A 288,358-nucleotide genomic window follows, 5' to 3' on the forward strand; every position below is an offset into this window, starting at 1 on the left:
TACATTTACTGTGAAGCCATGTGAGCAACAGCCATTATGCTTTAATCTGCAGAATGGTAGGAAACTAAAATCTGACATAAAAACAGGAAATTATTCCATTCATCAAGGCCATTTGTTTAGCTAATAGCCAAACTATCCCAATATCTCATCCAAATTCTTCTTAAAGGTTTGCGAAGGTTTCGTCTTCAACTCCATATCTCGGTAGTTTGTACCATATTCCTACAACTCTCTGAAGAAGAGCTTCCTGGCTTCAGACTTTATCAATGCCTTTTGAGCATTTTGAAGACTTGGATTAGGTCCTCACGCAGCCACCTCTGCTAAATGCTGAACAGGTTTAATTAATAATAATAATAATTCATTACATTTATATAGCGCTTTTCTCAGTTCTCTGAGTCTGACACAGTAGGACTGAAGTCCTAAGAAAGCTGATTGCTTTCATCTGCAAGGCTTCAAGTGCTGAAATGTCTTTCTTGTAGCGTGGTGAGCAGGGGCCTCATGTATCCCGTTTCCACACTCAAATCGCAATGTATAAAACCTAAACTTGGCGTAAAGCCACAAACATTTTCACGCTAGCTCAATCCTTGGCATACGCAAGTTCTCCGCTGGGTTTTGCAAACTGGTGGCACCCAGCGTCAAAGCAGTGCTTTTTTCCAGTGTGGTTTCCCTTTCTTTTTTAGATCCACTTTATCAAATACACTGAAATTAACCACATATTGTTTATTAGCTTAAGGCATCTGATTGTAATTAACCTGTAAAAATTTAATGGTCAAAGGAATGGCCGAACTATTCCAAATGCCATAGTTGCTTTAGCGTTGTTACTCTCACTGCACCTTCTTCTTCTTCTTCTTTCTGCTGCTCCTGTTAGGGGTTGCCACAGCAGATCATCTTTTTCCATATTACTCTCACTGCACCACTCGGAGTATTTATATCACTGTATCTGAGTGTGGAATCACAGCTCTACACCAGCTGATTGGAAAGAGAATCATCGGTATACAGCATCAAGCACACGCTGCCTCAGCCATGCTGTCTATTTGAACTGCTCCCATATGGCAAACGCTTCAGAGCCTTTCCTGTACGGACCTCCCGGTTTAGAAACAGTGTCATCCCAAGAACTATAAACGCAATCAATCAGTCCATCAAGTGCTCCTTGTAGAACTGTTTGTATTTATAAATACAATCACCTCACTGTAAACTTGTGATACAATTATAATATTGCACAACCTGCGCCACATTATAAAACGCGTATTTACATATGATGATGATATCATTTTTAAGATGAAATGCAGTAAAATATGTTTATTACATTATACAGATAAAATGTTAACATAATTTAAATAATCTATATTTTTAATAATTAAACATGTGAGGACACAGTGTCCCAGCACTAGCAAGGAGCTGGCGTCTCGTTGTTCCTGCCTCGCGCTGTATTCTTGTTGGGGCTGGCATGACACTGGAAGGATAGATGGATAGAATAATTAAACATGTACTATGAAGATATTTCAGTTTTCCTTAAATGTTTTGAAGAATCGGCATTCTAAGCTTACATATGGCTTAATGTCTATTACAGAGCTGATTGTGGGGCGACTGGGTACTTGGAGAAAGAAAAGGAAGGACGGGAATTGAAGGTTAGTACATTTGAAAGAGACAGTACTGCTGCAATAAATTATTCAATCAAAGGTTGTGCACAGCGCAGCAAGCATTTTGCGTGAAGCATGAACAATCTGTGGACGGGGTGCTAGCTCGTCACTATCACTACGCCACCATGTTCCCATGTTTAATACCTGCTTTAATTCCTATCATCATGAAAATTATATCAAGTATACATCTTAAGTATTTAAATTATTCAGAGAGCTGTAATATCATGAATGTAATGGATTCTGTGTCCAGTCGGAGGAAGAGAAAGCCCGTTTAAGAAGCATGTAGTGATTCACACACATAGAGCACATAGAAGAACACATACAAAACATAGCATTTAACGTGCTGCTTTAGTTACGATTGGATTTGATAAACTTGTAAATTAAATGATGTTATGATTAAGTTTATGATGTTCTACTTTAATGACAAAATAAACTACGTGATTAAAGTGGAAATTTTGAGATTAAAGTTGACATTTCGAGCTTTTTTCCCACTGAGTGCCTATTTTTTTTTCTTTTCTCTGTACCCTAATAAGCTTCCATATGACACTCAGACAGTGGGCTACGACTCGCCTTTTCATGGCGACTTTGATATCTGACCGCTCCTTTTTTGTTTAGGGCACTGTGCGACATTGTGACCTTGAGCTTTCAAGTTTCTCCGACACTCTATGTCACTCCATCAACTTCCTTTTATTGTTTATACCACTGTTTAGACCAACAAATAGTAAGTTTTGCCTTGCCTCCACTTGGTATTCACTGAAATTCTTTTATTTTCCCCCGTGCTTATGCCATTGTCTTTTCACAGAACGCTGAGCTTAAGGGCTATTTATATTGATTTGCATATTCAAAGAGGTGTAATTCTGGGAGAAGTTAGGGAGTGGCAGCAGGTGCATTCATGTGCGTTACTTTTCATGCTGACCGGGATTTATGTAGCGGAAGAACGTGGAAGTTGGCGTTCGCTCAGATTTATGCATCTGGATTTTTTTGTGCGTACAAATATTTCTGCTTTTGTCCGTACGCCATGTTTTAGTGTGAATTCTATGCATGGCGTTATGCATGAGGCCCCAGATCTGTACACAATACTTCAGATGTGGTCTGACCTGTACATTAAATAGTCTGAGAATAATGTCCCTTGATATATATTAAATTGTTTTCACAATACAATTTAACATTTTAATTGCCATTTTAATTGCTTCTGCAAATTACTTAGACGATATAAGTATTGTGTTAACATAAACTCCAAAATCCTTTTCAGAGATTTCTTCCAATAGGACTGATTTTCCCATCTTGCATTCATATTTTCTCCACATGTGGTACTTTGCACTTTTTTACATTAAACTGCATTTTCCAAGTGTCCATCCAGTTCTGAAGTTTGTCTGAGTCTTTTTGAATTATTTTTGCTGCCTCCTCAATGTGTGCCATTCCTCCAATTTTAAGATCATTTGCAAGTTTTACAATCTTACTAAGTATACTGAAATCAGTGTCTTTAATATAAATTTTAAAAATAACAGTCTAAGAACAGACTCCTGAGGAGCTCCACTGATGACCTCGCTCCATGTGAAGTATTCTCCTCTTATCTGTACTATTTGTCCCCTGCTGGCTAACCAACTTGAGATTGAGTTTTGCAGATTACCTCTGATACCTACAGCTTCTAGTTTCACAATTAATCTTCAGTTTTTGAAGGTCTAACTAAATTATGTTGTATGTTTTATGTTTGTCAACTGTTGCAGTTGCTTTTAAAAAAAATCTAAAAGATTGGTTTAGCAAGATCTTCCTCTCATAAACTCATGCTGGCTGTTATTTAGTATATTATTTTCATATAGGTAATTTTCTGATTTATTCCTTATTACAATTTCCATGATTCTGAAGTGATGAACAGTGTACCCAAGGGACAGAAAGTGGTGATTGGAGAGGATTTCAGTGGACATGTTGGTGAAAGGAACAGAGGAGACGAGGAGGTGATGAGTAGATATGGTGTCAAGGAGAGGAATGAAGAAGGTCAGAGGATAGTGGATTTTGTCAAAAGGATAAACATGGCTGTGGTAAATACGTATTTTAAGAAGAGGGAGGAACATAGGGTTACATTCAAGAGTGGAGGAAGATGCACACAGGTAGATTACATCCTATGCAGAATAGTCAATCTGAAGGAGATTGAAGACTGCATAGTGGTGGCAGGGGAAAGTGTAGTGAAGCAGCATAGGATGGTGGTCTGTAGGATGACGTTGGAAATCAAGAAGAGGAAGAGAGTGAGGGCAGAGCCAAGGATCAAATGGTGGAATCTGAAAAAGGAAGACTGCAAGGTTGAGTTTAGGGAGGAGGTGAGACAGGCACTGGGTGGTAGTGAAGAGTTACCAGACAGCTGGGAAACTACAGCAGATGTAGTAAGGGTGCTTGGGGTGACATCTGGACAGACGAAAGAGGAAAAGGAAACTTGGTGGTGGAATGGGGAAGTACAGGAGAGTATACAGAGGAAGAGGATGGCAAAGAAGAAGTGGGATAGTCAGAGAGATGCAGAAAGTAGACAAGAATACAAGGAGATAAGGTGCAAGGTGAAGAGAGAGGTGGCGAAGGCTAAAGAAAAGGCATATGATGAGTTGTATGAGGGGTTGGACACTAAGGAGGGAGAAAAGGTCCAGTGGGCTAGAGAGAGGGACCGAGCTGGAAAGATGTGCAGCAGGTTAGGGTGATAAAGGATAAAGATGGAAACAAACTCACAAGCGAGGAGAGTGTATTGAGCAGATGGGAAAAGTACTTTGAGAGGCTGATGAATGAAAAGAATGAGAGAGATTATAGGTTGGATGATATGGAGAGAGTGAATCAGGAAGTGCAACGGATTAGCAAGGAGGAAGTAAGGACAGCTATGAAAAGGATGAAGAATGTAATGGCTGTTAGTCCAGATGACATACCTGTGGAAGCATGGAGGTGTTTAGAAGAGATGGCAGTGGAGTTTTTAACCAGATTGTTAAATGGAATCTTGGAAAGTGAGAGGATGCCTGAGGAGTGGAGAAGAAGTGTACTGGTGCCGATATTTAAGAATAAGGGGAATGTGCAGGACTGCAATAAGTACAGGGGGATAAAATTGATGAGCCACAGCATGAAGTTATGGGAAAGAGTAGTGGAAGCTAGGTTAAGAAGGGAGGTGATGATTAGTGAGCAGCAGTATGGTTTCATGCCAAGAAAGAGCACCACAGATGCAATGTTTGCTCTGAGGGTGTTGATGGAGAAGTTTAGAGAAGGCCAGAAGGAGTTGCATTGCGTCTTTGTGGACCTGGAAAAAGCATATGACAGGGTGCCTTGAGAGGAGCTGTGGTATTGTATGAGGAAGTCAGGAGTGGCAGAGAAGTACGTAAGAGTTGTACAAGATATGTATGAGGGATGTGTGACAGTGGTGAGGTCTGTGGTAGGAGTGGCGGATGCATTCAAGGTGGAGGTGGGATTACATCAGGGATCGGCTTTGAGCTCTTTTTTATTTGCAATGGTGATGGACAGGTTGACAGACGAGATTAGACAGGAGTCCCCGTGGACTATGATGTGTGCTGATGACATTGTGATGTGTAGCGATAGTAGGGAGCAGGTTGAGGAGACCCTGGAGAGGTGGAAATATGCTCTAGAGAGGAGAGGAATGAAGGTCAGTAGGAACAAGACAGAATACATGTGTGTAAATGAGAGGGAGGTCAGTGGAATGGTGAGGATGCAAGGAGTAGAGTTGGCGAAGGTGAATGAGTTTAAATACTTGGGATCAACAGTACAGAGTAATGGGGATTGTGGAAGAGAGGTGAAAAAGAGAGTGCAGGCAGGGTGGAATGGATGGAGAAGAGTGACAGGAGTAATTTGTGACAGACGGATATCAGCAAGAGTGAAAGGGAAGGTCTACAGGACGGTAGTGAGACCAGCTATGTTGTATGGGTTGCAGATGGTGGCACTGACCAGAAAGCAGGAGACAGAGCTGAAGGTGGCAGAGTTAAAGATGCGAAGATTTGCATTGGGTGTGACGAGGATGGACAGGATTAGAAATGAGGACATTAGAGGGTCAGCTCAAGTTGGACGGTTGGGAGACAAAGTCAGAGAGGCGAGATTGCATTGGTTTGGACATGTGCAGAAGAGAGATGATGGGTATATTGGAAGAAGGATGCTAAGGTTAGAGCTGCCAGGGAAGAGGAAAGAGGAAAGTCTAAGAGAAGGTTTATGGATGTGGTGAGAGAGGACATGCAGGTGATGGGTGTAACAGAATAAGATGCAGAGGACAGAAAGATATGGAAGAAGATGATCTGCTGTGGTGACCCCTAACGGGAGCAGCTGAAAGAAGAAGAAGAAGACAGTTTCCATGATTCTGCATGGCACAGAAGTGAGACTTAATTCATCTGTAATCTCCAGGATCCACTTTGTCTCTCTTCTTAAAGGCTAGAGTCACATTTGCAATTTTCCAGTCCTCAGGTACTTCTCCTTTCTGAAGTGACTGTTGAAATATGCCTAATAAAAGTTTATAGGTGATGTCTTTCATTTCTTTCAGTACAATTGGTAAAGTCCCACCTGGCCAAAGGGTTTTATTAGTCTTTAGTGTATTGAAGGCTTGAAGCATACCTGACTCTTCTATTTTAAAATCTATAAAACTTGCTTTTTACTTCTGCATTTTGCACCTTTTTTGTTTCTTTCTTTACAAACACTTGGGTAAAATATTTGTTCAGTTCATTTGCTGTTTCCTTCTCATTTGAAATGATTTCTCCTATTGTTTCTCTGAGGGTTCTTTTATCGTCTTTTACTAAAGTTGTACTCAAAATATTGATTGATGTTTGTTTTGGCTCCAGTAGAAATTTTTTTTAGTTTCTCCCTTGACCATTTAAATGCCTCTTTGATCTCTGGCTGTAGTGTCCGGTATTCCTTTCAGTCAGAATTATTTGGGTGTTGTTTAATTTTCGTGTACACTGATCTTTTCAGTTTTACTTTTTTCATGATGCTCATGTTTATCCATTTTGGATGAATTTTGTAGGTGTTTTCTTTCTTTGGTTTTAAGAATAAACTTTTTGAGCCTGGATCGGAACATCTCTGAAGTGACACCAACTGTCATTTATAGTTACTGAGTCTTTGATTTCCCTATGAAGTCTGCTTTCTTCAACTTATATGTCTTCATTTTGGTGTACATTTGTGTGTTTTCAAAGATTATCTCACTTTTGACCATGTTATGATCACTGTTACTTAAAATATGAATACTTTCTGTTTTTATTACTCTGTCTTTGTCTTTAAAAGTTGAGATCTCGATGGGTGTTACCCCATGTTCGGCTTGAAATGAACTTGGTTAGAAAACAGTCATTTGCCATCTGCACAGTTTCAGTTTCTTCTTTTGTATTTCCAATAAGGGCTAGATAAAATCGCCCATGAAAGTCCATTCTCTTCAATGCACACGTGTCTTATTTGATTAAATAAAATGCTAGTACCCAAAATATCAGAATCTTTCAGCCTATAGCAAACTCCAATAACCAAATCTCTGGCTTTCCTCCTTAATAGCTTTGTCCGGATTGATTCTCATGTGTTCCCTTCTTCCATCTTGAATTTATGGGCCTGAATATTATTTTTCACATATAGCGCCACTCCTCCTCTTTTCCTTCCTAATCTATTTTTTCTGAAGCACGTATAGCCACTAATATTGTATTCCTCTCCATCACTCTCACTTGGCCATGACTCTGTAATTCCTACAACATCATAGATAGATAGATAGATAGATAGATAGATAGACAGATAGATAGATAGATAGATAGATAGATAGATAGATAGATAGATAGATAGATAGATAGATAGATAGATAGATAGATAGATAGATAGATAGATAGATAGATAGATAGATAGATAGATAGATAGATAGATAGATAGATAGATAGATACTTTATTAATCCCAGGGGGAAATTCACATATTCCAGCAGCAAAAATATTAAATTAAAGAGTAATAAAAAATGCAGATAAAAAAACAGACAATAACTTGAATAATGTTCAACGTTTACCCCCTCTGGTGGAATTGAAGAGTCGCATAGTTTGGGGGAGGAATGATCTTCTCAGTCTGTCAGTGGAGCAGGACAGTGACAGCAGTCTGTCACTGAAACTGCTCCTCTGTCTGGAGATGACACTGTTTAATGGATGTAGTGGATTCTCCATAATTGATAGGAGCCTGCTGAGTGCCCGTTGCTCTGCTACGGATGTCAGACCGTCCAGCTCTATGCCAACAATAGAGCCTGCCTTCCTCACCAGTTTGTCCAGGCGTGAGGCATCCTTCTTCTTAATGCTGCCTCCCCAGCACACCACTGCGTAGAAGAGGGCACTCGCCACAACCATCTGATAGAACATCTGCAGCATCTTACTGCAGATGTTGAAGGATGCCAGTCTTCTAAGGAAGTACAGGCGGCTCTGTCCTTTCTTGCACAGAGAATCAGTATTGGCAGTCCAGTCTAATTTATCGTCCAGCTGCACTCCTAGGTATTTATAGGTCTGCACCCTCTGCACACAGTCACCTCTGATGATCACGGGGTCCATGAGGGGCCTGGGTCTCCTAAAATCCACCACCAGTTCCTTGGTTTTGCTGGTGTTCAGGTGTAGGTGGTTTAAGTCGCACCATTTAACAAAGTCCTTGATGAGGTTTCTATACTCCTCCTCCTGCCCACTCCTGATGCAGCCCACGATAGCAGTGTCGTCAGCAAACTTTTGCACGTGGCAGGACTCTTGAGTTATATTGGAAGTCCGATGTATATAGGCTGAATAGGACCGGAGAAAGTACAGTCCCCTGCGGCGCTCCTGTGTTGCTGACCACAATGTCAGATCTGCAATTCCCGAGACGCACATACTGAGGTCTGTTTGTAAGATAGTCCACGATCCATGCCACCAGGTATGACTCTACTCCCATCTCTGTCAGCTTGTCCCTAAGGAGCAGAGGTTGGATGGTGTTGAAGGCGCTAGAGAAGTCTAGAAACATAATTCTTACAGCACCACTGCCTCTGTCCAAGTGGGAGAGGGATCGATGTAGCATATAGATGATGGCATCTTCCGCTCCCACCTTCTCCTGGTATGCGAACTGCAGAGGGTCGAGGGCGTGTTGGACCTGTGGCCTCAGGTGGTGAAGCAGCAGCCGCTCCATGGTCTTCATCACATGTGATGTTAGAGCGACAGGCCGGAAGTCATTCAGCTCACCAGGATGTGATACCTTTGGGACTGGGGTGATGCAAGATGTTTTTCAAAGCCTCGGGACTTTCCCCTGTTCCAGGCTCAGGTTGAAGATGCGCTGTAGAGGACCCCCCAGCTCTGATGCACAGACCTTCAGCAGTCGTGGCGATACTCCATCTGGACCTGCTGCTTTGCTGGCACGAAGTTTCCTCAGCTCTCTGCTCACTTGCGCTGCTGTAATTGTGGGTGGGGATGTCTCTCCTATGTTGGTATCAGCAGAAGGATGTGTAGAGAGTGCAGTAATCCGAGGTGAGAGTGGGTTAGGGTGGTCAAACCTGTTAAAGAAGATGTTCATTTCGTTTGCTCTCTTCACGTCTCTCTCGATGGTGGCACCCTGCTTCGAGCTGCAGCCAGTGATGATCTTCATCCCATCCCACACTTCCTTCATGCTGTTGTTCTGCAACTTCTGCTCCAGCTTTCTCCTGTACTGCTCCTTCGCCGCCCTGAGCTGGACTCGGAGTTCCTTCTGCACGCGCTTGAGCTCATGCTGATCACCGTCTTTAAAGTCACAAATCAGTACTGTTGCCTCTAGTTCATACATTTTTTGTCTAGTGCTTCTCACATTAAGGAGTGGACATTTTAAAGGAGTAAAGCTGCTTGTTGTGTTTTTGGCAGAGTCTTTTTTTAGGTCTGGTTGGTTGTTTTTTGTGTCTTTCTCAGTTTTCCCCTGCATTAGTGTTAGATTTACATTTATAAATAACTGTAAAAAGCCTGGGCTCCTAGAAACTATTGAAATCATCAGAAAAAAAATTGAAATGCAGAGTCGGCGGTTTCGTGTTGTGAACGTGCAAGTTTCTCTCTTGTCTGAGGTTTTGTTTTGCTGATGAGCTGTCTTCGCTTGTGTAGTAGCAGCTAAGTGAGTTTGTCTTTCGTTGGCTGTTTCACTTTGGTGACAGAGTCGCTTTCTTTTAGCTTCATGCTGTAGCCTCACTCTTCTTTCTTCTTTCGACTTGTTAACTTGGAGCCGTCTTGCCGGCTCTTTGAGCTTCATGCTCTAGCTTTGCACTTTCGGGCCGGACAGACAGACACATACACTTCCACGTGTAGACATTTATATATAAGTGTGGGGTGGCCAAACACAGGTTCAAGTAAAGTTGGAACAAATCTAAAAGGTTTGGGACACACCCGGGTGGTCCTTTTTAATTCTTTCAAATTTCTCGAACTTAAACAGGTGCTGTCGTGTAATACTCAACATAAGGCAAGTGAGAACAAAACAAAAACTGCTACAGTGCTTGGTAACAGCAAACAAAACTAACAAAAAGTTTTCCCAGAACTTTCACTCTCCAAAACTGGTCTCATCAAGATAAGACGACTTAGTGGAGGCACCCGGTCTTTTATAATGGGAGGACTGGAAGGGGCAGAGTTAATTCCCTTCACTGGGAGGTTTCTGGGAGCTGTAGGGAAAAGGGAACAAGTTTAGCAACAGCACCCCCTCTCGCCCTGGTGGGTTACCATTTACCTCGAATGAGCCTTCAAGGAGATCCTCAGACGCACATGCATGACAATAAGATTAAGAAATATGTGTACTTTTATCTTTATCTTTTAGATGCTTATGTTTAGGTGCCTGTCATTTTTTAATTCACATTTACTGTGCAGTTTGCTGTTTTAATTGTATTCTAATACTGTCAATTAATGACAAGTGTAGCAGACACGGAGTAAGTGACACTGAGAGCGTTTACATGCATTTTAATAACTCAGTTATTCTAGGAAACCCTGTTTCAAAAATGCCATATTTTTAGGAAGAAACCATATGAATGGAGCCTTTTCTGCAGTGAATGTTGCCACTGTTCACTACAGACTTTGTATCAAGTTGTCCACAGACATGCATTCCATTTTTTGGCCTTTGCGACTGCTATATGAATAAAGTTTGTTCTCTTCTTCTTCTTCTTCTTTTGGCTGCTCCCATTAGGGGTTGCCACAGTGGATCATCTTGTTCCATATCTTTCTGTCCTCTGTATCTTGTTCTGTTCTCTTAGACCTTCCTCTTTTCCTCTTCCCTGGCAGCTCAATCCTTAGCATCCTTCTCCCAATATACCCAGTATCTCTCCTCTGCACATGTCCAAACCAATGCAATATCGCCTCTCTGACTTTGTCTTCCAACTGTCCAACTTGAGCCGATGCTCTAATGTCCTCATTTCTAATCCTATCCATCCTTGTCACATCCAGTGCAAATCTTAGCATCTTTAACTCTGCTTCCTCCAGCTCTGTCTCCTGCTTTCTGGTCAGTGCCACCGTCTCCAACCCATATAACATAGCTGGTCTCACTACCGTCCTGTAGACCTTCCCTTTCACTCTTGCTGATACCCGTCTATCACAAATCACTCCTGACATTCTTCTCCATCCATTCCACCCTGTCTGCACTCTCTTTTTCACCTCTCTTCCACAATCCCCATTACTCTGTACTGTTGATCTCTACCCCTTGCATCCTCACCATTCCACTGACCTCCCTCCCTGGGCCTATTTAGAGTAATGTTGGTTTGCATTCCACATCTCAAAGAAACATGTTTGGATGAAATTAAATTGTCCCTCTGTGCGAATTGACATTTGAATATCTGTGGCCTCGTGTCTGATGCCACCCAGATGGACTCCGACCCACTAAGGTCCTACACAGGGTGAAGTAGATTTGAGTGTTTCATTTTGGATTGTTTTAAAGCCACTGGCTCACTAATGAACACTGAAGCTGTGCCACAAAAAATGTTTAGTATAAGATATACGAAAAGTCAATTTCCCCACGGGGATTAAGTAAGACAGTGTAACAAATGCCAAAACATAACAAAAGAGAAAAATATCTGTAAATAATTTGTTACAATATGTCACAAACTTTTGTGCATTTCTGACTAAAGAAACAGAACTTCCAGGAGTCACCGGAACAGAATGTGGCCATTGTTGATGAGCAGGCTTAACTGAACAGCTTCTGTTCTATGTAATTTTATCTCTTATTAGCAGGATGTTTATGCAATGTAAGCATCACTTCCTCTCGAATGAGAAGTGTACAGGTATGCTCACAAAATTCTGTTCAAAGCAGGCAATAATGAACCAAGAACATAAGTGTATGTTTATGAAATAAAAATAATAAACAGCTTCCCCTGCCAAGGACCCAGCTTTCATTCCCAGCCTAATTACTACCTGTATTGAGGATGTAACAAAATCGACTCCAGACAGTTACAAAGGTTTGGGGGAGCCACCTGTATAATATGTTCCTGGCTGCAAAAAGGTTTGAAAAAGGTTTGCAATATTTACAAAACAGAGTCCAAAACAGAACTGATCAAGTGGAGGTAAGATGGCGGTTTTAAAGGTTGGGAGGGGAAATGAGGTCATCCAGGCCAGAACCGGAGGTGACGCCTTCGAGACCGGAAGTGACGTCATCAGTGGCGCCGGAAGTGGCGTCATCCATGGTGCCAGAACCCAATGGGATTTCCCGAGAATGGTCTGCAAGAGACTGAGAGAGACAGTCAGCACACTCTGCCACCCCCTGGTCTGGCATAGTATTACCGTTACTTAAGCCCTTAAGCTGCCTCTTAATCGCACGTGTTTTGACAAGGAACATCTTCTGTAGTCACTCCAGTTTGCTCTCATATGTCAAAGACATGCATGTTAGGTTGACAGGCATCTGAAAGATGGCTCAGTTTAAGGGTCAGTGCATCTGTTGGTGCCTCTAGTCATAGTTCCAGTTTTATTTCCAGTCCTAAAAAGGTCGGTTTCAGCTCCCTGCAATGACATAATGAAATAAAAGGATTAGGGAAATGAATGAATAAGATACAGCCCTTTACTCAAAGCAGTATTTCATCACCTGGAAAGTGTGCTCACTTTTGGGGCATTTAAGTATGTACATGTTATAATAAAGGCGCTATATAGCGCCCGACCCAGCACAGACTTACGCAGAGGCACGTGTAAAATAAACAGTTTCTTTATTTTTCTTCAACTGGAGGGCACGTCTTCCCCGTAATCCCTCCAGCCACAACACAGTCCCACAAGCACTTAATATATCATAAACAACACTTCTCTCCACCTTGGCACCACCACTCCTCCCAGGAAACCTCATCCTCTTCCTCCCGATTCTGGCTCCTGTGTGGTGGATCCTGGCCCTTTTTATAGCCCACCCGGAAGTGCTCCAGGTGCTTGATCACCTGCGGCTAATTGCACTTTCGGGTGAGGCTGCAGAGATGTCCAGGTGGGTTCCTGGCTCCATGCAGCACCCCCTGGCGGCCACCCCAGCTCCCCACGGGGTTGTGGAGAACTCCATCTCCCAGAAAACCCTGCGGGAAACTGAGGCACCATCGTCAGCCAGGGAGGCTGCCACCAAGCGTCCCAGGGGAGGTAGTGAGATGAACATAGCTGCTCCCCCGGAACATATACAGAAGGGGCGTCCCGGCCGGGTCCCTGTCACAATGTGAATTGACTCATTAGCCTCTGCCTCTGAGTTCCACATTTAGGATCCAAACCCTTTTTCATATTTTGTTGTCTCAAATCTTGAATCAGAAATTGAGTCATTTTAGAATCCTCCTTGGTGGTTTACAAAGCCCTGCACATCTTTTCATACCATGTCAACATTTTTAAAAAGTATCCATCCTTTGGTTTATGAACTTGATAATCCCAACAGTTTCTGAGTGCAAGACAGGAGACTACCATGAACTGGAATTAAAAAAAAATGTAGGCTTTTTACAATGGATTCAGAAGGTATTCAGACCTGTTAATTGAATGTGTTGTAGACTTAAATGGATACATTTGCCCATCAGTCTACACTTTATAGCCCAGAATCACAAAATGAAAACATATTTTCAGAAAAGCTTTATTAGTTTATTAAAAATCAAAAAAAGAAATCTCTCATTCATGTAAGTATTCAGACCCTTAATTCAGTATTTTGTAGAAGCCTCTTTGGCAGCAATTCCAGCTTTGACTGCTTTTGGGCAGTTTATCCCATTCTTCCTGGAAGATCTTCTCAAGCTCTATTGATTGGATGGGAAGAGTCTGTAAACTGCCATCTTCAGAGGTCTCTCCAGAGATGTTTCTATGGGGTTTAAGTCTGGGCTTTGGCTGGCCACTCCAGTGTTGTCTTGGATGTATGCTTTGGGTCATTGTTGTGCTGAAAGCTGAACTGTCATCCCAGTAAGAGGTCATGTGCACTCTGGAGCAGGTTTTACTCAAAGACCTTTTTGTGTTTGGCTGCATTCGTCCATCCCACAATTCTGCCCAGTCTCCCTGACCCTACCACTGAGAAGCACCCCCATAGCATGAGGCTACCACCATCATGCTTAACTGTGGAGATGTTATTAGGCAGGTGATGAGCAGTGCCTGGTCTTCACCAAACGTAATGCTTGGAGTTCTGCCCAAAGAGTTCAATTTTTGACTCATCAGACCAGAGAATCATTTTCATCATGGTCTTAGAGTCCTTTACATACCGCTTGGCAAAATGTAAACAGGAGTTGGCCACTCTACCATAAACACCTGATTGATGGAGTGCTGCTGAGATGGCCGTCCTTCTTACAGGTTGTTCTGTCTCAGCAGAGGACTTATTAGAGATAGAGTAACCATTGTGTTCTTGGTCTCCTCCCTGGCCAAGGCCATTTCTTGCCTGGTTAGTCAGTTTGGCTATATGCCATACTCCACAAAGTGTCCCGCAGGTTCCAAACATCTTTGATTTCACAATTATTGAGGCCACTGTGCTCCTGGGTATATTCAAAGGGTTAGAGCGTTAGTTTTATTCCTTTGCCCTGATCTCCTGATCTATGCCTCATAACAATCTGATTTCAGAGGTCTACAGAGAGTTCTGCTGACTTCATAGTTTGCTTTACGTCCTGACATTCAGTGTGAATTGTGGAACATTAGATACACATGGGTGTGCCTTTCTAAATAATGGCCAATCAATTCAGCTTGCCACGGCAGACACCATTCAAGTTGTAGACATTTCTCAAGAAGAATTAAAGCAAACAGGAAAGCACCTGACCACAATGTGGAGTGTCACAACAAAGAGTTTGATTTTTAATAAATTTGCAAACTGTTCTTGAAACATTAGAACATTAGAGCAACAGCAGGCCATTCAGCCCAATAAAGCCCCATAAAGCTTGCCTGTCCTATCCACTTAAACAAGTGTTAACTTTTTCATTATAGATTCCTGAGTGTAGATTGATGGGTAAAAACGGCTAATTTAGCCCTTTAAAATTAAATCTGCAACACAATAACGTGTGCAGCAAGGGAAGGGGTCTGAGTACTTTCTGAATCCACAGTTTAGCAATTCTGATTTTGCTAATGTACAGCTAATTACCATAAAAACTTCTTATGATTCTGGGGTTTTAATATGTGCTAACTCTTGTTTTACACATCTTTCATGTTTATTTTAATTTTGAGGCTATGATCATTTTTTATCATGGTATTTTTAACATTTCCGCAACACCAGTTTGGCTTTTTTATTTTATGCACTGGCACCACCATCTTATGCTTTTTCTTGTTAGTGATGGTTAACACGTGGTAACTGGAAGTTGCAGTATTTGACGTAATCTATGTGTCAATGCAGTTCCTAGCAAAAGTCTTCACCCCCTTTACATGTTTTCACATTTTTTGTTATGCAGTCCCAGTGTGGATTTAATTTACCTTTTTTGATGCTGATCAACAGAAAAAGTCAAAATGGAAACAGATCTCTGTAGAGTGCTCTAAATTAATTACAAATACAAAACACAAAATAATTGACCACATAAGTATTCACACCCTTTAATCTGGCACCCCTAAACTATCACTGGTGTAGCAATTGAATTTGGAAGTCACAAAATTTGTCCAATGGAGTTAACCTGTCTGGGCTTTCATTTCCAATGTGGAAGGTGTAACTTGTGGTGAGTCAGCATGTAAAATGAAGACAAATGAACATTCTGAGCAACTTCATGAAAAGAAGATTGAAAACCACAAGTCAGGGGATGAAGGCTAAAAAAAATATTCAAGTCATTGAATAGCCATTTGAATGCAGTGAAATTAATCATTAAGAAATGGAAAGAGTATGGTACCGCTGTAAATTCTGCTAGAGCAGGCCATCCACAAAAACAGAGAGAGATCTGTGAGAACTCTGAAGGAGTTACAAGCTACAGAGGGCCAGATTGGAGAGACTGCGCAGACTACAACTGTGTCCAGGTCAGTCACAACTTTATGGGAGTGTGGCAAAGAGAAACCACTGTTAAAAAAATGCATGTGATATGTCAGCAGAAGACCCTGAATTCACCTGGAAGGGGGTTCTGTGTGATCTGATGAGGCCAAAATTGTGCTCTTTGGCCATTAGACTAAACGCTGTGTTTGACGTCAGCCAAACACTGCATATTATCAAAAACACAGTATCCACACCATAAAGTGTGGTAGTGGCAGCCTCATGCTGTGGGAATGTTTCTCGGCAGGATGTCCTGGAAGGCTTGTAAGAGTAAAATGTATGCAGCAAAATATGGGGAAAATCTGGACTGAGCATTTAGTGTTGCTGGTCCACAACTCTGGAATGCTTTGCCTATTAGCTTATTGTCATATTTTTTTGTTTTGATGCATTTTTATGAAGGTTTCTTTTGGAAATTAAAGATATATACAAATATACCAGTAGTGGCACACTTCACGATAACATGCAGCGAATCCACTTGACTTGAGCATTCCTAGTTTTCATCCTCTTTCTCTGTACATTTAGCATTTGTTTGCTCAGAGGTTGATGCGCTTGCTGCTTCCTGAGCAGCTCTTCTTTTCTCCACTCTAATGGCCCGCTTCTTCTCTTCTTCGTCGGCATCTTTTCACATCTGATTAAGTTAGTTTTTGTGTCACAATTACTTAATACTTGAATCAATAGTTCAAACGGTTTGAGAGCTACAGGTGATTTAAAATCCTGGGCAGACAAATGAACAGCCATGGTAGTGTAATATAAAAGAAGATATATATATGTTGCATAGCTCATTTGGGCTCATCAGGCGTACACACTCCACTGCTCCCCTCTCAGGGAATCAAACCTCAGACATCAGCATCAGAGGCGAAGTCCCTTTACACTGCGCCACAGCATTCATTTATTTGACAGCCTGTAGGTCCAGAGTAATTACATTCATTGCATTCAAAGTCTGAGTCTCGACGACCTGAATTGTGTAACCACCCTTGAAAAAACAACGCTAGAACCAAGAAAAAGGTTTGGGGACCGTCCCCGTATATTGCCCTAAGACAATATATGAAAAAAAGAGATCAAAGTATTTTAAATTACAAGAACATTTGACAGTCTGTACTTTGTGAAAATGATGGATTTATACAAAAGGATTATGGGAACAGGAAATGGTTGGCATTAGGAACAGGAACCGGAAGTAACATCATTGAGGTGAGCTGGAAGTGATGTGATCTGGATGAGCTGGAAGTGATGTCATTGAAAATGGCCGGAAGTGACGTTGTTGCTGCCATTTTTATACCCAGAAGTGGAGGCAATTATTCTTCTTCTGGCTATCTGTGGAAAGAAGAGATCCAAGCAAGTACCACGTGACCAACTCATATCTTGTGATAGTTTACTCACCTTTAGGTTCTTTGACTGCCTCCTAATCGCACGTGTGTGACATGAACCCCCCCTCAGCCCAGACCCGTCGGGTCGGGCGACCTGCACCGAGAGGTCGTGGACACGGGAGAGAGCATCTGCATTGGCCTGCAAGGAACCTCTACGATAAATGACACTAAAACGATAAGGTTGTAGATCGAAAAACCATCTAGTGACGCGAGGATTCGACTCTCGATGAAGGGCCATCCACTGTAAGCGGCATGATCCGTCACCAGAGTAAATTCACGCCCCAAGAGATAGTACCTTAAGGATGTTATAGCCCACTTAATCGCCAAGGCTTCCCTCTCCACCGCGGCATACTTGGTCTCCCAATCCAGCAGTTTCCGGCTGAGGTACATAACGGGGTGTTCAGCACCGTTGACGCATTGGCTCAACACAGCACCCAATCCTGTGGCTGATGCGTCGGTCTGGAGGATGAAAGGGAGAGAAAAATTAGGAGATCGTAAAATAGGTGCCGAAGTAAGGGCCAACTTTAAGTCACCGAATGCTTTATCAGCCGAATCATCCCATACCACTTTTGAAGATGCTTGTTTCCTTGTGAGATTAGATAAGGGCGCAACAATTTCAGAGAAATGAGGTACAAAACGACGATAGTAACCTGCCAATCCCAAAAAAGCCTGTACTTGCCTCTTATTTATCGGATGGGGCCAATTAATGATGGCATCTACTTTGCTACATTGTGGTTTAACAATGCCTCCACCCACTAGGTAGCCTAAATATTTGGCTTCACGTAACCCAAAAAAATATTTCTTAGGATTAATACGAAGCCCTGCTGACGCTAGTGTGGAGAGAACTGTTGTAACCTGCGCTACATGGTCCTTCCATGTGCCGGAATAAATGACCTCGTCATCCAGGTAGGCGGCACTAAATGAATTGTGGGGCCGTAGCAGTGTATCTACCAGACATTGGAAGGTAAGTGGTGCCCCAGGCAAACCAAAAGGAAAGACCCTGTATTGCCCACTTGGAGTACTAAATGTGTTTTTTTCTTTAGTGGAGGCCGTTAAGGGAATTTGCCAATACCCTTTCATCATGTCAAGAGTAGTCAGGAATTGTGCGTTCCCCAGTCGATCGAGTAAGTCATCCACTCGCGGCATGGGATACGCGTCAAATTTAGAGACCTAATTAAGATGATGGAAGTCGTTGCAAAACCTCCATGACCCATCAGGCTTAGGAACTAGGACAATTGGATTAGACCAAGGGCTATAGCTCTCTTCAATAACCCCTAATTCCAGCATTCACCTAATTTCCAACTCTACTTCCGCTTTCTTTGCCTCCGGGAGCCTATAGGGCTTCTCCCTGACAATCACACCAGGGTCAGTAATGATGTCATGAACAATCAGCGCAGTACGTCCAGGAATCTCATCCACAACTTTGGGGACAGACAAGATAGCTTGTTTGAGATCTTGTCTTTGTTCAGACGTCAAGTCGGGACTGAAATTAAGGTTGGGTTGAGACATAAACAATGAACAAGGCTGGCCAGAGGAGGGATCAAGTTCCCTATCCTTCCACTGTTTCAGCAAATTAATATGATATACTCGCTCAGTCAGTCGATGATTGGGTTGTTTAACCAAATAATCGACGAGACCTTTTCTTTCCTTAATTTCATAGGGACCCTGCCAATGGGCTAACAATTTGGAATGTGAAGTTGGGACAAGTACCATTACACGATCACCTGGGACAAATTCCCGGATGGTGGTGTTACAGTTATAATAACGCGACTGCGCTGCTTGTGCCTTTTCCAAATTCTCTTTTAGAATGGGCCTAATTTTCTCCAATCTATCGCGTAATTGCACGATATATTCAAGAATATTTGAAGTAGGAAGGACCTTCTCTTCCCAACCTTCTTTTAACATATCCAATTAACCTCTGGGTTGTCTTCCATATAATAATTCAAAAGGGGAGAAACCTGTAGAGGCCTGTGGGACTTCCCGGTATGCAAACAAAACAAGAGGAAGTAACTGATCCCAGTTTCTTCCATCCTCGTTAACTACTTTGCGTAACATCTGCTTTAATGTTTGATTAAAACGCTCTACCAATTAGTCAGTTTGCGGATGGTAGACTTGACGTTTTCAGATGTTTTATACGGAGTAATTTAGCCACCTCCCTGAACGTCTCCGAAGTGAAGGGAGTCCCTTGATCTGTTAGAACTTCTTTGGGGATCCCCACAAGAGCGAATATCTCTACAAGTTCCCGTGCGATATTCTTTGTATTAGCTGAGCGCAATGGAACAGCTTCGGGGAATCGAGTGGCATAATCCACTAGGACTAAAATATATTTAAAGCCCTTTACTGAGGTTTCTAAAGGTCCTACGAGATCAACTCCGACTTGTTCAAGCGGGATATCAATAAGGGGAAGGGGAACTAGAGGAGCTTGAGTCCGCCTTGGAATCTGGCGAAGTTGACACTCCGGACATGACACGCAAAATCGTCTGACCTCCTCATTAATTCCCGGCCAATAAAATCGGAGCTTTATTCTCTCCAAAGTTTTGTCAAAGCCTAAATGGGCCCCCAGAAGGTGAGCATGCGCTAACTCACACACTTGTTGCGGAAAAGTGTGTAGGATTAGCAGCAATGCTCTCACTTCACCCCCGTGTTCTGCCACTCTATATAACAACTCATCTTTAATTACAAAGAACGGCATTGATGGCATGGGATATAGGGTTGTATAACCCTCGGCAGATACTATAGCATTCCTTGCAAACTTTAAAGAATCATCATTCCACTGTTCTCGTTTAAACGAGGAAGGTGTTAACAAAATCTGAGACGATAAATCTTGTATCGGGTCTTTATCGACCTCAATGGGTTGGAGTTACTGCCTCTACATCCTCTCCGTTAGCTGTACTAGTTCCCGCAGAGGACGCTGGGACATCAAATTCTTCACACTGGGTACCCGTATGGGTCCGTGCTACTGAGAGACACGGCGTGGGGGCAGTCGGAGCGTCATTCTCCATGACTAAGCCTAAATTCCTTTTTGGTACAGTTACATTATTACCGCTATTGATTTTATTCCAATCTCTACCCAATATGACTGAAAAAGGGGGATCCGGTAATACAGCCATGGCCATTCCAATTACGTTGTGATTTACTGTAACCACACATCGGGCTGTTTTGCAATACCAGATGTCCCCATGAATACATTTTAGACTAGTTTTTAGTTTAGTACATTGTTGCGGTAAAACGAAATGGGCAGCAACAATAGAAATGTTACTCCTGAAATCAAACATCGCCCTTACTTTACTACCATTTATAATAACTGCACCTGTATATGGGAGAGATAACGGGTTAGTCACCATGGCACAATACCTGTCCCCCTTCACCAATGAACAATCCATGGGCTCCGAAGTACAGTTTGGGGACAGGTGACCAAGCCCCCCACACTTGAAACAGCGAGGGGGGTTGATCGGTCTGTCTCGTTTTCGAACGGTAGGCACGGGAGTTTGTCGGGTGGGCTCAGGGACTGCTCCCCGTGCCTGTTGGGTGCGACAAAAAAACCGTTCTGATCGCCCCGATTTACAAGCCGCCCAGTGACGCGCCGCAATCTTGATCAGTGTGTCCATGTCCTCGTAGTTATGTTTTCGGACCTGCTGGGCGATCTGGTCAGGGAGAGCATGCACGAAGGTTTCACAGGCCAGTAGTTCAGCCATTTTGTGAGAACTATTTATATCTGGCCTTAACCAGCGACACACTTTGCCCCAAGCTTCGAAAGCCTGGGTTCTCAATGGCCTCTCAGGTTCAAATTGCCACTCCTTCCATTCATTCGCCTGCTGTTCCGCTGATATGCCGTAGCACTTGAACACTTCAAGTTTTAGAGCGTCATAATCAGCAGCCTGCTCCTCAGTTAAATCATAGTAGGCTCTCTGTGCCGCCCCCTTCAGGTAGGGAGCCAGTAGGTATGCCCTTTCTGACCTCGGCCATGTGTTCCGCTTAGCGGTACGCTCAAAAACCAAAAAATACGTCTCAATGTCGTCATCTTCTGTTAAATTTGTTAATTGTGTAGTAAGTGAACGAGCGGCGTCCGTTCGTACTGATACGGCTACACGGGCTTCAGCTTCAGCTAGCTGTGTCCTGGTCTCGCCCATCTGTACTTGTAGTGTGCGGAGTTCGCCCATAATGGTAGACAGCACAGTGTTCAGATCCTGTTCTTCTGTCATTTTTAAAGAAAAAGAACAATCCTTGTTGACTACGCCAATTGTGGGCTTTTAACCCTTGAAAAAACAACACTAGAACCAAGAAAAAGGTTTGGGGACCGTCCCGTATATTGCCCTAAGACAATATATAAAAAAAAGAGATCAAAGTCTTTTAAATTACAAGAACATTTGACAGTCTTACTTTGTGAAAATGGTGGATTTATACAAAAAGGATTATGGGAACAGGAAATGGTTGGTGTTAGGAACAGGAACCGGAAGTAACGTCATCGAGGTGAGCCAGAAGTGATGTGATCTGGATGAGCTGGAAGTGATGTCATTGAAAATGGCTGAAAGTGACGTTGTTGCGCCCATTTTTATACCCGGAAGTGGAGGCAATTATTTTTCTTCTGGCTATCTGTGGAAAGAAGAGAAGAGATCCAGGTAAGTACCACGTGACCAACTCATATCTCGCGATAGTTTACTCACCTTTAGGCTCTTTGACTGCCTCCTAATCGCACATGTGTGACAATATATATATATATATATATATATATATATATATATATATATATATATATATATATATATATATATATATATCATGTCGCAGGTGGCTGGGTGCGGCCCGCAATCAGCCGCCTACTTAAGGAGCCGCCGCCCTCCAATCAAGGCTGGAGTCGGGTAGGAGGTGGACAAGGCCAGTGCAGAGGGGGCGAGGAGAGGCCCTGTGTGGAAAAGAAGAGAAGGCTGAAGGAGCCAGGGATTGTGAGAGACTGGGGGGTTTGGTGTGGTGCACGTAAGGACTTTGTAAATAATAGATTGGTGTAAATAAATGTGTGGTGATGGAGGAAAATGTGTCTGCCTGTCTGTGTCCGGGATGCACCCTTTCACAATATATATATATATATATATATATATATATATATATATATATATAGATAGATAGATAGATAGATAGATAGATAGATAGATAGATAGATAGATAGATAGATAGATAGATCTTTAAATTGTGATAAATGCATAATTAAATAAAAGTCATTTAGTTATTATAAAATATAATTTCATTTGATTTTGAGATTCCATTCAGTAAAGTAATTACTAATGTCACTAATTACTAATATCACTAATGTAATTACATTCAACTATTGCAGGTCTCATTTCAAAATGGCCTTGTTTTTATTGAACAAGGAGACTTTTCCAAACAGCTGTTTTAATTGCAGTGCTGTTTTTTCAGAATGCATCATTTCATGATTTGGCACAAATGGCATTTTAGAGAAAGAAAACACAAGTAGATTTTATATAATAATATGTAAAATACAAAAAAAAAAAATATTGAGCCGGGGATGAAACCCTGACTATTATATTAAACACGTGACCGGCAACAGGCATCCATTCTTAAAATTGGAATCAACCATTAATTTTAAAAGAACGTAAATTCCAGCTCTTCTATGATATACAGTAAATTTCCTTTTTACTGTGAAGTATGGTACTTCCAAGCAAAATCATGAAGCCTTCAACTATAAAGACATTTAAAAAGCAAGCATGCTACTTGCAGAAGTGAATTTTTCAACTTTTTTAAATGGAAAAAGTGAAAATCTTGAGGGTTCAAAAAAATCATTCCAAAGTGTTTCTACAACAATCCAGCAGTCACTTGGGGCATCATCTCATTGCACATCGAACTGCCAAATATAAGAAAGCATGCACAGTTGCAGAGCAGATCTTCTTGCCTTGTGCAATAGACGTGTGCACCAAAATTCTAGACAGCCGCCTGAAAGCTTGGACATATTCCCCTCTGCACTCTCTTATTTCCCCTGATTTCGACAAAATAAACCTTTTCATCATGAACAAGTTGCTTGACCTGCCTGTGATCCAATAGGAAATCCAAAAGACCAATTGTATCATAAATGTTGTAAGTCACGTTGGATAAAGCCAAATACTGTAAGTAAATGTACATTTTTTAAAGAATTCTCTTGACCCTTTGGGTTTCTAGTCTGTGTTTTTTTGACGGTGTTTCCCCCATCTAGTGGGCAACTTTGTAAAGTATTTTGTACCTGTGCTTTCGGGACTCCTGCAAATCACAATACCAACAAAAACAATATTCCCAGAAAACATTCAACTGCTGGATCCTGCTACTGGCTGGGTACATAAAGCCAGAAGGAGGACCCAGCATCAGTGATGTCAGGGAAGCCCCACCTCCTGGGGCTCCAGCCACAAAACATATGGAATGGAGGCATATATAAAAGGATGCTACACAACAGAAAATGCATAAAAATATCTTTAAATTCAGACCATTATGGAACAGTTTGATCTTTTAGCTTCTGTTCAGGGATTGCTGCTGCCTTATGCCCTTAGCTTTCTGGGATAGGCTCCAGCTTTCCCAGGATTCCTACTCAGGTTAAATCGGGTTTTGAACACAAATGAATGGATGGCTTCTGACTTACGCATGATGTTAGAGTTAGTTGATTGTTCTTCTCCACCTTTCAGTAACCTTCTCACCTAAATTGTACTGTAGCTATTCCTGTATGCATTGTACTAATAAGATGTTTAAAGTTTATAAGGCACTCAGGAGGTTTATTAGGGGGCTGCATTCACCCTTGGACTTCATGTATTTTGCCCATTGATTACCAACCCTGCCACACTGGAATAAAAATTCTTCTGTGAAGTGTCTCCAGATGTTTTGATGGCCCTTATTTTAGAGCCTCTAATATAAGGCAGACCGTTTTGTTTGGCTAGGAGGTGTTATCATTCATCTTTCCAAATCCAGTCAGTACCTCAATTTTCACAAGTTAGTTATTTTTATTTTTCACTTTTCAAGGTTTTTACACTCCTAAGCTATTTTAAACAATCCATACACACAGTCCCTCTGAGGCGTAGGCTTTTATTCTTGCCCCTTTCAAAGGTTATCTGCCTTCTGATGTGTTCTTGTCATATCTCTAACCCATCTGGCTTGCCACAAACACGTTATCATCTCAGCTGTACTTTCCACTTCACTTACTGTCATGTCATTTCAGACTAGACAGCACCTGGTGGTAACAGCTGAGTCACGGTACTAAAGCTATACCCGGATACATAGAATCAATTTTCAACACTGGTGTCTTTGCATTTGTGGGAAGGAAGTGTCTTGTGAAAAGGCAGTGGTGACGGTGACGATATGGCAAGGCACACAAGGGGTCTGTGAAGCCTCACCCGGCTCTGCCTACATGGAGAGGACCACATCCGGTTTAGCGCTTCTGGTACTCTATTGCGTGTGAAACGTGTCTTACAGTATGAGCATTTTTCTAAAATGCTGATGCGGCCAGCAAAGCTGCAAGCTCACATAACCTGATGTCCACTTATCTTTCACTGCATTCACTTTCTGACCTACTCATTCCAATGTTAGTGGTGCAGTGGGGCTTCAGGCTATCTGAGCAACCCAGGAAGGACCCAGTCTATCACAGAGCACAACTCAAATGTAGCCGTCCTGCATGAAGACATCTACAGCTTTAGCTACAGCTAATTGTACTGCTTTTGCTACATGTTGGCTGCCCTGTTGTGAATTTGTAATTTTACTGTACATATACAGTCATATGAAAAAGTTTGGAAACCCCTATCAGCCTGCATAATATTTCATTCTACTTTCAAAAAAAAAGATAACAGTGGTATGTCTTTCAATTCCTAGGAACATCTTGAGTATTGGGGTGTTTTCCGAACAAAGATTTTTAGTGAAGCAGTATTTAGTTGTATGAAATTAAATCAAATGTGAACAACTGGCTGTTTTGGCATCCGGCTGGGGTTGTCGCCCGGCCGGGATGCCCAGGAGGCCCGGAGGAGGGCTCATGCCTCCTCCAGAACACGAGGGGGCGTTCGCCCTGGTTGCTTGGGGGCCATGGGTACAGAGCTTTGAAGTTCTACCCTGTAGAGGCCCGTGGTCACCGCCAGGGGGCACCCCGATGCCTTGGGAGCCCTGGACCTCAGCACTTCCACCACACCCAGAAATGCTGGGGGGAAGAGGCTTGTGGACACCCGGAGGACTTCCGGATGTACCGTCAGAGCTTATGCCACAGAGCGTTGTGGCTACGGAGCCCCTCAGGATGCACCTGGAGTCCTTCCGGGGTGAATAAAAGGGGCCGCCTCCCTCCAGTCGGGGGCAACAGTCGGGTGGAAGAGGACAAAGCTTGGTGGAGAGGAGTGGAGGCGGACCAGAGACTAATAAGGCATTGTGTTGTGGCCAGGACTTAAAGGGGTGATTGGTGCTTCGGCACTGGGTATGTGCACTTCAACTGTAAATATGAGGATTAATAAATGTGTGTGTGGTGAAAACATCATGTCTACCCGTCTGTGTCCTGTACTGTGTAAAAATGTGGGTCCCCTTGTAATTGTGCTGATTTGAATGCATGTCACTGCTCAGTACTGATTACTAGCAACACCAAATTGGTTGGATTAGCTCGTTAAGCCTTGAACTTCATAGACAGGTGTGTCCAATCATGAGAAAAGGTATTTAAGGTGGTCAATTGCAAGTTGTGCTTCCCTTTGACTCTCCTCTGAAGAGTGACGGCATGGGATCCTCAAAGCAACTCTCAAAAGATCTGAAAACAAAGATTGTTCAGTATCATGGTTTAGGAGAAGGCTACAAAAAGCCATCTCAGAGGTTTAAACTGTCAGTTTCAACTGTAAGGAATGGAATCAGGAAATGGAAGGCCACGGGCACAGTTACTGTTAAACCCAGCAGGTCTGGCAGGCCAAGAAAAATACAGGAGCGGCATTTGCACAGGATTGAGAAAATGGTTACAGACAACCCACAGATCACCTCCAAAGACCTGCAAGAACATTTTCCTGCAGATGGTGTATCTGTACATCGTTCTACAATTCAGCGCAATTTGCACAAAGAACATCTGTATGGCAGGGTGATGAGAAAGAAGCCCTTTCTGTACTCACGCCACAACCTGAGTCACTTGTTGTATGCAAATGCTCATTTAGACAAGCCAGATTCATTTTGGAACAAAGTGCTTTGGACTAATGAGACAAAAATTGAGTTATTTGGTCATAAAAAAAAAGCACTTTGCATGGCGCAAGAAGAACACCGCATTCCAAGAAAAACACCTGCTACCTACTGTCAAATTTGGTGGAGGATCCATCATGCTGTGGGGCTGTGTGGCTAGTTCAGGGACTGGGGCCCTTGTTAAAGTCGAGGGTCGGATGAATTCAACCCAATATCAACAAATTCTTCAGGATAATGTTCAAGCATCAGTCACAAAGTTGAAGTTATGCAGGGGTTGGATTTTCCAACAAGACAATGACCAAAAACACAAAGGCATTCATGCAGAGGGAGAAGTACAGTGTTCTGGAATGGCCGTCACAGTCCCCTGACTTGAATATCATTGAAAATCTATGGGATGATTTGAAGCAGGCTGTCCATGCTCGGCAGCCATCAAATTTAACTGAACTGGAGAGATTTTGTATGGAAGAATGGTCAAAAATACCTCCATCCAGAATCCAGACACTCATCAAAGGCTATAGGAGGCGTCTAGAGGCTGTTATATTTGCAAAAGGAGGTTCAACTATAAATATTGATGTAATATCTTTGTTGGGGTGCCCAAATTTATGCACCTGTCTAATTTTGTTATGATGCATATTGCATATTTTCTGTTAATCCAATAAACTTAATGTCACTACTGAAATACTACTGTTTCTTTAAGGCATGTCATATATTAAAAGGAAGTTGCTATTTTGAAAGCTGAGCTATAATGATAAACAAAAATCCAACAAATTAAGAGGAGTTCCCAAACTTTTTCATATGACTGTAAATGTCTAACCTGCCATCAGTACGAAAAGAGTAACGCCAGCTATGTGATTCTTTAGGTACTTAAACATTTCTGCATGCTTTGGGAAGGGGAGTTCATTTAGCACCTCTTCTTCTCCCAACTAATCAAAAATATCCTGGTCATTTGTCAAGATTCTAGATACAGGCCATCCACCGGTTAAGATCCAGGCATTGAAGGCATCTGCTGAACAGACCCCACCAAGAAGGTGGCCTGACTATATGAATAAGTAAGTGCACATTTTCATTTTTAAACCTCTGTTTTAGCTTAACTAATGTTGTACAGAACTGGAGATAATCTCTTCAGAAATTAACTCACGGGACTTAATGTAGCACCTTTCTAAACTGGACACTACACCATCCTGTGGCTTTTAACAGATTTCCTTGTTTTGTTGTAGTAGGGTCCTGGGGTGTCCCTGTTCTCCCCTTTATACTCATAATTATACAGACCTTAACAGAATGCCTCAAATGCCTTACTCTAGCCACACTGTCAGGAACTGTAGGCCCGCACTTGTCCATTCCTTTGACATCTGTAACCCCAGGAAATTACACAGAGGTGCAGAACAGGCAGGAGACAAAACGTTACACATGTATTTATGTATTAGAGATAATCTAACAAATTTTAAGCAGAGTTCAAATGGGAGTTGACAGAATATTAATGATATGACCTTGAGTAATAATCAGTCCATCTTGATTAGACTACTTGATGGCTCTGGTCCAGGCCGGTCCTTGATCCAGCATGCATTCTGCACAAGGCCAGACAGCATGACCTGTCTAAATATGGCTACTGAGAGAGAGATGATCTTCTCCATCTCTATGGATGGAAAAATGGCAGGGAGCACATCCCTCTCCATGGAAGAAACAGAGAGAATGAGCTTCTTTCTTACCTCAGTCTTCATTTTAGTTTAGCTTCCTTGATGTACCTCCTGGACCAGTTAGATATTACAATATAAGATGACTCCCTACTTCATTCCAATGTTTCAGCACAACTTATCCCCAATCCATTCTGTTTCATCTCAGCCCACCTGTATTCCCCCAGGCTAGTTGATCAGTCAGTTCCTGAAATTTTCTTATTTCTAGTTTTAACCAGTAGTAATTTCTAAAGTGTTATTTTTTTCTAAGTACTTATTTTTATCATAATATATGGACTGTTCTCATGACAATACTGTACTCGCTTTGCTTCAATGGAGCACTAATAGGTTAAATGACTTGCACACGGTGACATAATGAGTCAGTGGTGGTGAGTGAAATGACAGGATTGTGGTCGCCATTTTAAAGACTTCGCCACTATGGGTTGAAATGTTCATAACATAACATGGAACATGGCAGGAAATAACCCTGGACATGGTGTCTGTCTCCTGCAGGGCCCCCTCACTCACCTGAGGGGCAGTTTCAACTTTTCAGTTTGCCAAACATACACACCTTTGGATTTGAGAAGAAAGCCTGAATCATCTGAAGTAGACCCAGACAGACACAGGGAGAACATTCAAACTCCACACAGACAATAGCCAAGCATGTCATCCCATGACAGTGGACCCCTAAGCCAGCATTGAGTCTGTCAAAAATGAAGGATTTTGAATGTGCAGAATTCATGTCTGCACTGTTTTGCATGTTTATATTCCTTTAAATGATGGTATTTGTTTTTACAGTTAATTTTAAAACAGAGAACCACAGACTCAAGGAACAAATTACCAAGTAGTGAGGCAGATAGTGTAATGCTTGGTTTGAAAAAAGCAGAATAGAAAAATGTGAAAGGGAGAAGGAAGTGAACTGACCTAAAACAGTTTGTGTAAGAACATGCCAAGGTCAGAACTGAAAAACACGGTCAAATGGAAGGCCAAAAGACATGAAGATACTGTACTACTAAACACCTCAAAAACTATCCAGAAATTGGACATTGGGACATGTGTTTGCTGGCATCCTCTACAGGGACTGTTCCTGCCTTGCCCCTTATAGCTTACTGGGATAAGCTCCAGGCCCCCCGGACCATGTTCAGAATAAAGCAGGTTTGGAAAATAATTTGTTATACTATGATCTTTTGGCATTCATGTGCAATAGCTACATTTGGAATTATAATCACATTTTAAGGGATGCGGCGTTGTTTCAGTTACTAATGTTCTAATGTTCAGTGTTGTTATTCATGTTTAACAATCACTCAATAGGACATACATACACAAAAATAAAAACCTCAGTGTGAGCCCGCTACAAACAGAAAATAAATTCTGGGGTGCCAACTCAGGTGTTCTCTTTTACTTAAAGGTTCAAACAAAAATCAAAGCTTATCTTTAGTTGATCGTGGAGCTCCTTTGCTCTGGTCACTTGAGTAAGAAGTGACACCTCCTTCTGAACGGTTGTGCTCTTTTATGGCCCAGGAACCAGAAGGGACAGAGTTAATTGCCCTTAATGGGCGTTGACTCTGAATTGTGGAGCAGAAAGAAGACAGGATGATTAACAGCAGTGCCCCCTCTCAGTTCAGAGTGGAACTGCATAACTGGGAGGAACTGGAGTGGGGGGTGGGGGTGTCCCTGTGACGTGCATGCATGACACCATTTAGCAGGAAAACCTTTGGAACCAGAAACCTCTTTATAGAAAAGTAACAAGTCCACCTGTTGCGAACATTTGAAAACTTCTTAAGGGAGTTCAGTTCACATTTATTTTTGTTGCAACCATGAAAAAGACAGGTTGCTAAATTTTAAATAGGGGAACAAATCTGTAATATATTTCAAAATTCCCTCCGTGCGCTCAGGCTGAAACGATAGTGCATTCATTTTCTCATTTAGAGTTGGGCTGTCAAAGAACTTAAAGAAAGGTAGTGGTGACATGGGAGAGGCCTTGGATCAGTAGTTCCCAGCCATGGGGCTGACACTGGTGGGTTGCAAGTTTTTACTGTTTATAAATGTAGAAGGCCACGGTGGGTTGCTGCTCTGACGATCACATGTCAGAGCCTCCACTTTGGTGGGTCCCAAAGACATTTATATAGGAAAAAGTGGGTCACGGCACCAGAAAGGTTTAAAAACACTGTCTTAGAGCAGTGGTCTTCAAATTCAGTCCTGTGGGCTGTAGATTTTTGTTCAAACCAATTCTTTTAGTGGAACTCCTGCCATAATTAATCAATCTGTTATTTCCCAGTTACTATGTTTGAGTGTCAATCCAAAAATTACAAATGGACTTTGCTAAATTTGAGTTGCTGTTTGGGAAGCTTTATATTCATACCATTGGTGTAACTTAGTGTTTTTATCTTGGACTAAAAGGATTTTCATCATCATCATCATCATCATCACTTCAATTCCCCTTTTCCACGTGTTGTAGTTATTTCACCCGTCATTCCCTCATGACCCTGCTAGTGGGTCTGACACTGAAATACCTAAAGTCTTTCAGCTTTCAGTGATGTTTGCCCACTCCTCTCCTGGCTAAGTGCCATTATATTTGGTACAAGGAAATTGACAGTAAATTTCATTTTGCGTATGATTTTGCAACTGTGAAACGCACTAAAAAGGCTGCTTTGAAGTTTTTCTGGGGCTTGAAAGTAAGGACTGCTCTTTAATAAACTGGCAACACTGTACGCGTGTATTTCTCAGAGAAGGGTCTAGATCAGTGTATCTTAAATGTTTTGTTCTTGTGACCCAATCTTGCCCTTCTTAGTGTCTTTGAGATCCAGTCCAAGACAACCATCAGATACATATCAGGATCCCCATTAGAGAATTGCTTACAGTCATGGCAAGGAGGCTTTAAGCACAATGTCGATTGCTTACACTGCCCATGGCAAACCATCGCGAGATACTTCGCAAGCTGTATGTGACCCTTTCCCATTTAAAACAACAGTGAGTCATGACCCTGCACGACCTAAAATGGTGGCAGCCCACAAACCTGTATGACCCCAAACAAACTATGGCCTAGATAAACGCAAACGGGAAAGAACAGACTTTTGGAAATTCAACATGGCTAAATGCAACCCATGATGGGACAAAATGAAGTACATTTAGTCAAAAGCTGTTATCCAAATGATTTCAAAAGAAAACGCTGTACCCGTGGTCTTAAATGAGATCCCACTTGCACCAGCTGAAAACGGTGTCCTCACATCAGACCCAGCGCACTCCTACTGCCTGATGGGAATTGTAGTCCCTACATTGGTGCTGTTTTTTGGGTTGCCAATCCCCCATTACACCCCCTCTCCTCAATACATCACTTGGCCCATATTTTAAGTGGGACCAAAAATTTCATGATGATCAGTTCAGCCGTTTTTATGTGACTGGTGAACAAACAAACAGATTCCCGTTGAGCTTCTATGGATTGTTTGTATCATTACTATGCTAATGTGTTTGCTTGCCTTTGTTGTTGTTCTTGCGTGGTATGCAAAAGCAATTTTTGGTCTTTGCTGGGGGAACGCCTGTAATAAGTACATAAGTTTAATATGTCATTGTGCTCTGTACAAAAAATATTTTATAAATCCACTCACATGTACAGCTAACACAAGGCCAGATTTATCCCACAGGGGCTCATCATTTAAAACTGCTAGGCAAGCATTAGAAGACAAAGGGACAACTGCAAAATGGGCATTGTACTATTTCTGTGTGTCAGAGTCAGCATGACATTGGATCTTCTTTTCCTTGTTTGGAATGGCATGATTTACCTAAGAGGGGGGCCTGCACATGGAGAAAGAGTATAAAGCCTTGGAACATTGCCCGGCACACCTTTGAAGCCGACGGATGGATGGGAGATAACGTCATCCGATCCGGAAAATCCTTCCAGTGCAGCGACAAAAATGGCAGACTGTATACATCGAACTACCACTTCGGTAATGGTCTTGACATGACTTCTTCATCTGTTATGTCACATAAACTGTCAGTTATTTCTCTTATGTGATTTCTTACCACTGTATCACTAAGGGAGGGGTATCGCCTTTTAATATCATATCTATATAGTTTAGGGTTATGTAACATGCCGCAATTACAAAAGAACTTATTCCAACCAGGGAGCTACCGCCCCCTGCTGCCTTCAACAGCCAGAAAGTTTGTTGTTTCAAAACAATATTATCCTAATGTAACAAACACACTGGCATGTTTTTGAGGATGCGCTGATTAAAGCCAGTAGTCAAAGTGATGGCTTGAGGCTAGTGATCTGTGCTGGCAATTGGAAAAGCCAGAAGAGACTCTACTAAGTTGGGTCCCTGATCAAGGCCCTTAACCTGCAATTGCTTCATTCTGCCTATGACATTAATCTGCATCCAGCCCTTCAAGCAGGTCCTCCAATTTGCAGGTAAAACTCAAGGGTTGCTGGTAGGATTAGCACTCCAGCCACCATAAAAAAAACTCATACTGTTCAGTAGGGTGCTGAGGTGTCACCCATTGCATGGCTGCACTTGGATCTGAATCCGGGTGGTTTGCCATGTGGTGGGTGTGGCAACACGTTGTGAGAGACCGCAAATGTCAGACTCCGGACATGCAGCTGATCTGCTCAACCCTGGGACTTTGGAATTTCTGCTCTCCATTACCTTCCACACTCCAAACAACTGCAGATTCCCACAGCATCTGGAGAAGACAACAGCCAGAGCAAGGAGAGCACCTCAGCTGTCTTCTGCATTCGCCTCTGTTGACTTTTACTGGAGGTCTCCTAACAGAGCCTGATGGTGCATTCATATGCTGAAAGATTATTTTAAACAAAGTAAGTATAAACATTTTATTTTTGTCATGATTGATTTGTGTTCATGTTGTGGTTAATTTGTCGCTGTTGTGGCATTGAGGTGGCACTGTAAGTAGAACACCCTGTCCGCAGTGCAGTTCCCAGTGTTTGAACTTGGCCCACCTAAGGAGCTAGTCCTCCCTGCTGCACGGAGCCACATATAGCAGCTTTCCAAACTGAGCAGCAGCATATGTTGCCTTACAGATGCCATACAATTATTTGACTATTCCTACAATTAAAAAACAAGCAGCCAAGGTGATACAGTGCTACACAGCATGGAGGGAAATGGGGATTGAACAGGCCACCTAGCAGTCTGAAGCCCAAGGGCAGACTCTTCATAGTGCCTATCTGTAGGGAGCACTACTCCTTTCTTTCTACTCACAGAGATTGTCCTTAATAAAATCAAGTCGAGATTTGAAAGTCCATAAAATCCAACTGTCCATCACAGTACTTGTGTCCATGGTTGACACTTTAGCATTTGTGCGACATCTGCCCTTAAGTTTCCAACTGTGTCCCTGGCTTCTTGTTGCAGAATTTATTTCAAAGTAACAGCATGGATCCACTGTGCTAATTCCTTTCATAATATTAAACACTTCAGTAATGTCCATTCATAATCTCCATTTGCTTTAACTGAAAATGTTCCACTCCTCATAGCTCAGACCTCTTAGTCCTGAAATCAGCCTAGTCGCTCATCTCTGGACTTTCTCTAGCACTGCCATGTCTTTTTTTTTGGAGTATGGAGACCAAAACTGCACGCAGTACTCCAGACAAAGCCTCACTAGTGCGTTATTAAGCCTAAACTCCCTTGATCTGTACTCCACACATCATGATAGACAACCTAACATCCTATTAGCCTTTTTGGACTGGATGTAGATAGTGATGAGCCCACAACTCCTAAATCTTTCTCATAAGGGGCACTTTCAAGTTTCACACTTCCTGCTGAGTTTTCAAAACTAACATTTCTACTTCCTACATGTAACGCTTTACATTTACTTACATTAAATTTCATCTGACACAAATCTGCCCAAGCCTGCATGCTGTCTAAGTCTCTCTATAGCACTTTAGATGATTCTGCATTATCTAAAATACGCAATATGAACCATCTATCTATCTTATTGATTATATTCTTGTGCAGATCATGTATGTTTAATAAAAAGAGCAGTGGTCACCAGAACCGATCTCTGAGGGACATCACCTAATTCTGAAAAAGTTTCCCTCACCCCAACCCTTGGCATCTTATGTCTGAGCCCATTTTGTACCCACCCACAGACAGTGCCCTGAACTCCCACTTAGCCTGTGATGCACGTTAAGATTTTGGGCCTACCTACTATCATAAGTATCACAACACTTTCCACTCAGCTTTGACAATCTGAGCTCAGAGGGGTTTCATGTCTGCTCAGGGCAGCGTGTAGGACTGCACGGGCGGCTTTGTGTGGGTTACAGCTATTTGCATATTTTCACAACTGAGCGGCGGACTTTTAAGTGGCATGCCGAGGGTGACATATTGAGTCAATCGGCTTCATTTCAAATTTCAAGAATTTTATGTTCAGTGGATTCAGAAAGTGTCCAGACCCCTTCACTTTCTGTACGCTTTTATGGTATTGTAGATTTCATTTTCAGTTAATACATTTGCCACTTTTGCCTATCAATCTACTGTAGTCTCAGTAAACCCATAATGACAAAATGAAAACCTGTTTTCAGAAGGATTTACAAATTTATTAAAAACTGAAATCTCTCATTCATATAAGTATTCAGACTATTTGCTTTGGCACTCCAGATTATGGTCCAGTGCATACTGTTTGCTTTAAGTCTCCTTGGGTTGTGTCCAGAACTTGATTGGAGACCACCTGTGGCAAACTGAACTGATTGGACGTCATTTAGAAAGTCACACATCTGTGTATAGAAGGTCCACAATTCACACTGAGTGTCAGAACAGACACCAAGCCATGAAGTCCAGACTGCGGTGAAGCATAAATAAGCACAGGGATATAAAGCCACATGTAAAGCTTTCAGTGTTTTCAGGGGGCATAGTGGCATTGGAAATTGTGAAAGGGAAGAAGTTTGGAACCATCACAACTCTTGCTAGAGCTGACCGTTCAGCCAAACTGAGAAACACAGCAAGGATGGCCTCAGTCAGGAAGAACACAACCGTCACTCTAATAGAGCTTCAGGTCCTCTGCTGAGATGAGAAAACCTGTTGGAAGGACAAGTCTGATCAGCAGTCCTTAAATCAGAGTTTATAATGGAGTGGCTAGATTTACAGGACTCTGATGGCATGAGAAAAAACATGCTTTGGTATGATAAGGTTAAGACTGAACTCTTTAGACAGAACTCCAAGCACTATATCTGGTGAAGAACAAGCATTGCTCATCCCCTCCTGAATACCATCTCTATGGTGAAGCATGGTGGTTGCAACATCTTGTTATGGGGGTTCTTCTCAGCAGCAGGGTCAGAGGGACTGGGCAGAATTGAGAGAAGGATGAAGGCACCCAAGTACAGAGAAATCCTTTAAAAAAATCTGATTTAGTGTGCACATGACCTCAGACTGAGGTGGTGGTTCACCTTTCAGCATGACAATGACCCAAAGCATACAGCCGGCTCAACATTGGAGTGGCTTTGGGACAAGTCTGATTGTTCTTGAGTGGCCCAGCCAAAGCCCAGACTTAAACCCCATAGAACATCACGGAGAGACCTGAAGATGGCAGTTTAGACAGATACTATAGATAGACAGACAAGTAGAACAACCTTCCCCAGGGTTATTTTTTATTTTTACCAAAGCTCATTAATTAGATAGATAGATAGATCCTCCATAACCAAAAGATAAGTGTCTGTGTTTCTGTCTGGGTGTCCATTGTCTCAATAGATGGTGGATCACAAACATTAGCACTGCTTTTAAGAATTGTATGCCAAATGAAATATAACAAACAAATACACATTGCATGTTGCACTGCAAATGTTAAAACCGGGAAACTGTGTTGATTATTTAGATTTCAACCTGTCTTAGATGGGTAACTGGTAAGCTGGTAGATAAATAAATAAATATATCAATATACAGTACATGCACACTATAGTATGAGCACACACCACTATAACTAGAAAGCAAGAAAATTCAAATGAAAGGAAACTTCTCATTTGGCATTATCAGTGTTTCATTGTGCAGGTGTATTACAGTCGCATTTCTTGACACACTTCAGCTGAATAAATCTTTCGCTGAAAGTCCTCAGTGTTGTTGTGTCAGAGAAAGGATGTGAAGGATTGTTCGTAATGGCACTCAGTTTTGTTTTTACTTCTCTCCTTCACTACGTCCAGGGGGTTCAGAGTGTGTTTCGTAACAGTTCCTTCCCCTTTCAATTACCTTGTTGATTCAGTAGGTCTCTCTTGAAGTGATGTCATCAGCCCAACACACCACAGTGTAGAAAGTCACACCGGTCATCACAGAGTTATAGAAGATGTGAAGGATGTCACTTCCCACATTAAAAGAATACAGTCTCCTAAGGTTAAAGAGCCTGTTCTGAGACCAGTCCAACCTGTCATTAAGGTGGACCCCATTATAGGAAACGACCTCCTCTACATACTCTGCTTGAATAGTGACAACACATAGAGGCTATTTGGTGCAGTGAAAGTCAATAACCATTTCCTTGGTTTTATTGGTGAATCATTGCAGACAGTTCTTTATCCACCAGATTATAAAGTTCTCCACCTGACTATTCTCTGTCTCATTCCCTTTAGCGTTACACCACATAAGTTGCAGAATCATCTGAGAACTTCTGCACATGGCATGACCTGGTGTTATATTCAAAGTGTGTTGTGTACAGAGTGACCTTGTGGTGCTCAAGTGTTCCTCACAGCCGTATCAAAAACACAGTCCTCAAGTCTCACAAACTGCAATTTGCCATAGAGACAGTCCGATATCATGCATCTTCCAGCATATTTCTGATTTTACTCCTTAACAGGGATGGCTGGTTGGTACTGAAGGCCTTTGAGAAGTGAAAGCACATAATCCTCATAGTGCTGCCAGCTTTATCCAGGTGAGATAAGCCTTGTGTTTACAGACACTTCTCATCTGGTCTAATGGAGCCTGAGAAGATCTGTCAGGAAGAATGGGATAAACTGGCCAAATCCAGTTGTGCAAAGCTTGTAGAGACTTAACCCCAAGTAGACTCAAAGCTGTAACTGCTTTCAAATGGGCTTCTACAAAATACCGAATTAAGGTTCTGAATACTTCTATGAATGAGAGATTTCAGTTTTTGATTTTTACTGAGTTTGCACACCTTTCTGAACCTGTTTTCACGTTGTCATTATGCCTTATTCGGTGTACAAGATGGGCAAAAAATGTCAAATGTATGCATTTAAAATTAAACATGCTGAATACTGAATACTTTATGAATCCACAGTGTAGTGCGATTCTCCAGTGCATACTCCCCCCATGACATTTTACAAGTACCCTACAGTGGACTTACCTGTTACAGTGCCTTCCTCAGGGTCCTACAAGAAGTCTGATGGGAATTGAACTGGCAGCCTTGTGGTCAATAGGCCACATTTCCTCTCAGGTCTACCACATGGAAATGTGCCTGAATGCATCCTGACAGAGCCAGCAGGCTACAACTGCTGAGAGGTGGTCCAAAAATAAACCCAAGAAGGGGAAGGCACAGCCTGTGCAAGCCTGTCATGGAGGACGGCATTTTAGTTTCATTTTGCACTAGGAGGAAATGAGGTTGCAATGACTGGAAGGTTAAAAAAAGATTATATGAAAGAACAAAACTAAAAAAAACAAACAAACAGAGATCAAGTCTTCAAGTTGAGTGTATTAAACTGTACAGCACATGAAAAATATAAATTCAGATCTTACAAAAATACATTCAGTCCATTTTGAATATATTAGATCTTTACAATAAAACAAAGCTTCTTCAGTTTGTTCCCCATTCTTGTACAAGTAAAATAAATACAAAATACATTTATAAGGCATTCATGTGAGATTCATTTTCCCTGAGATTAAACTAATGTAAGGTATCTTGGGGTGGCCCATTCCCCCTTTAGTGAATGCTGGATTAGTTAATTGAAAATGGAAATGATTCATTAATACTAATCAATCAGTGAGCGCAATTGGTTAATTAATGAACTACTCAGTCAATTAGTGAACTGATTTCTTGGGGTTGATTTATCACTAACCTCAGTGGACTCATTTGACTATTTATTCATTTTTTATTTCTCTCTGCCTTGACTGCATTCATGTTGATGGGGGCTTGAAAAGGGGATACTACCCAAAACTGAGGCACCCCTAATGGCCCCGTCACATTCCATGACTTCCCCGATTTTTAGTGACAAATTTCATTGACATAATCTTAGCAAGCCAGTGTGACTGGCTGTTGTGTAGTCGGACATACTCAATCAGTGTGTGACTCTCCCTGACATTTTGTCTTTACTCATTGGGAGAGGCTCTGTGTGCATCAAAGCTGACAACCAATGAGCACTCGACCACAAGTACAATGCATAAAACGAGCAGGAGGAAGACACACAAGTGATTTGGTCCTTGCAAATAGAAGAGCGGCTCTTCTGTCTGATGTTGCACATTATGGAGGAAAGAAAATGAAAGGACTGAGATTGCAACTGAACTCGCCATACCTGTAAAGTTTTTGTGTGGTCACCTGCTCTATCAGGCAGCACAAGAGCGGCGTTTGGGGGTGACAAGTGGGGTGACCGCCCCAGGCCCTGCGCCTAAGAGGGCCCCGCTTTTGAGGTCTGCATGTCCCGTTCGAGCAGATTTGTCAAGTTATATTCTCCAGTATAAGGGCGACACGGTGGCGCAGTGGGTAGCGCTGCTGCCTCGCAGTTAGGAGACCCGGGTTCGCTTCCCGGGTCCTCCCTACATGAAGTTTGCATGTTCTCCCTGTGTCTGCGTGAGTTTCGTCCGGGTATTCTGGTTTCCTCCCACAGTCCAAAGACATGCAGCTTAGGTGGATTGGCGATCCTAAATTGTGTGTGTGTGTGTGTGCGCCCTGTGGTGGGCTGGCACCCTACCCGGGGTTTGTTTCCTGCCTTGCGCCCTGTGTTGGCTGGGATTGGCTCCAGCAGACCCCCGTGACCCTGTAGTTAGGATATAGTGGGTTGGATAATGGATGGATGGATGGATTCTCCAGTATAGATCATCCATGTCTCAAGACATGTTTTGTGGTCTGGCGATCCTATCTATAGAAAAAGACATTGCATCCAGATTAGACTACAAAGATGTCATCAACGAAGGCAAGAAAAGTGGATTTTCGTCTCTGAACCTGGAAACCGGTAAGAGATCTCATGATGATACCTCTATGTTAATTTAACACTTCCCATCGAAACACTGAAACTCACATTTTATTTGTAGGCCATAGACATGTCCAAATATTAATGCATGAAAACATGTAATGATAACTGGCTGACATGACATCAATGTCAGTTATGACTATGACATCCAGCATATCGAGACTGAGAGTATACTTGCAATTTGGGTGATATTCTAGAAGAGGCCCTGCTAATTTCCGCATGACACCGCATCACATTTTGCACTGTTGTGGTATTGTCATGAATTATGAATTGCACTTTTTTAATACATTATATTGTTATATTTTGATAAAGTCTTAGTTTTATCTTGCAAAAATTAACTGAATACTTTAATCAGAAAATCCGGTGTATGTTAACAGTATTTTTATTAAATTTGTGCACAAGTTTATACAGTCCACACATACCGGTAACAGCATTTGACGTAACCGGCCCCACGTGGGATCGTGGGATTGGTCAGCCCGAGGCCCCGCACACCCCCAAGGCCACCTCTGAGGCAGCACATTATTGGTTGTCACTAAAAGGGATTAGTTGGCGCTACTTTGGAAATATGCTGGAAAGTCATCATGGAGCCCTCAAATTGGACAGCCCCTATGATTAGTTAGGTGTGGAGGCGTCAAGTTTGGCATCCTAACCGACTGGAAGTTACGTAATGTGATGCCACCTTAGTCCTCAGAGTATCCCATAAATCACCAGCGCCACTATTCATAGTTTTATATCTCCTCTAAGGAGGTAAAACAATTAGTCAATAAAAATGCTCATTAACTTCAGGAATTAATCACTCAATGAAACTTGCTAATCCTAATTAATTAATCAATCTATTTAGTTATTGGGTGAGCTTACTAATTACCTCATATATTCATTTTTGACTCCAATAGTTCCAGATGCCAACTCAACCAGTAAGTGATAATGTGGATGGAGGCCTTTTAAATGTTGTGGGTCATCACTAACGATTCGCCAGGTATCCCATAAGTCAGGGGTGTCCAGCTCCAATCCTGGAGTATCTCCGTGACTGCAGATCTCTATTTTAAACCAGGGGTCCTCAATCACAGTCCTGGAGGGCCGCAATGGGTGCAGGTTTTTGTTCTAATCTGGTTGTTTAATTAGAAAGCATTTCTTGCCAATAATTTAATTTCATGGATTGTTAGTGCTTTAACTCTGCTGTATCAGGTAATTCTCATATCCGAGATTTTCTTCCCATTTCTGAGGATATCATCCAAATGATTTGAAGGCTAAAATGGATGAGTACTTCTCAGTCCTTCACTTTTTTCTCTTCACTTTCCTTCCAAGTATTTAATTAAACCCAATTGTGCATGATAAATACGCACAAGTGTAAATGGAAACAAGGTAAATGGAGAACTGCTGGTCTCTTCTGTCATTTGCCTGTTATTACTAATTAGGAACAATTAAAAAACAAGAATACAGCAATAAAGGTTCAATATCTTAACGAAAGAGACAACTAAAATGAAGCAGAAGTGTTACTTGAGCAATAAGTGCTTTTTATTAAGCAATTGGGTTGGAGCAAAAACCTGCAGTCACTGCGGCCCTCTAGAACCATGATTGAGGACCCCTGTTTTAAACCTTTACTTAATTACTGCCCACTTTTGCTAATTAACTTTGCGTTTTCATTTTAAATGACTTGCCATTTAAGACTCCAGACTCCTTGTTTCTTTTTTACTTAATTAGCAACCAAACAATAATGAGATGCAAAAGCGACCAGTGCATGACCAGCTAACCAGTGTTCATTATACAATATCTCAAAATAAAAGGTGAAGGTGTCATGCTGAATGCTGATCTGCTCGGGTCCACAAAACATTTAGAAAAAAGAAAATCAATAGTTTTGAACGTGTCTGCTGTGGAAGAATGACAGCACCAACAAGCCATTGAATTAAATAATTAAATAGTAATAACAATCAGCATTGGAGTTTGAGACCCCAAATTAGCATGTCATCTGTTGGATCACATCCCATTTGATTTGGCTGCCATTTAAGGAAAAAATTCAGAGGAGTGAGTCTTTAAAAAAGAAGGCTATTTAAATGAAGAGAAAAAAGTCAACTGACAGCAGAAATTGGTCACAGATAAAGAAAACAAAATGTGGCAGAAAGGAAAACCTGCAGCCGCCACAGCCTTCCAGGATCAGAGTTGGACACTCCAGGGATAAGTGATTAGCAACAGTTCAATTATTTATTTTCATCCTCTGTAAGAGGCATACTTGATGGATTAACAATCAAATCAAACAAGAATTGAAATAATGAATTAACCTCAATTAATAAACTGATTATCCTGAAAGATTGAGTGCATAATTGGGGTTAATTGATTAACTTTTAACTTCAAAGGAATGTATTCAAGACACATTTGACTACAGTTGACTAATCTGATGTCCCCTATGATAGCCAGTCGTGTAATCTGACGTGCTCCGGGAATCAGTAAATTTCCCCGCGTCTGGACACCACATGGTGACAGAGCACGCAGCAGTAGTCAAAGATGAGCAGCGTACACTGAAATTCTTACTTGTGTGGTGTTTTGTGAAAGGCACCTGAGCCAGAATTGAGATCACCAACAATCACCTGGGCGTCCAATAAGGCCGTAGTCATTCGATTCATTCTTGGGCTTAATTGACTGAGTAATTAATTAGCCTGTTTGCTAGATTGATTGATTTATTGCTAGTTGCATAAATGTTGAGGAATTCTGTTCTTTCTGTTTTGATTCCGATACTTCCACAGCCATCAGAACCAGTAAGTGACGTGCATGAGCCAGAACTTTACAGGTCACAAATGATCTTCTGGGTATCCCAAAAGTCACCGATACCAATTTAAATTGTAGTTCTTTATCAAAACCTCAAAGCCAGAAGGCACTAGCCATCTCTAAATATACATTCATTGCACTCATATATGTTCAAATGTACAGTATATATGTTTAGCCATGACCTAAATTGCACTGCAATAGCTCCAATCTAAATAAAGTGCTTTTTCTCCAAAGTCATAAACTCCCTCCATACTTAAGTGGTTTCTGTGCCCTGTAGTTTCACGCCACAGCAGAATAAACAACAGAGTGAACAGCATGCATAGAAAAGAACTCCTGCATTCCCAATGCATTGTATAGTGCCTTTCATACTGCTGCATCATGTCAGAAATAAAGCGGTAGCAAACTTTGGATTATAAAGTTTCCTAGGCCGTGAATTTATTGTGATGAGGCAGTATGTTGGAAAGGGCAGGGTCTAAAGTCACAAGTGCTGGTGATCACCTTCCAGAGTGTTCTACCAGAGCTGAGTATTCTCAACAACTTACCGCACTCTCCCAGTTAAGAGTGTGGACATTTACTGGTGACACAAGCTATTGGTCATTCTTTCCAACCTCACATAGTCTTGTTCTTCTGCTCCCTATTTATGTTTTTTGGCAGAAAGTGACCAGCTGCCTGGTCTTCTTCCACTATAGCAAGTCCTTTGCCTTTGGTTTCTTCTTTGACAAAAAAGAATTTACAAGGTTTTCCCAAAAGCCAAGTGCATTTGGTTTAGTAAATGCAAAGATGTTCCAATCTGTCTGCTAGAGCCCATGTCTCAGTAACTCATTTCAGATTCCTGCTTCCTTAATGTGAAGAAGTTCTCGTTGGTTTCCATCCCAAATGCACACCTTCTTAACATCTGCTAGGAGTCCATGGGTTAGTTGACTCATTCTCTTGCTGAATCAGAATTTTCAGACCTCAATGACCTGGATTGTCTTTTAAAAACTAGACGCGTTCAGATCCCTTATTTACTCCTTATTGTTTTACTTTGGTTTCGTTAGTTTTCCTCCACTCCAATAGCCAGATAACAAGCAAATCCAGAACTTTTCCAGATCCCTTCCTGACACTAAAAATGTGATCTTTACAGTCCCAACTTAACGTCAGAGATCACAGTGTTTAAACTCCATGCAATTCTTTCCAAAAGCAAATTTCATAAAGATGGTGGTGTTCCAAAGTCAAGAAGCAGGCAGGTGTCTCAGTCCTGCAGCCTTTTAGGTGTCCTTCTCATTGGCAGCAGAAATTGGGATGCTGCTGCCTTGCTCGTGGATGGGGTGTGACGCGATGGCTTCATAAGGAGGAGGAGGAGGCACATCCAGGCTCTGATTGGATGGTGGGCCCAATGCAGTCGATTCCAGAAGATTTCTCTGTAGGTGGTGGGTGGGGTTTGAGCAGGCTGAACCCGCCCCCTCTCCAAATACGGCAACCTCATAGCTGGGCAGCAAGACTGGAGAGCCATTAAACATGAGGCTCTGCTGGTCTGAAAATCTCCTGTACAGGGAGAAAGTGAAGAAGAAGAAGATGAGTGAGCAGAGATGTGCAAAACATGGCCATCAGGTATTAAAGAAAATCAAAATGTTTTGAGCCTAAGCCTGGAAGACATATTCTAGGGTGGTGATTATGTCAATAGCTATTAGTAATTAACTAAATGAAACATGTTTAGGGAGTAGTGTTGCTTTTTCTGGTATTAGTGTTCTGTATTAGTGGTTTAAGGATTTGATCATGGATTAAACGAGGATTAGTTTTAGATTCCATTTTTTGCAGTGTTGGAGTTGTGTGCTGAATTGGAGCCTCCATTACAGAGACCATCAGACAGAAATTACACAATCCCTGCTCTGTTACAAGTTTAGAACAATTGGGTTTAGAAGATGGAGGGACGGATGGATATCAGAATGTGACTGACGCACCATTGAAATACACAACGAAATTAGATTGTCCTGTCACCTAAATCACTAAAATTCCAAAACCGGAAAAGCCTGCAAAGGACTTATGGATGGTCAATACTCGCCGTAACTTTAAGTCAATTTCCACAGTAAGTTGTGTTTTAAATGTCCCAACTTTTGCGTAAGAAATCACTTATGCACGTTTCCAAGCGTAAGCAAATTTTATGCAGGAGGCCTTATAGAGGTTCACAGTTATTCTCTCCTTTTAAATGAAATTTCTAATATACAATAAATCCTTACTATACATGGATTCCATTCTCCCAGATTTAATGATCTGCTGCAATAAAAGTGTAACCCATTTTGTGATATCTGCAGTCTACTCTGGGCTATTTGTGCTTGTGCTCAGGTTTGTGATGTCATGTGCATCAAGCTGAAAGGATTAACGTATATCTAAACAGTGCAGAGAGGTGTGGGTAAGCCGCTGAACCTCATTTGTGATTTTTTTTATTTGATTTGATATATTTTGTTAATCCCTGAAGGGGAAATTGTCGTTTTGCATGACCTTTGGGGTCAGAGCGCAGGATCAGCCATTGTACAGTGCCCCTGGACAAAAGTTGTGCTCAAGGGCACAACGGAGTAGGATCCCTTCTGGATTTGAACCACAGATCCTTAGCCTCAGAACCACCACTCCATGCATGCATGTAATTGTTCCCCACAAACAAGTAAGTGCAGGAGATAAACTCACACTGATCTAGTTCATGCACTTTGTACAGACCAGCCATTACTACCACTTATTAGATAGTTCAGTGAGGTCCTCAGATCAGCCCTGCCCTGGTCGCTTGCAGTGAAACTTGACTTAACAAGCCTGAATCCCGCATGACCCCCCAACCCCAGCTCCTCATGCCCAACCCCATGAGTCCTGCCTACTCGTTGTTTGCCAGCCAGAATAGCCACAAAGTGTTTCGTCCGTTCCTCCAGTTTTGGCTTCTGGCTGCTTCAGAAACACAGTTTAAGGATTTCATTTGCACAGCTTCTATTAGATAGATAGATAGATAGATAGATAGATAGATAGATAGATAGATAGATAGATAGATAGATAGATAGATAGATAGATAGATAGATAGATAGATAGATAGATAGATAGATAGATAGATAGATAGATAGATAGATACTTTATTAATCCCAATGGGAAATTCACAAATTATGCTGACAATCTCTTCGTTCAGATAATATTCCATGTGTTTTCAGTGTTTTATGCCTTTTATCAGATAAATATATTAAATTTCAATATTGCCAGTGAAACATAGAGCTTAAGTGTTTTGCTGTTAAGCATAAACACGTTTGTGCTGAGCCTAGCTGCTTTACAATACATAAAATGATGTATTCATGGTAATAGGTAACAAAAGTGTATTGTGGATAGATAGATAGATAGATAGATAGATAGATAGATAGATAGATAGATAGATAGATAGATAGATAGATAGATAGATAGATAGATAGATAGATAGATAGATAGATAGATAGATAGATAGATAGATATAATGAATTATTATGATAGATAGATAGATAGATAGATAGATAGATAGATAGATAGATAGATAGATAGATAGATAGATAGATAGATAGATAGATAGATAGATAGATAGATAGATAGATAGATAGATAGATAGATACTTTATTAATCCCAAGGGGAAATTCACATACTCCAGCAGCATACTGATAAAAACAAAATTAATTAAAGAGTGATGAAAACACAGTGCAAGTTAAAAAGTGCAAGGTGGAGAGTGCGAGGCAGGTATAACAGTCAATAACTTTATATAATGTTAACGTTTACCCCCCCAGGTGGAACGGAAGAGTCGCATAGTGTGGTGGAGGAACGATCTCCTTAGTCTGTCAGTGGAGCAGAACAGTGACAGCAGTCTGTCGCTGAAGCTGCACCTCTGTCTGGAGATGACCCTGTTCAGTGGATGTAGTGGATTCTCCATAATTGATAGGAGCCTGTTCAGCTCCCGTTGCTCTGCCACAGATGTCAAACTGTCTAGCTCCATGCCTACAATAGAGCCTGCCTTCCTCACCAGTTTGTCCAGGCGTGAGGCGTCCCTCTTCTCTATGCTGCATCCCCAGCACACCATTGCGTAGAAGAGGGCACTTGCCACAACCGTCTGATAAAACATCTGCAGCATCTTATTGCAGATGTTGAAGGACGCCAGCCTTCTAAGGAAGTATAGTCGCCTCTGTCCTCTCTTACACAGCGCATCAGTATTGGCAGTCCAGTCCAATTTATCATCCAGCTGCACTCCCAGGTATTTATAGGTCTGCACCCCCTGCACACAGTCACCTCTGATGATCACGGGGTCCATGAGGGGCCTGGTCCTCCTAAAATCCACCACCAGCTCCTTGGTTTTGCTGGTGTTCAGGTGTAGGTGGTTTGAGTCGCACCATTTAACAAAGTCATTGATTAGGTCCCTATACTCCTCCTCCTGCCCACTCCTGATGCAGCCCACGATAGCAGTGTCATCAGCGAACTTTTGCACGTGGCAGGACTCCGAGTTGTATTGGAAGTCCAATGTATATAGGCTGAACAGGACCGGAGAAAGTACAGTCCCCTGCGGCGCTCCTGTGTTGCTGACCACGATGTCAGACCTGCAGTTCCCAAGACGCACATACTGAGGTCTGTTTGTAAGATAGTCCACGATCCATGCCACCAGGTATGAATCTACTCCCATCTCTGTCAGCTTGTCACTAAGGAGCAGAGGTTGGATGGTGTTGAAGGCGCTAGAGAAGTCCAGAAACATAATTCTTACAGCACCAGTGCCTCTGTCCAAGTGGGAGAGTGAATAAGGTCTGCCGGAACCTAACCCGTTTCTTCTCATAGGATCAATGCTCCAGATACCACAGTTTCCATTTCCATGGTGTTTTTTAGGAAATGTAAACCCCATGGATAATAAGAATTGACTATATTTTGAGATTTCTAAACATTAAAAGTCATAGTCTTATTTGGATGAAAACTGAAGCCTGCCTTTTGAGTTTGGGCCAAGACTCCAGAGGTGAGGCCTGCTTTTGCATTCCACACCATGTTTGGAAAGTATTGGTCTCATTAAGGAAATTTCAAGGTCTACACCTTTTTCGCTAAATTTTGTGGAATACTTCATAGAATAGCAAATTGTTTCTGGATTCTGATCTTGGATTGGCTAGCTTCAGTTTATTTGGTTTAGTTGGGATTTGTTTTGGCCTTTTATGAATATTCAAATAAATAAATGTTAAATATTTATTTTCATTTGACCAGAAGTTTCTCTGCTTTTGATAGTATTGACTTTAAAAGCTGTTGCTCCATTTGGGCCCTAGCAGGCCCAAAGCCTGTCTATTGAGTTGGGGCTAGGCTGCCAAAGGTGGTGAATCCTGGTAGTTTGTTGCACACGTGTGCAATCTAATAGCAGGTTGGGCTTTCAGATTTTGAGGCATACATTGTTTTTTAAGCTTTTCTATGACAGGACCACAACATCTCTAGACCTGATCCCATTAGCTATCGCCTCTTCCCGAGTCCAAAAGACCACCAGGCATGTGTCATGAGGAAGATGAAGACATAAAGTAAGCTACAGAACAGTGGCTGCACAAGCATGAGTGGCTTAGAAAAGTCACGTTTTGACCTGTGATTGCTATATGGATTTGCAGCATGGACAATGATGAGAAAAGAACAATAACTGCTGGGACAAGAATGCTGAGGTGGATGTGTAATATAAGCCTGAGAGAAAAGTTAAGACATTAGAAACAAAGCAAGAGTAGCATAAGGTCAGCGAGCATAGACTGAGATAGCTCAGATATTATGGAGAACAGATGAAAAATGCATGTCAAAGAAGATGCTGAAATTATTGGGAGATGATCATGAAGACCGCAAAGGAGTAGATGGTGGAATCAGATTGATGACAACTTAAATGTACTGGGACTACAAGAGGAGTCTCTGGCAAAGAAGAATCCATGTGGCTGACCAAAAAGACAATAACAGGCTGAAGGAAACAGAAAGCTTTGTGAAAGTTCTAACTAGTATAGAAGGTTGTGGAAGGGGATTATGTTGAAACGTAGATCTCATTTGGAGTTTCTCTTAATGGGTCAGGCTTAGAAAGTTTTGATCCCTCAACAGAATTAATTAAAGACTCTGTGCAGCTTTAAAATCACATCATAGTTAGCAGTATGGCCTCCTACCTTTCACAGCGGCAGGCTCGGATTTTTGGCTTCACCAGCATACAGGCGGTGGTCGTCAACAGGAACACTGAAACGGCTACAGCAGTTGTAGCCACAGTGGGGAGGTGGTTGCTTTCTGAGTTCTTATCTTCATAGTTGGGGTCTACAAAAAGAAATCATGACCACATTAAAGCAAAAAAACAAACGGAGACCAGATGACAGACCTGCGGGGGATGGAATGGATGTTTGTCAGAAATATGAGCCCAGCAGCCATTGGTGGCATTGCTCAGAAATGTGCGCCCGACTGTGTGGACAGCATGTGGATGCAGCTTAGGTGAAAGTCTGCTTTTGTATCGCTGGAGTGAAGCAGCTATTTTTTTTTTCTTTTTTTTGCATGCGCTGGCAAGTTTGAAGGAGATTTCTGCACACAGGTAGAGGAAGTGGTGATTGGGGCGGCTCAGAGTAATAAAAAAAAATCCCTTTAACACTTCCTGTTTTTACTGCACATTTCCGAATTTGCCAATTGCTCAAGCAAGAAAGAGGAACATAGTTATAGGTGCTGCCATGGTAAGGCCAGTATAGCCAGTTTTCTGGAACTTGGAGCAGAGGTACAGTACGTGGTAGCCTGAAACCTCGAAGTGAAATGGAGCTGCTGGGCCTGGTAAAGGTGTGGTGGCCCTTTGGGACACTGAGCTGTCCTTACTTAGATGTTCATTACCTGTGTTTTTCCATCCTCTATCCAGTTTCAGACTGATTCACTGGGAATTGGTTGGCACTACCAGTAGCAATGCTGGAGCCTCCCAAGGTGCCCACACGGAAACTAAATTTTGGGCAGAGTGGGGCAATGAAGCCTGCCATGTGCACACAGGTAGAACAAACAAGTCCAATATCTAATGCCAATTCAGATCAGGGACACATGCACCACTAGATGGTGCTCTCTGCCACTGAAGCATCCATGATACCTTATGTGTGTGTCTAGAATGTTATATATGGCTGCTCATCACATCCCCGTTCCTAAACTGTATTGAGTCTCACCCAAGTCATAGTCACCTGGATTGCAAGTGCCAGGAGTTGATGGCATCCACCTTCCATTTTTGCACAATGCTGATTTGTTGCCCTGGATGGTCCTTCCTGTCTCACAGAAGTATTCCACTATTCGTTTGTGGACAAATCCATTACAGGGAGATGGCACACAACGAAAGCCCCCATGCTCTGGAACTGGTGGGTGGCTGCATCTCTGAGAAGCTGAAACGATAAAATCAAAAAGTCAAAATAAATAAATAAATTTGGAACCCCAAAACTTGCAACCTTATGACTATGCAAACAATGAAACAAACACAACCTGGACTGTTCACCATCCATCCATCATAGTAGGCAGCTGGGGCCAACCATGGTCAGGGTCAGGTGGGCGACATTGTTCAGGTTAGTGGTTGGGCCTGTCATGTATTATAACACCACTTGCAGCGCTCCCTGTTTTCATGTTACTGCTAAAGTTCTCATTGACTCAGCAGCACGTCTGTTTGTATTAATATTTTTTTATTTTTACATGGCTGCTGGTTGTGACAAAGACTACATGTTCATCACCCAGTAGATCAGAGCAGGCCACAAAACCTCTGCCTCTTGGATTTAAAATCAAAACTAATAAAAAGTCATGACCAAGGCAGGCAATAGAGCAACTACCACGGCCCTGGAGGCTGTGAGTGTTCATTGTATCCACAGTGTTCTTCAGGGTCACAGGGGCCAGAGACCACCAGACAGGAGTCAACCCAAGACACATATACACTAGGGAAACATCTTTACTTGGCTAATTGTGTCACTAAAACTTCAAGACTAAGCTCCAATATGGTCAAAAGGAGCAGGCGACAATCACCGTCCATTTAAGAGGGCGGTAGGAAAGAAAACTGCAGGGTGTGTGGTTCTGTGAGGTTAAGTCAGAGCAGTCCACTGATACCTCATGGACCATATCTGAGTAGTCTTAGGGTAGAATGTGTTTAGAGGCTGAGTGTGATCAGCACTTGGTTACAATGAAAGTAGATGTGAAGGCACCTTATGCCCTATGTCTTAGTAGACTTTGGGCATATCATGGTAGAGGCCATTAAGCTGACACTCCATGGGCAGCAATTGGGCAGATCTAGAGGAATTCATAAATCCAAAGTCTAGTGGCCTTAGTCCAAGTGTCCCTTGTAGACACCTTGATTGAGGGTCATGACCTTACTGACTGAGTCTGAGCAGCCTTGGGGCAAACCAGTGACAGAGGTCATGACATCAGTGTCTCATAGGCCAAGTCTGAACATTCCTGGGCACAACATAATGGAAGTCATGACACTAACACCTTGTTGACCAAATCTGAGCAGTCCAAGGGCATGCCATGATGGAGATAATGATGTGGAAACCTTTCTGGTCATGTTTGAGCAGTCCTGGGACACATCATGATGGGAGTCTTGACATCAACACCTCTTTGACCAAGTCTAAGCAGTCCTGGGTACACCATGATGGAAGTCATGACACTAATACTTTGTTAGCCAAATCTGAGCAGTCCTAGGGCATGCCATGATGGAGATCATGGTGCCAAAACCTTTCTGGTCATGTTTGGGCAGTCCTGGGACACATCATGATTGAGGTCATGACATCAAATCTGAGCAGTCCTGAGGCACACCATAATGGAAATTATGACATTAACACCTCACGGGCCAAGTCTGAGAAGTCTTCAGCATAACATGACAGAAGTCATGCAACTGACACTTACTGGCCATATCTGAGCAGTCATGTAGCACACCATGATGGAAGTTATGACTCCATCACCTCATCGATCAAGTCTAAGCAGTCCTATCGAGATTCATGAATCCAAGGCCTCATAGTCTGTGTCCCAGCAGCACTTGTCTACACCTTAATTGCTATGTCATGACACTGTCCCCTTATTTGCCATAACTAAGTTCTGGGGCACATCATGACGGAGATCATGACGTGTATACCTCATGGACCAAGTTAGGCACCTGTGTACAACATGATTAGGAGTCACAATTCCTGGGCCTTTATGGGTTGTGTCTCAGTAGTCCTCAGAATACAATTTGACCAGGGATCATGAAGCCAACACCTCATGAGATGTGTTTAAGCAGCATTTCTGTATAATGACACCATATGGGCTAAGTCTGGGACTGAGACTGAGCAGTCCTGGGGTACACTGAGACCAATGGTCAAGACATAGACACCTTATGGGATGAGATTAAGCAGTAGAGTATATGGGAATCATATACATCATAGGCACAATGTGATTGGGATTCATGACTAGGAGACCTCATGGGATGAATTTTAACAGTGTTGGGGGAAGACTTTGATTGGGGGGGCATGACACCGACACCTCAGTGGTTGTGATTGAGCAACACTTGTGTACAATATGATTAGTATGATTCTGAGACTACATGGGCCAATTCTGAGTAGTCTTAGGATACAATGTGCCTGGCGGTTATGGTTTTGACACCTCATAGGTCATGTTTGAGCAATCTTAGGGTACAACATGATTAGGTGTCATGACTCCTAAACCACATGGCCTAGTTTTAGCATTCTTGGGGTACCATGTAGCTGAGATTCAAGACTCTGAGGCCACTTAGGCCAAGTGAGAGTGGCCATAGGGATCAATGTGTCTAAGGGTCATGGCTTTAACACCTCATTAGCTGAGTTTGTGCAGTGTTAGGGGAGGGTGTGATTGAAGGACGTGAATCTGAGACCATTATAGGCTGAATATGAGTAATTCTGGGGTACAACATGACTGCAGTCAAGACTTAAACACAAATAAGAACATAAAAAAATGATAAATGATAGGAGACAGTTGAGACTATTTGTTGCTTGTTTGTTAGCTAATAGCTAAGCTGTCCCCATATCTTACTTAGATACTTCTTAAAGATTGTGGTTTGTTTTGCCGGACTAACCATCATGGATTACCTGCAGAGGTCTGGTTGGAAGGTGCAGCTGTTGCGTTGTCGAATGGCATGAGCATCAGCAATGCGCTGCAGACGACTGAGTGGAAACAGACCGTCACTGGTGTTCTCCTTGTCATCATTTTCACCCCAGCACAGGCGTTCTGTCAAGATACCGGAAACAGCAGAATTACTAAAAATAAGAAGTCAGCACACCTCACAAGAGGTGGAAGAAGTCTGGAGTTTTGCATCTTGTAGGTGAATGTGGGAAAATGTGTCATTTTAAGATTAACACAGAAATATCACCGAGAAGAGTCACCTACACTTTCTCAATATCACACTTGGACAAAAGTGAGGAGACTAACGCCGACACACATGCAACCTTCACAACTTAAAAGTTTCATATGCAAGATGAGTAAAGATGTGAAGAGGTCATTGACATTGATGCCAGAACTCTTCCAGTTGAGATCTCACCGACCTTTCTGCTGATAACATTGGGGAGCCGAACGGTGTGTGGTGATGAGCTGCTACAAACCTGGACAGGGCCATCCAGGGTTAACATGTTCTCTCTGTAACTGTGTGCCTCCTCACACATTGCAAAAATAATGATGAGCTGGCATCCCCTCCATGGATTTTTAGTGCCATGCTCCTCTAGCATTTGGGATGTGCTCTATCCCCCACAGCATAGCAGAAAATGGCTTCTATGTGGAGTTTGCATGTTCTCAGTGTGTTGGTGTCAATTTCCTTCCAGATATGCATGTTATGTTAATTGTTAACAGTGAACTGTGCAGGTCCATTTGTCTCTGGCTCCTAATCCTGTCATGGGTTAGAACATGAGAACATTCTAGAAGAGAACTGGCCACTCAGCCCAGCAAAGCTTGCCATCCTATTCACTTAATTCTTCTACAAAAACAGTTTGAGTTTTGAAAGTCCTACTGTCTACAACATGTGTCCACATGTTCTTGATTAACTCATTTTAAAATAACAGTCTGGAACCACTGGACTAATTCCCTTCATAATTTTAAACACTTCAGTCATGTCTCTTCTTAGTCCTCTTTTGCTAAAAATGAAAAGGCTCAGCTCTTTAATCTTTCCTCATAATTCATCCCCTGTAGCCCTGGAATCAACCAAGTTACTGTTCTCTGAACTTTTCCCAAAACTGCTATTTCTTTTTTGTATCCTAGAGACCAAAACTTCACACAGTACTCCAGATGAGGCCTCACCAGTGTGTTATAAAGCTTGAGCAGAACCTCCTTGGACTTGAACTCCTCACATCATGGCGCTATATATTCTGACATTGTGTTACTCTTCTTAATGGCTTCTGGACACTGTCTGGCAGTGGACAGCATAGAGTCCACTATGACTCCTATATCGTTCTCATAAAGTGTACTTTTAATTTTCACACCCCCCATTGTGTATTCAAACCTAATATTTTTACTTCCTATGTGTAAAACTTTACATTTACTGACATTAATCTTCATCTGCCAAAAATCTGCTCAAGCCTGTATGCTGGCCAAGTCCCTCTGTAATGATTTAACGGATGCAAGATTAACCACCAATCCAAAAAACCAAACCATCTCCGACCGTCTGGCTCGAGTTATTATACAGGCAGATGCAGTCGCGATTGCAGAGCCTTGTTGCGATGGGGTCAGCAGCCCCAACTGTGCATTAGTAAGGAAGCTGTGAGCCAGTGGGAGATCCGGAAGATGTTTTCTCTGCAACAGAGGATTGGAGTAGTGGAGGCATATGTGTCTACCAGTTCTTTTAAGGAAACATGTGACATTTTCGCATAGAAGTTTCCTGACGTAAACCTACCAACAAAGAGCAGTATTCACGAGTTAGTGAATAAGTGGCGTAAGACTGGGTCAGTTGCAAACTGCAAAAAGAATCAGGCCCTGTTGCTCATTTCATGTACGGGCTAAGAAACGTACGTCGACATTGGAGTCAGAGGTGGTTCGGTTTTTTGTGCACCACCCTGTATATATTAAAAAAAGCAGCAGCCCTAGCACTCACCCCTGTGGAACACTTCTCTTCACATCGGCCAATTCTAATGAGGTTCCTTGCACCATCACCCTCTGTCTCCTGTGTCTGTGCCAATTTCACACCCATCTAAAAACATCACCCTGAACTCCCACTTCTTTTAGCTTGATGCCCAACCTTTCATGTGGCTCCTTATCAAATGCTTTCTGAAAGTCCAGATAAATAATATCATAAGCTCCACTTTGATCATATACTTTTGTTGTCTCCTCATAGAATTCCAGCATGTTAGTAAAACACGACCTCCCTCTTCTGACTCCTCGCTGACTGTTCAGTTATAACTCCTGTTCTTGCCAGGTGTTGCTCAATAGTATCCTTAATAATTCCTTCCGTTAACTTTCCTGTGATGCATGCTAACCTTACTGGCCTATAGTTGCTTCGATCTGCTCAATCACTCTTTTTATGTAATTGGATAATATTTGCCATTTTCTAGTCCTTCTGAATTTCCCCAGTGCAGTGACATGCCAGGATTTATACAAACTACCAGTCAAAAGTTTTACAACACATCAGTTTTTCTAGTTTTTCTTTACATTTAATCAGGTGAAATGCAACGAATGACCTAAAATGGTAAAATGTTAAGCAGTAAACTGCCAGAGGTACAAATTTAAAGTTTAGGTTAGCAAAAACTGAAAAAAGGGAAATTTCAGAATACAGTATTACAAATGGGAATTCTTCAGGGAACAACAAATAGGTTACAACCTAATTCTTCTTCTTTTGGCTACTCCTGTTAGGGGTCGCCATGCGGATCATCGTCTTCCATATCTTTCTGTCCTCTGCATCTTGTTCTGTTACACCCATCACCTGCATGTCCTCTCTCACCACACCCATAAACCTTCTCTTAGGCCTTCCTCTTTTCCTCTTCCCTGGCAGCTCTATCCTTAGCATCCTTCTCCCAATATACCCATCATCTCTCCTCTGCACATGTCCAAACCAACGCAATCTCGCCCCTCTGACTTTGTCTCCCAACTTGAGCTGACCCTCTAATGTTCTCATTTCTAATCCTGTCCATCCTTGTCACATCCAGTGCAAATCTTAGCATCTTTAACTCTGTCACCTCCAGCTCTGTCTCCTGCTTTCTGTTCAATGCCACCGTCTCTAACCCATATAACATAGCTGGTCTCACTACCATCCTGTAGACCTTCCCTTTCACTCTTACTGATACCCGTCTGTCACAAATTACTCCTGACACTCTTCTCCACCCATTCCACCCTGCCTGCACTCTCTTTTTCACCTCTCTTCCACAATCCCAATTACTCTGTACTGCTGATCCCAAGTATTTAAACTCATCCACCTTCACCAAACTCTTCTCCCTGCATCCTCGCCATTCCTCTGACTTCCCTCTTATTTAGACACATGTATTCTGTCTTGTTCCTACTGACCTTATAATAATTTGTTTTTATGTAGCACCTTTCCTGTGCTCAAGGCAGACAGATGTTCTGCAGCAATTAAAGGAAATGAAGCCTTGCAAGTTGAAGCACACAATTTGAACGGGTGTTCCAACTTCTGTCGATTACTTTAAATCCCTTAGTCTGTCTTAAAGCAGAGTTGGAACAGACTGTGTTACTACACCCTCTGAAGTACCATATTACACTGTATAATGGCAAGAAAATGGCAATTAACAAATGAAAGGAGACAGAGTTATATAGCTCTTAGAAGTGTAGGCCTTTCATTTACAGAAACTGCAAAAAAATCAAAGTGGCAGTGCATCCAGTGGTGTCCCACACAATCCAACGGCAACTGGAAACTGGAAGAAACTCTGATAGGAAAGAGATCTGGCAGACCCAAAGTCACAACCCAATCAGAAGACAAGTTTCTAAGGGTCACCAGTTGGTGCCACACACGGAGGAGCCATCCTTTCACCAAGTCGACGGCGTACAAACACTCTGCGTGATGAACCAAAGATTTCAAATTTGATTCATTGGTCCACAAGACTTTGTTCCAGTCAGCAGTAGTCCACAGTTGGTATTTCAAGGCCCTGTTTTGTCCTTTGAAGAATGGCTCTCTTACTGCCACTCGCCTTGTCAAACCTGCAGCACAGAGTCTCCTCTTCACAGCAGACGCTGACACTTGCTTTTGTCAACCTACACTGTTAAGCTGTGCTTGAAGCAGTTGTGCTATGAGACACCAATCACGGCTGTGACCCTCAGAAACTTGTCTTCTGATTGGGTTGCAGCGTTACAGTTTCTTTTTTAACTCCTTATTAACCCACCATGGAGTTTTATTAAAAATGTCCTACTAATTCCAAATGTAAGTATATATCTGTCCTGCATTACATGTAAACCTGCTCCATTGCTCCTCGACTGTGTCCACACTTAAAAGCTTATCCCAGTCTATCCCCCTCAAAATTTGCCCAACCAAAGTCAAACTTAACAGTTTTAGTCATTGCGTCCGCACTCTTCCAAAATACTGAGAACTGTATGGACATGTTTTTTTTTTATCTTGGGTGGACGGAGTTCTCTTTCAGTTGTTCTTCTGTTGGAATTGAAGAGCAGGCCGTGTGTCTAAAGCCAGCATCACACTACGCAACGTCAAGTGGGTGCAGATGTCAAACTGGACTTTATACAGCATGTCTTGTGCATTTATTCGTAAGTCGCTATTCTGCACAGTTTTAATTTTGTAACTTCCCCGATATAGATACTGTCTGTATTTGAGGAGTTTTCCTTTGCTTTACTCACTATCTTTATTGTTTTTATGTTCATTTCTTTCCATTCATTATATTCTCAGCTATTTTTAACTTTTGCAATGTTTTTTCCTAATATTTCCAGTATTTTCTAATCCTGTGATTTGTTAGAAAACCCAATTATTGATTGTATGTTAACGCAACTAATGGTGAAAATAAAATTATGTGATGAGCTGGAGATTTCTGTACTCCAGGATTTGTGACATTTTAGAAGAATGATTTTCATATTTGCTGTTCTCTCAGTTATGGCTGTTAGTGCATTTGTAGGTCTTGAAAACACTTGTAACAGCAATGCATGCGTCTAGTGGAAAATTCATTTATGGCATTTGCTAATCATCACTTGGGTCATTTCCTTTTCTTGGAGAGCTTCAGTTTCTTGAGTTAATTCTAAAATTACTGCAATATTTAATAATGTAATCAACACATCTTGCATGTATGGCATCCGGTTTGTTACTTTAAAGTCTTGCACGGCATATTATGTAATGTCTGTGCCATTCCTGTTATTATAAGTCCATCTGCTATGTTGATTTTTATGTATTTTAATATTAACACCAATTATTTCAAATGACAGAATTTCAGTGGCCAGTGAACAGACTGGACTTGAACCTTCAGCAGAAAAATGTGACAAGCAAATCTGACACCCTTAGTCTGTCATCGTCGTGATACTTACAGAGAAAACATTTAAATAGTTGTTGACTAACGCCATTTTTAAAAGTCCCTTTACCACTGATACCTCCAAACATAAACTTCTAACCATTTTTTCCCGATTTTTCTATTTTTAATTCTGCCGTTATGTGTTTTTCTTTTTCATTTCTGTCTGTTAAGACACAAAAAAAAACAGACAGATGTTCTGTTGCTAGCCTTTCTTTTAACACCCACACTCCTAAAAATAATGGCTCTTTAATGGCATTGTATTGCTCTTTATGGGATTGTGTGCTTCCTCACAGAACTCATGCTTGACAAAGCACCGCTTCATTCTGTGAAAGGTTCTCTACATGTGAAGTTGGCTCTTTGTCCTTTGAAAAACTTCCTAATATGTAGAAAAAATGAAACGTTGAATATATGATAGGCTACCTAGTAGGACACTAAGAAAATCTGGACTTGGCCTGAGTTATTATAGGCAGTCATTTTCAAATCATTAGCCATTGGTATTTCACAAATCTGTTACCATTGATTCACAGCTATTTACTGTATGGAGCCTCTAAAAGGTTCCTTCCTGAACCGTCATGTGGATGGGTCCTTTGGCAACCAAAAATGGCTCCCGTGTGGCATTGCTCTGAAGAACCACTCTGCAAACTTGATGCACTGGCACTGTTTCCTGTCCTACATCACATGCTGCTGGGATAGGCGACCGTGAAATGGATTTAGCTGGTTTAATACTATTATAATGTCAATATTGCAAGTTCTCTCTATGTTGGTGTGAATTTTCCTCCTGATACTTTGGTTTTCTTCCCACATCCCCAAAGACCTGTGTTTTGATTCATAGGCTCCAGTGTGAGTGAGCTGGAGTTGAAGAATATTATAGCATCTACATTGTGATGGTGTCCAAAATGTGCAAAACTTGAAGAACGTGGACCATTATCAACTAGCCACACCGGCTTTAGATGGGCGTCTCTGGTGGACTCTTGTTTGGCCCAGCATAGGTCTGTGAGTGTGCCCTCTGTTTCAGGCGGGCATCCCTTCCAAAGTTAGTGACAGCCAGCCTCGTGCTCTGTTGATAATAATTTGTGTCTCTCCTGTATTTTTGATGGGTTGAGGAAATGGATGGACGGATGGACTACAGATACTGATGGAGACTTGAAATTAGAGGGGAGCACAGCAAAGTCTTTGTGCCTGCAGGAGTGTGGTGTGCTGTCGTGGTTAAGGCTTTGGACTTCAACCCTAAGGTGGTGGATTCAAATCCCGTTTCTGACACGGTGTCACCCTTGACCTGCCTGTACTCCAACTGGAAAACCAAAAAGAAATTTTATTCATAAATGTAAAGGTGTCAGCCAAACAAGTAAATATTATTACCTGAGTCTTTAGTTATGAACATAAAAAAATGAAATTTAAATTACAATTATGTGAAAATGATCACTGTGTTGGCTCCCTGTAGAAGTGCATCAGGGGCGGCCTTAGGCATGTGCAAACTGTGCACCTGCACAGGGCCGCCAAATCCCAGGGGCCGCCACGCTAATATATATTGAATATAAAACAGAAAGAGAAAATAACGACAGAGCTGACGGCAATATGGCCAAAAAACATTGTGTTTCTTGTTAATTAGTACGCTGTATTTACTAATATCACTCGAGTCCGAGCAGTAAGCTATATGTAGTATTATAACGTTCTGCCGTAATGAGAATATCATGGGCCGACACTTGGTTTTCAAGGTACGGACACGCGCATATAGAAGCGTGTCATGAGCACGAGACGGCTATGCAGTGTCCGCAATGGACGTGGCCATCCGCCGTGCACAAGATACCATATTGACATTGGTGGGAAAAGGGGCCACCGATTCTTTCTCTACCCAGGGCTGCCACGAGCCTAGAGCCACCCCTGAGTGCATCTATCTATCTATCTATCTATCTATCTATCTATCTATCTATCTATCTATAATAATAATTTTTGCATTTATATAGCGCTTTTCTTACTACTGAAAGCACTCAGCAATTGCAGGTTAAGGGCCTTGCTCAAGGGCCCAACAGAGCAGAGTCCCTATTGGCATTTACGGGATTCGAACCGGCAACCTTCCGATTGCCAGTGCAGATCCTTAGCCACAGAGCCACCACTCTATCTATCTATTATATAGTACCTTTCCTATCTATCTATCTATCTATCTATCTATCTATCTATCTATCTATCTATCTATCACAGCTTTGTTCAAGATGGTTCTAGACATCTGGTTTTGTAGAACTGGTTAGATTTCATCTACAGGAATTAATTTTTGTGATGCTGATTAGAGACAGTCTCAAGTTTCTATCAAGCCGTCTATGCCTGTCTTGTCACGTCTGCACTACTGAAACTGTCTGCTGGCAGGAGTACCAGGATATGACACCACACAACTGTGAATAATCCAAAATGCTTTGGCACATCTTTTGTTCAACCAGCCAAAATGAGCGTGTGTCATTCCTCTTTTCAGATCACTACCTTTGCTACCTGTAGCAGCACATATTAAGTTCAAGTCCTTGATACTTGCCTACAGAGTAGTCAACAGGTCAGCATCTATAAATATGGAGACACTCATGAGGTCCTGCACTCCTTCTCGACAACTCAACTCTGTTGATGAACAATGTCTGCTGATGCCGCCTCTACGTGGTATCAAATCTCAGTTCAGGCTCTGCATGTGTAGCTCCCAGATGGAGGAATGAGCTGTCCACCTCCATTTGAAATTCTGATTCCCTCCATGTGTTTAAGAAGCCTCTGAAGACTCTCTCCACTGGTGAATTTCTTTCTGATATTAGCTGTTTGGTTTTATTATCAAGGAAGTGTAACTCACTTGTATTTTGTTTCTGAGCTTCTCACTTGTGGTAATCAATTTTCAAAACTGTGCCCCAGAGTGATGTTTACTCGATTATGTTAACCTCCGTTGTAAGTCGCTTTGGATAAAAATGTCTACTAAGCAAATGTAACCAATCTTTTCTCTAATACTCAGTTTTAACCACTTCAATCATGAAACTCATCGGTCGTCCTTTCTGAACCAATGTTTGAATTTCAGTCCAACCCGACCGGCACCAGTCAAAGCCCATTTGGAGCTCTAGGCAGAGTGGACGGACGTCGCCTCTCGTTGACAATATCGGGAAGTCGACAACCGGTTGGGTTGATCCCCTCAGTGGCCGGTGCGCGCACCCCTTTGTTTATAAACCACGGACTTACGGAGCGTGCGCACTTTTACTTTAATTAATGGCGCCCCTCAGAGTAAGGCGCCATGGGCTGCCACCTCTGTCACCTAATGAATTGACCTACTCTGTACCCAGCAGTATGTGTTAAATAAAAGTTAAAAAGAAATCCTGACACTTTTCTATCTACCCTTGGTTTCCTCGACTGCCAATGTGTGAACTGCATTCTGACAATGAGCAAACCACCACGTCACCGTGAAGCTCTTCCAGACTTGATTGCCATTTACAGTAACGTCTAACCCTCCAGCCCACCCACCACCAACACCATCCGCCGGGTTACCCGGACAAGACAAGACGTCAGGAACTGATCGTGGGTGCCTCTTATATACAAACTGGCAGCGGATTGTTTTGTCTGCCCACACGCCTACCAGCTCTGACATTCTGAACGGTCTGAGATGTGGGAGGCGACTGAATCGAAACACGTCACGCAGTTTTCAAAAGAATACAATTAGGTGGGATGTTTTTCCCACCGCTGAAGTACAAATCAGAAAGACGCACAGAAATTCGTGCCATGTTTCGTTATCTAAAACTTCTTGCTCTAGATGGGGGTCGCGAGGGGTGTGTGTGTTGGGGGGTTCTGGGGGAGAGACTTTCCTGCCACCTTGGAGGGACGCCCTTTCTCACAGACAGGATTTTGTTAAACGCGTTGCCATGCTGATGTTACTCGATACAACTGCAACATTTCAAGAAACGCCTTATCGCCGCACTGCTCAGAAGAGTGTACATCTATCTATCTATCTATCTATCTATCTATCTATCTATCTATCTATCTATCTATCTATCTATCTATCTATCTATCTATCTATCTATCCGATCGACACTGGGAGTGCCACTTTCTTTGGATTTTTCCAAAGTCCATCGGTCCGCTGCCGGCTGCTCCTCTCGTTTGCTCTTTTCGCATATCCTAGCTTGCTAGCGCAAGAACGGAGATTCAGTAAAAGCTCAGCGCGGTTCAATCGTACATTCCCGCAGTAACAGTCCTAAAGGGGCGCACGTGAAGGTGGAGCCCAAGCGCCTGTCGAGCCCTTTTAAAATAAGGCCATTATAGCGCTATCGTTCGCACCACAGAACCCACGCACTCACATTCAGAACAACCCAGTTTATGTTCGCCATGCCAGCGTATCCAGAAAGCCATGAGGAAGTCATGCCATGATGGGGTGTGGCGTGCAAAGTAAGTCGTGAGCACAGGGCTGAGCAGCTGCGAAGCGCTGCGCCACTCTGCCACTCACGCATTCACGATGCCAAAAAACACTCACTGATTACATTCTTAGGACTACTGGTTAGGGACTCTTTTTGCTCTCTAAACAAACTCAGTTCTTTGTGGCATGGATTCCATAAGATCCTTTCAGACTCTCGTCCATGTTGACACGATTGCATCACGCAAGTTCAGCAGATTTGTCAGCTGCACTCTGGCTGAAGGGGCGGACCGCCCCGAAGGGCACTTTTGAATAAACTTTAGCACGGGACAGTTTAGACTTTTTTTTTCCATAATTTTGTTTGATAGGGATTTGGGAAGCGAATGTGTGTTATCTATGTCAAAAATGACATCGTTGTTAATGTTTGAAACTGCTACAAATACATATGTTGCAAAGTTATATTTTACAAACACGAATCTTGACCAGTGCGCCGACTTACTCCGATCGAAGACGCTCTCCATCGACTTACTGTATTCCGGGGACAAACCCTTCATTCTCATTATTAACATTTTATTCATCTCTCAATCTCAAGATGAAGCAAACAAACGAGAGCGTTGCTGCTTTTAGAAAAAAGAAACAGGCGAGGGAAGAAATATTAAAAAAAGAACGAAGGGGCATTATTGAAATACCTCAATCGTAACAAATAGCCTACTTCGAAACCTAGTTAAAATTTTTGGCGTTTTTTCGTTTTTGCATATGTCACTCAGGCAGTCATTATCCAACCTGCTATATCCTAACACAGGGTCACGGGGTCTGCTGGAGCCAATCCCAGCCAACACAGGGCGCAAGGCAGGAACAAACCCCGGGCAGGGCGCCAGCCCACCGCAGTGTATGATATGTATTATGTATTATTTTGTATGGGGGGATTGGGAAGGGGGTTTGGGGCGACAAAAACTTCACTGGCTCCACATGCTGCGAATCTTGTGTTCTGCTACATCCAAAAGGTCATCTAGACTCAGGTCTGGTGCCTGGGAAGGAAGGCCATTGATGATCACTGAACTCATTGTCATGTTCAGTCTGAGATGACGTTTGCTTTGTGACATGATGTGTTGTCATGCTGGAAGACAATTAATTGTGGCCATAAAGGAATGCACATGGTCAGCAACAATAATCACGCGATGATTGATTTGGTATTAATGGACCCAAAGTGTGCCAAGATAATATTCCTCACATCATTGCACCACCACCTGCCCGGACTGTTGGCACAAGGCATTTTGAGTGCATTGATTCATGCTGTTGGTGCCAAATTCTAACCCTACCATCTGTGTGTGCTTCAGCAGAAACTGAGATTCATTAAAGCAGGTTAACATTCTCCTAGTCTCAACTGACCAGGTTTGGTAGGCCTGTGTTCACTGCAGCCTCGGCTTTCTGTGCTTGGCTGACAGGAGTGGAAGCTGATTTGGTCGTCTGTTGTTATAAACCCATCCACCTCAAGGATTCAACACGTTGTGCACGTTAAGATGCTTTTCCACACACCATAGTTGTACAGAGTGGTTTTCTGAGTTAACATAGCCTTCCTGACAGCTCAAACCCGTCTGGCCATTCTCCTCTGAGTTCTCTCATGAACTAGGCCTTTCTGTCCACAAAACTGCCACTCTGCTCAATGGATGTATTTTTGTTTCTCGCACCATTCTGAGTAAACCCTAGAGCCTGTTGTGCATGAAAATCCAAGGAGGGCAGCAGTTACAGAAATGCCCATACCAGCCTGTCTGGCACCAACAATCATGCCACAGTCGAAATCACTGAGGTTTACGTTTTTCCCCCCATTCTAGTGCTTGATGTGAACATGAAGTGAAGCGCCTGACCTGTATCTGCAGGACTTTGTGCATTGTGCTGCTGCCACATGATTGGCTAAAGAGATCATTTCCCGGATAAGCAGGTGTTCCTGACAGTTAGTTCTGTGACTGTTATATTTACAGATATGTCTAAACGCGGCTCTTTTAAGTATTATTCCATTTCGCAAGCTCCACTCTCATCAGTCCAAGGTGTTTTGCATGAATGGCACTGTTATTTAGCACAAGCAAGTCCGAGTCCAAAACAAACAGACGGGCTGGCAGCACACAGTGTGAGTGAACTCTTCAGACTGGAGGCTTTGCCAATTTTCATTTACTTTGGAAGAATCCCACAAATCAGTCATCTTTTAAAAACGGGCAGGTCATTAAATCTGCTCAAGAGGCCACATAAGGGGGAATGGAATTGATTTGGGGCTTCATCTTCATCTGGACTGCCTGAAAAATCATGGAGGGTGAAGGTGAATCAAAATAATAAAGCAGAGATGGTGGAAAACCAAGGACACCACCATAGGGTCTGGGTGCACACTGAACACCTTATAGACAAGAACCAGATGGGTTCAAGAAAAATAACTAAAATAAAACACCATTGAGCACCTCAGCACAGAAGTTAAGGAAGCCGTCGGCCTGACCACAGAGGTCTAAATGAGAAGTGAAAATCAAGTTCCTGTTTAAAGCGTCTGCAGCAGACTCACTGGTCACATCCTGAGCAGCAAGTGTGTGGCACTTGAATGTCATCAATTGGAAACATCCATCCATCCATTCATTTTCCAAACCTGGTTAATCCTTCAGGGAGGCTGGAGGCGATCCCAGCAAGCACAGGGCTCATGGTAGAAACAATCCATGGACAGATGAACACACACAAACACACACACAGGCCAGTATGGCATCGACAATCCACCTAACCTGCTTGTCTTTGGAGAGTGGGAGGAAACCGCACAAAACAGACAAGCTGCTCCGTCATATGGCGCCTTTCTAAAGTAAACGACTTGTCAAGCATCTTTATCACTTCTGTTTCTCTTATTCACATATATGCAGCTCTGGCTGATTTAAGGGGCTCAATGAGGGTCACAGAGTGAGTCAGTGGTCCTGTCACCTTGTAGATGTAAGTACTGACATGTTTTATATTTAAATTTATTTGCTCAGCAGATGCTTTTATCTAAAGCAACTTACAAATGAGGTCAACATAACCAAGTAAACATCAGTTTGGGGGACTGTTTAGGAATGAGTGTTACAGGACAAGGGGACAAAATTGATCACCGCAAGTGAAGACCCCCAGAACAAAATGTAGGCTTAGTTACACTTAAACGATCCGATCAAAGTCATTATCAATCAGAAAGGAAATTCACCAAACTGGAGAGTCTTCAAATAAAACACAATGCAGGAGCCCGAAATTCGAATGGAGGTGGGCAGAGCATTCCACCAGCTAGGAGCTACACATGAAGAGAGTCTGGATTGAGGCTTGATGCCATTACGAGGTGACATCACCAGCCACAGTTTTTCAGCAGACCTGAGTGGGTGAGAAGGAGAACAGGACCTCACAATTGCCTCCATATACGTGGGTGCAGACCTGTTGACTACCCTGAAGGCAGAAATCAAGGGTTTTAAACTTATTGATCTGAACAGAGGAGTGACACATGCCTGTCGTGGTGGGTTGAGCACCAGATGTGCCACTGCATTTTGAATAATCTACAGTGACTTTGTGATACATCCTGGTACTCCAGCTAGCAGAGAGCTGCAGTAGTCCAGATGTGACACAGACAGCATAGATAGCTTGATAAAAACCTGAGACTATCAATAATCAGCATCACACAAATGAGTTTCTGTAGATGAAACGAATCAGTGATACAAAACAAGATACCTATAGCCATCTCTAGCAAACTGGTGATAGATAGATAGATAGATAGATAGATAGATAGATAGATAGATAGATAGATAGATAGATAGATAGATAGATAGATAGATAGATAGATAGATAGATGTAATGAATTATTATTATTATAGATAGATAGATAGATAGATAGATAGATAGATAGATAGATAGATAGATAGATAGATAGATAGATAGATAGATAGATAGATAGAAAAGGCACTATATAATAGATAGATAGATAGATAGATAGATAGATAGATAGATAGATAGATAGATAGATAGATAGATAGATAGATAGATAAGGCACTATATAATAGATAGATAGATAGATAGATAGATAGATAGATAGATAGATAGATAGATAGATGTATAGATAGATAGATAGATAGATAGATAGATAGATAGATAGATAGATAGATAGATAGATAGATAGATGTAATGAATTATTATTATTATAGATAGATAGATAGATAGATAGATAGATAGATAGATAGATAGATAGATAGATAGATAGAAAAGGCACTATATAATAGATAGATAGATAGATAGATAGATAGATAGATAGATAGATAGATAGATAGATAGATAGATAGATAGATGTAATGAATTATTATTATTATAGATAGATAGATAGATAGATAGATAGATAGATAGATAGATAGATAGATAGATAGATAGATGTAATGAATTATTATTATTATAGATAGATAGATAGATAGATAGATAGATAGATAGATAGATAGATAGATAGATAGATAGATAAGGCACTATATAATAGATAGATAGATAGATAGATAGATAGATAGATAGATAGATAGATAGATAGATGTAATGAATTATTATTATTATAGATAGATAGATAGATAGATAGATAGATAGATAGATAGATAGATAGATAGATAGATAGATAGATAGATAGATAGATAGAAAAGGCACTATATAATAGATAGATAGATAGATAGATAGATAGATAGATAGATAGATAGATAGATAGATAGATAGATAGATAGATGTAATGAATTATTATTATTATAGATAGATAGATAGATAGATAGATAGATAGATAGATAGATAGATAGAAAAGGCACTATATAATAGATAGATAGATAGATAGATAGATAGATAGATAGATAGATAGATAGATAGATAGATAGATAGAAAAGGCACTATATAATAGATAGATAGATAGATAGATAGATAGATAGATAGATAGATAGATAGATAGATAGATAGATAGATAGAAAAGGCACTATATAATAGATAGATAGATAGATAGATGTAATGAATTATTATTATTATAGATAGATAGATAGATAGATAGATAGATAGATAGATAGATAGATAGATAGAAAAGGCACTATATAATAGATAGATAGATAGATAGATAGATAGATAGATAGATAGATAGATAGATAGATAGATAGAAAAGGCACTATATAATAGATAGATAGATAGATAGATAGATAGATAGATAGATAGATAGATAGATAGATAGATAGATAGATAGATAGATAGATAGATAAGGCACTATATAATAGATAGATAGATAGATAGATAGATAGATAGATAGATAGATAGATAGATAGATAGATAGATAGATAGAAAAGGCACTATATAATAGATAGATAGATAGATAGATAGATGTAATGAATTATTATTATTATAGATAGATAGATAGATAGATAGATAGATAGATAGATAGATAGATAGATAGATAGATAGATAGATAGATAGAAAAGGCACTATATAATAGATAGATAGATAGATGTAATGAATTATTATTATTATAGATAGATAGATAGATAGATAGATAGATAGATAGATAGATAGATAGATAGATAGATAGATAGATAGAAAAGGCACTATATAATAGATAGATAGATAGATAGATAGATAGATAGATAGATAGATAGATAGATAGAAAAGGCACTATATAATAGATAGATAGATAGATAGATAGATAGATAGATAGATAGATAGATAGATAGATAGATAGATAGATAGATAGATAGATAGATAGATAGGAGAGGCACTATATAATATTTAGATAGATAGGAAATGCGCTATATAATTCATAGGTTTGAAAGACATCATGTAGACGGATAAGCACATATGAAAGTCACTATTTCATAGATTTTTGCCACTGCTTCACCATTTGCACCCAAATATTAAAAACACAGAAAAGTCCATTTCTCTGATGGACTTTAAGTATTTTAGATATTTGTTTTATCTATCCACACTGTATTTCTGTTACAATTAAAAATAAAGGTGCTTAAATTATTCTTTAATGAGTTATGTGGCTCGTCATTGAACCTTTGCTTGACAATTTCATTGCGGGCAGAGTTCCTTACATATGACATTGGGTCTTTGGGCTTTGAAAAGGTATGTGGACAAAAACAGAAATCTTTAATGCATAGTAGGCTTTCTAACAGATCAAGAAAACCTGAACGTAGCCTGTGTTATTGTATACAGTGAGAGTCATTTTAAGATCAGGAACCCATTGGTGTTCCACAAATCTGTTACATCTATTTATGGTTATTTATGATGCAAGGTAATGATTTCAGTAGGTAAGACAGAAGCTTTAAGGTAAGTTAGCTCTGCTCGCTAACAGCGGTGGACCTTGGGGCTCTTTCGCAATCAGCAATGAGGTCTGGGTGACGACTGTTATCTTCCTCAATGGGGTTGTTCCAGGACAGGCCATCACGTATTTTTTAAACAAATTTAACCACTACATCTCAGATTTTGAGTAATATTTGTGTGCCGGATCATCACATGTCAGAGTCACTGGTGTGAATAAAATTTCCCATGCCTTAGTTTGAGTGCCTGAGAGTGGTGGCATGATGCATGTTGATGTGTACACACAAGTGAGAACTTCACTGGACTCTGTAAAAGTGAACATCTTCTTTCGGCTGTTCCCGTTAGGGTTGCCACAGCGGATCATCTTCTTCCATATCTTTCTATCCTCTGCATCCTGTTTTATTCCAATACACGTTCAAACATTTTCAGAGTCTAAATCTTGAATCTTAAAATATAGATGGTTATGACATCGCTCTGAAAAACCGCTGTATTTTCTTTCTAACTGGCACCTTTATTTTAAGTGTGTAAATCACTACGGCGAGGAACGGCCACTTCCATTGCACCTGCGTGCAAAAAAAAAATAAAGTGCCCAATCAAGAACTGTGGGCGGCACGGTGGCGCAGTGGGTAGCGCTGCTGCCTCGCAGTTGGGAGATCTGGAGGCCTGGGTTCGCTTCCCGGGTCCTCCCTGCGTGGAGTTTGCATGTTCTCCCCCTTCTGCGTGGGTTTCCTCCGGGCGCTCCGGTTTCCTCCCACAGTCCAAAGACATGCGGGTTAGGTGGATTGGCGATTCTAAATTGGCCCTAGTGTGTGCTTGGTGTGTGGGTGTGTTTGTGTGTGTCCTGCGGTGGGTTGGCACCCTGCCCAGGATTGATTCCCTGCCTTGTGCCCAGTGTTGGCTGGGATTGGCTCCAGCAGACCCCCGTGACCCTGTGTTCGGATTCAGCGGGTTGGAAAATGGATGGATGGATGGATCAAGAACTGTCGTCTGTGACCTCAACAAAATCTCCGCCGTCCCCGGCCTCCTCTTACCACCGCGATTGTGGTCGCGTTGTCCACGTGTTCTCGCGGCTTTTCCCACGCGGGCTCTGCTTTCCTTTCACTGTCCCGGATGTTAGATTTATTGGAGCCAATGACTCAGCCCAGAGTGGGTTTACTTTGATGTACCGGCTTCTCAGCCAGGGCTGTTTCCTACTTTGGTCTCGATGCTGCGTGGATGTGAAGCACCTGCTGCTCTCATTTCTTGTGGTAGAGATGAAGAGTGTCACCCGGTAAGTATTCAAAAGACACTCGTGGGGTGTCACGTCTCTCTCTCAATCTGACGTTGGCCTTTGCGGCGTGAGCGGCTGCCTCAAGCTAAGTGGTTGTGCAATGGATTACGGGTGTTAAGATACGAGGCAGGAACTGTGCGGTTTTGTGCTAAACTTCTGAGAATCAGGTTGTGCCCAATATGTTGAAATTGTACGGTATATTCTCACATTGACCCATTGACATGCACAACGGTCGTGTACCGGCAGGCCCAGTGCGAGTTTGGACTGCTCCAGTTTCAAAAGGGGTTTCCCGGATGTCCACTTTTTGCCCTTACACCCGTTACAAGTTTTTTTTTTCCTTTACTTTCGCAAGCCAATGACATCGCTGATCTTCTCAACATACCAGCAATAATTCATAAACTCGAAAATCGCCATGCATTATAACAGGACATTTTGGGCGATATTTTTTATTTGTCATTTTAGCACCTCCTGTATATATTTACAGATCTTTATATTTATTTATGGCAGTCTGTCCATTGTTTGAACACACAAGTCCGTTCCAAATGCTCGGGGAGTTGAATCTATCGGGTCAGCAGCGGGCAAAAAAGAAAAATCTGGCAGTCCATCACAGATATCCAGAAAGCGATTCTGGCTCATCCTAGACCAAATACGCAACTGCTTCTCTGGAATAAGGAAGGAAACCGATAGAAATTCCAGGGCATACCGGGATGGTTACGTATAATGACCATCCAAATAATGAGAAATTCAGGACCGGGGACCGCAGCCGGGAGGTAGTAATGTTTAACACTAAGTCATCACGTCGCCCCTGATATTACGAATACATGTGAACCACGGGGGTAATGAATGTATTCATTGCTATTTGAACTCTTAATAACACGGCGTTCTCGTTTTAAATATGCACACGCATTGAGGGACACTTTAAGGGAAGCTGTGTGATTCATAAGTCTGGTTTCAGAGGGGCGATCTTTAAATAGTCACTTCTGCAAATGAGTGAGGTTATGTCTTTGTCAATGGATAATAGCTGTTTAATATATTAATAAAGTAATAAATCAGGAATTGTTTAATATATCAACCTTGTAAATAATCTCAAATATGAAAACAAAACGAAACCCTTGTCACAGCTGCCATAAAAGTACTTACTGACAGGGAAACTTACTGACAGGGAAAAGCAACATTATGCTCTGTCAAGACATTATGTGATCTTTTTCTCCCGGAACCCATAAATCTATCAGTGTAGCTTCAAGCACCAAGATGGGACCAGGCACGCGTGGGACGACAGTTTAGAATCATAAGCATCCAAAGACAGCCCACGCGTACACGGAGAACATGTACACTCCACACGGACTTTGGAATCGAACCCAAATCCCAGCTAGAGCATTGCCACTGATACGACAGTGTCTTTGAACGTATATAGATGCCGACCTTTTCATGGCACCAATACACAAATCTGTAACTGGACATCTGAAGCTCAGTGGACTCTCCAGAGAGCCGCTTGTTTAAATGTCCCGCAAGCACTTACCTCAGAGTTCAGAGATTCCGGCGCGGAGGAGGACGTAGAATGCGAATCCGAAGACGAACAGAGTTGAGCTGCCTTAGTGTGAAAGCTACACTTTCTCTTCGTTCGCCCGACCTGCCCGGTCCAGATGAGAACGTTTTTGGTGCTTCGGATTTAAAGGAGCAACTGTCAGTTATACTGTAGTGCGCACCGCTAGGCTCCAGAAGACCCGCCTCTGTCCGTGACGTCGGCCTACGTCACCGTCCCAGGAAACGAGTCACTTCGAGGAACGCAGTCGCTGATTTTTTTTTGTTTTCCTTATTTGTTTATAAGTAGGGATCATTGAGAAAACTGGAAGACACTTAGTCCTGTGCAGGTCCTTCGTGGCATCATCGTGTACCAACGCCCCCGCCTCCCCGCACAGTGACAGCGAGCGTTCTCCGTACAGAACGTGAGCGCTTCCTCTCCTCGTCGTACCTCTGCTATCTGAGCGCAGTCCGAGTGCTGGGTTTCAAGGACACGATAAGAAGCAGCCGCTATCCTTGGCATTCAAATCAAAGTAAGCATGCCAATAAAATATTCCATTCACTTTTGATCTGAATGAGAACTTCATAATAGCAATAAACCTTTAGGCTTGGATCAACAGCATTTTTTAATAAAGCGCCTTTCTAAGAATACCAAGAGCAAGTCTAGACTCCATGGTCAAGTTTAGAATTTATCCCGCCCCTCCATCCGTGTGACTTTTAAGAAAAACATTTATCTTGTTTGGGGTACTTAATTTTAATTTGCACATAATTATTTTCATTTTTAGTTTATCCATACATCCTTTTCTATTATTATTATTACTTAGCTGATGTCTTTATCCACTTACAATACTTGAGAATGCAAATGGTTACATTTCTTTTGTTTTCTTCATTTGGAGCAGAGGCAAGTGAAGTGTTCTTGGTCACACAGTGTCGGTAGCACGATTTGAACCCACAACCTCAGGGTCTGAAGACCAAAACCTGAAGCACTACACCACACTCCGTGCATTATCCAGGGTAGGGTTTGCCTTTAAGGTGAAGCCTATCCCAGCCAGCAATCCCTGGATAGGGTGCCAATGCATCGTAAGGTGAACATACACACGCACACACACACTCGCTCCAATTTAGCAGCACCTGGAGGAAATCCATGTGGACGTGGGGTGGACATGCAAACTCCACACAGTGAGTACTTGGGACATAAACCTTGACCTCCTTGTTGTGAGGCAGCAGCATAACCACAGCACCACTAGTTAAATTATTTTATTTTGATTAAAGTTTATGTTAGAGATGCATTTTTGTTCTTGGTCACTCTCAAGGAGGAGTTGGCACATTTTCTCTGTGTCTTTGTGGGTTTTCTACAGGAGTTTCAGTTTACTTTCCACATTGTTCTAGTTCTAAAGAAGGTATGTGATTTGTCATCAAATGACTACAGACCAGTGGCACTTAACATTTCACATCATTAATACCTCTGAGAGAATGGTCCTGGACTGTGTGAGTTCTCTTGTGGTAGACCACCTGGACCAACTGCATGTTGCCTATCAGACAAAGAATAGAGTGGAGGATGCCAATATCCATTTGCTGCACAAGGCTTATCTCACCTGGACAAGCTGGTAACACTGTGAGGGTGTGCTTCTGGTGTCCAGTTTGTGAGACTCAAGGAATGTGTCTCTGATATGAATTTGAGCAACTCTGGAGCACCACAAGGAACAGTTCTGTCTCCTTTCCTCTTCACCCTGTACACATCTAACTTTATATGTAACACCAGGGCATGTCACTTGCAGAAATTCTCAGAAGATTCTGCACTTTTGAGTTTTATCGATAAGAGGAATGACACAGAGGACTGGAGTCAGGTTTAGAATTGTCTGCAACTGAACATCAGCAACACCAAGGAACTGGTGATTGACTTTCACCACACCAAAAAGCCTCTATGTCCGGTCACTATTCAGGAAGTGGATGTAGAGGTGGTCCAGTCCTACAGTTTCATGAGGGTCAACATCAATGACAGGCTGAAGTGATCTCCTAGCACAGAAGAACAGTAGAAGAGCAGCAGATTCTTAGGAGAAGAAAAGGCACACTTTCAGACCATTAGAGGTGTTAGTGGAGGAGAGAATTAAAGCAAAACTGAGTGCCATTATGAACAATGCTGCACATCCTCTCTCTGACACACCAGCACCGAGGACCTTCAGCCAACAAATCATTCAGTACACGTGTGTCAAGAAACACAACTCAGAATCCTTCATACCTACAACTTCTTCTTTCAGCTGCTCCCGTTAGAGTCTGTCTTCCTGTCCCCTGCATCTTGCTCTATTACACCCATCACCTACACGTCCTCTCTCAATATGCCTTTATAATAACTCGCAGTGTCTGTGATTGCCAAGTCGGAAATTGTCTTTCGTTTTAGTCATTCTGGTGTATATCTGAGAGGGGGTTTGTTGTTTGTCATATTGTAATATTATTTATTTAGCTTCAGTAAAAGTCCAGTTTTTCTCCTTGCAACAAATAGGACTTTATCTTTATGTCTAATCCCAATACAAGGGAATAGGTCAGCATTCAGTTGAGTATGTTCAATAACTGTCTCTTTGTAGGGAAAAGACATCTGGACCAGGACTTTAATCCTGGAGGGTCACAGTGGCTGCAAGCTTTTGTTCAAACCACTTTCTTAATTAGTCACCAATTACTTCTTCTATTGGCACAGGCCTCTTTCACCTTAATTTTTATTTACTTGCCTTTTAAGATTCTGAGCACTTGTTTTCATTTTTACTTAACTAGCAGTCAAACAATGATAAGAAGCAAAGCATGCCAACATCTTACTAGTTAAGTCAGGGAGCTCAAACAATCCTGAAGGGACACAGTTTTCTCTCCGACTCATTTCCTAATTACAGGCCAAATCTTGCTGTTAAAGAAACCTGTTATTTAATTCTGTGGATTGTTAGCAGTAGTTCTCATATCTTCTTTTTTCTATTGATATATTTTATTAAAACAGATATTGTATAATGGGCACACCGGTCCAAATGAGATCAGTTTATTTGGATCAGTTGTTAGTTCATGTTATATCCCATTATTATTTGGCTCCTAGCGAAGGATAAAAGAAGCAATTCAGGGTTCTGAATTTGAGACGCAAGTCAATTATTATAATGACAAAAAATGGATGTTCCACTTGCAGCTAATCAGTTAACTAATGAAGAAAGTGGCAGTAATAGAAAGCTGCAGGCCTCCAGGATCTGAGTTTGACAGCCTTGCTACACAACAAAATGCTTAGTATTACGTTAAAAGAAGGGAGTTGATGTACACTTGTTTGCAATAAATACAGTGCATTCAGAAAGTATTTAGACCCCTTCACTTTTTGTTATGTTAATAGGTTAAAGCATTGGAGTGTATTCCAGCGAGACAAAGCAAACAAAAAAAGACACACAACTAGGGCCAATGTACTTAATGTGCATGTCTTTGGACAGTGGGAGGATCACCAGGAGAAAATACACACAGGCACAGGGAGAACATGCAAACTCCACACAGGGAGGACCCAGGACATGAACCCTGCAAGGTAGCAGCACAACCACTTCACCACCGCGCCGTCCACACCCCAGAATGAAAAAGTGAATACAGGACTTTGGAAATATGGTGCAGTGGTAGTGCTGCTGCTTTGCAGTAAGGAGACTGTGGAAGATTGTGGGTTCACTTCCCGGTTCCTCCCTGTGTGGATAGCGCTTTGGGTACTGAGAAAAGCGCTATATAAATGTAATGAATTAATATTTGCAGATCTCTCTATAATAAAAAAAATCTTGGGACGATACGAGACTTTTTAGCCTGGGACGAGACGTGACTTTCTCAGAGAGACACTTTCATGTCCCGCGAGACAAGACTTTGTGCCAAGAGATTTAACCATGCCTGGGGCTGGAAATAAAAGACAAAGAGTAGATGACAAAGTAGAACATCGTAAAGAATTCAAAAATGTTGGCGCAGTACACATGCAGAGCAGGTTAGAGATAATGGAAGTACGAAAATTCGAATGTCTCAAAAAAAAAAAAGGATAGTAAAGATCACATTAGCGCTAACAAACAGAAATTATTACTCGGTGTAATAATGGAACAGCAAAAAGAGATCGAATATATTGTTCGGAATTTTACTTTAAGTCGGAGACTTGTAGATCATCTAATTCGTGCTGCCATCAGGGAAAAGTAGTGTTTCTTCCCTACGAAGAGGCGTATCTGCGAGAATGAAAAGATTTGTTGTTTGGTGAAAGTGAAATCCACATACGCTGTCACGCTTGGGTCACAGAGTTGCAGAAACACAGGAGATTTTAGAGACAGAAACGTTATTCAAACACTTAACAGACATAGGTGTCTTTTAGGAGTGAATTGAGCTCCGTGTGTAGTCAGATGGGAAAGTTCCATCTCTCAATTAAAAGAAGAGAAAATCTTCCTCTTCATAGGGGCATGCCTCGGGATCTGGACCCCCAACAGGAGCAGAGGATCTCTCGGGGAGAAGAGAGACAAGGCAGTGAGACAAAAGGACAGCTGCTGTACAGGCTTTTATATGTTTGAAGTGGTGGTGGTGGTGATGGTGGTCAGGTGATTGACCAAAGAGGAGGTGAAAAACAAATATTTGTTTCCCATTGTGTCACCATTTAAGAGGGGACTTTGGAGGAGCGACTGCATCTCTTTAGGGTGTGTTTTGCCCACCTCTTCACAGCGTGAGTGGCAGAGATGCAAAGTGGCTGGTGCGTAGCGCAGGCATCGGTGGATTTGGGGTTGGCAAGCGAAGCGAGCAGGTGGCCCCTAGTTTATTAAAAATAAAAAAGTGAAATCACACAGTGCCACTAGTATTCAGACTGTTTGCTGTAACACCTGAAATTTGTGTCAGGTGTATTTCATTCTGTTCTTCATCACTGGGATGTTTCTACACCTTGTTTAGAGTTCGCCTCTGGTGAATTCCATGGTTTGGACATGAGGAAAGGTACATGCCTGTTTATAGAAAGACCCCACTGTTACACAAAAACCAAGCCATAAGGTCTTAGGAACTACCTGAAGAGCATAAGGACAGATTTGGAAAGGCTACAAAAACATTCCTTTAGCACTGAAAGTTCCAAAGAGCACAGTGGCCTTCTTAAATGGAAGAAGATTGGAATGACCACAACTCTTCCTAGAGCTGTCCACTCAGCCAAACTGAGCTATCATGGGAAAAGGACTTTTGTAAGAGAGGTGACCAAGAACCCAATGGTCACTCTGGTTGAGCTCCAAAGAACCTGTGTGGAGACGAGAGAAACTTCCAGAAGAACAACCATCACTATGCCACTCCATTGATCTGGGCTTTATGACAGAGTGGCCAGACAGAAGCCTCTCCTCAGTAAAAAGACACACGGAGGCCCTCTTGGAGTTTGCAAAAAGGCACCTAAAGGAATCTCAGACTGTGAGAAACAAGATTCTCTGGTCTGATGAAACCATGATCGAGCTGTTCAGCCTCGAGTCTATCTATCATGTCAGCAGAAAACCAGGCACCGCTCATCACCTGTGCAATGCCATCCTGATGGTGAAGCATAGTGGGTGCAGCATCAGGCTGTGGTCTGGGGGGCTAGTCAGAGTCGAGGGAAAGCTCAATGGAGCAAAGAGAATGTCCTTGGGTTGCTCAGCCAGAGGCTGGACTTGAACCCAATCAAACATCTCTGGAGAAACCTGCATATACCATAGCTGTCAACAAAGAGTCTCCACCCAGCCTGACAGAGTCTGAGAGGATCTGCACAGAAGAATGACGGAAATGCAGGCGTGGGAAACTTTTCATGTCGAACCCAAGAAGACTCCAGGCTGGAATCACTGCCAAAATTGTGAATTTCCCCCTGGGATTAATAAAGTTTCTATCTATCTATCTATCTATCTATCTATCTATCTATCTATCTATCTATCTATCTATCTATCTATCTATCTATCTATCTATCTATCTATTATATAGTGCCTTTCATATCTATCTATCTATCTATCTATCTATCTATCTATCTATCTATCTATTATATAGTGCCTTTCATATCTATCTATCTATCTATCTATCTATCTATCTATCTATCTATCTATCTATCTATCTATCTATCTATCTATCTATCTATTATATAGTGCCTTTCATATCTATCTATCTATCTATCTATCTATCTATCTATCTATCTATCTATCTATTATATAGTGCCTTTCATATCTATCTATCTATCTATCTATCTATCTATCTATCTATCTATCTAGATTTCAGGTTTTTTTTTTTTTTTTTAATAAATTTGCAAAGAAATCGAAACTCCTGTTTTCACTCTGCCATTCTGGGACATTTAGTGTTGCTTTGAAGGAGAAAATGAATGTAAATGATTGAAGTTGAAATGTAAAAAATAAAAAAGCGAACAGGTCTGAAACCATTCTGAAAACACTGTATTAAAAAGAAAAGACTTGTAAAGAAAATAAGAAAACGGGTGTATTAAAAATTACAGGCGCTCAGTCTCTACTGACCTGAACTCAAAGTACTTCTAATAATTTTAAAGAGCTGGAAACATGGGTAAAAAGGAGAAGTCCACCAAAGTGCAGGGGCCTTCTCAGAGGTGCTCCATCATGAGATTGTGGAGGTAAACATTAATGTCAAACTATTGGCACATTTCAGAACCTGCTGTGTCTTCCTCCGGGCATAGAGAAGGGAACCGGCCACCCAGCCCATCAGAGCTCGCCAGTCCTATCCACTTAAGACTGAAAGACTTTGAAAGACTCTAAAGTCCTACTGTCTACCTCAGGGCTATTCAATTACAAATTCAGTTGGGCCAGAATTTCAAACCAAGAAATGTAGCTGGTCCAGACATTTTCAGTGGCCAGTAAGCAGCAGATAATGACACATTTTAAACCAACACAAATGAATGTACTGAAAAACAAGTACTGTTTATTCGTGGTTGCCTTTTTTTTAATTTGATCACATCTGACACCGGCACATCAATAAGTGCATAAAAACAATTTTAAAAAGCGATAACTGAAAAGAATATGAAGTTGAAGCAATATTTTTTCCACTTTTGAAATAAAAATAATAAACATTTTGGTCATTTCTTACCCAGTGTCATCTCAAAGTGCATAAAAATTGTAAAGTATTAGCAATAACATTTGTTTCCCTTTTGAAATAAATTAGATTGGTCATATAATAATTCTTTCCTTTTTATATAGCGCTTTTCTCACTACTCACGCGGGAAGGACCCGGGACGTGAGCCCACGATCTCCTTACTGCGAGGTGGCAGTGCTTCCATTGCGCCACTTTTCTTAACTCTTCCAAGGACATCTCGTATCATCTATATGCAGATGATATACAGCTTTATTTTTCATTTAAGCCTAGCCAAATTAATACTTTGGTCACTTTGCTTGATTATCTGTCTCAGGTTTAACGACTGGCTCAGTAGTAATTACTGTACCTGCAGTTGAATTCAGGAAAAACTGAGGTACTAATTGTTGCTCCTTCTGTTCTTCATTCAGAGATCAGTTTAAAATGATCTTCTGTCTCTCGTGTTACTAAGTCGAGTCTACGTAACCTTGGGGTTATTTTTGACCAGTCCCTGACACTTGATGAATATATTTTTTTTTTGTTCTTTATTTCACCTTATACAATTTATTGTATTAGGAATTTGTTAGTTTTCACATACCCCTTGGGGTTAGAGTGCAGGGTCAGCCATTGTACAGCGCCCGTGGAGCAATTACAGGTTGAGGGTCTTGCTCAAGGGCCCAACAGAGTAGGATCTCTTTTGGCGGTGACGGGGATTCGAACTGGCAACCTTCGGGATACCAGCGCAGATCCTTAACCTCAGAGCCACCACTCCGCCCAAACAGTAAATTTGCAGGGGAGCTGGTTTCGAACTCACGACCGTTGGATTAAAAGTCGACAGCTCTAACTGCTGCACCACAGAAGCTGAATATGTAAGGTCAGTCAGCCGCTTGTGTTTCTTTCATTTAAGAAATCTCTCAAAACTAAGAAATGTTGTTTCAAAATCAGAATTGGAGATGCTTGTTCATTCTGTTATTTCCTCACAGCTTGATTACTGTAATGCTCTCTCACGCCTTCAGTTAGTTCAAAATACAGCTGCCAGGCTCCTAACCAGGCGCTACCCAGAGTGATCATATCACCCCCATTTTGCACACACTGCACTGGCTCCCAGTGTTTTATAGAATTCATTTTAAAGTTACTTTCAGAGCTTTGCATGGACAAGCTCCTGAGTACCTAACCAGCCTGCTCCAACGCCATACAGCTTGCTGGACTCTAAGATCTGGGCAACAGGGCCTTCTCGTTGTCCCACGCACTCGGCTAAAAACCCGTGGGGATCGTGCCTTTCAGTCTGTGGCACCAAGAACTATGGAATAGCCTGCCTTATGGTCTGCGTGGAGTCAAGTCTGTTGATTCTTTTAAAAAACAACTAAAAACATTTCTTTTTAAATCAGCTTTTAATCAGTGCTGAACAGTTCCAGTTTGTTTATTTTTTGTTTTTATTAGTTTTCTTTTGTTTTATCTGTTGTATTTATACTGTATTTGCTGTTCAGCGCTCTGTGACCTTTTGTCTGTGAAGGGCGCTATATAAATAAACTGCTACTACTACTACTACTATGTATATGTGAATAAGCACATCACAAAGTTCTTTTTAATTGTGTTAAATGCACGATCAAAGCTATCAGTGCACAGACCCCTAACAAGTGATAACAGTAACTAACGCCCACGAATACAATGTCTACTGCATGCCGAAGAAACGCAGGTTTGTGTTAAACCACCACATGTGTGATTTGGCATGGCTTTGTTACACATCCTGCATTATGTTGATATTGTGACGCATCTCACTCGCTACTGCATGAGCTGTGGGGTGGGTGGGGATGGTTGGTCGGTCTTGGGGGAAACCACTTTGTAGCCACCTCCCTAGAGAGAGCCGAGTGACAGGATTAGGGTGAGAGGAGTGTTGGTAAAAGAGCAGGAAGAGGCAGAACACTGGAAGGCTACCTTTGTTTTCTCTTCTTTGTTTACTTTCTTGAATATGAAGTATAGGCGAAAGTATTGTAGTCTTCCAAAGATTCGATGTTGACATTTTGATGAATCTCGACGTTTTAGACCTCCCTGACTTTCTCGTATACAAGGTATAGGGAAAGTATTGTAATCATCCAAAAATTCAATTTCCAGATTTTGATGAATCTTGACGTTTTAGACCTTCCCGAGTCCAAAATACCATTTTTGGAATTATGTCTGTGTATCCATCTGTGTCTGTGTGTGTGTAATGATAACCTGATTCCGCTTTCACTTAGGTCAACCAAATTTTGCATACAAGTATTAGGTAAAAAACGTAGATTTCTATCAACTTTTGGGCTATTTAAGCCATCCCGGAAGTGGTACTTTACCTTTTATTCAAGCAGCCGCAAAGATTTTTTCAACTTTTACTTTTATAATAATTGTTCAAGATATTATTAATTTGATTTAATTTGTTGTTGATGGTTCTTTAATATGCATAATATAAAAATATAATTATTGTCTTGCGGTTTACTCCTCAAATATCCATCCCCATATCTGAGTATACAAGAAAGTCAAGGAAAGACCACTCCTGATTTATTTATTTATTTTGTTTGTTTTGGAGGTTGAAATGTGTTTTTCTTGGTTTTTCTCTGCGTTTTTGGTGGGACCACAGACTGTGCCAATTGGAAGTTGCTCCTGAGCCCCATGTGACCTGTGGGCCTCCGTTTTGAAAAGGCTGGGTCTGCCACATTACTTGATCATTTATTCCATGTATCCATGGTTCTCTGTGTAAAGAAAAACTTTTGTAACATTTTTGTGAATATTTACCCTTACGTTTCCAACTGTGTCCCTAAAGAACTCTTTTCAAAGCCACCATCTTGATCCATTGTACTAATTCCTTTCATAATTTTCAATACTTCAATCATGTCACGTCTTCATCAACGTTTGCTTAAACTGAAAAGGTTCAGCTCCTTCAATCTCTCCTTATAACTCCTATCCTGTAGTCTTGGTATCAGCCTAGTCATAAGTGTTCCAGATGAGGTGCCAAAGATTAGAACCTCCTTAGGAAGCATGCAGGTGGACCCTATCTTTCTATAGATGTGTGTTGAGTCATCATGCAGAGATCAAAAGAGCTCTCTTGCGCCCTCAGAAAGAAGGTTGTGGATGCCTATGAGTCTGGCATTTCACTAACAAAAATCATAGACAAGTGCAGTAAATTTCACACAACTACTAATTTGTGCATTTGTCCAGCTAACCATTTGATACTAAAAGCAGTCCTCTTCTTCTTCTTCTTCTTTTGGCTGCTCCCGTTAGGGTTGCCACAGCGGATCATCTTCTTCCATATCTTTCTGTCCTCTGCATTTTGTTCTGTTACACCCATCACCTGCATGTCCTCTCTCACCACATCCATAAACCTTCTCTTAGGCCTTCCTCTTTTTCCACTTTCCTGGCAGCTCTATCGTTAACATCCTTTTCCCAGTATACCCAGCATTTCTCCTCTGCACATGTTCAAACCAACGCAATCTCACCTCTCTGACTTCAAAATTTCATTGTGGGATGTGCAGGTTACTCTTGCAAAATGTGGAGTCAAAGTGCATGCATTTACAATTAGAAAGAGATTGCAGAAATTTGACCTGCATATGAGGTGTGCCAGAATAAAAAAAGAACAGAAGAGCAAGATGACAGTTTGCCAATGAAAATAGGTAAAGACCAGGCCTTCTGGAATGGTGTGTTCTGTTCTGGACAGATGGATCAAAGATAAGAGTTGTTTGGCAACAATAACAGTAGACATGATGAAGTGCAAACCAAAGACGGCATTTTAGGAGAAGAACCTGAAGCATGGTGGTGGAAATGTTATGGCTTGGGATTGCTTTGCTCCTTCAGGGCCTGGACAGCTTGTAGTCATCAAGTCAACTATGAATTCTTTATCATGTCAAAGTGTCCTTGAGGATAATCAGGCCATCCGCCTGAAAGTTGAAGTTGAACTGGGAGTGAACCTTTCAACATAACAATCTGAAGCACACTAGCAAATCCACTGAGGGATGGTTTAGAAAGAAGAAATGGATGGTTATGGACTGGCCAAGTCAAAGCCCTGATTTTAATCTAATTGAAATGTTGTGGGGGATTTGACACAGGCAGTACATGCAAGGAAACCCTCAGACATCTTGCAACTGAAGGAATTCTGCCTGGAGGAGAGGTCAAAAATTTCACCAAGCTGATGTCAGGGTCTCGTGGGGAGTTATGCTAAACACACAAGATATCTGCTAAAACGGACAATACTAGCTTTTGAGGCCAAGGGTGGACTTACTTTTTCCCTAGTAGACTATTATATCTGTTGATATTTTTATTGAAAAAATGATTGAAAGGGCAAATTATCCCTTTGTTTTTATTCAAGTGTATCACCTTTATCGGTATGCACTGCTTCCATGAAGGTTTGCCTGTTCACATATGGTGAAAAAGTCAACAATTTCCATGGGGTGCACTTACTTTTTCTCATGACTGAAACCATACATTCTGTTAACCTACCTGATGACTTCTCTCCATTGTCTGGAAGTTGATAGCATCAAGTTTACTATGACTCCTAAATCCTCCTTATAAGGTGCACCTCCCGTTGTATATTCAGATTTTTTCTTTGTGTCCATAATACTTTACCTAAAGTAAAAGTAACATTACATTAAAAAGAGAAACAGATACAATCAAAAGTAAAGTGAAAAGGAAAAAAAATTAAGAAAATGTAAGAAACCATTTGTACACCTTTAGAAAATACATCAACGTTACAACTAAAGTGTATCCCATACTGTTATCTTTGTTGTACCCTTTCCACATGCAGTAGTGCTTAAATGGTGGGAGATCCAAAAACAAGCAAATTGCTTACATGTCTACAAATAAAGAAACGTTTTAGGCCCGTAACATATGGCTTACTAGAAGAAATGTAAAAGAAATTTACCTCAAGGTACCACAGGAAGGGGACACCCAAAAACAAGATGTTCTACGAGCAGAAACATCAGATCATGACAAGCATCAACCGAGTCTTCATTTTGTAATCTAAACAGGACAGTTAATTAGGCTGGCTCAGGCCATGGGGCGTCACTGTATTACATGTTAACATCCAGGCTGATGCAATCTGTAAGAGATGGGCATCAAAGAATGACTTGGCAGATCCAGAAAGGGAATTAACACAGGAAAGAACAAATTATTACCACACGCAAAATGGTGACAGTCGTTATTATCAGTACCTTTGATTTGTTAGTGTAGAGAACGATATGATACTGGCAGAATTCTTCTCAATAAGTAAAGGGCATCCAGAAAGTAGAAATGTCTGATGAGGAGCAGGCCGAGCTGGTCAAGAGCTGTTATGAGAGGGCAGAGGACAAAGGGGCCTCCAGAGTGTGTTATCAGCTGGTATTCTTATATAAGTATGCATTTTCAAACAACATAAGTGGTGGTCAGTAATGTCTTGGAAGCACATACTAGACTCCCATCCCTACTGATCAAACTAGACATAACAGCCCCTCCTGCCATCCGTGGAAAGAAGGCTGTAATGCTGGAAGGGAGCACAGTGCGAAAAAAATGAGGGAATAGATGAACAACAACTTGTACGCTTCTGTGTTTACATATGGCTTGTATGTTTCAATGCTTGTTGTATATGTAGTTGTATGCTTATGGAACTGCTTATTGAATTAAATAACATATTTAAGGAGAACACATTTCCTTATACAGAATATTTTGAGTACACACTTAATTTATTTCTCTTGCTTTTCTTTATCAAGAACTTCCCATGTTTGCTCTTAAGGTTGCTTTAGGCCAAATAGCATATGCTTAGCCATGCATAAAAAATGGTGACAGCTTGCCAAGCAGTGGAGATGGAGGAACTGGCACACGTGCTTACACGCTGAAGTGTAGTACCAGAATGAATGTAGTGATACATTTAGAGACACTGACAGCTGCATCTGCCTACCGCTCAGCATCTCTGTTCTGTATGTGGGTTTTCCAAATACGCATTGAATTCATTTCTGCCAACTGCATACCTTTATCCTAAGTGCTCATTGGGAATATACAGTATGTGCAAGAATCAAATCTGGGAAATATGAAGTGTTATCTGAGAGCTGTAAATAGATATGAAAGAGGGTATATGGTGTGTGTGTGTATATCTTGTAGATAGATAGATAGATAGATAGATACTTTATTAATCCCAATAGGAAATTCACATTCTTCAGCAGCAGCATACTGATACAATAAATAATATTAAATTAAAGAATGATAATAATGCAGGTGAAAAACAGACAATAACTTTGTATAATGTTAAATGTTAACGTTTACCCCCCCCGGGTGGAATTTACATTCTGTCAGGTGTATAAACGTTTATATTTGTGAGGCATCATCTGGTGTAGTGATTCTTAATCTTTTTTGAGTCATGGACCCCAGTAAGAATCTGATGAAAGCTAGGGACCCCCTTCCCCAGAAATATTCACATAAACACAACTTTGCATGCAATGAATATAATGTACTTTATTTATTGAGATTTGATTGTCTTATACATATATGCCATATACAAAGTATTATAAACTTTAAACAATCTTTAAAAAAACAACCCTCCTTTTTTATGCAAAAAGTTATGGTCACCTATTACAATTATGAAATACAATCCTCTTGTGCAAATTAAAACAGATCTACTACTACGTTTTCTTCTACCATTATTACTACTACTACTACATCTGCTCTATAGTAAATCAACAGTAGCGGGCTGTATAGGGAATATAAATGTTAATTTTTACCTGACCCTCACAGGACCCCATGAAACTCATCCATGGACCCCCTAGGGCAGGGGTAGGCAACGTCGGTCCTGGTGAGCCGCAGTATGTGCAGGTTTTTGTTCCAACCCAGTTCCTTAACGAGAACTCAATTATTGCTGATGAAGCACATATTGCTTAAGTGACATTTTAATGCTTAATTTTAGTGGTCTCGCTTGTTAAGGTTCTCCAACCTTAATTGCTTATTTCAATCTTAAACTGCTGCATTCACTGTTTTAATTGCTCCTTATTAGCAATAAGATGTAAAAGACAAAGCAGCCAGCAGTTCTCCAGCTAGCTTTTTTCCAATTACATCTGTGTGTGTTCATCATGCACGGTTTGATTTAATAAAACACTTAATAGAAAAATGTGACAGACTGAAAATAATCTGTTTTAGGCTTCAAATCATTTGGATGATATCCTTGGAAAGGAAAAAAATCTACGATATAAAAGCCTTACATTGCACAGACTAACAAGCCATAAAATTAAATAAGGTCTGAGATTGGCAATGATTGGTTTCTAATTAAGCAATTGGGTTGGAATGAAAACCTGTAGCCACTGCGGCTCACCAGGACCGACGTTGCCTACCCCTGCCCTAGGGGTCCACGGACCTCAGGTTAAGAGCCCCAGATCTAGTGGAATTTATTTTGTAGTATAAAACACAATGCCTTTTCATTCCAATAGAGGGTGCAGCACAAACTTTAGCACTGCTGTTGAGAATTCTTTAGAAAATGCTGTAGAAACGAGCCAACAGACAAACTGAAAGTATAACGTAAAGGAAAAATGAAATACAAAAAAAAAGAGTGTCACACTGGGACATTACAGAAGGATGTGAAGAGTCTGAACCGTCACTGAAACATACTGTATCTTCACAATCCAAATCATTTTATAATCAGGAAGGCAGCATTCTTTAGTGAGTGACCATAACATTTCACAAACACACAGCTTTTTCTTCCTCGTCTGCCTTCCAGTATCCATCCATTTCCCAACCCGCTGAATCTGAACACAGGGTCACGGGGGTCTGCTGGAGACAATCCCAGCCAACACAGGGCACAAGGCAGGAACCAATCCCGGGCAGGGTGCCAACCCACCGCAGGACACACACAAACACACCCAGCACACACTAGGGTCAATTTAGAATCACCAATTCACCTAACCTGCATGTCTTTGGACTGTGGGAGGAAACCGGAGCACCCGGAGGAAACCCACGCAGACACGAGGAGAACATGCAAACTCCACGCAGGGAGGACCCGGGAAGTGAACCCAGGTCTCCTAACTGCGAGGCAGCAGCGCTGCCTTCCAGTATTCAACACTGAATGTAGAATGTAGACGTCTGCCCCTCCTGGCCTGACTTCAAGACCCAATTCTCTTCAGTGCGCCTCCATGGGTAGAATTGTATTTGTGTCTAATTCTGGCGTCCCACTCTGGTTTTGTTCCTACTTTGATACTCCACCTTCCTACCATTCTGAAATTGAATTTGTTCAACTGGCTATCATCATTATGTGAAGTCTGCTTATTAGACTTTTGATTGTGCAGACTTGTGTGTGAGGTAACAATACAGTTGTCATGATTCTTGCTTTTTTAGATGTCTGGGATTCATTTTTGTACAAATCTATTTTTTGTTGCTACTGATTATTTCTGTCATGATAGATACATAGATAATACTTTGTGTTTCGGGGGGGGGTGTAACTTTTATGGAATCTCTCTCTGTTTTAAAATATGTTACTTATCCCATTTACTTTGTAATGGTGGCCAAGCAAAAATATTTAGTCTCACATTTTTATGGACCAATGTTGGCCAATGCTGCACAACATCAAACGATGTGCGAAACATCCGTGGAAAAAGAAATAAAATCTAACAGTACTTGTGTCACATAATTCACATGTCTTTTACACAATCAATTGCTCAAAGTATGCAAAACAAATTCTGCTTTTCTAAAAAGCTGTTAAATTATCGGATTTATCGGCATGTACATAAAGTGTAATCCCAAAGACTTGCTGAAGGACATTTTGACTTGGAAGACCCACCTTTCCTTGTCATTCATTGGTCAAGAGTCCTGTCTTCAATTCAAAAAGTCCTTTCCGCCTCTTGAGGCTCCACCCACAAGGAACACCAGAACACAAGAACATTAAAAGGGACAGTACACAATTACGATTGAAACCACCCGAAATAACATAAAGACATGAAAAGTAATAACTCAGAAACAGAAACAGCAATGCAACCTAAAATGTAATTTAATAATGGAAACTCAGATGATTCGTTCCACAATCCAAAAATATTTATATAAAAATGATTAATACAAAATATAAATTAAAAATACATAAAACAAATTAACCTGCACTTTACCTTTGAAAAGAATCGTGGCTGGTGTGAGGGAGATGAGAGAGAGGAGGAGGAGGAGGGTTATTGTGCAGGACGACTTTCACTCTAACAGAATCCCTGCTATCTGTTGGCTCACTGGAATCTTCTTCTTTTTTGCGACTTTAACGAGGAAACCTCTCCAATGACAGCTGCTTTTACCTCCTTTTGAGGATTTTGCAGAAATGTGACATTACATTGTCGTTAAACAGATATAATAGTCGTTAATATTGCTTTTATCAGTATGCTGCTGCTGGAGCATGTAAATTTCCCCTTGGGATCGATCTATCTATCTATCTATCTATCTATCTATCTATCTATCTATCTATCTATCTATCTATCTATCTATCTATCTATCTATCTATCTATCTATCTATCTATCTATCTATCTATCTATCTATCTATCTATCTATCTGTACCCTGGTGATTTTGCCTTTTACCATACATATGGAGTCCCCCGAGGAGGCTGCAGATAATATATAGGAGTGCCTTGCACTTAGCCTTCCGAAGCCATTGCTGGGCTGTTCTATAATGCAGATGAAGTGAAAAAAATATTTAATGTGTAGGGTACATTTATTTCCCAGGATCTTTGACAGTTTTGGTGTGTCAAGATATTATTTTTATATAATTATTTCTGTTACATTTGGGTTCTGGATTTTTGTATATATTATCATTGTTAAGTTTTCATTTTGCATTGGCACCATTTTGTGGTCCCAGATTCGCATCCCAGGTCCCCCTGCATGGAGTTTGCATGTTCTCCCCGTCCATGTTGGTTTCACCAGTTTCCTCTCACAATCCAAAGACATGCAGGTTAGGTGGTTTGGTATGTGTGTGTGCCCCTGATAGACTGGCACCCTGTCTAGGGTTTGTTTCTGCCTTGTGCCCTATGCTAGCTGGGACAGGCTCCAGTACCCCCCCCTCCCCCTCCCCCATGGTGACCCTGTTCAGGTCTAAGTAAGTTAGAAAAATGAGTGACTGACCATTTTGTGGTTTGTTCCCAGAAGTCCCACCACATGACACCAGTATGACCATGAGCATTTGAGATTGTGGATGATAACAAAAGGGTCTAGAATTCTAGTGATCCCATTGGACCACCAGTTAGGTTTAGTGTTTTAGTTTAGACTTCAGATCTATTGGTACAGTGGATTCAGGAAGTTTTCAGCCCCCTTCACTTTCTGCACACTTTGTCTTGTAGATTTAATTTTAAATCTGCGGTGGGCTGGCGCCCTGCCCGGGGTTTGTTTCCTGCCTTGTGCCCTGTGTTGGCTGGGATTGGCTCCAGCAGACCCCCGTGACCCTGTAGTTAGGATGTAGCGGGTTGGATAATGGATGGATGGATTTAATTTTAAATGCCCATCAAGCTATACTCAATATCCCATTAAGACAAGTGAGGTTTTCAAATTTGTTACAAAATCAAAAAGTATTCCAACCCTTTGCTGTGTCTCTCCCGATTGTGATCCAGTCATCCTGTTGGCTTTAATTCTCCTTGAGATGGGTCAAGTACTTGATTGGAGTTCACTGGGGTTAAACTGAATTGGCTGGACATTCTTTATATAATGTAAATATGATCTCCCAATTAATGCTGTATGTTAGGACAAAGTCCATGGAGCTCCCTGGAGACAGACCACCACTATGAGGCACAGATCAGGGCAAGGGGATAAAATCTTTTATAAAGCTCAGAGTATTCCCAGGAGCCCCATGGGCTCAATATTTGTGAAATGGAAGTTGTTTGGAACCACCAAGACTCTTGCTGAGTTGCCCATCTGGCCAAACTGAGTAACCCTTCCATGAGGGCCTAGGGACAGTGAGGTGACCCCCAATGCTCACTCTATGAAAAGATCTCTGCTGAGGTAGGAGAACCTGTCAGATTCACAACCAGTTCACCAGCACTCCGTCAGTCAGGCATTTATAGTAAAGAGGCTAACCGCGACTTGGGGTCTGCCAAATGATATTTCAGGGTCTCTCTGAGAGCATGAGAATAAGATTGTTGGGTCTGATGAGACAGAAAATGAACTCTTTGGGCAGACGTCCAAGCGCTATATCTGTTGAAGACCAGGCAGTGCTCATCACCTGCCTAATGGCATCTCTACGGTGAAGCATGGTGTGGCACTTCTCAGTGGCAGGTACAGGAAGACTGGTCAGAATTGGGGGAAGAATGAATGCAGCCAAATACAAACATGGAGAGGACTTTGAAGAAAACCTGCTGCAGAGGGCATGTGACCTCAGACAGGGGTGATGGTTCACCAGTGACCTGAAGCATACAGCCAAGACAGTGAGCTTCAGAAGTCCTTCTGCCATGTTCTGTCATCTCAGCAGCACTCCATCAATCTCGCATTTATGGTGGAGTGGCCAGACAGAAGCCACACTTCAGTAAAAGTAACTATAAGGACTATAAGAACACGAGGGGAAAGAATCTCTGGTCTGATGAGACAAAAACTGAATTCTTTGGGTAGAACTCCAAGCGCTGTGTCTGGTGAAGACGAGGCACTGCTCTTTATGGCCTGTCTAACGCCATCCCTAGGTTGAAGTATGGTGGTGGCAGCATCATGCTATGGAGTGCTTCAGAGTGGCAGGGAAAAAGAGATGGGTCAGAATTGAGGGAAGGATGAATACAGAGAGATCTTTGAAGAAAATGTGCTCCAGAGCATATGCGACCTCAGAGTGGGTGGTAGATCATGCTTCAGCAAAACAATGACCTACAGCACACAACCAAGACAATGCTGGAGTGGCTTTGGGACAGGTGTCTTACAGTCCTTGGGTGGCCCTGCCAAAGCGCAGACTTAAACATCTGTGGAGAGACCTGAAGCGGTTTATAGACGCTTCCCATCCAGGGAGACTGGGCAGAATTGTGGGATGGATGAATGCAGCCAAACACAGAGGGGTCTTTGGGTAAAACCTACTCCAGAGTGCACGTGACCTTTGACTGGGGTGACATTTCAGCTTTCTGCGCAACAATGACCCAAAGCATACAGCCAAGACAACACTGGAGTGGCTCAGGCAGAGCTCAGACTTAAACATCTCTGGAGAGACCTGAAGAAGGGCGGTTTATAGATGCTGCCCATCCAACCAATGGAGCTTGAGAAGATCTGCCAGGAACAATGGGATAAACTGCCCAAATAGATAGATAGATAGTAGATACTTTATTAATCCCAAGGGGAAATTCACATACTCCAGCAGCAGCATACTGATAATAAAAATGTAGGTAAAAACAGACAAAAAATATGCAAAGCTTGTAAAGACTTATCCAGTAAAACTCAAACCTGGAATTTCTGACATAGGGGCTTCAACAAAGTATTGATTTAAAAGTTAAAATAAAGGAGGGATTTCTTTTGATAGCTCCGCTACTTTCTCTGCTGTTCTTTTTACGTTTTTCTGTAAAACGTAAATCAAAGCCCCGTGATGTCCCTACACTGATGGATTAAAGGCCAGAGGACCACATGACCATCATCATCAAGTTCTTCCATGAGAACCCTAAATACCATGAGGACTGATTGAGGTCATTGATGTCAGGTAGAATGCCTAGAGGGGGCTGGGTGGTCTCGTGGCCTCGGAACCCCTGCAGATTTTTTTTTTTTTTTTTCCTGTCCTCCCTGCCCATTGGACCTTACTATTCTATGTTAATTAGTATTGCCTAATTTTATTGTTATATTTTATCTTTTTTCTCTTCATCCAGTAAACCACTTGAGCTCCATCATTTGTATGAAAATGTGCTATAGAAATAAATATTGTTGTTGTTGATTTCAGTTTTGGACTTCTACTAAATTTGGAAATGTTTCTGAAAGCATGTTTTTACTTTGGCATTATGGGTTATTAAGTGTAGACTGATGGCCAAACAAGGGAATTGTATCCATTTAAAACGAATGAGTAAAGTGAAGGGGTCTTTCTGAATCCACTGTGTTGTGGTCTTCGACTTTTCTTTGCTAGAGGTTTCCATTTCATTTCCTTGTCTATCCCCTAACCCTGAATGGCCAGTGTAGCAGGGTTGGTCACAATAGCTGCAGGTTTTTATTCCACTCACTAGATGATCCCATTTGACCCATGTGTCCATCATACCATAGCTGTTTTTATCAAAATATCTGATAACAAAGTGAAGCTCTGAGAAATATTGATCTGCTCTGGTCCACTGTAATGGTGCTTTCAGTAAAACGAAAATCAGCAGCTATGGAAATGTGCGGTATGGCAGCACGAGAGCAGTGACAGCACAGAGTTAAATCATGAGTGTGGTTAACAGTAACGATCAAATTAAGAAACTGGTCCTAGAGGAAATGATGGCCCTCCAGGAGAAGACTTACAGATGGTGGTCATCTGCTCACTCACTCCCTGGAGTTTAATTGGCAGCCAAAAAAAAAAACACAGTTGTAGATTTTAAAAAGAAGTCCACTGATTGTCTTCTTCTTCTTCTTTCGGCTGCTCCCATTAGGGGTTGCCACAGCAGATCATCTTCTTCCATATCTTTCTGTCCTCTGCATCTTGTTCTGTTACCCCCATCACCTGCATGTCCTCTCTCGCCACATCCATAAACCTTTGCTTAGGCCTTCCTCTTCTCCTCTTCCCTGGCAGCTCTATCCTTAGCATCCTTCTCCCAGTATACCCATTGTGTAATAAAATATTCCAATACCAGCAGTAACAGGTTACTAATTGGCAGGAATGAAAACTTCGAGCCACGATGGACCTGCAGGACCGTGTTTGCTGATGACATTGTGATCTGTAGCGATAGTAGGGAGCAGGTTGAGGAGACCCTGGAGAGGTGGAGATATGCTCTAGAGAGGAGAGGATTGAAGGTCAGTAGGAACAAGACAGAATACATGTGTGTAAATGAGAGGGAGGTCAGTGGAATGGTGAGGATGCAGGGAGTAGAGTTGGCGAAGGTGGATGAGTTTAAATACTTGGGGTCAACAGTACAGAGTAATGGGGATTGTGGAAGAGAGGTGAAAAAGAAAGTGCAGGCAGGGTGGAATGGGTGGTGAAGAGTGTCAGGAGTGATTTGTGACAGACGGGTATCAGCAAGAGTGAAAGGGAAGTTCTACAGGACGGTAGTGAGACCAGCTATGTTATATGGGTTGGAGACGGTGGCACTGACCAGAAAGCAGGACACAGAGCTGGAGGTGGCAGAGTTAAAGATGCTAAGATTTTCATTGGGTGTGATGAGGATGGATAGGATTAGAAATGAGGACATTAGAGGGTCAGCTCAGGTTGGATGGTTGGGAGACAAAGTCAGAGAGGCGAGATTGTGTTGGTTTGGACATGTGCAGAAGAGAGATGATGGGTATATTGGGAGAAGGATGCTAATGATAGAGCTGCCAGGGAAGATAAAAAGAGGAAGGCCTAAGAGAAGGTTTATGGATGTGGTGAGAGAGGACATGCAGGTGATGGGTGTAACAGAACAAGATACAGAGGACAGAAAGATATGGAAGAAGATGATCCGCTGTTTCAACCCCTAACGGGAGCAGCCGAAAGAAGAAGAAGGAGGTCTAATATGCAGAAACACAAAAACGAAAGTAAATAAATCAAAGCACGAGGCCTACAGATTGAGGCAGATTTACACATTCATTCTTCAAACTGACAGCCATGAAGGCTTAGGTTCCCACAGAAAATATGCACACCTTGACTGTGAAATATCTCCGCATGTCCCTGGCGCCTGTGGTGTTAAAGCCCCCAATTCACTTATCTGTTCTAAACTCCCATTAACAAACAAGTGAACTCTGCCACCGCCCTCTGTTTTTATCTCGGCTGTTCTCATTCTTTCTCTCTTGGTTTACAGTTTAACAACTAAGCAAATACTTCAGCTCTTTATGTTTCTGCCTGGTGTTAACTGTGAACTCCTGTGTGAAGACGTCTCCCAACCCCTGGTGCTGGCTTTACATTTATTCCCTTAATAGAATCCCTAAAGCCTTCAAAAGTTGTCGTTATCCCTGACTATCCTAATTTTCCTGACTTATGCCATGAAATGCGTAGCTCCTTATCACTTGTCAATTTGCAGCACACAGCCTACGCTTGGCCTTCTGAAGCCATCAGCAGGCCAGAACGTTCACTTCCATCTAGCAATGAGTTGTGAGGAATTCTACAGGTAATGCTATGTCAAATAAACACTTTCACCAAAGTCGGGTTTTTATTCAAGGATAAAACTGAAGAGAAATAAATCGGGTCAAGTGACAGGTTGATGTGAATGTGTAAAACTGAAGTCCAAATATCAGTGGGTACAAAATAAAGACGTTTGTATGAAGGTGTGTTTCATTTTCAACCAGTTATCCACAGATATCCACACAGGGGTCACAGTGGAAAGAAATGTGGCTGTCTGAAAGATCCTCGCAGGGGGCGTAGTGGAGAAGCTGCTGCCTCGCAGCCACAACGTCACGGGTTTGAATCCTGGGTCCTCCCTGCATTTAGTGCTTTGAGAAGTGAGTAATTATTATTATACCAGTAACGGCGCACTGCACGATAACGGGCAGTGAATCCACTTGACTTGATCATTCCTAGTATTCATCCTCATTCTCTCTACGTTTACCATTCATTTGCTCAGAGGTTGATGCGCTTGCTTCTTCCTGAGCAGCTCGTCTTTTCTCCGCCCTAGCGGCCCGCTTCTTCTCTTCTTTTGTCGGCATCTCTTCTCGTTAAAACTGATTAAGTCAGTGTTTGTGTTGCAATTACTTGGTTCCTTTTTCTAAATTTTTCACTTAAGCTGGCACTTAAGTCTTCAATCTGCCTCACGAATGAGTTAAGATATGAAGAGGAAGGGGAAGTGACGGCGGAGGTGGCTGGGATGAGAACGGCGCTCTACACATGCACCACATGGCCGCCATGCTGGCCACTGCCGAGAGTTGGTTCTACAATAAAGTAAAATAAAAAGAGTAACCTTGTAGGTTAATCATCACCCCAAAAGCGGAGAGTAGACGTCACGTAGTATATGTGTACCAAATTTCAGGTCAATAGTTCAAACGGTTTGAAGGCTACAGGTGATTTAAAATCCTGGACATTCACACAATAAAAACAGTAAAAACATCCATTTATTATCTCTATATACAGTATATAAAATCCACTGTCTGTTTGTCTGTCTGCTTTTCACGAGAGAACTACTTAACGGATTTAGATCGGGTTTTTTTCTATAATTTGCTTGAACATTCCGGTTGATTTTGCGACTTGTCTAAATTGCCAAGTGTCATAGTTTGGTTGCAGCACCGATTTATTTGAGCGAGTCTGAGAGACAGGCTGTGGGCCGAAGGGTGGGGAGGCAGGCAGGACCCTCTTCACTCACACGCCGGCCTCAGTTCGAGTCGCTCTACCTCTCGCCACATGTTGGAGCGCACCTCGCCTCCGCTTAGCTAGCGATACCTGTTTGTTCAGCAGACATTATCATCTACAGATTGTTAAGGAGTAACGTTTGATGTTTTGGAGAGAGAGGTCAGAGCTCCGTGTCTTTTAGAGCAGGGGTCCTCAATCACAGTCCTGGAGGGCCGCAGTGGCTGCAGGTTTTTGTTCTAACCCGGTTGCTCAATTAGATAGCAATTCTGCCAATAATTTAATTTCATGGCTTGTTAGTGCTTTAACTCTGCTATGTCAGGTCATTCTCATATCCTAGACTTTCTTCCCCTATCTAAGGATATCATCCAAATGATCCATATTACTAACCGAGAATGCTAAACCGGATGATGGACGCAGGCACATCCGGCCATGGGCCGTAGCTGCAAAAAGACGTACTGCGCAGGCGCAAAAAGAGTCCGCGAGAGTCGGAGAAAGGCGGAGAAAAGAGGGCGACAAAGGCGGATAAGGGGCCGCGAGTGGCGGACAAGACCACAGAAAAAAGGAGTGAGCACATACAAAAAGGAGACATGAGGCGCAAAGTCAAACGCAGGAAAAGCACGAAACACATTGCACACGAAACTAGACCCGAAAAAAAAACAAAAAAAAAAAAAAAAGAGGCTCGCGCACAACAGCAAGACACCCCCCCCCCTACAGGCACCGGACGGGACACATACCAAGAGGGGGATTCAACAAGCCCATGGAACACAAAAAAAAGAACACAAAACCACCCCACAGACCCTACAAGCGAGGGACGGGACACACACAAAGAGGGGGATTCAACAAGACACAGGAACACAGAAAGAAAGAAGACGCTCGCGCAACAACAATCCTCAACAATCCCCCCCCCCCCCACATCCATAAGAAGTGACACCCAAAGCCACATATTCTAAAGTGAACATCAACACCTTCACACTAGACAGCATAGGTGTCAGCATTGGTGGATCTCCTTACAATGAAGCACTATTAACCGTTCAACTGCAGAAAAGGAAACATATTAACAGTGACTGCGACCCTTCTTATTACTTATCCATATTTCGGATGCTGAGAAAGAAACAAGTCATGAATACACGGTCACGGGTACAAAACGAAAAGGAAAGGATAACAGGAACAAACACACGAACACGAAAGAAACAACAAAATAGACGGCTATGCAGCATAGGTGGATCTCATTACCATAAGGCACTATTAACCGTTCAACCGCAGAAAAGTCTCCATATTAACAGTGAGTGCAATACTTCTTATTACTTTTCCATATTTCTAAAAGAAAAAATGTCTCGACTCCAAAAACGCAAAGCTCAACTAAAGCTTCTAACTAACGATGTACCTAAAAGTAAAAACTTTATGAACTGCGTTAGATCCTACAATAGTTCATTTGCTTTTAGTAAATATCAGGCCACCAAAAGGCAATGGCCCATACTGCTTTCCCATATGTGCACAAATACTGCATCGCATTGGAACAGTACACCCTGAAACAAATCAACAACGCAAATATGCACAAATCTACATCCTGGATCCACATGACGCAAACTATCAATCAAAGTGCTGCATCGCAACAGGCACGGATTCAAAATGAAACACCTCCCGTCTCAGACATACGTTAACGGCAAGGAAGGCTACAACGGGCGTCTCACACAGCACAGGCAAATCGATTACAGCTCCAAAACAACACGTCCCAAATACTACACATGCAACAACGCGCCTCTCAAACGGCACAAGCAAAACATACACCGGGAAAATTCATTCGGATTAATGAATGTCATTTGCAATCATTGTCATTCAGTTCACTTCCCTGAAGAAACAACTGGCAATACAAGTAATACATTTAGACGTTGTTGTCAAAAGGGTCAAATTAGACTGCCTCCTTTACATTCATATCCTGAATATCTACAGAAGATTCTAACTGACGATGTACCTGAAAGTGAAATCTTTATCAACTACATTAGATCCTACAAATCGGTATCCACTCTGAACATTAACGGTGGGCACTGCACGTGACATCCGTCTTCAAAAAATGTTGTTTATTGATGAATGTACAATGGCATGAAGTCACTTACTCAACACCATTCATAAACTTCTACAAACGTTTATGAATAATAATATTCGATTTGGAGGAAAGGTACTTTTATTAGGAGGAGATTTTAAACAGTGATTAGCTATTCTTTCAGATGCCATGCACTCAGCTATTGTTCAGTGCACCTTAAAATACGCAGACAATTGGCATTGCTTTCAAAAGATACAGTTAGTAAAAAAGATACGATGTCCAGAACCAGATCATAACAATTGCTTATTACAACTGAGAGATGGTACACTCACCAATACAGATGGACTTCAGCCACATATTATTACAATTCCTCAAGCCTTTATCTGCGACGACTTAGTTACAGAGAGATTTGGAACAGCAATCTCATTAGACCAAATGACCCTTTTAACACAACGCACTATATTATGTCCAAAAAATATTAATGTGGAAAACATAAATACCCAAGTCATTCCATTACTTCCTGAAGAGACACAACTCTTTCTAAGCTTCACGCTCTTTGTCATTCCCAACACCAGGGGTTGGCGAGCGAAGCGAGCAGGGGGCGGAGCCCCCTAGTTTGAAGGCTAAAATGGACGAGCAATTCTCAGTCATTCACTTTTTTCTCTTTACTTTCCTTCCAAGTATTTAATTAAACCAAATAATGCAAGATAAATACACACTGGCGTAAATGGTAACAAGCCAAATGGAGAAATGCTGGTCTCTTTTGTCATTCGCATGTTATTGCTAATTAGGATCCATTAAAAACTGAATGAATACAGCTGTTTAAGATGAAAATAAGCAATACGCATTCAAAATCTTAACGAGCGAGACAACTACAGTGAAGCAGAAGTGTTACTTGAGCAATTAGTGCTTCTTATTAAGCAATTGGGTTGGAGCAAAAACCTGCAGCCACTGCGGCCCTCCAGGACCGTGATTGGTGACCCCTGTTTTAGAGGGTAGCTGCTCATTGGCAGAGATCTCACGGCCCACATGGGGGACGCTCTCCCGTCAGAGCTGAACACCATCAGATACAGTGGCCACGTTGGACATTGGAGAGTACCTACCTTCTGGTTGGCCAGAGATAACTTGGCAAAGAGATCACAGCTACAGTACATTCTCGCCCCCGATATCAAACCCAAAAATATTGTTTATCAAGAGGCCCTTGGATACAAAAGCTATCAATATAAATTCTTCTCAATACAAATGATTACATTTAAAAAAAAATTTATTGTTTGTCCTGTTTCACTACTACGTGGGCAAAGCCGCAGGGGACAGCTAGTTATTACAATAAAAACATACATTTGATTTGAGTCTCTAACAGTTGGTGTAAATTTATGGTACTTGTCAGCGCTGAAGGGATAAAAGCAGACACCCAAACGCAGGTGAATTGTTTCTGCTTGGTCTCCTGTTGAGCAAACGAACATCACAATTTCTATGAAGTTCGTTTTCCTCCCACACAGACATTCACAGCAACATGTTATTTTTTTAGTCAGTTTTATTCTTGAATAAAAGCACACTTGTTTCGGTATACCTTTTGCAAAACTATTTTAGACTCCAGTAACCACTTGAATGACCTCAGATCTGTCTCTGCTGTCTCACACACACACACACATCCATGCATGCATACCTTTTGTGAAAGTGTTTGTCTGATATTTGGACTGTGTCTTTACACATTCTACACTTCACATCAACGTTAAGCTGTTATTATTATAACACGAGGGCGCTCTGCCCCCTGTGCACTTCGCTCGCCCGCCAACCCCCGGGTCTGCGCTGCATGCAGCTCACGTATGGCGATGCGGATGTACAACTTAAACAGATTGTTATTTTCATGGGAATTGTTACATATGCGTAATAGACCTAACTATTTTATATTACAGCGAGTAATTAACCATATTAAAAAGGAGTAAAACATAATCATTTGAAAGTAAATTATGTTTCATATTGCGTTAGTTATTCGTTGCGTAATACGATTTCCTTCTGTTTGGCTTTGAAATTAACACACAGATACTTTTTAAACTTATGCTTTTACTGTAAAACTTCAGTAAAACACTTTTTTTTTTTTATTAAATTTTCGTCAATATCGCATTGAATTTTGATTCTGTGTTTGGACTTTCATCGTGATAACGCCACGTAAAACTGCCCGTGATTGAATTTCATATCTTTCTGTCTATTAAGTAAAACAACTTTTTCGAATGTTTGGCTCTGTGATTTGTTAATTGTCTTTGCAAAAGCTATTCTAACGGGAAACTGTTAACATTTTGATACGAATGACATATCACAGCTAAGTTATCCCCTGAAGATGTACTACGTTACCTTTCTTGGATACATCCTTCTTTCTACAGTAATTTGTGCGGAAGAAGACCGGACGATGTTAACGGTTGTCGATTTTCTTCATGATATAGTAAGTTGATGTTTTCATCTTCCGCTTGATCGCCACCAACTATTTCAGTTTGTCTATTGATACGCATTTAACAAATTTGCCGTGTAACCGATTGACATTTTTGGTGTTAATTCGTTAGACTTCTTTGTTTCTCAATGCTAGGATTGCCCGTGTACTCATTTCTTCAGTTGATAACCCTTTGTGATGAAATTCTTCGATAAGATTTGAACATAATACATCTTCGTTAATTGGGAACGTTAAGTGAGGGAAAACATTAAAATTCACACGAATGACAGGTGAGAGGACCGTGTGTGTAGTTTTCTATGGTTGAGAGGAGGGTGTGATTTGAAAACATCTCATGGCTAAAGTCTCGACTCGTCCCAGGATTTTTTCATTATAATAGAGAGATATGAAAAAAGTTTCTGTTTTAGCTATGTGTCCATTTCTTCCCTCACGTTTCTTTTATCGTCCTACATGTACACCGATTGTTGTAGACACGGAGCACACATATAGTATTACCTGTATGATTTCTTACAACTCATTGCTAAGTAAAATTTTCAGTGCACACTTGAGGTGGAACTGAACGTCCTGATGGCTTCAGCTGACTGAATGGAGGATGAGTGAGTGCTGGATGCCTGCCGCAAATCGACACATTTGCAAAGTAAAGTGCATATTGGTGGGCAATTGGCACAGTGATAAGGACCTAGGAGTTTCCTTGCATATGTTTAGGAAACTTAGGATGTTCAGGAAATGAAATTTTGGGAGGGGCTGCTTTTCTGAAAATGTTTAGCTTTCATTTAAGGTACATGAAAATAAAAGTTATACAGAGCAAGATGCAGAAGACAGGAGGATATGGAAAAAGATGATCTGCTGTGGCAACCCCTAATGGGAGTAGCCAGAAGAAGACAAAGAAGAAGAAAGTTTCTTGGTGCCTCCATTTCTGTTACTTGTGCAGTGCTTCAGCCCGACTGAATCAGTCATGGTGCTTTGTGACTTGCAATGACAAAGTCAAATTTTTTGTTGTCACATGTCACTACTCATAAGGGTGGGCATTTGTGTTTGGGTTAAGTGAGTGTCCCACCAGAAGTACAATCAGTAAGCTACAAGTGAAGAAGGAGAGTGAGTGTTTTGGACTGCACAAACGTAGAAGACGCTCATTGAAATTCAGAGTCCGTTCATGGCATAGATGTTGTACCTTGGCAGAGTGTGGAAACAATCCAAACGTGGGCCTCAGTTCTGGTTTATTTGGGAGTGCTCCATGTTGATTGCCTCCCAAAGTGAAGTGACCTCACAGTACCTTCATAGTACAAAAAAAGAGCTTTGAAACCATGATGAAGCTGTGAAGGATTCCTGTAATCGGTTACCTCTTGTGATTAGCAGTTATAAACGTTGATGCACTCGGAGGCGATGGGATTCAGCAACAGCAAATAAGTACCTTTGGCTTGCTCTACAACTAGGAGTTATGCCAAGTTCTTAAGTGTGGTGTCAACCTTCAAGAGAAACGTAAAAGACCAAGGAATTACCAAAGCCTAATGAAATGTAAGTCCTGTTTGACGCAGGACTTTATGGGGGGTGGCTTAGATGAGCCATACCTCTAAGAACCTTACATCTACAGAAGATGATGCATAAGAGACCTTCACTGTATTGTAGTCAAGCATTGGCAGATAAGGAGGAACTTGAAAGTTCTGAGAAGGACCTGGGAGTCACAGTGGACTAGGCAGTATCAACAGCCAAACTGGGGACAGAAACGATCAAGAAGGCCGATAACATGAGATAACCTAACATTCTATGTGGAGTACAAGTCAAGTTATATAACGCAGTGGTCAGGCCTCACCTGGACTACTGTGTTCAGTTTTGGTCTTTATATTACAAAATAAAAAGACGTAACATCCCTAGAGAAGGTCCAGAGACGACCAACTGGGCTGATTCTGGGACTGAGAGATATGAGCTGTGAGGGGAGATTGAAGGAGTTGAGCCTTTTCAGTTGAAGCAAATGGAGATTAAGAGGTGACATGACTGAAGTGTTTAAAATTACACGCTACAATGGCCCCCGAGGCCGTGCCTACCACCATCATCAAATCACCAAATGATGAAGTTTCATTTTAAAAAATGGTGTAGACTCACTTCAGTATTGTGCTGGAATATTTGAAAATCTGTTCCCCAAAGGATGGTCTGGGAACTTGTGGTGGTCTAATACCCTATTCAAAAATATAAAGAGGTATTTCATTTATTTTTGCCAGTTATGTGTACAGTACCTCACAAAAGTGAGTACACCCCTCACATTTTTGTAAATATTTTATTATATCTTTTCATGGGACAACACTGAAGATATGACACTTTTGATACAACGTAAAGTAGTCCGTGTACAGCTTGTATCACAGTGTAAATTTGCTGTCCCTTCAAACTAACTCAACACACAGCCATTAATGTCTAAACTGTCGGCATCAAAAGTGAGTCCACCCTAAGTGAGAAATGTCCAAGTTGTGCCCAATTAGCCATTTTCCCTCCCCGGTGTCATGTGACTCGTTAATGTTACAAGGTCTCAGGTGTAAATGTGGAGCAGGTGTGTTAAATTTGGTGTTATCGCTCTCACACTCTCATATACTGGTCACTGGAAGTTCAACATGGCACCTCATGGCAAAGAACTCTCTGAGGATCTGAAAAAAACAATTGTTGCTCTACATAAAGATGGCCTCGGTGATAAGAAGATTGCCAACACCCTGAAACGGAGCTGCAGCACAGTGGCCAAGACTATACAGCGGTTTAACAGGACAGGTTCCACTCAGAACAGGCCTCATCATGGTCGACCAAAGGAGTTGAGTGCACGTGCTCAGCGTCATATCCAGAGGTTGTCTTTTGAAAATAGACGTATGAGTGCTGCCAGCATTGCTGCTGAGGTTGAAGGGGTGGGGGGTCAGCCTGTCAGTGCTCAGACCATACACCGCACACTGCATCTAATCGGTCTGCATGGCTGTCATCCCAGAAGGAAGCCTCTTCTAAAGATAATGCACAAGAAAGCCCCCAAACAGTTTGCTGAAGACAAGAAGACTAAGGACATGGATTACTGGAACCATGTCCTGTGGTCTGATGAGACCAAGATAAACTTATTTGGTTCAGATGGTGTCAAGCGTGTGTGGCGGCAACCAGGTGAGGAGTACAAAGACAAGTGTGTCTTGCCTACAGTCAAGCATGGTGGTGGGAGTGTCATGGTTTGGGGCTGCATGAGTGCTGCCGGCACTGGGGAGCTACAGTTCATTGAGGGAACCATGAATGCCAACGTGTACTGTGACACTGGGCCGCAAGGCAGTATTCCAACATAACGACCCCAAACACACCTCCAAGATGACCACTGCCTTGCTAAAGAAACTGAGGGTAAAGGTGCTGGACTGGCCAAGTATTTCTCCAGACCTAAACCCTATTGAGCATCTGTGGGGCATCCTCAAATGGAAGGTGGAAAAGCACAAAGGTCTCTAACATCCACCAGCTCCGTGATGTCGTCATGGAAGAGTGGAAGAGGATTCCAGTGGCAACCTGTGAAGCTCTAGTGAACTCCATGCCCAAGAGAGTTAAGGCAGTGCTGGAAAATAATGGTGGCCACACACAATATTGACACTTTTGGCACAATTTGGACATTTTTCACTTAGGGGTGGACTCACTTTTGTTGCCAGCGGTTTAGACGTTAATGGCTGTGTGTTGAGTTATTTTGAGGGGATGGCAAATTTACACTGTTATACAAGCTGTACACGGACTACTTTACATTGGATCAAAGTGTCATATCTTCAGTGTTGTCCCATGAAAAGATATAATATTTACAAAAATGTGAGGGGTGTAGTCACTTTTGTGAGATACTGTATGTGCCATGAAGGGGAAATGACTGTATGGAAGCCATACTTGCAGTGGAGTTGTGGACAAATTCAGAATAAAGACGCCCCTTTGATTTGCTTGCCACACAATGGGAAAGAGACAACCAAAGACCTGAGTACATTAGGAGGCCATGGCCAAAAAGTGAGAGTTAAGACTAGCATTAGCCCCATGTATTAATCACTTATCGTAACCTGATGTCACATTACATGACTTCTAGTTGGTAACCTGATGTCACATTGCATGACTTCTAGTTGTACGTTGTGTCAGATTTGCCGATTGTAGTTGCTGATCTTGTCCATGTGCCACGTCAGCTTACATGACTGATAATTTCTGGCTATGTCACTTTTACCAAGTTGCGTGCCAACCTTCCAACACAGTCGTACCCGCTCCTTTTTATGAAAGCCAATCACTTGCTGCCAGACAGCGTTGGGTTAACAGGTACACACAAGCCTCAGATGCGAGTCGTGGACTAGTAGGATTGAGTCGCTGGGCTTGTCACGCGACTGACTGCCTGTGTACGTAAATGAAGGCTGCAACTGAAAATTTGCTAGAAAAGTAGTGTAATGTGACATGGCCTTAAGAGAAATGAAACTTAAGTGAGCAGACATGAAGGTGTTGCTGGAACTCTCATGTTGGAATGTTCCACCCAAGGCCTTGGAAGGGCTCCTGTCTGCCAAAACACCGATGGATAGCGTCCAGATCCTACCTACTACAGCGTTTGGCCTCCCGTTGGACTGGATATGTGACAACAGCACAACAGAGTCTGGCATCTCATAGCTTTGTGGAGCCCAAGCTAACTTTACACCCAAGTTCAAAGGTTCCTCTTGAGATGTTTGTCTATTAAATCTTGGGACAAAAGGATATTTGATCGTCATTTCAACAATACAAATAAAGTTTATAAAAATCACATTTAACACTCATTTGTAATATTTATTCAAAACAAATACAATTTCCCGTTGTGTAAAAAAACCAGTAAACTCCTGTGCCATCAAATGCTTAAAATTAGAATCAGGACAGAAAGTTGTAGGACCCAACCGTATGTAAGCATCAGAAACCTGGGCTGGGGTTTGGTCTTCACATCTGAGGTGTGCGGCTATGTCATGTAAAGATCAAAAGAGCCCTCTGAGGTCTTCACAAGACTGGGAGACGGTTACAAAAACATTTCTGAGTAACTTCTGATTAATCACTTCACGGTCAGCCCGTCAAATATGGCCCAAGAGTTGACTGACAGATGCTGGAGGACATTTCCAAGAAACGTCAAGAGTTCTGCAGGGAAGTCTCACCTCAGTCAGTGTCAAAGTTCACGAGTCAAGCATGTGAAGGAGACTGCACAACTCTGCTCTACATCTGAGGTCAGGAAGGAGCTCTCAGAATTGAAGAAAGAGAAGAACAAGACTGTCTTCATGACGTGCTCTGAATGGAGCAGACCAAGATAGAGCTGTCTGGCCACAATATCAGATATCATGTCTGCTGAAAAACAAAACTTTTTGCACTGCCTGGTGGTGCAAGCATTTCAACTTTGGGTCCGATTTCTGCTTCAGGTCTTAATTAGATTGCCATCATAGAGTCAGCCATGAATGCCACATTGTACTGTCAAGAAGCTGCAACTGAGCCATAGGTGGACCTTGTAACAATATACGAGGGACGTTCAAAAAGTTTCTGCACAGGAGTAAGAATTGGGCATTAAAAAGTTGGTACTACGCTGGAAAAGTTGTCGCAGTAAGATATCACTCTCCTGTCCCCTTTGTATTATTAATGTGTAAGAATGCCTCAAATCTCCCAGACGTACCACTGTTTAGAAGGTATTGGAGTGTGCAACCAGCCCTTCTACATTTATAACCTCAGGCAGTTAGTTGTAGTAAAAGACAAGCAGGAGTTTAGTTACACTTTAAATAATGTATTATTGATAATATTCAGAAATAGTTAGGGGGCTTCGCTCAGCAACCCCCCGGCCTGCGCTATGCCCAAGCCACTTCAGTCTGTGGATTTCACTTTCACCAAATAGCAAAACTTTCAATTCTCACGGATACGCATCTTCATTAGTAAGAAACACTACTTTTCTCTGATGGCAACACGAATTAGACGATCTACAAGTCCCCGACTTAAACTTTAAATCTGAACAATATATTTGACCTCTTTTCATCGAGTAATAATTTCCATTTGTTTGAGCTAATGTGATCTTTACTATCATTTTTTTGAGACTTTTGAATTTTAGTACTTCCATTATTTCTAACCTGCTCTGCATGTGTATCACGCCAATGTTTTTGAATTCTTTACAATGTTCTACTTTGTCATCTACTCTTTGTCTTTTATTTCCGGCCCCGGGCAGAGTTAGATCTCTTGGCACAAAGTCTTGTCTCATGGAACATGAAAGTATCTCTGAGAAAGTCGTGTCTCGTCCCAGGATTTTTTTTTTAATATACAGTGGTGTGAAAAACTATTTGCCCCCTTCCTGATTTCTTATTCTTTTGCATGTTTGTCACACAAAATGTTTCTGATCATCAAACACATTTAACCATTAGTCAAATATAACACAAGTAAACACAAAATGCAGTTTGTAAATGGTGGTTTTTATTATTTAGGGAGAAAAAAAATCCAAACCTACATGGCCCTGTGTGAAAAAGTAATTGCCCCCTGAACCTAATAACTGGTTGGGCCACCCTTAGCAGCAATAACTGCAATCAAGCGTTTGCGATAACTTGCAATGAGTCTTTTACAGCGCTCTGGAGGAATTTTGGCCCACTCATCTTTGCAAAATTGTTGTAATTCAGCTTTATTTGAGGGTTTTCTAGCATGAACCGCCTTTTTAAGGTCATGCCATAGCATCTCAATTGGATTCAGGTCAGGACTTTGACTAGGCCACTCCAAAGTCTTCATTTTGTTTTTCTTCAGCCATTCAGAGGTGGATTTGCTGGTGTGTTTTCGGTCATTGTCCTGTTGCAGCACCCAAGATCGCTTCAGCTTGAGTTGACGAACAGATGGCCGGACATTCTCCTTCAGGATTTTTTGGTAGACAGTAGAATTCATGGTTCCATCTATCACAGCAAGCCTTCCAGGTCCTGAAGCAGCAAAACAACCCCAGACCATCACACTACCACCACCATATTTTACTGTTGGTATGATGTTCTTTTTCTGAAATGCTGTGTTCCTTTTACGCCAGATGTAGCGGGACATTTGCCTTCCAAAAAGTTCAACTTTTGTCTCATCAGTCCACAAGGTATTTTCCCAAAAGTCTTGGCAATCATTGAGATGTTTCTTAGCAAAATTGAGACGAGCCCCAATGTTCTTTTTGCTTAACAGTGGTTTGCGTCTTGGACATCTGCCATGCAGGCCGTTTTTGCCCAGTCTCTTTCTTATGGTGGAGTCATGAACACTGACCTTAATTGAGGCAAGTGAGGCCTGCAGTTCTTTAGACGTTGTCCTGGGGTCTTTTGTGACCTCTCGGATGAGTCGTCTCTGCGCTCTTGGGGTAATTTTGGTCGGCCGGCCACTCCTGGGAAGGTTCACCACTGTTCCATGTTTTTGCCATTTGTGGATAATGGCTCTCACTGTGGTTCGCTGGAGTCCCAAAGCTTTAGAAATGGCTTTATAACCTTTACCAGACTGATAGATCTCAATTACTTCTGTTCTCATTTGTTCCTGAATTTCTTTGGATCTTGGCATGATGTCTAGCTTTTGAGGTGCTTTTGGTCTACTTCTCTGTGTCAGGCAGCTCCTATTTCTTGATTGAAACAGGTGTGGCAGTAATCAGGCCTGGGGGTGGCTACGGAAATTGAACTCAGGTGTGATACACCACAGTTAGGTTATTTTTTAACAAGGGGGCAATTACTTTTTCACACAGGGCCATGTAGGTTTGGATTTTTTTTCTCCCTAAATAATAAAAACCATCATTTAAAAACTGCATTTTGTGTTTACTTGTGTTATATTTGACTAATGGTTAAATGTGTTTGATGATCAGAAACATTTTGTGTGACAAACATGCAAAAGAATAAGAAATCAGGAAGGGGGCAAATAGTTTTTCACACCACTGTATATGTATATATACACACACACATACATACATACATACAGTCATATGAAAAAGTTTGGGAACCCATCTTAATTCTTTGGATTTTTGTTTCTCATTGGCTGAGCTTTCAAAGTAGCAACTTCCTTTTAATATATGACATGCCTTATGGAAACAGCAGTATTTCAGCAGTGACATTAAGTTTATTGGATTAACAGAAAATATGCAATATGCATCATAACAAAATTAGACAGGTGCCTACATTTGGGCACCAAAACAGAGATATGACATCAATACTTAGTTGAGCCTCCTTTTGCTAATATAACAGCCTCTAGACGCCTTCTATAGCCTTTGATGAGTATCTGGACTCTGGATGGAGGTATTTTTGACCATTCTTCATACACAATCTCTCCAGTTCAGTTAAATTTGATTGCTGCCGAGCATGGACAGCCTGCTTCAAATCATCCCATAGATTTTCGATGATATTCAAGTCAGGGGACTGTGACGGCCATTCCAGAACATTGTACTTCTCCCTCTGCATTGAATGCCTTTGTAGATGTCAAACTGTGTTTTGGGTCATTGTCTTATTGGGATATCCAACCCTGCATAACTTCAACTTTGTGACTGATGCTTGAACATTATCCTGAAGAACTTGTTGATATTGGGTTGAGTTCATCCGACCCTCGACTTTAACAAGGGCCCCAGTCCCTGAACTAGCCACACAGCTCCACAGCATGATGGAACCTCCACCAAATTTGACAGTAGGTAGCAGGTGTTTTTCTTGGAATGCGGTGTTCTTCTTCTGCCATGTAAAGTGCTTTTTGTTATGACCAAATAATTTTGTCTCATCAGTCCAAGCACTTTGTTCCAAAATGAATCTGGCTTGTCTAAATGAGCATTTGCATACAACAAGTGACTCTGTTTATGGTGTGAGTGCAGAAAGGGCTTCTTTCTCATCACCCTGCCATACAGATGTTCTTTGTGCAAATTGTGCTGAACTGTAGAACGATGTACAGATACACCAACTGCAGCAAGATGTTGTTGCAGGTCTTTGGAGGTGAACTGTGGGTTGTCTGTAACCATTCTCACAATCCTGCTCATATGCCGCTCCTGTATTTTTCTTGTACTGCCTGACCTTCTGAGTTTAACAGCAACTGTGCCTGTGGCCTTCCATTTCCTGATTCCATTCCTTACAGTTGAAACTGACAGTTTAAACCTCTGAGATAGCTTTTTGTAGCCTTCCCCTAAACCATGAGACTGAACAATCTTTGTTTTCAGATCTTTTGAGAGTTGCTTTGAGGATCCCATGCTGTCACTCTTCAGAGGAGAGTCAAAGGGAAGCACAACTTGCAATTGACCACCTTAAATACCTTTTCTCATGATTGGACACACCTGTCTATGAAGTTCAAGGCTTATTGAGCTAATCCCACCAATTTGGTGTTGTAAGTAATCAGCATTGAGCAGTTACATGCATTCAAATCAGCAAAATGACAAGGGGACCCACATTTTTGCACAGCCAGTTTTTCACATTTGATTTAATTTCATACAACTAAATACTGCTTCACTAAAAATCTTTGTTTGGAAAACACCGCAGTGCTCAGATGTTTGTAGGAAATGAAAGACATACTAGTGTTATCTTTTTTGTTGAAAGTCGAGTAAATTATTATGCAGGCTGAGAGGGGTTCCCAAACTTTTTCATACGACTGTATATATGTGCATACAGTATATAGAATACACACATATTGTTTTCCATGGTAGGTTTTGAAAAAGACAACAACTCCTTTCAATCCCAAAAGTTCACATCTTTAAGAGTATTTTTGGGTTCCCACTCTACCCACAAGGCTAATTCCGTGTTGTAAAATGAAGTTTGAATCTCAGCCGCTGTCAGTCCACCTCCACTGCAACAAACATCACAGACCCCCATGGCGCAATGCGTGACCGGCGCTGCAGACAACACAGGGGCGAGTCTCTGGGGCTCAGAAGAGGATTAAGTTGATTTTAACTTTAATTTATAAATAGAATGAATGACTGAGGGGAAAAAAAACAGATACCCTTGCAGCTCTGCAGACTTTACACGAGGCAGCTGACAGTTCAGCTTCAAAATGTGTGGTAACCAAAAAGGTAGCGATGGGGGGTGTAAAGATGACTAGAAGAAGCTGACGTTGACAAGCAGAAGTTCTTGCATACGTCCAGCAGCTTCACACCCCAGACTGCTCAGAGTGCCCGGCCTCGCTGCCGCTCATATAATCCAAGTAAGCCGCATTTTAAAACAAACTCACGACTACAAACCTTACAATCAGTTTTGCCCACCACATCTGAGCTTGGCAGGTACAATATGACGTTATGAGTTTCTTTTTGTCATCTGGAAAAGGAAGCCAAGAAACACCTGGTGAGAGGGTATCAAGTGACCAGGCCACTGACGGGGACGTGTTGGCCGGCTGGCTACTCACATTTGACTGCTCTGAAATTTGCGTGAATTCATCTGGGACAAGCGACCAAACGAAAGAACAAAATCTACAGCAAACCACCTTCGGAGTGTTGTTTTAAACGAGGGGGCTCTGCCACCTGCTCGCTTCTCTCGCCAGCCCCCAGGCGGGTGCTACATACTAGCCTGTTTGCGGATCTGTCGCTCGCATATGGGGAAGCGGATGTATAATTTAAACAGATTGTTATTTTCATGGGAATTGTTACATATGCATAATAGAACTAACTTTTACATTACAGTAATTAACCATATTAAAAAATAGTAAAACGTAATAAAAGAAAATTATGTTTCATGTTGCATTCGAGGTATTCCTTGCATTATACATTTTCATTCTGTTTGGCTTTGAAATTAACATGTAAATACTTTTTAAACTTAAACTTTTACTGTAAAACTTCAGTAAACACAATATTTGGAATTAACTTTTCGTCAATATCGCATTGAATTTTGATTCTGTGTTTGGAACTCCATCGTGACAATGCAACGTATAACTGCCCCTGACAGAATATCATTTCTTTCTCTCTCAATACTGATGCTCTGTGTAAGAGAGGACAGAGCCGGCTATACTGCCTTAGAAGGCTGGCGTCCTTCAACATCTGCAATAAGATGCTGCAGGTGTTCTACCAGACGGTTGTGGCGAGTGCCCTCTTCTATGAGGTGGTGTGCTGGGGAGGCAGCATTAAGAAGAAAGATGCCTCACGCCTGGACAAACTGGTGAGGAAAGCAGGCTCTATAGTAGGCATGGAGATGGACAGTTTGACATCTGTGGCAGAGCGACGGGCACTGAACAGACTCCTGTCAATCATGGAGAATCCACTGCATCCACTAAACAGGATCATCTCCAGACAGAGGAGCAATGTTCCCTCTAAGCTGAGCGCGTGAGTGATCGCTCACACGAATTCAGAGCGTCGCTCATACTTCCCGCACGATCGCTCACTCCGACCGTCGGAGTTGGTGCTCATAAATTTTTGGCTTAAACAAAATGTCACTCATAAACAATGTTTTTTGCTCACTATATGCTACTCCTTAGAGGGAACATTGCAGAGGAGCAGCTTCAGCGACAGACTGAGGAGATCGTTCCTCCACCACACTATGCGACTCTTCAATTCCACCCCGGAGGGTAAACATTAAAATTATACAAAGTTATTGTCTGTCTGTATACCTGCATTGTTATCACTCTTTAATTTAATATTGTTTTTATCAGTAGATAGATAGATAGATAGATAGATAGATAGATAGATAGATAGATAGATGATACTTTATTAATCCCAAGGGGAAATTCACATACTCCAGCAGCAGCATACGGATACAAAAAACAATATTAAAGAGTAATAAAAATGCAGGTAAAAACAGACAATAACTTTGAATAATGTTAACGTTTACCCCCAATAGCGTGGAATTAAAGAGTCGCATAGTTTGGGGGAGGAACGATCTCCTCAGTCTGTCCCTTGGGGATTAATAAAGTATCTGTCTATCTATTAAATAAACCGACTTTCAAATGTTTGCCCCTGTGATTTGTTAACTGTCATAGCAAAAGCTATTCTAATGGGAAATGGTTTAACGTTTTAATATGAATGGCATATCAAGATCTCCTTTGGGATGAAATTCTCCAATATGATTTGGACATAATGGGTCTTCTTTTATTGGGAACGTAAAGTGAGGAAAACATAAAAATGTATAAGAGCTGAGAGCGCAGGAAGTGTGTCTGACAAAAGCATTCACGTGAATGAGCGGACTGTGGGCGGGGCCGTTAACCGGAAATGGTTGAGAGGAGGGCGGGACTGGAAAAAAATCTCTTGGCCAATCGTCTCGTCTCAAGATCTCCTTTTATATCAGAGAGATGATTTCACCTCCGTGACAAGTTTCATTTCTTTCAAATGTTACCTGTCAGATCAAGCTGATGAACAACACGCACTTTTGATGGCTATTTTTTTTTTTTTGCTCGTCTTCTTCACCAAGGGTGTAAATAATTTGGGTGGGCAGCAGAAACCTTCTCAAATACTGGACACACCCTGAAGTTTGAGTGTTTGTGAGAGAAATGGAGACCTTTCTAATTCGAGATATCATTTGATTTAGAGATACAGCCCAGACATTATTAGTGTTGCTCATGGCTGTTAGTGTCTGACATAAGTGACTGATTGTTTTTTTTTTTATTTGTTCTTCACGTCTGACTTTAACGCCACATTTTCAGCAGCTACCACTCCTTTGGAGTTCTAACAGTAACTGTCTTGGCTTGTCTTTAATGCGTCTTGTTCTGATGCTAACTGGTTATTAGAGAAACCTCTGTAATTGCATTAGCACCACCACTGACTCCTCTCATTCTGTTCACGTGGCCTGCTAAAGGACAGTTCTGTGTTCAGAAATGGCCAACACAAAACAAGAAATATGAACGACTACTGTTTTGTTTTTTTTTTGGGCAGAATGAAGGTTATTCCCTATGACAGACTGCCACGAAACTGAAGATTTCTTACAAAGGTGTCTTAAGAGAAGACAGCAAATGAGTAGAATAGAGAAATGAAGGGGAAGGCTCTGCTGGACAACTGCATCAGAAGGTGAGGACCTTCAGTGTGTAGTGTGAGAAACAAACACCACACAGCTCCTCGGCTCCTTTAAATGCACACCAAATACCAGAATCATCTGCCACAGAGAAAAGGCGACTCTGGCAGGCCGACCATAATGCACTTTTCCAGTTTTCTTTGTCCAATGTCCGTATACTTTTCCCCAGTTTATTTTTTTTTCATGTCCCAATTTCACGTATGGCTTTTTCTTTGACATTCTCCATCACAGGCCAGCATCCCATAGTCGTCTGTTCACCGTTTCAGAAACTGCCATCCTTGGGTCCCTCCATAAATGTTCTCTGAGGTTTGCATGTGGACTGAGAGGCTCGTCCTAAAGCCATTTCAGCGTTGTCTTGGTCATACGTGTCAGCTCAGCTCAGCCCAGGCTGATGTGGTGTGCAGGTTTGCTTTGAGGACCCCTCCGTATCAGGATGTGTTCATTTACCCTTCCCTTTGTCCTGACATGCAGTGTGAATTGTGGGACCGGACGTTCACAGGTCTGTGTCTTCTGAAATGGCGTCCGGTCAAGTTCTCCGCATGTCTCAAGGAGAATTCAAGCAAACAGGATTTTAATAACCTTTTTTAAAAACATGCTTTCACTTTGTCATGATGGCTTAAACATATCAGGTGTGTTTTTAGTACAATTTTTTTAAACACTTCAGTCAGGTCTCATCTTAATCTTCTTTTGCTTAAACTGTAAAGGCTCAGCTCTTTTAATCTTTCCTCATAATTCATCTCCTGTAGTCCTGGAATCAGCCTAGTCGCTCTTCTCTGGACCTTTTCTAGTGCTGCTATGTCCTTTTTGTAGCCTGGAGGCCAAAACTGCACACAGGACCCCAGATGAGGCCTCACTAGTGAGTTATAAAGATGGAGCAGAATCTCCTGGGACTTGTACTGCACACATCAGGGCACTATATAACCTGACATTCTGTTAGCCTTCTTAATGGCTTCTGTCTGGCTCTACTCATAAGGCGTACTTGGAAGGTTTGAAACTAAAGTTACACATTCAAATCTAACATCACTTCCTACGTGTTAACATCTGCTCAAGCTTGCATTCTGCCCGGGTCTGTCTTTAACAGTTTGGCTGATTCCACATTATCTGCCCCTCCACTTAGTTTGCTTTCATCTTAACCAGTTTATTTGTCATATTCTTGTCCTGATTGTTTATGTGTAGCAACATCACCCAATTGTGAGTAACACATTTTCAGCCCAACTCTGTTTAGGGTTTCTTTCTTTCTAAACTCTGCGTCAGTCTCCCCCATTAGTGAACACAGCAATCACACTCTAGAGTGGACTGAGACCCCCTAGAAATGGTGGTTTTGATGTGGTACAAAGCAAACAAACTGACATCGTGATCTGTAGTGATAGTAGGGAGCAGGTTGAGGAGACCGTGGAGAGGAGAGGAATGAAGGTCAGTAGGACCACCAAGACAGAATACATGTGTGTGAATGAGAGGGAGGTCAGTGGAATAGTGAGGATGGAAGGAGTAGAGTTGGGATCAGCAGTACAGAGTAATGGGGATTGTGGAAGAAAAGGTGAAAAAGAGAGTGCAGGCAGGGTGGAATGGGTAGAGAAGAGTGTCAGGAGTGATTTGTGACAGTCGAGCATCAACAAGAGTGAAAGGGAAGGTCTACAGGACAGCAGTGAGACCAGCTATGTTATATGGGCTGGAGATGGTGGCTGACCAGAAAGCAGGAGACAGAGCTGGAATAGCAGAGTTAAAGATGCTAAGATTTGCACTGGGTGTGACGAGGATGGACAGGATTAGAAATGAGGACATTAGAGGGTCAGCTCAAGTTGGATGGTTGGGAGACAAAGTCAGAGAGGCGAGATTGCGTTGGTTTGGACGTGCAGAGGAGAGATGCTGGGGATATTGGGAGAAGGATGCTAAGGATAGAGCTGCCAGGGAAGAGGAAAAGAGGAAGGTCTAAGCGAAGGATTATGGATGTGGTGAGGGAGGACATGCAGGTGATGGGTGTAACAGAACAAGATGCAGAGGACAGGATGATATGGAAGAGATGATCCGCTGTGGCGACCCCTAACGGAAGCAGCCAAAAGAAGAAGAAGACCACCAAGCAAACAAACCATGTTGAAGTTCATGTGAGGTATGAATGTGATCCAACATGAGACCAAGGGGGTAAAAAATTTTGTACCTAAGTAATTGGTGTTACTCATTGTAATGATGTCAGCTATTCCAAAACAGCAATGTGCACACTTTCTTTAAATTGTCTCGCAAAAATTCAACCAATAGGTCACTTAAAAGGGCTCACAGCCTCCAAACCACAAGACAAAACTGAAAGGTTCAAGCTGCACGTAAACACAGGGCCAAAAGGCCAAACAAAGCAATACCAGGCGTAAAGAAAATTTCACATACTCCAACAAGAAATATTTTTCTAGATAAAGTACTGAGCATATAAAAAAAACCGAATAATCTGACGCCAACAACTAGCTGGATTTGCAGAAATGGTTTTAGCAGAACATTCAATTACTGAAGCGAGTTTACTACTCTGTTTTATGCACAACAGCACCACCTGCTGGTGGATTGGAGGGCAGCGCTCCGCTTGCCCTAAATGCAGAGTTGTCACATCTATTTCATTAATATGAACTATCCAAATACACTGCAAAAAAAATAAAATCTTATTACCTGGATTACATATTTAGATAATTGGTCCACTTTGTAGCTAAATGTTAGCCAAAAAATCTTACCTGTCCTCTGAGCTGAACTTTTAGCTAATTTAGGGACATTAACTGTACAAACTAAAACAGCAGAACTAACAACATTGGGAAACAAACAAACAGCATCCTAAATCGTTGATAAAAACCTCGGTGGGTGTGAAGTGGAAGGACTGGATGAGTTTGTTCATTTGCCTGATTGATTAGCTTCTAATAATAATTTATTATACAGTCGCGGCCAAAAGCTTAGGAATGACACAAGTCTTAAGTTTTCACAAAGTTTGCTGCTTTGGTGTTTTTAGATCTTGTGTCAGATGTTTCTATGGTACACTGAAGTATAATTACAAGCATTTCATAAGTTTCACAGGCCTCTATTGACAACTCCATTCCATTTATACAAAGAGTCGATATTTGCAGTGTTGGCCCTTCTTTCTTTTTCAAGACCTCTGCAATTCGCCCTGGCAGGCTGTCAATCATCTTCTGGGCTAAATCCTGACTGATGGCAGCCCATAATCAATGCTTGGAGTTTGTCAGAATTTGTGGGTTTTTGTTTGTCCATCCGCCTCTTGAGGACTGACCACAAGTTCTCAATGGGATTAAGGTCTGAGGAGTTTCCTGGCCATGGATCCTAAATTTCGATGTTTTGTTCCCTGAGCCACTTTTGCCTTATGGCCCGGTGGTCCGTCATGCTGGAAAAAGCATTGTGTGTCACCAAACTGTTCTTGGATGGTTGGGAGACGTTGCTCTCAGAGGATGTTTTGGTCCCATTCTTTATTCATGGCTGCGTTCTTAGGCAAAATTGTGAGTGAGCCCACTCTCTTCTCTGAGAAGCAACCCCACACATGAATGATCTCAGGATGCTTTACTGTTGGCATGACACAGGACTGACGGTAGCGCCACTCATCTGTTCTTCTCCAGACAATCGTTTTTCCGGATGCCCCAAACAGTTGGAAAGTGGATTCATCAGAGAAAATGACTTTACCCCAGCAGTCCAATCCCTGCACCTTTTGCAGAATATCAGTCTGTCCCTGACGTTCTTCTTGGTTTCTTTGAAGCCCTTCTTGGCACCCACCAGGCCATCCTCCAAAAGTCTTCACCTCACTGTGTGTGCAGATGCACTCACACCTGCCTGCTGCCATTCCTGAGTGAGCTCTGCCCTGGTGGTGCCCCAATCAACTTTAGGAGACTGTCCTGGCTCTTGCTGGACTTGCTTGGGCGCCCTGAAGCCTGGAAATGGGTTTTTTGGGATTAAGTTCATTTTCATGGCAAAGAGGGACTTTGCAATTAATAGCAATTCATTTGATCACTCTTCATCACATTGTAGAGTAGATGCAAATTGCCATCGTAAAAACTGAGGCAGCAAACTTTGTGAAAATTAATATTTGTGTCATTCTCAAAACGTCTGGCCATGACTGTACTGTAATATAATAATACTGACTATCACAAATGATTGAACATTACATATAACTGAGAGTAAAGGTTACATCAAACAATAGGTGAAGCATCAAGGAGACATTCAGACACATGTGAAAAAGGGGCAGAAGGCACACACAGAGCAAGACAAAGAATACTTTAAAAATATTTGTCTTCGACAAGCAGTGTGGCTAATAGTGCTGATCGACGATATTCAACGGTGATCTTGTTTGCAGAATACTTTTCAGAAAATTCACACTGTGGCCAGCAAAGGTGAACATTTTTCCTCCGGCACCCCATGAGGCCAATGTGACATCACAGCATGCGCACTGTAGGATTATTGTGTGATATCCCCCCCTATCAGTACTCCAGCCTCCCACCCTACAAACGCACAAAGCACTTGCAGTGTTTTCAATTGAGGGGTACATTAGTGGGGGGTACATTAGTGGGCCATAATGAGAGTATTACAAGTACTGCCAGTGATTCCTGCTGGCCCACCAGCACTGAGTGGCCATAAGCCCAGCTGTGAACAAGTTATAAAGGAGCTTGTGTTCAGTTGTTTTCTTTCTCATTGACTTCTGTGTATTCACGGAGTTCAGCAAAGTTTCGCTGAAGTCATGGCGAAGCAAACTCCATAAGGTTTGCCCATCACTAGCAGCTAGTATAAAGTAAAGATGGACGTGTTTTTTCTTTTTGCACCTACACCCCCATTAATTAACACAAAACATTTTATTAGTGTTGAAGAATCATGTTGAAAAATGTTTTGTGTGTAATAATTCAACATAACATCATGGCAATGTCCACTTGTGCCTAATGAATTGCCAATGCATGTCTGTATGTATTCAAACAATGTTTTAAACACAAAACTCCAACCTGAACTGCTGGCTGACATCTTTCCCAAACATAAGGACTTTCCTCGAGCAGTATTTATTTATGCTGTAACTCACCAAACTCGGCCCTACTGCAGAGACGTGAAATCAGTTTTCATATTCAAATAAGGAGGTAACATTAATTAAATGAGTTATAAAATGTTCTTCTTAGGTTTAATAGACTAGCATATTTTTGTCTATAAGGATATGCGTTCAGCTTTAATTTCAGTCCTATAAAAAATGGAACACAAAAGAGCCTCATTATTATTACTGTATAATAACTCGTATACCAGAGAAACATCATACTGTGGAGATCTCAGCCAATGTATGTAGTAGGGTGGAACTGCATTTTATCTTCATGGACAACTTTTCACAATGCTCAATACTACAAATGTAAAAGAGTACATTCACTATGCTGGTTGAGAATTTGAATGTGCAGCATTCTGAGATCTTGGCCCAAAAAACTTGGTCTCCCTGCATTTAACAAAATTGTACATTTGCAGCTGTAATATACCAACTCCTTTGCTAGAAGCAACGTATCACACTGTGGAGCTACATCAGCTTGTAATGTGACTAAATGTCACCATTGACTACAATTCAGACTTATACTAAAGTACAATACCCAAGTTAAACATTTTAGTGAAACAAGAACATAAGTCGTCCACAGTTCATTTTAAAACTGTATTTGTAAAACTATTTAAATCTCCATGATGCAAACATTTTTCATTTTTCTAAAACAGATAAAAACTAAATATTGGGGAGAGAAAAGAGCAATCAAACATTAGCATCCAGATTAAAGCAATCCAAATACAGAATACTGTTATGTGATAAAAATACATACATAGCACATCCATCCAAAAAAAAACAAAAAAAAAAAAACAAATCTGGCAAGAAACTTAACGTAAATGATCAGCACGTTGTAATTTGGGTAAAACCAGTTATCAATAGTTACCAGTTCAGCAAAATAAATAAATAGATTTTACAAGTTATATTAAAAGGTGGGCACTCCTGTTGCGTTGTGTATCCACTGACTTAAGTGTTCCTTATTACATTATACACAGCTCACTTTAAGCTCAACTTTCTTAAATGCTGTATTTGCCCTTTAATTTTTACTTCAATTTATTCCATGGATACTCTAATAATTAAAATACCATTACACCATTACTTGATTCCAAATAAGTTGAATGGAATTTTGAAAGACATCAATGACATGACTACCAGAGTCCTTGAATATCTATCTCCTAGATTACAGACAGTGTGTCAGCGTTACTTTCTTGATAGCTTGTTGAAATATGAGAAACGGAGTCACAAACTAAAACACGCATGGCTGCCCTGCAAGAGCAGTTTAATGTCAAGGCCAACTTGCTGTTAAAAGATGAGACAGCGGTACTGGTTATGACTACATGCTCCTCCGCCTTATTAATGTCACCAGAATTCTTTCATGCTACTTCCAAAACAATTAGTCATAATGTTTAACCCCAAGTATATTATGTACCTTTTCATTATGGAGTGATTTTTTTCTGCACTGATGAGAAATAAAATCCTGGTTACAAAAAACGTTAATTTGTAATAAGAACAAAAGTACCTGCCAAATTTTAAAGGCTACCATACTGAAATATACAAAATTACAATCAACTCTATCCCTTGCCATTTTAAAAGAAATTGCTCCTCTCTCCCAGATGATCATACTTAATTCAATATTTTAGCAATTTTTACATCTGTGCAGCTTCTATTAAAAAAACACAACTAATCCAGCTTTTCACAGAAGAATTATATAAATGTATTTATAATATATTTATAATAATAAAAAAAAACCAATTCCAGTGTCAATCTTGTGTAGTGTCACTCTTCATAACACAAATAGTTCTTTAAAAAAGAAGTACTTTACCAGAGTTTATATATATATATATATTTTTTTTTTTTCCTTCGTCAGTAGTAACTATCTAGTGTTGTCCCGTCAGTATTAACAGTAGTGTTCTCACAACAAATTTTGTAAAAAAAAAAAAAAAAAAATCCAGATTTTTGTTTTCATATCAATTTACCACTGAAAATGTGCTTCATTCATAAAACCAAATTTTTGTGAAATGTCATTAAATGACCTCCTCTTCCACATCATAAAATACTAACGCTTTAGAATGCTTTATCATTGTATTTTGTGAAAAACTAAGCAGATCCCTTCAAAATGCTCCAGTAAAGTATCAAGTAAGGCCAAATATACTAACTATTATCATCATCCAGTCCAGTCTTCCAAGGAATGTTTGGTTCATTGATCTTTAAATCAGAGTGATGCTACACTGTAAAGTGGAAGAGAATTAACACTTCAGGGGGGGAAAAAGGAATTGAAAGTAAAAAAAAAAAAATCAAGAATACAAAACTGTAATTCTTTAAGCTGTTATAAAGGCAACCGATTAAAAAGTCTCATTATTTGAGCTCCCTGAAGTTTTCTCTACCCCAAATCTGAGGGGAAATTTACTCCAAGTGTAGTGTTTCTCATCTCATTCTGTTCTGCCTCATCAAGGGTACTATGCAGGATGGCGGGCCCGCCTTAGTAAGGAAGGGGTGTTTAAGGAGCTCTGTAGCCGTTGCTCTCTGTGCTGGGTCTCGTACCAGCATTCTGTCCAAGAAGCCTTTAAGCAACGGAGAGACCTGTAAACAAAAAGAAAGGTGTGAATATGGGTCAGTTTCAATTTAAAGACACCTCATTCAGTATGCACTAAAAGCTGCAGCACGCCACTGTACAAATATGGACTTGTCAGGAACCTAGCAGCTCATTTTAGATTACAATAATTCTGGTAACATGGCTGCTGGTTTGTAATCAATAAGCATGTCTTCAATGAAGACAGTTAAGCAGCAGAGGTTAATCATGAAATCTTCTATAATGGAACAAAATAAAGATCTAAGTCACGATAGGGCAGAACTTTGCAAATTTTAACAATTTAAATTTATTCTGGAGCAAAAATGTTCCTTTCCTTTGTTTTGGTTTAAAGTTCAGGTGGAGAAAACCTGTAACACGTCACACTTAAATAGATGGCAATTTATGTTTTGTTTACCATCAGCACAAACAAAAATGTTCTTTGAAATGAAAACAATGACAACATAAATGGCATTATGAAAAATGTAAATGAAAATTCCTTTCAGGTAATCCAAAGATAGAAGAATGATCTAAACAAAACAAAACAGTTTGAAGCACAGCTCTTGGCCTTCAACTTTTTAACTGTGTACTTCTTATTTTCTTAGAAGCTTTTTTGTTCTAGAATGACTGTGATTTCAATTCACTTAAAGAAAACCTAACAGTAAGCCAAGCACAAAGGAAAAAGAAATCAATAGCGTTTCCAAGTACAATAGTAGAGTAAGGAATTCGGGGGGGAACTGGTAATGTGTCTCATCGCACACCCACAGGTAAAATATGCATTCTGCTTTGAAAGGAAATGTATATCAACACCACAAGTCTCCTTAAGTGGACTGCAAAGAAGTCTCGTCCAATGTGGACTAATGAAATAGCTGACGACTTCTACACTCTCCCAGTTTGATTTAACCTTACAGTCCCTTTTCATGTTCTAGTCCAGCACTATATAGTACTAGGGGGCCCTCCCCGTGCGCTCGCTTATCTCCTCAATCCCCGTGCACTCGCATATGGGGAAGTGGATGTACAATTTAAACAGATTTGTTATTTTCATGGGAATTGTTACATATGCATAATTGAACTAACTGTTTTACATTACAGCAAGGAATTAACCATATTAGAAAGTAGTAAAACGTAATAAATTGAAAGAAAATTATATTTCATGTTGCGTTAGAAGTATTTGTTGCATTAAACGTTTTCGTTCAGTTTGGCTTTGAAATTAACATACAATTACTTTTTAAATTTACACTTTTACTGTAAAACTTCAGTAAAAACAATTTTTTGAAATTTTTGTCAATATTACATTGAATGTTGATTCCGTGTTTGGACTTACATCACAACAATGCAACGTATAACTGCCCGTGAGTGAATATTTGTTTCTTTCTCTCTAATAAACCAACTTTTTCGAATGTTTGTCCCGGTGATTTGTTAATTGTTACAGTAAAAGCTATTCTGACGGGAAACTGTGTTCGGATTCAGCGGGTTGGAAAATGGATGGATGAACTGTGAACGTTTGAATACAAATGGCATATGAAGACCTCCTTTGGTGTCTAATGTTTTCCGTGGAAGATGTACTACATTACCTTTCTTGTCGCCTGTTAAAATTTTACATGTCAGAATTGTTCAACCAATTTTGAATACAACTAATCTTGTCCTATTGCATAGCCCATCACTCAATAACATTACAATACATCCTTCTTTCAACAGTAATTCAGCCAGTGGAAGACTGGACGGTGTTAATGGTTGTACATATTCTATCGGATATGGTAATTTGGTGTTTTCATCTTTCACACCATCACCACCAACCACATTTAACTAATTTGCCGTGTAACCGATGGACATTTTCACGTAATTCGTTTGACTTCGTTTTTGATGCTAGGATTGTCTGTGTACTCATTTCTTCTGTTGATAACCCTGCAGGATGAAATTCTTCAATAAGATTTGGACATAATAAATCTTCTTTTATTGGGAACTTAAAGTGAGGAAAACAAAAATTTATAAGAGCTGAGTGCGCAGGAACTGTGTTGACAAAAGCATTCACAAAAATGAGATGCGAGAAGACCGTGGGTGTGGTTGAAAATGGTCAAGAGGAAGGCGGGACTTGAAATAATCTCTTGGCAGTAGTCGCGTCTCAAGATTTTCTTTTATAATAGAGAGATATGGAACCTCAATTCTATCACTGAAGTGAGCTATACGTTAGCAGTTGTGTGTCATGTTCAGGTAGTAGTCGGTCAAAAATATTTTGTGAGAAGTTCATGAACTGGACTTCTACAACGTTAACAATTTTGAGTATGTTCTGGAGACACTTTTGCTTTGAAGAATTGCAGTTATGTGGCAGATCTATTGCTACAACTTCCAATGCACTTATTAAAGTTCCACAGAAGCTTCTTTTAAGCTTCAGGCGTTTGAGGCACACTGCTGCCATCAGTTTATATTGTTCTTGCACAAGCAGTTGAAAGACCATTGAAAGTGATGCCTGGAATACTCTCAAGTTGTGGAAAACAATTACGAATCAAAATTTTCACAAATCATATTGTTACTGGATATGAGCATACTGGTAGTGTAGCATAGTGGACTTTGCAGGAAGCGATTAAGAACCTGACATTGAATGTCTGCTATACCTGAAAACACAAGCAAGCATTTCTGACTGTGGTTACAGGCAGCCTGAAAACAGCATCATTTCAATATTATCATTGCATTCTATAGCATCTGCAAATAAAGTGTGGTTGTGACTCACTTGTGTTAAAACACAAAACCATAATACAAATGAGTCTGATACCACAACTAAAAAAAAAACAAAAACCATTTGTACTTAAGTCACTTAAATACACTGTGCTGTTCACCTTCTCTTCTGTCATCCCCTCTCTATATGCAAAGTGATTATATCAAATCAAAAAGGGCTCTCTTAGTTATTTAGTTAGAAATTAACAAATGTATTTATGATTAAATGGTTGTTAAAGAAATTTAGTGTAAAACACAAACACTTCAATAAAGAAGATGTGTTTTTCTTTCCCCAAAGATGATATCAGTATTTATGGCAGTTTGCCCTTTACTGGATTGAGTATATTGGTGATATGAATAGATTGCCAGAGTCTGCCTCATAACTACAGCTTTGCAAGGGTAATCAAAATGAACCCAAGTCTACCCGTAGCTGAACACAACCCCACCTGTACACTGTAGGTAGTACCCAAGCCCATCCGTACCTGGTACAGATGGTCATTGTACAATAATACACCCCACCCTATAAGCTGTTTTCCATTTCCTGACACTATACACACTATACAATTGTTGATTGTTACTTAAATAAAATATCAATTCTCAGTAATGCATAGATGTCCAAATGCACATTATTTGCAAAATCAAACTAATGTACAGTATTATATCTCTTCAGTAGATCCTATGCCAGCAATAAATGCTCGAAAGACTCCCATCATGGCTGGTATACCACTCCATCAGAAGGTTGTTTCACAACCCTTCTACTCTCCAGGACATTTCAAGAGTCACATGAAAATAATTTCAACACAGTTGTGGGAATTAATTCAAGCTTCTACATGAAAACATTCAAATTTCAGATAACTATCAAATCAAAGTTAGACATTTACTGTGAAGAAATATAACTCACTACACATTTCAAAACATTTTGTAAAATTTTGCAACAAAAGTTTGTGTTTTCACACTAGCTTTTACCTAAAAACAGCTTTCACGTGTAACCACTTGGACAACAAGGTCAGCTTCAAAGTGTTTGAATGTCCAACTAGTTAACTTTAAAATCCCTAATTATCATGATAACTAGTGAAACAACACAAAATAAAGGGTGCAGGAATAGTTGTAACAAAATTCTGGGGTGGTGGTCTGGACTCCACAGACTGATGGTGACTTGTCACTGGGTAGCTATTTGGAGCAGAGGATGAAGTCAAAGACAATAAATGCTTACATAAGTAAAACCTGTTACGAAAAATACTAAGTATTGCCATCAATTGGCAGTCAGTGGCTGTACCATAAGAAAACTTTCCTTTAGTTCACCTGGCTGTGACGACTTAATTTTTGCCTTTCTACAGCGAGGATGCAGCAATTTTCACAACCTGCTTTGCACACTTTTGTTCATAACTTTTATTTTTGAATTTTGTTCATAACTTTTATGGGCAGAATTTCTAGGTGCAGCCAGGGCATTGAGGGGGTCCGGTTTGGTGGACTCAGGATTGGGTCACTGCTTTTTGCAGATGATGTTGTCCTGTTTGCTTCATCAGGCCGTGATCTTCAGCTCTCTCTGGATCGGTTCGCAACCGAGTGGGAAGCGGCTGGGATGAGAATCAGCACCTCCAAATCCGAGACCATGGTCCTCAGCCGGAAGAGGGTGGAGTGCCCTCTCAGGGTTGGGAGCGAGATCCTGCCTCAAGTGGAGGAGTTCAAGTATCTCGGGGTCTTGTTCACGAGTGAGGGAAGAATGGAGCGGGAGATCGACAGGCGGATCGGTGCGGCATCCGCAGTAATACAGGCTCTGCATCGGTGTGTCGTGGTGAAAAAGGAGCTGAGCCGCAAGGCAAAGCTCTCAATTTACCAGTCGATCTATGTTCCTACCCTCACCTATGGTCATGAGCTGTGGGTAGTGACCGAAAGAACGAGATCGCGATTACAAGCGGCTGAAATGAGTTTTCTCCGCAGGGTGTCTGGGCTTTCCCTTAAAGATAGGGTGAGAAGCTCAGTCATCCGGGAGGGGCTCAGAGTAGAGCCGCTGCTCCTCCGCATCGAGAGGAGTCAGATGAGGTGGCTCAGGCATCTGATCAGGATGCCTCCTGGACGCCTCCCTGGTGAGGTGTTCCGGGCACGTCCCACCGGGAGGAGGCCCCGGGGAAGACCCAGGACACGCTGGAGGGTCTATATCTCCCGGCTGGCCTGGGAACGCCTTGGGATTCTCCCGGAAGAGCTAGAAGAAGTGGCCGGGGAGAGGGAAGTCTGGGCATCTCTGCTCAAGCTGCTGCCCCCGCGACCCGACCTTGGATAAGCGGAAGAGGATGGATGGATGGATGGATGCTTTGCACACTGGTAAAAGTGTGATCTCATGTAGGTGTAAAACATTTTAAAAATAAATAAAAATTGTAAAGATATTAATACAAAAATAGTAATGCAAAGATATATTTTTAATTGTAATCTACAATTTTATAATTGAATGGATGTAAGACTTTTGTAGCTGTAACTGCCAGTTCAATGGTTGGTTCCAGGCATCTGAGAAAGAACGTCTTGCTGACTGGCATTTTGCAGATGATGCCATACAGCTATCCTGAAATGTCCTTAAGTTGGGCCTACTATCTTGAGATTTCCACTTTAAAACAGCTGTATACTGTGAACTCTTGAAGTCAGTTAAAGCACGGTTCAGTTTAATACGAACAACATACTGTAGTTCCAAACACTTAACTAGTTATTTTGCTTTTTTTTTTCTTTCAAATGACAGCATGATGTTTTTTTTCTATTTACCAGATGTTAGACATGAGAATTTTCCATCTTTCAACATAAACACTAAGCCACAGTCACACTGATCTGAAACAGCACCTCTCAGAATCCTTCAAGAATTTCGTTACATGGATTTTAATCAGGCACGGGAAATAATCAAAATCCTGCAAAAGCGCTGACTCTAGCATCAGTAGGGTAAGGGCAGGAAACAAGAACTGCAACAGCACTGAGTTAGCAAGATTCAGCAATGTGAGCTGGCAATCCATTATTTAAATGAACATCTTCAGTGTCAGCTGCGAGGGAGCTTAAAAAAGGGAGAACTTGCCAATGTCACAAGGTCACCATCCTATTGTGGCTCGTAGCCCTTTTCATGATAGCAAGCTACCTAACAGAACAATAAAGTTCCAGCCAATCCAAATGCCAATCAGCAAGTACCATACAGCATTACAGCACTGTGTAGCTTGTTTTTGTTTAACCTATTTATTTGCACTTTATGAGCACAATTAAAACCAAAGTAAGCCTTTGGTAAAGTCTAATTACTAGCAGTAAATTAATAATAGATAGATTTTTGCAGTACCTAAACTAAAGTGTCACCTATATTTTTCTAAACTTGTTATGCCCATTGAGTATAAGGCAACACTTTTAACAACTGTGGATATTTCTATGCATACACATTTTAGCTCTCGGCAAGAGAGCACAACAAAGTCATTAATACTTTAGATATCTGCAGGAAGTCCAAATGTATTCATCTGTGCTGTGGTGCACATTAGAGTCCATCTTTAATAGCTGCATAACATCCTGGTGTAGCACCTGCTCAGAACTGCAAACCACTACAGAAGGTGGTGAAGTTGGCTACGATACCGATGCACATTTCCCTTCTCTTCAGGATATATTTAGTGTGCTACTTTATTAAAGGCTTCAGCCATTCTGCAGTGCAGTCAATTCCCCGACCCTATCTCAATTGTGACAAACAGTACATGAATATTAGCACTAATACCACCAGATTAACTGAGAGTTCATCCTAAAGTTGTAAATATACTCCACAGCCACTTGGGCCATTCATTTCATGTAGGCCATTTTATTAATTGTCTATTGTAGTTATTATACTGCTGTCACTGGTCCGTGAGACAGAAATAAGTATCTTTATTACACTGTGTACATATTAAACTTATTGTGGCTACAAACCATAGCACAGAAGATGAATATATGACCAAAATCAAGGGAATAGTAAACTACAGGCAAGAAAGGAAAAAAAAAAAACAAAACACACACACATAACAGTGTTCACCACAACTGTACGCCAAGAGAAATTTACTTTAAGTCCTGTGTCATGTGGTAATATTTGCTGCATAGGAAACAATGTCTGCAAAAGCAATTTGTATTCATTTATCGACTGCTGCGTAGCACCCGGCAAGTGGCAAACCTTCCATGTGTAGCAAACAGCGAGTAAGACATAGTTGTTTAAGTATTTTTCTACTGGATAAGACAGGAAAGCATTCTAGAATATTTGCTAGGCAAAAGAGATTGCAGACCACTACACTACTACAACAAAATTATTTCCATAAAACCATAAACTAAGAGCAAGGTAAACTCTGAAGCAAAACTCAGATTGAATATTAGGCAAAAAAAACAGATAAGAAGTTTAATCTATTTAATGAATATTTTTTTTCCCCAAATCTTTATTATGTGCAAAAAACAAATTCAGTCTTACTATGCAGCAGGGCTTGACATTAACAGTTGCCAGGCTGCTACCGGCCACCATTTGGAGGGCAACTGGAAACCATTTTTTGGTCTCTCACTGCCATGAATGTCAACCACTTTAGTGATGTTCCAGTTTTTGGTGTAGTTTTTGCTCATTGTGCGTAACTGGCTGATCTGATCTATATAAACTTGTATTTCCTGGCATTCCTTCTTGCAGGTAAGGCAAGTAAACAAACCTAACAATTAACCACCCTGCGAGGGTGTGCAGATAACAGGAATATTAAAAAATCTCCTTTAGCTCCTTCAGAGAGACAAACGTGATGTAAAAACTGCATTTGTTCAAAAAATGTGTTCACTTTTTGATTGTTTCTTCAAAGTTCTGCAATGCTAATGAAATCACTAAACACCAATATATTTTACAAGCAATAACTGTTACTTTTTATTCAAAGATTAAAAAATTGATTAAGTGAAGGATGTATTCCAACGCAACCTGTTGAAAGTCTTCTGAAAATAATGTTAATTAAGTAGTGCTTTTAGCTATGAAAACATTTTTGAACAATTGCTCAAACTTACCTAACTATACCAGCATCAATCGTCACTCATCACCGAGATTTGATTAAACTACACGACACAATGAATTTTGGTGTGTGCAAAGAAGAAACTCTGATGTGTTAAGTGATAGTACTTCATACTGAAATGCTTTAAAGTAGCAGGTAAAGCAAGCTGACATACAATTCCATAGCATCTCAATTACTCCAAATATTTTCAGTTTTGCCAAACAAAAGTTACTGTTGAGCCCAAATGCTGGATACCAAAACATATTCATGCAATCAAATCAAGCAAGTAAGTGTTTCTAAAATATTCTACAGAGGCAGCTGTTCAAAATGTGTGATGAACACTGCGTTACATCATGGAGCACTGCCAGCAACAGCTTGCAAAAGATCACACTGTTTCAGAAAATTTCAGTAATGCGACTGCACCAGCTTCAAAAACTACCAGGTAGGGCTTAAAATGGGTAGGGTTAAACTACCATATGAAATGAATTATTATTATTATTAACGTTCAACGAACTTGGAATTACAACTTGTACAAAACAAATTACCCGAACTGTTAGAGTTCTGATGGGACACTAACCTTTCACCTTAGCCTATTGTTTATTTATATATGTATATATGTGTGTATACATATATACATATATATATATATATATATATATACATATATATATATACATATATATACATATATATATATATATATATATATATATATATATATATATATATATATATATATACATACATACATACATACATACATACATACATACATACATATACATACATACATATATATACACACACACACACACAGTGGAACCTCGAGATACGAACAGCTCTGTATACAAGAAATTCAAGATACAAGGAAAGTATGAGCGAAAAATTCAGATCTAAATACGAGCATTGGCTCGCGCCACGAGCCAGGCTGTGGGTATAGCTCGCGGCTTAGCGAGGGGGCGTGGTAGCTGTAGCGAGCCACAGGGCGATCTGCAGTGTGGGTGTTTCTAACCTAAGTGCACAGGTGGGAAACTGCCCACATCCATGATTGTTCCTGTGGCTGATGGGCTGCAGCTGCCATGTGCTCCCCGCATATATAGAGAAGCACGAGCCGGTTAAGGGGGAGAAGAAGTAAAAGAAAAGAGAGGAGAGAGAACGCAGGCACGCAGGAGCAGTAGGAGAAAGTCGGTGCAGGAGAGCGAGTGAGTGCAGGCTTGCGTGTAGCTGAACAGTGAGCTGAACAGGCGAGCCAAACAGCTGAAGCAGGACGGTGTAGAGAAGGTCAGCTGCATTAAGAGTGTCTCGCCTGTTGCAGAGCCCGCAGGTGAGACGCTAACAGAGAAGAAGCACCGGGGATTGTCATCTGTTTTTTAAAGACTGCTTCCTTTTGACGTTTTAACCTCGTGTTAAAGGATTGTTATTCTTGTGTATTTTAAACCTCCACTTCACAACTGTTTTAAGGATTATTTATTTAAAGATTTATTGAATGCTCTACTGCACTTTGGACACCTGTTTTGATTCTTATAATAATCCGTTATATTATTTACCAGTGTTATTTATTAAAGGTAAACTACAGTATATATTATTTATCAGTGTTATTTGTTAGGAAAATTGATTTTTATGTTAATATTTTTGGGGTGCGGAACGGATTAACTGGATTTCCATTATTTTCAATGGGGAAGTTTGTTCTATATACGAGAAATTCGCTATACGAGCTCAGTGCTGGAACAAATTAAACTCGTATCTCGAGGTTCCACTGTATATATATTACTAACCAAGAATGGTAAACCAGAAGGCACAGACGCAGGTCTCGGTAAACCGGAAGGCACGGACGCAGGTACACGGCGATGGACCCAGGAGACATAGTGCGCAGGCGCCTACAGCTTGCGTCTCATAAACCGCAAGCGACGTCTGACCCACCGCGAACGAAGGAGTTACGGCTCAAAAATGAAAGAGCTCAACTAACGTAAATAAGACATGAAGCAACAACGCGCCCATAGCTAACGACTAACAACACAGCCACACAGAAAAGAGGATTCTGCACTGCACCCCAGAGTCAAACGTAAGACACTACGGGGTCCGCAAAGGTCCACAAAGATAGTACGGAAGGCGCAAGAAACTACGAAAGGCGCAGGCGCCTACAACGCGCTTCTGAACTAAACGTCCACACTACACAGCATGGTCCGGGTAATAAGAATAAGCGAACTCTCCGTATGAAACGTTCAGCATCCTCACACGTCCAAACCATATAGCATATGTGAATCACATTACAGTGATGCATTATTAATAGTATAACCACAGAAAACGCTCCATATTAACAGTAAGTGCAATTATCCATATTACTAACGGTAGACAACGGATAACTAATGGAGTCACGGTCACGGGTCCAAAACAATCCAGCTCAACTAACGGAGCTACAAAAACAAGCCCACATGAACAAATACAATGAACATAGATGCCTACAACGCGCATCTGAAACTGCGGAAGCAAAGCAGACACGGGTTCAAAACGAAACACCACAACTGACAGAGATACAAAAACGAGCCCGCCTAGATAAAATCAATGAGCGCAGACGCCTACAACGCACCTCTCAAACAGCAGAGGCAATAGATAAACGGCAAAGAAAGGAACGACAAACAGCCACTAAACAATTCCGCCAATTAGCTGACAACGCATTCTGTAATGAGTCCACTATTAATGAACATTCATTGGGATTAATGAATATCATTTGCTGTCATTGTCATTCACTTAACTTCTCTGAAGAAACAACTGGCACTACAACTAATGAATTTACACGTTGTTGTCAAAAGGGTCAGGTTAGACTGCCTCCTTTAGACATGGACAAATACAATGAACATAGACGCCTACAACGCGCATCTGAAACTGCGGACGCAAAGCAGGCATGGGTTCAAAACAAACTGACGGAGATACAGAAACGAGCCCACCTGGATAAAATCAATGAACGCAGGGACCTACAACGCGCGTCTGAAATGCCGCAAGCAAAGCAGGCACGGCTCCAAAAAGAAAGAGCTCGACTGACGGGGCTACAAAAACGAGCCCGCCTAGATAGAAACAACGCAGGTGCCTACAACGCGCTTCTCAAACAACGCAACCAAAGGAGTCACGACTCCAAAATGAACAGAAACGAGCCCGCCTGAATACAATTAATGAACGCAGGCACCTACAACGCGCCTCTCAAACAGCAGAGGCAATAGATAAACGGCAATACGCGGACAATTGGCATTACTTTGAGACATTACATTTGGTACAAAACATGCGATGTCCAGATCCAGAATATACCAATTGGTTATTGCAACTAGGAGATGGAAACCTTACCAATACATATGCACTTCACCCAGATATTATTCAGATCCCTCAAGCCTTTATCTGCGACGACTTAGTGACGGAAGTGTTTGGAACAGCAATCACATTAGACCAGATACCGCTATTAACACAACGGGCTATATTATGTTCAAGAATATTGACGTTGATCGCATAAATAATCAGGTCATTTCGTTACTTCCTGGAGAAAGCCGCCTCTTTCTAAGTACTGACAATGTTGATTCTGAAGACGAGAATGAGCGTCTTAATTTCCCCTTAGAATATTTAAACACTATTAACCCAGCCGGATTACCACAACACAATCTTAACCTTAAAATCGGGACAATATTCATGCTTTTAAGAAACCTTAACACTAAACAAGGTTTATGCAACGGTACATGTTTAGTCATCAACACCATGACAGACAATGTTATTGAAGCAAAAGTACTTACAGGATCACATTCTAACAGTACTGTTTTGATTCCTAGAGTAGACCTTACAAGTTCTGATCTGGAATTACCTTTTACACTTAAACGACGCCAATTTCCCATTAAACCTGCATTTGCCATGACAATCAACAAATCCCAAGGACAAACCATGGACAGAGTTGGCATATACCTCTCTGAGCCTGTATTTGGACATAGACAACTTTATGTGGCCTTCTCAAGAGTTCGGCATTCATCTGACATTAAAGTTAAAGTTGTAGATACTCCATACCAAGGGAAACTCATTCAAGGACAACACACCATCTTTACTACAAATGTTGTGTATAAAGAAATATTCCAATAAATCTTTCTAATGTGCCATGCTATGGGTTCTTTACTTCCTTTGTTCGTCATCTACACCTTTACACTCCAATATATCTCATACATACATCAATGTATTTCGGGTTACCCAACACCAGGGGATGGCGAGCGAAGCGAGCAGGGGGCAGAGCCCCCTAGTATATATATACTGTATATACACACATATACAATGTGTGTATATATATATATATATATATATATATATATATATATATATATATATATATATATATATATATATATAAAATACAGTTCTTTTTTAATTGCTTTTCTTGCAGACAAAGTAACAAACCAATAGCGACCTTGCATTTTTCCCCAATTACTTCAACAGGAAACCCATGTGAACGCACTTAAATAGGAAGGTGAAAGGTTGAGGTTTGATAGAGACTAGCATTATTGTATTTTGGAGTTGCTAACAGTAATCGTTCACAATCCATACTGACTGATTTTTTAATGTATGAAGATCTCTTTCAATTATTAAATGCCCAACACCAACTGCTGAATGTTCAGTAAACAGAAGTGACAAAGAGTTGATCTCTGCTAAATGCTATTACTAACACTGCAAAATAAATGGGACCCACCTGGAACTCCACCCAATACTCACCACAAAACAACCCCTATACAACCCTATACAATATGTAATATTCCACTCTGTATCTCCTCTAGTTTAGCCAATTAAAACACACATATTTAAAGTTGCACAACCCCTAAAACTTTTAATCCAAATAAGATATTAAAGGGGATGAGCCTATCCCAGCTGCACTGGACACAAGGCAGGAACTGAATATAAACTGAGGTACTTTGTATGTACAGAATTGTCATTAGCCAGACATCAGTTGATTGAGCTGCCCTGTTTTACATATGAAGACTTTGCAGGATCTCCCCGAAGTTGCTGGCTATCATCGCCAGCCTGTACACTGAATCTGTGACTGCTGTGCAGAGTGGAGGCAGAACCTCTGCCATTTTCCCCAGTTGATTCTGGTGTTCATCAGGGGTGTGTTCTTGCTTCTGCTCTGTTCAATGCTTGCATGGACTGGATGTTAGGAAGGGTCGTGGGGTCCAGTGGATGTGGGGCATCTATTGGTGAAGAAAGATTCACTGATCTTGACTTTGCCAATGATGCCGTGATCTTCTCAGAGACAATGGGAGGCTCTGATCAGCGCTCTCGAGAGACTGAGCGAGGAGTCTGAGTGTCTGGGCTTGCGAGTGTCCTGGATAAAAACCAGGATTCTGGCCTTTAATTATTACCTCTTAGGCACAGCCATCAGCAGTGTGTCTGTCTGCGGAGGGAGTGTCTACATTGTCAAGAGGTTTACTTACCTCGGCAGCGACATTCATGTCTCTGCTGACTCTCCTGTGGCACTCCTGATATATTTTTGGAAAAGGACGAACGTCCAAGTCTTTAGAATCCTGGTGCTTCCTGTTTTGCTATATGGTTGCAAGACATGGACACTATCCAGTGACCTGAGACGAAGACTGGACTCCTTCGTTACTGCATCTCTTTGGAGAATCCTTGGGTACAACTGGTTTGACTTTGTGTCAAACAAGCAATTGCCCACGGAGTCCCAAATGAGACACATTAACCTGCGTTGTCAGGGAGTATCAGTTACAGCACTATGGCCATGTGGCACGATTCCCCGAGGCTGATCTGGCTCACAGGATCCTCCTTGTTGTGGACCAGAGCGGCTGGAACAGGCCAAGACGACATCAGATGGTCATTTCGAGGGGGTCGGACTAGACCGCGCATCTCCCTGGGAGGGTTTCCAACCAGGATCTCAAGCTGTTTTGTCAAGTGGAGGGTGAGGCCACATGCTGTACCAGTGCATGCTCCCCAATCTGACCTAACAACACATAGTGTGGCTGTTGCACTTTGACTTTAAAGCAAGTATTTTTTGTAACCTTTCTAAACCAATTCAGTGAGCAAATCTGAAGTATAGTAAGTGCAAAGAGTAAAGTATAAACTAATAACCTGTAACAGAGAAAGATGCAAATCAAGAACGTTTATAGTTATTACAGACTTTCTTATAACAATGTAATATCACAGGGGTGTTTGTAAATTACGTTATTTTATTTTACAATTAAATCTTATAACAGCAACTGTGCATAATAAAGACACAATTTACTTTACAGTGTGTTGTGGTTATATTGCAAAGTTACCCACCTTGTGGAGATTTTTTAATTTGGGTGGTAAGTTATCTCGGATCATTTTCATTGCTTTAAGTGGTGGCTCATTAAAATATGGTGGCTCTCCATCCACCATCTCTATCACCATAACACCTAAAGACCAGATATCAACCTAGAGGAAACAGAAGTATAATAATGTTGGTAATATTATTAGTCAGTTAATATACTCAGTATATGAAATCAGATGATTGAGTGTACATTCTTAATACATTTTATATTAGAAATGATCAAGTAAATGAATGAATCATTTAACTCCATAATAAAATGAATCTTTAAATAGCTTCTGTAAGGCAAGATATTTTTAAACTATATTCGGGAGAGAACACAAAAAAATGTTGCATTTAATAAGAGATATTAACATAGAAATTTTCTCATCAATGAAGGTATTTTCTCAAACACAACAAAATTCTTGCAGACATTTCCCTGTAAAACGCAAACCTATAAGTAACAGAATCTCTATCCCCTCCAGAACGTTTGGAATAATGACACATCTTTCCTTGATTTACCCCTCTGCTCCACAGTTTCAAGTTACAAATAAAACAATGCAGATTAGATTAAAGTGCACATTGCGGACTTTAATTTAAAGGTATCAGCAAAGATTTTGGTCACACCATGACAATGCTTCACACACACATTTTATATATATATATATATATATATATATATATATATATATATATACACTAGCTTTTACCCGCGACTTCGTCCGTGCGGGACTCTGTTTTAATATACTTTTTTTTTTGGAAATATATATATTAAGTTATAGTTATTGCCCGTGACTTTGTTCGCGTGGAACTTCTGACGCCATGAGAGTGTAAATATTTAATTGGTTTTTAGAGGATTTCTTTATAAACAATATTTTTTGTTTGTTTATTGGCCGGCACTAATATTACCAGGCTCGTGGGCGAACTTACGCGTGAGCAAGCTACGTAAAACTGACCGTGGGAGAAACAATCTTCCCTTAAATCTACGCCAGCGTATTTCAAAGTTTGGCCCTGAGACTTATTTATCGACATGGCGAAGCATACTTTGAGGGGAAATTGCAGTCTCTTAAAGTCAAAGGGGAGGTCATTGGATATTAGAGGAATGCGTGGCACGAACACTTTTTCTCCTTGAGCACACCCGGTCAAAATAATGGCATCGATTACATTTTTATGCAGGGCTTTGACTTGCAGTTTCAGTGGTTTTAAATTCCGAAGGAGCATTACAGGAATGCTCTTCCGGCAGAGTAAGCCTATGGTATGGAAGACCCGGTGGTTTAAGGGAATTTAAAAACTCTACCAGATAGTTAACGGCTTCATCTGCATTACAGACAGTGTCTATCGACTTGTAGACAATTTCTTCTCTGTCAAAGGATTTCAGCAACATGTCATTAATGAACGCAGTGGAGATGCGGGTCTTTTTAATCCTTGTGTTGTTATTTTTCTGGTAATAATAACCTTTGGCATATCTGAAGTCGAAACTTTCAGAAGAGGATACTTTTTTTGTGAAACATAAGCATGAAAATGACCACTCGAAAGATTTGCTGTGAACCTAAGTCGTTTTACAGGGTTATCATTTATAGACTGAACTGCATAGCATCAGGTCGCTCGCGCAAATGATGCACAGCTGTCGCTCACTTTACTGTCTGGCAGAAACAGAAACATTCCCTTCCTCATTCCATGCATGCGCGCTGTGTCGTTCGCCCCTCTTCTCAGTGGCAAGAGAATGGATATAGTTGACGTCTCCCAATTCACCCCCTTAGGGATGGAATTTCAAAAAATCCTTTCTTAGCGGTTATCCATGTCATTATAGGAATGCACTGTCAAAATTTCAGCCCTTTAGGTCCAGCGGTTTGGTCTGTGCATTGTTTGTCAGTCAGTCATGGAACTGTTTTTTATATATATATATATATATATATATATATATATATATATATATATGATAGATATATACAGTACTGTGCAAAAGTTTTAGGCAGGTGTAAAAAAATGCTGTAAACAAAGAATGCTTTCAAAAAATGGAAGTGTTAATCATTTATTTTCATCAATCAACAAAATGCAGTGAATGAACAAAAGAGAAATCTAAATCAAATCAATATTTGGTGTGTCATACACCTGACTAAAATCCTACAAAATCCCTGACTTTGTGCAAGTGTACCTATAAGAATTGATGCTGTTTTGAAGGCAAAAGGTAGTAACACCAAATATTGATTTGATTTAGATTTTTCTTTTGTTCACTCATTTTGCATTTTGTAAATTGATAACAATAAACAATCATTATTTATATTTTGAAAGCACTCTTTGTTTACAGCATTTTTTCACACCTGCCTACAACTTTTGCACTGTACTGTATATTATACAGTAAGATATATATTGTAACAATATTTTACTTATGCACTTTTTATTGAACATTGTCTATTCTTTTTTATGTGCTGCTTGTCACTGCCTGGGTTCCCTCACATCTAAATACAGGTGGAGGAGCTTTTTACAGGACAGTACTGAATGGTAGTGATTGACGGCGTCACCCTTCGTGGGTGGAATCTGGAAGGGTCCATCTAAAACTGTCCTGGTCATTAACCAAAGACGGGTCTGACTGCCAAAATTTAACCAGGGAGAAGGATGGAAGTAATCTGGAGGAATAGCCGATCTGTGTAGCAAGTACAATTAAGGCAAAGACTGGAAAGAAAGATTCTATAAACGGCAATCAAAAAAAAGGTAGAAACAACCTTCCTGCTGTCGGCATGGACAAAGTTAGTGAGGTGGCCACCTACACGCTTTTTTAAGATTCATTACACCCAGGCTAACCAGTTTTCAGATGGTGAGATTTAAACACTTTTTTTTTGCTTTCAGGATAGCTCCATCTTACTTCATTGATAAAACAATCTGCCTTACAATGTTTTCCCCGCTCCACACTATACGTCTGGACTCTGGTGTAGGAATTCCTGGGAAGATAGTCTATCTCAAGTGTTTTTTGTGCATATATATTGATGAGGTGAGGTTCAGTGGGTGTTGGTCTTATTTTATTATTTGCATCTTCTTTATTTCAAGCCTGCATATGCTGGGTTCATGTCCTAATGTCTGTTAATAGCATTTTCATTAAATAGCCATGATTCAACCAGGTCTCTGACACTTTTAATATTAGCCTTGAATTTCACTTGCACCAAGTCCCATTTAAATCTATGTCCGGTCGGACTTGTATATGTGTAAATAAGAGACCATGGGTCCTTTCTTCTGCCTGCATTACAATGTTCCTGTATACATGTGGCAAATATTTTTGAGGTTTGTTCCATGTATACAGCTGGGCATGAAATGAAGGGTGTGATGTAAACCACATTCTGTGTCTCTGCTGCCGATTTCCTGCTTGTAGCATTAAAAAGAAAGTGCGCAGAGCGTTTGTAGGTTTATGCGCTACTATGCCTGATCTGGACAGGATATGTGCTGTCCACTATTACATGAAGAATTCAATCCAAGCTCAAATGAAGTGTAGCTTATCTTCTTTGAGTTTAGGGAATTGTTACAATGGTCCCCCCAAGACACCATAATTTTTGGAGCAATTGGCGTTTGTGATTACTCAGGTGTGTTTTGTTGCTTCATTAGAACAGGCACAAGATACCTAGGCTTCCTTCCACCTACAGACTACCATTAGTTTGTAGTTGCCATCATTTAACACAAGATCAAGATCTGTGCCAGTTAAAGTCAAATAGGTCATTACGAGGCTGAAAAACAAGAATAAAACCAATAGAGACAGTAAAACCTCAGGGTTACCTAAATCAACTGTCTGGAATATCATTAAGAAAGAACACACTGGTGAGCTCAGCAACCACAAAGGTACTGGTAGGCAAAGGAAAACCTCCACTGTTGATGACAGAAGAATCCTCACTATGGTAAAGAAAAAAACCCAAAAACTTGTCCGACAGATCAGAAGCAGTCTTCAGGAAGCAGATGTGGAAATGTCAGAGACTATGTCAACAGAAACACAAAGGCCGTACTGCAAGTTGCAAACCACTAAGTTAGCAACAAAAACAGGAGGGCTAGATTATAGTTTGCTGCTGTCTGTTGCATAATGAATTCTGAGGTATATAGAAACATCTTATCTGCTCATGTTCCAGTAAATGCCTCCAAACTCTTTAGACAATGCTTCATCCTACAACAAGATAATGATTCTAAACACACTGCTAAGGCAACACAGGAATTTTTTAAAGATAAAAAATGGACAATTCTTGAATGGCCAAACCAGTCACCTGATTTAAAGCCAAATGACCATGGCTTCAATATGCCAAAGAGAAAAATTAAGGGGACAAGCCCCTGAAACAAACAGGAAATGAAGATGGCTGCATTAGAGGCACGGCAGAGCACCACCAGAGAAGATGTCTATGAATAGTAGACTTCAGACAGTCATTGAAGGCAAGGACTATGGAACAAAGTACTAAATATGACAGCTTTAATATACCATTGCTATGTCCCAAACATTATATGTTGGCCTGAAATTGGAGTGGACCATGTATAATAAGTTTTGTCATTTCTACATGGTGTGACTGAAATGCATGCCAATACCCTTAAATTAAAGTCTGCAATGTGCACCTTAACCATGTTTGTATTGTTTGATTTATAATTTTCAACTATGGAGTAAACTATGGTAAATCAAGGGAAATGTGTCTTTGTCCCAACTATTATGGAGGGAAACTATATATGAGTCTCCCTTTAACCAACTAAGCCTTTAAGTACTACATATTAAAAATAGTCATTTGTTGATTTTTTTCCACAATGGATTGATGCTGGCGCAATACAACATGATCTTGATGGCTTATGGGTAGATCAAACACTCTGCCATTAGTCTAGGTGAAGCCAAGGTCAAATGAACATGGACGCTCTGCTGTGGGATTGCAGCATTGTTGAACACCATGCCATAATGAGATTTCTTTGGACAGACAGAACGAAACCTACTGAAATTCATGTAAGGATGTTGGCTTGTGCAGATCAGTAAGCTCTTTGGGTACCCATATTGCATAACGTTTACAGTACACCAAGTTATCATGCACTATAGTATGTGCAGATCTATAACTGATATCCAAATTTGCAGCAACAGTGGGCAACGCAATCCTTCATTCTTCTCTGATGATGGCTAAATCTTCCTACTTTAAGCCTTTCTATCCATTTATAAACTTTTTGTTGAGTCATGCTATTTTCACTTCCATACTGAGCCAACATTCTCTAGTGAATTTCAACAGGATTCACTCCCTCTGCCCAAAGAAATCTCACTACAGAAAGTCCATGTTCATTTGACCTTGGCTTCAACTAGCTCAAAGGCAGAGAGAGTGCTGCGGTGTGTGTGTGTTTTCTACCCATAAGCCATCGCAAAGGTGTTGTACTGTGTCAGCTTCTATCCGTTGAAGTTACCACATAAATTTCCAAATTCCCTTCAATTCTGATTTATGTTTGTATTACTGCCAAGATACATCTAATTTTAAGTACATGAAATACATGGTTGTATCTTGCATTTTAATATTTATTAGGTGCACTGGTGATTCTAAATTGTCCCTAGTGTGTGCTTGGTGTGTGTCTGCCTGCCTTGCGCCCTGTGTTGGCTGGGATTGGCTCCAGCAGACCCCCCGTGACCCTGTAGTTTGGATATAGCGGGTTGGATAATGGATGGATAACTACTTTGTAAATTTCCTTGTTAAAGTGCTAACCATCAAAGGCAAAAATAAAGACTGATGACTGATTACCTCTGGCCCATAAGGCAGTCTAGAGATGAGCTCTGGGGCCATCCAGTAAGGGGTTCCTACTAAGGATTTGCGACGTGGCACTTCTTTTGACACTTGAGCACAGAAACCAAAATCTGAGAGCTTCACCTGAGGAGATATACCAACAGAAACAGACTTAGAATCTGAATTGTTTCAAAATCTAGTATATTGTGCTATTTAGAAAAGTCTGAAGAGACAAATTTGAGAACTTACTCTTCCATCATGCGTCAACAAAATTGAATCACTCTTGATGTCCCTGTGAATGACACCTTGGGCATGTAGGACAGAGAGTGCTTTCAATACAGACAGGCATACTGCTGCAATCTGTTCCTCATTCATCCTAAAAAAATAAATCAACACAAATGTTAATAATTAATATTTATTAACAGAGTAAAGTTGTTTACTATACTCAAGTTTTCAAGCATTTTACATTAAAACCACTTGTCTTATACTGAACCTTGTGTGTGTAACAATGTCGGTCAAAGCACCTCCCTCAAGGAACTCCATTACAACCCAAAGTTCATCCCCAACAAGGTAACTCTTGTACATCTCCACCACATTTTCATGCTGGTAGTCCCTCATTATAACAACCTGTGGAGTACAATGAAAAATAAAAAATATATTATTAATAAAAAAATGTCGTGAACAGAAAATGTTGAGTAGTAACAACCATAAGTATCATCATTTTTAGCTTCATAAAGCAATTTACTAGTAAACAGTGCAAAGTAAATTGTTTTCTCTATAGTTAAAATTGGGAAATAACAGGTTAGTAGACATTCTCGGGGTCACAAGTGAGGATTCTGCCAGTTACCTTGTGGTTTACAGTCTGAAACCTTAGACACCAGGTCACGGAGCAACGAAATTTCCCTACCTCATTGAAAAGCAGCTCCCGTCTTTGCTGTTTACGCAAGTCCATTTTTTTGACAGCCACTAGCTGACCAGTGCTCTTGACAGTAGCAATGCAGACAATCCCTGTTGAACCTTCTCCAATCTTGATATAATGGTCTAGGTAGGTTCTGGGGTCTCCAGGATCAACAACCATTTGAAGTGCTGCACGAAACTGCTCATGAGAGACACGTTGTGGTTCCCTTTGAGGAGAACGGGTCTGAGGTCCACCTGGAATGACAGGCTGTGTTGATGACTGAAGCTGAGGTGGATGCACATTACTGGTGTTGGACTGGCTGTGATGAGCTAGATGAGGTTCTGAAGAGTGGGGCGTCAAAGCTGGATGTGAGGAATGATGATGATGGGAATGAGAATCTGATGGTATACCACGGGGCTGCGCCTGATTTGTTCGTCCTGTGCTTCCAACATTACTGCTGCCATTTTTGCTGTTGATTCCACTTGTTGGGCCATTATAAGCAGGACCTTCAAGTGACCGGCCAGATTTGAGGTCAGCCTGCTAGCAGGAGGAAAATACATTTAAAATATTACTTATTAGATTCAGGATTTTCTAAATAAGTCAATTAACTTGTATGCTTGATATCTGACTAGCAAAACATTTAAAAGGCATTAATGTGCTGGTGGTTAATACAAAACAATTTCTCATTAAAAAAACATTAAAAAAAACACTTAAATGAAGATGGAAATTGATCACAAAAGTGTCTATCTTTTTAATTTAGTTAAAAAACTGATTAAATTGTGCAGTTTTTAAAAATCCTGACACAAAATGTCAAGGGATGGCCTAACTTACTAAACTTTTGCCATTACTCTCATGAAAACTGAAGATTCTAAATCTTATTTCCATGTAATTTTATATAACATTACTCATACTTCTTTATACTACTATAAACAAAACAAGACTCACTGACATGGAAGACAAAAATAAACTGGTTGTACTTAGAATTTCACAAAAACTATTTAATCTCAAATTACAAAAACCTCTTTGTGTATAGACTATTGTTGCTGAAATGTAATATGCAGACTACAATTTGATAAACTAATCATAGAATAGAAGAAGTGCTTCCCTTCTTCAGTCTTAAAAAAATCTTTCCACTAAAAAGTGAATCACATACTCGAGGACACCAGTGGAAATTAAAGGTAAATGCAATTATCACTTTGCCAACCCGAATTAAGTACCCCACGTAACCTTCTCTATTTGAGACTAAGAGGTTTACTGAGCCAGTCAGACTAGAACATATCCTTTAGACCTACGATGTACTTTGTTGATGTGTTTTTTTTGGTAGCATGGTAACTGGAGCTGCACACAGAACTCCAGATGTGGTCTAAATATCGCATTATATAGCCTGATTAATTATATTATACTGTATTATTATTGTTATTATATATTTTAATATACTGAAAAATTTCCTCTTGGGGACAAAGTAAGTTCTATCTATTTACCTATCGGAGAATAACATCCCTTGATTTATACTCAACACTTATCACAATATAAACTTTTAATTTTTAATTGCTTCTGCATACTGCTTACACAATGTGAGTTTTCATTAACGTAAACCCCAAAACCATTCCTGAGGTTGCTTCCTAGAAGACAGTTGCCATTTTATGTTTATAATTAACATTTCTTATGTTTACATGTAGAACTTAATACTTTATAAGTGCCTGTCCATTTCTAAAGAATGTGCAGGTATTTTTTTTATTTTTTTTATTATTTTTTGTTGCTCCCTTAGTATCTGCTTTCTTTCCAAATTTAGATTCATCTACATATTCCACAAATTTACTAACTATACAATAATCTATGTCATATATATAAAATTAGAAAAAGAATCACTGATGACCTCAGTCCACAAAAGAGCATGATAGTATCTGTATTCTGTTATATAGTATATTATTTTCATAAAGGTACTTTATTAATTTATTACTTATTATAGTTTTCATACTTTTGCATTATACAGAAGACAGACTTGTTAGTCTGTACTAATCTGCATTCATTCTGTCTCTTTGTTTAGGCTGGAATTTCATTTGAAACTTTTCATCAGTTCTAATATTGTTAGATTTAAGCACAGCTTTTCACAGTACTGACTGTACAGTTCTACGACACATAATTAAAGGTGATGGTGGATTCTCAGACACAGGTCTTCCCCAATTTAGTTCACACTGATCACACTGGTTTCAGTATGTATAGAAGTGTGATGCTAGTACTTCATCATTTTACATTGAGTAGTTGGATGTGGTGTTATTCAGAAGTTCATTACTAGAACTATAACAGTTTTTATTCTACATTATTACTGTGACACGATACAGTATGAACACATATTTATTGTCATTGGGTGCAGAAGACACTCAGCTACAACTTTTAATCATACCTAATGACATTTTTTAACTGTCCCTCTTTAAATATGGAAAAAAGACATTCTATTAATTGGCTATCACTTTTTTAACAGAAAGAACATCTATGATGGTTTTGTTTAATCAATCGTCAATTTATATATTATTTTTAACAACAGTCTATCCAACACTTATATTATGGCACAAGCCAAGAAATATTTCTAAGAAATATAGGAAAATAACAGTGTAGATCAGGCATGTCAAACTCACTACCATTGGTGGGCCGCTTCGACTGCCATACGTGCGTCAGCAGGCAGTACTGTAACAAATGCTATTATACCATTATACAAAGTTACTGTAGCATTCTTTCCAATACTGAAAACTTTAAAAATGTAACACATAAAGTTTAAAGTTTAAAGAAAAGCAATTTATTTCCATGCAGTCTCCATACAACAGTGTAGAATTAGCCTCTTAGCTAGGTCCTTATTATATTACTAGGCTCACCCGCCTTTTAAGGCGACCGACTTTTATCCTCAATTTGTTTGCGCTCCATGTGTACATCAGGCATGTAAGTGTAGGGAATGAGAACATCAAAGTGCCCATTCATAAAACCTACGTTTTTTTATCCCCTCGAGTGCCTGTCCAAACTTGAAGTGTAGGACTCCATAATATACTTGAAACTCATTGGGGAACAACTCTCCCGCTGCCATTAGCTCAGAAATGGTACCATAAGTTTGAGACTTTGACATTTCAGTGAGATACTGAAGCTCATTTGTATAAGAGATTCCTGACGGCATCATTGTAAATGGCTGAAACCTTGACCAATTACTTAAAACGTCGTACAATGTCAGCCCGAATCTGTACCGCTAAAGACGGAGTTTCATGCACTAAATAAGCTATAGATGAGAATAAGCAAGCACCATCTCCCCTGATATTTACTACGTGGTGAGGAATTTGTACTCCATCAACATTAATTATTTCCAGAGACATAATTTTGTCTATTTTTCCAGCGCATCGTGCACAAAAGCAAGGGAATGATGGGAGCACCAGAACTCTGCTCACATCGCGTCGCTTCGTACCGCAAGCCGGAAGTAGTAAGTCTGTGATAAGCGAATACCACTACACTTTGCACTCACGGGACGGAAGGACAATCCCGACCGCTTTTATATAGTGTCTTGATGATTGATATTCATTATATTATATTCATTGCTTATATAGGAGCCTTACAGTGTGAGATTTATTTCTTTTGTCCCGACACTTGGCATTTCTTGTTAGTAACCAGTTCGTCAATATCAGGCTTGAAATCTTGTGCAGCTGCAACTTTTATGAGGGATGAAAGGTGCTCGACGGTAAATCTTGAGCAATGTGGGGTTTTGGTAGCTTTCATTAACAAAAACAATTGCTCACAAAGGTAAGTGCTTTCAAACATTGACAGTACTCTCGATGCCAACTTATGGATCTGCACATACGAGGGTGGCAGGTAAGCATACAAGCCTGGCACACCAACTTCATTGTATTTTGCCTTCAGAATAGAATCTGACTGCACTTCAATCAATTCCATTTGGATATTCTCAGGCGCATTCTCAACGTTGTAAGAGAACAGCGCAATGCCCTGTTTGTGTGAACTGAAATCACGAAAATGCTCACTGAATTCATTGCTCAGTAATTCAAGTTGGAAAACAAATCCTCCAAAAATCAAATTTTACTTTACTAAGTTTACTTCAAAGTTTATATTGTAAAATAAGCCGATATGCAAAAAGCCACCTGACCTACAATAATTGTATAAACTCAAAATCACAAAAATATGTTAATAAACAACTCACCAACTTCTCACGTCCACTTCAGATCTTCAACTGTAGTCTGCACTAACTGTTCGTTACAATACTATCACAAAATTACACGAAACTAGAGCAAAAAAATGTGAAAATATGCGAGCTATTACTACTCGTGATGGTCAGTTCTGCCCAGTGGTCAGTCTCAGCAGCCCAGCCAGTAGTGTAGCCTGCCAGGGGCGGCCCTGGGCAGAGAAAGAATCGGTGGCCTCTTCGTCTGGCAATGTCAATATGGTATCTTATGAAAGCGTTGCGGACACTGCATAGCCACCTCGTGCTCATGACACGCTTCTATATACGCGTGTCCGTAATTTGAAAACCAAGTGGCGGGCAATGATATTCTCATTACGGCAAAACATTATAATACTACATAAAGCTTACTGCTCCGACTCTAGCGACATTTGTAAATACAGCATACTAATTAACAAGAAACAATGTTTTTCGGCCACATTGCCGTCAGCTGTGTCGTTATTTTCTCTTTCTGTTTTATATTCAATATATATTGGTGTGGCGGCCCCTGGGATTTGCCGGCACTGTGCAGGTGCATAGTTTGCACATGCCTAAGGCCACCCCTGTTGCAGCCTAGCACTTCAGTTGTGACGCTGCGGCTCATTAACTTTGGACAAGGCTCGTGGCTATACTAGCAGATGACGTTTATGGTACCATAATGCCATGGGGAAAACGCGCTTTTGTCAGAAGGCAGAAGTAAGAAAAGTCAATAAGTAACACCGAAGATGCAGAATGATTCAATCACAAATGATAGTAATAATTTTGTACAAGTTCAGTGCTAACTAGGATCTGTCATGCGGGCCGCACAGATTTCTGTTGCGGCCCGCATGTGGCCCAGGGGCCGCGAGTTTGACATGCCTGGTGTAGATGGTACAGAGAAGTTAACTTAAGCAAAATTCTCTATTGTGATGCTTAATTCAGTGCATGTTCAAATCATATTATTTGTAGGGTTTATTTAATTTAAAACACTGCCACAAAAATGTTTTCAAGGATTAGAATTTATGTCCATGTACAGTAACTGCTATTCAAATCTCACTGGCATACTTTCAAGGTTACTTCAACTTCAAAATCCTCCTTATGTTCAAGTTTTTAATCGCTTAACAGGACATTTACATCCTACAAGATAGATGGACAGACAGATCTATGCATAAATTATTATTCCAAAATGGTGGTCTTCTAAGAATAAAACTACTGTATGTAATCCAGCCTTTGGCCTCAAGACTCCCAAAGTGGGAAATAATCTGGCTTCTAGTGACGTTCTGCCTCAGCATTTAAATTCAGGTTGGGGCTTCAATTACTGTACAGTATTTAGTCGACCATGCCCAAACTAAAGATGCTGATTATACTGTTCATACTGCATCTATGTTTGTTTGTTATTTGCTCAAAAATAAAATCCTGCTAATAATTTTGAATAGCTATTGACCCCCTTATATACTATGGCTCTTTCTGGTCTCCTACCATCTCACTTGGTGCCACTGTTGCTTTGTCAACTTGCTGCTTCTGCTCATGCAATACTCAATCAACGTGATAGAACTTTTAGGGCTTGACTGTTTCTATTACCTGTACATCACAAGTCAATCTTTTGTTTATACAGCTGGGGACTTTAGTATGTGCTTATGTGCTTGAGGGGGCAACTGCCCAAGTCCATAAAATTGTGACTTAGTCTGCTATAAATGACCAAGCAGCCTCCAGGGGTTTATTTTCTCCATGACTGCTGTTAACAGGCACTGCTCTCAATTCTCATGTTTACATGTGTTTTAGCATAGCTTTTTTTTTTTAAACATTTAACCACTGTGATTATTGTATGTTTTCCTATTTATATTGAAACATGTTTACTATCATCATATTATAGTTTTCAATATGTGACAGTACTTTGATATGCCTTATATAAGGATAAACCTAATTAATGGTGAACTGTTTTCTTATGTAACTTTTTCTGTTTCATTTTGTCTTGGTCTTCATGTTAGTTTTCTACCATAATTTAAATACATTCTGTTAGGCAGAATGACAACAGAATCAATGATGTTGTAATAATTTTTTTGTGTTAAATTTAATCCTATTTAATCCTGTTTGGCTGTTCCCTGTGTTTCTCCCATTGCTGTTGGGACAGACATCCCTATCTAGCTGTACTTGAAAATGCAAGTTCAGAAAAATATACAGATTGGCAGATGCAGAATTGATGAAATTCATCACTGCATACTGTACATTATAAAGAGTTTGTCATATAATTCTACATTTATTCCAAGAAAAATTATACAGTGCTTCTACCATAATGTTTGCTGAAACTTCAACACTGCAATCAAACTATAAACCATCCTTCCATTGTAACTTGTATAATCCAGGATTTGAATGGTCTAATACTACTTCTGGTTAAGTGTATAACTGATAATGCAGGTTTGGTGCAGGGAACCAGGAAATTTTGGAACTAGGCGACCCTGGGACGTCAGCAATTGTTTGGGACCAACGCGACCTCATTTAGAACCCCTTGCCATTAGTTATAATGGAGCAGAGCAGTGCAGTGGTGCGCAACAAGCATTCACTGTGAAAGCCTTTAATAAGAAAAGCGATAGTGTGAATGCTGCATAAAGGGAATTTTGGCATCATGTGATTACAATATGGCTGCGTAATTTCGAAGAGACTGGTTCAGCCTTAAAAAAAGAAGTCCCCAGGTGGAGCCACTTTGCATACTGCCCGACAATCAATGTCAGCTATTCGACGATTTTTTGGAAGGCGTGTCATTTCACGCAACAGTGGCATTCCATGGCCTCCGAGATCCTCAGATCTCACAGTCTGATTTTTTTTCTGTGGGGACATCTTATATGGCAAGTGTACCACACACATCCTGCAACCATTGCTAAACTAAAAAGGAGGATTGAAGAGGAAATCGCTGCCATTCTTCTTAACATGTTACATCAAGCAATGCAGAATTTCCACAACAGGCTATTATTGAGTGCAATGTAGTTTTTTTTTTTTTTTTTCCAAGAAACTCTTCAACATCTGCAATAAGATGCTGCAGATGTTCTAGCAGACGGTTGTGGTGAGCGCCCTCTTTTACGCTGTGGTGTGCTGGGGAGGCAGCATTAAGAAGAAGGACACCTCACGCCTGGATAAACTGGTGAGGAAGGCAGGCTCTATTGTAGGTATGGAGCTGGACAGTTTAACATCCATGGCAGAGCGACGGGCACTCAGCAGGCTCCTATCAATCATGGAGAATCCACTGCATCCACTAAACAGTATCATCTCCAGACAGAAGAGCAGCTTCAGTGACAGACTGCTGTCACTGTCCTGCTCCACTGACAGACTGTGGAGATTGTTCCTCCTCCAAACTATGCGACTCTTCAATTCCACCCAGGGGGGTAAACGTTAACATTATTCAAAGTTATTGTCTGTTTTTACCTGCATTTTTATTACTCTTTAATTTAATATTGTTTTTTTGTATCAGTATGCTGCTGCTGGAGTACGTGAACTTCCCCTTGGGAGTAATGCATTATCTATCTGTATTAAAATATTATCAAAATCCTATTCCTAGGCTTGTGTGGTAAAATCAAGCAACATTAATCTGATTCAATATATAGTAAAACTCATTTTAAATCAGCTGACACCTTAGCATTAAGAGATTTTAGAGCTATAAGTCTCAAAAAATTAATTTCTATGTTGCTATTATGGGGTGGTATGGTGCAAACAGAATTAAGCAAGGTGCATGAAAACTCCAGTAACTGGGGCTAAATTAACAACTTGGTCAATGTCTGTAAAGAGTTTCACTGTGTACACAGGTCTTCTCCAAGTACACCTTCTCCTCCACCCCAAAGACATTAATTTTAGGTTAACTAACAGTTCAAAATCTGCATTAATGAATGGGGTGCATGTGTGCGTTTGTTGCACTGGACAACCATTCCATCAGGAGAAGGTCCCTACCTTCCTGCTTAATGCAGCTAAGTTAGCCTTCAGCATCCAGATAGTTTAAGAATATACAATAAGACGTGTATGTGTGTGTAGACAATTACTGTGTGGCTTCCTACAATACGTTATAGGTATATACAGAAACAACAGTTTGTAACATACTTAACAGGTGTTCAGTGCAATCCGCAACAATGGATACATTACAGGTTGGTTCTATAGAGAACATAAGGACATTAAAAAAAAGAAAACTATTTTTGAAGCACTCTCTATTTGAATATTGCCATTTATAATACATTTCTACATGTATACTGTAGCAGATGTTGTCATGCTCTGTATGGTATCATACCAAATTTGTTTAACTTAAATAATCCTTCAAAAAGAAAAAAAAAGAAAATCTTATCAAACATATATACTTTTAGGCTTAAGCTTTCTCAAAGTTAGATGTTAGTTGTTTGACAACTTGCTGTACCCTTAAGCATGTACATATACTTACTTGGTTGCCAGCTACCCTGCCAGAGTCCGTTTCTGCCCGTGGGTAAGTATTAAAAGGCCGACCCGACTGCTGAGTGGTTTTAATAACCCCATCAGTCACAGGAAGATTAGGAGTACGAATATTTGGTCCAGAGAGTGGTCGTTTGTCCCTGGGTGATTGAGGGCTAGTTTCTGGGCCAGTATATGAGGATTTGGGCCTTTTGTCTGGTGCAGTGTCCCTTTTACCTGCACGTTCATCTTCCTGTAAATGATGATTATAAATACTTGCTTCTCTGTCTGATCTTTCTTTTCTGCCACTGCCTCCTTCGCTTTTAGAATGAATACTTTGAGGGGGAGGTGGTGGAGGACCTCTGTCATAGTTCCAACTTGGTTCCTGCCCTCGAGGCTGCTGATGGGGTCGGTGCTCTTCCCCTCGATGAGACTTGGGAGGTTTATGAGATTGTCCATGACCTTGCTTGTCCCTTCCCACTTCTTTGTCTGCCTGTTTGGGCCTCTCCTTTTGTCGATCATGACCTCCTTTATGCCCCTCTCCTGGAGTCCTGGAGTGAACTTCACTGACTTGAGTTCCATTCTCCTGGCCACCAGAAGATGAGGAGTCTCTGCGGGGCTGTGAAGGGGGGCTTCCCCGTCTAAGAGAGTTGGAGCGTGTTACAGACATGGTCTCAAACTCATCTAGCAGCCAGGTCAAAGAGCCATCTACGCCAATTTTGCTGCCACGAACAATCATCTGAAAGGCAAAAAAGGTAACAGCTCCATTAAATATGATAAATGATACAGCTGGAAGGACTACCAAATCACAGCAACTGAACTGTGGTCCCATTATCATCTGAGACACCTTGTGTGGAGTTTGTTTCTCCTGGTTCCCTTTAACAACACAATGATCTGATATCAATGCAGTAACCAACTCTTAACTTCCCTAGTGCTAATGAGCAAGAGAGCAGGAACTCTTTTGCCTTACGATGGCCTAGTATCTTGCTAGTTCCTGCTCTGTGCATGTATTTGCCAAAACAGGCTTTGGTTCCTCATGGTCTTGCTATAAAAAGTTAGCATGCATGATGGAAAAACAGATACTATACATTAATATAGAATTTAACACCGTGTTGTAATCTTTAGAGCAGGGGTGTCAATACTTAGTTTCTGGATGGCTACAGTGTCTTCGGGTTTTGTTCCAGCCACTAACTACTAATGCTAATGGAGCACACTGTGATGCCTTGATTTTAAAGGACTTCCATTTTAGATGTTTCATTTTTTTTGACCAGCAGTCAAATAATAACAAAATGCAAAGAAAGCCAACAGATGACCAGGCTAACTAAGATCTAAATTTCACCCATCTCTTTTCTACGATAACGGTCTCAATTAAATATATTTTAAAAGAAAAAAATGAAGGTCTTAAAAACATTGATCAGCTCTGATCTTGAAAGTATTTGGTTGGCAATCTCAGAAAAAAGAAAATCAGTTTTTGGAAATGACTGGGGTGGAAAAATGAGAACACTAAAAAGCCATAGAATTAAATAACGGGTTTCGTTTGACTGCTAGATCAGAAACTGACTGAAGTAAAAATTAAGAGTCCCTCCAGCACTGTTTGAATTAGTTAGTATTTTGTTGGCTTGCTTTGCATGTCTTAATTGTTCAGCTGCCATTTAAGGGGGGAAAAACAAATTAAGCAAGTCAAATATAACTAAGACAGAAGTAAAATGTTACATTTGCAGCAGTAACTGGTTAGTAACTAAGAAAGTGTCTGGAATGTAAACATACAGCCACTGTGCCCTCCAGGATCGGAGTCTGACACCCCTGCTTTACAGCAATATAAAAAATTGGGAGTGTGGTCCTCTCGACTTTCTCGTACACTGAGATAGAGAAAAAGGTCATCAGAATTACAACATTTCTCAAATATCATGTGTTTGACTCTCATCATAATTAATTGATAATATCGATACACAATCGTTCATCTCTATTTATAATCAAACTTTATTATTAAAATTATATTTTCGTACACAAAGAGGTGGTGGAATTTTTTCAGTATTACATGTGCATTACCTGGATTACACGCAAAGTAAAAAGAGTTACAGTCACCTAAAAAATAGAAAAAGTATTAGCATTATATAATATTTGTTGCAATAAATTGCTTTAGGTAAAACAGCATTTAGCTACATTTAATTATGATAATGATGGAGGAAATAAAAAAAAAAACATAAAATTAAATGTATTACCAGGAACACAACGGGGATTATTTTTATTTGTTTATCTTCTGCTACTCTTATTTACTATATTTATTTATACATCACCACAACTGTGGCACAAGAATTTCACTATGCTCTTGCTATGTACGTGGCAATAAATAACTAATGTCTCATAGAAGTTCATGCACAAAAAATTACTTTTAAGACACTAATGTTCAGACACAAAATCATGTTTCCCTTTTTCTTCTGCATGCATGTTGTGGACTTTATATTTAAATATGTTTGTAATTGTTCTCATAATTTTACCACACCAGTAAAACAGTTGTCTCAAAATTCATACTAGAAGAATTTAAACTGGTACATCACCCACTACTACAAACTATTTTAGTAGTGTTGTTAAGCTTTTTGTATTCAGTTTATTTTTTGTTTTAACAATCTGGGCACATTAATTTGAACAAATCCGACAGAATATCATGTTTTTCATCAGGGAAACCTAAGCAAAAACAAAGTAAGCTATTCACAACAGTATCTTGTTCAATCAATCCTGGTCCATGCTATGCTTTCATTATATATGAATACACTAAACTGAAATTCAAGGCATTTTAGGAATTAATACTTTATTAGCTACTGTACAGTATTCACAAATGACATGGAAAAAATATTTAAGATAGTGATATATCAAAATGCATAACTTGCAGTATCTTTATCCTTTACTGACATCAAACCATGATTAAAACTTTGGCCAGGGATTAACAGTCTATGAACTCAGCTCAAAAGCACTTATATTAACAATGACCTCTTGCTTGTGTTATTAGGTGTGGTTTCCTTCCTCCTCATTGATGTATTGGGCTGGTCATTTTCAATTCAAACAGTCCCCCTGCTCAATTTCTGATTATTTCTACTATGCCCGAATGTAAAATTGTTTTAAAAGGACATTATAAAAACAGAACAGATCAAGAAAGACCCTACAATACATTTCTGAATTTAATTTTTTTTTTTAACTCAACAAACAAAGCAAGGTACATTTCCCTGAATTAGTGAGTGATAATAGCACTGATACTTGGTTTTGCACGTAGAAAGTCTGAACTAATAACTGACACAGTCATGTATGGCAGGAAGTGCAACTGATGTGAGGTCTAATCTAAGCTGATAAAACAAACACTGTATGCTAAATAACTTGAAAAAGGATTCTCATCCTTTCCTTACAGTTCAGTTCAGTTTATTTTCACAAGACAAACTTCTCATTTACAAGTTTAGAGACCTCTGCCCAATTACAAATACTGATCAAATAAAAAAGTGTGTGTGTATATTGCAAGTTTAGACTCAAATTTTATGTAATATTTTATCTACCACCAGAATGTAGTAATATGTTGTTATGTGTTGGTTGGATATATGCAAGGAAGAGTTTCATACACACACCCATATTTACAAATACACATACCCATACCCATATTAATAGGTAGTGAATATCCACAAATAAATATCTGTTCATCTCCTCACTTTCAATCCTGCTTTTGTAGGAAGAGATGCAGGGAGATGGCCTATCTAAAATTTTAGATTATTTATATTATTATATTATTATAAATCTAGATTCCGCAGGTTTTCACTTCAGCTAATTGTAAAACTATTATTTTACTTAAAACCCTTGTTTTCCATTAGCACCCACTATTGTACTGTATCACACTTCTTTTTTTTCTCTCCCATTTCACAGAAACTTGTGTGTTAGGCTAATAATGGACTCTAAATTTTACTGATATGACTGAGTGTGGGAATGCTCCCTGTGATGGGCTGCTGTTGAGCCAAGGGCTGGTTTCTGCCTTAAACCTGATACAGAGATGGGCTTCAAACCCACACAATCCCGGTCTAGATGGAGTATGAAAACATATGAATGCATTGTGACCTTAAAGTAAAGAGAAATTCATTTGAAAAATAATAGGCTAACATAATATAAAAATAGTCTAAGTTTGGCAAAGCATTAAAATAGATTTGGAACAAGAGTTGTGGTTGACGGATCACTTTAGCTACAGGTAAAATATGTTTGACAATGTCTTCAACAAACTCTTGAAACTTACATCAAATAAAACATATATTGTCAGCAAAGAAGAACTATACTATCTCCAGATTTAAGCAAATACAAATGTTACAGAAGAAAATTTGATTTCCCATCAATATAACATTCACTAATTAGGTTTCTTATGTCAAATAATGAGTTCCACATCAGTCTATGACCGGAGTCAACAACATAGATACCTTCCTTGACTTGCATTTTTTGACAGAAATTAAGATGTTATCATATCTTATCAAATTACCCAATCCCATTCTGTTTTGTGGAAGAGCTGACAAACATACATGCGAGACAAGAAATGTCACAGCAAGCAAATGCTGAGAGGAAGCACATTTCCCTTTGCTTTATCTGTAAATCTAATTGACAAAAGACTTATCAATTGTGGTTATGCAGTAGCGGAGTTAAAAATTAAACCTAGTTTTGCAATTCTCCCACCTAAGAATTCAGCTATAAAGTTAATCTTTCTGCTAAATCGAAACTCAGTACTGGACCAGATCATGATTGATGTAGAGTCCACCACTGGAACAAATCAAAGACTCAAGAAATATTAACTTCCACAGATCAAAGTGGGCAGCTGATTTGACTTACAGATGAATGAACTGTACAAATATCTATATATCTAAAGATGTGTAAAGAACTGCCCCAGTTATAGGCAGAAACTGTGCAACATTAGAGACTCTATTGGTTTTAATCAAAGATAGCCTTAGCCAGGGAACAGGAATGAAGCTTTAGGCAATAGTCAAATGTGTTGTATTGTAAAGCAGCTTTTAATGCTTAAAACTAGTAGTATAATACTTAGCAACTGCAGTGTTTAAATATATTTCAACAATCAATGTTATCTTTATACAAGTCTGAATTGTTACAGGTGGTACCGGGGTTAATTGCAAAGATTAGTTTAGTTTCCTCAAGTTATATGTTATTCATTATATAATACAGAGAAAAGTTAAAACCATCAGTATCTTTCAATTTCATTAATTTAGAGACCAACTATATCTACTAAATGCTGTACATGCATATGCTTCTGCATTCAGGCATAAAGTAATTATATGTGAGCATCATAAAAATATTTTAAAAGCTCTCTTACCTTGCGTGGCTCGACTGTAGTGATACATGAAGCATCGATCAGAGGTTTGGGCCTTTTGGCCGACTCTTCGATAATGCCCTGCCATTGTCGTGGCAGCCCAATAAACTTCTGTTCCCGCTCATCAAAGTCAGTGTGCACTCGATGTTCAAAATTGGAGGGGGCCGAAATCTCAATTCGTTGCTTTTTCTTCTTAGTAAACATGGTTGTTCTTGTACATTAGACCTGTCATAAAAATATACATTATTACATATTGTTCACAATATATAATAAACTGCATTTAAAGAAACAAATGCTAACTTGACTTTTCAGTTAGTAAACTTTTGTCTTGACCAGACCAACAATGAGAACATGATTAACAAAAGAATTAAATGCAATTATGTCTGAAATTCTTGTTTTTATCAGGCCAACATATCACATTGTTCTGTATTTTTCAATTATTTGATGTTTTCTACTAAGGCACCTTATACAGTAAATCCTCAACTTAACACAAATTGTTTTTTTTTTTTAAACTGGAAGCAAATCCTAAAAAATAAAAAGGAAAGTATGCAAACTTTTGCTCTGTCTCAGGCACTGCAAAACAGTCACTTTCAGGACCTGTCATCCACAATAGTGTAAGGTTGTTTTTTTTCGATGAACCAAACAAATCCTAGAACGGTTTAAAAAGGTTATGGAGGATGAAAAAATCCACTTAAAACATTAAAGTTCCATATTTCTTCACTATATGTTAATACAGTTAAAATAATCCCATAAACCATCTAGTAATTTCCTAAACCCTCAGTTCAATATGGTTGCAAGGAGCCACATAATTTACTTCATGAAATGCTAGTTTTTTTACAATATTTTGTAGATGCAAGTCAGTTTCCAAAGTAAGTAAATAAAAGTAACAGGCATCTCATTAACACACAAAGGTACTAAGAAACAGTGTAAATGTACTCCTCCTCCTCCTCCTGGGCAGTTTCACATTTTGCACTAGTTTCATCAAACTTTTCATTCATTCATTCATTCATTCATTCAAAGACAGTCAGATATACAGTTATTAAAAGAAACACTAGACATGTATGACTTTATACATCTAGTAGGTTCCATTGAGTTTTGTACTGTATACAGTTATCAGATTTTGTTGGTTCCAAACAGAAGATGAGTACATGTAGCTTTAAACTAGCAATGGTAACATAACATTTAAAAAGTTTGCCCTCCAAAATAAATGTTAGCTTAAAAGGGCATGTTCTGAAAGAACACAACAAGAACATTATACTTAACCACACAGCCAAATTCAAATTATAACAAAAAGTATAAATAAATGAGGAATTGCATTGAATGCATAAAACATAAAGCAGATTATTAACAAGTGAACACTTCTGCAATTTCACTATACACACTGCAAACTCTGACTAATCTAAGAAAAACCTGTGCAGACATGGGATGAACATGCTAACTCCAGAACCACCAGGGATAAATTCAAAACCAGGATGCTGGATAGATAAGATGGCAGCACTAGCAAATGTGCCTCCCAAATTATCAGAGTTGCAAAATGAACATTTTGGCCTAATTAGTGGTTGTAAAATGATATAATATCAAGTTTTAGCAATACTTTACAACTAATTTATTAAGAGTTTTCTTATAACAAGTTGATTTCTATTTCTGATTTCACATACAGTAGCTTGAATGAATGAAAAGTAACTATATTTAGTATTATCACAGATTATTAAACAAGGAGATGAACAACAAGACGTCAATTAAAAATTTTCATATTATTGCTGCAGCCATAAAACACATGACTCTGCATTGTCACTAAAATAAGGTGAACTGTAAGCATGGTCAGAATTTGTGAGGCGTGGACAATAATATTAATATTTTTTATTTCAAAATAGTAAATAGTTACTGGAACTGAAAGATTGACTAGCATGAACTTTAAACTGCTGTCTAACAAAAATAAAACTGATCTGAAAAGAGGCTTGATTAAATTAGATAAAACTATATCAAGGCATTACAAGTAAAGTTTTAACAAATAAGCTTGCTCAGTGCAGCATTTGACACTGTCAGACATGACATTCTACTGTCCAGAATGGAGAACATGCTGGGTATCTCTGGCACTGCCCTCCAGTGGTTCAAGTCCTATCTGACTGATAGGCAAGAGTGTGTTAGTCTTGGCAACAGCAGATCCAGCTCAGTACCAGTCACACAAGGAGTTCCACAGGGCTCCGTCCTCGGCCCTCTTCTCTTCTGTATTTATATGTTTCCCCTTGGCCATATTATACGTAGCTATGGACTGGGTAATCATTTTTATGCAAATGATACTCAACTCTACTTCAGTGTTAAAAGTGGAACTTCATCAGAGCTTTCTCAGCTCACAACCTGCCTTAGTGAAATTAAAACATGGATGGAGCAGAACTCTTTAAAATTAAACTGCAACAAAACTGAACTACTGCAAATTGGGACTAAAGTGCAACTTAATAAAATGAGCTCCTGTCAGTCTTGGTGGTGATCTCATTAGACCTGCCTCTACTGTAAAAAACCTTGGTGTCATTTTTGATTCCTCCCTCAATTATTCCGCCCACATAAATCACATTAAGAAACATTCTTACTTTCACCTCCGTAACATATCCCGTGTTCGCTCCTTCCTCTCCTTCTCTAATGCTGAGAAACTTGTCCATTTTTATCACATCTTGTTTATCCCGCATCGATTATTGTAATTCCCAACTGGCAGGTGCCCCTTCTAATCTTATATCACAGCTCCAGCTTATTCAAAACTCAGCTGCAAGAGTCCTTACTCGAACCAGCAGCAGCGAGCACATCACACCCATCCTGCTCCGTCTTCACTGGCTCCCTGTGTCTTACAGAATCGAATATAAAATCCTAAACCTACAAAGCCTTAAATAACCTCGTGCCAAACTACATCAGCTAGATGGAGAACTTCTGGCTGCTTTGTCTTTTACATCTTATTACTAAATAAGGAGCCATTAACACACTGAATGCAGCTGTTTAAGATTGAAATAAGCAATTAAGGGCGGGGAGACTTAACAAGCAAGACCACTAAAATGAAGCATCAAACTATCACTTAAGCAATAAGTGTTTCTTCAGCAATAATTGATTGCTCATTAAGAAACTGGGTTGGAACAAAAACCTGCAACCACTGCGGCTCTCCAGGACTGACGTTGCCTACCCCTGTGCTAGACCATCAATTATATTGTCTGTGAGGCTTTTTCTCTGAATTCACTGTCTTAATCTTCTTTATTTATTTATCTGGTTTGTACAACGCTATATACTGTATACCCTGCCATTCTTTCGTATAAGTGCCTTGAGCATGGGAAAGGCGCTATATAAATAAAATGAAATGTATTATTATTGCTACTCAAACTACAAAATGCCAAAGCAAAGTCTGCATGGGTATTGTAATGCTACCAGTAAAACACCACTGATGCAACGAGATGACGATGTAGGGCAACCAAACAATGTCACAGCAGATTGAAAAAAAAGCCCTCAGGAAAACCAAGAGAGTTACCTTGAGTATCGATAGTCCTGCTATGTTTAATTTAAAATACTGAGGTTTATTATAATGAACTAAAATCCTGGAATGTAACTACTTTAACTGATTTATTATATCACAAAAAGTATCTCCATTTAGCTTTTACAGTATAGGGTTTCTTTAAATATTAAAAACTTGGGTTTTCCATAATTTTAGGTAAACACTTTTCAGATTATACTAGACTTGCCAATTAAAGGTAAGTTTTCAATGAATCAAAACAAATCAAACCTGTTAAACAATTACTACCAATATAAGGACATAAAAAATTAAAACTGCAGTATGTTTATGATGGTAGCCAGAGTAAAAGTGCAGAGTTTTAAAGCTGGTTAAAAAATGAAAGTCAGTTAATTGTCACTTTAAACAGACATGACATAACACTTTGCAGGATTTAGTGTCCTTATTTTCCCTAACCTACATCAGCAAGAGCCTCAAGGCCTTGTTTGATCCTTTCAAGAGTACGTTTAGCCTGTCACTGGCTAATACTAAGCAACTGTTAGGTGATGTACTGTGTTGTAATTGGCACCGTTTACAGAACAGACCTGTAATTTTACTTAGTAGAGTGGTCAGTTTAGCTAACTGGGGCACAAAACACCCTGTTCTTTCTTATAATGCATCTCCTTACAAAACATATTGTTAAAAAAAGGGACTCTTCTAACATGTAATTTCAATATTTTTGTGGTAGTTTTTACTCTGCCATGCTATATAAAAATGGGAGTACAAATGGACCTTTTCATCTTATTTTGGTTGTTATATATGCAGTCATGTGAAAAAGTAAGTACAGCTTATGGAAATTGTTGACTTTTTCAACATATTTGAACAAAAAAAACACTACATCATCATGCAGAAAAAATGTGATATACTCGAATGACACACAAAATTGACAAGGTGTATTAATTCTCATAATCTAAATAACAAAAATACAGATTATCAAAGTGAAAAAGCATACCCCTCCATTTATCACCTCCAAATCACAATCATGTTTTCCAGATTCAATGCCAATGATTAGAACCTCCTTAAAGAGATAAGCAGTTGGAACCTGACGTATATAAATTGCACATAATTGAGAGTCTGGTGTTCTCTTTGCTATTGACGTGTGTAGTATCTTCAGGCCAAGATCAAAATAACTCTCTTGAGGCCCTCAGAAAGAAGATTGTGGATGCCTATGAGTCCGGTAGAGGACTTAAAAAGATCACCAAATTATTTGAAATCAATCACTCCACTGTAAGGAAAATCATCTGCAAGTGACATAGTGTTCAAAAACTTCAAGTCAATCTTAGAGACTGGTGTGCAATTATGCAAATCATCTACAAGAGATCATTTCTGCTAAAAAAAACAAAAAAGGGGCAATACCAGCTTCTAAGGCCAAGCTGTACTTTTCCCCAGTAGACTAGTACATCTGTTGATATTTTTGTTAAATAAACGGATTGAAAAGGCACATTTTCCTTGTATCTTTATTTAAGCATATCACCTTTACCTGTAGACACTGTCTGAAGATCTGCTGTTTACTTGTTCAAATATGTTGAAAAAGTCACAAATTCCCATGAGGTGCATTTACTTCTTCACTGAACAGATATATTTTTTTAAAGTACCGTAAGGTACATTACTGGTAATACTGTGCATATTTTAAATTCTATTTTTTTTGGAATGTCAGTATTGCGTTTATATATTGTACTTGGTGAAACACTGCCCATTCTATTTTACAATTTAATTTTGTTACACACGTTCTTTCATTGAAAATAATAATGTCCATTTCAGAAACATTAATTTAATATTATTAAAATTAAAAACAAATCTTATCACAAAATGTAATGCATGTATGCATTTATCACAGCAACATCTGTCACTTCAGTACAAGATTAAAGAAAAGATAAGGGTAAGGTTTTAATGTAGTGATTCTGGGTGTTGCTCTTTGTAAAGTAATACTGTAGTTACATATTAGTTCACATTAATGGTCGAATGGGTGTTTTTCTTATAAGCTGTTAAATCATCCAAAAAATCCAACATAAATATTGAAATATTCTATGTGCCTGAAAACCAGCATGGAAGAAAGAATGATCCTGCCATCCTGAAGCACTGCTATATCTGTAATTTTCAGTATGTAAAGCATTTGCATATTGATATTAATTTCCTAGGGGGCCATTTCAGACATGAACAATTCTATTCGTGTGTTTGAAGTGGTGTAACATTTGTGTTCTAGACTGGTATCAAGTGCAGGGTTACGATGTTGCTGGTGTATGCCCACGCTCTTAATGACTGTATAATGGATAGTAAAGTTGCTCTGTTGATCCTTTATGCTGTAATGTGGTTGACTGCTTACATAGTTTATATCTAAATGCTTTTCACATATGCTTAATTCCAAAGCTCCTCTTTTGATCATGCGTTTATTTTTTTGTGCCTTAAATTAAATGTACAGTGCTATGTAAACGTTTGAGGACCCCTCTGTGGTTACGTGATAATTTGTTCTATCTTCATAAGAGAAGATCATAGCAATATGCCATTTTTTACTAGAGAAATGTAGACATGGGGATGTTTATCAGACCATAATTCACAATACAGTATTACTGAGTTGTATGAAATAAAATGTAAAAAAATGGGATGTGCAAAAGTTTGGGAACCCATTTAATTGCATTCGTTTGAAGGCCTTGTAGATATTTAATGCTGACAGGTTGCAGCACAAAATTGCTTTGATTAGCTCATTAAACTACAAGGACAGATACAACCGATCATGACCTGAACATCCTTGAAAATGTATGGATTGATTTGAAGTAGGCTGTCCACGCTCTGAAGCCATCAAACCTGACTGAACTGGAGGCATTTTGTATGGAAAAATGGTCCAAAATACCATCAGCCAGAATTCAGAGACATGTCAGTGGTTATAGGAGGCATCCAAATGCTGTTATTTCAACAAAAAGGAGACTGTACTAAATATCGGTGGGATTATTCCTTTGGGGTGCCCAAATTTATACACCTGCCTGTTTTTGTTTGAATGCACATTAAATTGGTTCTGTTGGTCCAACAAAAAATATTTCACTACTGAAATGTTGCTGTTTCCATAAGGTATAAAATATATGAAAAAGAAATTGCTGCCTCAAAACTTAGCAAGTTATAAATCGATACAGTGATTTTTATCCAAACTTTTACATAGATAAATTTTTCTTTTATCTAACAAAGAGCATAAACCTTTAATAGGTTAATTTCGTTATTTTCAAAAAATCCTTGATACACTGTTGTAAGTAACATAATGGCACAATGCGCTGCTGTGAGCATATAGATATTCAATAAAACACTGAAATACCATATTTCAGGCTTCTATTACTGTGGTATGAAGTAATCAATTCCATTGCTTTGTACAACTGCATGCTTTGCAAGCATAAATGAATGGTGCAAACCTAATGTTTATCTAAAAAGGCAACACCTAAACAACCCCTCCTACAGGCTCATCATGGTGCTTAAGACTTTCAATTTTATCCTCTAGATTTGCTAAAATAAAAATCACAATTCATAATGCAGTCCTTGTTAATACAGTGAAATTCAAGCTTGTGTATGGTTCAGATGTGTGGCTTAACCACATATCCACTGTGCATGCAAAACAGCCAATTAACCTAACTTCTGAATGTTACTTTGTGCCTAGGAGTGCTGTTTTGGTGAAGTATCTGCAACTTGGCATTACATACATGCCGTCTAGTATTTTGTTTATGTTTTTGAATCCCTCTTTTTTAATCATATAAATGGATAATATCTTTTAGGAATGGACTTCTTTAAAGTGTGAAGTCAATAAATTCCAGTATTTGTTTTATTTTGTCATATGGGCACCTGCTGCTGAATGATTTAAAGTGGGTTTCACTTTAACATCTTGCTTCAGTTTACAAAATGCCGTTTATCCACCTTTTCAGTCATTCACTGTAATCACTAGCATACCTACTCTTGAGGTGTGCAAAAAGGTTGCTTGTGTTTCCACCTTTTGTGGCAAAATGCCTTTTGACAAAGTTTACATGTTACATTGACCTCCTTAGTGTTAATTGTTTTCTCAAAAAAACTGGTAAAAAGCTTTTTTGGCTTGAAAATTTACATTTTTAAATCTCATCTTTCTACTGTAAAATGTGCAAAACTGTAAAATTACAAAGTCATAAGTGTAGAAAGATAATAATGATACAAATACTACTACTACTACTACTAATAATAATAATATGATGAACAGCACACTGCACATGTTAGAGTGACACGAGTGTCACTTTCAGATTCCCAGAATCACTTTCAGTTTCACTGACCATTCAATTTCACTGCCTGAAGACAGATTCACTTTGTCATCACTGCTGGTGAGAGGCATTTCTTACAAGACAACATTATAAGGCTAAGAGAAGATGCGTGTATACTGTTGCCCGAGTAATGCTCGGCACTAACATCATTGGCACTTTTACCACCCAAATAACGCTCAGGTCTTCCGCAAGATGCATCTATACCGTTGCCTGAGTGACACTTGCAATAAGTCCCTTTCAGCACTGTTTTTACAGCCCAAATGATGCTCGGGCCACAGCTAATTAGGTTAATTTGTCTGTGTTTTTAAATTCAAACCAGGAGCAAATGATAGATGTTGCATTTTCTCCTCTAGCAGCTTCTATTTTCTGCCTTCCATTAGTAATCGGAGGGGGAGGAACTGTTTATGCCTAGAAGTGCATGCAAAAAAAAAACTATGGATGTGAAACTATGGCGGTTTCTGTAAATAATGAAAATATAATCTAACAATGTACACTATTGAAAATCCTGGCTCTAAATTCTAATAAATTTTAGAATCACATCTAAAGGGGTGAAGATATTTCATGGACTTGGCAGGAAATTGGACTAAAATGTATTTATATATAACATCACGCTTTGACTTTAAGGAATATTTTTAAAAATGTTCTTTCTAAATTGTAATCATATATAGATATTATAATATTAAAGACCAATCACCTTGTTCAAGGTAGGATGTGACCCTGAAGCATGTTTGATAAGATGACACTAAACAGGGTTAGAACAAGTAAAACAGTGGCATGTCAACTGACTAATGACTGATCTAGCCAAACAAAGAGAAAAAATGACGCATTACAAATTACAGATGAACAGTCTAATAGCAAACAAATTTGTCAGTGCTGTTGCCGTACACCTCCAGAGTCCTAGGTTTGAGTTCCAACACTGGGTATGTTATCCTCCCATATTATAAAGACATTTATTTGTACTAGATTAGTTAGCAGCTCCAAACCCACTAAATGAATGTGACCAGTAAAGGATTAGTTTTCATCCAGTTTTGCCATAAACGCATGAGTTGCTTGGCATACATCTGATGATTGGAGAATTTTTTTTTTTTTTTTTTAAGATGTGCAATAACGTGAAAAAGGAACCAGTCTGCAAACTTGCCAACAGACACTGAAACACTTTTATTTTTAAAATAAATTCATAAAATGGGAATTCCAATAACCAGTCACTCTGCACTGACCAGAATTTCTTTAGTAATCATATCTAAAAATTAATATGAATTTCACGTAAACTCACCATGGGACTGAATTAATCCACAGCTGAGTGTTTCTTTCCAAAGCCAAGAGCTACAGCTGCTTGGCGTTTCTTCAGATCACTGCCAGGACTTCAGATTGTGACATAGCAGCTTTCTTCTAGCCTTAGTGTCTTAAAGCTTTTCTTTCCAACCTGCAGCGCTCCCCTGAAAAGTAGACAATGGATTATTCACCTGGTGACTTCAGTCCAAAAAAAGCATTCACAGTACAATGCAAGAATAAGGTATTCACCTCTGAATATATGCTGTTTTTATCAATTTCTTTCTAGAGTGAATTTCCATGTAACATGATCATGCACAAAAGCAAAATCAGGAGGCAAAGCCAACATTCATTACATTAGGCAACATTCCTGCAATTGCTGGATAGTTAATAGGTGCACAACTAAAACCACAGCGTAGAAGAAAACAGCATGATGAGATTGCCCAAACAGACAGTATAACATTAACATTTGCACATCTTTCAGACTTATCTCAGGAAATCTGATTAAAACACAAATATATAGTTCATTTAATAATTAATTTATGAAACAAATACTTAATTTAGGAAACAATTAGCCTTTCTACAGTTTTTCAAAAACATTACGTAAAAATACTGTATTCAGTCACACATTACGCACACAAACTGCATTACCTTATGTTGTCAACAACATTCTGAACAGTTGTTTAACAATTAAATTTAAGGTTAACTATTGGCTCTAATAACTAAAGTATTCTATCACATACACATGAACACGAGTGGCGGCCTGTCAGGCATAGCTAGTAATTGATTTAGTTCATTCTAAATCAAATAATTTTCAATGTGTGACAAAATGTGATTATTCCATCATTGTGTTCTAAAGCTCTTCAGAACTCAAGACTAGGACCTTTAAATTAGCTAGGAGATATAGTTCAACAACATAGTAATTCACTTTAAATGATATGTAAATAACAATCACATGTATTAATTAGGCCTGGAAAAGTTAATATGTTAATTGTTGCAATTGATTTGGCCTATTTAACACGTTAAAAAATATTGTTTCATCCAAGGCAGGCAACAAGGCAAACGCCTCAGGAAGTGTTTTGGTCAGGGCAGCATTTTCAAAAGCATTATTACAAAATAATACTGTAATAATCTGGCCAGAGACTCTCTCTGTAGGCCATGGGGCTGGACAGCTACTGAGCACTGTGCTTGCAGAAGGGTACAGGGCAATATGCTAATGAAACACCTCAGCAAGTTGAAGAGGTCCCAGAAAAAAGGGTGGAAGGTGCTGGGAGATGTGCTTGTTTTGTCGGCACTGGGGACGGAGAGAAGAACAACACAGTATGCAGCAGCGGCATGTGTGGGGACAAGAAGGAGCAGCACAGTATGCAGGAACTACGCAGAGTGAACAATCTAGTAGAGGGGAACAAGAGTCAAAGACTGGTGTGCTTCGGGGTTGTAACATTGAAGAGGAATACGAGAAGTGTAAAAAAGACAAATGAGTCCGATTGCAAGCAGAAAAGTTGAGGCGTCTCTCATGACTAGAACAGTGGGACTTCGCCTGGGAATCAATCAATAAAAGCACATCAGTTTCAAGCTCCTGAAACATGTACTAGTGTTGTTCCTCCCTATTTGTATTGTAACACCCACAATCAGATAATTGTGAACCTATAGAATTATATACACATCCAGAACAGTATATATATATACTACCTTTAAAAATTTTATTAAGTAAGATTTTCATTTAAACGTTTACCATTTCATATTATGCGGTTCACAATATGCCACATGTCAATACGTAACTGTTGTTCATTTTCTTGATCTACACATAGTAACATAGGTGCAGGGAAGTGTGAAGAAAGGTAGGGGGGGGGGGTTATGAGAGTCCTGGTGCAATGCTAGGGAAACGTTGCGAAGGTAAAAATGATGCACTTTCTCATTTCATGTTTCTGTACGAAGATTGAATCAAAGTCATATCATGTAAGTGTTAAATAAGTTATCTTGGCACTGAAACCAAAATAAGTCTCTAGTACCTTTGTATTTAACTTGCCAGTTTGTCAGCCAGCTTACAGTGCTGAATGCCCTAACATATTGACAAAATTCTATGAAATAGAAGTGTAATGATTATCCCTATCCATGATTCAAGTTTGCAGTATCTTCGCTAATTTATGCAACATAACCATCCAAGTAACGCACGGTGTCAGTTTTTAAGTGAGACAGTAGCTACAGACATCTTTTTTTAGTGTGCTAGGAGAAAAGGTATAGGTAGAGCAGTGTTTTCCAGTGTTTCTGCAGTGCACACTTTCTGCAACCCAAAATAATCCCAAGGCACACCACAATTCTACCAACCACAAAAGCATTTAATCTATACACGTGCTAAACTGTCTGCAAAAAGGCATCACAGAGCTGCTTTTATGTCGGCTTATCCAGGGAATACCATCCTCCTTGGACAGGTCACGACCACCTGAGGAGCGTCTCTTGCTCAGGTCAGAACCCAGGGGCTCTACACTGTTATTTCCACGACACACTGGTTGAAAAACACCTTTGTAGAGTATAATTATCAAGTCACTGATGGTGATGAACAATTGAGGATAGTATTGATGGGGTGGACTCACTTTTGTTGCCAGCAGTTTAGACATTAATGGCTGTGTGTTGAGTTATTTTGAGGGGACAGCAAATTTACACTGTTATACAAGCTGTACAATGACTACTTTAAATTGTATCAATGTGTCATATCTTCAGTGTTGTCCCATGAAAAGATATAAAATATTTACAAAAATGTGAGGTACTGTATGTATGTATATTCAATTTTGTTTGTATGATTATAAACTTTTTATTATTATTCTTTCTGATTCTTCGTGCATTCTATTGGAATGTATTTTAATTTAAAAGTAATTTTTCTATTGAAATATCCATAAAACATGATTTACTATATCTTGCAATAATTATTTCTATGGTTCAAAAAAACTTTTTCCCTTCATGTTAAATTTTTTTGGATATATCTCACATAACAGAGTAAGATCTGAGTGATTCTCCCAGCCAAATGGTGCCTGTGCATCTCTAGCCCCATCATCTCCCCAAGGTGCTTTTAGCATGAGTGAAAACATGGTAAGCCCACCTTACATCATGCTACTGCCGGAGACTCCATACAGATAAGTACTTCCGTTCAAATAATTGTAAATGAAAAATGAACCCGGTTCTTCACTCTTCAAGTCTATAAATGTATTGCTATAAGTTTACATTCATGTAACTGTTCATGGTTACAGAAACTGCAAAAAGGTCTTCAAAATCTACAGGTAGGTTGAACATTGATGACCCTGTAATGTACAAAAGTGGTCTGACAGACGGACTGGGTAAATTAAAAAAAAAAAAAGAAAAAAAAGGGCAATATATTCAAAGAAACATACAAATGTATTTTTTTTTAATCTATATACATAATTATATCCATTATCAATGTTAAACGCTTAAGTGTCATAGGTTAAGAACAGTAACTCAAACATCAATTTGCAGCTTAACTAAGTAAGATGTTCTCCTGCTGCCTCCTAAAGAATGTCATGTGAATGAGGTGAAACTGAAATATTGACATTGCCAAGAATTGCTACAGTTAACGAATAAAACAGTTTTGAATTGTATTACAAGCGAAATGCCAGCAATGAACAACTCAGTGTACAGCAACTAAAATATCTAAATGAAGAACTAGTATAACAATACAGAGATAGTGACAAAGAGGTCAAAGCTTTTAGAAAGTTTAAACAGACCAGCATCAGTATGAAAACATTTAAGAATTTTCCATTGGCTGCTGTGTTACAGAAAAAGATCACAATTTCTTATATATTTGGAATGACTAGCAAATACTTGACTGTGAACAGTAAAAAAAAAAAAAAAAAAAAACAACCAATGAAATTAGCCTGGATGTAACAATGTTGTTTGTATATGGTGTGGGAAAGTATACAGTTTTATAATACCTAAAAGGCAAAAGTACCAGTGGTAAACTGTGTACCTTTGAACACAATTTTTCTTGTTAACCTGTTTATCTACAGGGTACAGAGAACACTGCACTAGACCAGTTTAACTTTGGTCTTTAGTCAATGGAATGACAGTGGAGGACCCGAACACTATAGTGATATTTTTGCAATGATATTGATTTAGTCACTACAAACAGGAAGGCACTTACTGTTGTATGTTAAGGCAAAAACATAATAACAAACTTATATCACTGCGTTTCTCTTACTTTTGTTGCCCACAAAAACAATTTGTTCAAATAAAATAAAAGTTTGTATATGAACATCCCAGAATACTGTTTGTTTAAAACAGTGAAAAGTACTTAATGAATAATTACAATAAAATGTTTAGCTTCAACCTTCACATATACATGTGCACTACACAGTACAGATTTACAAAGTGGTTTTGTTACTTTTCTTGAAAGGTAACACCATACTAACTCTATCTATCTATACACACTATATTATATATATATATATATATATATATATATATATATATATACACACACACACACACATATACACTGTATATACACACATATTATATATATACATATATACATATATATATTCATGTACATTTTATGCCTACACTCCATCACATGCGCACACACATTATATACATATACTGTACGTATCTCAGATTTGCACATGAACCTACCTACTAATATAAAATTTATACGTAACACATGAATTGACACAATGCCAAGTATGCAAATACAACTTTCACTCTGCAAAAACAGGGACTGAAAGGCATGCAGCAGCTGTTTTAGAACCTCACATGCTTGTAGCACATTCTGTTGGCAGCTACTGTTTACTCACATGTATATACAGGTGCTTATTATTTATTTTCCAGAGTCACTCTCTCTGTTCAGCACAGACCAGTGCCAGTAGACTGGCTCTCCGTATTGACATGGCAAGCGTTGCACGGTTTATACTTGCACGCGTACTTTACGTAAATGTGGAAGATTCCACCAGGTGGCAGTACGAGGTATCATCATAGTGCAAAAATGTTCTGCCCCACTGTGTTGTAAGTTGACCATTCCAGCAAGTGTGTAATTAACAGTATTCATTTTTTAAATGAAGTTAACAATTTAATATAAATACTTTAATACATTTCATCATGAAAGTGATATCAAGTATAAATCTAAGGATTCAATATGTGCAGAAAGCTGGAATATCATAAGTCTAATGTGTTCTGTGCCGGAATTGCTGCTTGCCGCTGCTGTCAGTTCAGGAAGAAGCCCCAGAAGCATATAGCAATTAACAAGTGGGTTGGTTTTAAGATTTTATTTTATTTTATTTTTTTTTTTTTTTAAGAGTTTATGACAGTCTACTTAAATGATAAAATAAACTACAAGATCCATCCATCCATCCATTTTCCAACCCGCCATTTTCCAATCCAAACACAAGGTCACGGGGGTCTGCTGGAACCAATCCCAGGCAAGGCGCCAACCCACCGCAGAAACTACAAGATTTAAAGTGGAATTTCCACTTAAATCACAAAATAAACCTTTTAACTGTATCCCTAATTTTTTACGCTGCCGTACATGCTGATGCTAATGTGAAGGTGCAAAAAAAAAAAAAAAAAAAACACATCACAGAAGATGGTATGGGAGACCTTCAAAATGTATTGTGTTATTACATTGGGAAATATGCAACGCTTGCATATAAAAGCACGACAAAAGCATTTTTATGTAGGCATTTTGCTTCACCACATCGAACCATTCATCAAACATCAAAGCATGCACATCAGTCCTGTAGGATCTGTAAAGTGGCTTTCTGTCACATGTTTATACTAAACAGAGACTCTGACGTCACATTCCAACTCGATCACACTGCACCTCCTGACTTTCTGCAGGTACTGCAACTCGCGCATGCATCACGCTAATATCTGAAGACGTGCTCAGAGAATGTGTGGCAGCCATGATGCGTGCATGTACCCATTCTGAGCAAGTAGTATAAACTGGCCCTTACTAATGCAAAAATATGACTGAATTCTGTTTTTTTTTTTGGTCACCAAACTTTGTTGCATAGTAAACTGTAAGCATTTAAAATGTTAATTTCAACAATATAAAGCTGTATAAAAAAGACACATGTAACTAAAACTATAGGTCAGTTATAGGGTGCTGTCAGCTAGCCCTGATTTGGTGTTATTACACATTTATAGTAACAAGACTAACTTTCAAGTTAAGCGATGCAGCAGTGTACCCCACAGATGTGGACTGACTAAGTGCAGTTGCAGTGTGTTTCTTTGAGTCAAGGAAAGGGAACAAAAAGTTATGCACCACCACCATTGTGAGTAGTTTTAGCACACTTTGTACAGTCACAAAATGAATTCCACATGCATCAGAGAAATACTTACACACATGAAAAAGCAACTTGAGATCTCTCACAAAAATTATATAGAGCTTGTGCTCTACTGTGAAATTTGCGTTGTAATCAGACTTTGTTTACGAGTATTGTTCATTCTCTGACTAGGTGTTTTATAGACTTTGCTGAATGTTGGATTAATTTCATTATTAGGAAAAGTTGGGTGCATAACGAATGATAAGCAACAACTCTTCTGAATTATCTACACAATTGGAAAATGAGTTACAGCAAAGCCAGATTAAGACCCCTGGGTGTCAAAGGCATATATAAAATAAAATGAGTGATGAGGTGATTAACCTCCCTCAATTCCCGAGATTTAAATGTATCGTTACTCATACATCCCTGCCTCGCGCCCTGTGTTGGCTAGGATTGGCTCCAGCAGACCCCGTGACCCTGTGTTCGGATTAAGCGGGTTGGACAATGGATGGATGGATGGGTTACTCATACATTTTTCTCCCTTGAGGATTTAAGCAAGTGGTCATTTGTATGTGTGTTGCATGAAAGACTAGATAGATAGATAGATAGATAGATAGATAGATAGATAGATAGATAGATAGATAGATAGATAGATAGATAGATAGATAGATAGATAGATAGATAGATAGATAGATAGATAGATAGATAGATAGATAGGAAAGGCACTATATAATAGATAGATAGATAGATAGATAGATAGATAGATAGATAGATAGATAGATAGATAGATAGATAGATAGATAGATAGATAGATAGATAGATAGGAAAGGCACTATATAATAGATAGATAGATAGATAGATAGATAGATAGATAGATAGATAGGAAAGGCACTATATAATAGATAGATAGATAGATAGATAGATAGATAGATAGATAGATAGATAGATAGATAGATAGATAGATAGATAGGAAAGGCACTATATAATAGATAGATAGATAGATAGATAGATAGATAGATAGATAGATAGATAGATAGATAGATAGATAGATAGATAGATAGGAAAGGCACTATATAATAGATAGATAGATAGATAGATAGATAGATAGATAGATAGATAGATAGATAGATAGATAGATAGATAGATCTGAAACAGAAAAATGCTGGCAAAACTTTTTTTTCTCTCAAGGACGCTTGACCATCAGGCACCCAGGCTGTACACTGAGGTCACCCTGATGATAGGTAATGAGTTACACAGAGACAATTATGCTTCAGATAGGATTCAAGTAGCATGCCTCGTTCTCCTTACTTTCTAACATTTACAATAACATCAGTGTTACTTATTTTGATTTGATGTAGCTTAACAATTCTAATGATTTTTATTAAGTTTTCATGAGAATGTACTTTTTCAATGTGCTCTGTCCCTTTGTTGATGAGGAATGAGTAGCACCATGTTATTAATTAAGAGTAGGGAAGATATTAATTGCCGGTGTGTTGCCATTAAATTGGTAATCAAATGGCCAGCAGAGCAAACGGAGGAGAAACAAAAAAGCCAAAACAAGACTAGCTAAGGAATAATTAAACTTGGTACTGACATTGTTCCTCTATTCACTGGGACAGCACTTAAACCTAAGGATCATCTCTAGTTTCTGACTTTGGTTATAGTTGAAGTGTTTTTGACACAATTTCCATAGAAAGAAAGAAAGAAAAAAAAAAAAAAAAAAAAAAAAAAGACACTGCACCATTGATGACCTTAGTTAAAAATTTCCTCAGTATCCACATCTAATGTCCTTGTGTTTGTGTAAAAGATCCCATTTTTTCTTCTTAAAATTTATGTTTTTCAGTACTTATCCAGAACTGGATCTTCATCCTTTTGCATAGATATCGGATGTGCTGCACACCCATTTCCAGCAACCACATGAGAACCACCAAATTCTCCCAATCCATCTACTGACTTTATAGGATGAGTCACCAGAGACATGAATGTCATAGCCGAGGTAAGTAAACCTCTCGACAAGGTCGACACTCTCTCTGCAGACAGACACACTGCTGATGGCTGTGCCTAAGAGGCCATTAAAGACCTGGATCTTGGTTTTTTTCCAGGACACTCAAAAGCCCAGAGACACAGACTCCATGCTCTGTCTCTTGAGAGCCCCGTTCAGAGCCTCCATTGACTCTTCGAAGATCACAGCATCGTCAGCAAAGTCAAGACAGTGAATCTTTTGTAACCAACAGATGCCCCACTGCCATTGGACCTTTCCTAACAGCCAGTACATTTAAGCAATAAATAGGGTGTGCTGTCATCGTGCAAAATTAAGTTTTGCCTGTGCTACTGATCCAGCTGTTTTTTTTTCTGAAGCTTTCCTGCAGGTGCCTCAGTATATCTTTCTAATGTTGATTAATAGTCAAACCATGAGGAAACTATTTATTACCAATTAACTCAATTTGCTAAAACATGATCATTGTTGTTTAGATATTCAATATGACTGGACATACTTTTTTCATCTAGAAGAAAAAAAATCATTAAAGCCAAACGTACGATTGAAGAATATATGTCAGAAGTACACAATCAACTCATCACAACGTCACTTGGCAAACTGATTAACAAGACTGTCGGTATACAATACCTAGCCACTTATTTTATAACTACTCACTAATCCCAAGCCATCAACCAATTCCAGGATGCTAGTATAACCACCTCTGGTCAATTCAGTAGATGCAGATAAAAAAAGAGTTATATGAAAGAATGAATTTTGAACAAATAAATGTAAGGTTAAAATGAAGTTAACTGTTGAGGAATAAAAGCAAATAGTGTAAAGATTATTTCTTTAGATAGACAAATAAAAATGATACTTTATATATTAAAACATTCACTGTTTATTGACTAAGGATTAAATTCACATTCAGTAATAAGTGATTTGCAAGCATATAATGTAATACACTTCTTATACTTCACTGTCTCAGCAAGTGACCGTTTTATAATAAATATTACAATACATAAGACAAAAATTATGAACAATGTCATTTAGGATTTTATGTGCCAAGCACTGACCATCAAAGTTTCATATTGCTTTACTTGCGACTTCAATCATCTGTCCAGGGAACATCTTTTTTTTTTTGTTTTTATAAAGGCCCTCTCAACAGTGTTCCGAGGGGCATGGCAGTTGGAAAGTATTTTACCCTCATTTAAATTGTTTGGAAAGAAATGACTGCATTTTCAATGTGTTGACTTGTATATTTTACATGCAACTTCAAGGTTAACCTTTCTTTTGGCAAAATGACAAAGCATAGCGACAGTAATCAACAGACTGCCATTGCTTCAGAAAACCAAGAGAAACATTTTTCAATGTTTTAAGGGATACCAGAATAAAAATTATGCCTATTTTTCTATTTTGAATTGACACATGTATCAACTATTGAAATAAGACCTGAAAAAAGTTCTACAATATATAAAACCAGATTATGGTACCCAACGATTGAATGGGATACAGTCAATAATTTGGCCATTTCTTAGACGAAATAATAATGAACAGAATTTTACTGCATTAAAATATAAAACAACATAAAACAAACTAAAACTGTATTAACTTCCAGATGTCAAAAAAACAAATTACTTTGTTAAGCATTATTTGAAGAAAAATTTAATTATTACAAGGAAACAATAAATAAAATTAAAATGAAAGAAATCTGAATGAATAGGAAAAACATGATGCAGTGTTTTAGTAATGAATTAATCTAAACACGTAATAGAAGCTTCCAGAAATTTTAAGGTTGTCAGTAAATAAGTTTTTGGTTTATCATTTTATGATTAACATAAATATATTTTTGTAGATTTTTGTTACAGGCATCAATGTTTTTCTGGACTCACAGGTGTAGTACATAATGAGAAAAAGCTGAAGATACAGGAGACTTTTCAAATAAACTAAACAAAGACCTGGCTAAAAATTGGGATTATTGAACTGAACATATATACGGTATATTATCATGAATACAAGTGAAGAACAAAGGAACATGACAACAATTAAACCCATAAACTGCTTTTTACTAAAATGACAAGACAATATTTTTTTTCCACAAGGTGTTAACTGTTTGACCGGTGAAACAATCCAATCGAGTTAACTAATCAGAGCTTGTCACCTTCTGTTCATCAAATATTTCTAAGTTACATTTACACTTTTCTAGTAAAGTTCAGTAAGATAACGGCAACATGATGCCCTTTTACTCATGAGACATGTTTAAGTCAATTTCATACTTTCAACCACAAAAAAAAAAGGAATTACATGAATCTAATTTGGTCCTGTATGACTGTATGAAATCTTTTTTGATCGTTTAGCCAATTAGGGAGAATGCTGCAACACATCTGTTTAATAAAATACTATATTAATAGGTGGTCTAAGGGTCTATTTAAGTGAAGAACACATTTTACAAGGCAGAAAACACATACTACAATTTAAAAAGTTGTCAGTTCTCATGCACATACTGAATTAGTTTAATAACCGTTTTATAATCCAATTGCACATTTTAACTACACTAGTATATAGAATGTATTAAAGAGACTTAAAGCAATTAGGAAGAAATTTCAACAAAAAAAAAAAAAGACAGGACATGGTAAGACTTCCTTCAAAAAATTTTCAACTAGTCTGTCTCCTTTTGCTTAAGAATAATCACAGGCACATTTTACCCAATGAAAGGACAAACCTATTATACAGCAACAATGCACTCAATAAAAAAATAAAGCAGTGGGTGGAATAAGCTTTGTACACATATTCTTAAACTTATAACGAGAGGAAATACATCCGAAGTTATGCTGAACTTTTTATTTTACTCCACAGATGTATTTCACGGTTTATGTCAAAATCACCACTATAAGCTGTATAAAATATCCCAAATTTAATTTTGTTCATAATGAAGGCAAATTATTCTCAAGTGGGAGTACCTAATTGTACATCAATAGTAGTTAAGTGTCAGCCTTGGAAATGCTGAAGCACTTTCACTGCTCCTGTTTCCTACACTTGTGTGCTATATGATCTTTCTGCTAGGTCCACCTTCTTCTTGTGCAGTCTACCTTGGCGGCTCTTGTAATTTTTTCCCACACAGTAATTCTCAAATAAGATATCTAGATAGTATTGTGCCAAATTTATTTTAACTGATTGCATATATTCTTAAACACAGATTTTCCTTGTCTTTTTAACATTTTTCCTAAACATTGTCAATAAAAATCAATTTGTTTATTGCTTTCAAGCACCATAATTCTACTTTCTTTACCATTCATTTCTTTGAGCTATACAATACCACAGTGCCAACTAGCTTCTTTTTTAATGTACTGCCTATGAAACTGCATTATCTACTAAAACTTTTTAGCCTAAGTGAGATGATCATTTACTTCACCTAGCTATCTTGTATACCATAACCCATATTCAAACCCCCTTATCTAATTCAAGATCTTCAGGTGGGAGGTTGCGATGTGGGGGGGCAGATGTCTATTCAAAGAACTTGAAGCACAAAGCTGAAGACACCCTTAACAGAGCGTAAGCCTACTGCAAGATATACGCACACCCACACAGGACCAATTTAGGGTTGCCAATTAAGTTAAAATAAACCTAAAATCTTTGTAATGTTTGAGGAAACACAGGACAAATCCACACAGACACAGGAAAAATGCATGAACTTCAGACAGGCAGTGCCCCAGGCCAAGATTTAAACTAGGGACTCGTAATGTTTACCACATTTATGTTGCATTAAAAAGAAAAATCCAAAAGAAAAATCCAAGTCCAAACCGAGACATCTCGGGTTTAAATACGCAATAACGTCATCTTTAATAAGAAATACATTTACTTTCTATCACTATATCATAGATTTGAATGCCACATGGGTCATTCTGTTATGAAGTGAATTAAGCCTATTACTAAATGAGCAGATCTTCTAACCTAATCCATTGCCTGCAAATGTGCCATTCTCTAACAAATGTCTACCGACTGTAATTCTGTTCACAAATTAATCCAATGCTTCCAACACTGTCATCTTTTGCAGTTCAAGACAAAACCTGTTATGACACTCCATTTTTTTTTTCTTTTCAAAAAAAAAAAAAACTCCCACCCAACGTACATGATTTTTACTTGGTTAAAGAGAACACTAACCACGAACCAGCAGACATATACAAAATTTGTTCCAATTTTCTTGCTTGCGTTCACAGAAAACTTTCTCCACTTATATTAAAAAGAATCAGTCCGCAACCAGAAAGGCTCCAATAAGGGCAGACAGCAGTTCGCTAAAAACTGCTGAATGTCACAAAAATGGAAAATGCAAAGCATGGTGCGGCGTCCCACTGGTCAAGACAAAATTACTGCACGAGGAAAAACCACACGAAAAAAACATAGGGTTGGAAAGAACAGATGCAAAAAATACACTGGAAAAGAAAGGCTGCCGAGCAAGCGAAAGTGCAGAGCACACCACGGCGAGAGACAACGCACACACCTGAGAGTGGGTCAATGGCATTTAAAAGGGAAGCCGAGAAATGAAGTTAATCCTGAGAGGGTACGCGAGCCACTCTCTGGCGATTTGCCAAAGTAAACAAACTGTACCACAGCAGAATCTTACAAGAGGACTGCGAGGAAAACGTCCTGACGGCGACACAAACTCGCCCTACAGTTCTGCCCAGTCAGTCACTTGGGAGCACGCCCGCGTGCTCCGGGGTCAACCAGAGCACTTTTACCCCCAGGCACGAAAACAGAGAGGAGGAAAAAAAAGTAACAAGAGTAGCCTTTGCTGTTTGGGATGTCGCGATATGACCTTAAATGTATTTCATCTACTTACTCATATATTCAACTAGACCTTTCACTGTTCCTCAAAATGTTAAGTCCGCTGAGCCGAACCGAACCGATCCGATCCGAAGTCCGCAGGAGCCGTTAAGCAAAACTTGCATTCCTTACGCTTCCGAAGAGCTGCAGCAGTTTCGTGACGTCACGAGTCTCACCGACACGCCCCTTTGAATCTCAGTGGAGTCGGATTTCCCATTTGGCTACTCTTAAAGGGCCACGACTGAGCTCTTTTTTTTTTTTTGCGCAAGGAAAGCAAAACTTTATCAAATTATTTGTAACTGGATATATATACAGTACACACAAACACTATACACACTTATAAAATATGTGTACACATATACATAATTACATATACACAGGTAGATATACATCTAGATAAACGTATATACTGTACTTATACACTATTAATAAAATAATAATACATTTTATTTATATAGCGACCTTTCCCATGCTCAAGGCACTTCACAGAGCTTAAGACAGAACGGCAGGGTATACAGTATATAGCATTGTACAAACCAGATAAATAAAGAAGATTAAGACAGTTAATTCAAAATAGGTCTTCATCAGTAAAGCAAAAGGAACGGCACAGTGGGGCAGTGGTACCACTACTTCTTTACAGAAAAGAAACCAGAGTTCACATCCATGTATGGTGTTTGCATATTCTCCATATGTCTGTGGGGGTTTTCTCAGGGTACTCCATTTTCCTCCCACTGTCCAAAGACGTGCCGGTTAGCTAGATTGACAACACTCATTCAGACAAAGTATGTGTTTGGTGTATGTGTGCCCTGCGATGGACTGGCGTCATTTCTAGGGTTGGTTCCTGCTTGCACCTTCACTAACTAGGAGAGGCTCCAGCCACCTCACAACTCTGGTCAGAATTAAGAGAGTTAGAAAATGAAATGACATCTCGGTTATACAATGAAAATGGCATTTGCTGACCCAAACAGCACAAAAAGTTGTAAATTCTTAGTAATGTTCCAAATGGAGTGAACTACTTATTCATCCATCATCTAAACTGCTTATCTAGTTCAAGAAGATCCTGTCAGTATACGGCACAACGCAACCAGCAGGCCTGGAAAGTGTACATGTTCATTACATCACTCTTTGCCCATTTATCTATTTATTAAAAAAAAAAAATTCTTACAGGTGTAAAGGTAGTGCTGTATAAGATACCTGGCAAGTCTGAATTGTCTGAGAGATTGGAAGTGAGCCATGTGATAGACAAATATCTGAAGACGCAGGATAGGCTTCAAGTCGATTCAATTCAATTTTCCCAAGAGGGAAATTTGATTTGTCAGCAGGTTTTATAGAGAGACCACAGCATAAAACATATCAACACAGCCATCAAACATAAACTCTATACAAATTAATAAAGAAATGAGCAAGAATGGAGAAGCATTAGCTCAAATATACAGGGGTGGGTAAAAGTAGGTTTATACGAAACAAACATTATTCTTGTATTAATGTATTTTCTTAATTGTCATCTTCTTATTATTATTGTTATTAGCAAATAGACTACAAGAATGTGTAAATAATGAAGGCTGGCAATTTGAGCACTTACGAGATTGTACCTAAGTGCACTGTGTCATTGTGGCATTCTTTTGAGTTAATAATGATATTGAGTGAATAAAGCTATTGTAATAATCATAATCTGCATATCTTTTTCCATAAAAACGCCTGTAAACCTTCTTTCGCCCATCCCTGTATTATCTATAAAAATTAAATAAACATTTGGGCTTGACGGAGGATTGCTGCAAATCATTGCTTTTTTATCCCATCATTTAAGTCTTTGGATGTATATTAAGGTTGAACTCATCTGGAATATTTATAGCAGTTGGAATGCAAGAGTATTTGGACCAGTTGCTCATTATCCTTGGGACCTTGAACTTGTGACCTGATGGCAACAACTGATAATAATCTGAATGTAGTGGGTGAGTCCTGTCTGACAGAATGCACTCTGCTTTCTGTAATAACTGTTCATTAAACAGGTCTGAGAGATGTGACTGCTGAGTCCTTGTTATTTTACTGCTTGATTTTATAATTTGATTTATTCTTTTGTTTGCTTCCTGCTTCTTTCTACTCAAATTTTTAGTTTTAAATAATTACTCCATAACAATAACAATAATAGTAATTACTCCTTTTTATTAAATAATATATATTATTATAATGAATTATTATTAAAATGACTGTTCATTTTCTTTTTTTAATAGATTTACACTGACACAGCCCTACTTTAAATGCAATACATTGATATTGTATACAATTACATATATATATATATATATATATATATGGGACCCAGTGTTGCCGAGATAGGCTTCTGAACTTTACAACTCTGAATTGGATTAAGCATGTTACAGAAAGTTGCGTTATTATGTAGAGAAACCAACATATATATTCAAACACACACACACACACACACACACACAAACACACGCACACACTTGAGTTACAGTAGGGCACACTGCCTGCACAAACAAAGGTTAGCCCCTCGTATCAGTAGGCACCCGGTATTGTAACTTAATACAGCAGCTGTCCCGGATTTGTACAGAACCCTTAAGACACTTGCTGTTTAGAATCTGTCAAGTTTATTTCTGGCATTCTCCTTGTGTTTGACTCTAGAGCATTTTTTTTTTTTTTTTGTATTGGCTGTTTTTTTAAATTGTATCCTTCAAGTTGGATGCTTGATTATTTATTATAATTTAATTAGTTCTGTAAAGTGCCATTTGATGGTGCATGCTGTTAGTCATGCTAACTCAAGTAAAGCCTGACTGGCTGGACTGTTGATACAAAGAGCCAATTAAATATACGTGTAATTTTCATATTGTTGAACTAGGATATTACCGTTTTATCACATACAGGCACATGCTTTTGAATTACACAAGGATTTATATGTGATTTGTAGAATAAGGAAGGTGCTATTTTAAAAAAAAAAAGTGAATGTAGCATATATAAGAAGGTATACTGTAGATTCTTAACAGCTAGACTCTACTACACAGAAGCACATATATTGTAGTCTCTCACTGTTTAAGTAGTAACTGTAAAGTAAAAAAAAAAAGAAAAACAATAACTGACCTACATCTCAAGTGTTTTGTGGTTTTTTTTGTTTTTTTTTTAATACAATCATGGAACTATTCAGCCTCTAAACTAAGCAATGTTGCCTAGCATACCCTCCTGGCTAGCACTCACATCATTTAAATGAATCCTTTGTCCTGTCTACCACCAATGGCAAACACTGACTCAATCACCAGCCTTCTTCTCCATCTTTAGAGGCTATATCAAAACACATTCAAAGGATTAAATCCAGTAGACTGCAATAATACTCTAGTCACCTCATATAAGTATTATTCAGAAACTTTAACAATAACACTCTTAATTGCACCTTCCTTGGCTTCTTACCCAAAGAGTAAAGACTGATTATTTTAGAGTCACTTATTTATGCTAAGGCTGCCAGTTGAATAGTGTAATATAAATGGGAAAAGCCAGACAGGTTTCATTATGGCTAAAACTATTATCACAGCTTTACTTGATTTTGATGTTTCATGTTTCACTGTCCCAAGAAAAGACGGCAAAGGTGTGTGTGCTATGAGAATACTTTATTACTGTCAGTGTTGAAACTTTTCAGGGTAGGCATACATCTGTTTATATTAGGATGCCCATACAGGGGTGGTGTGACCAAATGGCTTTGCTCTGTTTGAATATTACATAAAATCAATATCCATGTTTATTTGTCACATTCACAATTGTACAGTACAATGGCAGTGAAATGTGATTATGGCAAATACAGCTCTGTTCACTGAGCATAAACCAAATTGTATCAGTATATGTAATGTCTAAGTTAAATGCAAAAACCTTAGTCACAGTACATTAAATATAAAGTGCAGATGCAGCATAAAGTGACATAATTAGCATAATATAAAGTCTGTATAGCCTGAGTTGTACAGATAAAAGAAAAACATGACGAAAATATGATAATGATTAAGTAGAATTTAAAATTCGTACGGCCTGAGGGGAAAAAAACCTCTCCTCAGGCTCTCAGTCTTGGCCATATAACTATGGAGGTGCTACTCTGAATGCAGCCACTGGAAAAGTTTATGACTTGGGTGAAATACGTCTGTCATTATCTGTTTTGGCCAGGATCTGCACCAATCGGGCTTGCAGGCTTGGCAGTATTGTCTTAAGGATCCGCTCAGTACACCGAATCAGTCTTTGTAGGAATTTGCGGTCCTGGTATTTGCAGCTATCAAACCAGACAGTAATGCACGCAGTAAACACAGACCTTACATAACACTAAAGAATGCTTTTAAAATGGCAGAGGAGATTTTGAATATCCTCTGTTGCCTAAGGTGACACAGGGCTGCCTTGCTTTCTGCCAGAGTGGAGATGTGATTAGTCCATGTCATGTCCCGAGACTTTTGCATGCCAATATACCTATAGCTACTAACTTTCTTCAGCAGAAGACCCATAAATCCCAAGTGGGATGTAGTTCCTCTAATGCATCTGCATTAAGTCCGCAATCATCTCCTTGCCTTTGGACTCGTTCAATTCCAAGTTGCTAGACTGACACCACCGAGACAGCACCTTCACCTCATCCAGGTATGCAGACTCATCCTTATTGAAGGTCAAGCCTACCACCACTGTGTCATCTGCAAATTTCATGATGATGGTGGAGCTGTGCAAAGATGTACAATTGTGAGCGTATAGTGAATACAGCAAGGGACTCAGAAAGCAACCTTGTGGAACACAAATGCTAAGGATGAGTGTGTTGGACGTGACATAGCCAACCCCCACTCTCTGTGTTCTGCCAGTTAGGAAGTTCAAGACTCGATCAAAAAGGAAGGGACTTAGTCCTAAGATTGGTAAACAGCCTTTGGGGGATGAACAACAGCCTTGCATATTCCACTTGCCGATGTCTAGGTGAGAAAGGATGTAGTGGAAAATGATTAAAATCACAAATACAGTTGCACGATTCACACCATGACTGACTTCAGCATCAGTAGGATCGATCCTATGGCATGTTCTAGGTATTTTTAAATCCACATGTATGTATTTTGCCCTTACTAATTGATATAAAGATATACATTGATATACAATTTGCCACTCACTGTGAAAGCACACCTAATTACCTTTTTATGTAACAGTGCAAACCAACAGTATTGTGACAAACAAGCAAATTATAGCATTTAAACAGGAAACAGACACAAATGCTAATATACACATAGAATTAACTGAATATACAAAAAAAAATTATGACCTTTAAAGTAACTACTAATTCATTTTAAGGTCAACTGCACTTATTTAGGCAAAACATATATCCTTATCCTTTGTCTCTGGCCCCTTTACTCTTTAAAGATATGTAGGTAAAAATCTCTTCATAAAACAATATTTTACATAACGCATCTTGATAAGCAAATGCAAGTAACAATTTCATTGTAGTCTGTACACATGACAATGACATAAACCACTAAATTACAAAATAAAATAAATGGGAGTGCCAATATACCATTGGGGTACAGTCTGCTTAATTTAATAACAAATGAAGAAATGGTTTCTCGAGTGTGTCAATCTATATTTTATTGTATATTAAGCTGTTAACTGCATTCATGCCAATGGATTACACTGGTTTCCCAAGGCATATCTCTGCCATAACTTGTTTTTCTATTTACATTATAACAAGTATTTCGCTCCAACATTAGAAGAACTCTCTTCAAAGCAAAGCAATTATGTTTTAATCTAATACTGATGTTATTTTTCTCAACATCTAATTATTATCAGTGAAGTGCTAATCTGGGAACTCCAAGAATAAGAATATGATTTATATTAATTTCCAAAACTATTTACGGTCAATTCTATTACAAAAAAAAAAGTACCTCAGCAATACAAATATTAAAATTTTCAGATAAGAAAAGGGTACTGTAAGAAAACTAGAGCCTATCCTGTTTTGCCATTGTCTTACATACACAAATTTAAGTGTTGCAATGAATCCAACCCCCTTTTATTACTTCTTGAAGTGGAATTGTACTTTGTCTATGGGATTTTAAGAGATGTGATTTTAAACATGGCTGGTTAGCTCTACACTCTATGTCTAATACTGTTCAATGGGGAAATTAATATTACAAGAGAAAGCTGGCACTATTAGGCATGGTTGTGGTGTCTTACAAATGGACATCCATCCATTATCCAACCCGCTATATCCTAACTACAGGGTCACGGGGGTCTGCTGGAGCCAATCCAGCCAACACAGGGCGCAAGGCAGGAAACAAACCCCGGGCAGTGCGCCAGCCCACCGCAGCAAATGGACATCATGATTCATTCTTTTTTTATCCTCAAAAACATTTAATTTCCTATGTCAAAAAAATAATCTTAAAAAACCTTACACGAAACCATGCTTCAATTACCAAAGGCTTGTTTAGATTTTGTATGCATTATCAGTTACATTATTGATTTCTATTGATTGTAGCAGATTTTAACTAGAGGAGTCGATTTTCTAACGTCCTTATCAATTCACTAGCAGTTTGCCAGGTATATTCTATTCAAAACGATTCAACGCTTGTGCCTAACAGAACAATGCAGCCACTTAAATGATGTTTTCATTTGTATGATCATTAGCAAGGAACAACTTCCACGACCAAGCAATTTCAAACTATAAGTAAATGTTCAGGGTTGTTTCCTGTCTTGTGTTCTGCCCTTGCTTACAGGACAGCATGTGGTCTCATCACAACATACATACACAAGGGGGCTTCGCTCGCCTACCCCCGGCGTTTTGAACCTGTGCCCGCTGGGCAGCTACGTGTGAGGATGACGCACGTTTAATACGGAGCGTTCGCCCATGTCACTCTGGGGCCCCCCACTGTTAAAATGGAGCTCCGTCCGTACTATTATGCGGTGCATTGTGGAGTACAGGTCTGACCGCGCTGTGTGGTGTGGAATTTTAACTGTCGTTGTTTCTGCCTTTATATTCTGTATCTCGGTGTGCATGTGTTTCGTGCCTAGGTTTTTTTGAAGCTGTTGCATTTCAGTTTTCATCATCTGTAACTCGCTCTCCATGTGCTTGTCCCCGTTCTTTAATCCCTTTATAAAGTTTTACTTCGTTTCCAGCAGCTCCGTGTATGACTGTATGTGAATGTGTGCTTTTCTACTTTTATTTTTCTATTTTTATATATTGATCACTTTCCAGACAGAAGAGCAGCTTCAGCGACAGACTGCTGTCACTGTCCTGCTCCACAGACAGATTGAGGAGATCATTCCTCCCCCAAACTATGTGACTCTTCAATTCCACGCGGGGGGGGTAAACGTTAACATTTAACATTATTATACAAAGTTATTGTTTGTTTTTCACCTGCATTATTATTTTTCTTTAATTTAATCTTATTTATTGTATCAGTATGCTGCTGCTGGAGAATGTGAATTTCCCATTGGGATTAATAAAGTATCTATCTATCTATCTACTCTGTGTTTTATTTCCGAACTCACTTTATCCTGCTTGTGGCATGTCAGACGGTTCGCAGTCTTTCTCGTTTTACTCTGGGCAGGGGGGCTTTGTTTTGTAACCTGCTCTCTATGTGTTTGTCCCTGTTGTTTAACCTCTTTATGACGTTTTACGTTGTTTCCTACTCTGACGGTTCGTAGTCTTTCCCGTTTTTCTCTGGTGCGGGGGGGGAGGCTTGGGGGGGGGGGGGGAATGGTTTGTGTGGCGTCTGTGTATGTGTGCTTTTCTACTTTTATTTTTCTATTTTTATTTATTGATCACTTTCCAGACATAAGAGCAGCTTCAGCGATAGACTGCTGTCACTGTCCTGCTCCACAGAGAGATTGAGGAGATCGTTCCTCCCCCAAACTATGCGACTCTTCAATTCCACGCGGGGGGGGTAAACGTTAACATTTAACATTATTATACAAAGTTATTGTCTGTTTTTCACCTGCATTATTATCTTTCTTTAATTTAATATTATTTATTGTATCAGTATGCTGCTGCTGGAGAATGTGAATTTCCTTCTGACCTCGCTTTATCCTGCTTGCGGCATGTCAGACGGTTCGTAGTCTTTCTCAGTTTACTCTGGGCAGGGGGGCTAGGGGCGCGTTGCCTCATTTTTTATTTCTGTTAGTGGAGGGGGGCTTTGTGTGTCTTGGGTCTGAATTCTCCTTTTTGTGTACGTCCTGTTTCGTGTGCTATGTCCGTAGTCTGTCCTGTTTCGTGTGCAATGGGCTTTGTGTGGCGCTCGTGTCTGACTCCTTTTTTTTTTGTGTGCTAGGAGCGCGTTGCCTCATTTTTTATTTGTGTTAGTGGAGGAGGGCATGGTGTGTCGTGGGTCTGAATCCTTTTTTTTGTGTGCGTCCCGTTTCGTGTGCTATGTGGCGCTTGCGTCTGACTCCTTTGTTTTTGGTGTGCTAGGGGCGCGTTGCCTCATTTCTTATTTCTGTTAGTGGAGGGGGGCTTTGTGTGTTGTGGGTCTGAAGCCTCTTTTTTGTGTGCGTCCCGTTTCGTGTGCTATGGGCTTCGTGTGGCGCTGTGTGCCAAGGGTTTGTGTGGCGCCTGCGTCTGACTCCTTTTTTTTGTGTGCTATGGGCCCGGCGCCTCATTTCTTATTTTCCTTTGCTTGGAGGGGGGCTATGTGTGGCGCCTGCGCACTACGTCTTTTGCGTCCACGGCCCATGTCCCTGCGTCCATATCCGGTTTACCATTCTTGTTTAGTAATATGGATAAGTACACTTAAAAACGTTAAGTAATTGCAATTACAAAGTTTGCTCAATATATAGTACTTTAGATTTCTACAAAAGATTTAAAAAAGGGATTTGTGAATTTCTGGATTGGCATTGGGAAATATCAGTACGTTTAATAAGAGTCAAAAACAGTAAATGAAAATCTGCACTCATTATGGTCATGTCTGAAATCATCCAAATAGCAATAAACTAGGTCAATCACAGTTAATGGCTCTGAGTAAAATAGTAAAAAGACAACTTTTCCCCATTTGTTTCATGCAGAATCTAGTTCTGGGCACTTTTATATAAAAATAAAGAACAGAAAAGAAACATTAGTGCTAGTGTGCCAGTCCCTAGAAATAAACATACACAAAAACATATTTATCACACTGTGAGTGCCTCTAAAATCTACCAATACGAGTACTAACAGTCCCTTTGCCAGAAGGGAGAAGGGAAAAATGTGAATGCACTGAATGGTTGATGCCTTTAATAATAAAACTGTTTGCCTGTGTTTTATCTACTCTCTATATATAAAATCCTAAGCCTAAAAGTGCAACGATTTTGTGCAACGATTTTATGTGACGTTTTAATGTCATGCTTTAAATCAGGCTTATTTTAAAACCTACATATATACATTTGGTATCATTCTTTTCAGAATCTATCGAACTTTGATGTGATGTTGTTAGATTTTCAGATTCTTATTCCATTTTTAAATTATAAACTAAAATATCAACAACTCATGACCCGCGAGACGAGACTTTGTGCCAAGACATTTAACTACACCCGGTGCCAGAAATAAAAGACAAAGAGTTGGACAGCTGCTGTACAAATGTTCAAAGCATCTCACGCAGCACGGCAGCAACCCAGCATCTGACCAAGCAAAGAAGAGGTTCAGCCCCGCTCTTCAAAACACGAGCAGCAGAGATGTGAAGTGGCTGGCGAGCGAGGCGAGCAGAGGGTAACCCCCTAGTGTATATTATATATATATATACACACACACACACACACAGTTCAGGGTATATTATATATATATATACCCTGAACTGAAGGAATCTTAGTACCAGTAATATCCTGCATTGCTCTTACCACCCTCTCCAATAACGCTGTGTAGTTTTCAGCCAAAAGATACTTTCCCAGGATGTTATGCAACCAAAAAGTTCAGACTCCACTGCATTCCTATAGAAAAGAGTACAAACAGAGCCATATTTGTCAAAGGAAGTAAAAAAGATGGTGAGCCATCTTGAACTATATCTGTAATTTAGATGTTTTTTTGTCCAAATTCAGGTCATCAGTGATGGAAACTCAAAGGAACTCAGAGATGGTATCTTGCTGAAAAGCATCTCCTGGGATGTAGATGAAGTGTGGTCTAATTCCCAATTCCTGAAGCCTTTGACCAGCTACTTGGTTTTCCTTACATTACAGGGGAAATTGCTGTCCTTTCAAATCTCCTCCCTAGACACCGTCTCATAATTGCTGGTAGTAACACCTATGTATGTGGTGTTATTAGCAAACTTAATGATGGCAGTAGACTGATGCATGGCAAACACACTTGTATTTGAATGTGGCACAACATCAGTGGCTCAGAACACTACAGCATTTTGTATGATAAATAATGTCTTCTCCTCCTCGAGCCACCCCCTTATCGTGATGGAGGGGTTTGCGTGTCCCAATGATCCTAGGAGCTCTGTTGTCGGGGGGTTTTTATGCCCCTGGTGAGGTCACCCAAGGCAAACTGGTCCTAGGTGAGGGGCGAGACAAAGAGCGGTTCAGAAAAGCTACTATGAAGAATAAAAACTTTAGACAGCGTCTTCCCTCGCCCGGAGGTGGGGCTCGATGGCGAGCGCCTGGTGGCTGGGCCTACACCCATGAGGCTCGGCCGGGCACAACCCGAAAACGCAACGTGGGTCCCCCTTTCCATGGGCTCACCACCTGTAGGAAGGGCCAAGTAGGTTGGGTGCAGTGTGAGTCGGGTGGCGGCCGAAGGCATACCTTGGCGGTCCGTTCCTCAGCTACAGAAGCTGGCTCTTGGGACGTGGAATGTCACCTCTCTGACGGGGAAGGAGCCTGAGCTAGTGCTCAAGGTCGAGAGGTTCCAGCTAGATATAGTCGGGCTCACCTCGACACACAGCTTGGACTCTGGAACCAATCTCCTTGAGAGAGACTGGACTCTCTACCACTCTGGAGTTGCCCCCGGTGAGAGGCGCACAGAGTGTGTGGGCATAATTATTGCCCCCCCGACTTGGAGCCTGTTCATTGGGGCTCACCAAAATAGACGAGAGAGTAGCCTCCCTCCGCCTTCGGGTGGGGGGACAGGTCCTAACTGCACCAAACAGCAGTCTGAAGTCCCCACCATTTTTGGAGTCCCTGGAGGGGGTGCTAGAGGGCACACCTTCTGGGGATTCCCTCGTTCTGCTGGGAGACTTCCAATGCTCACGTGGGCAATGACAGTGAGACCTGGAAGGGCGTGATTGGCAGGAATGGCGCCCCCGATCTGAACCTGAGCGGAGTTTTGTTATTGGACTTCTGTGCTCATCACGGATTGTCCATAAAAAACACCACGTTGAAGTATAGGGGTGTCCATATGTGCACCTGGCACCAGGACACCCTAGGCCTCAGTTCGATGATCGACTTTGTGGTCGTGTCGTCGGACTTGCAGCCACATGTCTTGGCCACTTGAGCGAAGAGATGGGCGAAACTGTCAACTGATCACCACCTGGTGGCGAGTTAGCTTGGATGGTGTGGGAGGATGCCGGTCAGGCCTGGTAAGCCCAAACATATTGTGAAGGTCTGCTGGGAACGTCTGGCAGAGGGTTGAGCTTCCATACTTGGTTCCCGTGGCCCCCATACAAACCAGGGCAGCTGCCCTCTTGTGGCCCAGGGGAGGTATAATCCCTCTCCCGGTCCTCCCAGGCGCCCCAGCTGGGCATAAGCCCCCAGCCGACCGCCACAATATACACGATTGTGACGCAGACTACGAATGCCGTGAATGTAATTACCCCGATCTACATGCTGTCAAATAAACGAACCACACGCCATGGCGCAACGTTAGGGGCTTCGCCTCTGGCGCTGAAGTCCGAGGTTCGATTCCCGAGAGGGAGTGCAGTAGAGTGTGTACGCCTGATGAGCCCAGAATTAGGGCGAAACACATGTCGCATACTCTTTGCATTATTTGACAGTAAACTATTTCAACCATATATATATATATATATATATAATATATATATATATATAATAAATATATAAATAATATATAAATAATTATATATATATATATATATATATATACACATACACACACACAACAGCTACTGGCTAAAAAATTAACCTAAAAGGTTTAAACTTATCCCATTATTATACTCTTAAGTCAATAAGAAATAAAGTGAGGGAAAAACTTTTCAATTATGACACAACTAAGGAACTAATTCTATTAATAAAATCACATATGCAAAATCTTTAGCCTTTGATTTTAAATGGAATCCAAAGCATTTCAGTTTAACAGTGTCTCATTTTTAATAACAGAATCTTTCAAATGTTGACAAAGACTAACCCAAATCCAGCACCCCACGGCACTATAATACTCTGATGTTTTTTGCTTTTTAAATTACATTTTTACGGTGCAGGGAGCATTCAATCAGGATGATGTTTGTTGAATCTTATGCAGGAGAACATGACATTCATTCTTTGCTTTCTGCCAGCTAGGTAGGATCCATAACATACTTTTGTTATATGATGCCATTTGAAAATGAAAAGCTTTTCCAGCATAAAAATGAATAAAATAACAAAATAGCCTAGCTAACTGACAACAGAATCATTACCTATAAAAAATCATAAAGAAGTCTGCATATAAACTAATCACAATTAAAAATGATTCTGCTCTTTTTACAATTGGGGGAAAAAATCCAACACTATATATAATGAAGCGAAGTTTCAAATACCCTTAACTGTGCAGCTTTTAATTTATGTGCATGATGAACAGGTTAAGGATTCAGTTTACCATTTAAATAAAAACTGCAATTACTATACACCTACATCTATTTTTATTTATTGATGACTGCAACCTACAAGCAGCACAGTATTAAACTGTTTTTAAAATTTACACCTTGCATCATTGCATACAGTCAACAGAAAAGTAAGCAGAACCTGTTTCAAATACACAGTTTTACAGAATATGACATAACTAAAAATCACCTCATTCAAACCCTTAAGTGAAAAACATCACATAACAGATATTTTCTTGTTTTGTCTTAAGTTTCTACCAATTATTGGCACTCAGTGATAAATGTACAAAATGCAGTTTTAGATACCATGGCACCAGACTTTCTGGGTGTAACGAAGACCACTGTTTTAAAGGTCCTGAGCCTGCCCATTTGCTGTTTTCTATATATTGTGGAATACAGGTCTTCTTCTCATACATAAAACAAATTCTTCCTTATTTCTGACAGCAACGTTCATGAGTGAATAAAGATATGTTAATGGTAACTGTCTGTACATCTATGAAGCACAACTTCTGTTTATTTGTTTTGTTTTACAAGCTAAAGGCTTAAAATTTAGCACACATGTACTTCTCAATATAAGACAGGTTTTTGACATGCAATTTCAGCATTGTCCAATGGGGCAATGATAAACAGCACCACACAGGCTGGTAGCATAATTGTTAAGATTCCAGGTTCTAGTCCCACTCGTTATATTAAAAGTTTTCTTTAATAATGCATTTCTCTTACAATATTTGACATGGGCTGAAGCCTCCACAGGTGGGGCCATATTGTCTGTTTAGTTATTTTTTACAATTTGGGGAGGCAAGCATAATCACTTGTCATTACACTACCACCACAACTTGGCTGGCACAAATTCTCTGTTGTATTTAAATCTGTACTCTGCTAACCAATAGTTACTATTCTATAGCCAAAGTCAAAACCTCACAATTATGTTTAACATAAACAGAATTTTCCCCACTTTTTAAAGAATATCCAGATAAATTTGTGTGTACACAGAGACATAATTCAACAACAGCAGGATAAATGTTCATGAAAATTAGAGGATAAATCAAATCTAATAGTGTCAGGTTTCTGTTGTCAAACTTCCCATTCCATTTCAAATGATTGAAGTTCCCTATGTTGTCAGTGTTTTGCAGCCAGGTATTTCTGGTCAAACTGCTTCTACTCATCAGTAACTTATATGTTGCTTGCTCAGATGAATATACGGTAAAACTAACAGATACTAGGAAATAATATCCAGGCAAAAGCAGCTCTAAACATAGCTATATCTCTATAACTAAAGATAAGCCAGCATCGATTTGTATTTTGTTCTGGCACCACTCAAAAACAACTGTACACATTTTCATGAAACGTGTAGCATAAGTTGATAACATAAAGATTCAGTTATCAAGCATTAAGTCCCTTCTATATGATCTAAGAGACAAACTTTAAAGCTGAATGGTTAAAGAAGATTGTCAGTCAGACTGGGGTGGCTCAGGAACAGAGCAAGTGGCCATGATTTTAACAGGATGTGATAAAGGAAAATCCATATTTATCCCATGGATTCCTCTCATCCCATTAAAGCACTCCTTCAATTTCAAAATGGGATAAAGTTACCAGTAAGTCTATGCTTTTCAAAATTCACATCTATGGTCAATCGGCTTAAAAAGATTTAAAATATTACCCTTTTTAGTTAGCCAATTAAAGGTGTCATTTTGCTTGACTTTTCACTACCATCACTGTAGAGGACGTGGGGAAAGTGTTTTGCTACATCAACAGTAGAAAGACAGCGGACATGATCAAATTAGCTGAAGAGTTTTAAAAATTACCAGTGATCAGTTAAATGGCATTTTTCAGGACATAATTTAATTTTCTGCAAAGGAAACAATGGTTCCAATGTGTCTTAAAAATACAACTATCATTTCAGTGCCCAAAAAAAGTAAAGTTTTAATGTTTTAATAACTATCCATCCATCCATTTTCCAACCCGCTGAATCCGAACACAGGGTCACGGGGGTCTGCTGGAGCCAATCCCAGCCAACACAGGGCACAAGGCAGGAACCAATCCCGGGCAGGGTGCCAACCCACCGCAGGACACACACAAACACACCAAGCACACACTAGGGCCAATTTAGAATCGCCAATCCACCTAACCTGCATGTCTTTGGACTGTGGGAGGAAACCGGAGCGCCCGGAGGAAACCCACGCAGACACGGGGAGAACATGCAAACTCCACGCAGGGAGGACCCGGGAAGCGAACCCAGGTCCCCAGGTCTCCCAACTGCGAGGCAGCAGCGCTACCCACTGCGCCACCGTGCCGCCCGTTTTAATAACTATTGGGCTCCTATTATTATGAAATGCTTTGAGAGACTGGTGCTGGGACACATTAAGAGCATTATTCCAGACAGCTTAGACCCCTGGCAATTCGGTAAGAAACACAATAGGTCTACAACGGATGCTGAAGCCCTTGTACTACACAGCACTTTGGAACATCTGGTTAAAAAGAGCTCTTATGCCAAACTATTATTTGCAGATTACAAATTATAACAACAAGCCATGGATTACAAGTGACATCAAGGGCCTTTTGAACCAGAAGAAAAGGGCTTTTAAAGGCGGTGATCAGCATGAGCTCAAGCACGTGCAGAAGGAACTCAGAGTCCAGCTCAGGGCGGCGAAGGAGCAGTACAGGAGAAAGCTGGAGCAGACATTGCAGAACAACAGCATGAAGGAAGTGTGGGATGGGATGAAGATCATCACTGGCTGCAGCTCGAAGCGGGGTGCCACCATCAAGAGAGATGTGGAGAGAGCAAACCTGATGAACAACTTTTTTAAACAGGTTTGACCACCCTAACCCACTCTCACCTCAGAGTACTGCACCCTCCAACCATCCTTCTGCTGATACCAGCATAGGAGAGAGTTTTCCCCAACCCACAATTACCGCAGCGCAGGTGAGCAGAGAGCTGAGGAGACTTCGTGCCAGCAAAGCAGTGGGTCCAGATGGAGTATCACCACGACTGCTGAAGGCCTGTGCGTTGGAGCTGGGGAGTCCTCTACAGCACATCTTCAACCTGAGCCTGGAACAGGGGAGAGTCCCGAGACTTTGGAAAACATCTTGCATCACCCCCGTCCCAAAGATATCGCGCCCTAGTGAGCTGAACAACTTCCGGCCTGTAGCTCTGACGTCACATGTGATGAAGACAATGGAGTGGCTGCTGCTTCACCAACTAAAGCCACAGGTCCGCCACGCCCTCGACCCTCTGCAGTTCGCATACCAGGAGAAGGTGGGAGCGGAGGATGCCATCATCTACATGCTACACCAATCCCTCTCCCACTTGGACAGAGGCAGTGGTGCTATAAGAATTATGTTTCTAGACTTCTCTAGCGCCTTCAACACCATCCAACCTATGCTCCCTAGGGACAAGCTGACAGAGATGGGAGTAGATTCATACCTGGTGGTATGGATCGTGGACTATCTTACAAACAGACCTCAGTATGTGTGTCTCGGGAACTGCAGGTCTGACATTGTGGTCAGCAAGACAGGAGCGCCGCTGGGGACTGTACTTTCTCCGGTCCTGTTCAGCCTATAAACCTTGGACTTCCAATACAACTCGGAGTCCTGCCACGTGCAAAAGTTCGCTGACGACACTGCTATCGTGGGCTGCATCAGGAATGGGCAGGAAGAGGAGTATAGGAACTTAATCAAAGACTTAGTTAAATGGTGCAACTCAAACCACCTACAACTGAACATCAGAAAAACCAAGGAGCTGGTGGTGGATTTTAGGAGGACCAGGCCCCTCATGGACCCCGTGATCATCAGAGGTGACTGTGTGCATAGGGTGCAAACCTATAAATACCTGGGAGTGCAGCTGGATGATAAATTGGACTGGACTGCCAATACTGATGCTCTGTGTAAGAAAGGACAGAGCCGACTATACTTCCTTAGAAGGCTGTCGTCCTTCAACATCTGCAATATGATGCTGCAGATGTTCTACCAGACAGTTGTGGCGAGCGCCCTCTTCTATGTGGTGGTGTGCTGGGGAGGCAGCATAAAGAAGAGGGACACCTCACGCCTGGACAAACTGGTGAGGAAGGTAGGCTCTATTGTAGGCACGGAGCTGGACAGTTTGACATCCGTGGAAGAGCGACGGGCACTGAGCAGGCTCCTGTCAATAATGGAGAATCCACTGCATCCACTAAACAGTATCATCTCCAGACAGAGGAGCAGCTTCAGCGACAGACTGCTGTCAATGTCCTGCTCCACTGACAGAGGAGATCATTACTTCCCCACACTATGCAACTCTTCAATTCCACCCGGGGGTTTGGTAAACATTAAAATTATACAAAGTTATTGTCTGTCTGTATACCTGCATTGTTATCACTCTTTAATATTGTTCTTTATCAGTATGCTACTACTGGAGTATGTGAATTTCCTCTTGGGATTAATAAAGTATCAGATCCCAGTGCATTTGGATCTTGGATTTTATGACTGGCAGACCCAGCATGAACAGTATGGATTAGTACCTCTATGCGGAATCTGAACACTGGGCTGTGTTACATATTGTTTGCTGTACTCTCTGCTTGCCCATGACTATATGGTCAGATATACGGTAACTCCAATACCATCATAAAATTTGCTGACACTTTCACCATCATAGGCTTGATTACGGAAAATGATAATGCAGTCTATTGAGAGGAGATTAGGTTCCTGTCAGAAGTGGTGTCAGGAAAATAATCTCTCACTGAATGCCAGCAAGACTGAGGAAGTGATCATTGATTTTAGGAAGCAGCAGTTAAAACACACCCCCATTTACATTGGGGGCGAGGCCATGGAAAGAGTCAAGTTTTAAATTCCTGGGGGCTACCATCACCAATGATCTTAGGTGGACAAACTTTCTCAGACATCTGATGAAGGCCTGAATGCCTCCAGCAGCCCTCATCAATTTTTATAAATATAATGTAGAGTCCATCCTGAAAGGCTGCATAGTGTGCTGGTATGGCTGCAGTTCAGCTAATGATATTGTAGAGGGTGGTGATAACAGTGTAGATCATCATTAGGCCATGGATACCATCTTTGCAGAACATTATTTGTCAAGTGCTGCCTGGAAAAGGCAGAACAAATCAAGTCATACAGGAATCCAGTAACCATGCACGAACATTTTTCTCCCTCCTTCCATTAGGCAGGTGCTGTAGAACTATTAAGACCAGAACTGTTTAGATTTAAGAACAGTTTCTACCAACAAGTAAAAAGGATGCTGAACTGTCATATGTGATAAAACTGTCTGTAAACAACTGCCACATCATTTATGATTCTTTAATGTTATGTTTAGTATTTACTGTGGTTATTATTAATATTAGACTTCAACTTTTTATTTTCCTGATATTTTAGGTTGATTATTTGGTCTGCAAGGAACATTAAACAAATAAGAATTCTGCTGTACATTGTACATGTGACAATAAAAAGACATTGAACTTAACTTTTAAAGAGGGTTGTATAAGTGGCACGATAGATTATATGTTAACTAAGAGAGTTGATTGGGACATGGTGAAAAATGGCAGTCATTGAAGAAGGCTATTTATATTAAAAAGAAACATCTCAGTGTATGAGATCTTTTAGTCCAAGGCCTGAAGAAAAGTTAAGACAGAGTATGTGCCATGGCTGAAAGTCTGGAGGTTAAATTAATTGGAGTGCAAGAAGCAAATTGGTTGAAATGTTGGCAGTAAGATAAAATGAGGTTTCACAAGCATCAAGTGGACAAGAGGCACAAAGAGAAGAGGCCATTAGTTGTGAAACCATGAGAATTCAAAGAGAAGGGAGATTGCAAGTGAGGTGCAGGATGAATGAAGGAAAGATAAATGTGTTCTGAACTGCAAAACGGGTGGCAAAAGAAAGTCAGGATGTGTTGTGTGAAAGGATTCCTGCCTACAAAGAAATGGGTGACCCACTAGAGTGGGTCACATCAAGTAATGAAGCTTTTGGGGTATGTGAAGAAGGCAGTGCTAGAGAAAAGGCTCAGATCATTTTACAGTTAGCAAAATACAATTTAGTTTCATGTCTGGGAGGGAAACAACAGGTATTTGCTGTTAGATAAATGCATGAAGGCAAAGAGAGGATGCATTGTGTATTTGTGAATCTGAAAAAGACATACAGTCATATGAAAAAGTTTGGGAACTCCTCTTAATTCTTTGGATTTTTATTTATCATTGGCTGAGCTTTCAAAGTAGCAACTTCCTTTTAATATATGACATGCCTTATGGAAACAGCAGTATTTCAGCAGTGACATTAAGTTTATTGGATTAACAGAAAATATGCAATATGCATCATAACAAAATTAGACAGGTGCCTACATTTGGGCACCCCAACAGAGATATTACATCAATACTTAGTTGAGCCTCTTTTTGCAAATATAACAGCCTCTAGACGCCTCTTATAGCCTTTAATGAGTGTCTGGATTCTGGATGGAGTTATTTTTGACCATTTCTTCCATACAAAATCTCTCCAGTTCAGTTCAATTTGATGGCTGCCGAGCATGGACAGCCTGCTTCAAATCATCCCATAGATTTTCGATGATATTCAAGTCAGGGGACTGTGACGGCCATTCTAGAACATTGTACTTCTCCCTCTGCATGACTGCCTTTGTAGATTTCGAACTGTGTTTTGGGTCATTGTCTTGTTGGAATATCCAACCCCTGCGTAACTTCAACTTTGTGACTGATGCTTGAACATTATCCTGAAGAATTTGTTGATATTGGGTTGAGTTTATCCGACCCTCGACTTTAACAAGGGCCCCAGTCCCTGAACTAGCTACACAGCTCCACAGCATGATGGAACCTCCACCAAATTTGACAGTAGGTAGCAGGTGTTTTTCTTGGAATACGGTGTTGTTCTTCCGCCATGCAAAGCGCTTTTTGTTATGACCAAATAACTCAAGTTTTGTCTCATCAGTCCAGAGCACTTTGCTCCAAAATGAATGTGGCTTGTCTAAATGAGCATTTGCATACAACAAGCGACTCTGTTTGTGGCGTGAGTGCAGAAAGGGCTTCTTTCTCATCACCCTGCCACACAGATGTTCTTTGTGCAAATTGCAGTGAATTGTAGAAGGATGAACAGATACACCAACTGCAGCAAGATGTTCTTGCAGGTCTTTGGAGGTGATCTGTGGGTGTCTGTAACCATTCTCACAATCCTGTTCATATGCCGCTCCTGTATTTTTTTTGGCTTGCCAGACCTGCTGGGTTTAACAGCAACTGTGCCTGTGGCCTTCCATTTCCTGATTACATTCCTTACAGTTGAAACTGACAGTTTAAACCTCTGAGATAGCTTTTTGTAGCCTTCCCCTAAACCATGAGACTGAACAATCTTTGATTTCAGATCTTTTGAGAGTTGCTTTGAGGATCCCATGCTGTCACTCTTCAGAGGAGAGTCAAAGGGAAGCACAACTTGCAATTGACCACCTTAAATATCTTTTCTCATGGTTGGACACACCTGTCTATGAAGTTCAAGGCTTAACGAGTTAATCCAACCAATTTGATGTTGCAAGTAATCAGTATTGAGCAGTTATATGCATTCAAATCAGCAAAATAACAAGGGGACCCACATTTTTGCACAAACAGTTTTTCACATTTGATTTAATTTCATACAACTAAATACTGCTTCACTAAAAATCTTTGTTCGGAAAACACCCCAGTACTCAGATGTTCCTAGAAAATGAAAGACATACTAGTGTTATCTTTTTTGTTGAAAGTAAGAGTAAATTATTATGCAGGCTGAGAGGGGTTCCCAAACTTTTACATATGACTATATAATGAAGTGCTACAAGAGGGGAGGGAGGCTTAAAGAAAGGTAGGTGTATACAAATGGTTAAAGTTGACTGTGATATCAATGTATTGTATGAGAAAGCATGAATGATGGTCAGGACAACAGATGAGGATAGTGAACATTCTGAGGTGAAGGTGGAGCTGAAGCAGTTACATTGCTCTTCTGGAAAATGATGGAGGGATACCAGAAAAGTACACTGATATTAAAAAGTCAGGCTAAATTGATGGAGAAAATACTTAAGTAGACAGCTAGTTTGGAAACAAAAGGACTAATGGGAAATGCAGGAAAGACCGAAGTGATTGATGGAAGTGAGGGGAAAGTAAATGTGGAAGAGGTGTGTGCATGGTCATGTGACATACATGGTAGAGCTGTTGAGAGAAACTCAATCCTGTGCACACATTGTTGAAAATAGGTCCATAAAAGATGTAGTGGTGTGATGGTAAGAGTGCAGGTGTGGTGAGTGTGACCTTTATTTGTAAAAACTAACCAGAGAGAATGCTTATTGAATTATGTGAAAATTCACCTATCTGCACTGGAATTATTTTGGATAAAGCATGGCAGTCCAGCTACTTAGGTGACATGTTCAGTACAGACATAAATGTGGGCATAGAAGTACTCAGTTCTGACATCTACAGGAGCTTCTGTGGCTATGTGAAGAAGATTAGATTAAAAGGGAGTGAAACACGGCCAATGAAGGCAGAACATGAAGCAAAGATGAAAAGCACAGAGATGAAAATGATCAAATGTATGCATGGAGTACTACAGATAGTGAGGAAGATGAATGCAGAGTCAAAGGAAGGACTTGATGTAGGATGACAGGAGTTATTCTGAGCAGAAACAGGTTAAGTTGATTTGAGCACGTGGAGCATAAGGCAGAGGATTACTGGGTGAAGGAAATGTACCAAGATATAGGTGGAGGGGAAGAGGCACACAGGGAGGCCAAAATGTGGTTGGAGTGGTGATAGACAGTGTGAAAAGAATGGGTCTCACCTCAAAGGATGCCCAAGGACACAGAGTTGAGAGAGACCTTGGAGGAAACCTGCTATCCTCAGTAAACCTGGAAACTGGCTGTTAAACCCATGATGATGATGCTATTTTTGTGTAAGCTTATACCAACATGTTAAATTGGTTTCTGTTGAAAATGTTTAGTTATTTAGATTAAGCACTAGGAGACAGACAACATCTGCTTCCTGTGCTCAACATCAGAGGTGTAAAGTAATGAAGTACAACTACTTTGCTACTTTACTTAAATATAGTTTTCAGCTATTTGTATTTTACTTGAGTAAATTTTGTTGAGGGCTACTTTTACCCCACTAAATAAATATGTAGGTCAAATAGCCTACTTTTTACTTCATTATGTTTATTAGCTAGCCTTTGTTACTTGATACGAAGACTAAACTATCAAGACTAAACTATCATAAATTCATAAAAGAGACCTATCAGGTGTGCTGTGAATCTAGGTTATATTTCACCATTGCTCAGACACAGCCAATTTGAATGCCATACAGTATATTATTCAAAAATAAAAGCACAACAGCATGCCCCCCAGTGCTTATTTGGTAGGTCACTCCCATGCTTGCTGCTTATTGGTGAGACATGTAAATTGAATGGTCATACAGTGTATCCGGAAAGTATTCACAGCACATCACTTTTTACAGCCTTATTCCAAAATGGATTCAATTAATTTTTTTCCTCAGAATTCTACACACAACACCCCATAATGACAACGTGAAAAAAGTTTGAGATTTTTGCAAATTTATTAAAAATAAAAAAATTGAGAAAGCACATGTACATAAGTATTCACAACCTTTGCCATGAAGCTCAAAATTGAGCTCAGGTGCATCCTGTTTCCCCTGATCATCCTTGAGATGTTTCTGCAGCTTAATTGGAGTCCACCTGTGGTAAATTCAGTTGACTGGACATGATTTGGAAAGGCACACACCTGTCTATATAAGGTCTCACAGTTGACAGTTCATGTCCGAGCACAAACCAAGCATGAAGTCAAAGGAATTGTCTGTAGACAATCTGGGGAAGGTTACAGAAAAGGGCCATGTAGGTTTGGATTTTTTTTCTCCCTAAATAATAAACACCATCATTTAAAAACTGCATTTTGTGTTTACTTGTGTTATATTTGACTAATGGTTAAATGTGTTTGATGATCAGAAACATTTTGTGTGACAAACATGCAAAAGAATAAGAAATCGGGAAGGGGGCAAATAGTTTTTCACACCACTGTGTGTGTGTGTATATATATATATATATATATATATATATATATATATATATATATATATATATATATATATATATATATATATAAAGCATTTTACTTCAAGAAAATAAGTATTAGGTTTTATTACTCATTACTTTAAAAAGTAAGCAAGGTTCCCTTTGATGGAAAAGTAAGGAAGAAAATATGCCCCAGTACAATTTTTCCTTACAAAGCCTAAAAGGCAAACAGAATTTGTATTCATATTTTTTTTCAATCCCAATAAATGTCTCTTCCTCTTTATGAGGTGTGTGTTTATTATTAAACGATTACAAGGCTTAATTTATAATAGGGGTATAAAATGAACAGAAAAGGACAATTAAATTGTATGAAATTAATGGTCAATTAAAAGCTCTACCTTATAGATTTAATATCACTTGTAAAATCATTTAAAGCTTATGTAGGGTTACAATACTTTTGCAAGTCATGATTATCGTCAAGTGCAAAGAGGCAAAATCTTTTAAAGTTTTAATTATACAGAAATGTTCTCGAGCAGGAAGCACTACATTAGGTTTTCACAATATATCTGCCATCATCTCTTGCTTTTGTAAAATGTGGCTCTGAAAAAAGTAACTCCAGTTCATTTTTTGAATAGAAAAGTAGCAAATGCTTTTTTAATTATGGGTTTGTCTTACGTTTACAAATAACAAACAAATATGAACACTTAGATTCAGTATTCACCTAAATAATTTATTAACTAGATTTCAAACAGGAGTGCCTGGATATATTTTTGAGAGAGATATATGCTTTCCTTAATAATAGGCAGAATTTATGAAGTTTTATTTTAGTGCACCAGATATTCTTTACTATTAAGATTTACTGTTTGATTACTATGTCACTTAATGCACAGAAAACATCATCCAATTCTATTCAAGAATGTTAAAAGTTTAAGACAGCTGTTTTAATAATTTTTGTGTTTGGTTAGTAAAGACAAAGCCTCATATATAAATCTGGATTAAAGGTTTTAAGTTATAAACTTTAAAATATTAATATATACTTACATATAAAATGCAACTGGAAAGACTTTTGTATAATCCTAAATCCTTAGCAGCAATGGGCAAAATTCTATGATTTTTCTTGGAATGCAAAAGTATATTTTTGCCTGAATAGCGCAAAGTTGTAGTAAATTCATTTAACCTCAGTTGTAACCAAGGAGAGACCTGGCCATAAACTCCACAAAAAACAGATGGTTCATTGATTCGTCTTTTGGAAATAAAATTTTAAACTGGCTCAACAGAAACCTGTCTAACCTCTTTTTCACGTAAACCTAACGTAGTAAAGCAAACTTGAAAAGCACGTTTTTCAACACATGACAAACAACAAAGGGAAAGAGACAAACAGGGTGACAAAAGCGCGAGTGCTCCAGTTTCTGCCCTTTTTTTTTCTTCCCCAAACTTGAACAATAAATTCCTTCGAAGGAACAGATGTAGATTAGCTAGATAAAGTGACAGTTCTGCAGATTACAAGGTTACTGAATGGCAGACCTAATAAACCTTTTACAATATGGCAACATATGCTTAGTAGAACTGTAGCTTGTTGAGAAGGAAATGTAAGCAGTATTGCCTTCTTGGGTATTTTTTCCCCCCTAATCAGTTCCCAAGCACAGAAATGTACAAAAATGCACACTCATTTTTTTATTTTCAATAAAGAGTAATATTTTTAGCTAACCCTAACATCTAAGATAAAAATATGTCTCATCAAAAGCAATGAATGAAAAGGAACATCACATCGAAAACATATAAAACATCATTCCATAAACTGTGAAGAAAACCTTTTGTCTCGTTTGCTATTAGACATGTCCTCTTTAAGCAAAGAAATCATCTTTAACTTTTGTCATAATCACCAGACTATTATAAATGTAACAAGTGCTACATTTACATCTACATTGTTTACATCTTGCCTGAAGAAGGGGCCTGAGTTGCCTCGAAAGCTTGCATATTGTAATCTTTTTAGTTAGCCAATAAAAGGTGTCATTTTGCTTGGCTTTTTTCTAACAAGTGCTAGTAATTCATTGTGCTGGTTTGACCAGTCTCTAGTCTTAACAGATATTTACAAGGGGGCTCCGCCCCCTGCTCGCTTCGCTCGCCTACCCCCAGCATTTCGAACCCGTGCCCGCTGGGTAGCCACGTGTGAGGATGACGCTCGTTTAATACGGAGAGCTTCCCCATGTCACTCTGGGGCTCTCCACTGTTAACACGGAGCCCCGTACGTACCTGATTATATTTTCCCTTTTTCGAGTAATAATTTTCATTTGTTTGCGATACTGTGATGTTTATCGTAATGTTAATAATGCATAACTGAAATGTGATTCACCTATGCCGTATAGATTGGATGTGTGAGGATGACGTATGTTTAATACGGAGCGTTCGCCCGTGTCACTGTGGGTCTCTCCACTGTTAATACAAAGCTCTTTCCGAACTATTATGCGGTGCATTGTGGAGCACTGCGGACTCTGTAGTGTTTCCCGTTTCACTTCGTATATCGTTTAGTCGAGCTGTTTCTTTTTGGAGGAGTCTCTGCCTGGTTTGCGTCATTTCAGACGCACGTTGTAGGCACTTGCGTTCATTAATTATATCCAGGCAGGCGCGTGCTTGTATCTCGGTAACTCGAGCTGTGTCGTGTTGAACCCGTGCCTGCTTTGCCTATGCAGTTTGAGACGCGCGTTGTAGGAGTCCACGTTCATTAGATCTACGCATTAGTGCCACTCACAATATGGCGGCCACGCCTGCGCATTCCGTATTATGTCGGTTCTTACCATGCTGTGTAGGCGCATTTGCCTTTTGTACTTTACTGGGCTTTGTGACGCCCGATGTAGGCGCCTGAACCTTCAGGGTCCGTATCCACTGTGTGGTGTGGACGTTTAACTGTCGTTGGTTCTGCCTTTATATTCTGTATCTCGGTGTGCATGTGTTTAGTGCCTAGGTTTTTTTGTAGCTGTTGCATTCCAGGTTTCATCATCTGTAACCCGCTCTCCATGTGTTCGTCCCTGTTCTTTAATCCCTTTATGAAGTTTTACTTTGTTTCCTACTCTGTTTTATTTCTGACCTCGCTTTATCCTGCTTGCGGCATGTCAGACCGTTCGTAGTCTCTGTCGTTGTACTCTGGAGAGGGGGGCTTTGTTTTGTAACCTGCTCTCTATGTGTTTGTCTCTGTTCTTTAACCTCTTTATGACGTTTTACTTTGTTTTCTACTCTGAGGGTTCGTAGTCTGTCCCGTTTTGCTCTGGTGCGTGGGGGGGATTGTGGGGGACTTTGTGTGTTGTCTGCGCACGTGGGTAGTCTCTCCCGTTTCACTCGGGGTATGTGCTTTGTTTCTTTAATCCCTTTATGAAGTTTTACTTTGTTTCCTACTCTGTGTTTTATTTCTGACCTCGCTTTATCCTGCTTGCGGCATGTCAGACGGTTCGTAGTCTCTGTCGTTGTACTCTGGGGAGGGGGGCTTTGTTCTGTAACCTGCTCTTCATGTGTTTGTCCCTGTTCTTTATCCTCTTTATGAGGTTTTACTTTGTTTCCTACTCTGACGGTTCGTAGTTTCTCCCGTTTTGCTCTGTTGCGGTGGGGGGGCTTTGTGTGGCGCCTGCGCACGTGCGTAGTCTCTCCCGTTTCACTATGGGGGGGGGGGGGCTGTGTGTGGCGCTTGCACACTATGTCTTTTGCGTCCACGGGCACGACCCTGCGTCCATATCCGGTTTACCATTCTCCTTTAGTAATATGGATATTCAAAAGGTGCCAGACAGGTATAGTTTGTCTTTGAGACCAACAGGTTTAATTGACCTCAACTGATTTTACCTTACACAAATACAATATTCTTTCATTTTATTTTGAAAAAATAAAGTATACTTTCTGTAAGAATTGCTTTATACAGTATCTGCAATAAAAAATTATAATTGTGTTACAATGAATATGCATAAATGACACATAGACAGGATCATAACACTTGAAAAAGTATTTGCCCTATTTCTAATATCCCTTACACTGGCATATGTGTTATAATGACTGGTTTCAAATGTTTAGAGAAAATGTAAAATTAGATAGATTACATAAAAAGAACATAAAAAAAGATTTATAATTTGCTGCTTAACATTTTCAAGTTATAAAGTTATACAAACAGTGAATTCTTTAATTTATATGGAGTACCTGCACCTTTTGACAACCCTGCACAAAGCTCTTTGATTGAATGTAGATATAACCCGGTATGCAAACTTTCACAGACACCCCAGGTCTTCAATCCAATGTAATTGCATTCCCATAAAAAAAAAAATTAAATAAAATAAAAAGTACCACAAGTAATTTGGTTCCACTTCACGCACTGTTTCCAACACTTGTACTGCCTGAGTGAAAATGTAATTGTCCCATCAGTTACTCACTCGAACAGCTGTCCAAAGTTATTTGAAAATTTGACTTCTCTGTCAGGACACAGCCAGCCTTGATTGTAGCCAGCAATGTTAAATCTGTATCTCACCATATGTTGCTCCTTACCATGAGAGTAATGTATTCGCCACAAGGTATGTAGAACACAATGCATTAATCAAAGAAAATTCCATAAGAGCTCAGAAAGAAGTTGCTGAAACTTCCAAATAAAAAAAAAGGATTACAAAGTAATTTCCGAGGCTCTGTAAATCCACCCCATCAGAGTGAGAGCCATTACCTCAAAATTTAAAACATTTGGGACAGCAGGTGAATCATCCTAGGAAAGACTGGTCTGCCAGAATTATCCCAAGGCTACAGTGACAGGTTCAGAATCATTTAAGATGTCACAGAGGATCCCAGAATATCATCCAATGAACTACATGACTCTACGGCCTTAGCTAAGGTCAGTGAATATGACTGAACAATAAGAAACAGATTAAGTAAAAATGGGACTCATAGCAGAGGAGCAAGTAAGAAAACCTCTGCTATGCAAAAGTAGCCTCAGGTCCCACTGTGTCTGGTGAAAAGCTAATGCTTTGTTTAAAAGTAAGAACATCATATCTTTATATATAATGTGCTACTGTGGCTGTCCATTTGTCTGTCCAGGATTTTAAATCATCTGTAGCTCGCAAACCTTTTGAACTATTGACCTGAACTTTGGAGAAAGAGGATGAAAACTAGGAATGCTGAAGTCAAGTGTATTCACTGCAAGTTATCGTGCAGAGCGCCCTGCCCGGGGTTTGTTTCCTGCCTTGCGCCCTGTGTTGGCTGGGATTGGCTCCAGCAGACTCCCATGACCCTGTAGTTAGGACTGGATAATGGATGGATGGACGTCCCAGAAGAAACTGAGCTAATGAAGAAAGAAAAGTGATCAAAAAATCCTCAACAGAGCTATGAAAGACTGATATCAAAATAAACAAAGCATTTAATTTCAATTATTGCTGCTAAAATATACTGCAACCAAGTATAGAAACTACAGGGGGCAATTCCTTTTTCACATGGGTGATGGATAACTTTGTTCCTTGAATAAAATGCTGATTTAAAATCTGCACTCTGCACTTCAAGGAGGTTCTGTTTCTTAAATATTGTGTCCTGTTTTAAGTTCCGAAGCCATTCATTGTGTAAATATGCAAAAACAGAGGATACTAGGAAGAGGGCAAATATTTTTGCACAGCATTGTAATTCCAAATGCCTAGCTATTAAATATTAGGAGGAGAGAGTTTTTAAATGAAAAACTCTTTTTCAGCAATATTTCTACAACAGACAAGAACCCAGACATTTCAATGCAGTAAGGCTTAATGTTTTTTTTCTTTTAAATCAAAATTTGGAAGAAGGGAAAATAAAAGGGTGGCTAAATCTGCAAATGCATGGAGTTTACTGAGAAAGAACATAGCTATTAATACAATAAACATGTACTACTCTACATTGTATTGCATAATTCCACACAAATTTCATCACCCTAGAAACTGGTGGGAATGTTTTCTATTGCTAATTTCATCCCATTATGAAAGGATACCTCAGGGAACAGAAGACTTTTTTTTATTGTCTAATGGACTGCAGGTTTCAACTTGGTAGAAAACCAAGATTAATTATGCCATTTCACATTAAAGTATTTCACTCAGTTGAAAGATTGCAATTATTTTTGCAACCAAAATGCTGGATAAGATGACAAGGTATTCACAATGTTAGTTAAAGCCGCTTTCACTCATATAACAAAAAGTACCAAAACTGTCTTCTCTTTTCCAAACACTTAGTGAGATGTGTAGAAAAACACAAGTTTGGTTCCAAAGTCATCCTTGAGGCACTCCCAGTTATCCCATGTATTTGTCAAATTCTATTGAATAAATTAGTGATTAGACAAATCAGATGAGCTTATGGATGCAAAATAACAAATCAAAGGGTGCTAAATGGTAAAAACATTGGGGGCGACTGGAGGAGAGGTTGAAAAATGGCCAGACCAATGCTCAAAAATAAAAGTATACTTGGGTACCAACAAGGCTGTAGCTGACAGAGGACAGGACATTAAATCTAATTATTGCAAGCAGTTATACGTATACAGACAGACAGATAGATAGTTAATGGAGAGGTGTCACCAGGTATACGCCTAATCATACCATCCAAGGCCGTTAATATTAAAGTTTCTCAACTGTAATGACCGCCAGGTTAGTTTGCTTTTTTCTGACATCAGTTGCGCAACAGCTCAAGCCAGGAAAGTTATGGCTCCAGCAATGAAATGTGCAAGAAGACTGGTCTTGCAACCCTTTCCATTGAACCCGGCCTATCTTTTGTTTGTTAGTCCCTTTGAAGCACTGTCTTGATATAAAATGGCAAACGTATGCCCTTCTTCAATTACATTCCCTTTCCCATCAGTTAGTTTTTCTATTGCATATTCCTTTCCTTTGGCTAACTCATTGAGCTATTAAGGATCAACATTTCTCCTTTTCTGTAAGACACTCTTTTATTCAATTATCCTTGTATCTTTAAGAGTGTCAAGGAATCCTTGTTCTCATGGTTCTTTCCCCCCCCCCCCCCAACGTCTTTCTGTTCCAGATTGGAAGTTATCAAAATTAATATAGTCCCCCCTTTATAATAGTGGCAAGCCCATTTCATTCCAGTCATGGGCAGGCAAAGGCATCAAGACACTTAGTGACACTTATGACGTCCCCGGACGTGAAACTTTTAAATTACTGAGATGCTGTTTTTCAGCTGCTCCTTCTTCCTTCTTTTTCTATCTTCAAATCAAGTTTGCTTTTAAAGCAAACGGGGATCCAACATTCTGTGCATTTCCTTCCCGACCCTTTGGTAACTTTTCCTGTCTATTATAAATAGAGTTTAAACCAGTGGCGTCCGTAAATGCTTCTGCTAGACCTTTACTTTTATTTTCAGTCTGGTAACATGACCTACCTTCTTTGTTCTCATCTCATGGCAAATGATATTTAACAATACTCCCGCATTCCCTAAAAACCCAAATTATCAGCAAACACAGTTTAAATTTGTAAATATCCTGCACCACAACCCTTGTAAACTTTATGCTATGTATTTGGTCATGGGGTGGTTTGTTATTTCTTACTGTTATTGTTCCAAATTTTAAAGAATGATTACTTTTCTTGAAAAACACAAATAAAAATTTAATCCCAAAAAATTAGTGAATAAAGCAATAATTTATGTGTGTTACATAAAAATCTCTGGTTTTATTTCTATTTTTCTTTGGACTGATTTGAAGTAGGCTATTGTATCCATTATACTAGAGTTATTTGTTTAATTGAGTACAATGCCATTGTTATGCTTTTCCTTTCACAATTAAATTTTCAAAATTGAAATTTTTTTTTTGCTTTTTAATATTTTATTCTTTTTTTAAATGTTCTAATTATTTATGTAATTTACTAATAAGCACACAAATGGATAACACTAAAATAACAGCCCTTTATCATTCAGTGCTGTCTGCACCTACTGGTAGCTACTCAAGACTGAACTTAAGGGCCACTGGTATAATGGATCTGGTCAATGACTACTAAGACATGCAAACAGATTTTGACTCACCATGCTGTACCTTCAGTAAAATGATTCACTAGTTAAAAACATTATCTTTCAGCACGATAATGATCTCAAACATACACAGCACAGAAGTCTGAGGGGAGCACTAATGGTAATGGTATTGGAATAACCACCTCAGAGCCCTGACATCAGCAAGTGAACTTGTATGGGATCACTTGGGCAAGGAAAAAAAAAAAAAGCAGACACAGTCAAAAGAAGAGTTACACAGCAATGTCAAAAAGTGAATTATTTCAATTTGGCAAACAAAATACTACCAATCCTTCACACATTTTATTATACTGAAGTTTAATTTCTGTTTAATTTGATGTTATATTGGGTTTTTGGCCTTACTGCCTAGATAACTAGCTTTTTTTAAAAAAAAAAAAAAAAACTTTTTTTGGACGACTTAAGAGTTTTGCACAATATTGTAGTAGAGTTGACAGATTAGTAGGTTTTAAAAATATATAACAATATACTAAAGAAAATGTTTTTATAGAGTTGAGAGATTAGTAAGTTTTAAAAATATATAACAATATGCTAAAAGAAAATGTTTTTCTTTGGATGGTTATTTACAATCAGTTCATTTTGGATGATTGAATACAAGGCAGCCAATATAAGAATAAATCAAGAAACTTAACAAGGTGGGAAGTGTCTGCAGCCTTGCAATAAATAAGGGTACTGTACAGAGAACAGACAGTTTACAATAGTAGCTGCAGGCTGTTCACACAGTTAGAACTACTCATCGCAATCCAAACTGAATATTTAAAAATAGCTGTAGGTATTCTTTTTAGTAAACACATTTTTATTAACATTTCTATAACAAATAAATTAAGTCCCTAACATAACACCACAAAATTTAGCAGGTGTTTCCAAAGTATGTCTCCTTTATAAAATATATTAAACAAATTATTCACATGTATAAGCATTCCTAGTAATGGTTTATTGCCTGCCTGTTGAACTAGAACATCCTGACTTCATTTATACCAGCACCATTAAATAAGAAAATGGGATCCCATATAACATTTAACTTTACACTTCCAGAATACCCGTTTTCAAACTGACATTTTAAATATACAGTATTTCAAGAATAAGCTCTGTTAAAGGAAGCAAAATGGATTTTGAAATTTGACCTTTGCTTCATTGTAATTAATAATTTTAAAATGGAAGTAACTCAACTTAATAATAAATTAATGCTTAATTGCACATGGTTAACTGGAATATAATGATGCGAGTGAAGAACAGGTGAATGGACCATCTTCTTCTCTCTTAACTAACAAATGTAGAAGGGAATCGTGTCTGGAATCCAGCACTAAAATAACGCAGCCACATCAGAATGGTCGCCGTTGCAACTGTCAGGACTGCATCTTCCACGAGGCTCCTTGAGGTTTAAAGGGAGTTCATGTGGACCATTAAGACGGAGGAACCCAGAGCCCCCTCATTTCAGAAAAGCAAAATTTACCAGGAATTTCGGACACTGTAAACCCCGGCAAAGAATTGGAGCGGGGTGAAAGTGGACAAAGCTCACCTGGGAGAAGTGGAGGAAGAAAAGAAGACAAAAAGAAAATGTTTGTGCTGGTATTATTACTACAAAGAAGCCTTTATTGAGGTAATTTACTATAATAAAAACCTTGCTTTTGAACCCGGGACATGCGTCTTTGTGGTTAGGTCTGGAGTTTGGGGTGCTACAACGCTGCTTACTGGGCATAACACACAAAATAAGGTTACCATGGAGAAAACGAAACACACAATACATGTTGATGATTCATTCATGAGGTCAAGCAAAATAACCCTGAAAAGACAGACACCATTTTTACTGACCAGTCAACAAGAAGACAGAAGGTTATTGGTTTCAAAAAGCACAAACCATGAAAAATACACAGAGGTTGCATTTGCAATGATCCAGACCACCCAAAGTTCAACTGTCCATTACATATAATTTTGGAGGATACAACATATTCTAATGCCACTTCCTATTATTGGAAGAAAGTGTTTAGTTATGTTCAGTGTCTGTTTTCTTCAGTGCAACACAGCAAAATGTTTGAACTATTTTGGTATTTATTTGAATGTTTTTCCACCTTGACTTTTTAGATTTTGATCTAGAAAAGGACACAGTCAGCAGACTTTAGCGTATCAGGGGAATTTACTGAAGAAACAGTTGCCTATTTTTGCCTTCATCCAAAATGAACCAATGGCTGCCTCTACAACTTCTTCCATTTCATATGTGCCCTACTGAGAACATTTGTGACATGGGGTCAGACAGTTTTACCAGGTTTCGCCATTGAAAACACTGAAAAAGCAACCACATGTGTATCTGTAAGACTTTTAACATTCATAAAGATGTGAGTCAATGAAAAAAAATTAGGAAAGAAACAGTACATCAGAAGCAAATAAATAAATTACTAAGAGAAGGCAGTATTTAGATGGAACACATCTGATCAAAACTATTTTTCATTAGGTTTCATGAAGGTTTTATGGGGTTGGTCTACTGGAATACAGTATATCAGATTTTATCACAAACGCTGTATGGTAAAAATTCTTTAAGGATGTTATAAGGTCAATGTAATATGCTAGTGTGCAAATTTTACAAGTTTATGATAAAAACTTATCTATAAGACCACTTTTGGTAAAATTGTAATATTCACATCTGTCTTGCATGTATTCACCAATTGAATGTTTGAAAGAAGTTATGCCCAGTTAATGATTCAACACAACACAGCTAACAGTTTCATCCCCTGACATTTTACCCTTTTTCTTACAATGCCTGACATTATTTTCTATCTAACTTTTTTTAAAGGCATTCATTTCAAAGTAAGAGAGAAAAACTTCTGCGCTGCACATGTCACAAATTAGATATTCACGGTCTTTTGATAAACTACAAATTGTGCTGTGAAAAGCATGCAGGCATGCAAGGAATGTCTCTGGTACCCAGCACAGGCAGCTCACTCACACACTGATTAAATATTTATTCATGACGTGAGAGACGTCACAACAATCCCATATGGATCAGTAAAACACCTCTTACTTATCTGTTCTACAGAAAGAAACAAGAATCAGCTCCATATAGCAAGTAAATGATGATTACTTATCACATAACTACTGCCTAGTGAAGAAGCTGCTGGTATTTGGTTAAATAACTTGTGGCACAGCATTGAACAGCTGGTACAATTTGTGATGGCCTCTAATCTTATGAATGACTTTATTGAACTGAAGCTTTAATACTAAGGGTGTTGTACAGTGTAAGCCATTATGGATGTAGTGAGAAGTTAAGCGAAATGGCACCTTTTATTGGCTAACTAGAAAGATTACAATGTGCAAGCTTTCGAGGCAACTCTGGCCCCTTCTTCAGGCAAGATGCAATCAAGATGTAAACTTGAAGCTTTAATACAAATTAGTTGAAAAATTAGATATATAAAGACAAACACACTGGTAAGCAAGAACTTTATATTTCATTTGATAACATTAATAAATGCAAGGATTTACATTTACATACAAATTGGACAAATGGGGGGAAAAAATGAAATTACATGAATATTGGTGGTCAAATCAGACAAATATTAATTCATTCACTTACACATAGAAGCTACTAAGTGAAACATAAGGCCACAGGGGACTAGAGCCTATCACAGCAGTACTAGGTATAAAGAAGAAGCCAGCTCTGGATGGGGACACTCACTAATACAGAAGCCATTCAGAAACACCAATTAGAATAACCTATGTTGGATGTGTAAGGAAAACCAGGGTAACCAGAAAAAATCTACATATACTCGAGGGAAAATGTCAAAACTGCATATAGAGTGTCCTCCATTACATTTGGAACAAATACACGTTTTTCTTTGATTTACCCCTTTGCTCCACAGTTTAAAATTATAACTCAAATAATTCAGACGTGAGAAAAGCGCACATTACAGACTTTAATTTAAAGGTATTTACATACATTTGGTCACACCATGTAGAAATTACAACACTTTTTATACATAGCATAACTGATGTACATCAGTCCAAGCATCTGTCCACACTGATGTTAACAGAGATGTGTAATCACAGAAACATGCAGTTAGTAGGACAAGCAAAACAGCATAATTCACTTCTGACTACAAATCTGCAAAAACACTGAATTTGTGTCATTTGTTTGGCTTTTGAAAGCAGACTACCATTCATTAAAATAACCCATAAGCGAAAGCACAAGTCATATATTTGAATGATACATTGAAGAATTTAATGCTGACACACAGTTAAAAACTTACGTGCAGGTAATGACAGCCCAAATAAAAAAATAAAATCTGCTCACTCATGCAATAAATCTTGAAAACTGCAAAACGAAACCTGTTTAACATGAGTTCTGAAATAATGGAATAATAAAAAACTGCCAACTTTGATTTCACACAGTAAGCTTTAAAACTGGGATAAACACAAAAGAAAAAAGTTAAATATTACTCTTTACTAATATTTTTAACCGGCTAATTATTCAAATATAAATCTTACAATAGCAAATATTACAAACCTAACTAACTGGGTTACTGACCAAACAGACTTTGAAAAAATGTTGTTGCAAAAACAGCTTTTAAAGAGTTGATTGGTTTAAATGAAAATGTATGGAATTCTCTCGGAAATCACTAATTCAACAGTGCATATATAATAATGTTTTAATTTTAATATTTAGCATTTATTTTAAGCAGTAGTTTTCAGTTACTGGACAGAAAATATCAGGGAATAAATTTAGAATATGCACATGTGAAGATATCAGAAATCAGGTAGTTCATAATATTCTTTATAAACCCTGTGCTGAAATTCCCCCAAGATCATTAACTCTGCTTGTTGTTACAATGTGGGGATCCAAATCTGTGCCAGATATTAAAATTCAAGAATTGCATTGTATTTTAATATTTATGAAAGCCAACAATAGTGTACTTAAGTGATAGTTGGGTAACTACTTGATGGATATACTAGCATTTTAAAGTTGTTGTTACTGTTAGTTTTTAAATATTTTATATTGTATTAAAGAAAAAGGCACAATATTAATCACTTAAATAAATGGAAGCGCTTTAATAAAAAGCCATTAAATTGGAGATCTGTTTTTGCAGAGGTATCAAAAGGTACCAAGTATCATATATTTTCACTATTATTGGCATTGAATACAAATATTCTGATATCATGACACCCCTACTTATAAGAATTTCCAATATTTTTCAATGTAGATTTCCTTGTGAACTGTCACTATAATCAGGTAGTTCTTTCCTAGTGTATGCAGGTAACAGATGCTTTTCTCCTGCTAACTCCAATGTTCTGTTACCTGGTATAAGCACCTATAGCCCAAGAGCTATCTCGGGCTGGCTGTTATTAGCTCCATCTTCCTTCTACATATTGACTTATTCTGACATACAAGTAAATACACATCAGGTCTTGACAGTTTATAATTGAAATATTTAATAATTTCCAAATGTTGCGAAATTAAAAATACCACATAGATAGATAGATAGATAGATAGATAGATAGATAGATAGATAGATAGATAGATAGATAGATAGATAGATAGATAGATAGATAGATAGATAGATAGATAGATACTTAGTTTTCCATTCTACCAATTTCTATTAGATCTCCAACAAAAACACTGAAAGCAGTACAACAAAATCGTTACGTATTATAAAATTAAAGAAAAAAAAAAAAACAGAAAAATGATGATGTTTTCATGTTCGGTATGGAATTCAAATTGTTGATTTTAAAATTGAAATTCACTGATGTGCTAATAAAAGTCAGTGCTTTGTACTAAGTACTGCCAGCCCTACAATTAATAGAAAAATACCATTTAGTTCATTTTTGTTAAATGCAAAAGTTGATGCAGAAAATTGTGTCTTTTAGCATTATCCTAGTCTGGAACTGCCATGTTGCACTTATAGAAGTATAGTGCCTGGAAACCAGCAAGCTTATTCAGAATGCATCGATTGTGTGTCCCTAAAGTGGACAGGTGGCAGGGTCAGAATCAGCTGTAAAGTTAAAATAAATAAATAAATAAACCAATCCTGTGTTAGGATATAGCAGGTTGGATGATGACTGACTGACCCTTGATCAATACACCTCTACTACTGTGTGTGTGTGTGTGTGTGTGTGTGTGTGTGTGTGTGTGTGTGTGTGTGAATACATGTACTTTAACAGAATTATTAGTATTCTGAATGTTGTGCATAAACCCTTTCCCTAGCTATTGTATTTTTAAAAAAATGGTCACTCAGTGTGAAAAACAAAAACAAAAAAGAGGTAGTCGTTTGCATGATGTATTTCTCAAAATGATTATGACGTAAATCAGTCAACAATGATTACAATCTGCAATAGGGTATTTTTCTCCAAATCATCTTTGTTAATTGAGAAACCAGAATGTCCCCAATCAAAATGAAAAAAAAATTCAATAATATAATTTAATAGAGAACGGACAGAAAATACTGAACAAAAGCCAAGAAAATACAATGAGCTGAACCGCATGAGAGGAAAAACAATGCTATGCGAACAAACTAATTGAGAACAAAAAGTAAACGTAGATTTCTCACTGTTAACATATTAAATGTATTCACCCAACAGACATTAAGAATGACAATGATCCCAAGACACTTTTTTTTTTTCTAGACACATCACAGCATGTTTTGTAGGAGATTCAAATCCTTTAAAGTATGAGGCAAGGCAGGTTTCGTAATTTGCTTAAAATCACGTGACGAGTAACTGGTGGGAACCAGAAAACATTATTTAAACACTTAGAACAACTACAGTGATTAAAAACTGTCACAACTCTAAGAATGAATGAATACACAATTGAATGAATTAAAAAGATGCCACCAATCCCAACTCAAATACAAAAATAATAATGAAAAAGCTAATGTCTTTAAAATGAATACTGAGGCCTAATTAGTATATCCTATGACCAGGAAATCTACATTAAACAGCTGTTCCAAGACCAGCTTGGTATGATATGACACCCGACACATGCAGAGTACATCTGTCAGCCTACTAAAACATGTGTTGCTTTTGAAACCTGGCCCTCTTTGGAGATTCATGATATTAGTGGTATTTTGAAGTAATTTCAGCATCGGATTTGCCAGTCGTGAACTAGTTTAATAAAATATCCAGTGCCAGATGAGGTGAAGGTACTTTTTTTTTTCTCCACTGCCATAAGCAACAAAATTACTGAAACTGAACCATCACAAATACTCTGCAATTCTCAGTTTCAACATCCAAAAATGAGAATGCACAGCTTATATGCACCTAAAATCTGAAATGATTTACTGATAAAGTACTGTTGAACATATATAAATAAAAAAAATAATTTTTAAGTTGGCCTGTATTTATTCATAGTGCATCTGTTATAAAATAATAAAATTAACAGTGATTAACAGCATATTTCAGATTTTGCATAGCTCAACTACTAAACAGTTCTCAATATTTAAACTATATATGCTGGACCAAACTTTGGTATTCATAAGGATTACTTTAGAATGTTTTGAAATTACTTTTTTCTTTTTTTTTTATGATATACTGTATGACTTGTCTTGATGTCCAGTTATACAAGATTTCAAGTGTTTTGGTGTTATACCCTATTTTTAGCCTTCTACACCTGAAAATCTGTGCACACAACATCAAGTGACCCTAAGAATTCATCTCCAATGGGATACTAACAGTTAAACTCCTTTTTACAAAAGTAAAAAAATTAAAATGTGGATTGGCAAAATAGGCATGTGGAGTGTCATTTTATGATTTTTTTTTAAAGCTACTGATCACAAATATGTTATTTTTGATACTGGATTCTTATACTAATTTAGACTTTTTTACCCCAATTATTTTTGGCCATTACATAAAGCCGAACTATAATCCAATTTACTATTAATTTATGCTTTTCAATTAAACAATTTTTAAAAAAGCACAATGATGAAAATTTTTCATTATTGAAGTTAGTATTTCAAAAGAGGGCATGTTTAGAAAATTAACTAAAAAATAGATAAGTGAATACATAAATAAAAGTAACAAAATGTGAGTAGAGTTAGCTCATCAGTAAGCTTTGTCCATTCCTTGGCTGGCAAGCCATTTGGATCCACATTGTTTATTAACTTGTTTAAATAGCATTGCTTCGCATTCAAATTCCGTTTGTCTCACTATAATCCCATTACCTTCTCCCTTTCTCTGTCTATTTGGCTTCACTTGTTCCTTGTTGTACACAAAATAATACAATAATACAAAGATGCTGTCCATATCCTAATAAAATGTGGTGTGATAAATCTCTCAAAAAAACAGGAAGCAGGGTTTGAAAGTGTCATCCACTGCCAACCAGCAGTCACATATTTATCCAATAAATCTGCCATTTTTGTTGTGTATTTCACTACCAAAGCTCAGTTTGCAGTCTCAATAAGCTGCTTCCTAGCATGAGTGTCAGGAGATTGAATCCCAGGCCTGAGCACTACCTATGTAAAGCTTATACATTTTTTCCAAATGTTTATCAATTTTTCTCCCACACCTCAAAGACAAACATTCACAGTGGGCAGTCACCTTGCGACCAAAGCTTCCAGAACAGGCGCCAGAACCCTGCAACACAGAACTGAAGAAGTGGGCTCTTAAATCCAAGTGGGGAATAAAATATACATATCAGCTGTTGCAGAAAAATCTGTTTACTTGCTACAGAATAATACTCAGGAGTCAAGTCACTGGTATCACTGCTATTTAAATCATAAACTTGCACAATCTAAGATAACACCTGTTGTGTCGCCAAATTACTATATGTACCACACTTTCCACCGCAAAAATAAATCATTGCTTTCTCATTAGGAGACAGAAGAGCTGCACAAGAGAAAAAGGCATTTTGCTTCCAAGAATGATGTATGTGGTGCAGCTGGAAAATTAATCAAGATGTGCTGCACTGAATTGCATCATCGGACATAAAATATATTCATACATCATCAAGGACACTTGAGAGAACCTGTGCTAAAATGTTAGGCTAATTAATCACACTGTGTGGGCTCAGTTGAGAACAAATAAAAACAGCTAGAAATGTAACCCAGGATTACTTGCAGTTTGAAACAAAGCAGTGGTGAAGGATACCACCACAAACAAGTGTATTTAAAAAAAAAAATTCTATAAATGGTATTCAAATCTTTCTTAATATCATCAACAAGCAAACACATATTGTGGCATGTAGTCTGCTCTGCAGGGGCCAGGAATCCCACTTTAGTATTTCATTTATTGTGTTATTTCATTTAACACTCACTTCTGGAATTTCTAGACAAGGCTTAATCCTTCACCCTCCCTCCACCACTTCACACTGTGGAAGTTAACCTCTTAATCATCAAGGACTTTTGAACCAAACAAACCCAGAATAATTAAAAACATATATATGTCTAGTTCCTACAATATATCACATATCAATAACTTAATTTCTTAATTTAAGATCAGTATTTTGCAGAACACAAAACACCACAGGGCTAAAAGCAAATTTTCTTACAAACAAACAAACAAAAAAAAAAAAAGCTTTGAAAGCCAAAAAGGATTTAGAATGACTTATAAAACAAACCTCTAAGAATGTGAGGAGCTAACCAAAATATGCTTATTCTGAAATGCCCCCAGACAGCAGCTAGAAAAAAATCCAGTATTTTTAATTCTATTTTGTAATTCAGATCTCCTTACTGCGAGGCAGCAGCACTACCCACTGTGCCACCCAATTTATTTCTTGTATAGTCCAAAAACATACAATGAAAGCCTCAATGGACTTTAACAGGCTCGGTTTTTTTTTTTAACAGCCCCCCAGCCTTGATTCACTAAGATGACAAGAAAAAAACTCCAAAAAATCCTTGTGTTGTTACCATGTGGGAGAAATCTTATAAAAAGCAATTCAGAGAGAGACCCTCTTCCAGGTAAGTTGGGTGTATAATGGGTATCAAAAAATGGGGTACATGCAGAACACAAGTAATTCTCTTCACAGAGCTATTACCACATCAGAAATACAATACTACACATTATTTTATTCTTACACAGCACTCTTCACCAAGTGCAGGTGCAGAGAGCTGCAACAACTATCAAGGCAAGCTGCAAGAATAGATTATACCACTCACTTAACACAGAACTATCACATATGAGAATTTGTTCAAATACATCAAAAACAAAGTAGAAACTAATTAATATAAATGAAAAACATTAATTCTGTGCATAAGTTACTTGTATAATTGTACTATTAAATATATACCTCTTACAGTGTCATAATGAAACTTGTCCCACAACATAATAAATGAAGTTAGCAGTGTCTGACCTGTAAGCAGACTGAGTGGTGCCACATCTAGACTCTCACAGATCTGAGAGCAAACATTTTGTATTTGCTATCCCTTCACATTACACATAAAAGCAGAACTTGTGAAAAGTTATGATTTACAAAAGTACTTCACCTCAACAAGGTTTCTGCGATTTCATATTCATCTAAGATGCTCAAAATACTGTTTAAGATCTTAACTTCTTCAAGGTCAGCGAATCCATCCAATCTGTGCATCAGTTTTCAAACACGCATAATCCAATCTTGCAACCTAAAGCAACAGCTTCAGGCCAGACCACTGCAAGGAAAGGTTATTCATACAATCCCTCACTCACTTTTAAGCATGTGCATGGGATACTCCAGGAAAGCTGTAGCAGTTTAGAACAGATTCTCTACACACAAAGTCAAAGCAAGGCAAGAGCCAGTCCTGGGCTGAATGCCACCACATAACATACCGACAAAAGCATGTAGCACAAAACACAAAATTGCACTAGTTTGTATTAGCCTTTAAGCTTTGCGCCACATTATGAACAGTCCCTTTTTGTGAAAAGATTTAAAATTGTTTTTGATGCTTTAACTTCAGGTCCACTTTAGGGTGGTGACTAAGAAATGTTTTGGATTTATAGCCATCAGCATTTGTGCAGCATTGTTTCTGGGCTCCCTTTACTCACGCTTGCTTTTATAAAGGCCATGGAATTAATTGTAATTTATCTATATATAAAAGTCAATGTGTGTGTGTGCGTGTGTGTATATTCCAGCATCACTTCCGAACGGCTGGAGCGATTTTCATGAAACTTGGTACATGTTTCTCATTGGTCAACTAAAAATACTGTAGGGTCAAATCAACCCTAATCCACCCCCTTCTGGGTAGGGTGGGGGGTGATCTTGTATGCATGTTATCATCCAGTTGAGACTAGGAATGACCACCAGAGGGCGAACTGGAGGTGACTGCCAGCATTCTTTGTTTGAGCACCACCGCACTCCTGTTGCTTTTAAAATTAAATAGATTTAGCCGGTTATGAGTGTAAACGGGATGATAACATACATACAAGACAAGCACATTAGTGAGTCGGTTTGTTAACTTAATTTTTAAAGTTGTGTTTATTATATTTTTCTCCAACAATTAAAAAAACACTATTTCCCACTTTATTTCAGCTAGTTATATACAAGATCACAGCAGATGTTGAAATGGAAGAGTAATTTTTAAGAGTACAGTATGATATTCTCCAAGTACCTTGTTATACATATGAATTTAGATAGCAAACAATGCTCATTATATTTATGTGTGACTGCACCTAGTATTATAAAATGCATAAAGCTATAAGCTGCTGGAAGACAGTTTCATTAGATGGTTGTTTTATGTGTTGGGAGTATTGAAGTTTACTACAAAATCATGCATGTTTGTTTAGTACGCAACTCTAAATTAGCTTGATGTGACAGAGTGCTTGTACAGTATATACATGTATCAGTAATTCCACAATCAGTTCAGGACTTTACTTTGGACATCTAGTTTTGAATATAACACTTGCACCTACTGTTTTCATTTTTAAGACAATTTTGCATCCATTTGCCCATCTGAACCTTATACCTTCTAGTCTGCTGATTAGCCTTCTCACGGAATGGCAGACCAAAATCTTTTTATAAGCTAGCTAGTTAAACTTCACTATACCAATCTCCTGAAACTGCAGCTTCACAGTGTTGTTTAAAATTGACCCCTTCAAACCTCTCTGCATAAACACTGTACGACCATCTTACCAGTTAGCAGTGAACTACATTAAGCAAACACTTCATATTGAATTCCTTTAAAAGTTATGGTTGGGAAGGGAGTTTAAGTGGGAGAAACACCTTTGATCTAGACAATTTAGAGTCCTCCTACTTTAAAATATCTCAGAATTACTTTTCATTTATGATTTATCCTAAGTAAATTAATAAACTTTAGGTATTCCAGAGAGGATCTCTGACTAATTAGAAAAATTATCACCTTCAATTTACCTCTAAGCAGTATTCATTTAGCACCGAAGGGTCACAAACATACTGCTCTTTCCTGGACACAGCCTGCAATTATTTTGCTTCCCACTACTGGAAATAAGGGAATTAATGTGGGCGCAGGTGATCAAATACCCAAAAGGCACTGGCAAATATCATGATTCATGTTTACATGACATACTAAAACTGAATATGTAAAAAGTCCTATATATGTAGGGAGAAAAAATATTTGTCTTTCAATAAACCTTATTACCTCTTAAAAGAGTTTCAAAAATGCAAGCAGTGTCAGTATTTTACTGCTTTGGGCAATGATATATGACAGAAAGAAAACAAATCCACTTTATATTTACTGAACAAATTATTACATTGAGTGTTAATGTCTATTAAATTATGATGAACTTTGCAAATTAAACTTTAAAACAATAATCAAGTATTCAAGTAGAATACTAGCTAAATATTCCAATGGAATAAAGACTAGAGAAACAGCCTTCTGTTTTCGATCATACGAACTCAGTAACAGAAACAGTGAAATTACATTAATCAAGTACAATCTGTTATGAAGTCTTACAAAATGCTTAAAGCTTTCGTTTCAGTTTCCATATATCAGCTTTTTATTACGTACATAGAGCAGCTGTTTGAATGTATGAAATAACCAGTTTCAGTACTGGGGTGTGAGCCTCAAAAGTATACTGGTCAAAAACAGCAGAACACATAAACAAGGCAAGTTGGTTAAGGAAAGTTTTCTCCACCTCAGTCATTTTTATTCTATTTACTATAAAAAATAATGTATCTCTTCTTAAGTTCTTACGAATAAAGCTTCTTTCCTCTTTGACACATGGTTGGCCTACCTTTGACTATGTGTTATGTCATATTCCAATACTGAATTTTACATTTTGATGTTTGTTATCTAGCTATTTTTTATAATACATGTATTTTTCTTGTATTGTTTCCTTCTTTATCTACAGAGCAATTTGGGTTGAAACCTTTGTATGAAAAGTGTGCCATAAATATATCTTATTTCCTTAAGATTTATCCTGGTGTTGTCCTGTAAAGTGCCACACTGGTAAAAACTAGAGTTTCAGATAAGTATAACTAATAATGTTGATAGCAATAAAAATATGTCTAAGAAGTTAGCATATGCAAATTCCACAATAGTGTGTCACAACTATTTTTGCTTTCACAAATGTCTGCAACTGTGTTTGGACTAAAGCTCCCAAATTAGCCAAAATTTCAGATCTAAATGCTCAAACATATTCAAACACAATTTAAAAATTTTAGGTACAACATTTCATGCCACTCTCATGGATTGTGTTTCTAACAGTTTGGTCAGAAACAGGATCACCAGTAGCTAAATGGAGGTCATTTTGTAGGAATCTGGCACATGCTCCTCCTGTTCCTCCTAGCACAAAAGAGCAGATACTGGTCCTGCTGCTGGGTTGATACTCTTCTACCGTCTGTCCAGCTCTCTTCATGTAACTGCCTGTCTCCATGTATCTCCTCCATGCTCTTAATACTGTGCTGGGAGACACAGCAAACCCTCTTACCATAGCATGTATAAATGTGCCATCCTGGAAAAGACGGACTACCTGTACAATCACAATCGCTTATGCTTCCTGACTGGACAGACCGATATCCCTGAAGCTTAATTGACTTGGTGTTAGACTGCACGGATTAAGTGTTCCCTTAATTTTTTTGAGCACGTATAAATGAGTCAATAAATTATGGAGAGATAATATTTGCAAGTAACAAAACAAGTAATATTTGCATAAACATAATGAGTTATCATGGGGACACCATTGAACAAGCAGGGAAATGCAGCCAAACCATCTAAATGATTGAAACACATAATTATTCATATCACCAAGACATTATTATAATGAGCGCTGACATATGTGGTGAATATGACAGATTCTATTTTACCTCTCTTTCAAGACCACAAATGTTGCGTATTTGCACTCAATTCTTAAGTAACTATCTGACAGGTCAGGAATATCTCAGCAAACCTTCATTCACACACTACGCAGGAAGTCATTAAAAGACTGAAAAGGCACTAAATTCAGTTTTCATATAGTGTGAGCCTACATACATAAATCATATCATGTTTTTGCTAACAAACAAAGGCAATTTGTGTTGGATTTTTTCTACTGTAACTGAGAACAATTTACTGAACTCATATTGCAATAAGGGCACCTAGCAAGAATGCAGCTGCTTTTGTTAACTATAAGCAGTGACATTTCATAAACACACAAGTTTTCGCAATTTTAATGGTGCCATGCTACATTTTTGAACTGTTGTGCAGGTGTTATCATGTTGCTTCATGGGGGCCAAAGCTTGTCCACTGTTTCATTGCTTAGCGATGGTCAATGCTTCAGGTGGTACAGATACCACAGCATCATTGATTGTGTGTTGTTTCTTCATGGTTTCTTCACGAACCAGCAGCAGCGAGCACATCACACCCATCCTGCTCCGCCTTCACTGGCTCCCTGCGTCTTGCAGAATCGAATATAAAATCCTACTAATAACCTACAATGCCTTAAACGACCTTGCACCAAACTACATCAGTGACCTTCTCCATCACTATGTGTCTGTCTGCCCACTAAGGTCCTCTGATTCTGGCAATCTTATTATGCCCCACACTAATCTACACTGCATGGGTGACAGGGCCATCAACTGTATAGCGCCCAGACTCTGGAATGACCTACCAAAATTAATTAGATCAGATGACTCCATGAATTCTTTTAAAAAACAACTCAAAACTCATCTGTTCAAGAAGGCTTTTAGCTCTGCTTGACTTTAATACCCTTCTCTCAGTTTACCTCTATGTCAAGATGCTCATGTAACCTGTGTGTGTGGGCTAGACCATCAATTATGTTGTCTGTTAGGCTTTTCTCTGAATTTACTGTCTTAATCTTATTTATTTATCTGGTTTGTACAATGCTATACACCCTGCCGTTCTATCTTAAACTCTGAAGTGCCTTGAGCATGGGAAAGGCGCTATATAAATAAAATGTATTATTATCCATCCATCCATTTTCCAACCCGCTGAATCCGAACACAGGGTCACGGGGGTCTGCTGGAGCCAATCCCAGTCAACACAGGGCACAAGGCAGGAACCAATCCTGGGCAGGGTGCCAACCCACCGCAGGACACACACAAACACACCCACACACCAAGCACACACTAGGGCCAATTTAGAATCGCCAATACACCTAACCTGCATGTCTTTGGACTGTGGGAGGAAACCACAGCGCCCGGAGGAAACCCACGCAAACACGGGGAGAACATGCAAACTCCACACAGGGAGGACCCGGGAAGCGAACCCAGGTCCCCAGATCTCCCAACTGCGAGGCAGCAGCGCTACCCACTGTGCCACCATGCCGCCCTGTATTATTATTATTATTATTATGGTACTCTAAGCTTTACAGGGACTCACCCTAAACCAGTTGTCAAGAAGGCCAAAAATTAGTACAGAGTTATTATACAGTGGGTTTGGATAAATGTCTAAGCAACAAAAGAAGAAATGTTGTTATTCATTACTTTAACCCACTGAAAAGTGCAGTCTTCTGTTGGTCTGCTTTCCAAAAAAGAGCATCTACCTGAGCTACTGAAGAAATTGAGGTCACTCTGTTCTATTGTGGTTTAGGTCCATCATATATTTTGCGTTTCTTTTTTTAATGAATTTTGCTTACTTCAAAAAGCAGTTAACACTGACTGTTTATTTGTATTAAGAAGGTAATGGGATATGGAGGTGGACAACAGTGCTGAATTTTAGAAAAACACAAGGCTGTGCATCTCAAAGTTATTGTCAAGTGTGGTGTATGCAGTAAAATGAAGTGTACATTTCAGCAAACGTATGATGGTGGGGTGAATGTCATGACTTAGATGATGTCAAACGTAACATCATAATAGGTAGTTATTAGTAGCACTGCATAAGCTGGTATGAACTTGGACATTTCCCTGAAAATCACGTTGATGAAAATAAAGGATGGGGAAGTATCTTTTGCAAATGCAACTTGGCTAAAAACAACCAATGATGAGAGACAAAGACACAAGATAAAAGCTTCATTCCATCAAGGGAATGAAATGGTTATCACAAAGTGATTGAGGAAAGAAAAAATGTAGATTATTATGTAGAAGAGAATATATCACAACTCTGCAAACTGACACAACAACTTATCACCATGTTTTCTGAGCAGTGCTACTACTTACAAGAAAATTTACCTGAAAGTCCTAACAGACTTTAAAAAAAAAAACAAACAAAAAAAAACAACAAATTGAAAGAGGAATAAAGCTGGAATGGAGTAGCAGGGAAATATCCAGACAATGGCTCTGGGTACAACTTCCTACCAATAAACTACAAGAGGACCTCTGAAGTAGATAGCAATGCAATGTTTATAATCTTCAGTTTGAATAGATTTCCAGATTAGAAAACGCTGTATACAACTATTTTTAGAAAAATGTGTGGGAATAAAAAACATTTAGAAATCTGAATTATGTTCCAACAATACTGTGTTTAGAATAGCTATGCATGCGATAAAAAAGCAAAAAGAAATTCTGTGTCTCAAGCACTAAATTAATTCCTAGTTAAGTAACGTCCTGAGGCCACTTTCTAGTGAATCCTTACAAACTCCACTTCCTCTATTAAAATGTTCTTTTTGGTACCTTCTACATGGTTAGGCCTCACTACCTTATACTTTAGCTACTTATCATTAGTCTTTAACAGTAAACGCTATTTAGGAAATTGCATTCTTCCAGTGCCTTGTAATAGTTTTATCTTCACATAAAAGTATTATGTAGCTCCTAATAAGACCACATAAAAGAATTAAAGTATGTCATGCAAGGCTAAAGGTCAGAAGCAAAGAATGCATTTTTCAGACATTTAATTTGTACACTGCTCATGTGAACAATAAATGTCTTGTATAACACTGGAAAAAGGAGCAAACTAAAAGCACAAATTTGTTATACACTACTAAGCATCAAGGTATTAAAACATTAACATAGCCTATAAAAGAAAAGACTATTCAACTACAGTATAAATTTAAAGCTATACTAATACAATATAAATGTTTCATGAATATAAAATTAGGAGTTCACTATACAGATATTCTAATTAGGGAGTCAGGCAATTAATTAATTTTTACAAATAGGACCAGCATTTAAAATAAAACCCTTTTGTTAGGGAACTTGACACCTGAGGTGCGCAAGGTCTACTGTCCACAATAAAAACCAACAAACATTTGCCAGTCCTGTTATGAAAGAAACCAGACGCTCAAACATATTTTTTCATTTAAACATCCTGTTAACCTGCTTTACTCAGCATGTTTAAAGGAAGGCTATACAAGCAGCGACAGGTGCAAGGTTAACGCAAGCGTCCCGGAACGTAATCTCAATCACCACCACAAAGGGACTTATTCACATTGAACCAAGTTACAATCACCATAACTGGGAACATTAATGATTAACCATTGTTTGATGAACTTACATGAAGAGTTTAAACTGAATGAATAATGGATGATATGATTCATTTAGATTTGTGTTGGGAAGCAGCTAATACTGAATTATTTTAGGACTGTTGTTTGTTTAAATACACAGGAGGATAGTATTTATGCTGTTGGTCAGATCATTTCACAGCTGGAGGAAGAACAGACATCTTCAGCCAAAAAAAAAAAAAGTATCATCCTAAATGCTATATAATACTGTGCTAAAATAATAAAACAGCAAATATACAATGCATTGTCACAGATAAAACAAGCACAATGCTTGCAAGGCAGGACTGTAAAATCCTACCATTTTGACAGCACTAACAAGGAAAATGGTGGTGACTGGCAGCCACGGAAATTCATGTAGACAGTGAGTATAATGATTGAACAAGACTGGCCAACATGGCGGACAATGACACATTACCATTACCAGCCGCACTAGAAGAGAATAAGAAGTCAGATCAAAATGCAGCTAACCATGGCTAAAACAGGTAAAAAATTACTTTTGGACTGTGCTAACAACCAAGAGGTATATAATTATAATGTGGTATTAAAGAGATGAAATCTGACACAAAATCTTCCACCTTGATAAACAATGGGGGCACGTAGGCATATACAGTAATATATAAAACATTGTAGCCACATTATGTTTTATATTATTAAGCAGACTGCTTCTATTTAATAATTAAGGGTTATTAAACAATAAAAATGGGATTGACTATTGAATATGAAATGTGATCACAACATACATTCCTGCCCAAAGGACATGACCCAGACTAGAGTTGCTGATTAGCTGTGCACACTGCATCTCTGTTGTTAGTAATATGGATACTAAAACAGAAGTAATATGATAGCTGTAATTTGTTACTAACACTCACCTACTCTGTTTCTCTTCTCAGTACTCTCAGGACGCACTTGGTGCCACTGCTTTACTGCCAAGTTGCTTGCCTGCCCATAGAAAAGTCATCTCTGATAAAGGAGCACTGGAATCATGGGGTACAAGTGTCTTTTCATCATAATGTTCGGTCCAGCACTGACTCAGCTGTGAAATGGCCAATGAGGGGAGGCAGCTCGTTGGCCGAGGTCTCCAGGACTCTGAACAAATCTGTATCCTCATATGTGATATTACTATTCTTGCATTTTGCTTTGTAGCTTGTACTATTACTATTGTCGTAATGTATTGCATTTCTGAGGTGGCACTGATAGATTGGCCATCTAGATCTGTGAAGAGGGTTACTTGTCTTCTGTTTTGTGTATTGTATTTACTCAATTTTTTGACATTCGTTGCACGCCCAATCTACCTGGAAAGGGGTCTCTCTCTGAATTAACTTTCTCAAGATTTCTTCCACTTTTTCCCTACAAGGGTATTTTCGGGAGTTTTTTTCTTGACTTCTTAGGGAGACAAGGCTAGGGTGCTGTCAAAAAGCAGGGCATTTTAAAGCACTCCTTGTGTGATTTTGGCCTATACAAAAAATAAATTGCTGTTGTTTTAAATCTTGCAATGGAATGGAATAAAGGCATATGAATATGTATAACGAGAATATATGCACTCCACACAGACGGCATTCCAGCCAGGAATAGTCTGATCAAACAATCTTAGGCTGAGGAATTTAAACTGTGGGTTTATGTCAAAAATATTTTATAAAGCAAGAAAACTATTCTGTAAGTTTTAATTTTGAGTGAACAATTGGAAAATTAATTCTTAATTGAAATTCTCAAGAAAGGAACAAGAAAACGACATACTTAATAGAGCAAGCAAGTCATCAACAGAAAAAGGCTTGTTATTACGATAATGAATACATTCAGATTTTCATTACAGTGTATTGCTGCCCTATTCAGGGTTGATTCCTGCTGGCATAGGATCTACCTCCCCAAAATATTGGACTGGTTAAGTGAGAACAGAAAATAGATAAATGACACCTTGTACATTTGACAACTCTGGAAATCTTGTACATATAACCTCCTAAACAATTTAATTCTTCTAATCATTTTACTATTTACAGCAAATAAACATCATATGACTCAGATTTCTATTTTTGAAGTTTTCTCAAGTGCTGTTTCATGCCCAGATAGCAGCAGCTGATGGAGAAAAACCACAGGCACTGCCTAGTAAGTGAGCTTCAATAAGTCTCAAAGAGCTTAGACAAAAAAGGGCCAAGCTATAAATTGGATTATTTTGGGCTTTTCCTAATTCGTAATATTAAAATAGTGACCGCTGAAATCCAATAAGATGTACAAATGAGCTGATAATGGAGCAAAAAAAAATTTTATTTGGCATCCTCTTGAGTGTTATTATGTCATACCATTACAAACTATTAATCCCATGGGCAATTTTAGGTTTAATTTATTGTATTCTTCAATACATCTCACTTAACCCAAATATTTTTCTGCCTATAATTTCTTAATAGTTGACCAATAAATAATTACTTCAAAATAAATAAATAAAAACACCAACAAAAATTCAAAAATTAACTAGATTATATAGAAATAATTTACTTTATGTTAATTTGTAATCAACAAACTCTAAGTTCCGTTTTCTAAAGTTTTTTGAAAAAGCTGATTTTGGAGTACAGTATTTTAGCTAAAAACTTAGTCTTATTTACTGTGCAAAATCTTGTTCCCATCCTAAACATATGGGAGATCCAGCCTTATTTATGCTTTGAACAAGATGACAAACAATATACACAGTAATATACTATACACACATTTGTATAGTATATATCCTTGAGTCGTTGATGGAACTTAGACATGTTTTTAATGGAAAAACTACTCAAAACCACTAAAAATACCAAAGCCCATGTTTTTCAAAAATGAGGCAACAATCCAGAATCTGTAAATTTACAAACACTTTATTACACTATATATGTCAAATTTTGCCCCAAAAAAGTATTCAATACACACAATGGCAAGGTAGATTTTTAAAACACTAAACAGAAAGTTGTTATTGGCTTGATAAATTAAATGTACAAGGTTAGAGAAATATTACAAAATTATAACAAAAAATACTAGTAAAGATTATTAAGTGCTGAAACAAAATAAAAGCAAGGTTGTAAGAGTCAATCCCAGAAAGACTTGGGGGCTTCGCTCGCCCACACCCCCAGCAACCCCCACCCCCCAGGCACGCTATGCTCCAGTCACTTCAGGTCTCTGTTGCTCACATTGTTCAGGGGGTTCGGGATTTTGGCTGAACGCACGCTGAGGAGATGCGGTCTGATCAGCTGCTGTCGTTCTCCTGCTGCTTCTGAGCTGTGTGTTCTGCTTGTCGCGCTGCGCGTCGATCATTTAAAAGCCTGTACAGCAGCTGTCCTTTTGTCTCACTGCCTTGTCTCGCGTGATGTCAAATTGTCTTCCGAGAAGATCACGTATCGTCTCCTTCAAAGCCTTCCAAGATTTTTTTTTTTTTTTTTTATAAATAGAGAGATAATATTAATGTTAAATTCACTTAAGTTTATTTAAATAGAATATCAGTTTTTCATTATTAGGTTATGGTATAATCTTTTACACCCTGTAAGTTAACATGAAAAAGAACACTCTTATCTATACCTGTAAAAACCGGAGTGTTAATTAAGCCAGTTAGGAAACAGTTTCACTGATATAAGCATGGACTTTCAGATTAGTTTGCAAATAGAACATTGGCATACAGTTTTCTGACCATCTCCTAATTGTTCTACAACTTTTTATGAAACTTTCACTGTACAAACATATTTGAGGGAAATAAAACAAGTAAGCCTTAAACAGAACTTTATTAAACAAGAACTTTTTTTTCTTTGTAATATCAAATATTTCTCTATTTTTGTGTGAACTGTTCTGTTGTGAATTTACTAAAACTTTTCAAATGGAGATACTTGGATTGTGTAATTATTTGAACACGTGTCACACTGTTGCCCGAGTTGTTGTATGAAGTAAGCTAAAGCTGCAGAACCTTGGAAATTTTTAACAAATGCAACTACAAGGGTTGTTTGAAAATTATGACATAGTAGTAATATCAGATTTCTAAAGTGAAACATTTGATTCTTTTAATACAGACTTAAAGTAAAATTAGGACATAATAAAATACTCCTGGAGAAGAATACATATATAATATATAATAATATATGATCACGGCATCCCTAAGTCACAGGAAACAGAGATTTTCTAACACTGCAGCATTGTGCACAAGGCAGAATAGGATCAATCCTGGTAGAGTTGCTTCTTCCCCATGGGATACACAATTGCACTTGCTAATACAAGCACAGCTCAGAGATACAATTAAACCTGAACTGTATGCATTATGTCATGTAAATAATAAAAATAAAAAATAAAAAAACTTAAGAAAACCAGCAAAGACTCCAACAAAAAGCATGAATTTGACACAGTAAGTGATCAGAACAGATCTCTGGAGCTGTGAGACAACAATATTAACCACAGCACCAACTGTTACAGACTAACACTCACAATATTTCAGGCAATGCTGCAGCCACACATCTGCAATTTCTCAACTGCACCTCTTTCAAATAAAAGAAAGAAAAAGAAACAAAAAATGAACAAATCACTCCAAATTTATCATCTGTGTGTTCATGGAGAGGCAAGAAATTTCCGTTTTTCAGCTAGACCCTCCCTGCAGAGCGTTATTTATGTCATCGTACAGCTGGGTCCCAGTTGTACCGAAACAGTGGCTTGCAAAGGAATAAGGAAAGGTGTGATATTAGGATTTCCAACTAGTATTACAACTTTTTAACAGCTGAGTTGGTCTGTTTTTGTATTATTTTGACCAACATTCAAATCACATCCACAAGATACCAAAAGCATTCCTAACATGTTGCATTATTGATCACTGCTGCACATCAATTTTCTAAACCGGTTTTATATAGGGAGACATTTAAAACGATGGGGTCAGAGGGCCATAGACGGTAATTTGCTGTCTCAAAACACCTGATAGAAATGCCTTCTGTGTAAAAGTTGCATATTCTCCATTGTTACTACCGTTTTTTTCTCATAATTCAAGGGCATGCTTCAGTGATGATTTAAGAGTGTACATCCACTCCCATGTATGACCAGATATACCTTGAACAAACTATCATCCCATCTAAGACCAACTTCTGATTTGTGAATGTCAGGATAAGCAGGCACAGAAAATGGACAGATGGTGCAACTTTCAATACATAGCATTGTGTTTGTAAAGACTGCACTGAAAACAATTGCTTCTCCTAAAGTGATCAACGATAACCATATACATGTGTAAATGAGACAGGAGGAAAATAAACTTTGAAAGGTGAATCAGCACTACTACCTTTTATTATTCACTTCGTATGGCAAGCATGAAAACAAAATCAGTTTCATTCGCTAACAAAATGGTACATTATTTATGATTTATAAAGCAGTAAAAAAAAAAATACTGCCTTATTTTAAACCTGAAGCACTTACAGACTATTTTATATGGTATTTACTCATGTGGAGTATCATTTAAAAGATACAGTAAAATTTTTCACATATTTCTACGGCTGACACACAGATGATGCAGCAAATAAATGATGAGTGAATTAGTAATATTACTACTATGAGCAGCCTCTAAGTCTACAGGTAAAAATTATAAAATTAAATCATACAGAAGTGGCTTAAACTGCACAAGCACAGTGCCTTACACTACACTACTACATATTATATTCCTCTGTCAATTTTAAATCTGCTTAATCCAATTCACAGCATAGTCAAAATAAAATATAAAATTAAAAACAAATGAGCAAAATGCTGAACCTCAATATCATGCAGTATCATTAGATAAACACACTCACATTTTTAATAATTAGCATTTTAAAACAGGCAAAACAAAGATGTATTAATCTGATAATGCTTACATTTATAGATGTTTACTTACTAAAAATACTGTAAATGTATTGTAAGTGAGGTTGCTGTCAACATTCATTTGCAAAAGGAAAAAAATAAAGGTTGTACCCAAATTGAAAGAAACATGGAAAAGTTACAGACAACTATCCAGCAGTTCAGCTGTTGTAAGTTTTTAATGTTTGTTAAATATAATCAGGTATATTATTATATTTTCTTTTTTGCAGTGCTTTGTATTTTACAGTTGTTTCAATTTTGTATTTCTGTGCAGAGGCCTTTGCCTGTCACATTGCAAAGAGCACTATTTAAGAGTAAACTGAATTTGTCATTTACAGTTCAATGTGGTAGCCACAATCCTCAACTCGCAACAAAAATAGTTCAAGAGGAAGTCTATATTTAACCTCTAAATAATACTCTGTAACAAAACAAAAAAAAACCCGACACACACACTAAAGGCCTCATGATTAGGCACTGGTAGTAATGCTTTATTTATCACATCCTTCAGTGATTCCAAGACAACAGACTTTAGACAAGGAGCATCTACAGGAAATGACCGACTTGACTACGAAACACAGATAATGGCTGTTAAAACCAGCTATTTTTGTTTAAGTGCATCAAATGCAACCTGTACATTCAGAACCCATCCTACACCTCATTTCATTACCCTTTTTTTTGCTGTAAAGGTATACAAGGATCAGCCCAACTCTTCACTCGGTTAAAGCTACGGCCAATTCTAAATCAGGGAAGAAACAATTCCATGAAGGCCGTAGGTTTTCATTCCTACAGAGTTTAATAATTGCAAGCCAGCTGAGGTTGCCAATAAAAACATGCTATTTAAGCAGGCTTCTTCAGCCTTCAGTATCAATTTACACATTAGTGGGATTAGAGCTAAAATGTCCCAATAATACACTTCTCTTCTGCATAAAATTCTTGATAACTATTGCCGCCAAAAAAATGAACAACACATTAGGTAAACTTCAGGCAAAATTAAAAAAAAAAAAAAAAAAGCGATATGCCCTCTTATTAGATATTAGGCCCTGGAAAATCCATCCCTCACAAACTTCATCTAATCCTGAACTACACCCTGGTTCTGAAAAGGAAAAATAAAACATTTCTGCAGCAGTCAAAAAGTCTGTCCACCCCCTATAGTCTGAACCATCCTCACTTACACTGCTACAGAAATACTCTGGCACACCCAGGTACTTCAGCATACAAAGCTGAAAATGATCCTGCCACAGGAAGAAATGCAACTGAACACACTGATGGCTCAACTACACTGGCCAACATCACGGATACCCTGTTATTACTTTCCACTTACCAGTCTACCAGACGTATTACATCCTCGGATACCAGCCTTCCCCCTTATTTTAAGGATGAGCTGTGGTCAATGCTTTTTAAACTCTGAGTCACCTAATCTCTAGGCTATCTGTGAAACATCACCAGCAGTCGCTTTGCAAATTTACATTCTTTCAGCTGTATGTGCGCTTCAATCAACCTCTCTTTATTCTCTCACCGACTATTCTGTTCCTGTCACATTAGGCCCATTCTACTGTATTGTCAATAAACGGTTTTTCATCTACTAATTGTTTACAATAATTTGTGTAGGCTTCTAAATGTTTATCTCTCTGCAATGTTTCATGTTTTAGTTGATTTTCCACTGCACATACCCTGTCACTTCACTGTATATTGCACTTTTCCTTTTAAAATACTGGGCTCTGTAAAGGGCACTACATAGAAACTGGTCACCTGGACAAAGCTGGCAGAATTGTGAGGATTATGTTTTTTGATTTTTCCAGTGCCTTTAAAACCATCCAGCCATGCCAATTACAGAGTAAGATCAGAGATATGCAAGTGGATGAGTCTATGGGGTCCCGGATAATGGACTAAGTGTTGGCCAGACCGAGTTTGTGAGACTCAAGGACTGTGTTTCTGATAAGGATATGAGCAGCAATTGCAGCACCACAAGGAACAGTCCTGTCTCCTTTTCTTTCTTACTCTGTACGCTAGGGTTGAGCAGTATGTAAAAAATCTCAGGTCAATTGTCTTCCCATTAAACATCGTGATAGTCAGTATTATAGAAGGGGTTTGAGTCCAAGGCTGAATCACCATTTTAACAGAAAAAGAGATTAAAAACTACAAGAACTGCTGAACAGCAATTTGGCCACTGGGTGTCCTCATTGCTAACTACAATGCATTGTTAATAAGGTACAAAAATAATTGTCAGTCTTAATACAGAAAAACACAAACCTGCACATGTTTGGCTAACAAGAAATCAGCCTCGCTTATCTGTCAACACTGCCTTCAAAGCAAATGGTTTGGAAATGCTGGACAACAAACAATGAGCTCAAAAAAAGATATTATTTGACACAGATGGAATAATATTCATAAAAAATGTTGTACATTATGTGATTGCTCCATCTTCATGGAGAGGTTATGTGCTATCAGGCGAAATGAAAGTGTTGGTAATGTTATTTTTTTGACCAAAGAGAAAATGTAGACTTGCAATAGCACTGATTTGGGTATGTCATAACCCATCCATCCATCCATCATCCAACCCACTATATCCTATCTACAGGGTCACGTATTTCATATGTATGAGTTAAAGTGACTGGATAACAACAACCTATCCATCCATTATCCAACCCGCTATATCCTAACACAGGGTCACGGGGGTCTGCTGGAGCCAATCCCAGCCAACACAGAGCGCAAGGCAGGAAACAAACCCCGGGCAGGGCGCCAGCCCACCACAGGACGCACACACACACACACACACCATGTACACACTAGGGACAATTTGGAATCGCCAATACACCTAACCTGCATGTCTTTGGACTGTGGGAGGAAACCGGAGCACCCGGAGGAAACCCACGCAGACACGGGGAGAACATGCAAACTCCACGCAGGGAGGACCTGGGAAGCGAACCCAGGTCTCCTAACTGCGAGGCAGCAGCAGTACCCACTGTGCCACCGTGCCGCCCATCATAACCAATCACCTCCAGAATTTTGCACTAAGGTTTGAACATTCTTATAATACGTGGGGTAATACACAGATTTATACACTTCACCACCACTCTAACGTGAGGTAATATTAAAGCAATCTGCATTCATGCAAATCAGCATACACATAAAGATCATTTCAAGAAGTGTAGATGCGCTGGAGTATGTGAACTGCAAGTAATATCACAGGATATACATACTGGTGCACATGGATGCTAAGTGTATTTTAGCCAGCAAAATTCCGTGAAGACCGTGGGGCTGGAAGGGTGACTGACAGTGGAGTGTCACACAAGCATGCTGAAATTTGTAACCCATGTGACCCTGGAACATTCGCATTGCATGTTACAAACACAGAAAGGTTCAAGGTGGCAGGTGGAGACTCCCAGAGCATTGAATAAACAGAGTCTCACAGAAGATAAGAGGAGATCACGGAGAGTGACCCAGCACACAGCGGTTAGTTTCAGTACTTGTTACTTTACGAAGTGTTACAGCATGAATGTAATTCTTCTGAAAGTACGGCTCTGAATCATTCTTTGTTAAATAAATAGGCCTGTTTTTGAGCTTTATTCTCATTTGGTGTGTACGTCTTACAATATAATTCTTGATGTTGTTGCAAAGTGGCAATTATATGCAACTTACTACTTCTACCACTTTTAATATTATCGTCATCATCATCATTTTTGTTGTGAAGACATAGTATCAAAAAAAAAAAAAAACACATCATCATTGGTGCCATAAAATCATGATGTCACACATTATCAATCCTGGCCCCCTACTCCTCTCTGGAAGTTAGAGTAGGACACTTCATAACTACTTCTCATATCCTAGTCTGGTATAAGACAAATTCTTATCCTAGTCAGACTTTTAGATCAACACATGATACTTTATTTATTGCCAAAGGTAAATTAAAATTTCATAGTAGATCAAAAAGTAATTTATATATATATATATATATATAAATAAATGAGAGAGAGAATAAAAAAAAACAACTAACACAAACTCACATATACATAAGAACTTCTGGCTTGAATAATAGGTAGCTGCAGCTGTCACTAACAGGACAGTGGGTGGCAAAAAGATGGTCAGACCTGCTGAGATTGTACCACACGTTTATATTTAAAGTCATTAACATCTAGATAGAGCAGGTCCAGCTTGCAGTTTCCACGAATGGAACAGGGTGACAGATGTTTGTTTCCTTGTTTTAACTCAGGAGAATTCAGAATGATTCATCATTGAGGTATTGTTAACTGAGTGAATCATTTCCATTGCTGACTCTGATCTGGCTGGCATCTTTATTTAAGGTGGCTTTTATAATATTTGAGATACAATTGGTTAGCTGTCTTTTGTTTTTCCCCAATTGAAGCACAGGCAGGTGAAGTAACTTGCTCATTGTCACACAGTGACCATAGCAGGATTTGAACCGACAACCTCAGGGTTTGACGTCCGAAGCCTTAACCATTATACCACACTGCTTGCTCCCACTCTGAATCCAGTCTGCATTTCAATGGCTGGATCACATATTTAGATTTAATTGTACTGTACTCACTTTTTTTAACCAATGTTAATTATCATAAATTACTGCAATTCTTAGAAGCAATTCTAAGACACTTGATAATTCGAGCACGGGTTACCAATTTAAAAGACAAGCAAAACACTTTTTGATTCAGTATTAAACATCCATGTGTCAAGTTATTTTTGGATGAGTACCATGCATATTTCATGTATTATGTTCAACGTGTTTAGATGCTGAAAATGTACTCACTGCTATTTGTTAATTTGTGCCCTTCAGAGGAAAATGATGGATAGATTACATAATATTACTGCTAATTATGAGTTATTAGTGAATAGAAATAGATACAACTGGCTCCAGAGGCTAAAAAGGTTGAGAACCACTGCACTAATCTGTTACTGCCCACACTCAAACGTACCAACGGCCAATGCGGAGTTACCAATTTACCAAACCAGCATGTCTTTGAGATGCAGAGGGTACCGTAGTACCTCGAGAAAGACCGCACCGGCACACAGTAGGAAAACGTGCAAAGCTCACATACAAAGTGTCTGATTAAGATTTGAAGCCTGGACTAAGGAGGGATTTGGGGAAGGGGTGAAGAACACTGCGTCACAGAATTTAATATCAAGTGAATATGTGCCATTTTTATATTCACCACAAAAATAATAAAAAGAACAGATATGTTGAAAATAATAATGAAATTGCAAATAAGGAATAAAAAACACTTTACCGAGGGTCGCTCTGATTTGTTTCCACGATTTAGGATGACGAAGGTTACCAGTTGGTGTAGGATATTTTACATTGGTCATATCATCACACTCATGCTGATTTGATTGTATTCCTAAAACGGGCGCTCTGCAGTCTCGTTTGCTCTGCCGGAGATTTGACCTGGAATGAGTCTCGTTAATCCCTACACCGCGCGACTGCGGCGAGCTCTTCTCCGCCACCACGAGGAAGACGCTCTGCAAGCGCCCTGCTATTACCCCGACTGCAGATGTGCACAGCACGCCTTTTCGCTAGCTAAACATACTCGAGCCTCGCCCACCATTCTCCACATAAATTGTTCTAACTTTCATGTAACACCCAAAATAAGCCTCTCTCTTCTCACAGTAGCCAAATCGCCCCTTCTCAGTCTAAGAGCGAAAAAAATATCTCCTACCTTCTGAACGGTCCAGTTGAGTAGCAACAACAACGTGTAAATATCTTTTTTTTTACTTTCAGTTTATTTTTCTTTTCTTGTGTAGTTCGCTTTGTTTTTGTCAAGTGTCCACTCCTGTTCCTGACTAACAGTCCCACACACCAACCACCATGTTTTGAGGGAGGGACCAATACTCACATCCGGGAAACCGGAATCACTCCCACTATCCCGGCGACTATTTCCATTGAGACCGATCCCTTAGTAACCATGACTACCAGTCGGGAAAAGCCTGTGTGGACGTCGCACCTACTGCGTCCTGAAGATACTGCATTTTATTTATTTACCTATCCATTTATTTCTTAACGTTTCCAAACCTGCTTAATCCAGTTCAGTTTGGCGGAAGCTTCCAGTCCTGGACTGCACATCGCAAGGCCTAAAAACGCCTAAACTCACGAGGTGGACAGGGATGTGAGAGGAAAACCGCAATTCTTGGAGAAAAACCCACGTGGACATGGAAGTTTTCGCAGTCCGCCTGGAAAACAACAGATAGGGGGATTCATTACAAGGATGGATCTATGAGGCTACAGCATTGACTAAAGTACTTCGCTGTATAAAATGAGTGATCGGCTATTCCAAGTAACTATATACTAGTAAGCTTAACACGCATTACAGGTAAATTTAATGGAAGCAATTATTAACCCTTAAATACTCAGTCGCATAATTTCTCATCTCGTATGTACTCGCGCTGTGTACTTTATGCACCACTGTTAAAATGGCTATGTATATGACCGCTGTGAGGTTATAATATAGAATATTGCAATAATTTTAAATTGTATACGTTTTTAATGTAATTTAATACCATATTACTTAACAGTATGACACAGTCAGGACTATCTTAAAATAAATCTGATTCATTTCTCCACTGCTCATTCGTCACCGGTCACACTTTCGTCCGCTGCAGGATTTATAAATGTATCACATTTCACTTAAGTTGTTGAATGTTCTCTGTACAGAAAGCCATTGCAAAAAGAGCATCTCATCGTTATCATACATACCTAAGTACCCGCGCGGTGTATCAAATGTACCGTACGGAACTTGCGACTGTGCATCCACTCATAAAACCAACGGGGGGCACACTGGTGAGAAACCATTGCGACGCTGTACTTGTAGCGAAATAAGCTGATGATAGATGGCGGATGCTGGTGGTAGATTCAAGTAAAAGGACAAAAATATAACTGAGATTGGTGTACAAAATAACCAGCGCGATTAGTTAATGGTTAAAAACTGGAGTTTTTGGGAACAGTCGTCATGGGTTCAGGCTGGGGTTGCCTTGTTTTGCGAATAGGCCAATGCTGGAATTCTGTGAGGAAGCAAAAGAAACACGATCAGATTGGAGCATATGATGTTGTTTATCTCGATTACCAGAAGGCTTTTGATGAGGTACCACATGAAAGGTTAGCAATCAAACTAGCAGAAGTGGGGATTTGGGGTGTGGTCTGTTGGTGGGTACAAAAGCTGGAGGCAAATGCAATGGCGGAATTTGATATTTAAGCTTAGGGAGCAGACAAATCATAAAAAAAATATTTTTTATAGTCACATCCCATAATATGAAGTTACAATATGAGGTTTATGTCTCTCTTACATTAACACATTTCAAACTTTGAAACTTCAAACTTTTAGGATTGTGTATTTTTGTATTCTAATAGTGATAAAATAGACTCTTTTTTTCAGAAGTTACAAATTGGATGGGTGGCACAACATGCAGATGCATTCAGGGACTTAGTTAAATGATTTGAAAGTTGGAGCGTGTTTTGTTATTTATTTGCTTCATCAAAGAGACAGATATCACTTTTTTGGTTTTTAAATATTTTGTCGTAATGGTATGTGTGACATAGACGTTTGATAGATTTGCTCAGGCCATCATGCTGCTGTTTGTACAGACTACAGAATGCTGACTACATTCATTCCTAATGCTTTCCTTTGAATATTTGTGAAGCACTTTAAACATGGGGAAGGTGTTATATAAATAAAATACATTATATTATTAATAATCCTTGTATATATACTTTGGGTCACTAGTGGCCCATGATGTCATGTATACAGTTTTCACAAGTTCATACAATAATACAGTGTGGATGCAGTTTCCCAGATACTGTATACCTCATTTACTTATTCCACAACAAATTAATACCAAATATAAATGAAAAAAAAACAGTGTTAAATTATTTTATTATTATTTATTTACCTCAAACCTATAGGGTGACTAGTGACCATAAGTGTGCGTTGGGCTGAAATCACAGATTTTCTAATGTTCATTGTGTAGCTCTGCTATCTGTCTGTCTGTCTATCTAATACAGTGCTCATCATATCAATCTGTCAATTAATCTGTGAATATCTGGTAGTAAAATATGACTAGATCAGCATGAAAGTTGTTAACTTTTTTCATATATTATTGGTGTCTTTTTAATATGACTGTAATTGTATTTTAGGTTTAAATAAAGGTCTTTTTTAAATGATCTATCTGTCTTCTCCCTGCTATGTAAGGCTTCCTATAAATCCCTACCCTCATCATTCAGTGGCTTCAGGACCTTGCATTATCCTCTCCTCTTTGCTGGGATACACTTTTCAAAAATGTAAAATTTTCACCAAGAAATCCCAGGCATCAGCTTAGTCAATTTAAGTCTATACACAAGTAATGTTTTACTCCTCCTAAACTAAATTTAATGGACATTAGCCCAGACCCCTTCTGTCTCTTTTGCTACTGTGATATTCTATGGACATTTATACATAAGTATTGTGTTTGTTCTCCTTTTCTGGTATCCAGGTCTGTAATCTCTTGCTCATTCTCTTCAATTCATATTCCTCTCTTGCCACATATTTTTATTATCTTAGATTTTCTAGGCCTTGCTGTTATCTGCATTACAAATTATAGGAGCATCCCGCAAATCCATTCACAATTGGGATTCTGCTGCCTCCACAGTTAAATCTTTTATGTTCAAGAACTTGGAAAGGAAGTCACTCCTGAGGTAAAGTGTGGTGTTGTGGTCAGTTGGTGTTGCTGCAGTTCCTGGTGGTATCACACAGGATATGGAACAGGGTGCAAGGGATAGGTAAGGAAAGTTGTGTGGATTTCTTTTGCATGTTGATTGCTTCTCATTTTGACACATTGATGTCTTTTTGACTTTAAAAAAAATAATAATAATTGATCACAAAATAATCTAGCTTTTGATCTATCGTATATATATATATATATATATATATATATATATATATATATATATATTATTATTATTTTTTTTTTTTCTATCTACATATATATCTGGTTTTTTTCTTAGTTTAATTTTGATTTTTTATATTACTGTTAGTAATTTTGGAGTCTGACTAATGTAGATAATATTTTTCCCTTTGTATTGAAGTGAAAAAAACTGTGCCTTTTATAGTTTGTTTAATAAGACTCATTATATTTAATTTGTGTGGATATTAGGATTATTACTAGGGGGTTTTGCTCCCTGCTCGCTTTGCTTTCCAACCCCCCTATCTGCGCTATGTGCCAGCAACTTCACGTCTCTGCCACTCGCGTATGTGGATTTCAGTTTTACCAAACAACAAAACTTTTAATTCTCGCAGATAGGCCTCTTCATTGGGAAGAAACACTACTTTTCCCTGATGGCAACACAAATTAGATGATCTACAAGTCTCCGACTTAAAGTTTAAATCCAAACAATATCTACATACTTCTGTCATATCACTTATGTCCATATATTCGATCTTATTTCGCTTTTACCTTTTCATCAATATTGCTTTCAATTATGATTCCGTGTTTGGAGTTACATCGTGACAACACAACATATAACTGCCCGTGAGTGAATATCATTTCTTTCTCTCTACGTGAACTGTGTCTGACAATAGCATTCACACAAATGAGAAATGACAGAACCGTGTGCGTGGTTGTAAATGTTTTAGATGTGGGCAGGACTTTTCCAAATCTCTTTGCAAATCTCACAGGGCTTGAAATTTTCTCTCACGGGATTTCAGTTTCACCAAAAAGCCAATCTTTTAATTTTTGCAGATATGCCTCAGACTTAAAGTTTGAATCTGAACAATATATTTGATCTCTTTTCGCTGTTCTGTTATTTCACTGAGTAATAATTTCTGTTTGTTTGTGCTAATTTGATCTTTACTATCATTTTTTTTGAGACTTTCGAATTTTCGTACTTCCATTATCTCTAACCTGCTCTGAATGTGTATCGCACCGACGTTTTTGATTTCTTTACGAAGTTCTACTTTATCATCTACTCTTTGTCTTTTATTTCCGGGCCCAGCTTGGTTAAATCTCTTGGCATAAAGTCTTGTCTCGTGGGACGTGAAAGTATTTCTCTGAAAAAGTCACATCTCGTCTCTCTTCCCAAGATTTTTTTATTATAATAGAGAGATATCCATCCATCCATCCATTTCCCAACCCGCTGAATCCGAACACAGGGTCACGGGGGTCTGCTGGAGCCAATCCCAGCCAACACAGGGCACAAGGCAGGAACCAATCCTGGGCAGGGTGCCAACCCACCGCAGGACACACACAAACACACCCACACACCAAGCACACACTAGGGCCAATTTAGAATCGCCAATCCACCTAACCAGCATGTCTTTGGACTGTGGGAGGAAACCGGAGCGCCCGGAGGAAACCCACGCAGACACGGGGAGAACATGCAAACTCCACGCAGGGAGGGCCCGGGAAGCGAACCCGGGTCCCCAGGTCTCCCAACTGCGAGGCAGCAGCGCTACCCACTGCGCCACCGTGCCGCCCAATAGAGAGATAGGATTATTTAAATAAATTGCAACTTTTAAGTGAATAAACTGGGAAAGATATACACTATCAAAAATAATGTTATTTAAACAAGGTGTCCTTGTTTGGACAGAGGATAGTACATGACAATGACTGGGCATCATTTTGAAGAGAGAAAAGACACTAGGAACTCATGCAGGTAGGATTAAATAATACTGGGGGATTTGCAAATGTAAGAGTTAATACTAATATAGTGTAATAATGATTAGATTGTGTAAGTTTAAGCACAAATAAACAAACTAGTGCATATATGCTTGTAAGAAGTTTGGGACCTTTCCATTAACATGTTATATTTAGCTAAAAGTAACTTCATTAGCAAGTAACGAGCATTGGAAATTATTAGTTGTCGGTTTCCACTGATACAGCTATTGCTACCAGCCACCTAGCCACCCAATAAACGAAAAGGATTGCCAAAGACATCAGAACTGGCATAGAAAGAGAGACATCACAAGAGGAGAAGAGAGAACAAGCATCATGTCTGGCCTAAGAAAACAAAGACCTGTAGCACCCACAAACTTATTAAACCAATTAGCCAACTGATTAAGAGCTTGATGTGTAACTCCGATTGAATCGTTCAGGTTGTACATTTTAATCCACTATTTTATTTAACACTTGGGCGCATACCTGGTTTATTTGCAAATAAACACAAGTTCAGATTAAAATAAAGTTTGGGTATTACCTCACTGAAAAATGCCTTGTTGTTTATTGATACCAGCAATCCTAACCCAGGTCATACATGTTAAAATGTTCTGTAATATAACGAGCTGTGCTTGATCACAGTAAATCCTTTTAAGGGTAGTGAACTGGGAGCAAGCTGAAGGCTTTGACTGGGGTGTTCAGAAGTTCATCTTCTGCAGTGGGGGATAAGGACAGCGAGTCTGGTCTGGGCCATTGTTAAGGTATTTCAGAGGTTTAGTGGTGGAATCCTTTACCACTTATTAAGGATTTCAATGGTAAGTATTAAGGGATGTATAAGTAAAGCAAGGTTAATAATTTAGGCATTTTCATGATTAAATTGTCCAGTAATTAAAAAAAAAACTTCAGAGGCTAAAGAGTTTTTTTTGTGGACACTTTCATATTTTTTTAATAAGCACTAACTTCAAAAGGGACATCACTTATGACTGACTGCTATTGGTATAAATGTCCCTCACAAGAGTTATAGGGATAATTACTGGGTGATGATTGTTAGTTTTTTATATACTGTATTTTGTGCTCTGCACTGATGTTATTTTTTTCTCTGCAGTATTTTATTCTGGTATGTTGGCATGACATCCTCTTCTGCCAATGTTTTTTTTATTTCTATTTTAGAAATTGTTTTGCCATAATATACATTTCCAGATTATGTTGACCATTTGGCTTTGGCCTTATACACTTACTGTATCCACACAAAACAAATCCAAATAAAATGAGTGTTTAAAAATAGCACAGAAAGCAATAATGCTTCCAACGTAAGCTTGTCATTTGCATTATAATAGGGACCGAAAACCAATCAGTGACTGTGACAACACAGCAAACCTGCTGAGGCAGTACTAAATTCACACTGGATCAGACTTTCCACTGGTAACCACTGTGATATTGGTGCTTGGTTGGCGCCGACCCGACACAGACTGACAACGGAAGCACATGTAAAATAAACAAAAGAACTTTTCATTTCTTCAGCCGTGGGACACGTCTTCTCCGCGTCCCACTGGCCCTACACAGTCCCAAAACACAAAGAAAAATCACACTTTTATTTATTTATTTATTTATTTATTTTATTATTATTTTTTTTTTCTTCTTCTTCCTCCTCTTCTTCTTCCTCCTGAGTAGTGGCTGCAGGCTCCTCTTATAGCCCACCCGGAAGTGCTGCAGGTGCTTGTTGACCTACTTCTGGCTGCACTTCCAAGTGTGGCTGCACTCCCGCCCAGACGGGCTCATTAAGTCATGCAGCTCCCCCTGGCGGAGGCCACAGAGCCCAACCAAGATGAGGTCCAGTGTTCCACGAAAGTGGTCCTGACGCAACCCAGGGGGGCTGCCAACAAAGGTTCCAAGGGACGTAGCATGGCTCCCATGGCTGCTCCCCCTGGATCTAATGACAAAGGAGCATCCCGGCTGGGCATGGGTCCCGGCCATCCGCCACACCAGTAATAAGGCTAACCCTAGTTCTGGTTTTGTTTGCATTCATTTTTTTTTCTTTTGAAGGTTTCTTGATGACATTCTTAATTTTTTTCTGTAAATTTGGCTCCCATTCTGTAAAGTCTTTCAAAGTCAGATATCATCTTGTACTCGCCCTCAGATTTGTCTCTAATCATCGTCCTTGAAGATGTCACTCACCATTAGTGATAATCAGGAATCTAGGCGTTACTCTGGACTCCTTGCTTTTATTGATCAAATATATATATATTCAGCGACTCAGTCTTGTCATTTCTTACTTCAACTTCTAAAATGAAGGCTTCTGTATGGAAAAACCCTTGAGACGATGAAGACAGATCAGATTCTATCTCCGTTTTAGTCCATATCACTGATGACTTCCAGAACACACACCCATTGCAGCAAAATGGCAAATTCTTACCTTCCTCCACCCCACCCCACCCCAGCAACAGCCATTTAAATATACTCTCTTGCCTGACCACAAATCCTCAGTTGTAGGCACGTCTTGAGTGAAGAAGGATCAGCTATCAGCCTCCTTCACTCCAGTGCCTGTTCCTGGAGTTCAGACTACAATCAGCTGCCCAGTGTCGTGCCTTTCACAAGCAGCTCTTTTCAGAGGATTCAGCCCTTCCTAACTAATTATGCTACAAAACTCCTTGTTCAGGCACTGGTTCTCTCTCCTTCAGCCACTTTCTGACCTCTCCATCTCCTCCAGAATTCAGCTGTTCCACTTGTGTTCCCTCTTCCTCATTTCACTTCTACTATTCCTCTGCTTCAGTCTCTCCACTGGCTTCTTGTTGCTACAAGGATCCAGTCCAAAACTCTTGTGCTGAACTGCAATTCTCTGAATGGTTCTACTCTTCAATATTGCCAATCTTTGGGGTCTCCTTATGTCCATCTAAGAAGTCTTTATTCTGCTTCTGCCTGTCTGTTAACCATCCCACCTCTTGAAGACGTACTAATACTGGACAGTGCCTCTCTGTTTTTCTCCAAAGTTGTGGAATGATCTCCTTTGAACTATTCCAACTGCACCCAATTTACTCAGGTTTAGAAATCTTTTGGAAACCTACCTTTTCATTAAATATTTTGGAACTGCTTCATATTCCTCCTGCAGGATAGCTACTGTTGCACTGACAAAGAGTTTAAGATACTTTTTTTGTCTGTCTAGCTGCAGGTATAATTAAGTAGTAATTCTACTCACTTGTGCTCACATTATTATCTTTTTCTCTGTTGCTTTGTATACTTGCACCTTCATTTTTGTTTGTACTGTATTTTAGTTTTCTTCATAAGTCACCTTAGATAAAGGCATCTGCTAAATAAATAACAATAATAATATCCATAATAATACTGTCAACCAGTGACCACTTGGTAGCTTTTTAACAAAGCCATGATGACAATGCCGTCACTTATTAGTCTTGTTATGATGCAGTTGCCAAGCCTGTACTGAAGCTTTATTTCTCCTCATATAATTTTCAAACATTTGCTTTGATTATTTGAATTTCTTTTGCTTTTGCCTGGATAAGTTCCCACTCACCAGAATTAGAGTTTGACAAAGTAGGGGATAGTTTTCATCTTTTCCTCTTAAAGTCATGAATGGTAATTGACGAGTCCAAATTAGTTCAGTCTGAGTGGAGAGCATGTGAGCGCCTTTCAGTGAATTCACAACTCACCCAGGGTTGGTTCACTCCTTGTGCCCAGTGTTAGCAGGATAGGCTGTGGCTTCCTGTGATCATAAACTAGCAGAATAATATTTAGAAAATGGGTGGATTGTGATTGAAGTGAAGTTTTAAACAACAGTTGCATGTGTTTTGTTCATTTAAATATTGCATTTTTGAAAGCTTTTATCTAATAAATAGACACTGCTTTGGTGATAATACTTTCTGGCCCTGTATTTTTCCATTAAAATGTCATTGGGAGCCAGAGACCCCTGCAGAACCCAAAAGTTGACGTGGTGCCAGTTTATCGTGGAGGAGAAAAGGAGTATTGTACTGTCATGAAATGCAGTTAGAGATGAAATATACAATATAAAGGAAAGAGTTAGGGAAAGTGATTTATCGGCAAAAAAAAGGATGAGTTCAGGGAACAGTTTTGTTTTTGTTTTTTTTAATTTAAAAAATGACAATCCAACCCCAACTTGAAGACACAGAATAACTGTGTGATGTATGTATATTCCATTAAGTTATTATACCGGTTTTATATCCATGCCTCAGTTTTCTTTCTCGCTTTCCCAGCTGATAGGGAGCCAGTGTACTTCGTGCAAAGCAGGAAGAAACACTGCACACTAACACACAAGAACAATTGGAAGAACAAGCCATTCACCCCAATAGTAAGCAAATTCATTCTACTCACATAGACCATCAAAAGTAGCATCAACTCGAGATTTGAAGGTCCTTAACCTCCTTCTATCCACCGCACTACTTTTTCATTTTTTTTCCATTCGTCTGTTTTTTGCCTGAACGAAAATGTAACATTTGTGCAAAATGTTTCTTTAACAAGCTTCCAACTGTGTCTTTGTGTTATTGTTGAAGAACTCATTTTAAAGTAACAGCTTCTATACTAGTTCCCTTGATAATTTTAAAAACTTCAGTCATGTCTCCTGTGAACCTGTGTTTGGTTAAAGTGGAATGGTTCAATTCTTTCAGTTTCTCCTCACAGCTCATACCTCTCAGTCCTTAAACAGCCTAGTCCCTCTCCTCTGGCCTTTCTCTAGTGCTGCTATGTCTTTTTTTGTAATTTGGAGACCAAAATTGTACACACTACTCCAGTTAAGATTTCACTAGTGCATTATGTATCTTTCAGACATTATGATATATAACCTAATGTTGTGTTCCCATTCTTGATTTCTTCTGTACGCTATCTTGATGTAAGTAGTGATGAGCCCACCTTCTCATAAGGTGTACTTTCAAGTTTAAAAACCTCTCATTGTTGTTATATTTCAGCCAGGGCTCTTCACGTGGTTGGGGTTCAAATCTATGTTTTATGTCCTTTCTGTTCATTGTTGAGCCATTTCTTTATGTTATTGTTACTTTTGTTAATGATCTACTGTATTTTCTTTGCCTTTGTCTTGTGGGTGGTCCCCCAAGAGACGGGGCCATCTCCCAGTCATCGTTGGGAATTGTGGGAGACCCTCTGATTTTTTTAGGGTAAAGGACAGTTCCTGGCATTATGGTGTACAGTGTTTGCACCTATTTAATAACTTTACCTGACTGACTACTCTTGCTTGTCCCAAATAAGACCCTATTAGGCTTCACTGAAATGTCTCAATTTATGTCTGAGGTAGTAAAGATGGCTTGCCAAACAGCACAGTTACACATGCTATAGAGTCTGCCTCTGGTTAAGTATTCTGTGACTGTACTAAACCCTGAATCTATTACATTTGGGCTAATATTCTATTGATCTCCTAAGGCAGTGGTTCTCAAACTGTGGGGCGGGGTGCGAAGATGTGAAAAAAAGAAAACAAGAATCGAAAATATGAAAAATACATCTATTGAAACCAAAACAAATTAACTTAAACTACATTCTGAAACTAGAAAAATAAATATAGAGTTAGATAAATGTCGATAAAAGTTAAGTAGGTATAATAAAATATGCATCTATGATATATCATTAATTTAAAAAGAACAAATTGGTATTAGTGGGCTCCTTTCAAAAAACGTTTAAGGGGGTGCGATTAAAACTGTTATGAAAACTCGGGTTCAGAAACACTGTCCTAAGGGATCCCAGTTCTTGTACTGTGGATCCATTGTCAAGCCCACTGAATTAAGTTTTGCATCAGGTGCAAGGTAATAACCAACCCTGGGTGGCACACCAGATCTTCTTCAGGGTATGCACACATGCATATGGCCACTTTAGAGTCACCATTTAACTTAACACACACTTCTTTGGAATAAAGTACACAGTGAATTCTCAGACAGACACGGGGTGAATGTGCAAACTCCATTCAGACAGTGACCAGGCTGGAGTTTGAACTGTAGACTCTTGATCTGTGAGGCAGCAGCAGCAACTGTTCCTCAGTGCCATCCCTTCTTGTTTCAGATATTCATTAAATAAACCACAGTTGTGGAGGAATCCTACCCAGCATGCTCAGTCAGCAGCCAGTAAAAGCAAAGTGTTTGCTACATTGTGATCCCTGTATTTATTGTGCATCCTGGCATGGAAAGCTCAGTACCACATATTGCCATGGTTACATCTGCAGCCTCTTAGAGGCTCCCATTCATCTCCATGGAACTAGCTCCTATTTTCATCAGTTTAAAAAGGGAGAGAGAGAGAGAGAGAGGGTGAGAGAGAGAGAAAGAAACACAGGCAATTGTATCAGGAAGAAGCAAAGCCGAGCAAAGACAACAACAGCAGCAAAACAAACACATGGAAAATGAGGCGCTGGCACTTCTACTGCAGATAAATCAATGGATGTTTAAGCAAAAGGACACAGAGAATGACAGCAGCCTTAACGCCACAGCTTCACAGTGGAAAACATAACTGTGAAGGCCTACGTGTACAACAAGCCTTGGTGCCTTTTGTCTTCCTGCTTTGTCTGCAATGCTCAGCTTTACTAAAGCAGCTGAGGGCAGTGTGGAAACTTCAGACACAACTACGTTTCTGCAGGCAATGTCAGAGGGAAAAGTCCAGCAGGCACGGCTCGTTTTAGCTGCACTGGAGGATTCTAGTCTGAGTGACAAAATGGGGAAATCCGGGAAGACCTTGCTGATTTTTTCTGTCCTGCTGCCCCGACCTTCTGAGAGGCTGCAGTTTATGAAGATGCTACTCGGTAAAGGTGTGCCGGTCAATGGGTGTGACTCCCTCGGGCGGACTGCTCTCAGCCACGCCTGTGAATGTGGCTATGTGGATGCTGTAAAGTTGCTGGTGCAATATGGAGCCGATCCAATGTTGCCGGATTGCCAAGGAAACACACCCTGGATATATGGTGCAATAACTGGGCATAAACTTGTGCTTAAATTTCTCTTAAAGGAATTAAAGCGAATGAGGATAGACCCAGATCAAGAAATGACTGGAGTGGCACAGCAACAGAGACATGGCAATGGTGGCCAGACACTGAGGTCTTATATGGTGAGCAAAAGATTAAAGTGGAAAAGGAAAACAAGAGATGCAGAGCTCCTCCACACAAATAAGAGGCAGCAATTTCTGAACTGGTGGCAGGACAGCAGTGATGAGGAGCTGGGGGCGGCGCATGTCATAAGAAATCCTTATGCAAGAGATGAGAATGCGGACAATCCCACCCAGCAAGAGAACCCAGGCCAGGAGGAACATGTCCTTTCTATGCAGCCTCCTTCTGAGAACTTCTTCTTGCTGTTAAATAGTGCTGTAATCCCAAATCCAGCATGCAATAATTTGGAACCTTCTCCCATGAACAAAATATGGCCAGACCTCTTCCGGAACTTCATGGAGAATCAAAGATTAAGAGACTGTCCCATGCCACACAGCCTTGAATCTGTTCAGCCTAACACCACCCAAGGCCAGGGGTCCACGGAAGAAAGCCAGATCCAGACTAAAAGATTCCCTTCTGAAGATGCATGTTGTACATCTCAAGAGGAGAATAGCTTCATCAAAGGCCTTCCACCTTCTCCATGCAAAATGCAGTCTAATCTGAGCTTGGTGAACCATATCAGGAAGCCCAGCAAGTTATCCGTTGACCCTTGCCTTTACTCTCATATGCCAGAGCAGTATCACTACCTGTTGGAAAAAGAACCTCAGATTGGTCCCATTAGACTTCATAAAACCCAACAGAAGGTGGACCAGGCACCAGATATAACTATATTCAAGAACAGCTGCTACCTTGAAGATGGCCTGTGTGACCTCACGGAAAAGCTTAGCAACTGTGAACTGCAGCAGGATGAAACATTTACGACAATGTATTCGAGTCAGAGTGCCCAAACTGCCACCTACCCACCAAAGAAGTCACTTCTTCTGTGGCAGGCCAAGACATCAGTCAGTAGCACTCTGGCCTATGTCAAAATGCAGCAGAGATTTACATCACTGGAGTTGAATGATAATGACTGAGGTTTGTCTTATCTTTTATTGTGCCCCTGGCAAAAAGAATTAACTTATGAGATCCACCAAGACAGTGGAAAATACAGCTGTACTCATTCTTCAATGATCCCACCTTCATAACTAGATTTGGACAAAAAGGCTTTGGCAAGATTCTAAATGCCCAGCAACAAAAAGCAAAATGAAGATGAAGTCAGTCCTCCAATTGAGATTATTTACTCCAAGTTAACAATTCCGGCCTCTCTTCTTGGGTTGGCAGGATCCTGTAACTGAAAATGCAAAAAGGGACATGGTTCATACTGATCACGCATCCTGGATTTAAATCTTACCCAGTGACTCTCTGAGTGATTTGCACATTATCCTTGTTTCTGGGTGTATTTTCTTCTGAGACTCTGGTCTTTCTCCCAGAAACGGTGCATATTAGGCTAATTCTAAATTGGTTCATGCTGTGTTGTACAGCAACAATACTCTACTTGAGAATGTTTTGAGAATATCTCTACTTGACTTAAATATAAAATTTTCAGTCTGCGTTGACTACATTTTCAAATACTAGTGGTTATTTTAACTTAGATATATTAATAATAAACCACACAAGTAATCCACACAAATACACACAATGCTTTGATCACTCCATTATCTAAAATACAGGTTTCTTCCTCCACTTTAGGAAGATTCAGTTTACGAAAATTCACGAATGTGCGCAATCCCATGTGCACAGCTGGTGCTAACACTAAGACCCGATAATTTACGCAGTCATTGGAGTATACCTCGCCGCAGCTTGGGCAACTAGGCAGGGCTGGATGTCGGTAAAATGCAGTCTCAGTTATTTCCATGACTGATGCTGCAGCATGCACAGCTGGATAGGGCTGGATGTTTGAGGGTGTGGCTAGATGTTGGTGACATGCAATCTCCAGTCTCAGTTATTTCCGCAGCTGATACTATGGCATTGAGATGTTGTTTGCGCAGCTGCCAAGAAGAGTCTGTTATATTTCAGCCAGGGTTTTTTCTCTTGCTGGGATTTAATTCCATGTTTCATGTCCTTTTTCTTACTTTTGTGTCTTAAATTTATGTTAATGTTACTTTTGTTGATTATTTGCTGCATTCCTTCTGTTTTTAATTGTCTGTGTATCTAAGCCTTTACTGCATGTGCCTTGTGTTTAGTGAGGTGGGACCACCTGCCAGGCACTGCTCTTGGCACTATAACGGCGAGGGTTTTCCGTGGTTCCTGGTGGTTCATTTGAGTGCTCTAGGGAGTCAGTTGGTTGCTTGTGTCTATTGTTAGTGAATCTTTGACCATTTTGCTCTGTTTTTTGACTTTGCCGTTGGTTTTTTATTGGGACACTGTTTTCTTTGGGTGGTCTTTGCTGGCAAATCCTTTTTGCGCTCCACAGATCTTCATGTTATTACAGAGCATTTTCGTTAATAATAAATTTTTTACTTTAGAAGGATTCTACATGGCCCTTTGTGTTACTAGCCTTTGTTTTTTTGATGGGATTTCCTCCTCTAGTGGGCATTTTTGGAACTGTTTGGGACTTACATTCTTGGGAGATCTCAAGTGGCATAACACAGACCTCCTGTGACAGCCAGAAGAACGGGCGAGGTTTGACCCACAGGCTGCAGTGAGGTGTTCTTGTGCGTTCAAGTGCTGTGGTTTACTAATCTTGTCGCCATTTCTTCCCACATTATGCAGGTCCAAAACAGATTGTGAACAGTTGGGAAAATCCTAAAACCACTTCTTTGAATCTGAAACTAAAAAAGATAAAACTTATTTAATGAAGAAAATGCCTTATTAGGGTTTGTTATTAAACTAATTTTCTCGATTTTTATGTAGTTCGGGGTTATTCAAAAAAGTTTAAGTATCCTGAAGTTTTCAATTTAAATTAAGTGTAATTAGGATGAATGAATTCACTTGGGAATGGGTTTTCAGGAATGGATTAGCTCATTAAAGTAGCGGAAGCCTGCATGGCTCTTTTATTAGCACCCTGCCCGGTGAATTACCATACAATCATTAAAATGTCCGCTTGTGCTGAAAGTCACTTCTTCAAGTTACAGTTCACATTTTGCAGACTGTAATAAAAATCACACATAAAAACAAGTTAGCCTGAACGGTTTTAAGTTTGTATAAACGTTTGTTAATATATAAAATGGGGAGAGATCCTACATTTACTTGTACTTTGAAAACTTACATACATTTAATAGCAGATACTTTGCAATGTCTACATGAGTAATTTTTCTCAGTGGCAAATTTAACTTTTACTTACCATAATTCACATTCCTATAAGGTATCTACTTTTACTCAAGTATGGCTCTTAGGTATTTCATACAGGTTTGTGGATAAATGGGGCCTGCCTGTCCAGAATTGTCCTGACTGCCTGTGATTCTGCAATTCTGAGGATATGTTATGATCCTGAAAATGGATGGTGATAAAGGAAAGGATATTTACCATTGGTCATGCTGAACTAGCTTGAGAGTTTTGGAGTAGTTTATACTTTAATATTTTTTAATTTTATTTTTGTTTTTCGTTTGCCATTCTGTTTTGCTACATTGTCATTGAGAATGAATGTATATATGGAAAATGTGTCTACCACCGTATTAATGAAAGGCGAGAGGTCACAGTAATGTCTTTTTTGGAACTTTATGTAAAACTGAATCAAGTCTTTGTTAAAAGAAATAATAAAGTATGGCTTTCCTTAAGAATTATAGATTCATGATCCAGCCCTCCTGACTGTGAGTTTCTGGTCTATCAAAATTCTTAACGATCATTGGATCCATCGACCATTGCTTGTGTTACGATTTCAGTTTCTGCTTTATGCTTATGACCTTTGTTACCCGAAGCCGATTGTCACATTACACAACTTCTAGTCATTGGGTATGTCAAACTTCCTGACTGCAGTTGTTGATTTTCTCACCAGAACATGCCACTTAATTACATGACTGAAAATCGCAGGACATGTCCAATTTACTGACTGATTGCCAACTCTCCAGCACAGCCGTGCTTGCCTCTTTTTCTGATAGCCAATAACGTGCTGTCTGATGAAGCTGCAGTTGTATGAAGGGTTATCAGGTATAGCAAGTTCAGCCGCAATATTTGTCTCTCTTTTTTTTTTTGCCAACTAGGGGTCTCTGCCCCCTGCTCGCTTCGCTCGCCCACCCCCAGATTTGGTTTACCGGATATACGATTTAAAGAGATTGTTATTTTCTTGTGAATTGTTACATATGCATTATTTTCACTTTTATTTTAAAACGTTTGTAAAAACAATACTTAATTTCCGGCCCTGGGCATGGTAACATCTCTTTCTTGCAGGATGTATAACGCTGCTCGTGTTGTGAAGGGGGTGCGGCTGAACGCACGCTAAGGAGATGCCGTCGGATCATCTGCTGTCTTTCTGCTGCTGGCGAGCTGCCTGTTCTGCTTGTCTCGCTGCCCGATCATTTCAAAGCCTGTACAGCAGCTGTCCTTTTGCCACTTCGTGTCTCTGTCGCTCGCATTGTGAAGGAGGTGGCGAGGGTTAGGTTGGCTGAACGCATGCTAAGGAGAAGCAGTCTGATCATCTGCAGGCTTTTTGCTACTAGCGAGCTGCGTGTTTTGCTTGTCTCTAGTTGTTGTTTTAAGAGCTGGGAGCACATGATACGTGTCTGCCCAGAGCAATCCAACAACTGCTAGTTTAGATGTCCATGGACTTGTTTTAAATGATTTCTCACTGCCTTGTCTCGTGTGACATTGTAAATACAATACTTGTCCTTTATTTCCGGCCTCGGGCGTGGTTAAATCTCTTTCTCAGGACGTATAATGCTGCTCGTGTTGTCAAGGGGTGGGGCTGCTGAACATATGCTAAGGAGGTGCCATCGGATTATCTGCTGTCTTTCTGCTGCTGTCGTGCTGCTGTCAGTCTTCCGTGCTGTATTCCGTGCTCCCTCAATCGGACCCAACAGTCACTTAAAACAAAAAAGGCTTCAACCTGGCTGGGACGCTACAATACTTTTGAATTTTACTGCTTTCATATTCTTTACCTTTCTCTGCATGTGTATCGTGCCACCATTTGTTTGAGCTTTTCGAATTCCACTGCCTTCATAATCTCTTATCTGCCTTTTTTTCTCTCCAACACTTTTGGGTCTCTTTTCTCCGCACTGCTCTTTCTTCTTTGCTTAACGTATTGTCCTTAAACGCTTTATATGTGCTGAGAATCTCATGTTCTATATCGCCGCAAGAAGCTCCGTGGCCATTCTCTTTCGTCTCGCGGGTCTTTTATTTGTCTTCCGTGATCTTAACGTAAAGATCATGTATCGTCTCCTAGCCATTCCCTCCTGCAGGATTTTTTTTTTAATAATAGAGAGATTTGATATGGTGCGTAAAAAAGACATCTGACAGATGAGCGTCTCTTCTGTTTGTAAGGTCCAAAACACCTACGTTCTTCATTACTCATCTCTACATTATACGTATTGTACTTCTGGATGAGAATTCATTGGATGTCAACTCTCATGCACACACAGCCTGGCCCTACTGCTAAAGACAAAGTTTAAATGGTTTGATTTTATCACAGCAAGTTGGACGGAGTCACAGGGGGTGTCAGACTAGACAAATGGCCTTCACGGGACCACGCCACTGACTGCCTCACTAAGATTACGTAAATGAAGGCTACGACTGAAAATTGCTGGGAAAGTCGTCAAATGTGACCCGGCCTCAAGCAAATAAGTAAATAAAGCTAACAGTAGTACAAGTGTTTAAGAAGATGTTCTCATTGGTTACCGTATATTAAACTTTTCTACAATCACGTGATTATTCAGTCGGGACTTCAATACTTACAGCATTCCATTTTCTATCCAGGCAGTCAGTCATTTAGTTAGCAAACCCAGCCTTTCCTGGAGCCTATTATGGCAGCTGCTCTGCTAGCCTGAAAATAGCCGACTAGAAAATAATAAAATCAGGAGTTGAGAGTTACCAGAGTCAAAAATGGTCAAAACTAAAGTTCTGAAGCTAATTTCCAAAGCCCTTACTAAGTGTTTGTAGTAACACAATCAAAGGTTTTTTTTAGAATTGCATCCAGAAACTTAGACACGGAACAAAAACAGACATCACATGGTGGTGCTAACATCCATCCATCCTCTTCCGCTTATCCGAAGTCGGGTCGCGGGGGCAGCAGCTTGAGCAGAGATGCCCAGACTTCCCTCTCCCCGGCCACTTCTTCTAGCTCTTCCGGGGGAATCCCAAGGCGTTCCCAGGCCAGCCAAGAGACATAGTCCCTCCAGCATATCCTGGATCTTCCCCGGGGCCTCCTCCTGGTTAGACGTGCCCGGAATACCTCACCAGGGAGGCGTCCAAGAGGCATCCTGATCAGATGCCCGAGCCACCTCATCTGACTCCTATCGACGCGGAGGAGCAGCGGCTCTACTCTGAGCCCCTCCCGGATGACTGAGCTTCTCACCCTATCTTTAAGGGAGAGCCCAGACACCCTGCGGAGGAAACTCATTTCAGCCGCTTGTATTAGCGATCTCGTTCTTTCAGTCACTACCCATAGCTCATGACCATAGGTGAGGGTATGAGCGTAGATCGACTGGTAAATTGAAAGCTTCGCCTTGCGGCTCAGCTCCTTTTTCACCACGACAGACCGATGCAGAGCCCGCATTACTGTGGATGCCGCACCGATCCGCCTGTCGATCTCACGCTCCATTCTTCCCTCACTCGTGAACAAGACCCCGAGATGCTTGAACTCCACCACTTGGGGCAGGATCTCGCTCCCAACCCTGAAAGGGCACTCCACCCTTTAACCGCCACTTTATCGTGGTGGAGGGGTTTGCGTGTCCCAGTGATCCTAGGAGCTCTGTTGTCCGGGGCTTTATGCCCCTGGTAGGGCCACCCAAGGCAAACTGGTCCTAGGTGAGGGATGAGACAAAGAGCGATTAAACAAACCTTCTATGATGAATGAAAACTTTGGAAGGCATTTTCCCTTGCCCGGACGCGGTTCACTGGGGCCCCCATCTGGAGATGGGGCTCCATGGCGAGTGCCTGGTGGCCGGGCCTGCACCCATGGGGCTCGGCTGGGCACAGCCCGAAGAGGCAACGTGGGTCCCCCTTCCCATGGCCTCACCACCTATGGGAGGGGCCAAGGAGGTCGGGTGCAGTGTGTTGGGTGGTGGCCGAAGGTGGGGACCTTGGCGGTCTGATCCTCGGCTACAGAAGCTAGCTCTTGGGTGCTAACATTGTAAACAAATTAAGAATTCATAATATTATTAAATTGTAGTTATTCAAGAAAGCACATATCAGGAATAGTTCTAAAATAAATGAAATCCAGATTCACAACAGCAGCAGGTTTGTGGTGGGAGACCACCCTAGATAGGGCATCAGTCTGTTACGGTATCATGCAATTGTAGTGCCAAGGTGTGACCCTGGGGCTCCCTCTTTGTAAGCTCACACACACATAAATTCACAACGCATCAGTTCGCACTGTCTTTGAAACACAAGATAAAGCAGATGGAATCAGATGAACCTCCATGCTATATCTTGACAATTCTTTGTGGAATTAGTGTAAATCCCAAGAAAAGGACCAGTAAAAGATGGCAAGATGCCACAGACCTACTCAGCTGGTACCTCTGCAATCACCACTGACTACTGTTGCATGTTATTGCAGAAGCAGCTCGTCCAAAGATGGAAAGAATATGCAGCAAGGATAAAAGTAAGGTGGAAAGGACTCACAACTGGCCTGTCTCCATAAATGTGGAATGTTCGATCTCTTTTATATAAGTTGAATGAACTTTTACATGTTAGAGTGAGTCACGGACTGTTCCTGGTACTGCAGAGAGCCAGCTTAAATGTACTTCAGATGCTATTTAATGCAAAATAGTTTTCATCTGATTTGATCAGAATGAGGGGTAAAAGCAGGAGAGACTCTGGAGACTCATAAAGGAGTTGTGAGCACATTACAATTAAAGCCGATAAATGTGAGCCAGACTTTGAAAAACGGACTGAATTTGTCCATGTTACTGCTTAGGAGCAATTACATCATCCTGCTGATGTTTATTTTTAAACTCGGCAGTAGAACGGTGAGCTATTCTTAACCAATGTCTAACGGCATGTTCTTTTTTCGGATACAACAAGCTCAACCTGCTTTATTCTAATGTTAACACCTTAAATTAAAATCTGGACAGGTCTGACCATCTTGCTGCTACCTATAGCCCTGTTAGTGATTTCAGCAGTTCTCCAGTTTCCAAGCCATACGTTCTGTGAGACTTGCCCGGACACCACCAGTCGAAGACCACATCTTTATCCAAAAATGCACTTTTATTTGCAGTTCTCCAACAAACACAACGCTGTCCTGCACAACACACTGTGCTCCTCACCCAAATCACCTTTCTCTCAACGTCCCTGGGCCGCCTTTCCTCTCTCCACGGGAGCTTCGTCCTGCTCCCACTCCTGACTCCAGCTCTCTGATTGGAGGGAGGCGGCCCCTTTTATACTCACCCGGATGAGCTCCAGGTGCTCTGCCTGACGACACTTCCTGGTGTGGCAGAAGTGTCAGGAGAGCACCCGGAAGCACTCCGGGTGTCCCTGGAAAGATCGTCGTCCATGTTCCCGGGTGAGGCGGAAGTAGATGGTTCCCGGGCTCTCTGAGGCTCGGGGCGCCCCCTGGCGGTGACCAGAGGCCCCAACGGGCTTGAGCCTCCTTGCTCCCCTTCCGTGGCCCTCTCCCAATCCAGGGTGGTTGCCCCCTTGTGGCCCGGAGGACAAATACACCACCTCCCAGTCCTTCCAGGCATCACGGCCTGGTCTGTTCCCCAGCCTCCTGCGACAGTTCATATTTGTGTTTAGGAGGAGAGTTATTGTTTGATTTATTATTTATATATTTCTCTTTCTCTCTCTCTCAAGCTTCTGGAAAGTTCTAATTTCCCCTTGGGGACAAATAAAGTACATCTGTCTAAACCTCTGAAGCCATCATGCTAGCTAACATTGCCATATTGACAGTTTTCTGCAATTCTCCCTTTCTGTCGCTATCATGCAAATTGAGTTACTGAAACCTACAGTCACCTGTCAGTGTCAACACATGCTGGACACATCTGGAAGGCCCTTATTCACAACTGGCTGTGGAATGCTAAAGGAAACCTTGAGCTTTGCCCAAGGCCATCTTACCAGCCTCATAGACCCCAAGGCAAAGTAGTGAGCTGGGGTCCCTCTTTTGATAATGTGGCGGACGGCCGGGGTCCATGCCCGGCCGAGACGCTCCTTCACTCTATATTCAGGGGGAGCAGCCATGGACTGTGCAATTCCTCCCCCTGGACGCTAGATGGCCGCCCCCCCCCCTGGGTTGGAGCGGTGCCTCGGTTTCCCGCAGGGCTCCATGGGAATTGGAGTTGGGTGCAGCCCTGTTGGGTCCTGCAGGCGCTGCCAGGGGGTGCAGCAGCTGGGACTCCTGAGCCCATATGGGCAATGTATTCACCATACCCAGAAGTGCAGCCGGAACTTGGCAGTCAACCACCTGGAGCACTTCTGGGTGTCTAATAAAAGGGGCCAGCAGCCACCACTCAATGGCCAGAGTCGGGAGGAGGAGGAGGAGGAGGAGGACGAAGCTTGATGGAGGAGTGGTGGTGCAAAAGAGGAGTGAGGTGTGCTTTATTTTGTGTGTTTTGGGACTGTGTTGTACCTGTGGAGGTCATGGGGAAGACATGCCCCACAGGTGAAGAATAATAAAAGTTTTTACAAGTGCCTCTGGTGTACAGTAAGTCTGTGTCGGGTCAGGCGCCCATATAGCACTTTTTACAATAGCAAAATAGAAATATACATAGGCATCAGAAACATTGTGGGCCCCTATGCTCCTGCGGCCCCCGGCCAGTGCCCTTTGTGCCCATACGTTAAGACCCTAGATATACCAGCTCCAAACAGATGGCTGGAAATGACTGAACTGGAATCTAAGTGGTGGGAGGCAACAAAGCTGCCTACTCTGCCACAGTAGCATCCAGTGCTAAACTTACTTTCAAGTTTTATAAGAAGATAAGATAGACTGGCAAGCTTTGTTGGGTTGAATGCCCTGTTCTCATCTAGATTGTTCAAAAGTTTTAATGTTCTAACAATAACTTAATATTCCATTAATATTCCTAATAGACTTTAAGCAGTGTCTGTTAAAGATTCACTCATTTTTTAAAAGTTTCATTGTGAATTATGCAGATCTTAAAATTGCGAGTATTTTCAAATCTGGTGGCACGGTGGCGCAGTGGTAGCGCTGCTGCCTCGCAGAAGGGAGACCTGGGTTCGCTTCCTGGGTCCTCTCTGCGTGGAGCTTGCATGTTTTCCCCGTGTCTGTGTGGGTTTCCTCGGGGGTGCTCCGGTTTCCTCCCACGGTGCATTGGCGATCCTAAATTGTCCCTAGTGTGTGCTTGCTGTGTGTGTGCCCTGAGGTGGGCTGGCGCCTTTGTTTCCTGCCCTGCTCCCCTGTGTTGGCTAGGATTGGCTCCAGCAGACCCCAGTGACCCTGTATTAGCATATAGCGGGTTGGATAATGGATGGATGGGTTGTTGTTGTTATCCAGTCACTTTAACTCTCAGGTGCCCCAAAACACCTAAAAAATAGCACTACTACTGTGTCACCGTGCCGCCCTAACAACAACATTTATTTCTATAGCACATTTTCATACAACAATGTAGCTTAAACAAGATATCAAAGAGAAAGTTACAAGAAAAGAAAAACAATTAAAATTAGGCAATAATATTAAAGAATAAGTAACAGCAAAAGGTAAGGTCAGATGGCCGAGAGGACAGCAAAGACAAAAAAAAAAAAAAACAGTTAGGCAGAAGGGAAAAAAAACAAAAAATGCAGGGGTTTCAAAGCCAAAAGACCACCCAGCTCTCCCTGGGCATTCTACCCAACACAAACAGTAAACGACCCCCTAGCACCACATGATTGCATCAAGGTGACTACGATACAAAATAGCATTGCAGCAAAATGTCAAATAATGCAATAATAATTCTAATTAATAAATTCTAAAATTTTATAACTCACTAGCTGAAATACCTAGCATTGCCAGGGAGGAAAATAAAGTGTTTTTGTTTTAATTGTTTGAGAAAAATATAATTTAAAAAAAAAACCCAACTTCCATCCATCCATTCATTGTCTCCCGCTTATCCGAGGTCGGGTCGCGGGGGCAGCAGCTTGAGCAGAGATAAAAATAAATTAACAAACAGTGAAGACTCACTAATGTGCTTGTCTTGCGGTTTTGTATGTTTATTATTATCCAGTTGACGCTCGTAACTGGCCAACTCTATTTAATATCAAAAGCAACGGGGCGTGTTGGCGCTCAAACATAAAGAATGCTGGCAGTCACCTCCAGTTCGCCCTCTGGTGGCCATTCTGAGTGTCAAGTGGATGATAACATGCATACAAGACCACACCGCAAGATTCCCCCCCACCACCGTAACCAGAAGGGGGTGGGTTAGGGCTGATTTCACCCTACAGTATTGTAAGTCGACCAATGAGAAACATGTGTACCAAGTTTCATGAATATCACTCCAGCCATTTGGAAGTGATGCTGGAACATACATACATACACACACACACATACATACATACACACACACACATACACACACACACACATTGACTTTTATATATATAGATAGATGAGAATAAAATAAGAGGAACCTAAGAAACAATAAGCTTAATATGAAAAAGAAACAAGTTTGTAAGTTTTAGTTATCATTATGACATCCGCTCGGGATGGTCCTATATTGTCAGCCCACTAAACTGACCTGTCTGGGATCTCTTCTTGATTTGGAGGAGCATCAGCTTATCATGGAGTGTGAATACAGTCACCCTGAGAAGAAATCTCAATCTTTTGGTCATTGCCCAAAGCTCATGAACATAAGTGAGGTTTGTTTTTAGATTCAGCTCCCACTTCGCCACCTAGGAACAGTACAGCTTCTGCAAAACAGCTGCCCACACTCCAGTCCAATTGGCCATCTCACGTTCGTTCCCTTTTTCTGACTATTTTTAACAAGATCCTGAGATACCTGAACTTCTCCAGTAAGGGCAGCCCAGGAGTTGAGGAGGCTTAGTGTTCTTATTAAATGAGTCTGGAGGTAAGGGATGAAGTTTTAGAATAGGAGAGCATCCTAGAAGTCCAACAGCCTGCATGTATTTTAACATAAGCAGTCTGGGAAATCAGAGCGGACCATTCAGTCCATCAAGCTTATTTGATTAGCTAAGAGTTAAGCTGTCCCAACATCTTGTCCAAATGCTTTTTTTAAAGTTTTCAGGGTTTCCTGATTCAGTAGCTTGTTCCAAATTTCCACAACTCTTTGAATGAAGGTCTCCCTCACCTCTGATTTTACTACTAGTTCTGTATAGAGGTTAGATCTGTGGGGTTTCATGTGCAAGTCGGGACGAAGTGCTGGGGAGACATGGGATGGGTATGGGGAGAGTTCTCAAAGATGAGGGGCTGGATACCTGAGATCATCCCCTGAAGCTCTCCCCACCAAAATGATACCACTGCACGAGAAGGAGAAAGTCTAGTCGTGTTAATGCAAGGTGGAATGTGTTTTCACCTTAAAAAAATTGTGACAAGAGCTGAAAATTCAGCCCAACAAGCTCATCCACCAAATTCATTAGATTATCCAAAATGACAACAAGTCGAAACTGGAACATCCCTAAAGTCCTGCTTTGCACCACACTACTTGGTAAAACTTTGTCTCCAAGCACAGAACTTTTCCTAATCCTAACCTTTCAACCATCAGTCTAAAAGATTTAGAAACTGAGTATAATTATAAGGTCAAATTGTGATTTGTATATAAAAAAACACAGTTTTAGTATTACAATTCCTAAGCAAATCCTTTCTATAATTTAACTTGTGGTCAGCTTTTAGACAAAACGTGTAAAATTTTAATAGTAAATAAACACACTTCCTGTATTAAAATTCACCAAACTTTGTTAAACAGACACCACACTTGACAGTACCAACGCCTATGTGCTAATGTGAGATTTTGGTTTCGGGCTCTGGCAGCCAATATGGATGAGGCTGGTTCAAGAATGGATGTACAGTACAGGTATGTCCTGATGATACTGCCGTCTAGTGCTGGAAATGGAAAGGAGTGAAGTATACCTGTTTACATCCCTAGAGGGGATCCTCTCTATTTCTACTCACTTGTTTATTGTTTTAAAACTTTTGGCAGGTAACCACAGAAATCCATGCCTTTAGAGGACCTTTTGCGTCATTACCTAACAAATTTAAATGTATTTCTTTGTATTGTTTGCTCTTTACTATATGTACTTTTCCTCCCTAAATGACTTTTTTTTTAAACTGAATAACATTTTTATTGAAAGCCCCCTGTGTCTGTTATAAAATTAGAGGGACAGAACGCAATTATTGTAGGTGAGTCATGTTGTTTCCCTTAAGGAGACAATTTACGGTGGCTGCGTGACTAAAACACCATAATTATAACTAAATGACAGAATTTGCTTATAGCCCATAATTACTGTACTTCATCCTAAAAACATGTTACAATTTTGTGTGACACACATTATGTAAGAATGTTTTCATGGTACATTTTGGCCTGGTTAGATATCCTAAAAATGGTCATTATCGGCCTGATGTTGAGGCTGACACAGACAGAAGCTGAGAGGAACTCAGACAGACTGAAGAAGTGGACATACAGTTAGGTCCATAAATATTTGGACAGAGACAACGTTTTTCTAATTTTGGTTCTATACATTACCACAATGAATTTTAAATGAAACAACTCAGATGCAGTTGAAGTGTAGACTTTCAGCTTTAATTCAGTGGGGTGAACAAAACGATTGCATAAAAATGTGAGGCAACTAAAGCATTTTTTTAACATAATCCCTTCATTTCAGGGGCTCAAAAGTAATTGGACAATTGACTCAAAGGCTATTTCATGGGCAGGTGTGGGCAAGTCCGTCGTTATGTCATTATCAATTATGCAGATAAAAGGCCTGGAGTTGATCTGAGGTATGGTGTTTGCATGTGGAAGATTTTGCTGTGAACAGACAACATGCGGTCAAAGGAGCTCTCCATGCAGGTGAAAGAAGCCATCCTTCAGCTGCAAAAACAGAAAAAACCCATCTGAGAAATTGCTACAATATTATGAGTGGCAAAATCTACAGTTTGGTACATCCTGAGAAAGAAACCAAGCACTGGTGAACTCAGCAACACAAAAAGACCTGGACGTCCACGGAAGACAACAGTGGTGGATGATCGCAGAATCATTTCCATGGTGAAGAGAAACCCCTTCACAACAGCCAACCAAGTGAACAACACTCTCCAGGGGGTAGGCGTATCGATATCCAAGTCTACCATAAAGAGAAGACTGCATGAAAGTAAATACAGAGGGCGCACTGCAAGGTGCAAGCCACTCATAACCCTCAAAAATAGAAAGGCTAGATTGGACTTTGCTAAAGAACATCTAAAAAAGCCAGCAAAGTTCTGGAAAAACATTCTTTGGACAGATGAAACCAAGATCAACCTCTACCAGAATGATGGCAAGAAAAAAGTATGGAGAAGGCGTGGAACAGCTCATTATCCAAAGCATACCACATCATCTGTAAAACACGGTGGAGGCAGTGTGATGGCTTGGGCGTGCATGGCTGCCAGTGGCACTGGGACACTAGTGTTTATTGATGATGTGACACAGGACAGAAGCAGCCGAATGAATTCTGAGGTGTTCAGAGACATACTGTCTGCTCAAATCCAGCTAAATGCAGTCAAATTGATTGGGCGACGTTTCATGATACAGATGGACAATGACCCAAAACATGCAGCCAAAGCAACCCAGTAGTTTATTAAAGCAAAGAAGTGGAACATTCTTGACTGGCCAAGTCAGTCACCTGATCTTAACCCATTTGAGCATGCATTTCACTTGTTGAAGACTAAACTTCAGATAGAAAGGCCCACAAACAAACAGCAACTGAGAGCCGCTGCAGTAAAGGCCTGGCAGAGCATTAAAAAGGAGGAAACCCAGCATCTGGTGATGTCCATGAGTTCAAGACTTCAGGCTGTCATTGCCAGCAAAGGGTTTTCAACCAAGTATTAGAAATGAACATTTTATTTCCAATTATTTAATTTGTCAAATTACTTTTGAGCCCCTGAAATGAAGGGATTGTGTTAAAAAAATGCTTTAGTTGCCTCACATTTTTATGCAATCGTTTTGTTCACCCCACTGAATTAAAGCTGAAAGTCTGCACTTCAACTGCATCTGAGTTGTTTCATTTAAAATTCATTGTGGTAATGTACAGAACCAAAATGAGAAAAAAGTTGTCTCTGTCCAAATATTTATGGACCTAACTGTATGCGGGGACAGAGACCGCCTCTGAGATAGATAGATAGAACTTTATTTGTCCTCAGGGGGTCATCTGGCTTTTTACAGAAGCTCTTTAAATAAATAGTAAATACTGTATATTAGAATGGGGAGGGCAAAGTCAGTCCTGGAGGGCCGCAGTGGCTGCAGGTTTTTGTTCCAACCCAGTTGCCTAATTAGAAAACAATCCTTGCCAATAATATAATTTCATGGTGGATCGGCTCTGAGTCCTTTCTTATTTGCAATGGTGATGGACAGGTTGACAGACGAGATTAGACAGGAGTCCCCGTGGACTGTGATGTGTGCTGATGACATTGTGATCTGTAGCGAGAGTAGGGAGCAGGTTGAGGAGACCCTGGAGAGGTGGAGATATGCTCTAGAGAGGAGAGAAATGAAGGTCAGTAGGAACAAAACAGAATACATGTGTGTGAATGAGATGGAGATCAGTGGAATGGTGAGGATACAGGGAATAGAGTTGGTGAAGGTGGATGAGTTTAAATACTTGGGATCAACAGTACAGAGTAATGGGGAGTGTGGAAGAGAGGTGAAAAAGAGAGTGCAGGCAGGGTGGAATGGATGGAGAAGAATGTCAGGAGTGATTTGTGATAGACGGGTATCAGCAAGAGTGAAAGGGAAGGTCTACAGGACGGTAGTGAGACCAGCTATGTTATATGGGTTGGAGACGGTGGCACTGACCAGAAAGCAGGAGACAGAGCTGGAGGTGGCAGAGTTAAAGATGTTAAGATTTGCTTTGGGTGTGATGAGGATGGATAGGATTAGAAATGAGGATATTAGAGGGTCAGCTCAAGTTGGATGGTTGGGAGACAAAGTCAGAGAGGCGAGATTGCGTTGGTTTGGACATATGCAGAGGAGAGATGCTGGGTATATTGGGAGAATTATGCTAAGGATAGAGCTGCCAGGGAAGAGGAAAAGAGGAAGGACTAAGAGAAGCTTTATGGATGTGGTGAGAGAAGACATGCAGGTGATGGGTGTAACAGAACAAGATGGAAGATATGGAAGAAGATGATCTGCTGTGGCAACCCCTAACAGGAGCAGCCGAAAGAGGAAGAAGTTAGCACTTTAAATCTGCCATGTCAGGTAATTTCCATATCCTAGATTTTTTTTCCTTTCTAAGGATATCACTCAAATTATTTGAAGTCTAAAGCAAATAAGTTACTAATTCTCAATCCTTCACTTTTCTCTCTTCACTTTCCTTCCAAGTATTTAATTAAACCAAATAGTGCACGATAAATATGCACGGGTGTAAATGGAAACAAGCTAAAGGGAGATATGCTGGTTTCTTTTGTCATTTGCATCTTATTGCTAATAAGGAGCAATTAAAAACCAAGAATACAGATGTTTAAGACTGAAATAAGCAATAAGGGTTCAAAATCTTAATGAGTGAGACACTAAAGTGAAGCAGAAGTGTTACTTGAGCAATAAGTGCTTCTTATTACGCAACTGGGTTGGAACACAAACCTGCAGTCACTGCAGCCCTCCAGGACTGACTTTGCCCACCTCGTACTAGAAAACAGTAATAGACGGAGCTTCTGTATTAGGCTGCTGTTTGCACAGTGCCTGGAACTAAAAGAATCTGGCATGGCATGTTTGCATTTCCAATTAGACAGCAATGTTAAATTCCTTTAGTTATTTGTTTAGATGTGCAGCCAGAAGGTGGATGTGGTGCAGTTTCATCGATGCTCCTATTGGCGTCGCTATAGAGATTTGCTGATTCAGGTGTTTTCAGTAATGAAAGCTGCATCTCCTGTGATTCTTCATCATCAGCTCTCTTGATGGCAGTCCTTATCACCTCATTTTGACGGGGTGTGACACAATGTCTACCTTTATTGCATATTTTGAAATTCATATTTTTACGATCATAGCTGCCAATTCTTTCAACCTTCCATCAACTTCAACACTATCATCATAACTGAACAACAGAGTGACCACAAAGAACCTGCAACCACATACCACTAGTCCATTGAAGTCTTTGAATGTCAATGCATAATTTGATTTCACCAAAAGTTTTTTCCTTACCTTGCAGCAAGCACACACACACAGCATATATTTGTATTTTTAATATGGGTATTTTTAGGAGACTTGTGGACAGTTCATTATAATCATACGTTTACTCTCTGTCAGATGGATTTGACAAAAGCACCATTGCTCTTCAAAATCACTACCTCTAATGTTATAACTTCCCTCATGAGGCACTGGATAGGTTTAGAAATGTGTCAGTCAAGTGAGCTGTCACCCACTTTTAATCTGAATTCACTCGTGGTTGTCGCCAGATATATACTCAACGAGACTACAGGACTGCGGTGGGCTGGCGCCCTGCCCGGAGTTTGTTTCCTGCCTTGTGCCCTGTGTTGGCTGGGATTGGCTCCAGCAGATCCCCCGTGACCCTGTAGTTAGGATATAGCGGGTTGGATAATGGATGGATGGATGGAAGACAACATGAAGGGTGTCATAGAGCAGTGGTTCTCAAACTGTGGGGCGGGCCCCCCTAGGGGGGGTGCAAAGATGTGAAAAAAAGAAAACAAGAATCGAAAATATGAAAAATAAATCTATTGAAACCAAAACAAATTAAATTAAACTACATTGTGATACTAGAAAAATACATATAGAGTTATATAAATGAGATAAATGTCAATAAAAGTTAAGTAGGTATAATAAAATATGTATCTATGATATATCATTAATTAAAAAAGAACAAATGGGTTTTAGTGGGCTCCTTTCAAAAAAATGTTAGGGGGGCGCGATTAAAACTGTTATGAAAACTCGGGCCGCAAATACTTAAAGGTTGAGAAACGCTGTCATAGAGTGAGACTGATAGAGGGCTCTCAGAGTGATAAATAGGACAAAGATAAAGAAGCTACTACAGTATATGTGTGGAGGGGATGCTTTGAGACTCTCTAACAGAGAGAGACTGGGGGGACATTGAGACAGAGATTGACAAAGGAACTTTACCCAGCAGGGGGCACATGCTCCCTTTTTTGCAGCTCATACTTTGAACCTATATATATACCTAGTAATAATGCAGCAATATTAAGACAAGACAAATATGGCATAAATGAAAGGATATATTTAAATTTCTACAAAATTCAGGTTTTACTCCTACTATAAATTGTAATTTAATCATTTTATACACACATACAGACAAAGAAAAGCCAAGTGAAATGTATAATTGTCTTACAGTTCTTTAGTTAGGTCTTTGACAATTGCATTTTCCAGTGTTGGTGGAACGTGGAGGTGGAGGTATTTTTCTTGATGCAGAGTTGACATGGCATTTAGGCTTTCTGACAGGCTTTCATACCCACACTTTCTACTGACAAATGCTATATATGGATTGGCCTCCTTTAGCCCACTCTGCCTTCATCTGTCACACTGGAACAGTGCACCTTCTCCAGTCACTAACCTTCATGAACATCACTTAGATTTTCACAGCTGCTGAAAAAGATTTGTCTGCTTTCTTTACACAGAAAATGTACGTATGCTGTGTCACACAGGCGCGCTTAGGAGGCAGTCAACAAGCCCGGTGGTGAGCGAAATATTGCGAGACAAGGGGTTGAAATACGGTACTCTCTCTCTCTCTCTCCCATCAGACAAAAAAGAAGAAATATAAAGTACCTTCCCTCCTTCTGTGTTCCCAAGATGTCGTCCAACCGTCACTTCTTCCTCTAACTCCCAAGAACCACGTCACTTCCGGCGCCTTCACTATGACGTCACTTCCGGTGCCTTCGACATGACGCCACTTCCCAGTCTACCCTGATGACCTCAATTCCAGCACCACATCACTTCCGGCTTCCAAAGATGACGTCATCTCCTGCCAACTCACTTCCGCCCACCATTTTTTTCTCTGTATAAAAATGCCATTTTTATGATGTATGTTGTTGAATGACTGTAAAGTACTTTGACCATATTTCTGGCTTTTTGCATTTTTGGACATTATATGGGGACGGTCCCCAGCTCTTTGCTGTTTTGGAGTGCTATTTTTTCATCACAGCTGTAAGTGCCATGGTGGAAGGACTGGCATTATAACTGGGACGGAGGTTGAATTCTTGCCCAACCAGAAGGCCAACATAGAGGGTGATGATAATAGATTCCCATCCCAAACAGTATAAAAGAATAATGTATTGTCTGTGAGATTCCGAACATTTTATCCCCCAGTACTCCTCTGGTGTCACCCCAGTCTGGACACCTGCAGAGTTGCCTGGGGCTTGTAGTTTTGAAGGGCAACCTTATTGAGGTCCTTGGATGCTGCCAGAGGGTGCCTGTTGAGAATACACCTCCTTGGTTTGGGAGGCTTCTATATGGCTGTATTGCACAGAAGTTGTTCTGTTATGTGAGGCCGTGATTCCAGAAATACTTCTGGGTTTAGCATAAAGGGAAGCCATCTTGCTTCAAGGGTTGAGCCAGAGTTGGGAGGCAGAGGGCAATACTCAATTGGAGGAGCAGAAGGAGACATTGTGCTTCTTTGTGATTGTGATGTAGACTTTAAAAACTGGAATAAGAATGTACTGTGAAGAATGTACTGGGACTGTCTTGGTGTGATTGTGCCTGGAGTTTGGGGTTTGGTGAGACCCTCTAGAGATCACAGTGCTAAACATAATTATTAACAACAAAAACCACGCTCACAAATCACAATATCAGATACTTATTTTCCAACTCTGGTTACAGAGGTAATATGTTTGTGATATAGATGCTCACAGTAGAATGACTTTGGGGCAGGCAAAGACAGACACTTAAGTGAGGACACAGATAGACCCTGGGGTACAGACACTGAGGGGGCACATTTCAGTTCAGATATTCAAATGTGGTGAATAATGTTGAAGAAACAGACTCTTCACAGAGATCTTTACTTACAAGGACCCCAAGCCTTCTGAACTCAATTTCTAGAGGTGGATCTTTGAAGAGAGACTTTTATAAACTTAACATCCCAGCCCCACCGCCACCCCTTCCCAAGGCATATATACTTCCATTTTAGTCATAGGCAAGAAGGAGAACGGTAATCAGAGAGATCAACGACCTTTTGTTCTAAACAAATCTCTTTGTTACTATTGTGATAAATAGGGGTCGCTGTTACCCCGTTGAACCCACCAGACAGACGTCCTTGACACACTTGTAAAAGCACAGAAGAATAATCTTTAATATTTCTTCAATAAAGTGCCCAAAGCACTGCACCTTCCACAATTCTCAATAAACAATTACAATGACAATAATAACAATCCAATCCTCCAACTCCCAGCAGCTCCGTCACACTCCCACCCAACTCCGGCTCCATCGGCTGGGGTTTCCCAGAGTCCTTTTAAAGTCTCTGACCTGGAAATATTTCTTCTCCAGGTCACCAACCAATTTTCTTTTATTAATTGCTCCGGAAGTACTGCGGGGTTCCGTCCTCGTGACCCTGAAGCACTTCCGGGTTGACATCCTTGTAATATCCCCCTGGTTCTTGGTGAGCTCCCCCTGGCGGCACCCACGGTACCCAACAGAGCTGAGGATATGGACTCCATGTCCCATGCTGCCCTGCGGGAATCCAAGGAGCCATTTCTATCCAGGGGAACTGCCATCTAGTGTTTCGGGGGATGTAGTGTCCTGCAAAATCTGCTTCTTTCAATTGAGGGACGTCCTGGCTGGACTGGAATGCCGGCCGTCCCTCACACTATGCAGACGGTAAGTCTTAATAATAGGTTTATAGGGTTGTTTTTGTCACATGTACAGTACACCGAGTAAACAGAATACAGTGAAATTCTTACTTGCATGTGATAATTTTGATTTCATTAATACTTTAGCAAACAAAAACTTCTCTTGCTCTGTGGGTGTGAAATACTACGATTTTCCTCCACTTTGTTATTTTTTGTCCACATGTTAATTTTACATATGCTGAGTAAATGCTTTCACATGTTATACTAGAATGCTAACTCAGGCCTGTCTTCAATTAACTAAATCCTTTTAACTTCAGTTTATAGTCTCAAACCCATTTTTTTCACAATGAACATGTCACCCAACTAGGTGAGCTTCTTTTTTCTATTTTAAACTAGCTGAAGTACCTGGTGTTGCTCAGCTGTATTTGTATAATGGGTTAAGCCAGGCTAGAAAGAAAGTGTGTGTTTTTAAATGCCGACCCTTTTGTCAATGCAGACTGAAATGTGAGTGTCCCATCTGCCATGTCCTCACAGGTGGCGCAGTGGTAGTGCTGCTGCTTTGCAGTAAGGAGACTGTGGAAGATTGTGGGTTCACTTCCCGGTTCCTTCCTGTGTGGATAGCGCTTTGAGTACTGAGAAAAGCGCTATATAAATGTAATTATTTATTTATTATTTATTTATCTACTCCAGTGTTTCTCAGCCGTTGCTGGATTTTTTGGTAAAAGTGGATATAATGAGGGTAATAGAAATAAACTTGATCCATTAGGCCTGAAAGTTAAGATAGCGGTAAAGAATTTAGGGGTAATTATTGACTCTGACCTAAATTTTAACTCACAAATTAATCACATTACTAGTACAGCATTTTTTCACTTAAGAAATATAGCAAAAGTTAGACCTCTTATAACATTGCAAGATGCTGAAAAATTAGTTCATGCTTCTGTTTTCAGTCGTCTACATTACTGTAATGCACTCCTCTCAGGACCACCGAAAAAAGACATCAATCGATTGTAATGAGTGCAGAATCGAGCTGCTAGAATCTTAACTAGGAAAAGAAAATCCGAGCACATCTCTCCAGTTTTGATGTCACTACACTGGCTACCTGTGTTGTTTAGAATTGACTTTAAAATTCCGCTTATGGTTTACAAAGCCTTATATAATCTCACTCCATCCTATATCTTGGAATGTCTTTCACCTTACACTCCAAATCGTAACCTTAGATATTCAAATGAGTGTCTGTTTATAATTCAAGAGCTAAACTTAAAAGAAGTGATGAGGTGGCCTTCTGCTGTTATGGACCTAAAATCTGAAATAGCAGACCGATAGAAACTCGCCAGGCTAATACAGTGGAGCACTTTAAAAAACTACTAAAACCCCATTACTTTAACATGGCTTTCTCATAGCTTTATTTTAGTGTAACTCTGATATTCTGTATATTCATCCATCCATCCATTTTCCAACCCGCTGAATCCGAACACAGGGTCACGGGAGTCTGCTGGAGCCAATCCCAGCCAACACAGGGCACAAGGCAGGAACCAATCCCAGGCAGGGTGCCAACACTCCACAGGACACATACAAACGCACTGTACCTAAACACAGGTTAATAACTATGGGGGGGCAGAGCTTTCAGTGTGGTGGCCCCTAAAATTTTGAATTCTCTCCCTCTCAGCCTTTGCGAGGAAAAATCTATTATTCATTTCAAACTCCTGTTAAAAATACATGTTTTCAATGAGTATTATTCTTTTTCGTGTATGTAATTTCTGCTGTATTATTAATGTGTGTATTGAATTGTAAAGTGAAAATGAAAGGCGCTACATAAATAAAACTTATTATTATTATTATCATTAACATGATAAGACGCCACTCAGCCCAAAAATCCTATTAATGAAAAACAGGAGCCGAGTTTTGAAAGTGCCTAAAGATATCTGTAAAAGAAAGAAAGGTTACCATTACAAGCAGTGCATCTCAATCCTAACTGTAACCATTTAAAAACAAGTAAAAATACAAAAGGAGCAGTTGCACAGGGTTACATTACTCACTAGACTACACAGAATGGTTAGAAAATGGAAGACATGCTTATTAACTTTGAAGGAAGAATGCACTTTGTGGACTGTAAAAGTCTGATTGCTAACATTTTCCATAAAATGGAGGAATGCAAAGAATTAATGAGCAGAATGAAGATCTTCCAAGTAATAAATACTGTATACCATAGAAGGCGTTGTACTGTATAGCGAGACCAAAACAAAGCCAGATGGCGGACTCAGCTTGAGTGTAAAACACCCATCTGCTCACGTCTGGAGAGGCACCTGTGCAGGATGTAGTGTTATGTTCAAGAGTACATCTTGTAATTGTAACAGTTTACTTTCTTCTGAAAATGTACAGTGGTTAGAATATTGCAGTGCGTAGACTACATTTACACTACCCGTCAAAAGTTTTAGAAAACCTCAGTGATGTTTCATTAAATCAAGGCACAGAACAAATAAACAAAAGTTAAGAAATCATTAAGTGTACAAAATTGTATTCATGGAAATGCACACAGTTTAATATCTTAATGTTTTATGATGTCAAGGCATAGAACAAATAAACAGTGACAAATAAAAAAATAAGTCAAGGAATTGTTAAGTGTACAAACTTTTATTCAATTTTTTTATTCAACACATAGCCACCTTTTGCTGATATAACAGCCAAACTGTGGTGACCTTTTTTGATTCAGAATGCCAGTTGCTCTGTGCAAGTCACCAACTCTGCTTCCAGCAAAAGAACTCCAGACCATCACACTTCCTCCTCCACGTTTGACAGTTGGTGTCACACACTGAGGAACCATCTTTTCACCAACACGACCGCATATACATCACCCTGTGTGATGAACCAAAGATTTGAAATTTTGATTCATCGGTCCGTGAGACCTTCTTTCCTTATGCAGTAGTCCACAGCTGGTATTTTAAGGCCCTATTTTGTCCTTTGAAGAATGGCTTTCTTACCGCCACTCGCCCTGTCAAACCTGCAGCACAGCATAAACTAAGACTTGCGTTTTTTCGACCTGCACTGTTAAGCTGGGCTTCAAGCTGTTGTGCTTGTGGTAATGTGCCTTTCTGGCATTACCAGCAATTAAATAAAATTAGTTAAGTGTCCTCTGCATGGTGTTGAGAGAGGCATTTGTTTGAGAAACAAAAAGGTTAAAAAAGTATAAAAAAAGGAAACTTGCCTTTTTCCTTTTTATATAATGCAGACAGACGTCTTCACTGACCATATTAGCGCCTTTTGGGGAGCGTCGCGGCGGGTCTCGTGTAGACTGGAGAGACGGCACTGCCATTAACCGGCCGGGATGGCATTGTCGGTCTTCCAACTCCTGCGTGTGCCTCCCGCGACCTCATAACTAAAGGAGTAAAAGAAAGTGTGAAGCGCCTTAATATTAGTTTACGCGGTTTAGAAAAGGGATCCCATGTTTGTAGTTGTCTGGGCAGTAGCTCAGGGGAAGGACGTAAAAATGCAAAGTGCTTACTTTCACTTAAGGCAGAAGGGCAATTTACGTCTCAAAAGCCGGTACAGCTATGCGCGCGCGCCGGCTGCTTGAACTCGCGTTCTCGTCATTGCGTACTTGCAGAGGGATGACGTAGGACAGTTTAATTGGTCAGCGCATGGGCGCCGAATACAAAAGGGAATCATGGCCTCTAGAGCGGGTTCTTTCTGATTAGATCTTCTTAGAGAAAGGTACAGTACTTGGTAGAACAGCGTTTTGAATTTACCAAGCATTACGGCTTGTGCCTTGCTAATTGTAAATATTTTTTTCTTGTATATATAAATATACTCTGGATTAAATTTGGTGGAGGTATTTATTGGGTTGTGGTTATTAGTGCACTGTTTATTTTTGTATATACACTTTTTCTGTATTTTGAATATTTTTGTTTTGGTGAATCCTGTATACACTGTTTGAAGGAGCAGCTTCCTGACTTGTAGCACTGCGGAGGAAGACCGCTTCATTTTGGTTGTGTATATATATATGAGTTTCGCTAGTTTGTATGCAGTATCCTTTTTCATTTGGGACTTTCAGTCAACACTATAAATACTGTATATAGTCACTATTTTTGGGCTCCATTTAATTGCTGTTTTTGTGTGTCCTTTGCGGTATTGGACTGTGTATTAATATATAACTTCCGCAGGACATTATTTTTTGTTTTCTTTAAGTGCACCTGTAAAGAAAACCTCACTTTATTTTTCAAAAAACCCCAACCCTTTTTGTGTCCGTGTCTCCCTGTCTTACACCATCATCCTGGTCATGCTCGGTTTCACATACTAGACACCTAGAGTGTAGGCTGGTGATCCTAATTCCCACTACACAGGGTGTTACAGTGCTGTGAGGGGTCTGAGATCATACAAGCTGGTGACCCTCAGAAACTCGTCTTCTGATTGGGTTGTGACGGTGAGCCAGATGTCTTCCTATCAGAATTTCTTCCAGTTTCCAATTGCCTTTGGACTATGTAGGACACCACTCTACTCACTGAAACTTGGATTTTTCTTTTCAGTTTTTGTAAATGAAAGGCCTACACTTCTAATGTTAATAAAGCTCTGTCTCATTTTATTTGTTAATTGCAGTTTTCTTCCCATAATCACTGGAATATTGTCCAAGTAGTACTTCAAAGGGTGTACTTACACAGTCTGTTCCCACTCTGCCTTAAGACAGACTGAGGATTTTTAAGTAATCAACAGAGGTCTGGACACCTGTGCAAATTGTGTATTTCAACTTGCAAGGCCTCATTTCCTTTAATTACTCAGCACATCTGTAGGTTGTAACCTATTAGTTGTTCCCTGAAGAAGACCCATTTGTAATATTCTGATATTTCCTTTTTTTCAGTGTTTGCTAACCTAAACTTTAAATTTTAACCTCGGGCAGTTTACTGCTTACCCTTTCACCATTTTAGGTCATTCATTGCATTTCAATTGATTACATTTGAAGAAAAACTGTGAAAACTGAGTTTGTTCTAAAACTTTTGACCAGTAATCTATAAGCATATCACTTCTGTACAGACAGAAGAAATACACCTGAATGTGTGTTTTTACCATTCAGGTGCTGGTCATAAAATTAGAATATCATGACAAAGTTGATTTATTTCAGTAATTCCATTCAAAAAGTGAAACTTGTATATTAGATTCATTCATTACACACAGACTGATGTATTTCAAATGTTTATATCTTTTAATTTTGATGATTATAACTGACAGCTAATGAAAGTCCCAAATTCAGTATCTCTGAAAATTAGAATATCAATTAAGACCAATGCAAAAAAAGGATTTTTAGAAATATTGGCCAACTGAAAGGTATGAACATGAAAAGTATGAGCATGTACAGCACTCAATATTTAGTTGGGGCTCCTTTGGCCTGGATTACTGCAGCAATGCGGCGTGGCATGGAGTCGATCAGTCTGTGGCACTGCTCAGGTGTTATGAGAGCCCATGTTGCTCTGATAGTGGCCTTCAACTCTTCTGAATTGTTGGGTCTGGCGTATTGCATCTTCCTCTTCACAATACCCCATAGATTTTCTATGGGGTTAAGGTCAGGGGAGTTTGCTGGCCAATCAAGAACAGGGATACCATGGTCCTTAAACCAGGTACTGGTAGCTTTGGCACTGTGTGCAGGTGCCAGGTCCTGTTGGAAAATGAAATCTGTATCTCCATAAAGTTTGTCAGCAGCAGGAAGCATGAAGTGCTCTAAAACTTCCTGGTAGACGGCTGCGTTGACCTTGGACCTCAGAAAACACAATGGACCAACACCAGCAGATGACATGGCACCCCAAACCATCACTGACTGTGGAAACTTTACACTGGACCTCACGCAACGTGGATTCTGTGGCTCTCCTCTCTTCCTCCAGACTTTGGGACCTTGATTTCCAAAGGAAATGCCAAGCAAAATGACACCTTTTATTGGCTAACTAGAAAGATTACAATATGCAAGCTTTCGAGGCAACTCAGGCCCCTTCTTCAGGCAAGGGCCTGAGTTGCCTCGAAAGCTTGCATATTGTAATCTTTCTAGTTAGCCAATAAAAGGTGTCATTTTGCTTGGCTTTTCTCTACATTCATAATGGCTAACACGGTACAGCACCCTAGTACTACAAAGGAAATGCAAAATTTACTTTCATCAGAGAACATAACTTTGGACCACTCAGCAGCAGTCCAGTCCTTTTTGTCTTTAGCCCAGGCGAGACGCTTCTGATGCTGTCTCTTGTTCAAGAGTGGCTTGACACAAGGAATGCGACAGCTGAAACCCATGTCTTGCATACGGCTGTGCGTGGTGGTTCTTGAAGCACTGACTCCAGCTGCAGTCCACTCTTTGTGAATCTCCCCCACATTTTTGAATGGGTTTTGTTTCACAATCCTCTCCAGGGTGCGGTTATCCCTATTGCTTGTATACTTTTTTCTACCACATCTTGTCCTTCCCTTCACCTCTCTATTAATGTGCTTGGACACAGAGCTCTGTGAACAGCCAGCCTCTTTAGCAATGACCTTTTGTGTCTTGCCCTCCTTGTGCAAGGTGTCAATGGTCGTCTTTTGGACAACTGTCAAGTCAGCAGTCTTCCCCATGATTGTGTAGCCTACAGAACTAGACTGAGAGACCATTTAAAGGCTTTTGCAGGTGTTTTGAGTTAATTAGCTGATTAGAGTGTGGCACCAGGTGTCTTCAATATTGAACCTTTTCACAATATTCTAATTTTCTGAGATACTGAATTTGGGACTTTCATTAGTTGTCAGTTATAATCATCAAAATTAAAAGAAATAAACACTTGAAATACATCAGTCTGTGTGTAATGAATGAATCTAATATACAAGTTTCACTTTTTGAATGGAATTACTGAAATAAATCAACTTTGTCATGATATTCTAATTTTGTGACCAGCACCTGTATATTATAAAAATTCAACTGTTCAAATATTCTAGCCAGCTAGAGGGCACAAATACGGTGCATAATACATATAGTATAGAGAATGAAGGAGGCATCTGCCATATAAATAAGGAAAGTGGCACTCTTAAAGGAACTGAAAGTGAAATCAGAAATAGACTTTCACTCACAGCCAGTAGCAGATTCACTGTCTTACTAAAGTGGCCAATGAGTATAGGAAAATGGCAGATGACATCAAAAAATTCCAGCCACTGTCAAACCTTTTTAATCTGGTAAAAGAGACACTGAAATTCAAAACCTGCTTATTAAATATTATTCTTTTACTAGTAACACTCGAACCAAGAAAGTGGTGCGTGCGCCTTGCATGAAACACAGCACTCCAAGACCCTTTGCCAAGGCTGCTGCAGTGTCCTTCACTGCCATCTGATGTAGCTCTGGCTCTGTTTCTGACAAACATGCTGCATGCTTGTGTGGCCATTGTTTTCTTGTCAGCTATGTTGCTCTGCATGCAAAGCACCCAAAGCCCAATAAAATGGCAGAGGAAGCCTTCACCTCCAGTCCATTGGTTGTGTATGACTGAGTGTTGCTCTGAGCGTTATGATTGGTGCTTGCAATGAAAAACGATCAGTCGGCCTGTGTAAGGTGCTTCACTATCACCAGAGCCTGCCGCAGGGCTTTTGTGTCAGTTCCTGCCAGTGGTGTGCGGTTGCATCATTGCTTGCATACAGAAGGACCTGAATCCCAAATTTGTCACTGAGGTAGCCCACATGTCAATTTCATGGAGCATGTTGTATGTCAAGCTGCCAATTAAAACCAAGATCAAGGTTCAAGATCCAGACAGACAACCTTTAGCATTATAAATATACAAAGGGGAACCCAAAAATTATTGGAATAGGTAAAATAAAACTTTATTATATAAGTTACAGCAACTCCATTTTAGTCACCATCAAAATACTCTCCCTGAGATGTAAATGCAACCCACTTGTCACTGCACTTCTTCCATTCCTAGAAACATTTCTTGTACTCATCTTTTGTCTAAAGCCTCATGCGATTTTTCCTGGATTTGTAATATGTCAGTAAATTGTCTTCCCTTCAGCCTTGATTTTAATTTCAGGAACAAAAAAGTGAGATCTGGCGAATATGATGGGGTACAAAGCTACAACCACATTATTTTTGGTCAAAACTTTAATTACTGATGATGGTGTGTGCAAGTACTGCCATGCTGCAGCAGTGTGTACAGGTGTGCTTTAACGGCACTAAATGCAGTTTTGCAGGCACTTCGGCTCCAAACTTTTTGCTCCACAGACGTCTCAGCAGTTAAGTGTAATGTTGCTGATTAGCAGTCTGTTCATGGAGAAACTAGTTTATTAATAAGTCCATTAATGTCAAAAAATACAATCATCATTGTTTTCAAGTTTGATGACCTGACATGCTTTTTTGGCCAGTAGAAAAAAAAATTGGCGTGACATCTGGACAGAGGAAGGAGGAAAAGGAAACCTGGTGGTGGAATGGGGAAGTACAGGAGAGTATACAGAGGAAGAAGATGGCAAAGAAGAAGTGGGATAGTCCGAGAGATGCAGAAAGGAGTCAAGAGTACAAGGAGATAAGGCACAAGATGAAGAGAGAGGTGGCGAAGGCTAAAGAAAAGGCGTATGATGAGTTGTATGAGAGGTTGGACACTAAGGAGGGAGAAAAGGATCGGTGGGCTAGAGAGAGGGACCAAGCTGGGAAAGATGTGCAGCAGGTTAGGGTGATAAAAGATAAAGATGGAAACATACTCACAAGCGAGGAGAGTGTGTTGAGCAGATGGAAAGAGTACTTTGAGAGGCTGATGAATAAAGAGAACAAGAGAGAGAAGAGGTTGGATGATGTGGAGATAGTGAATCAGGAAGTGCAAAGGATTAGCAAGGAGGAAGTAAGGACAGCTATGAAGAGGATGAAAAATGGAAAGGCCATTGGTCCAGATGACATATCTATGGAAGCATGGAGGTGTTCAAGAGAGATGGCAGTGGAGTTTTTAACCAAATTGTTTAATGGAATCTTGGAAAGTGAGAGGATGCCTGAGGAGTGGAGAAGAAGTGTACTGGTGCTGATATTTAAGAATAAGGGGGATGTGCAGGACTGTAGTAACTACAGGGGGATAAAATTGATGAGCCACAGCATGAAGTTATGGGAAAGAGTAGTGGAAGCTCAGTTAAGAAGGGAGGTGATGAGTAGTGAGCAGCAGTATGGTTTCATGCCAAGAAAGAGCACCACAGATGCAGTGTTTGCTCTGAGGGTGTTGATGGAGAAGTTTAGAGAAGGCCAGAAGGAGTTGCATCGCATTTTTGTGGACCTGGAGAAAGCATATGACAGGGTTCCTCGAGAAGAGCTGTGGTATTGTATGAGGAAGTCGGGAGTGGCAGAGAAGTATGTAAGAGTTGTACAGGATATGTATGAGGGAAGTGTGACAGTGGTGAGGTCTGTGGTAGGAGCGACGGATGCATTCAAGGTGGAGGTGGGATTACATCAGGGATCGGCTCTGAACCCTTTCTTATTTGCAATGGTGATGGACACGTTGACGATCGAGATTAGACAGGAGTCCCCGTGGACTATGATGTTTGCTGATGACATTGTGATCTGTAGCGAGAGTAGGGAGCAGGTTGAGGAGACCCTGGAGAGGTGGAAATATGCTCTAGAGAGGAGAGGAATGAAGGTCAGTAGGAACAAGACAGAATACATGTGTGTAAATGAGAGGGTGGTCAGAGGAATGGTGAGGATACAGGGAATAGAGTTGGTGAAGGTGGATGAGTTTAAATACTTGGGATCAACAGTACAGAGTAATGGGGATTGTGGAAGAGAAGTGAAACAGAGAGTGCAGGCAGGGTGGAATGGATGGAGAAGAATGTCAGGAGTGATTTGTGATAGACGGGTATCAGGAAGAGTGAAAGGGAAGCTCTACAGGACGGTAGTGAGATCAGCTATGTTATATGGGTTGGAGATGGTGGCACTGACCAGAAAGCAGGAGACAGAGCTGGTGGTGGCAGAGGTAAAGATGCTAAGATTTGCATTGGGTGTGACGAGGATGGACAGGATTAGAAATGAGGACATTAGAGAGTCAGCTCAGGTTGGATGGTTGGGAGACAAAGTCAGAGAGGCGAGATTGCGTTGGTTTAGACATATGCAGAGGAGAGATGGTGAGTATATTGGGAGAAGGATACTAAGGATAGAGCTGCCAGGCAAGAGGAAAAGAGGAAGGCCTAAGAGAAGGTTTATGGTTGTGGTGAGAGAGGACATGCAGGTGATGGGTGTAACAGAACAAGATGCAGAGGACAGAAAGATATGGAAGAAGATGATCCGCTGTGGCAACCCCTAATGGGAGTAGCTGAAAGAGGAAGAAGAAGAAGAAGAAAAAAAAATGCAGAGAGTGACCTGAATGAATAAACACCAGAAGTATGCAGGTCGATCATCTTAGCACAATGCCACTTGGCAGACTGATTAACAAGACTTTAGACATACAGTATGATACTGAGTGGCATAGTTGACAGCTGGAACCTACTCATGATCTACTGACCAATTTTGGGAATGTTTGTGTCTCCCCATATAGATATAAATGAAATATTAATTGTAAATCATCTAATTATGATAATGCTTGCTTTTCCTTTTTATTATACATTCCTGAATTTTCTTTTTAGTATTGTGCTTTTTCAGTCTGTAAGAACAGTATTTCTTTTGCCCTTCCAATAAAAATGAAGCATCACCACAGCCTGGCACTTGGAAACACCACAAGCACTGGAATGTGGAGACACTGGTGACTGCTCAAGCCTAGGACTTTTAAATTATATCCCACAATAACGTTTTGTTCTCCAAACCTACTTATGCTCTAACAACAGCTAGAGAAGGTAACAGCAGGAGCACCAAGAGCACTTCAGCTAACAGAGCAGGAGAAGGAGAAGGAGGGACAGGTAGAGAGTCCTAACCCTGCAGCGGCATTCATTCTGCCAAATTCCAATGGGGTTATCCAGCAGTGCCTGAAGTGGAGTGTATGCTGAATGATACTTTAATACAAGCTAAGTATAAAATTATTATTTGAAATTTGATTTGTTTCTATTGTTATGGTTACTTTGTCAATAATAAACCTTTTCAATGAAACCCAACCACACAGTTATGAACCCAAGAAGCAGATGGTATACTTAAAGATAAAAGAACCATAAAGCAATTTATCTGAGCCAATAAAGTAAAGTGTTAATGGCCTTATCATTCTTTTTTACTTCCATTTAAATGAACACTTGATGATTGGATCAAAAATTTACTATTGAGTTAAGTTCGCATTCTGATGATGTTCAAAATGTCAAGAAAAGTTGTTTTTAGCATGGTCTCTGTATGTGTGCCTGGGTGTGTATGTGTGTGTGTCTGTAGAAAATTAAAATAGAATTTTGTATCTTAAAATGACAATTTTCATTGGAAAATAAATGATTTTTTTGCATTGTGTAGAGCTCTTGGGTGAATACATCCCCACAAAGATAGTACATTATAGAACAAGCAGTGTCCATGATATGAGTCCTGAAGGCCAAAACTTATGTACAATGATAACTTGACCTGTCTTCTTCAAACAACTTGCATTATGTTTGTTTTATTAAAGGCTCCAGGCCTATCATTTTTGGTCCAGTACTTAATCCCCATATCCTTCAAAAACAGTTTGACCTACTGTATGTCCAACGATAACTGCCATAGAAACTGTTTACTTTAGCTGTGATTTTTGCCATCTGCTTTGTTTAGTCATCAGATCAGACCTATTGATTTGCAGAACTTTTTCATGAGTAGCTTTTGAGATATGTAATTTATTTAAACATACAGGTGCACACACACAGAAAGAGTCATTTATAAGTAAAGATAGCTGACAGCTTGTTTGCTCTCCCAGAACACAGGCATGAAAATGAAGAAAAAGAAATGAACACACAGATCTGTAAAGGTCGACATGCACAGAGGCATTAGATAGATAGATAGATAGATAGATGATACTTTATTAATCCCAAGGGGAAATTCACATACTCCAGCAGCAGCATATTGATAAAAAACAATATTAAATTAAAGAGTAATAACAATGCAGTATACAGACAGACAATAACTTTGTATAATGTTAACGTTTACCCCACCGGGTGGAATTGAAGAGTCGCATAGTGTGGGGGAGGAACGATCTCCTCAGTCTGTCAGTGGAGCAGGACAGTGACAGCAGTCTGTCGCTGAAGCTGCTCCTCTGTCTGGAGATGATACTGTTTAGTGGATGCAGTGGATTCTCCATGATTGACAGGAGCCTGCTCAGTGCCCGTCGCTCTTCCACAGATGTCAAACTGTCCAGCTCCGTGTCTACAATAGAGCCTGCCTTCCTCACCAGTTTGTCCAGGCGTGAGGCGTCCTTCTTTATGCTGCCTCCCCAGCAGACCACTGCGTAGAAAAGGGCGCTTGCAACAACCGTCTGATAGAACATCTGCAGCATCTTATTGCAGATGTTGAAAAACGCCAGCCTTCTAAGGAATTAAGCTTCACCTGGACCAATCTGTCTATCTATGTAGCTTGTTAATTGTAGTAATAATAATAATAATAATAATAATTCTTTTTTCACTACTCAAACTGCTTTGAGTGGGGAGCCACTTCAACCACCACTATTGTGTAGCATCCACCCGGATGATGCAACAGCAGCCATTTTTTGTGCCAGTACACTCACCATAATTGACCCAATGTGTTTAGTTTCAAATTAATATTATTGAAGCTGTTCACTTGATTCTATTTCACATTCCTTTTACTCTAAGTTTATTTGTGTACATAATAAGTATTATAAAAGTTAATGTACTTCATTGTATATTATTGTGCAGTACTACCGTCAGTTTAATTGTGTTGGAAAATCTACTATTGAGTGATTTCCCGCAGTATACCCATACTGTAGTTTACATGTAAGTACTGTATAGACCATTCCATACTGATTTTTGTTGAAGTATACCAGCTGCTTCTTGGGTTCTTCTGGTTATTTTGTCCAAATTGTGTCTTTGATGGTGCTGTAAGAAGACCATTTGTGGAGTGAATTGCTGCCTGCTGGACGCACCTCTCATAGAATAGTATAAAATATTTTGACGAGAGCTGGCCATTCAGCCCAACAAAGCTCACCAATCCTGTCTAACTAATTTCTCCAAAATAACATCATGTTGAATTTTGAATAACCCTATAGTCCCACTGTCTAACACATTTTTGGTATCTTTTTGGTATCTTCCTCCTTGTGTCTATAGTTCTTTGCGTGAAGAAAGATGACCTAATGTTTGAACAAAATTTACCCTTAACAAATTTCCAACTGTGTTTCTGTGTTCTTGATGAACTCAATTAATTAAAGTAACAGCCTCAATCCACTGGACTAATTACCTTAATAATTTTAAAAACTTCACTCATATCATCTCTTAATCTTCATTTGCTGAAACTGAAAAAGATTAACTCTTTTAATCTTTCCTAATAACTCATTCCCTGCAGACCCAGTATCAGTCTAATTGCTCTTCTGTGGACTTTCTCTGGCACTGCTATGTCTTTTTTGTGATATGGAGACCAAAACTGCACAAAGTACTCCAGATGAGGCCTCACCAGTGCGTTATAAAGCCTGAGCAGAACTTCCTATGAGTGTAGTCTACACCAGGGGTCGCCAAGTCCGGTCCTGGAGGACCACTGTGGCTGCAGGTTTTCGTTCTCACCCTTTTTTAAATGAGTGCCCAGTTTGTACTGCTAATTAACTTGTGAATTCATTTTAATTGAATTGCTTTTTTAAGATTTGTTCCCCTGAATTTCTTCATCATTCCTCTGAATTGCTTAAATATAGAAATAGAAATGAAATGTGAAGTGAGTGAGCCAACAGAAGACAAACTAAGTCAGGACCTCAAACTCCAACCAATTTCACTCTAACCAGTTGCTCAATTAGGCGCCGAGTCTTGTCGTTGTTTAATTTTGTGGCTTATTGCTGCTCTCGTGGTGCATTAGCAGACATTTCCGAAATTGTTGATTTTCTCTTAGATTCTAAGAGCACTTTTAAAATGTTTTGGGAACCTGAGCAGATCAACATTCCTGAGACCTTCACCTTTCTTTATCTTCAGATATTGTACTTTGGACACCAGTTGTTTTGGCTCATTTTGTATCTCATTATTGTTTGGCTGCTAATTAAGGAAAAAGAAACAATTAAGGGGTCTGAGTTCAAAAGAAGTTAATTAGCTGCAAAAACAGGTCACTCATTAAGAAAAGGGTTAGAATGAAAACCTGCAGCCACGGTGGTCCTCCAGGACTGGAGCTGGCAACCCCTGGTCTACACATCACGCTGTATAAATAAGATTCTGCCAGCCTTCTTAAGTTGATAGTAGTAGTGACGAGTCCACTATGATGCCCATGTCTGTCTTGTAAGGGGTACTTTTAAGTGTCAGACCTCCCATTGTATATTTAAATCTAACATTTTTAAATAGCGTATAGTCTTTTTTTTTTCAAACAAATTAATCAAACATTGATACAGTTATGATTTATCATCAGGGTTTGAACATTTTAATTAGTTTCCAAATACAGGTACCCATGTACAGAACTGAAAAGTTGTCAGCTCAGATTTTCAGAATCTACAGATTTTGCTAGAAAATAAGAACATTTTACAGAACTATTTAATTTAGGAAAGAAATTCAAAATTTAAAATTTATATATGTTAACAAATGTGCAAGAACATCCCAGGTTATGGATCTCTGTGACCCTGACCACAGCACAGAGTTTGAAGAAAATGAAGGGATGAATGAACTATTATGATAGATGATACTACAAAATTATCCATTCATTTTCTGAATCTATTTTTTTTCTTTCTAGACACACCAAGATGTAAATTATGTCATAGATTATGTAAAAAATGGCAAACACATCCACTCACCCATCCATCACTTAGTCCAGTTTGGGGTGCACTACTGTTTATTTCAGGTCAGTTTAATTCCCCGTTACATTACATTATTTTTTCCAGAGGTTTTCAGTCACAGACTTCAATGGGGCGCACGTTGCTTGCCCTGTTTAAATCAAGCAGGTTTAATTTGTTCTTAAATCATAAGGGGCGGGCTCTGTGTGAGTGCTGGGTAGAACGACCAATAAGCGTTCACTCAGAATTACAATGCTTGTAGTGCAGCTGAATTGTTATCCACCACAATTCCTAGTCGTGTAATTTCACACCCTCAGGCAATGAGAACGACAAGTGTGTAATCGTCATGTCTGACCTCCCCTCCAACTAAAATTCGAGTAATATGCACATCTGTTAATCGGAGTGCCCACAGAAAAACTTAAGACACGAAGGGATGTGAACACTAGTAAAACGGTGAGTACGGTTCGAGGTTCTCGAACACAGCTCTGGAAGAAATGAAGCTGCAGCACTAATCACTGCTCCACGTTCAGTATTATTTTATTAAGGAGTCTGCACCGTTGGTGCCACTCGAAATCGTTCAATCTTCATTTTACATACCTCGAATTTGCATTTGAAGACCACACTGGTTGGCTAGCTGGGCGCCACAACCCTCGAGTCCCATTCATACCTTCTTGAGATGGTCTTCAAACTCGATTCTGGCAGTACGTTATTGAGAAGAATTCAAATAATGTTAATCTGGGCCCAACAACAGTTGTCTCAGCGGTTAACTCACACGTCACAACTCCATGATGCTGGATTCGAGTCCTGGACGCCGACTGCTTGACGTTTGCACATTTTGGCTATGTCAGCTGAATGCCAACTTGACGACTGTATTCGCTGTTAAGGCTGGACGATATACTGAAAATTAACACATACCGACAATAAAGTCCTCACCGAATCAGTTTTGCTTATGCTGGTATTTTCGCTAAAATATTTGTATCCTACTGTATGCTTCATGAGCGGCACCATTAAAGACTACAATACCCAGAGCCAAGTGGGAGAGCCAGTCACGTGATTCCCCCTCGTTCCGCCCGCGCTCTTCATTCAAAACTGAAGCTGCGCGCCTTGCAGAAGAAGCGGTGAGTGCTAACGCAGAATCCCAGCCAAGCAGGGATGAATCAGATACAAATGACAATGACCTGTTATATAGTAAGATGGAGTGTCGGACATAGGTATGGTCGTATTTTGGCTGCAATTAACAGGATATCAAACAAACAAAAAAATCTGTTAAAAAAAAATCTGTTGCGGCGATTACATGTAGCACGAGCAATTTGTTTAATCGTAATCTATGGTGTCTAATTCGACCAGTGTCAATAGAAAGACAGGGAGAAGCTGACATGAGCACTCGTTGCCAAAGTGATTTCTCAAAGCAGCAAACATTCCCTATAATGCCAGTCCATTTGCAAAAAATCCACGCAGATGGAACGACACAGCTAATGTGAGTACTTACTTCATAACGAAGGACACGGCCTTCTACTGTAAATAAATAAAACAACGTAATATTTATATTTGTACATTATTTCTATCATTTGTTTAATGTATACAATTTTAATAACACGTATTTATTTTTCATGTTATAAATATTTAAAGTCCGTTTAACAGTCAACATTTCACTTTCATTTCACTGCATTGCGCAGTATGTTAAAATGTAAGCAATCGAAAGTACATCTTAGATGAACAGTGCTGTATTACAGCAAAACCTGCAAGTTCATACTAAGTATGTATGTTAGAATGTTCCATAAATGTTTAAATGAGCGTAATTCTCTTTAAATTTCCATGTCTTAAAAATGATCAAATCACATCATATGCAATTATACAATATGTAGTGAAATACTTAGTTGCTAAACTCCAAGACTGTGGATTAGAAAGAAGAATATATAAAACAAAATTGTAAGAGATTGAGATGAAGTGCGTGCAGATTTAACAATTTTGCATATGTAAAACATATTTCAGCATATAATTTAATAATAATATGGCATGGGAGCCATGACAACTAAAAAATGTAAAAAAAAAAAAAAGAAGTGGCATTTTTAAACCGGGGTTGTTAAAAATGATTAATTTATGATCATCGATTTAAGTGTGTTAAATTATCGTGGTATTGATTAGGGGTCATATTGCCCAACCCTACACTCTTACAAGTAAAAGTTCTGAAATAACACTTTACTGGTTTGTGTGGTTTCTCGTGGAACTTTTGCTTCACAAAGAACCATTTTATTCTGGGAGGGATTCTGTACATATGAAAATTGTTCTTTGAGCTCTGAAAAGTTTTCAAATACGTACACAAAACAAAAAGCTTTAATGTATATTAAACTACGGATACGGACAGATCAAAAATGACCTGAACTTCGCCTGCATGTGTTATTGTCTGCAGCAACAGTCTGTTTAAAATCATGAACACTGGTATTTCACAATATAAATCTGAACAAGTTAGAGTTCTAAATAATTAAAAGCTCTTTTTGAAACCTTCATTTGGATGGTGCTTTTGAGAACCAAAATGGCACCTCTGGCATCGCCCTGTTGGCACTATCTGCATCTTGATTTTTAAGGGTGTAGTTTCTGCCATGGCCACCCGTCCAGGACAGGTTCTTCGTTTTGAACAGGATGCAACGGGCAACATACTGGATGCATATCCAATTCCTGCCTGTAACTTGAACCCTGTCTTTAACATTTTGCAATTAATAATAATAATAATAATAAAAATAAAAATAATAATAATTGTTATTATTATTATTATTATAATACTTTGGAATAAGTCTCAGTTTAGCTTATGATATTCACGCTTCCACATCCATTCACTTCTAAGTGCGCGCACTCAGGTGGCTGGAGCCGTTTAGGACAGCCACAGACAACAGTCCTGAAAAAACTTAGGGCTGCACATAAATACACACCGGGAAATAAGAACAGGCAATGGCTGTATTCATTCATCCATCCATTCTGACAGCGAAAACTTTGATTCAAACCCATTTGAACATGGAGAGAAAAGACAAGCATTGATTAACGCAGAGATTTTGTCAGTCAGTCAGTTATTTTCCAACCCGCTATATCCTAACTACAGGGTCACGGGGGTCTGCTGGAGCCAATCCCAGGGCGCAAGGCAGGAACAAACGCCGGGCAGGGCGCCAGCCCAGCGCAGGGCATACACACATCAAGCACACACTAGTAAGCAAACCCAGGTCTCCTTACTGCGAGGCAGCAGCGCTACCCACTGTGCCACCGTGCTGCCCGCTGAGATCTGATGTTTAGGACACACTAAAGTGAAAAGACTACCCTTTTTCTTCTGCCCTTTTCATACGTTGCCGTGAAAATTTATTTGCTCCCTTCCTGATTTTCATTATTATTACACATCAGGGATTAAAACGTATATGTAAAAAAAAGTTTTAAATGTCAAAAAGTTTATTCAGTTAGTTACATCAGTAAAAATGAAATGTGTTATTTCCTTACTCAGGTACCCTTATATAACATTAGATTTTGGTTCATAAAACTGAGAACATTCAATGTCAAGAGTTTGCCAATATATATGAACTCAGGAAGGTGACAAATACTTTTTCACAACACTGTAAATAAATAATAAAAATGATTTTAATTAAAAAAAAATCACAATGCAAATTAAACCAAAGCCAACAACTGAAATTTCCCTTATGTCGGAGCGAAATCACAAACAGAAGATGTTAAAGAACAGACTGTAAGTAGTTTTTTGAAAACCTTCATGCATTAGTCATTTTTAATCTGTGTGGCACAGCGGTCAGTGTTAGCTGCCTTACATCACTTGGATCGCCCAGGTTTTGCTTTGCTTTTTCTCTCTCTGTCCATCCATCCATTTTTCTTTACCCGCTCATTCAGGGCAGGGTCGTGGGGGCAGCTCGAGCCTATCCTTGATTACCCCCGGACAGGGCACCAGCCCATCCTAGTTGCAAACTGATGGAAATCCAGGTGGGCATGGGAGATTATGAAAACTCCATTCAGAAGGCACAACATCCATACTCAAATCTCCTCTATGCCTTTTCAAGCTGGAAAGTGGAGATCCTGCAGCATTGGTAGTGTGGTAATGTCACTAATTAAAGCAGAAAACCCAATGAACGTTACGTCCATGGATTCAAACCCCCACAACACTAAATTACCTATCCATCTTCTGAACGCGCTTTAGGGTCACAAAGAAGCTGGAGGCTATAGCAATAGGGAGCCAGACAGGAACAACGCCTGGACAGGGCACCAGTCAGTCACAGGGTACACACACAGACAGACATCAGGGCAAAACTTATTATCGTCAATCCATAGTACTAGGGTGTTGTACTGTGTTAGCCATTATGAATGTAGAGAAAAGCCAAGCAAAATGACACCTTTTATTGGCTAACTAAAAAGATTACAATATGCAAGCTTTCGAGGCAACTCAGGCCCCTTCTTCAGGCAAGATGTAATCAATGATTAATGAATCAATGTAATGAATGATTTCATCTTGCTTGAAGAAGGGGCCTGAGTTGCCTCGAAAGCTTGCATATTGTAATCTTTTTAGTTAGCCAATAAAAGGTGTCATTTTGCTTGGCTTTTCTCTATCGTCAATCCATGAAGACAACATGCAGAGAGGACCGCAGACGCGAACCCTAACCTCCTTTTTAAGGAGCAGTCGCGCTGTCTCTGCACCACCCAGCTTGTACAGTTAATTAAAATTGTTCATTCTTTTTTTTCCTGATCATCGAGTCCTGTTCACAGTTACCTGCCTATTTTCTGAAGTGTGTCAATTACAATGGCACGGAGAGCTGAAGTGTTTGCATGTCTAGAAACACTCCTTCAGCCACCGTATCCATTCTCACTTTCATTTGAAAACGTTTTGTTCAGAGCAAGCCCATTTGAACACGGAGGGAATATACAAGAAGCACT

The 288,358-nt window shown here is 39.7% G+C and overlaps 2 protein-coding genes across 4 annotated transcripts; both read right to left on the minus strand.

The window, feature by feature from the left end:
• Positions 1–37,766: 37,766 nt before the first annotated feature.
• On the minus strand, positions 37,767–71,071 carry zgc:152863 (uncharacterized protein LOC562658 homolog). Its single transcript, XM_028797213.2, has 5 exons — positions 70,865–71,071; positions 52,073–52,211; positions 49,184–49,378; positions 48,155–48,296; positions 37,767–43,562 (listed from the first exon to the last, which is right to left on the minus strand). The coding sequence occupies exons 2-5, from the start codon at positions 52,188–52,190 to the stop codon at positions 43,286–43,288; spliced, it is 732 nt and encodes a 243-aa protein (XP_028653046.1). The 5' UTR covers positions 52,191–52,211; positions 70,865–71,071; the 3' UTR covers positions 37,767–43,285.
• Positions 71,072–117,224: 46,153 nt separating this feature from the next.
• On the minus strand, positions 117,225–235,947 carry pak4 (p21 protein (Cdc42/Rac)-activated kinase 4). Of its 3 annotated transcripts, none has more exons than XM_028797175.2 (10): positions 235,776–235,947; positions 162,768–162,930; positions 153,713–153,934; positions 148,385–149,110; positions 139,794–140,324; positions 139,380–139,513; positions 139,136–139,262; positions 138,905–139,030; positions 133,175–133,309; positions 117,225–119,203 (listed from the first exon to the last, which is right to left on the minus strand). In XM_028797175.2, the coding sequence occupies exons 3-10, from the start codon at positions 153,911–153,913 to the stop codon at positions 119,048–119,050; spliced, it is 2,136 nt and encodes a 711-aa protein (XP_028653008.1). In that variant the 5' UTR covers positions 153,914–153,934; positions 162,768–162,930; positions 235,776–235,947; the 3' UTR covers positions 117,225–119,047. The 3 variants fall into 3 exon arrangements, with proteins under 3 accessions (XP_028653008.1, XP_028653034.1, XP_028653025.1); XM_028797201.2 differs by lacking the exon at positions 235,776–235,947 and adding an exon at positions 175,848–175,992 and having other exon boundaries at positions 139,794–140,321; XM_028797192.2 differs by lacking the exon at positions 235,776–235,947 and adding an exon at positions 175,848–175,991.
• Between the last annotated feature and the right edge of the window lie 52,411 nt (positions 235,948–288,358).

Source organism: Erpetoichthys calabaricus, chromosome 1 (assembly GCF_900747795.2).
Source record: "Erpetoichthys calabaricus chromosome 1, fErpCal1.3, whole genome shotgun sequence".
In the NCBI taxonomy this organism is placed as follows: Eukaryota; Metazoa; Chordata; class Cladistia; order Polypteriformes; family Polypteridae; genus Erpetoichthys; species Erpetoichthys calabaricus.

Bases quoted from the DNA above. Each gene is read 5' to 3' on its own strand.
- zgc:152863 (XM_028797213.2), bottom strand. From the start codon at position 52,190: ATGATGACAAGGAGAACACCAGTGACGGTCTGTTTCCACTCAGTCGTC. The intron at 49,379-52,072 runs GTAATCCATGAT...TTATCGTTTCAG, and splicing joins TTCCAACCAGACCTCTGCAG to CTTCTCAGAGATGCAGCCAC. The intron at 43,563-48,154 runs GTAGGAGGCCAT...CTCCCTGTACAG, and splicing joins CGAGCCTGCCGCTGTGAAAG to GAGATTTTCAGACCAGCAGA.
- pak4 (XM_028797175.2), bottom strand. From the start codon at position 153,913: ATGTTTACTAAGAAGAAAAAGCAACGAATTGAGATTTCGGCCCCCTCC. The intron at 149,111-153,712 runs GTAAGAGAGCTT...TTTGCCTTTCAG, and splicing joins CTACAGTCGAGCCACGCAAG to ATGATTGTTCGTGGCAGCAA. The intron at 139,514-139,793 runs GTAGGGAAATTT...TGTACTCCACAG, and splicing joins GGGAGCTGCTTTTCAATGAG to GTTGTTATAATGAGGGACTA.